At 53.3% G+C, this 276,652-nt stretch overlaps 58 protein-coding genes across 61 annotated transcripts; 25 read left to right on the forward strand and 33 right to left on the reverse strand.

The window, feature by feature from the left end:
• Positions 1 to 5,091: 5,091 nt before the first annotated feature.
• Positions 5,092 to 7,872, reverse strand: IUM83_17436 (Argonaute1 (AGO1); the record flags this gene model as incomplete). The annotated part of the gene is made up of 1 exon (XM_067942384.1): positions 5,092 to 7,872. One exon carries the CDS (start codon positions 7,870 to 7,872, stop codon positions 5,092 to 5,094), a length of 2,781 nt encoding a protein of 926 aa, XP_067791171.1.
• Positions 7,873 to 8,399: 527 nt separating this feature from the next.
• On the reverse strand, positions 8,400 to 9,911 carry IUM83_17437 (RxLR effector protein; the record flags this gene model as incomplete). Its single annotated transcript, XM_067942385.1, has 1 exon — positions 8,400 to 9,911. The coding sequence occupies one exon, from the start codon at positions 9,909 to 9,911 to the stop codon at positions 8,400 to 8,402; it is 1,512 nt and encodes a 503-aa protein (XP_067791170.1).
• A 1,582-nt stretch (positions 9,912 to 11,493) lies between these two features.
• IUM83_17438 (serine/threonine protein kinase) lies at positions 11,494 to 13,056 on the reverse strand (the record flags this gene model as incomplete). The annotated part of the gene is made up of 1 exon (XM_067942386.1): positions 11,494 to 13,056. The coding sequence occupies one exon, from the start codon at positions 13,054 to 13,056 to the stop codon at positions 11,494 to 11,496; it is 1,563 nt and encodes a 520-aa protein (XP_067791236.1).
• A 2,763-nt stretch (positions 13,057 to 15,819) lies between these two features.
• IUM83_17439 (Serine/threonine protein kinase) lies at positions 15,820 to 17,394 on the reverse strand (the record flags this gene model as incomplete). Its single annotated transcript, XM_067942387.1, has 1 exon — positions 15,820 to 17,394. One exon carries the CDS (start codon positions 17,392 to 17,394, stop codon positions 15,820 to 15,822), a length of 1,575 nt encoding a protein of 524 aa, XP_067791218.1.
• A 1,568-nt stretch (positions 17,395 to 18,962) lies between these two features.
• Positions 18,963 to 20,651, reverse strand: IUM83_17440 (RxLR effector protein; the record flags this gene model as incomplete). Its single annotated transcript, XM_067942388.1, has 3 exons — positions 18,963 to 19,293; positions 19,359 to 20,109; positions 20,222 to 20,651. 3 exons carry the CDS (start codon positions 20,649 to 20,651, stop codon positions 18,963 to 18,965), a joined length of 1,512 nt encoding a protein of 503 aa, XP_067791195.1.
• Positions 20,652 to 22,258: 1,607 nt separating this feature from the next.
• IUM83_17441 (Tripeptidyl-peptidase 2) lies at positions 22,259 to 26,086 on the reverse strand (the record flags this gene model as incomplete). Its single annotated transcript, XM_067942389.1, has 2 exons — positions 22,259 to 23,039; positions 23,112 to 26,086. The coding sequence occupies 2 exons, from the start codon at positions 26,084 to 26,086 to the stop codon at positions 22,259 to 22,261; spliced, it is 3,756 nt and encodes a 1,251-aa protein (XP_067791174.1).
• Positions 26,087 to 26,270: 184 nt separating this feature from the next.
• On the reverse strand, positions 26,271 to 26,867 carry IUM83_17442 (RxLR effector protein; the record flags this gene model as incomplete). Its single annotated transcript, XM_067942390.1, has 1 exon — positions 26,271 to 26,867. The coding sequence occupies one exon, from the start codon at positions 26,865 to 26,867 to the stop codon at positions 26,271 to 26,273; it is 597 nt and encodes a 198-aa protein (XP_067791160.1).
• A 214-nt stretch (positions 26,868 to 27,081) lies between these two features.
• IUM83_17443 (RxLR effector protein) lies at positions 27,082 to 28,005 on the reverse strand (the record flags this gene model as incomplete). Its single annotated transcript, XM_067942391.1, has 1 exon — positions 27,082 to 28,005. The coding sequence occupies one exon, from the start codon at positions 28,003 to 28,005 to the stop codon at positions 27,082 to 27,084; it is 924 nt and encodes a 307-aa protein (XP_067791228.1).
• Positions 28,006 to 34,297: 6,292 nt separating this feature from the next.
• On the forward strand, positions 34,298 to 35,596 carry IUM83_17444 (uncharacterized protein; the record flags this gene model as incomplete). Its single annotated transcript, XM_067942392.1, has 2 exons — positions 34,298 to 34,816; positions 34,901 to 35,596. 2 exons carry the CDS (start codon positions 34,298 to 34,300, stop codon positions 35,594 to 35,596), a joined length of 1,215 nt encoding a protein of 404 aa, XP_067791159.1.
• Positions 35,597 to 35,744: 148 nt separating this feature from the next.
• On the reverse strand, positions 35,745 to 37,778 carry IUM83_17445 (Ubiquitin system component Cue; the record flags this gene model as incomplete). Its single annotated transcript, XM_067942393.1, has 1 exon — positions 35,745 to 37,778. The coding sequence occupies one exon, from the start codon at positions 37,776 to 37,778 to the stop codon at positions 35,745 to 35,747; it is 2,034 nt and encodes a 677-aa protein (XP_067791194.1).
• A 1,309-nt stretch (positions 37,779 to 39,087) lies between these two features.
• Positions 39,088 to 41,097, forward strand: IUM83_17446 (H - or Na -translocating F-type, V-type and A-type ATPase (F-ATPase) Superfamily; the record flags this gene model as incomplete). The annotated part of the gene is made up of 1 exon (XM_067942394.1): positions 39,088 to 41,097. The coding sequence occupies one exon, from the start codon at positions 39,088 to 39,090 to the stop codon at positions 41,095 to 41,097; it is 2,010 nt and encodes a 669-aa protein (XP_067791193.1).
• A 3,655-nt stretch (positions 41,098 to 44,752) lies between these two features.
• On the forward strand, positions 44,753 to 45,163 carry IUM83_17447 (uncharacterized protein; the record flags this gene model as incomplete). The annotated part of the gene is made up of 1 exon (XM_067942395.1): positions 44,753 to 45,163. One exon carries the CDS (start codon positions 44,753 to 44,755, stop codon positions 45,161 to 45,163), a length of 411 nt encoding a protein of 136 aa, XP_067791206.1.
• A 272-nt stretch (positions 45,164 to 45,435) lies between these two features.
• Positions 45,436 to 47,220, reverse strand: IUM83_17448 (Zinc (Zn2)-Iron (Fe2) Permease (ZIP) Family; the record flags this gene model as incomplete). The annotated part of the gene is made up of 2 exons (XM_067942396.1): positions 45,436 to 45,591; positions 45,670 to 47,220. The coding sequence occupies 2 exons, from the start codon at positions 47,218 to 47,220 to the stop codon at positions 45,436 to 45,438; spliced, it is 1,707 nt and encodes a 568-aa protein (XP_067791196.1).
• A 335-nt stretch (positions 47,221 to 47,555) lies between these two features.
• Positions 47,556 to 48,104, forward strand: IUM83_17449 (arginine N-methyltransferase 7 protein; the record flags this gene model as incomplete). Its single annotated transcript, XM_067942397.1, has 1 exon — positions 47,556 to 48,104. One exon carries the CDS (start codon positions 47,556 to 47,558, stop codon positions 48,102 to 48,104), a length of 549 nt encoding a protein of 182 aa, XP_067791161.1.
• Positions 48,105 to 48,317: 213 nt separating this feature from the next.
• Positions 48,318 to 50,052, reverse strand: IUM83_17450 (Metal Ion (Mn2 -iron) Transporter (Nramp) Family; the record flags this gene model as incomplete). Its single annotated transcript, XM_067942398.1, has 2 exons — positions 48,318 to 49,806; positions 49,895 to 50,052. The coding sequence occupies 2 exons, from the start codon at positions 50,050 to 50,052 to the stop codon at positions 48,318 to 48,320; spliced, it is 1,647 nt and encodes a 548-aa protein (XP_067791153.1).
• A 1,702-nt stretch (positions 50,053 to 51,754) lies between these two features.
• On the forward strand, positions 51,755 to 54,052 carry IUM83_17451 (Arginine N-methyltransferase; the record flags this gene model as incomplete). The annotated part of the gene is made up of 1 exon (XM_067942399.1): positions 51,755 to 54,052. The coding sequence occupies one exon, from the start codon at positions 51,755 to 51,757 to the stop codon at positions 54,050 to 54,052; it is 2,298 nt and encodes a 765-aa protein (XP_067791138.1).
• A 10,767-nt stretch (positions 54,053 to 64,819) lies between these two features.
• On the reverse strand, positions 64,820 to 65,299 carry IUM83_17452 (uncharacterized protein; the record flags this gene model as incomplete). The annotated part of the gene is made up of 1 exon (XM_067942400.1): positions 64,820 to 65,299. One exon carries the CDS (start codon positions 65,297 to 65,299, stop codon positions 64,820 to 64,822), a length of 480 nt encoding a protein of 159 aa, XP_067791139.1.
• A 10,661-nt stretch (positions 65,300 to 75,960) lies between these two features.
• On the forward strand, positions 75,961 to 77,370 carry IUM83_17453 (uncharacterized protein; the record flags this gene model as incomplete). The annotated part of the gene is made up of 1 exon (XM_067942401.1): positions 75,961 to 77,370. The coding sequence occupies one exon, from the start codon at positions 75,961 to 75,963 to the stop codon at positions 77,368 to 77,370; it is 1,410 nt and encodes a 469-aa protein (XP_067791154.1).
• Positions 77,371 to 82,122: 4,752 nt separating this feature from the next.
• IUM83_17454 (Metal Ion (Mn2 -iron) Transporter (Nramp) Family) lies at positions 82,123 to 83,857 on the forward strand (the record flags this gene model as incomplete). The annotated part of the gene is made up of 2 exons (XM_067942402.1): positions 82,123 to 82,298; positions 82,372 to 83,857. 2 exons carry the CDS (start codon positions 82,123 to 82,125, stop codon positions 83,855 to 83,857), a joined length of 1,662 nt encoding a protein of 553 aa, XP_067791155.1.
• Positions 83,858 to 84,034: 177 nt separating this feature from the next.
• On the reverse strand, positions 84,035 to 84,457 carry IUM83_17455 (Transcription elongation factor A protein 1; the record flags this gene model as incomplete). Its single annotated transcript, XM_067942403.1, has 1 exon — positions 84,035 to 84,457. The coding sequence occupies one exon, from the start codon at positions 84,455 to 84,457 to the stop codon at positions 84,035 to 84,037; it is 423 nt and encodes a 140-aa protein (XP_067791187.1).
• A 350-nt stretch (positions 84,458 to 84,807) lies between these two features.
• IUM83_17456 (3-isopropylmalate dehydrogenase) lies at positions 84,808 to 85,970 on the forward strand (the record flags this gene model as incomplete). Its single annotated transcript, XM_067942404.1, has 2 exons — positions 84,808 to 85,353; positions 85,431 to 85,970. The coding sequence occupies 2 exons, from the start codon at positions 84,808 to 84,810 to the stop codon at positions 85,968 to 85,970; spliced, it is 1,086 nt and encodes a 361-aa protein (XP_067791140.1).
• Positions 85,971 to 92,592: 6,622 nt separating this feature from the next.
• Positions 92,593 to 93,153, reverse strand: IUM83_17457 (RxLR effector protein; the record flags this gene model as incomplete). The annotated part of the gene is made up of 1 exon (XM_067942405.1): positions 92,593 to 93,153. One exon carries the CDS (start codon positions 93,151 to 93,153, stop codon positions 92,593 to 92,595), a length of 561 nt encoding a protein of 186 aa, XP_067791229.1.
• Positions 93,154 to 94,229: 1,076 nt separating this feature from the next.
• IUM83_17458 (putative RxLR effector) lies at positions 94,230 to 94,649 on the reverse strand (the record flags this gene model as incomplete). Its single annotated transcript, XM_067942406.1, has 1 exon — positions 94,230 to 94,649. The coding sequence occupies one exon, from the start codon at positions 94,647 to 94,649 to the stop codon at positions 94,230 to 94,232; it is 420 nt and encodes a 139-aa protein (XP_067791144.1).
• Positions 94,650 to 127,956: 33,307 nt separating this feature from the next.
• On the forward strand, positions 127,957 to 136,674 carry IUM83_17459 (the record flags this gene model as incomplete). Of its 3 annotated transcripts, none has more annotated exons than XM_067942408.1 (2): positions 127,957 to 128,494; positions 135,845 to 136,674. In XM_067942408.1, the coding sequence occupies 2 exons, from the start codon at positions 127,957 to 127,959 to the stop codon at positions 136,672 to 136,674; spliced, it is 1,368 nt and encodes a 455-aa protein (XP_067791143.1). The 3 variants fall into 3 exon arrangements, with proteins under 3 accessions (XP_067791143.1, XP_067791141.1, XP_067791142.1); XM_067942407.1 differs by lacking the exon at positions 135,845 to 136,674 and adding an exon at positions 128,568 to 128,815; XM_067942409.1 differs by lacking the exon at positions 127,957 to 128,494 and having other exon boundaries at positions 135,781 to 136,674.
• On the reverse strand, positions 129,055 to 131,737 carry IUM83_17460 (RNA-dependent DNA polymerase; the record flags this gene model as incomplete). Its single annotated transcript, XM_067942410.1, has 4 exons — positions 129,055 to 129,404; positions 129,485 to 130,583; positions 130,969 to 131,332; positions 131,418 to 131,737. The coding sequence occupies 4 exons, from the start codon at positions 131,735 to 131,737 to the stop codon at positions 129,055 to 129,057; spliced, it is 2,133 nt and encodes a 710-aa protein (XP_067791190.1).
• Positions 131,893 to 133,752, reverse strand: IUM83_17461 (uncharacterized protein; the record flags this gene model as incomplete). Its single annotated transcript, XM_067942411.1, has 1 exon — positions 131,893 to 133,752. One exon carries the CDS (start codon positions 133,750 to 133,752, stop codon positions 131,893 to 131,895), a length of 1,860 nt encoding a protein of 619 aa, XP_067791191.1.
• Positions 136,675 to 137,704: 1,030 nt separating the features above from the next.
• Positions 137,705 to 138,083, forward strand: IUM83_17462 (Oxygen-dependent choline dehydrogenase; the record flags this gene model as incomplete). The annotated part of the gene is made up of 2 exons (XM_067942412.1): positions 137,705 to 137,807; positions 137,887 to 138,083. The coding sequence occupies 2 exons, from the start codon at positions 137,705 to 137,707 to the stop codon at positions 138,081 to 138,083; spliced, it is 300 nt and encodes a 99-aa protein (XP_067791192.1).
• A 538-nt stretch (positions 138,084 to 138,621) lies between these two features.
• On the reverse strand, positions 138,622 to 139,497 carry IUM83_17463 (Retrotransposon nucleocapsid protein; the record flags this gene model as incomplete). The annotated part of the gene is made up of 1 exon (XM_067942413.1): positions 138,622 to 139,497. One exon carries the CDS (start codon positions 139,495 to 139,497, stop codon positions 138,622 to 138,624), a length of 876 nt encoding a protein of 291 aa, XP_067791148.1.
• Positions 139,498 to 142,854: 3,357 nt separating this feature from the next.
• On the reverse strand, positions 142,855 to 143,525 carry IUM83_17464 (Retroelement pol Polyprotein; the record flags this gene model as incomplete). Its single annotated transcript, XM_067942414.1, has 2 exons — positions 142,855 to 142,859; positions 142,961 to 143,525. The coding sequence occupies 2 exons, from the start codon at positions 143,523 to 143,525 to the stop codon at positions 142,855 to 142,857; spliced, it is 570 nt and encodes a 189-aa protein (XP_067791151.1).
• A 3,271-nt stretch (positions 143,526 to 146,796) lies between these two features.
• Positions 146,797 to 147,360, reverse strand: IUM83_17465 (uncharacterized protein; the record flags this gene model as incomplete). The annotated part of the gene is made up of 1 exon (XM_067942415.1): positions 146,797 to 147,360. The coding sequence occupies one exon, from the start codon at positions 147,358 to 147,360 to the stop codon at positions 146,797 to 146,799; it is 564 nt and encodes a 187-aa protein (XP_067791146.1).
• Positions 147,361 to 156,532: 9,172 nt separating this feature from the next.
• On the reverse strand, positions 156,533 to 157,195 carry IUM83_17466 (serine/threonine protein kinase; the record flags this gene model as incomplete). Its single annotated transcript, XM_067942416.1, has 1 exon — positions 156,533 to 157,195. The coding sequence occupies one exon, from the start codon at positions 157,193 to 157,195 to the stop codon at positions 156,533 to 156,535; it is 663 nt and encodes a 220-aa protein (XP_067791147.1).
• Positions 157,196 to 158,379: 1,184 nt separating this feature from the next.
• Positions 158,380 to 159,840, forward strand: IUM83_17467 (serine/threonine protein kinase; the record flags this gene model as incomplete). The annotated part of the gene is made up of 1 exon (XM_067942417.1): positions 158,380 to 159,840. The coding sequence occupies one exon, from the start codon at positions 158,380 to 158,382 to the stop codon at positions 159,838 to 159,840; it is 1,461 nt and encodes a 486-aa protein (XP_067791189.1).
• Positions 159,841 to 161,532: 1,692 nt separating this feature from the next.
• Positions 161,533 to 163,594, forward strand: IUM83_17468 (serine/threonine protein kinase; the record flags this gene model as incomplete). The annotated part of the gene is made up of 4 exons (XM_067942418.1): positions 161,533 to 162,706; positions 163,194 to 163,281; positions 163,362 to 163,444; positions 163,581 to 163,594. 4 exons carry the CDS (start codon positions 161,533 to 161,535, stop codon positions 163,592 to 163,594), a joined length of 1,359 nt encoding a protein of 452 aa, XP_067791188.1.
• Positions 163,595 to 164,350: 756 nt separating this feature from the next.
• IUM83_17469 (uncharacterized protein) lies at positions 164,351 to 165,778 on the forward strand (the record flags this gene model as incomplete). The annotated part of the gene is made up of 1 exon (XM_067942419.1): positions 164,351 to 165,778. The coding sequence occupies one exon, from the start codon at positions 164,351 to 164,353 to the stop codon at positions 165,776 to 165,778; it is 1,428 nt and encodes a 475-aa protein (XP_067791145.1).
• A 244-nt stretch (positions 165,779 to 166,022) lies between these two features.
• Positions 166,023 to 166,955, reverse strand: IUM83_17470 (uncharacterized protein; the record flags this gene model as incomplete). The annotated part of the gene is made up of 2 exons (XM_067942420.1): positions 166,023 to 166,348; positions 166,412 to 166,955. The coding sequence occupies 2 exons, from the start codon at positions 166,953 to 166,955 to the stop codon at positions 166,023 to 166,025; spliced, it is 870 nt and encodes a 289-aa protein (XP_067791240.1).
• Positions 166,956 to 169,263: 2,308 nt separating this feature from the next.
• IUM83_17471 (Oxygen-dependent choline dehydrogenase) lies at positions 169,264 to 170,130 on the reverse strand (the record flags this gene model as incomplete). The annotated part of the gene is made up of 3 exons (XM_067942421.1): positions 169,264 to 169,649; positions 169,723 to 169,744; positions 169,795 to 170,130. 3 exons carry the CDS (start codon positions 170,128 to 170,130, stop codon positions 169,264 to 169,266), a joined length of 744 nt encoding a protein of 247 aa, XP_067791227.1.
• A 952-nt stretch (positions 170,131 to 171,082) lies between these two features.
• Positions 171,083 to 184,607, reverse strand: IUM83_17472 (reverse transcriptase; the record flags this gene model as incomplete). Its single annotated transcript, XM_067942422.1, has 2 exons — positions 171,083 to 171,490; positions 184,152 to 184,607. 2 exons carry the CDS (start codon positions 184,605 to 184,607, stop codon positions 171,083 to 171,085), a joined length of 864 nt encoding a protein of 287 aa, XP_067791226.1.
• Positions 184,608 to 195,908: 11,301 nt separating this feature from the next.
• Positions 195,909 to 197,690, forward strand: IUM83_17473 (TKL protein kinase; the record flags this gene model as incomplete). The annotated part of the gene is made up of 1 exon (XM_067942423.1): positions 195,909 to 197,690. The coding sequence occupies one exon, from the start codon at positions 195,909 to 195,911 to the stop codon at positions 197,688 to 197,690; it is 1,782 nt and encodes a 593-aa protein (XP_067791186.1).
• Positions 197,691 to 198,584: 894 nt separating this feature from the next.
• Positions 198,585 to 199,536, forward strand: IUM83_17474 (SNARE associated Golgi protein; the record flags this gene model as incomplete). Its single annotated transcript, XM_067942424.1, has 2 exons — positions 198,585 to 198,887; positions 198,952 to 199,536. 2 exons carry the CDS (start codon positions 198,585 to 198,587, stop codon positions 199,534 to 199,536), a joined length of 888 nt encoding a protein of 295 aa, XP_067791225.1.
• Positions 199,537 to 200,580: 1,044 nt separating this feature from the next.
• Positions 200,581 to 201,526, reverse strand: IUM83_17475 (CENP-b protein 1; the record flags this gene model as incomplete). Its single annotated transcript, XM_067942425.1, has 3 exons — positions 200,581 to 200,661; positions 200,727 to 200,759; positions 200,828 to 201,526. 3 exons carry the CDS (start codon positions 201,524 to 201,526, stop codon positions 200,581 to 200,583), a joined length of 813 nt encoding a protein of 270 aa, XP_067791224.1.
• A 159-nt stretch (positions 201,527 to 201,685) lies between these two features.
• IUM83_17476 (ubiquitin-conjugating enzyme) lies at positions 201,686 to 202,624 on the forward strand (the record flags this gene model as incomplete). Its single annotated transcript, XM_067942426.1, has 5 exons — positions 201,686 to 201,695; positions 201,770 to 201,871; positions 201,966 to 202,038; positions 202,144 to 202,471; positions 202,547 to 202,624. The coding sequence occupies 5 exons, from the start codon at positions 201,686 to 201,688 to the stop codon at positions 202,622 to 202,624; spliced, it is 591 nt and encodes a 196-aa protein (XP_067791238.1).
• A 108-nt stretch (positions 202,625 to 202,732) lies between these two features.
• Positions 202,733 to 205,756, reverse strand: IUM83_17477 (DNA-binding protein SMUBP-2; the record flags this gene model as incomplete). Its single annotated transcript, XM_067942427.1, has 1 exon — positions 202,733 to 205,756. The coding sequence occupies one exon, from the start codon at positions 205,754 to 205,756 to the stop codon at positions 202,733 to 202,735; it is 3,024 nt and encodes a 1,007-aa protein (XP_067791222.1).
• A 206-nt stretch (positions 205,757 to 205,962) lies between these two features.
• IUM83_17478 (Transmembrane protein) lies at positions 205,963 to 206,883 on the forward strand (the record flags this gene model as incomplete). Its single annotated transcript, XM_067942428.1, has 5 exons — positions 205,963 to 206,202; positions 206,308 to 206,393; positions 206,483 to 206,600; positions 206,675 to 206,736; positions 206,805 to 206,883. 5 exons carry the CDS (start codon positions 205,963 to 205,965, stop codon positions 206,881 to 206,883), a joined length of 585 nt encoding a protein of 194 aa, XP_067791221.1.
• Positions 206,884 to 207,171: 288 nt separating this feature from the next.
• IUM83_17479 (Amino Acid/Auxin Permease (AAAP) Family) lies at positions 207,172 to 208,626 on the reverse strand (the record flags this gene model as incomplete). The annotated part of the gene is made up of 1 exon (XM_067942429.1): positions 207,172 to 208,626. One exon carries the CDS (start codon positions 208,624 to 208,626, stop codon positions 207,172 to 207,174), a length of 1,455 nt encoding a protein of 484 aa, XP_067791239.1.
• A 1,492-nt stretch (positions 208,627 to 210,118) lies between these two features.
• IUM83_17480 (Amino Acid/Auxin Permease (AAAP) Family) lies at positions 210,119 to 211,573 on the reverse strand (the record flags this gene model as incomplete). Its single annotated transcript, XM_067942430.1, has 1 exon — positions 210,119 to 211,573. The coding sequence occupies one exon, from the start codon at positions 211,571 to 211,573 to the stop codon at positions 210,119 to 210,121; it is 1,455 nt and encodes a 484-aa protein (XP_067791165.1).
• A 2,044-nt stretch (positions 211,574 to 213,617) lies between these two features.
• IUM83_17481 (Sua5/YciO/YrdC/YwlC family protein) lies at positions 213,618 to 214,709 on the forward strand (the record flags this gene model as incomplete). Its single annotated transcript, XM_067942431.1, has 1 exon — positions 213,618 to 214,709. One exon carries the CDS (start codon positions 213,618 to 213,620, stop codon positions 214,707 to 214,709), a length of 1,092 nt encoding a protein of 363 aa, XP_067791166.1.
• A 204-nt stretch (positions 214,710 to 214,913) lies between these two features.
• On the reverse strand, positions 214,914 to 216,367 carry IUM83_17482 (putative regulator of the ubiquitin pathway (contains UAS and UBX domains); the record flags this gene model as incomplete). The annotated part of the gene is made up of 4 exons (XM_067942432.1): positions 214,914 to 214,961; positions 215,044 to 215,624; positions 215,707 to 215,894; positions 215,994 to 216,367. 4 exons carry the CDS (start codon positions 216,365 to 216,367, stop codon positions 214,914 to 214,916), a joined length of 1,191 nt encoding a protein of 396 aa, XP_067791197.1.
• A 430-nt stretch (positions 216,368 to 216,797) lies between these two features.
• IUM83_17483 (uncharacterized protein) lies at positions 216,798 to 217,367 on the reverse strand (the record flags this gene model as incomplete). 2 transcript variants are annotated; one of them, XM_067942434.1, is made up of 1 exon in its annotated part: positions 216,798 to 217,367. In XM_067942434.1, the coding sequence occupies one exon, from the start codon at positions 217,365 to 217,367 to the stop codon at positions 216,798 to 216,800; it is 570 nt and encodes a 189-aa protein (XP_067791163.1). The 2 variants fall into 2 exon arrangements, with proteins under 2 accessions (XP_067791163.1, XP_067791164.1); XM_067942433.1 differs by having other exon boundaries at positions 216,798 to 217,022.
• A 2,440-nt stretch (positions 217,368 to 219,807) lies between these two features.
• On the forward strand, positions 219,808 to 220,377 carry IUM83_17484 (uncharacterized protein; the record flags this gene model as incomplete). The annotated part of the gene is made up of 1 exon (XM_067942435.1): positions 219,808 to 220,377. One exon carries the CDS (start codon positions 219,808 to 219,810, stop codon positions 220,375 to 220,377), a length of 570 nt encoding a protein of 189 aa, XP_067791199.1.
• A 421-nt stretch (positions 220,378 to 220,798) lies between these two features.
• IUM83_17485 (puff-specific protein bx42) lies at positions 220,799 to 222,750 on the forward strand (the record flags this gene model as incomplete). Its single annotated transcript, XM_067942436.1, has 2 exons — positions 220,799 to 222,422; positions 222,494 to 222,750. The coding sequence occupies 2 exons, from the start codon at positions 220,799 to 220,801 to the stop codon at positions 222,748 to 222,750; spliced, it is 1,881 nt and encodes a 626-aa protein (XP_067791167.1).
• A 624-nt stretch (positions 222,751 to 223,374) lies between these two features.
• Positions 223,375 to 223,857, reverse strand: IUM83_17486 (uncharacterized protein; the record flags this gene model as incomplete). The annotated part of the gene is made up of 1 exon (XM_067942437.1): positions 223,375 to 223,857. The coding sequence occupies one exon, from the start codon at positions 223,855 to 223,857 to the stop codon at positions 223,375 to 223,377; it is 483 nt and encodes a 160-aa protein (XP_067791198.1).
• A 244-nt stretch (positions 223,858 to 224,101) lies between these two features.
• On the reverse strand, positions 224,102 to 224,899 carry IUM83_17487 (GxxExxY protein; the record flags this gene model as incomplete). The annotated part of the gene is made up of 1 exon (XM_067942438.1): positions 224,102 to 224,899. The coding sequence occupies one exon, from the start codon at positions 224,897 to 224,899 to the stop codon at positions 224,102 to 224,104; it is 798 nt and encodes a 265-aa protein (XP_067791237.1).
• Positions 224,900 to 225,300: 401 nt separating this feature from the next.
• IUM83_17488 (Uma2 family endonuclease) lies at positions 225,301 to 225,972 on the forward strand (the record flags this gene model as incomplete). Its single annotated transcript, XM_067942439.1, has 1 exon — positions 225,301 to 225,972. One exon carries the CDS (start codon positions 225,301 to 225,303, stop codon positions 225,970 to 225,972), a length of 672 nt encoding a protein of 223 aa, XP_067791168.1.
• A 264-nt stretch (positions 225,973 to 226,236) lies between these two features.
• Positions 226,237 to 227,837, forward strand: IUM83_17489 (putative tubulin polyglutamylase; the record flags this gene model as incomplete). The annotated part of the gene is made up of 2 exons (XM_067942440.1): positions 226,237 to 227,727; positions 227,796 to 227,837. 2 exons carry the CDS (start codon positions 226,237 to 226,239, stop codon positions 227,835 to 227,837), a joined length of 1,533 nt encoding a protein of 510 aa, XP_067791169.1.
• Positions 227,838 to 228,983: 1,146 nt separating this feature from the next.
• IUM83_17490 (Mitochondrial Protein Translocase (MPT) Family) lies at positions 228,984 to 232,489 on the reverse strand (the record flags this gene model as incomplete). Its single annotated transcript, XM_067942441.1, has 9 exons — positions 228,984 to 229,021; positions 229,114 to 229,555; positions 229,808 to 231,196; positions 231,252 to 231,279; positions 231,379 to 231,584; positions 231,652 to 231,993; positions 232,067 to 232,222; positions 232,308 to 232,374; positions 232,449 to 232,489. 9 exons carry the CDS (start codon positions 232,487 to 232,489, stop codon positions 228,984 to 228,986), a joined length of 2,709 nt encoding a protein of 902 aa, XP_067791213.1.
• A 6,751-nt stretch (positions 232,490 to 239,240) lies between these two features.
• Positions 239,241 to 239,969, forward strand: IUM83_17491 (uncharacterized protein; the record flags this gene model as incomplete). The annotated part of the gene is made up of 1 exon (XM_067942442.1): positions 239,241 to 239,969. One exon carries the CDS (start codon positions 239,241 to 239,243, stop codon positions 239,967 to 239,969), a length of 729 nt encoding a protein of 242 aa, XP_067791212.1.
• Positions 239,970 to 261,731: 21,762 nt separating this feature from the next.
• Positions 261,732 to 262,397, forward strand: IUM83_17492 (Avirulence (Avh) protein; the record flags this gene model as incomplete). The annotated part of the gene is made up of 1 exon (XM_067942443.1): positions 261,732 to 262,397. The coding sequence occupies one exon, from the start codon at positions 261,732 to 261,734 to the stop codon at positions 262,395 to 262,397; it is 666 nt and encodes a 221-aa protein (XP_067791215.1).
• A 409-nt stretch (positions 262,398 to 262,806) lies between these two features.
• Positions 262,807 to 264,325, forward strand: IUM83_17493 (uncharacterized protein; the record flags this gene model as incomplete). Its single annotated transcript, XM_067942444.1, has 2 exons — positions 262,807 to 263,246; positions 264,064 to 264,325. The coding sequence occupies 2 exons, from the start codon at positions 262,807 to 262,809 to the stop codon at positions 264,323 to 264,325; spliced, it is 702 nt and encodes a 233-aa protein (XP_067791214.1).
• Between the last annotated feature and the right edge of the window lie 12,327 nt (positions 264,326 to 276,652).

Raw genomic sequence — 276,652 nt, forward strand, 5'->3', positions numbered from 1 at the left:
ACTGCATACGTTATATGAATTACGAAATGGAGATGTGGAAGAAAATGAACCGTACCAAGCCGAGTTGCGACATCACCCCTGACCGTCGCGTCCCGACGAAGGCGCTGAATCCGCAAGCGAAGCCACCAATGCCAGCAAAGTGGCAGCGCCTCCCCGCCGAGCTCGACGCAATTGCGGAGCTCGACGCAACAGCGGAGCTCGACGCCTCGTAACCGTAGCCGAGCTCGCGGGGGCAGCAGGGCCGGGTACGACCGAAGTAGAAGTACCAGTCGAGTTGGACCTCGCCGAGTCGAAAGGGTCGTCCGGAAAAGCTGCACCGAATAGTAAGTGTGTCAGCGAAGGCCCGCACAACTTAGGCGAGCTGAACTGGGACCCAGGCGTCGAGTCGAGATCATCCACTGACTTGAATTGGAGCTGGACCGACACCTGCCTCCAGCAGGATACCCCTTCGAGCCGAGTTGTACCGCAGCACACCAGGCGGGGTGTGAGCCAGCCTCCACGCCAAGTGGCGCCGACCTCAGCATGGGTCCAGGTCAGCCGAGCTCCAATCCAGCTAAGTTGCTGCATGTCGAGATCGAACTCGGCGACGGTTGAGTTCGGCGGGGTTCGAACCAGAATACTAGCCTGGTCCGCCGAGTTCAGCGCGATCTCCTGGAGACGCCACAGCATGACACCACAGCGATCAGCCGCAACCCACTCGATCGACACAAGTATCGCGAACTTACCCTGCTAACGGAGCTGGTGCTCACCCAGTCGAGCTCAGCGGGCTAACGGATCGAGAGCTGATGCTCACTCAGTCGAGATCAGCGGGGCCCGCAGACTTGCGGGGCTTCTGCGCGGTCATCACCGCGGTCGGGATGCTGAGGGAGGGGCCCAGCCGACTTCAGGTTGCCCGGTCCAGGTCAAAGGGGGTCATGGCCGAGTGCTAACTTGGCCGGACGGCGGGGCTTGGCCCCAACGATTGACGCATCTGCACGCGCACAGACATTGCGGGACGCAGAGACCACATATCAGTCAAGGTGTGTGCCAACGCGCAAGTCATGAGGAAGCGTCACCTTGTCGGGGCGAAGTCGTCGAGGTCGCGCTCTGGCGGCACCTGCCGGCTTCGATTTTGGGAATGTGATGACTGGACTGAAGAACTCTATGTGGGACACACCAAGTGGGTCAGGCCCCTCACCACCTCGGCTCGGAACATGACCGGGGCAGTTGTGGTGTAGGAAACATCAGTTTTGTGGAGCACCCAAGTGGAACAGTGTACCAAATCCGCCTAATAGCGGAATCGACGGTACTACTCGGCTGTATGGTACACTGTGGCAGTGCCGAGTTCACCGAGCTCGCAGTACCGAGACGGCCAGGAAAGCAGCACCGACGGTACTACTCGGCTGGATGGTACAGTGTGCCAGTCCGCCGAGCTCGCCGGGCTCGCAGGCTTCACGAGCGCACTGCGGCCGACTGAATGGGAATCAAGAGCACCGGAGACCAAGGACGGGTGGCGCCACGCAAGGAGAAGACGCACGTACGGCAGGCCGAGTGCGGGGACGCTAGGAGACGCTCAGCCGAGTTCAAGGCAGTTTCTAGGCCTTGAGCTCGGCTAAACAGAGCCGCCGGCCGCCCAGACGACGCGGAGCACGGCCAGAAGGCGCACAAGAGGACCAAGCGTGAGCCCGGCGAGCCCAGCAGCACTCAGCCGAGTCGGCGAGACCTCCCAGTCGAGCTCGCCGGGTTATCCGGACAACTTATCCGGCTCCGCCGAGTTCGAAGCGTCGCTGAGAGGGTGAAGGGTCGGCCGAGATCCGAAACCACTCCATTTCACTTGATATTTGTATAGGACCTTAGGAATAGTGGAGGCGCCTTTTCAGGGCGCCCAGGAGACTTAAGAACAAACAGAGCAGAATTTTCTAGGCCCACAACACGTGCACACTTTCCGGTAAGTCCCTGCACGGGGTCGGATTATGCCTGCCGTCGGTACCCGAGAGGCATAGCTTGTAGGGTACTCGACTGGCAGCGCCAAGAGATTAGGTCGGCCCGGGATTGGGCGTTGGGTGCTCGCCAAGTGCGAAAGAAAAGTCTCGCTAACTCAGCGAGCCGGTACGCCGGACAGCCCGGGTGCCGTTACTCTTCAAGTCGGGTTGCTTCTGCCCCGGCGGCCTGTAAAAGCGCTAGCGCGCCGCCGTCCATCCTTTGGTGGAGGGCACAGGAGTTTGTGAACGGAGTCCGCTAGCTCGGCGGATCTCCGGAAGAGTGGACCTTGGTTGGCAGGTGTCGGCGAGAGGCGAGACACCCGCTGTCCCGGTTGGGCCGAACCGCGAGGGGACAACCCCTGCGCAGGCCAACAAGCGCCGACCTAACTCGGCGATTGTTGTGGTTTGTGCTGGAGATCCACATCTGACGATATTTGTGTGTTCTGCAACACCACATGTTACTCGACGATGTCGACTTACGGGGAGAGGGTCGCCCGATTGTCGTAGGACAGCAGCAAGTCAACAGCGTCGACTATCATTTTGTAAGTCTGCACTTGGCCCCTGAGACGAAAAGAGCATTTCAGGAAGGATACGAATCAGACCCTGCTTTCAAGCAACAGTGGTCTAATGGAGCAGGAAAGGAGAAGTTCGTCAAGCACAATGGGCTTCTGTTTTTCAAACAGACGAAAGGCGAACCTGTCTACCGACTTTGTGTGCCGAAGATAAAAGAGCTTCGCACAAATGTCATGATCGAATTTCATGATGGAAAGACGTCCGCGCATCCTGAAAGTCGACGTACGTACCTGAAAGCAGCGCAATGGTACTACTGGCCGACTATGGACCGCGACGTAAGGGAATACGTTCGCACATGTGAGACTTGTGCACGATGGAAGTCCAGTAGCCAGAAGAAAACAAGACTACTGATGCCGATACCAGTGCCAAAGGAATGCTGGGAAGTGGTGTCAATGGATTTCATCACGGGTTTGCCAGTGTCGGAAGGGTTTGATGCAATACTAGTTGCAGTGGACAAGTTGTCCAAGCGAGCGAAGATGCACCAACGTATTCGACAGCTGACGCGAAGGACACGGCTGAAGTGTTCTTTGATGTAGTTGTTCGGCATCACGGATTGCCGAAGGTCATCATCAGTGATCGCGACTCGAAGTTCATCTCGGACTTTGGAAGTCATTGATGAAGTTGATGGGTATCAAACTCAGCATGATAACTGCGCACCGAGCTCAGGCAGATGGCCAGACAGAGCGCCAGAACCTCGTGCTCGAAGATGCATTGAGATGTATGATCTCGTATCACGGTGACGATTGGGTTAAGCACCTAGGGACTATCGAATATGCGCATTCGACCCTCGTCAACTCGTCTACGAAGTTCGCGCCATTCGAACTTGACACAGGACGTAAGGTGTCAAACATTGTGGCAGAGGAGATGAAAGACCTGCTGCAATCGGAGAATGATGTGACGCTCGCGGAGTTCGCGAAGAACTTTGCGAAGGAGCGACAGGAGATCGTAGAACGTGCTCAGAAGAATTTGGAAGAAGCTCAAGCAAGACAAAAGGAGTACTACGATCGCAAGCGCAGACAAGTTGTCTTTAAAAGAGGTGACTTAGTGCTGTTCGACACGACGAACTTACCGCTGAAAACCGTAAACAAGAACACGGAATTGAAGAAAGCGAAATTAGCGGCTAAGAAGGTTGGACCGTTCGTGATTGAACGTATGGTGAACGACAACGTGGCGAAGTTGATGCTTCCGCGCACGATGAAACGTCTTAATCCGACATTCAATGTGGAGTTACTGACCCATTACCAAACGAATCGTGAGGATTTTCCGAATCGACCGATTCCGAAGGCTGTACCTCTAATCTTGGACGAGGACACTGGAGAAGAACTCTACATTGTGGAGAAGCTGCTCAAGAAACGAACTAGACGTCGCAAACGTCAATGGCTCGTGAAGTGACATGGGTTGCCGGAGCATGAGGCAACCTGGGAAAGCGAAGCGCAGATCAAGCACGTTTCACATTGGCGTCAACTCTTGGATGAGTATCGACTCCGCCAACGCGAAGTCAACCAGGGGGAGATGTCAGGCCCACCTCTGGCCTGCTGAGCAAGCAAGCCAGAGCGATGCGGCGCAAAGGCTCTGGCTTGCTTGCTCGCGGCCAGAGGCTTGAAGTTCCTGTGGCAGCTACCCGAGAGGGTCAGCCGTCACAGTGAACATGCATTTTGTAGAAAAAACGTGAAAAAGAAACATGGAACATGCATTTAGTAGAAAAGAAATGAAAAGAAAACAAAAAGACGCAGGATAGCACATAGTCAAGGAAACCCCCAGAAATACGCAAAGAGAGCCCTGTGCTCGCGTAGGAGCACAGCGAGGCATGCATGTTAGGCTAGCAGTAGCAATTCAGTATTAAATAAACCGTCTACCCCGCACATCGACCACAACTACCGCGCTTCTCGACAGGACCAACACTCGCACCCACTTCAACGACAAACACTCTTCGGGCCCAACGCGACATTATTTATTTAAACCTTCTAATTCCTTAATAAAATTCGATCGGACGCACTGAGGGGACGATCGGGCGCAGCGGCTAGTGTCGCTGTCGGCCAGACGGTGTTGAACACAGTGGCTCGCACGAAGGACGCGGACGCAGCAAGCTATACGACACGCTCTCCAGCCGAGCGAGATAATTGGCCGTGACAATAGCAGTTAGGGGGCGAATGCGTGCGTATAATAATATACGCATATTATAAAGCACGGTGGAGCACTTCTGGTTGAAGCTCCACCAGCACCTCACAGTGCCAGAAGCTGTCGCAATCGCAGCCACCAAGTTTTCTCACGGGCGGGCCCACCCTAAAGGCAAAGGAATTAACATTCAACCCTTTTTTTATTTTGCCTTAGGATGGGACTAGCTCGCGACGACAGGAACTCGACCGCTAAACCTCTCGTCAGTACGCAGCCGACTTCCGCTCGTTAGATCCTCCACCAGACACGTGCACGATTGCTACTCGGCCGTCACTGCTGGTAGCAGACTTCAAGAATAACGACTCATAAATCAAATCAACTGAGGACGAGGGACTTCTTGCACCGTCACCCTCTCGCGCTTGGCACTGCTGGCTGAAAGCACCTACACGAAGTACATGGCACCTTTCATCGACTGGTGCACGTCGTACATGCGCGTGTCCGTTTCTGGAGCAGCGTCGCTGTAGCCGGAGACGGTCGAGGCGGTGTCACTGCCATCGACCAAAAAGTGGCGGGCACGGAAGGCCACGAGGTGCGAATAGTAAGCCGACGGCACCATCGACACGGAGCGCGTGCACCGAGCGAACGTGTAACACAGCTTGTACGTCAGCGTCTGCAGCTCGTCCGCTGTGAAACCGATCTCGTCCAGCAGCACGTGGTAGTGCGTCGGGCGACTGGTGCCTTGCAGTCCGGCGTGGCTCATAAGGTAAAAGTCATTCTCAATGGGGTGGCATATCCCCGAATCCACCACCGTACCCGCCTTAACGTTGCCACTGCGGTCCGCTTCGTTTCGGTTGCTAGGAAACAGTCGCGTGTTGTGGCGCTTCTGAACGATCACGAAGGTAATTGGGGGCATGTAGCCCTTCTCTAAAGCTTGGCAGGCCTCGCGAATAGCTGTCACTTCGTAGTTCAACACCATGTGAAACTGACCCTCACTCACCCCGTCACGATAGAACACGATGCGATCTGGCTTGCCGTGCGTCGATCGGTAGAACTGCTTCATGAGTTCCATGGTCATCTCCTTCAGATTCATGATCTGCTCGACGCGGTGGCCTTGCGCACGGATTGTAGACGCATGGCGAATGAAGTTCGCGTCCATGGACGCTGTCACTGCAGCAATCGATGGGCGAGTCTTGTCCATGGGGCTGGGGTGCGTGACGTCGGCTCCGAAGATGATCGTGCGTGAAGCGGACACTTGCGGTAGCGACCCGCTGATGACCCCGTTCTTGCCTCCAAGCTTCGTGTTCACTTTCATCAGAATGTTGGCGATATACTGGGGGTTGCACTTGGGGATGTGTTTCGACAGCATACACTGCGACACAATGCCCATGCCAGCCTCCGTGTCCGACATCAGCTTGAGCTCTCCGTACGCACGAGCATCCGTCACCGGGTTGATCATCCACACGATGTCTGGCTTCGCGTTGAACGTTCGCGTCGCTTCACTCACAGCCGTCTGGAACATGTTGCGCACCGAATCCTGTCGGTTCTGCTTCAACAAGATCGGGGGCGGCGTCCGCGGGCAGCGCATGCCGAGCTGGCCCATCTGGCCCATCACGGCCTTGAAGAAGGCCTGGATGCTGCCCAAGCTGCAGCGGTTCGGGTCGCACATGCTGATGACGGCCCACGACTTGAACTGCGCCGGCGCGTGGAACTTCTTGCCGCGCATGTTCCACGCGCCGTCGCGCGGGTTCTCGCGCGCGCCGCCGCTGTACTCGATCGTGGGCGGGGGCAGCTGGCGGCCGGTGGTCTCCACCATGTTGGGGTCCACCTCCAGCCCGAACGCTCGCAGCGTCGGGTCCGAGTTGAAGCCGGCCTCTTGGAACTTGTGCTCGATGGCGCGCTTGCGCTGGTCGGGCGGCGTGCACGTGAAGCGGATCATGTTGGCCACCTGCTTGTCCGTGGCCTTGCGCGGGCACTTCTGGCCCGCCATGATGTGGCACACTTCCATGGGCAGGTAGTTCTTCTTCTGCGGCGCGCCCACGTGCAGACACGGCAGCTTCGGGTAGCGCAGGCGGAGGTTGTACGCGCGCTGGAAGTACTGGACGACGGACACGCGCTGGCCATCGTCAGTCTGGAAGAACGTGTTCTCCGCGCTGTCCTTGGACAGGCCGTTGACGCGGTAGCTGCGTCGCACGCCTGGGCGGTGCGTGACGTTGACCTTGACGCCTCGCACGGCCTTGCTGAAGTCCTTGTGCTGGAACCTGTTGAGGCTCGCGGGCAGCTGGCGCAGCGCCAGCGTCTCGCACAGATAGTCCGTGACGCTCCTGGCCTCCACGAAGGCCGTGGCCGCCAGGTCCAGGTTCACCACGAGGCGGCTCTGCGTGGGGCGCAGGCTCTGGTAGTAGCCGAACCAGAGCTCGGCGCCCTCGCCCAGCGTCTTGGCGCCGACGCCGCTGAAGAGGTTGCGGCCCACGGCCGTGAGGCGCTGCGACGCCGAGTGGCGCAGCGCCACGTCCAGCGCCTGCAGCGCGTCGTACGGCGTGTAGTTGAGGCGGCCGGCGAAGAGCTCGTCCAGCTGCTGCATGCGCACGGCCACGGGGTCGGCCTCCTTCACCACGGCCGAGAACTCGCGCGCGCGGCCGCCGTCGTCGGGCAGCGCGAGCGCGCCGAACTCCTGCTGCCGGAAGGGCAGGCGGCGCGGCGCGTAGATGTTCTTGCGCGCGTCCGAGACCAGCGCCGCGTCCGGGAACTGGCGCGCCAGCTCGCGCATGAGCGCGGCCATGATCTTGCCGGCCAGCGCCTTGGGCGGCCCGTCGTTGCCGAAGCTGCGGCCGGCCTCGGCCATGCTCACGTCGTAGTGGAACACGTCGCCCGCCAGCTTCAAGTCCACCTTGAAGTGGTTGGCCAACAGCGTCACGGCGCGGCCGGAGCGGCCGAAGCCAGGCCGCGGCGGGAAGTGCGTGCGCACCAGCGGCTGCACGGGCTGCGGCGGCGAGGCGTCGGCCACGCGCGCCTTCTCCTCCAGCTCCGCGGCCAGCGACTCGACGCTGGGGGCGGCGCGCGCAGGCGGCGGCGGCGGAGGAGGAGGAGGAGCTGCAGATGGCGCGGCGGGAGGCGGAGCGGCGGCTCCGCGTCCACGGCCACGACCGCGGCCTCGGTTGCCGCCGCTGGGGCGCGCGCGGCCGATAACGGGCTCGTCCGAAGTGTTCTTGCGCCGACCTGGCATCTTGCGGAATGAGCTGGGAGCGACGAGGGGAAGAGCGTTCCCTGTCCAAAGTGATTTATTTACGTGAATCTTCAACGTCAGGCCCTTGCTTCAATTTGAAAACGCTGAGTGGACCACAGCCTGTGGTGTGTCTTGTCCTGCGGGCACCTGAGAATATCAGACCTGGCGGCGGCGTGGGACGAAAGTGTTAGATTGTTGACCTGAAGGCAAGCTCTGGGGATCTCTAAGCTTGGTTTTGCAGTTCTCGTGGAGGCACTCGGTTAGATGTCTTTCGTTTGTAAAACCTGGACAATGCGGGAGACCCGCTGTTTGAGCTCCGAGAGCTATCACAAATACGTTACGAGACTGGATGAAAAAAATGCGTGTAACAAGCCGCTTGCTACAAAACTGGAGAAGCTGCTTAGCCACGGTAACAAGGTTCAATACCAGCGAGTGTAAAATGGTTCTTTTCGGAGAGAAGTAAAGAGAGACACCAATTCAAAAGCCCACCAATGATGACCGTTGCTCTTTACCAATCTAACCTTCTTTTACTTCCGTGTTCTGGTATGGCCTTGGCTCAACCGCAGCTCTTTCTTCAAGTTTGTGGCAATCACCGTGGTGCTTGTGACAGATTCCGCATCAGAAAGCATGCGTGCAAGATCTCGTTTGTCGAAACGCTTTTGCAGTACTGTAAGCATAGTCTTGTACGGGTTCATTGGATCCAGCTTGACTACATAAGAGACCCAAGTGTGCACGGCGTGACTCTCGAAAATGCGTTTGTGGTGCTGCTTCAGTACTAGATCAAATACGGCATCTGCCGACTTCATTTCTCCCAACCACATCTTCAGCACTATCGGTGTCAGTCTCTCAGCTAGTCTCTGAGCCATTTTGTCATCGACGTTTATTCCCATCGAGAGCATCTCCACTAGCATTTGATCGCTGTAGCGCGGTTTCAGAACCGATGCAATGGTGTCGTCCGTCTTCGTCGAATCCAACTTAGCCACGTAGTCCACCCACGACCAGACTCGGGGGTTCCATAACAGAGTTTCGCCCTCTTTCTCCAGCTGGAGCAGTTTAAACACGTCTTCCGCGCTTTTGCCTTCACTCAGCCATTTCTCGAGTTGTACGGCTTCCAATTTACCAGCGATGACACTTGTACTGGCCGTTTCCTTTGCTCTCACCAGCATGTCGGCGAGTTTACCGTCAGTTCTAGTGAGCTCCGATAACTTCAGTTTCGTGAGCAATATCGAGTACGGATTCTCGTTCACCTTCTCCGCGTACGCGACCCAGTTACCCAGCAGCGGGTTGGTCAAGAGGTTGTCCACGTTATCGTCCAGCTTCAGGAGCTTGAAAACAGCATCTGCAGAGTGTTTACTGCGGATCCAATTCTTCATCTCAGTTTTCTCCAGCTTTTGGGCGATATCCTTCGTGGTGGTGCTCTTCTTCGCCGCAAGAATCATCGTCGCCAGAACATCATCCGTGTACGTCGTCTTCAGCGCCGACACCATTAAACCGTCAGCATTCCCCTCATTGATCACGTACATGGTCCAGGAACGAAACGCCGCAGATTCGAACAGGTTTTCACCCTGCTTGTTGAGTTTCAGAGAAGGGAACGCCGCCATCGCGGTTTTCCCGTCAGGTAGCCAGATATTGAACTGCACCTCTTCCAGCCGCTTGGCAATATTGCCAAAGTATAACTTCTTCGAGTTAGCAAGCATTAAAGCCAGTGCATCCTCACCGTAAGAAGTTCTCAGTATGTAATACAACTGCTCCTCTGCGTTCTGCCGGTCCAGCTTGGTCATGTAAGAGAGTAAACTACTCACCTGGGGGTAGTCAAACATCTCCTTACCGTGTTGATTCAGCTTCAAAAGCTTGAAAATGTCATCAGCGCTTTTCTTCTCTGCCATCCAGGTCTTGAATTGCACATCCTCCACTTTCTGAGCGATACTCGACCCAACTTCTCCTCGTTTGCCAACAACTAGTGTCCCCGCGACGGCATCGTCCAATAAACCCGTTCGCATCTCCGCAAACAGCAACTCGAACGGATTTGACTTCTTCATGTTCGCATAGGACACCCAAGTGCTCAACAGTGGGTTTTGAAACAACCTGTCCATCTGCCAGTCAAGTTTAAGGGCCCGAAAAACGAAGTCGGGGGTCCTACCCGCACTTTCCCAATTCTTAAACATTGCCTGCTCCAACTTGGTAGCTATAATCTGTGCGCTGGGCACTGTCGCCGTCTTTGCTTCTAGAATCATTTTTGCCAGTACATCATCACCGTGTCCCTTCGCTAGTGCTGAAGCAATCGCCATTTCAGCCGCTACGGAATCGCCCTTGTATCCCTTGGTAACTTTGCTGGTTAACTTCGTGAACTGTGGGTTTTCGAAAAGGTTGTTTTTTCATTGAAGAGTTTGAGTTTTATCAAAAGCTGATTCACTTCGCCTTCATTGGTCGGGTTTTTCGATAGGAAATTCTTGAACGCTCTCTCTTCGTCGTTAGTTGTCAGTCTCAGCTGCCGTTGGATTTGACCATTTCCCGACGCAATAACGTGCGAATACGGCGGGTTCTGAATGTGCTTCTGAAAAGCAACAGCCATTGGTTGAGTGGCAGTACATCCTATCAGTGCAAGAACAATCACAAGCACGGCGCGAGTGTTCCACGCAAGAGAATTGGGCTTGTAGACCATGCTGGAAAGCGGGGCAGTGGGGCTCTGACAGCGAATTGCGAAGTGAGGCATCCACTCAAATGGGAACTCGACATGCTACTTCGCCCAGGATAAATTCTTGGATAGGAACAGGGGAGGCTGGGCAGCCTTAGTAATACTGCATTACGAATTGATACAGTATGCTCCAGCACAGTACGCTGTCAGTAAACTTGATACTCCCCTGGTTGTTGCCTGCTAACGGAGGGATGAGAACACCTGGGATTAATATTCACTTGCATAGTACTATTATACAGCACGGGAAGCAACATATGCCATCGCTGATGACGCGACCACAACTCGATTTATACGCATTAGGATACCGGTATGTACCAACTTGGATCCAAACATGAAACCCTAGAAAACACATCCGAACGGATGGACGGATGTCCGTCCGCATGAGCCATGTTACCGGTTTCATGACAGTTCCGACTACAACCACTGGTACATGTTGAAGGCCATTGCAGCCCACGATTGACGTCAGTGCTTTCTCAATATCTTCGTCGTGGTGATCAGGGGCGGCAGTCCAAGAAGAGCTTCCGAAAACCATCGTGATTATAACGTCTGGTAAACAGGGTCGTGGACCTGGAGGAAAATCGAATCGGGTTGGAGCAGGCCCGAGGCCGACCCAGACAATAAGTGTAGTTACATCTGCATTGCTCGGTGTTATAGTCAGATTCGTTCTCTAGCTCCCAGGCAAGCTTTTCCAGCTTTTGCGCACGTCATAGCCAGCACCATTCTTCCAAAATGATGTCGTTGTTCAGATTACTGCGAACTTGTCGAGAGACTTGTCAACCTCACTCAGCACAGACGATATTCGACGCTCTCACAAACGATATCCATGTTTGAAATCAGCTGCACACTATTTACTTATCTGCGCACTCGCTGGTATGGAAGCACCGGATCCATCTGATCTTTTTGCTACTACCGATAAGGGCAATCTGTTAAGCTGATGCGGCCACACGGTGTCCGCAAGCTCCACAAAAGTCGAACTCCACCCCCACCATGGCATTACAGCCCGGACATACACGGTCGGTCTTGTCGACATTGTTGCGTTGCTCCTCCCGTTCAGCAAACAGCTTCAGCTCCGTGATAGCAGCCGAAAGGCCGATGCGCTGCTCCCAGTCGGGGTCCGTCAGCCTCTTGACGAGCGCCCACTCGTCGTCCGCGAGTCCCTCGGGGCGCGGATACCCCTCTCCAGAGAACAGCTTCTCCAGGATAGTGTCATCGTCGTCCAGAGCGTAGGGCGGCTCGTCCGAGAAGGCTTCAATGATGCACATACCGAACGAGTAAATGTCCGACGCGAACCGCGGGTTCACCGATGCATCCGCCACATCGCCCATGGGCATCAGACACTCGGGCGCCTTCCAGCGCACCGTGTCCGTCTGTGCCTTCTTGCTGAGCCCCACGGACTGGCTGCGGATGTACGAGAAGCCAAAGTCGCAGATCTTGGCCTTGTCGTCGGCGCCAATGAGAATGTTGTTGCACTTCAAGTCGCCGTGCACCACCTTCTGCGAGTGGATGTAGTCCAGCCCCACGGCGGCTTCGTAGAATAGTCTCCAGATCTCGCTCTTGTCCTCCATGAAATGGTCCGCAAAGTTGCCGTGGATTGCGTCCTCGCACACGAAGAAGGCGGGCGTGCTCACGTGGCAGGCGCCGAAGAGCTCCACCACGTGGGGGTTGTTGAGCCTGCGCCAGACCTCCACCTCCTTAAAGAAGGACGTCTTGGCCTGGTCGTCATCCATGAGCAGCGACTTGATGACGACCTGGGCGCCCTTGCCCCACGTGCCGCGGGTGACGGACCCGTACGAGCCGCAGTCGAACTGCTGCTTGGAGTCGAAGTCCACGTCGTCGCTGCTGATGAACCACTCGGGCACGGGCGGCACCTTGGCGCCCGACGTCCTGGTGATCTTGTTGAAGGTGCGCTTCATCATGGCCAGCGTGGCCAGCGAGTTCTGCTCCTTCTTGTGCGTCATCTCGAACTTGAGCATGGCCAGACTCTCCACCAGGTTCGAGTCCTTGCTCTGCAGCTCGGCGCTGAGCCGCTGTTGGTTGGTGGCGATGCTCAGCAGCATCTGCTCCTGCTTGCGGCGCTCTTCGTCCCACTCCTGGCGCCACCGGGCCATCTCCTGCATGTGCACGAGGTTCAGCAGCTTGTACAGGTCGTCGATGTCCTCGTTGAACTGCTGGATGGCGTCCAGCGCCTTGCGGTTGCTGGCCAGGCGCTTGAGGAAGCTCTTCTTGGACTGCCGCTCCAGGAAGCGCAGGAAGCGCGCGATGGTCTGGCCGTACTGGAACAGCACGCGGTTCTGGCGCATGGCCTCCTCGTCCGAGATCTTGGCCAGCTCCTCGCTCACGAACACCAGGCGCTTGTGCACGGCCGAGCACATCTCCTCGTTCTCCTCCAGCTGCTGGCACAGCTGAACGATGTTGGCCAGCACCTCCACGATTAGGCCGCCCACGCCCGGCACCACGAACGACGCCACCAGAGAGCACACGGCCGACATGGGTACACGGTGTATGCTCGACGCTCGGATACTCGGAGATCGAAAAGTGAGGAGGCGGTCCGAAAAACAAAAAGATCGTTGATGTACAGGTCGTAAAAGAAAGGCCGATTCGGTAGTTTCCAATAAGCGTAGTTTTTTTTAGCAGGTTTTATACTTGAACTCTTTGACTGCACACGATATCTGCGCAAATGAAAAAAGATCTTGAGTTCTTCAGGTCTATGAATGACTTATTGGCTCCCCTCCGTCAGATTTCAGTGCATTCAGCTTGCCCGGGGAGCGACAGCCAGTGCAAGCCTGTGCATCTTTAGGCAAGCGATCAGTTAGGTACTGTACCACTGGAGACCACGTATTACAGGATGACAATGTTGTTAGACCTCATAAGCAATGCCGAACTAGACCAGCAGTTGATACCCAATTATGCGTTTACAGAACATAACCAGTAGCGCCGGCGCCGAAAAATCTGGTGCAGGACGATTCGACCTACAGTAGACAATACAACTATTTGTAGCACGAAAACGAGTGCTTTTTAGATTAATAAAAACAGGATGCACGATACCAAGCCAGCAGCAGGTATACATACCGCGACAATTTGGTGTTGTTTTTAGTTTAGATAATGACAGAGATTAGGTTTCAAATCATGTGAATCTTAATTTACATCACTCTTCTAGTTCTTCAAAAACAAGATGACGTTCGTGCATGAGATAGCAAGGTCTGCTGTTCATCCCCTTCAACGAATACGCAAGAATTTTAATTCTTCGTGCATACAATATACGTATACTTGTGAGTTTTTCAAGCTCTGAAATTTTCTTTTCATTCAACAGATAAATAACCCACGGGACATATAAAAAAATACCAGTGGCGTCATTTAAAAATGGGAGCACTACAGGTTGATTTAGAGTACGAGAGAGCAGGTCGTTTGGCATGTTAAAATTATAACCAACAAGTCCAAGAGTTCGCACGACTTGCTGGTGTGTGTAAGCTTCTCCAGCGACGAGATTACAGCACGGATAGTGGCGATTTAGGCCGGAGAAGATGTGGTGCTGCTGTTACTATGGCAACTACAATGCCTTTGCAGCGGCACAAGATGGAGGCAGGCTGGACAGAACTTGGGTGGTGGTATGGTCGGTTTCTTGGTTCAAGGGTCGAATGCGAAATGATAAGTCGTTCAATTTCCTGAATGACAGACAAAAACCCACACGACGCGGAGTTTCTACGACATACTTCTCGTCGTTTTAACTACTCGCGTGAACGAAAAGCATCTCTACGGCTATGGCTCAGAATCAGACTAGTTAACGAAAATTATTAAGGAAAAATAATACCTGCGGGCTAACAAGCTGGCGGTGGACGAAGATACATGTAGCAGTAGCACCGAGAACAGGTCACTCGGATTGATTGCAAAAGCATTTCGAAATCAGTATTAGGCTGAAAAGAACGGATAAAATAGCCGCGTATCCTGCAAACCAGCTGATGCTGACAAACGTTTCACTCACATGGACTTGCAGTCCATGTTGCAAGCCTCACTCAAATGATGTTTTTATTTCAACATGGATTACATTTCCTTTTCGATGTACTTATTTCTTCCAGTTGATCGAAATGTTAGGGCCCTTGACGGTAAGATAAATTTTGTGGTACACTATACTGAAATCAAGACAAGATGTATTGTAATCCTCCATTCGTCCTAACAAAAGTCTCACTACTCGCTATGGAGATACCGCTGTGTCGAGTATGACAGCAGGTGAGAAAAACGGGAATTACAGATGCGAAAACGGGTCCATCAAGCGGAGAACAACGACGAAAATCCCGGCGAAATCCTTTTCTTATAGGTGGTTTGGTTGAGATTATAAGCGGGTGTCAAAGACGAAGCGTATTGCCAACATATTGAAGGAAATGCTACTGCAATCAACAGAGTAAAAGGTCTGCTGATGGAGTTTTCAAGTTCCATCAATCCTATTTGCAAGATACTACAAGTCCCAAAAGGATCTGGAAATCCTTTCTAGCAAACAGGATGAGTAGGAAAGGGAAACAGGTAGAAATTTGTATTTTCGTTAACAATAGCTGACTAGACTTAGCTTTTTTCCACCAACAACATATCCCGTAATGATAGAATACTTCGAATAATGGGTACTGGGTACTAGTACTACCAGTAACTTACTACTACTACTACTACTACTACTACTACTACTACTACCTGTCCAACGTCGTAGTACTAACGTTAGGTTACATAAACCAAAACTGATTCGACAAGTGTATCCGTAGTGACCTCGGGCAGTTCACATCACTATACTTAATGGATCTAATTTGGCTATGACGGTCTTACTGTCAATGCCCACGTCAGACGTTTCAGCTCATCAAGGAGTGTAAAGAAACCTCTCGTACCGAATGTGAAAATGTAAACAATAGAGTCCTGGTATCGCTGGAGGTTGCAGCTGACCGAATGATGATGCTGTATTCCTGTTTCGCTACTGCTGGTTTTTATTTAATTCTCCAACCGGGTTGTAAAATTACAAGTTGATCAACTTTGCTTCTCGACAAAAACTTTGCCGCGACCAGTGTGCTTTAGGTTTCTTTTTACGTACGATCTATGCATGTTTTACAGAAAAAGGTAGGTGTGATTTGTACCCATTGCTGGAAGTGCTCATCGAGTCGATGATAGCCGACAATATCGTGCATATTACTAAGTATGCATCATGATAATGGTTCAAAGGCAGGTGAAGTGTACTTTCATCATATTCCAATAACACGCACTACACAGCTGCTCCATACTCACGCCGACGCCGCAATAGTTGTCTTTGCCGCGCCCAGCGGCGAGCCGCACTTGCCGCAGAACTTGAACCCCGCCGGGACGCTCGTGGAGCACTTCGAACATTCCTGCGTGGCCTGATGGGCGTCCTTCTCCCGCTCCGCGAACCTCTCGAGCTCATCAATGACAGTCGAGAGTCCGATTCGGATCTCCCAGTCCGGATCCGTCATCTTCCGCACCAGCGCCCACTCGTCGTCCTTCAAACCTTCCGGACGCGGGTACCTATCGCCTGAAAACAGCTTCTCCAGGATAGTGTCATCGTCGTCCAGAGCGTAGGGCGGCTCGTCCGAGAAGGCTTCAATGATGCACATACCAAAAGAGTAAATGTCCGACGCGAACCGCGGGTTGTGGGCCGAGTCGACCGCGCTCTCGCCCATGGGCATCAGACACTCCGGGGCCTTCCAGCGCACTGTGTCCGTCTGCGCCTTGGCACTGAGCCCCACAGACTGACTGCGGATGTAGGAGAAGCCGAAATCGCAGATCTTGGCCTTGTCGTCCGCTCCGATCACAATGTTGTTGCACTTGAGGTCGCCGTGCACCACCTTCTGGTCGTGCAGGTAGGCCAGCCCCACGGCGGCCTCGTGGAAGAGCCGCCAGATCTCGCTCTTGTCCTTGACGAAGTAGTCGGCGAAGTTGCCGTGGATGGCATCCTCGCACACGAAGAAGGCCGGAGTGCTCACGTGGCAGGCGCCGAAGAGCTTGACGATGTGCGGGTTGCTGAGCTTGTGCCAGACCTCGACCTCCTTGAAGAAGGACTTCATGGCCTGGTCGTCGTCCATGAGCAGGCACTTGATGACGACCTTGGCGCCTTTGCCCCAGACGCCGCGGTGCACAGAGCCGTACGAACCGCAGTCGAAGGCCTCCTTGGAGTCGAACTCGACGTCGTCGCTGCTGATGAACCAGGCCGGCACCACGGGCACCTTGGCCTTGGACGTGCTCACGACCTTGGCGAAGGCCTTGTGCATGAGCCGCAGCTGCTCCGGGTCGTTCTGCTCCTTCTTGTGCTCGAGCTCGAACTTGATCATGGCCAGCCCCTCCTGCAGCGCCGAGCCGGAGCTCTGGATCTCGGCGTGGATGGTCTGGCCGTTCGAGAGGATGTCGGCCATCTGGCGGCGGATGCGCTGCTGGTCCTGCTCCCACTCCTTCTTCCAGCGAGCCATCTCCACCATGTGCGCGATGTTGAGCAGCTTGAAGAGCTCGTCCAGGTCGGTGTGGAAATCCTGCACGGCCGCGACGACCTTGCGGTTGCTGGCCAGGCGCTTGATGAGGCCCTTCTGCGACTGGCGCTTGAGGAACTTGAGGAAGTCCGAGATGGTGCGGCCGTACATGAACAGCACGCGGTTCTGGCGCAGCGCCGTCTCGTCCGTGATCTTGTACAGCTCCTCGTGCACGAACTTCATGCGCTCGTACACGCGGTGGCAGATCTCCTCGTTCTCCTTCATCTCCTGCACGAAGTCCAGCACGTTGCTCAGCGCGTCCGAGATGGCCGCGCCCAGCTCCGGGATCACGAACTCGGCCACGACCGAGCACACCTCCATCGTGTCTGAATAGCCGGCGCGTCCGTCCGACGAGGCCCAAGCGAGAGTGAGGAGGAGGTCCTGCAGGAAGATCGCAACGCTGGGCCACGTACTGCTGATTTTTACCGGATACTATCCGGCGGAGACTGTACCCATCTCACTTTGCATACAGGTCCAGACAGCCGCCGAAAAGATGTGCGATGCAGCCGAATGCAACGCATGTACGGTGAAGGGAGGACGCGGAGCTCCCGCTTTAGAAAAGAAAGTACCCACGAAGTTGCTTTTCAAAGAGAGACTAGAGCGAGGGGCTAATACGCGAATTCTACAGTCTCAGCTCACTTCTCCTAAACAGAAACTGCCTCTCCAATCTTGCATGCATCATGCTTTCGTTTCGTTCACCTCTTTTGCCGCCGAAAACCCTTCGCGACCTGGTTATTGCCTTGTCTTGCTTAGTCACGTACTAAACCCACGTATTCAAATCGATGTGCCCAAAAATGTACTTTTGCCTGACACTTGCATTATTACATGTTTCATGGGTCCTTCGTAAAAGCATGATACTTTGGCGCTAACTCGATACATTGAAACCCGAGGCCCCTTTGCCGTACGAACGCGAACACAAGCGCTGGGGGTATTTCATGCCTCGCTCGGACTAATGCCGTGTTTACACGGGAAGCTCTGGATTTTGTAGGAAGTCTATAGTCGAATCCGTAGTGCTACTGAACGTTGAAAAGGAAAAACAAGCACGGTGTGTTGTGTAACGCAGAGTCCATCGCGCCTACTCAAACGGATCTCCTGCGCCTGCTTTGTAGCCGCAGCTAAAACAAACCGCGAGCATATCCCTTCGTCACACGAATAGATTTCTTCGGATCCCCGTCCGTTACTGATTATGTTGCACTTAGCCGCCAGAAGCAGCATCCGCGTCATTAGTACAGCGATTGTTAAGTATTGAAGTCTTGGACAACAGCAAGGAAACAGTAATCTGATCGGATATCACGAGTATGCAATAGGAGGAGAAAAAATGCGGTTCGAGTATTCAATTATGTTCTTATATATAACAGGTTCATAAAGTTTTCAAGTAAATTTGACTCATTTTTTTTAGCATCCAACGTTAGTTTGGGTTATGAATATATGAAGTCGTTTTGGGTCAGAGTGACCCCCCCTCCCCCCCCCCGTTAACTCTGGAATGCGTTTCTGTAGCTGATCTAACTGACGTAAAGCTTCAGGAGATATGTTGTCCGGGAAAAGGATTGCTGGTAGAACGACTGTGTGGGTGGGTGGAGTAAGTGGTTAATTCCCAGTAGTAAAAAAACATCTTGCACGTCTTCCACGTTGAGATGCTGCGATAAGTACTGTGCGAATGTCGGCAGAGGCTACGTTCACGCACTCAATTAATCCGTTGGGGTTGTATATCCTTCGGATATCCAGCATTACCCCAGTATTCATGTAGCCTATTCGTCGGGTTATAGCTACATCATTCTAAAGCAAGTGTTGATGAAGGTCCAAGAAAATAGTGGATAGAAGTATTGATATGTATCGTCCGTTTGCGGTTGTCAGACAATCACCGATACTTTTTTTCCTTTGGATAGAAACTATTGGCCTCTGAACTTACTTTGCTTTCCTGTGCTAAGCAGCAACTGCCTCTCCAGCCTCGTGGCAATGTCCTTCGTTTCGCCGATCTCTTTTGCTGCCTTCAGCAGTTTAGTGAGCTGTTTCTTGGTGTACAACACCGAGAACATCATCTCGTCCGCGTTCTTGGGATCCAGTTTCTTCACGTATGAGGCCCACCTGGCTAGTCCCAGTCCCTTGAAGAGAAACGATGGTTCCTCGTTAAGATGTACCTGGAAGAAAACGTCCTTTGCTGCCTTCGACTCGCTAAGCCACATCTCTTGCTTCAACCGCCAACCAAATTCCTCCGTGTGGCTGGCTCGTGATACACGATCAAGCATGGAGGTGAATTCTTGTTTGGCGTAATGTTTCTGCAGTACCACTGCAACCACATCGCCTTGAAAGGGTCCTTCACGTCCAGCTTGGTCACATACGAAACCCAAGTATCCAAATCGCTGAACTCGAAAATATCACGACCAAACCGTTTCAGCACAAAATTGAAGACGTCATCTGCCGATTTCTTTTCACGCAACCACGTGTAAAGGATGATCTTTTCGAATATTGCTGACATGTCAGCAGACTCATCCTTTCCTTGAGACACAACTCTCGCCAGCATGGATTCAGTGTAGTACGGCTTTAGCACCGATAATATTATCTCGTCTGTGTTTTTTTCATCGAGTTTGGTCACGTATGTTACCCAGGCCCGCACATTCCATCCATACAAAAGGAGGGGTCCTTGGTTATCCAGGTTCAACAGTTTGAAAACATCAGTCGCGGTTTTCCCGTCGCTCCGCCACTTCTCGAGTTGTGCTACCTCCAATTTTCCAGCAATGGCACTTGTATCGGCCTCTGTCTTCGCCTTCATCACCATTTCGAGGAGCTTCTCGTCGGTATTCGTGCGCTTGGATGTCTTCAGTTTGGTAAGCAAGATCGAATACGGATTTTCTTTTAGTTTCTCCACGCAAGCGACCCAGTTATTCAACAGTGGATTAGTCAGAATATTGTCCACGTCCTCATCCAGTTTCAGGAGCTTGAACACGTTATCTGCGGACTTTTCAGTATCAATCCAAGCCTTCATTTGTGCTTGCTCCAATTTCCCGGCAATATCCTTTGTGGCCGAGCTCTCCTTAGCTGCAAGAAACATTTTGGCCAGAACATCATCATCGTAGTTTGTCTTCAAAACAGACAGCATCAAGTTATCGCGTTCTGCGCATCCAGCCTAGGTAGTAACTGGTCCACGTACTAAACCCGGGGCTCTCAAAAAGCTGATTGCCGTGGGTATTCAGTTTCAGAGTGGCGAACATTGCCTTTGCGTTCTTCCCCTCACTCAGGAAAACCGTTTGCTGAATCTCTTCCAGCCTCTTAGCTACATCACCCGCGAGGTACTTCTTCGATCCAGCAAGCATCACAGCGAGTTCATCATCACCGTAAGCCCCTCGAAGTACCGTATACATTTTCTCGTCTGCTTGCTTCCCTTCCTCCTTCGTCACGTACAAGATCCAAGTGCTCAGACGAGGATACTTAAAAACATAGTTGCCTGCCGTGTCCAGCTTTAGACGCTTGAAAACTTCGTCCGCGCTCTGGGGCACCCAGCTGTCAAGCAGCTGATCCTCCACTTTCTGAACAATCATCTTCCCGCCCACTTCCGCCGACCCAAGCGAAATCGCGACCATATCGTCGCTATCGTGCGCCCTTATTTTTACAAGGAGCAATTTGTACGGATTTTCATTGATCGTATTCACGTAGGACACCCAAGTGTTCATCAGCGGCCTCCACAACATAATTTGTCTGTCATCCTCAAGGTTTAGATCCGAAGTAAGTCGTCTGGAGTTTTTTTCTTTGTCTGCCAATTCTCCAAGTGAGCATTCTCCAGTCTAGCAGCTATATCCTCAGTATTCGGAATTGTCTTTGCCTCCATGATCATCTTTGCCAGCGGTTCATCACCGTATCGAGCTGTCAAGATCGAGGCCATTGCCCTGTCAGCCGCTTCGGAATTGGTCTTCAATCCCTGGTTACCGACGTCGTCCACTTTTGAAACTGCGGGTTTTCAAAAAGTTTCGTCTTTGATTGGGAATTTTCAGCTTGATAAAGAGCTGGAGCACTTCCTCCTCGTTCTTCGGTTTCTTCAATACGTTTTCGGCAAGCTTCGACATGACGGGGATATTAAAACCAAAGGCCCTGTCTTCTTCTCCCTTTGAGCTCTTGTGAGTGTAGGTGTCGTTTAGTATGAACGTAACCCGACTTGGGGTCGAGAGAAGTCCTAGAACTGCCGCTCAACTCCTTCGAGACCACTGGCAACGAATCGGCACATATCAAGAGAATGGCGGTCGCTGCTAAGACGACACGACACAGACGCACGACTACGTTGAAGGTGAGAGTCATGGCAAGAAACGGGAGCACGGAGCGCTTGCAGGTGGATTCCGCAGTGGCAAGACATCCGGCCTCTGGCCTGCAAGCCACGAGCACTAGGATATGCAACCGGAGATTTTATCACTCGGTACCTCCATTGATCACCAAAATCAAAACAAAAGACAAAGGGGCGCTGTCCGGGTCGGATTACGGGACAGCTTCACTGCACATTTTAGGGGGTAATGTCCTGTCAACTAGACTGCATTCAACAACGATTGGCCACGAAATGAGTAGATGCAGTCTCCAGTACTAGTACACGAGAGTACAGACTTTTCTTTCTCATAAGATTACCCAGTAATAGAACGCTGGGAGCGTTGGTTGGCAACGCTGAAATGAGCGTTTATACTGTATGATGTATCTATGTGTTCAAAGCAAACTAACGTAGCGTTTTCGGTGCCAACATTATCGTCACAGGTGTGAGAACACAGCAGCGCTACCAGAGCGAATATTAGGTGCAAGGTTTTCAAAATCGGCAGTGAGTGAGAGGTAACCGCTCTTCCATTTGGGTCTACCTACAGAAGCCCACATGTACGAAACGAATAACCAATGCGTCCGTCCGTCGTGCGTCCAAACCACAGAAACTGTTTGTCAGTGTATAGCAAAAAATATTTTATATTTTAAACATTATTTGCTACACAAAGACTTTTAAGTTACGTGCCGTGTGACGCAGATGTCGTCGGAGTAGGTAGATGGCAATTTGAAAAGTAATGTCTTTGATATTTTTCGGCGAGCTTGAAGATGCGTTTTGGCATCCAAGGCCCTGTCTTCTCCAATTTGTGAACCCGCATGCGTTTCGCCATCAAGATGCATCATGCCTTGATATACTGGTATCAAGAATCCTGTCATCTGACTAGTACACTGGTGTGTTGGCCTAGAAGATCCTGTATGAGGAAGGCGCGCGACGACGCTCCCACTGCGTCTCGTACGTGGCCCAGTGCGTCCACGCCAGCGCATCCAGTGTGCTGGCAATCTCCGCTGCGAGCTTCTCTTCCGAGATGATCTTGGCCTTGTCCGCCTGTTCCAGGTCCTGCACCTTGCGCAGACGCTGTAGCGCCAGCCCAAACGCGCCACAGTGGCGGTCATGCAACAGCGCTACGTGCAGATACGTGTTCGCTTCGACATCTTCCCACTTCTGCAGGACAGAGTACGCGAGCAGGAAGTCGTCCCATTGGGTAGAGTCGCCTAGCGCGCGAGCCTTGCGAGCGAGGGCGTCAGCCAGGATCGACTTCTCTTTCTCCTTCTCCTTGCGCAGCTTCTTCTCCGCTGCAGGTTGGTCGCCAGGGACGCTGCGCGTGCCGAAGAACAGCGCCAGCTCATCCTGCTTAATGAGTGCGAGCACGGCCTCGGCCGCCTCGATCACCTCAGCCAGCTGCGAAGACCTGTTGGCCTCGGCGTCGAAGTGGTGCAGCTTCGCCTGCATAGCTGGCAGGTGGTTGGGGAACTGGTCCACGAGGCGCTGCCACGCCGGTAAGAAGGTGGGCTTGCCGACCAGCTTCGTCGTCCGTTCCAGTAGCAGATCGCGTACGGCCTCCTTCGCGATTTCCTCCTCGTCACGCTCATCCTTCGGCTCTTCCGGTTCAGGATCCTTGCTGGGGGTCGGCGCGGGCGGGATGACGTACGTGATGTCGAAGCCGCCAGGACGTCTGCCACTCCTATCAAACAAGCAACATCGATATTAGATTGGAATTTGGAGTGGGTAGTGTCCACAGATACAGGCGACTTACCCCTTGATGGCGCCGTCCTTCTGTCCAAAGTGGATCTTGCCCGTGAGAACGTCTCCGACAGCATTTCCGGCAGGGAGTTTGTCATGAGCGGGCTCCCCGATAAAGAGGGGTACATATTTTCCAGTAGGCAGATTCTTCTTGTCCAGCGCCTTGCCACCGAGTGCAACATCGTCTTGGTGACCGAACACGGACGCAGGGATTTCCTTGATCTCGTGGTTCAAGACAAGCACCATCTGCTTCAGCTTCTCAAGCTTGCTAACATCCTCGTGGCGCACCTGAGCGCGAACAACGTAAGAACCCTTCTTCAGAGTAGTTTCGTTGCCATAGGCGTCCGAGCAGCCCAGATATTGCTTCTTGTCGTCGAAGATCATCATCAACTGCGCCTCGAACGGTGACTCGTACAGACGTCCATTCAAGAGCGGCAAGTGCGGCACCACTTTGCCCGCCTCTTTCTTAGTAAACGGGTACGTCAGGATGAGCTGGTACACTTGGCGCTTGTCGGGGAACTGGTCGCGGCTCGAACTCAACGGAGTAATCTCCGCCGTTTTCGGGCGAATGCGCTGCACGTATTTCGTAAAACTTACCTTTGGGGTCAGTGTCTCCGTCTCCACAGAACTCGAAACGAGCACCTTGTGCGACTCCACGCCACCTGTGACCACAATCTTTTCTTGATCGGGCTTGATGCCGTGGAAGCGGATCTCAATCTGAACGATCGAGTCACCCAATGCGCTCCAGAATTGGCCCAGGCAGAACTCGGTCGTTAGACCTCCAAGCAGATCCATGCTGAAGGCGAGTTCCTGTCCAGGCTTGAGGTAGAAAGCCTTGTGGAACGAAGACAGGCTCTGACGCACAAAAGGCTGGAATTGCAACGCGTCGAACATGTACAACTTGCCCGACGAATTTGATTCCACCTCGCGCTCGCCGTTTGAACTAGCGCGAGTGAAGATAATATCCGCCCAAGTGGCTCCGACAGGAGGCGTGATAAAGCGTCGAGAAATGTCACCAGGTTGGAACTTTTTCTGATAAACCATCACCGATGAGGCGTCCTCGGGTTTGATAACAACCACAGGGATCGTGAACACAGCACCTCGAGCCTCATTCTTCGTGTCGTAAGCGACGATTTCACCGTAGTGCTCGCCAGCGCTCAAATGCTTAGTCTCCACAAGCACCTTGAAAGCGCGACCACCGTGCATCAAGGCCAAGCTCCGGCCCACGTCAATCCAACGCATAGATGGAACAAGGCGCACGTGCTGTTCGAAGTGGACCTTGTCCTCCTGGACTGCCTTCTTGTGGAAAATTGGCGTCACAGTGACATTCACTTCCGTGCTGTCGTGAACAAAGTCAACGCTGTCACGGAGGAAAACTCCGCGAGCATTTCCTTCGCCCGACGACGTCTTGATCTCATAGTGCAGGGGAAATTTCTTCGTGCCATCGAAGGTGTTGCTGCCTACGAGATACTCAAAGGCCGGGAGCACCTGAATAAGGCCCTTGCCTTGCGCATACACTTCCACATTGGGAACCTTGACCGCAGTGTTCTCTAGAGCGCGACGAATCGAGTACGGTGTGTACTCCACCCCCTGTGCCTTCAACCCGCTGACAAGCAAGGCGATATTTCCAGCGCAGTTCGGCGACGACATGGACGTGCCGTTCATGAGCTGCTTCTTGTTCAAGGTCCAGTTGGGTACGGGGGCGATCGCTGCGCCAGGTGCGCAGATATTCACGCCCAGGTCTCCGTCAAACGTCGGGCCCCGCGACGACCACGTGTAGGCGATGCCCGACAGGTCGTTCTCGCGCATAATGTATTCGGCGTCCATCATTTCTGGCGACACATAGGCCCCAACCGCAAGCATACTCGAAGTCGTCCCCCCGGGAGCGCCCACCGTCCCGAGCGCAGGTCCATTATTACCCGCACTCACCACGAAAGTCACATTATGTTCGTTCACCAGCTCGTTACTGAGCTCCACGATGCGTCCGTAGTCGTGCTGCGACGCGTACTCGCCGTAGCTCATGTTCACCACGTCCACCTTGGCGTCCATGACCGCCAGAATGGCGCGACTCAGGGCCGACGACGTCTCCATGCTGCCCAGCCTGCCGTCCCCGATCTTCACGGCGACAATCTGCGCGCCGGGGGCGACACCGTTGCACTCCGGCTGCTCGGGGTAGTACGCAGCGACTATCCCCGCCACGTGCGTGCCATGAGCCCCGACATCGTTCACCACGCTCAGCGTGTTGCCGTCGTCATAGACGTTGAGCACGTAGTTGAGCTGCGACTCGGCCGAGAAGGTGGCGAACTGCCGCTCGTCCCGGAAGTTGGTGAGCGCGGGGAGGCCGGTGAAGTCCCCCGTCTCGCTCGTGTCCAGCGCGGCGCGCCACTTGGCGCCGTCGAAGAAGACCACGGCGTCGTAGATGGGGCCCGGGTCCTCGTAGCTCTTGGCGAGCTCCTGCAGCTGGTCGAGGCGCGCCTGGAGGTCCTTCTTGACTCGCAGCGCCGCCGCGTCGCTGGTGGTGGCGCTGTGGTCCTTGGTCCACTGGGCCAGCAGCTGCTGCGCGGCGTTGACGGCCGCGCGCTGCTGCACGTCGAACTTCTCCCTGCGCTCGGTGCGCAGCCTGGCCACGAGCGGCGCCGGGAAGAGGTGGAAGCCGGCGACGCGGCCGACGTGGAACTTGCCGTCCTGGCTGGGCGGCCACTGCGCGTCGAGCGTCAGCACGCGGCCGTCGCTCAGCGTGAGCGTGCCGTCCTGGGCCTCCAGCACGGCGGACGTGTCCACGTCTCCGGCGCCCGTGGCGTCCACGATGTCGACGATCTTGGGGCGGCCGTCGGGCGTGGACTGGAGGCCGAGGGCGCCCGGGTCCACGCCCGTGTCGAAGATGGCCACCACGGCGTCGCGGCCGTCGAAGACTGGGTGCTGCTGCAGGAAGCGGTCGGCCAGCGTCTCCGCCTTGGGCAGCAGCGCGGCCGTCGGGAAGGACTTCATGGGCTCTTATGACACACTTCACTTCACTTCAATTCGGTGCAATTGGGGAAGTGAATGGGGATTTGGATCTCCTCCGCGTAAGTACGAGCATATGACAACATAGACTAATACACTGTACTGTACGGAAATGGTCCTTTGGTGGTCAACTGGAGAGTTTTTTTCTTGTTTTAACGGAAGCTGGGGTTTACTTGCCTTTGCTACGCGCCAGCAGTCTCTCCAGTCTTGTGGCGACCTCCTTCGTCCCCGGAACCTGTTGAGCCGCCGCCAGCATTTTTGCGAGCTGTTTGTTGGAGTAGCGGGGCCTGATGATCGCGAGCATCACGTCGTCCGCGTTCTTTGGATCCAGCTTCGTCACGTAGGAGGACCACCTCGGAAAGTTCGGTTGCTTGAACAACCCGAGGGGCGAGTCGCGCAGCCCCAGTTGGCGGAAAAGGTAGTCAGGTCGAGCCTCTTCGCTCAGCCAAATCTGCTCAACCAACTTCGAGACAATGTTGTCGTCTGCTATGGCATGGATCTTGGAGTTAAGTTCTTTCTCACCAGGAAAGTGTTTTTGCAACACCAGGAACATCGTCTTGTAAGGGTCTTCCTCTTGACCCACCTTCTTCACGTACGAAAGCCACATGTTCATCTTTTCTGAGAAGAAAATGCCTTCCTTCTTTCTCCCCGCAATGTAGTTAAAAACATCCCCCGCCGATTTCTTCTCGCCAACCCACTTGTTGAACATGATCTTTTCAAATGTTGTTGCTATATCATCGGCTTCACCCCTTGCTGCGCCCACCATCCTTGCCAGTTTAGTGTCAGTGAAATGCAGCTTCAGAACGGATAACAATATGTCGTCGGCGTTTTTTGAATCCAGCTTAGTCACAAATGCCACCCAAGCTCGCGTCAAACTCGGATAAAGCGACAATCCATTCACGTCTAATTTCAAAACTTTGAAAACGTCAGCCGCGCTTTTCCCCTCGTTCATCCACGTCGTAAGATGCTCTGCAAGCAATTTATTGGCGACGACACTTGTACCAGCCTTCGCCTTCATCTCCAAGAGATACAATACTTTGGTCGTCCGTACTCCAATTATTAAGCTTGGACGACTTCATCTTTTTCAGCAGTATCGCGTATGGATTTTCGTTTATTTTCTCCACGTACGCCACCCAGGTGCTAAGCAGTGGGTGGGTTAAAAGATCGTCAACTTCAACGTCCAGCTTCAGGAGCGTGAAAACTTCATCTGCCGATTTGTCCCTGCGGAGCCAATCCGTCACCTGAGCCTGCCCCAACTTCTCCGCCACAGCCTTTGTCTCGTCGCTCTTCTCCGCCGCAAGAATCATTTTCGCCAGGACGTCGTCCTTGTAACTCGACTTCAGCGCCGACATCATCATCTGGTCCGCGTTCTTTGGACTGAGCTTAGTCACATAGTCGATCCAGGAACTCAACGCCGGACTTATGAAAAGTTTATCGCCTTGCGTGTTCAGCTTCAAAGCGGTGAAAACTGCCTTCGCTGATTTCCCGTCAATCAGCCAAACCTTTTGCTGCAGGTTTTCTAGCTTCTGCGCCACATCGGCGAAGGTGAACTGTTTCGACCCAGCAAGGATCATCGCCAGCTCATCGTCGCCGTAGGTCGCTCTGAGTATCTTATACATTTGCTCGTCTGCTTGCTTCCCTTTCACCTTTGTCACGTAGGAGATCCAAACACTCAGGCCGTCGTAGTTAAAGAACGGTCTGCCAATAGAGTCCAGCTTCAGAAGTTTGAAAATATCGTCCACGCTTTGGGGAACCCAGCTGTCGAACAGCGCACTCTCGACTTGTTGGGCAATAGATGATGCAACAGGGTCTTGCTTCGCCGCTCCAAGTGTAGTTGCGATTTCATGCATAGGGCGCGCTTTCATTTTCGCGAGCAGCAACTTGTACGGATCCGCCTTCGTCATGGTCACGTAGGACACCCACGTGTTCAACAACGGATTAGATAATGAAATAAACCCTCCTTTTTCGAGTTTCAGTGCTTGAAATGCGTAATCGGGAGTTACACCCTTGTTCAGCCAATTTTTCATCTGAGCCTGCTCCAACCTGGCAGCTAAGCGCTCAGTGTTTGCCACATTCTTCCCCTTCACGATCATTTTTGCCACCCCTTCATCGCCGAAATGATTTACTAAGGTGGAGGCAATCGCCATGCCAGCCGCTTCAGAATTCGCCTGGTACCCTTTCAAACCAAACGACATGAGTCGAGATTGCCAGCGAAAGATGGGTAGTAACGCCATTTCGGATGACGATGGATAAACGCAACCGGGAAAGTAAATCTGTAAAACAGTGACTATTATACGAACAGTGTGTCCCCCGTTTTCGCAAGGGCCATATCAAATCTTCGGGTTCGTGATATTTACAAAATCAAAACAAACGTAGATGATGGAAAGCATTGTTTAGTTAAGTAGAGCCCTCAGGTGTGTCGTTAAAGTACATATTGTTCTTTCAGGCTGGAAGCCTTGGGGCTATATTTTCAAATGCTGTATTCCAGGGCAGAGCCAGGGAATTGTGTTTTCCGCTTCAGAATTGTGCTTCCGGTATACCGGTGCATACCGGTACATTGGAGGTGACACCAACCTATGGACGCGTGGCGTTTTCCCTCACTTTGTCTTCAGACCTACAAGCAAGCAACGAAGAAGGGGGTTACTTTACCCAACTACGCCATGATCACCCGCGGGACCACCGACCAAGCCACCCCAGCTCCCCGTCATCCAAGGCCGTGACGGCTCCATCGGATAGCGAGCTCCCTGCGGCTGCTGGCGTCGCTCCTCCTGACGTCGTGGACGTCACGGGTGCGGACGAGCCGTGGACGACGGCGCCTGCGAGGCGCACGTCCGAGCCCGCACCGCTACGCACGAGCAAGCGGGGGACTTCGAAGCCGGCTTCTGGTGAAGCTGTGATCGACGCCCGCACGGGCAAGAAGAAGGTGTCGAAGCGCGCCACGGTGGCATCGACTGCGGGGACACCAAGGAAGCCCACGGGTGACAGCGGCCGCGACTCCGACTCCGACCTGGAGGACAAGCCGCCGGCTCAACCTGCGAAGAGGCCGAAGAAGACGGTGACCTCGGCGAAGACCAAACAAGCCAAGGCGGTGGCGGTCGCGAAGCGTCTGGCGGCGACGTCGAGGTCCGGCGGCGGGTTCGACCTACACGAGTTCATGGCATCGTTTTCGCCCGGTACCGCAGTCGAAGAGAGCGCCTCGACCAAGAACCCCGCGACTCATGCCAGTGCAACCACGCAGGGAGCCGTAGGCCAGGACGACTATGGTGTTCTCGCTCAAGTGCAAGCCCTGCAAGCCGAGATCGAACGGCTCCGTGCGCTGGTAGCCCAGAACGGCGTTGGGCAGTTACCAGTGGTCCCCGCCCCAGCCATGCATGCAAGTCCGGTGGCCCCCACTGCCCCGAACAGCAAGGGCGAGTTGCCGCCAGCGGAGGTGTGCTACCTCACGACGGCAAGCTTCCCGGACGGGGCGAAGAAGGCCAAGGGCGACTACAATCCTCTGCAAGCCCACCTGCTGGCCGCGAGTCGTATGTTCCGTGCCTTTGGCACGTAGACAGGTAAGCCCCTGTCTGCGATGTCGTTTGTGTTGTGGTTGCGGAGCTCGAGTCGACCAAGTTCCGAAGGGAAATCGGCGCGCGAGCGGGAAATTTTCCGCGAGACCGTCTGTTTTCCTAATCGCTCAGCCCCGCCAGACGCCAAAACACCGTGTCTACCTGGGAGTCAGGAGCTGTACCGGCACCGGCACCGCCCAGACGGGTATTTTGACCTTACGGTCCGGGTTGGCCATACAGCCACCCACACCTCAGACTATACAGTCCGGGTTGACCATACAGTCACCCACGGCCATACAGCCAGTACCGGCCATGCAGTCGGTACATTCAATTAAGCATATGCGTAGAGCGTCAACTCTGACTACATTGCAAGATGTTTCGTGTGTATCACTTCATGAAAGCGAGCTGAACTCTGCTACAGAATCAGTATCACGGACAGTCACGTCGCCGGGATCGGTGTACCAGTCTTCGAGCCGCGGCGTCAAGTTCCCCACCGAAGAAGAAGACCGGTTGCGTACTGGAACTGCACCGCGACCAAGCCACCTGCGCCCGGTCATTAGCGTCAAGGCCGCAGCAGCGATGCACTCGAACGCTCGTGAAAGAAGCAATCTATTGCGCGTTACTCGCAGAGCTACTCTGGCTCAGGATATGGCGAAATTGGGCTGCCTCCGGACAACTACCCGCTGTCGCGACCGGGAGTGGCAGGACCCGAGTTTCTTCTTGGTACTCCGCTGCAGAAGGCACTATCGGAGTATGCACGGCGGTTGGGCGCCTCCCTTCCAACTTTTGTCGAAATGGTGCGCGGGCAGACGGTTAACGACTACCGACCAAACAAAAGCTTGGTACCAGCTGTGCTGAACGAAGTGTGCAGGGGCTACGAACATTTGGAAGAGTTCCAGAATATCGTTCATGGTGGTGTTGAAGTCCGGTAAAGTAAGACGCCTTCGCGGCAGGTACAACGGCCACCAAACCACGGGTCGGCGAGAGACCGTCTCAATGTGCTCCGCAAGAACATACGCAAGGAGCAGGATGCAGGGCGATGCCTGGTGCTCGATCGGGACCTCCTCAAGCAATGGCCCTAGATAATCATCAGCCCCTTCGGAGTGGTCGACAAGGGTAGCGAGGACACCAATGTTACAGGTCGAACGATTCACGATCTGTCGTACCCCGAAGGCACCTCCATCAACGACTGTACGGACCAGGACAGCATCGTTAAGCCGGAGTATACACATTGCGACGCGGTGGCAACCGAGATCCTGAAGTCCAAGCGCGCCCACCCGAATGCTCGTGTCTGTGTAATGGCTGGTGACGTAGCCTCTGCTTTTCGAAACATCAGCATCCACAGCAACAGCGTGTATCTTTTCGCCGGGCACATCGAGGAGGACGATGTCATCGTGATCGATCTCGCAGCGCCATTTGGCTGGACCGGGTCCCCGGGGTTTTACGAAATTGCTGGTGGTGCCGTCGCTTACGTGCACGGTTCTCACACCATTGACACGTTCCCGGATGGTTTCTTCAATTATCACTGGGTTGATGATCACATCAATGTGGCTGCGGACATATGAACATCCTGTGATGACGCGAATCGGTCGCTAAGGTATGCCATGCTAGCGGTCCTGGGTGCTGACGCTATTAACGCTAAGAAGTTCATCGATTGGAACACACGACAACGCGTACTGGGCCTCGTATTCGACTCTGTGGCGGAAACGGTGTCTATGCCACCAGAGAAGATACTCAAGGCACGGAAAATTGTGGCGGAAGTTTCTCCGCTTCGTCGCTCTCAAGGCAGGCCTATCGGTCGCTGATGGGTAGTCTTCGGCATGTGGCAACATGCATCCGTGCTGAACGGCCGTTTCTCCAGCGCCTGCGCCAGCGCGAAAGCCATCTACATCGTTTCCAGCGTGTCCCGGTTACACCTGCCATGCGACAGGATTTGCTATGGTGGTGGCGTGTGCTCCACACACCCCAGTTGAACGGTGTGTCGCTGGAATACTTCAACTCTCTCCCGACACCGGATATTGAATTTGAAATGGACGCGTCAGATTACGGACTCTGCGAGTTGGACGTCTCCTCACAGATGGCTCTCACTTACCAGTTCACGGACATCGAACGTGAGCTGATCGCAGCATTCAAGGATGGAGCGCCGAACGGGTTCGATATCAACTTCCGCTGATTACTTTCTTGCGCTTTCGCGGTCCACGCGTGGGGACGCCGTTCGGTCTGCGGGGTTCCTCGCAACGGACGCCCTTGCCACGTCCTGTAACGTATCGACAACACCTCTGCCGTCGCTTGGCAAAACAAGCTCGCCTCGCGAACCCCACGCGCCCAAGTGATTATCCGGCTCCTAAGCTGGTGGGAAACTTTGTTCCAGCACCGATTTTCAGCATCTCATGTGGCCTGGACCGACAACGAACAAGCAGACGCTGGCTCCCGCATCGCCGCTAACCCATCGTATGCAGCCAAATTTTCATCACTAACTCCCGGCTGGTCGCTGGTATCACCGACGGTGGATATTCACGGTCTGACCGACATTTGGCTGCGTATCGCTGAGCGCACTCCGTTGCCGACTCCACGTTCGATTAATACAGGCGAGCGCTGACCAAGTGGACGACCTGGACGTCCCACCATGGTATAGCCCCCTCGCTTGCGGTCATGTCTCTCGCTGTCCAAGTACAGCACATCTCGGATTTTATTTTTCACGGCTTCCAGTACGGCTTTGGGTCCGGGGGGGGCCCATTCGCAGCGACTCGATAATGGCGGTCCTCCTCGGTGTTCGCCACTTCTTTGCGGCATCCGGTCATGACTTCCCAATTTCACACCCGCACATCCGTATGCTGCTCAAAGGAATCAGCCGCCTCGACTCACCACCGCGCCGAAAAGCACCAGTGTCGATCGGGCTCCTTGAAGCGTGCTTCCGCAGCCTCGCGATGACTGAACCATTTGAGCAAGCCATATGGGGGGGTCATGTGCTTGGCGTTCTTCTTCCTCCTGAGGCGATCGGAAATCGTAGCAATTGCCGGAGGTTCCTTCAAGTGGTTTGCCGTTCGAGCTCAAGACATCGCAGTTCTAGACGTGGAAGGTCCGCCAACATTGACTCCTTCGAAGGCACAATCGGTGTGTATACGCTTGATCGTTCCAAGACCAATCAAGGTGGCTCCTCCACAACACGCATGCTGTCGCGTTCTGGGCACCCATTCCTGTATCCCGTGTTTGGTGCACTGATCCTGCTCCGAGTCCGTAAAAACCTGCCCACCGACATACCGGCCGCAGTGTACCTGGAACCTGGACCGCCGCGGAAAGCCGGCCTGCATTGCAACGGCCGACGTGGTAGAAGCTATCAAGCGAGCGGCTACGAGCACAGGTCAAGATCCGCGATGTTTCAGCTCGCATTCTCTTCGGTCCGGCGGGGCAACTCACATGTACCGATCTGGCACGGACGCCCTCACAATCCAGTTTCACGGCCGTTGGGTCTCCGATGCGTTCAAGACCTACACTAGGTGTAGTGGGCCTACTTTGGCTCACTACTTTAGCTTACACGTCGCGCTACGTGTATGAGGAAGCGTAGGAGTTTATTAATAATTTGAATTAATTATACTTGAGTCCACAAGTATAATATAAATTAAATAAAACACCAAGTAGGTAGTTTAAGGTAAAATGAGAACTGTATTGTTTGTGAATTGATCTTCCTCTAAAATCTGCTAAAAACTGTTTATCATCTATGAAAGGGTTGGCAGCGGCTGGCTGTCAGAGCCCCGCTAATATGCATGTCTCTGATTGGTAGAAAGATGCTGCTTTCTACCAATAGGATCTTTTGGGTATGTGTGGACCACTCACTGTGGTGGTCCACTTCAATGTATCCATTGGTGTGTCTTACACCAATGTGAGGAAGTATCTAAAACCTTTAACAGATGTTTATCTGTTACACCATAAGTGACAAATGTCATGCACAAGTGACAGTTGTCACTTGTGACCGTTATCGTGCACAAGTGACTGTTGTCACTTGTGTGTGTAACCCCGTTACACTAGGCTCTGCAAGGAGTCGGTAGTTACCCTGGCGGCAAGCATGGTAGCAGGCCCACGGGGCGATTCGACGTTGCATTAGTGGGGCTAACTGCATGGTCATTTGGGGGCACCGCTCTCCTCGTCCCTTATCGGACTGAGCTGATGGTCATTGCATAAGCTCCCATTAATGAAACGTCGTTGAACCCCCAATGTAGTGGAAAGCTGTATTCCATGGCAGAGCCAGGGAATTGTGTTTTCCACTTCAGAATTGTGTTTCCGGTATACCGGTGCATACCGGTACATTGGGGGTACTACACCGCAGACCAACCGATGGACGCGTGGCGTTTTCCCTCACTTTGTCTTCAGACCAACAAGCAAGCAACGAAGACCCGCCTCTCCTCGTCTCTTATCGGACTGAGATGATGGTCATTGCGTAAGCTCCCATTAATGAAACGTTGTTAAACCCCCAATGTAGTGGAAACAATTGCTTGTTTAAAGCATAAGGGTGTGCGTCGTGTTTTCGAATGTGGTCCAATTTCTTTCGTGTCGGTTTGTCGGTGGCACTAAAGAGAGGGACCCGGATTAGTGGATACTAAATGCGTACATGTGCAACTATCTATCTCTTCGGGAAGCCACGACGACGGCCATGGCCGGCATGAATGCGTACACGAACTCGCTGCGGAATGACAAGCCGCTGACGAAGCCCTACGAGGAGGGCGTCCCGTTCTTCGTGCCCCAACTGGCCAAGGTCAAGACCAGCGTCATGTGCCAGGGCAAGAGCCAGAAGCTCCTGTTCAAGTACGAGACGCCCGGCCTCGGCAGCAGTCCATTGTCGCCCAACCCGGTGCCGTACCGGAAGCAGGGCAACCACGCGCTCTACACCGAGGACAACCTCAAGAAGCGCCAGAAACTCATGGAAGACCCGCACGTGCTCGAGGCCATCGAGCGTTTCTGGGAGACATTCCCCGGCATTCGACGCGGCGGCGACACCATTCCGGTGCACGACTACGTCGACGTATTCATGAAGTTCTACAAAGCGTTGGTCGCCCCCAGCGAGTTCTCGATTGGCGAAGCGCGATTCATCGTCGAAAAGGACTGGGCCCGGGACTCGATCGATGGCGAAAACATGTCCAAGCTGCTCTTCTTCGGCTCGCTGTTCGAAGTGGTGAGTGTGGCAGTCTTGACGTGCTAGACCATCGTCTCTTGCTTGAAATCCTCACGATGTTGTATGCGGTGTATCTGCTACCAGGCGGACATCTGGACAATCGACATCAGCGCCGAGGAGTACGCGAGCTTCCTCAACAAACTCTACGAGCGAGTGACCATGACGATCTACGACCACGTCAAGCTGCAGTGGATAACGGCGTTTGCCGAGCTGGACAAAATCCGCTCCTTCGACGACCCCACGCCGCCTGAAGGGGACACCGACAGCCAGAATCTCGACGCGAACAAAAAGCCCGGTGCGCTGGGGCCAGTCGTGGATGCCCCACGGCCACCTTTTATCCGGAAGAAGACACGCTCAGCTAATGCCCTGCTGCCACCTCAAGATCAACGCCTACCCGAGATTCTGTCGGGGCGTAGAGGACAAAGCGACGTTGAGAGCAACAACGAAGACTGGGGGACTAACCTGGGTGACGATTACGGTGCCGGGGACCAGACCAGCCGCGATCATCTCTTCGAGCGCAGTCCGACGAAGACGCGGCTGGAGCAGGTGCTGGAAGCCAAGCGAATGAGATCTGACGACGACCTGTCTAGCGAGTCGTCGAAGACCAGGCCCCCGCGCTTGGCACTACCAGAGTTGTCTCCGCAGCACGTTCTGCTTCCGATTCCGAGCATTTATCTGAATCCGGACCTGACCCACGTCCACGAAGCTGAGCGTGCAGCTCGGAGACGCTTGCGGAAGAATGTCAAACTGGCACAGAGACTGCGACGTATCACGTACTAGCTCATCACACACTCACACACAACTTATCGCCAAATATCGCGATCACCCGATGGATTTTGCTCACCTCGTACTCAGTGCCGTCAGATCAATGGCATTGACTTCATTTATCCAGGAGCTAGCCGCCTCGGTATGCTTATAAGACTGAAAATCAGCCCATTTTCTTCATCGCGCGGTCCTTTCGGTTGTGGTTCGCTACCTTGGCCTTGTTCTTGTCTTTCCTTGCTCGCTGACGCTGTATCTGCTGCGGTGTCAGTGGTTCGTCAGGCTTCTTTTCAGCTCCTTGCCTCTTGTCTTTCCGTCGAGTAGATTTTTGCTTCTGACCGGAAGAACCCGGTGAGGGGCCTCCAGCGGAGTTCGGGCGCGACTGCTTTCCCTCACTAGACTGGGCAGCTTCCTTCTCTTCCTCCTCGTTTTCTTCATCGCCAGCCGAATTGAGCGGGTTCTCATGGTTCCGGTTGCGCATTCCCTCCCAGAATGCGTCCTTCTCCTCCTTCAAGCGCATCCGGCGGTTCTGCTCACGAATAGCGTCCTGGTCGTCAGCGCTGCCACCGTCGCGGACACTGAAAGGCACGAAGTCGTCAAACTCGTCGTTGTAGTCGTCGTCGTACTCGTCCAGCGCGGCGATGCCATCATCTCTGCCGCCGTATGAACCTTCACCACCCGCCATCGCTCCATACTCATCTTCGTCTTCGTACATGTCCACAAGCTGCTTCATCTTCTCTACGAGTTGCTGGTCCTTCTTCGCAATCTGGGGGTCGTACGTCTTTTCCATCGACTTTTTGCCCACCCACACTCGACTCGGGTCAAGCTTCTTGGATTCCTCGACCTTTGGCGCAGGTGCTGGAGTGCCGGTGATCTGTGCCTCCAGCCGCACGAACTCTGGGTCCGAGCGCTTCAGATCCTGGGTGACGTCGATCAGCACAGGCGGCGGGTTGCTTTCCAGCAGGAAGTTGATCACCACTTCCACCTGCAGGTTCGAGCTGAGCAGGCAGAGCTCGACGTAGCCCTCTCCCAGATCGGGGAAGAAGTCCTTCACCTGAGTCACCATCGGGGCCAGCACAGTCTCCACGTCATCACTCTGGGAAGCTGCAGGCTTGGTCTCCTCCACCACCGCCGGGGCCATCCACTCCTTCGCATCAGCAGAGAGCGACGCCGTGGGCTTGGTCTCAGCTGTCAGATCCTCCGTCAGCAGCACGCGTCGTCGCGGGAGCCCCTCGATCACCATGTCCAGGTACGAGAAGTTCTCCGCGTCCAACTTGCACCGGTCGAAGAACGCCGCCACCTTGTCCTTGTACTCGCACAGGTACCACAGGTCGCTCAGGAAGGACCCGTGCTCCGCTTCGTCGTCCAGGCAGCCGTTGCTCAGGGCGTGCAGCCCCGCCAGCAGCTCCTCTCCAGTGCTGGATCCTCCGGCCTCCTGCCTCTCCATCTCAGCGTCCAGGCAGCGCGCGAGCACCAGCAGCAGTGTGCGCCTCGTCTCCGCGATCAGCGGCGCCTCCTGCGTCTGCGCCTTGTCGTCGAAGCTCCGCACCTGCCGCTGCAGCGCCGGCAGCGCCGCCTCGTAGAGCTGCACGAGCCCGTAGAGCACGGACGCGTCCTGCCGGCCCAGCTCCGACTCCAGGTCGACGCCGGCCAGCAGCAGTCGCGGCGTCACGGAGCTGCCGGCAGTCAGGCCGGCCACCGACAGACTCAACTCGTAGCCACGGCGCAGCAGCTGCACCACTTGGGCCCGCTTGGGCTGCCGCACCGCCTCATTGAAGTTGTTAAGTTGCTTGATGTAAAGTTGCCGCAACTTTGGCAGCGCTGTCGAAAATGCCGGCTCGTTTTCGACAAGCGTGTCCAAAATGGCCCCTACGGCCGCCGCGTTCTTGGGCGCGTAGATCTGACAGAACGGCGCCACGCGCGTCACATGCAGCAGCCCGCAGTCCACACCCAACGGCAGCAGCGCCGTGCTCTGCGTCACGCGCTGGAAGAGCGTGAACACGGCGCACGAGTCGGCGGCGAGGGAACGAGCTGCCGACAATCGGGCATCTTCGTCCATAGAGGCGTCCGCGCGCGTCTGCAGCGCCGCGCCACGCGTGAAGAAGGCGTCCACGGCGTCGAGCGAGGCCGCGCTGGTCAGCAGGCGCCGCAGTTCGGCGTCCGGGGCAGCCGCGAGTGCCGGCAGCATCGAGTCTGGCATCGGCACGAAGCTGGCAAATGCGTCAAAAACGTCAAAAATCGCTCTGACCATCACTCGTTTTTTTTGACAATTTGTGAGTGATGGGCTCATACCGGTTATTTAACAGCCAATATTCATACCGGTTATTTCATTAACCGGTATACCGGTGTTAAGGCACATTTTTCAATACCGATTTTCTAAAGGTATGCTGCGTGCTTCTCAGCAACCGCAGTCTGGAAGGCTACCTCACGTCGGGCATTGCAGTGCCGCACTCATACATGATCCAACAAAGGCATTAGGGACGTACTTCCTCTGGGTGTGGAGCATGTACTCGAAAAGAAAGGCGTAGCGGCTGGAAATATTACGGGAGAATTATTGCGCAAGGGATCCGATCGTTCTTGAATGTCAAATTTTTGCCGCCAGAACCAGTTTCAACACAATACCATGGGTGCTCCCTAATTCCAGACTCTTTGAGTAGTGTATCCTTGCTCAAACCAGTCGTCCAGCATGCGCCCCTCAACCTTGTACCGAAACTGCTTTAGGTACTTGTAGTTGGGTCGAGCCTTCAATGCCGATTCTTCGACCCCTTTCAGCCCCAATGCAGCTTTGACATAGTCGTCGGACTGCTCGGTCACAGACTATTACTAGTTGTCTACAGCCGTCCAAAATATCACCTCTGCTCACTCTCTTAACCCAGTTTAACTGTCGTCCTCGATGGTTTGCCCCCAATGCTTGGCGCCCAAACCGTGGATCTTGATCAGTGCTTCCGTCCGAGTGAATGGCATCACAGTAACTTCAAGACAAGCACAGAGATCTCTGGCTGGCTCGTCGGCTCGTCATCTCCTCTCCATCTTCGATCTCAATTCACATCGGCAAAGAGTCCGTCGGCGAGAATGGCCTCTTGCATCTTAGCCCTCTTCAGTCCAGTGGTAACCCAAGCTGCGCCACGATCTCCTTGTCCACTACTTCTTACTTCGACACATCCGCTAGAACCAAAATCAAAAAGTCACTGGCGCTCCACCAGCTCCTGCACGATCGCTCTTCCCCAAATTTGTTGTATCACTGTCTGCAAAAGAGTCCACTGCAACAATTTAGCGCTCACTAGCGTCAATTTGACGTAGCGGGCACCCTAAATGCCAATGTCCGCTTTGATCCCAGGTTGCTGCACAGTCACCATGTTAGTTCGAGGAGTTCGCGGCGTTCGTGCAATTCAAGGAGTTCATGGAGTTCAAATTGCATCTGCTCTCGTGTCGCAAGGATCCCGTGGCAAATTCCTAAGTACGACGCGTCCGCCATCTGACACAGTCCCAGTCCAGTCGATCTATTGCCAATGCTCGGCGCTCGACGAGGCCAGGTGGCCGTGTCTCGCGTGGCGCGCGCGCGTCTGGCGCAGCGCCTGGGCGCCGCCAGCAGCGGCAGCATCAACGCCAGCGTCTCCGCCGCCGTGCGCAGCCTCCACGCGTCGCGCGCCGTGGCCGCGGGCGGGCGGCGCAGCGGCGCGGACGACTCGGAGGCGGCGCTGGCGCAGCAGATGCTGGACTTCATGAAGCTCGCGGAGGAGGAAGAGGCCGGCGCCGGAGACGCCGACGCCGACGCCGCCCACGCGCCGCTGTCCGCCGTGCAGGCCGAGCTGCCCGTGCGCGGCGTGGTCATGGGCGTGCAGAACGGGCTGGCGCGCGTGTCCGGGCTGCGGCACGCCACCATCGGCAGCGTCGTGGACGTGTCGGACGCGCGCGGCCAGTCGCTGTGCGCCGGGCTGGTGCTCTTCCTGGAGAAGAAGGTGGTGCACGTGGCGCTGCTGCACGCCGGCGGCCAGGCGCGCGCCGTGGCCAGGGGCATGGACGTGCAGCTGCAGCGCGAGCAGCTCGAGATCCCCGGCAGCGTGGCCGCCTTCGCGGGCGCCGTCGTGGACCCGCTCGGCCGCGCCGTGCGGCTCGAGGAACAGGACGAGCAGGACGCGTCCAAGCAGCAGCAGCAGGCGGCCAACGACCGCGTCAAGGTCACGTGGGGCGCGCAGAGCGTGCCCGGGCTCATGGCCCGCGCGCCGCTGCGCTCGCCCTTCGAGACGGGCCTGCTGGCCGTCGACTGCCTGCGCCCCATGGCGCACGGCCACCGCTTCGGCGTGCTGGGCCCTCGGAACTCGGGCAAGACGCGCGTGGCGCTGGACGTCATCGCGCACCAGGTGGCCCGGGCCAAGGCGCGCGGAGAGCAGCCGCCGCAGTTCGTCTACGTGTGCGTGGGCAAGAGCGCCGCGCGGGTCCATCAGATCCGCGACGCGCTGCAGCTCACGGGCGCGCTGGAGCACACCACCATCGTCGCCTCCACCGACCGCGACTCGCCCGTGCTGCAGTACCTGGCGCCGTTCACGGGCTGCGCCGTCGCCGAGTTCCTCATGTACAACGGCAAGTCCCCGCGCAGCGTCGTCGTGTACGACGACTTGGCCACGCACACCACGGTCGTGGAGGGGATCGTGCAGTCGCTGAAGCTGCCGCGCGCCGCTCAGCTCAGCCTCAGCGCGCACGCTGTGCTGATGGAGCGCTCGGCGCAGTTCAAGGGAGCATCCAAGAAGGAGGAAGGCCCGTCGCTCACGTCTCTCGTGCTCGTGGACGCGCCGGACAGCTTGGAGATCCCGTCCGAGTTCCAGGAGCGCGTGACGTCGCTCGTGGACGACTACGTTGGGCTGGAGTCTTCGCTGGCACGCAGTCGCGTGTTTCCGCCGGTGGATGTCTTGGCCCCTGGCGCGTCGGTGCGTGGCCCGCCGTTCCAGTCAGCGACACGTTGGACGTTTGTGAGTCGCCTACGTGCACGAATCAACGCGGCCGCACAGGTTAAGCAGAACGTGGAAGTCGCGCGCAAACTGGGCTTCGAGACGGAACCGGAGGACGCCGAGACGCTGGAGTTCCTCGAACTTGTGCAACAGTTTTTCACGCAGAAGCCTTTGCTGTCGACGACGACGCCAGCACCGGAACAGAAAGCGCCAACGGAGCTGGAAACGGAGCTTGGCGCCTTTTTCCTGACCATTGTGGACATGGCCCACCTACCTGGTAGTGACGGTGTTGAAGATACGCCATTGAATCTGTGGGAATTTTTGCACGACGTCGTGGCCAGACTTTCTCGTGAAGAGAACCAGGACATCATGCACCAGCTGACTACACACTCGCGCAGGAAGGCGTGGTCGCTAGACCTGCAGGAAAATGTGGCTTTAACACTGTTTGAGGAGCTTGAGGCGATCAAACAACGCCGGACGCAGGAGTATAAGGAGGAGCAGGCGAAGCGCAAGCAGTACTTGCGCAAGCTGCAAGAACTGAAAAGTGGCAAGCCGCGTCAAACTAAGGCGTAGGTGTCGGTCATGCGATTGATTTGGATAGAGACCATCGATGAAATATACGAAGTGCATCGCTGCTGGGTTGCTGCATTGGTGCTCGGGTTCAAACAAGGTCTGTCGCTACCTCAATGTATTGTAAATTGACTAAGATCTGTCGCTGCTGCAGTTATGGGCGAGAGAACATTAGAACATTCGACTTGTTGGTGGGAGAATTATTTGAGCAATGGGTTCTTCGAATCCCAAGCACTTAATTAAGAACAACGCTGATAGCATGATCGATAGATCTGAGCTCTTTCGCGTGTGAAATTAGGTATATTGGCGATACCGACCGAATGGCGCTTTGTGCATCGTTGCTAAAGGAGTGGGGTTCTTCGCATTGAAAATGGCCCGATACGTCGTCGGAAGAGTGTGACGCAACTGATGATCACGCGAGTCTTGATTGTCTTGAAGTGGTAATAATGATACCACGCAACGTGCGATCGTCAGTGAAAACACGTAGCGACACGCTCTTCCGAACTTGGCAAACTGTGGCTAGAGAGACATGATCTTTCCTCAAGGCTGTTAGACCGACAACTCGTGAACAGCACCACAGTATGTGAGTTGAACAGCGAAAATTAGCGCATCTAAGAGTGTACAGACGACACCTGAGCTGCTAATGTGAGTTCTGCGAGCGTTGGATAGTTTAGCGGGCATGGCGTTTATCTTTGATGATGCAATCGCCACCTCAGGATTAAGTGGTCGTACCGGTAGATCCAGCTTAAAATGTCAAAGCCTATGACAAAGGTCTTCGAGAACCTCCATACAACTTCGACGATTATCGAATTCTCCCATGCCGGAGAGTGAGATCTTCGGACCCCGGTACCCCCAAAACTACCAGTACAATTGTATAGTTAAAGGTGTGGAAGGTATGCTCGGGCCGAGTGGTTTCATTCCATTGCAAATTGGCGCCACTTTGCGGCGGTTTGCTGCTCTAGCACATGTAGGTTTACATTGGGCCGCTGGACTTGGAGTCGGGGGCCTATTTATTGTGGCGTTGGTGGTGTTTTAGGGGTTGTTTTTCGGATATAATAGATTCTCCGATAGCTGTCCGCCTTATTTCGTCCCCAGGAGTTTTACTCGTTTCTGATCTTGTTCGCTGCTTCCTCTCCAAGCTTTTCGATTACTCGTATACACGCGGTGGCGGGTGGTTCACTTGTCAGATCAATAAAAATAAATAATTCGTGGTTTGGTCGGTATTGTTTGCGGGAACCCGGGGTCCGGCCTATCGTTTCAACTATCAGCTCGACGAGCATTGTTCGCATCATGCCTCAGTCTTGATCGAATTGCAGTCCACACCGATCGGCACCATCGGTCTTCACGCAACTTCAGTCGCAAACCGTTCTGAAGAGAGAGCTCTTGGCAATATTATTCCTAGGATATACGACATCCAGCAAACAAAAGCAACTAACCGGCTCTTTGCCAAGTCTTAAAACTCCGGACAAATGTTCGGAAGATCTCAGCTTCAACAGTAGGCGAAGTACGTGATGAAATCCAATTCCTGAGGTGCCCAATGTGGCGATGGCTGGCTGCTTGGTACGGTAACGATTCATCACTGATGAAGGTTTATGATGCGCCGGAATCTCAACATGATAGAGCGAAGAAATGTACTTTAAGTACAGTGGTAATGTCGTCTTGAGAATTGAAGATCTGGGCTTTTGGGGGCACGACTTGTCTTTTGTACCATAACCAGCGACATTTGGCGCACTCAAGTATGTACATCATGGTGATTGAGAAAATTGGACAGACATACGTGACACCTTGGTTTTTTTGTTAACTAACTTAGAGTGATAGAAGGCTACAGTTAGTGACTATACTTAAAAAAAAAACTCAGAAACTGGACTAGCCAGTCAAATTATCCAAAACAGAATCATAGAACTGTATCTCATAGTGGCATCAAATAAAATATGAACGACATGTCATAGCACATGATACAAGATCGACTCTGTGCTAAGCGCACCTTAGCCACCTAGTAGCCGTATTGGTCACAATGCTTTACTTCGCTCAGCGCCTGATCGCTCTACGACGTCGAACAGTACAGTGGGTGCATGATTACTGTAGGGCTCCTGCTCCTACGGCAGGGTGACGATAACTAGCGAGTTGCGTTATGTAGCGGTGCACTGTGAATGTGAGCTAGCTGGCTGTAAGCCAGATCTGTGAATGGCCCTCAGAGTTGCAAAATGCCCTTCAGGAAATCAATCAGGTACAGCTTGAATGTAAAACCATATTACCGAGATAGCTGTACGATGCACGCATATGTACATGTATCTGTTTATGTAGTGGGCGTTCGCATTGGTAAATATTCAGTAGATCTAAAATATCTCCAACCATAAAATAATGAGAGTAGTAGGTGTTGTTTGTCGCTCTCGATCGAAATGTAGAAGTAGGTAGTTTAATTGAATTACTTGTACTGTCAATCCCTGGTTATAGCCTACAACTTATAGGACAGCATGGGCCACAGAAAGGACCACCGGGTTGTGAAGTCGCGTAGCCATAACAAACCAGCGCGAGTTGCCCGCGGAGCAGGCCGCGGAGTATTTGCGTAGGCGGGCCCAGCGCCGAGCATTTCGGCGAGCCGAGCACTGTACTCGCCAGGTGTTTGTGCTGTGCTGTACTGATACATGTGCATACCTACTATTGTGAAAACCGGCGATTTTGTCACTCCGTATAGCTCTGTAAATCAGAGCTGTGAGCAAAAACGATACGTGGTAATTTGTACTGAATAGAAAGTTAATGTGGGTACTAATCTGAGTAAGTCGGCTTAAATAGGAGTTGGGAACTGGGCTCTAAAGTCATCTTGTCAGAACAGAGTGGTGAGGGAGAGAGACAGCGGAGACACGATGTTGCCGCAGAATTTTGATGAAGAGCTGTGGTGCTGTCCAATTTGACTCAGTTAAAGCAACCCAGCCCTGCTGAGTGACGCCTTGACTTGGCTTAGCGTAGAGATTAGTATCAGGGCGCAACGTTCTAATATCGAAAGCAGCTAGCGCGGCTACGATGCGCTCTTCCGCTCTCGCGTAGAGGTCATCAAAGCTGCCCTCTGGATCGAAGCGAAACTCCGCGTCCTCGACACGGACGCTGGCTCTGCTCGTCCTGCTGATCCCTCCTAATTTGACTGATATCTTGGCTAGTGTTTGCATAGCCCGGTGGATTTATTTGTGCGGACTTCCTCGGAATGCCCAGGTTGGAGCTGACATTTCAGTCTATTTAGACACCAAATCGATTCCGACTCTAAAATAGCTTTGACGCGATGCTGCATAAGACCGATTATAATTAGGGTACCCAATTCTAAATAAGGGATGGGTCGAAATAAATAAGGGTTCCCGTCTCTAAATAAGGCACTAAATCAGCCGATTTACTATCCGATTAGACATTCTGACTGCTTTTCACAATAGTAATAATATGCATAGCTAAGTACAGTACAGTAACAACAAAACCGTCATGAAACCCGTGTGCGCCTTGTACGGTACGTATGTATCCACCCAAAAAGTTTTGCCGCAAACTTCAAAGCCGAAGATAACGACAGCTGGCTCAGCGTCAGCGACCCTGGTGGGCGCATGTCCATGGACTTCCTCATCCATCTCCATTCTGCAATTCACGCTCCCTGGACTGAATAGATTAATCAGCAAGAAACATGCGCCTGCTCCATCTCGTGCTGGCCATCGCTATCTCAGTGGCTGTCGTCAGCGATGGTATCACGACCGCTGCGGCGGAGTCTCTCCAAGACTCGGACCCCAGTTATCAGATCGTCACCAGAGCGCTCGTTGGCGATGACACGGCTTTAGAGGAGGAGGAGAGGAAAGGGGGAGGAGGTCGCGGCGGAGGTCGCGGCGGAGGAGGGAGATCCACAAGTCGAGGGACATCTCCTCGAGTCTACGGACCTTACACCAGCATTGGGCTTATGTACCCCAACGAACTCTCGCACCGCAAGACAAAGAAGAAATGCAACCGCTTCACGAACTGGTGGAAGCGGCTGTTCGACAAGAGCGTCAAGAAATGTCCGAAGAAGGGCGAGGAAGAGGGTACTCGCCGACTTCGGGCTTAAGTAAGCTGCTGCAGAGGCGATCGTTATTTTTTATGCGAACCGAAGTAATCCGAAGACGCCATGACAAGCCACACGACCACCTTGCTCGCGGTCACTCGGTAACTGGATGACTCCATCTCAAAAGTTATATCGTAAAGCAATGGAGCATCCAAAATAATATGTACCGCCTGGTCGCCAAGTGGCTGGCGTACGATGTTCACATGAACGATCAGTTTTATTTGCAAGAACTCTTGTACGGTAGAGGTCCACGTACGAACGGCTCAAACATCATTTCAGTCGGCGTTGCAATGAACGTGGTGCAGTGTGGTGAGTGCTAGCGCGCCGACCCCGATCGCGAACATGACAAGGTGCGCCACGAACTGGCCAGGTGACTTGACACGCAGCACTCCGGGGAGCAGGTCCGTGCCGGCAATGTATACTAGCGTTCCCTGCTCACATGATATGATTGACCAGTTAGTGTCATCACAGGAATCAAGACAAAAACTGGATAAACAGCACCGACGCACCGTTCCGACGGCGAGCAACAGACCCATGGTCTTGTTCGTGACCGGTACAGCCGCTAGCACCACGGCGGCTCCGATGAAGGCTGAGAGCGCGCTCAGGAAGTTGAAGAGGATGGCTTGGAACGGTGTGAAGCCCGACTCGACGAGAATGATGAAGTCGGCGAATTCCTGCGGCAGCTCGTGCAGGATGGCTGAGACCGTGACCGACACACCTAGTGAATCGTCGCACGCGAGGAACGCGGTGGCGATGAGCACACCGTCCACGAAGTTGTGGAACAGGTCGCCCAGCAAGATGATGTACGCCATGGGTTTGATGCTGCGCCAGTTCACTTTCAGGCTGAACGCCGACGCACCCGCCAGTTTGCGGAGTGAGGAGGTTGGCGTGTTTTCAGCGGTGTAGTTGCCGGTCTCGGGTGTTTCTGACTGCTTTTCAGCAGCATCAGTCGGTGAGGCGAGCTGCATGGACGTCGTCGGGAGGTGGTGGTTGTGGGACGCTCCCTTTTGAACCATGCTGATCCAGAGCTCGAGCGCCATCTCCACGACCATCGCGACGACGAAGCCGACGGTAAACATCATGCTCAACGTGAGATCCATCTGGCCGTACTCGCTGTAGAACTCGATGGATTCGGGCAGGACGTGCAGGAACGCAGCGCCAAACAGCGCGCCGGCGGAGAGCGCGATCATGGCGTCCATCACTTTTGTCAGCGCCTTGACACGGACCACCATGATGAAGATGCCGATGATCGAAAGAAGCGCAACAATCGCTACGGCGGCCATAGTCTTGGCCCACACCGCCGCTGACGCCTTGCTATTCGACGACGTGTCTTCGTCTTCAATGGATTCTTCCTCCGAGATAGCCAAGGCCGTTTTCACCTGTTGTCCATCAGTGCCTACTACTTTCATGCCGAACTCCTCGATCGCGTTGTGCTGCATGTGGAACGCGTAGTACCCCGTTTCGTTAACAACCAAGTTGACAGTCATGGGCTCTGTCGCAAGTCGTCGTCGGCTGTGCGCGCCGGAGCCGTCGCAGTGGTCGATGTGCCACGTGTTGTTCGGGTTGGCCTCGCACTCGGCTTGCAGCGCGGCGAGCTCTTCGGCGTTGTTGCGCTGGACAACATACAGCAGTTGGTCGGTCGGCGCCATGTCGCGAGATGCCTTGACGACATTACGGGGAAGCGAGACATCGTCTAGAAGCAGTGCAGTCTTCTCCATGGACAGCTCGAGGTCTTTCTGCGTGACGTTAGCCGTGACCGCGACGTCCATCGGCAACACGAAGACGGCCATGTTCTCCGTGTTGTTTGAGAAGGAGATCGTGTAGGTCCCGTTCTCGAGGGCCATCGCCATGGACAGCTCCCACGAGATGCCTCCAGCAGGACACGAGGTCGTCGCCCCCGCAGTTGCGACACACTCGGTGCCCTCGCTTTCGTATCCTGCCTCGCAGTGGCAGTGGTTCCCGTGCAGCTCGCCGTGGCCGCTGCATTCCTCCTGCGCCACAATGGGCGACAAAGTCGCAAGCAAGACCAGTAGCAGAGCGGTGAGAGTTCGGTGCGGCATGACTGATGACTTTGCCGCCCAAGTCGAGAAGTGCCTGAGGGTCGAATGAAGTGGGGGAGGAGATCGAAGACGACGGCGTTGTCCGGCGACGGTGCGGGCGGGTGTCAGTCTCACTGTCGACTGGATGCGAGCGAGTCGAGTTGTCCGGCGACGAAGCGGCAACTTGAAGTCGAGATTAACCGTGATTAAAATCGCAAATCACACTGGCAATGACCTCGCCGACGGCGGTGGATCTCGTCTCGCCGTTCGTCCATCAAGTTCCACGGCTCCACTCGCGGGTTCCACTCATCCAGTTTCCTATTCCCCTCGTCAATATCCACCGCAGATAACTTACCATGAAGTCGACGACTGCCACCGTGATCGCGTTGGGTGCCCTTGCCATTGCAGTGCCCGCTATTGCTCAAGACTCGCACTCGCACTCGTCGGAGTGCACGGCCGAGTACCTGACGTCGGCGAAGAGCGCGTGTGACTCGGTCGCGGACGTCTCGCAGCTCAAGTGCAACGACGAAGGGTGCCACGATGCTCTCCACTCGCTCGTGGAGGGTGAGGTGCGCCAGTGTTACGTCGACCTCGGCCTCGGCCCGGCCACCGACCTCGACTACTACAGCCTGCTCGATGAGTTTTGCCACGGGGATGGCGCTGACCCCGCTGACCTGGTGGCAACGTCCAACACGACGGCTAGCTCGAGTAGCTCGGGCGCTGGCGGGGCAACCGTGGGAGATCACGAACACGACCATGACCACGACCATGATCACGACCACGATCACGAAGAGGACGAGTTGTCTGCATCGACTGCAAGCGCTGACAACGGCGCTCGGCCGCTGGGCGCGTCGATGGTGGTACTTCAGTTGGTGGTCCTCGTCGCTATGGCGCTGCACCTGTAGGGCATTTTCCGTCTGAAGATACTTACACGGCGAACATACTTTCTGTCGGCCGGTGCTAGTACGGCAGCAACTTCGCTTAGGAATCGCCTCAGCACAGTAGAAAAGCAAATGAAATCAATTAGTATATGATGCCATATCTTGCTCGTTCGAGGCTGTTGACTTGGCATGTAGTCGTACTACGTTGTATGTTTCATGTTTGTATACCTGACATTCTTACACACCTTGCGGAACGTGCTGCAAGCTTGTCAGTTTTCGAGGTTGTTGTCGGCTGGGTCCGCTCGTGCCCATTCGCATCAAGAACGCCAAGAACCCGAAATACAAACAGCACACACCGAGCAGTGTGCTCAGCCCAACAGACCCTAGCGATAGACGTTCCAGATTCGTGAAGACCAGGTACAGATTGATGATACACACGAGGCCTCCCAGCAGCCATCCGCTCACGACTGTCGCCTTGCTGTTGACAAAGTCGCCCATTGTGGCTGGCGAGCTTGTGAAGATAAGAACGGGGAGTAGCGCGAACGGTAGTTGAATGGACTGCAGCACATTCAGCATCTCGTCCATGGTGTCGCTGTCTCCTGGGTTGCGCTGGCTCAGGATGGCCACCGTCATGGCTGGCACCAGCGATACACACCGCGTCAGCGCCACGCGCTTCCATGGCGAAATGCGCAGGTTCAAGAAGCCCTCCATCACGAACTGGCCGGCGTACGTGCCCGTCATGGTGGAGCTTTGCCCAGCAGCGAGCAGCCCGATGGCCCAGATGACGTCCGCATACTGACCGAGCATGCCACTGAGAGCCACGCCAGCTTGTGACAGGCCGATCGCTTGACACATCCCCTCTCCACCGTTCGCAAGCTGGCACACACCGAACGTGTCTCCATCAGCAGCAGCGCCAGGGACACAAGCCGTGTTAAGTCTATCCGCTTCGAACGTTGCGGAGCAGTCCGACGAGAAGAACCCCTTGGCAAATACCGCCAGTACCGCGAGGTTGATCAGAAACGACACAAACAACGCGATGGCCGACTCGATCGCAAAGTACTTGTTCGCCTCGCGCACCTTGCGCACATTTTGTCGATTCACTTGTCGCGATTGCACGAGTGCAGAGTGCAAGAAGATGTTGTGCGGCATAATGACGGCACCCACGATCCCCACAGCCTGGGTCACAGCATAGCTCTCTACGCGAGGCACGAAGCCACGGGCAACATCCGAAGAGGAGGCACCCCCGCGCACCAGGTTGGCACAGAAGCACACCAACATGATCACAATCAGCGATACAAAGAACGCCTCCAGCTTGCGAATGCCGTAGCGGTGCAGCAGCAAGAAGGTGAACGTGTCAAAGCCCGTGATCAGACATCCAATCCACAGCGGAAACCCAAACAGAACTTGGAATGCGATGGACGAACCCAACACTTCCTGGATATCGCTGCCGACAATGGCGATCTCCGTCATGATCCACAGCGTCAGCGACGCCCACCTTGGATACACATCCGAGCACACTTCAGCCAGGTTCTTGCCTGTGACCACGCCCAGCCTCGCAGCCAGTACTTGCAGGAAGTATCCCATGGCCGTTGCAGCGAGCAGCACCCAGATGAGCTGGTAGCCCCCATAGGCCCCAGCCTGCAGATCGCTCTCGAGGTTGCCGGGGTCCACGTATGCGATGCTCATGAGCCACCCAGGTCCTGCGTATGCCCACAACGTCCTCCAGCTGCATCCAGCGATATGCACAGTCACAAGCATAAGCGCGTCATGTCACGGACTTCGGTCCCCGAACTCTCGAGCTGCCAGCGACGTACCTGAAGCCGTGAGTTGTTGGCTCTTCGTCCGGCGTATCGACCTCGTGCACCGACGTCTTGTTGAAGTCGCTGTAGGTCTGAAACGCTTCCGAATCGACTGGAATGAGCAGGTCCCGCTCGCTCGGCGGCGGCGATGGTGGCACGATCGACGCGGTCATGGTGTGTGTAGTCGCCCGTAGCGTAGTGAACTCCTGTGGCCCACTTGGAATCTTCAAGAATGAAATGGTGCCGGAAGTGCATTCCGCGTCGGTGGTAATAGTGGGCTGTTTGCGACGCCGCCAAGGTCTCTGTACGCCGTCAAATGCCGCTGCTTCCATGTGACGCGCATTTCTACTGGGAATGTTGCCTTGCACCAATGCAAATTGAAGCTGCCCCTGGAGAGACCCACCATTGGTAGGTATTTTGCCCAATCGCCGCGTTTAACAAAGACAAGTGCATTTTTACACAAACGAAACCAATAGCATAGCATCACCACTCGCCCAACTCATCCGCCAACCTTGGGCAAGCGTTTTCGCACTGTCGACTTCCCTCACGATAGTTAATAGCGTTGATGTCATCATTCACAGGTCGAAGAGCTGTGCGTGGCCGAACCTTTACTGCAACTTAGTGAAACCGGGTACCTTACTTGGTATTTAGCTTTTAGTTTTATCCGCTTTCCGAAATTGGGTACATGTGTACATTCTAGGATTTCCACTAAAAGCTACGAATTGTTTGCTATACACATACCCGATAAACTGATATTATTATTTCGACTAAAACCCAAGGCTTCCACTAACAAATAGAGACGAAATGCTGTTCAACTCGCATTATTAACACTACCAGTAATTCCACTAGAAAATGCAGTTACCTTTGTTCGCTTTTGCTTGACACTACATTGTGATCTTGGCAACTCTCGTGCTGGCCACACATTTAAAACGTATTGCTTCTATTCGTCAATATTGCTAGTTCATCGATGCACAGCCATATTTTGCTCAAGCCGCACCCTAGGTGAACGGTCTTTAGCTCAAGGAAAATAATGGATCCATTGAGGGCTGATGGCATCACACGATTGGACAGACCACGGGGGCGCTGTACTTATGAGTTATTAATTTCGCTACGTGTAAATCTCGCGCAAAATAGTTTCACTTAGCGTCAACAAACGTTGCTCTTCGTCAATTGCGTCGTGTGGCGGTTTGGACCAGGCCGCAACAGCAGCGGTAAACGGTTATAGTGCAAGAAGAACATGCCTGGATGTAACACCAGAAACTAAAGAGCCCCCTGCACTTCGTATGCACCGCACACACAAAAGGAACTATTGAATTTTGATCTTCAAACGGCGAGGTAGTTCACTGGGTGAGGATTAATCCTGAGTACCAAGAAGACGAATCATGAGTGGATTTACAATAAGCCGAGCTTCCATTAGATTCATGCTCAGCTATATCATGCCATAGCTTCTTTTTAATTAAGGTTCTTTATTGTCACGTAGTTAATACGATCGCGAACGACTAATAAAAACTTGCCTCGCCCTGCCAACATCGCCACGAAAATATCGTGCCACAGCTCCTCAAAGTCGGCCAAGCCAAATTTCTAGGCCACATCATAAATGATACACTGCAGCAACTCACTAACACTTTTGACGCAAAATGATGTTCAAGGAAGACGGGAACGCTCTTATCAACTTCGTAACGACATTTAGAGAAGTCAGTTGAAGCCCTAGCAGTATATCTACGTGTTCACTACCTGGGCATCAGGGACTTAACTTTCCTCTTTACACACCTCCACACAATATTACGTCCTACACACCACGATTCTCAACCAATCAAAACAAAAAAAACTATCGGAGACCAAAAACCGAAAACTAGTCAATCAAATAGTGTAGCCATGTACGCTGGGGTGGACAAGTACGGCGGCGCGTTGGTGGGCGAGGGCCAGCCCGACGGCAGTTCCTCGCCGCGCGCCGCGCCCGCCTCGGGCTTGTCGCTGGAGGAGGCAATCGAGACCGCCGCCGCCGAGGAGACCGTGGTGGTGGACGTGCCCTACTCGTACCTGGAGGACGAGCAGGACCCCTCGTCCGTGGTCTCGGGCGTCTCCAAGGTGCTGCTGGCCGCCCAGCTCAACCCCGAGGCCGGCGGCCTCATGTGGGTGGAGCAGGGCAGTCCGCAGGAGGCCTACAAGAACGTGGTGGCCATGTCCCAGATGACCTCCATGCTGCGCGACCACGACCGCAACGCCTGCTACGAGCGCGGCATCCGGCGCGCCATCGCCCAGTTCACGCAGCAGCGCGGCCGCGCGCCGGTCGTGCTCGACATCGGCACAGGCACGGGACTGCTGTCCATGCTCGCCGCCACCCACGGGGCCGCGCACGTCTACGCCTGCGAGATGTTCGTGCCCATGGCCGAGATCGCCGAGCAGGTGACGCGCGCCAACCACCCGGACAAGATCACGGTGTTCAAGCTGCGGTCCACCGACCTGAAGGTGGCGCCGGAGACGCAGGAAGACAAGGACCCGAACGCCACCTACCACCTGCCGAGGCGCGCCGACATGCTGGTGTCCGAGCTCTTCGACTCGGTGCTGCTGGGCGAGGCCGTGCTGCCCACGATCCGCCACGCCATGCAGCACCTGCTGACACCCGACGCGGTGATCGTGCCCGAGCGCGCCACGGTGTTCGCCCAGGTGATCGAGAGCGAGCCCGTGTACCACTTCAACAGCTTCGCGGTGCCGGAGAAGCAGCAGAAAGAAGGATCCGTTGCCCCGCGCGAAGCCAAGCTAGCTAGAAGTGACACCGCGTGGCAGTGCGACGGTGGCAAGCCGGCGCTGCCCGTGCATTTCCGCGCGCTGGAGAAGGAGTCCAAGCTGCTGACGAAGCCCACAAAGGTGCTGAGCTTTGACTTCACCAAGCCGACGACGGGCGCAGCCGAGTACCAAGAGACGATCGTTGACGTGGTCGAGGCTGGAAAGGTGCAGGCCGTGCTCATGTGGTGGGAGGTGAGCTTTGACGAGGACAACAGCGTCGTGTACTCGACGAAGCCCGGCGCTCAGAACTGGCAGGACCACTGGGTGCAGGTCGTCTTCCCTCTCGTGCAGAACTTTTACGCAAAGGAGAGCGAGAAACTCGTGCTGCGTGCTCACCACGACGACATTCGCATCTGGTTCGACGTTGAAGCTGCACCGGGGACCGACTCGCCCAAGAAGGCGAAGCGCACTGTGGTGAGCGAGAAGCCTCCGTGCACCTGCGGGATGCACCTCATCTGCAACGCTGAGCGTATTTCCATGCTCACTGACGCCGCGCGCCGTGAAGCCTACACCGCGTCCGTGTCGTCGGCGGTTGCCGCGCTCACGAAAGACGAACCTCTGCGCCCGATTTCCTGTCTGGACATTAGTGACGGATCGCTGGGCGGGCTTCTGGCAGCTACGCACAAAGAGGTCTCCAGCGTCACCTCCGTCGAGTCTAAGGAGGTCTCCGCCCGGATCTTTGACCAGGTGCTGGCCTACAACAATGCCGGTGCAGAGGTCCTGAGTAGCGGCGTGAAGGGACTGCTGCCCGAGCACCTGCAAGGTGAGCCAGCGAGCGTAGATCTGCTGGTCGGCGAACCTTTTTACTACTCGATGCAAAACCTGCCTCTTTGGCAGGCTTTCAACTTCTGGCTGCGACGCTCCGCCGTCGATGGACTGCTGCATCCGAAGGCTCGTGTGCTGCCTGCTCGCGCACGTGTTGTAGCTCAGGCTGTACGCTTCGAGCGCCTGCACCAATGCTTCGGCGCGGTCGGTAATGTGTCAGGATATGATCACAGCTGCTTCGACCAGTTCCAGGACGAGTACTACACGCGCAACTTCCCGTTCCCGGTCTACATGTATTCGTATGAACCAGCATCGGAGGTGTTGGAGCTTGCGGCGCTGGATTTCATGCAGATGGCTCACACCGTCGCCACCAACGGATCGATTGAGCTGACCGACGCGGCGGCGAATGCGGTGATTGTCTGGGTCGAGTACACTTTGGATGCTGCTGGCCAGCACGTGGTAGCGACAGGTCCTGCGGTGCGGTACGCGAAGCAACTCATCCGTTTCCTCCCGCCTGTGTCGCCCGCAGCTTCTGGCGCGGCACCCAAGCGAGTAGTGGCATCCCGGTTCTGCTTCGACTCACTGGAAGGCACCATCGACCTCAGCTTTGATGCCAATTAGAAGGGCAATAAATGTGCTGCTTGCTACTACTGGTATGTGTACAGATCCGCGTTGCCGACAAGAACCATCGCCTCAATCTTCTGTATGGCTTTTAACTTAGCACGGTATTTTGATACACACCAGAGACCCATGTTTTGGTTCATGGGCATTATCCATACCCCTGAGTTGGAGCACTACCGTAGAAGGGCTGGATGGTACGAAATCTATGGTTTGCAGCATTCAATCAGATTAGGGGTCAATGTGGTTCATTTGGTTAAGGTCAAAGGCATGAAGATGCCTTGCCTTGCTTGAGAGGCAAGGTGCCGAGTGGCAACCCCTATCAGGAATGGTGGGTGGGTTGAATTTCTACAACTACGCCGATATGGCAGGCGTGGTGCTGGATGCAACGCTGGTGAAACGCCCACAGCACTTGTACGGCGGCGCGGTCGTGAGGGATTGATTCCCGCGTCGACGTAACTCCAAATGAACCACGACAGGAAGGGGGGCCAAGATTCCTGGTCCAGGATCGGCATTGGCCAGCCCACCTACCCATTATCTGCACAACTAGATGTTGGGTCTTCAATTTGAGGTCTTGGTCGTAATGTCTTCATTCTGCTTCAAAACACCTTTTCCCCAGCTTCGTCCGCTTGCTCATTCCGCCTTGCTTCAACACTGCACTCACTTCGCGTGGAAAACTACAGTCAAACCTGTTTATATGAGGCCCTGTTGGTGGCCACCTACAAAAATAGAGACCTTTCGAAGCCCCGTTTGAGTTTACTTTCAGTTTCAGTGAAGCACTGTTTATGAAAACTGAAAGGAGACTGTCGTCCAGCCAAATTCGCGTTTCGAGAGGCTGTGATTCACTTTCAGTTTGGTAGGAATCATGGCAGACCACGTAGCATCTCACCAAGCCGATGCTTCGGCTCCTCCTAGTGCTGGACCAGCATATACACCTGAAGCGGGGAGGAAAAACTTTACCGCAGCCGATGATCTTACTCTGTTGCGCTGTGTGAACTTAGTCCGGCCGTGGGAGGCTGCTGTAGGCACTGCTAACGGGATCATGAAGGCCTTTGATTCTGTTGCTGAAAAGTGTCGAGCCGTCGAAGGTTTTGTTAAGAAAGATGGATCAGCTATTCGTACGCGCTTTGATCGGTTGGTGCGCATTTATCGGGCGGATGAGCGGAACTCGTTGCGGTCGTCTGGGACCACTGAAGAGTACAAGGAGCGCGACGTTCTGCTAGAAGATATTGTCTGCCGTATGGACAAGTGGAAGGAGAAGACAGAGCAGGAAAGGGCAATGGAGAGAGCCAAGATTCAAGGGATTGAGACGTCTGGTGAGTTGATGCGACGACTTGCTATGGACGAGCTGCGTGGTGAGGAAGAGGACGACGATGATACTTGTGCTGCCGGTGATGGCATATCTGTAGACGCGGAGACAGCTGGACATGGCAGTCAGAGAATAAGTAGTCCTGCAGGGCCTCGAGCGGTGGGTGCGAAAGACAATGTCGGTCGGAAAAGAGCGGCGCCGATTGGATCCCGCAGGCCAACAAAACCCAGCAAGCGCGAAAAGCTCAGCGCCGTGCGTGACTCTATTGCACAGGCAATAGAGCACACGTTGTCGGACTCGTCAGCCAAGTACGAGTATTTGCGTTGTAACGGGGTTACACACACAAGTGACAACAGTCACTTGTGCACGATAACGGTCACAAGTGACAACTGTCACTTGTGCATGGCAATTGCCGCTTATGGTTTAACAGATAAATATCTGTTAAAGGTTTTAGATACTTCCTCACATTGGTGTAAGACACACCAATGGATACATTGAAGTGGACCACCACAGTGAGTGGTCCACACATACCCAAAAGATTCTATTGGTAGAAAGCAGCATCTTTCTACCAATCAGAGACATGCATACTAGCGGGGCTCTGACAGCCAGCCGCTGCCAACCCTTTCATAGATGATAAACAGTTTTAGCAGATTTTAGAGGAAGATCAATTTACAAACAATACAGTTCTCATTTTACCTTAAACTACCTATTTGGTGTTTTATTTAATTTATATTATACTTGTGGACTCAAGTATAATTAATTCAAATTATTAATAAACTCCTACGCTTCCTCATACACGTAGCGCGACGTGTAAGCTAAAGTAGTGAGCCAAAGTAGGCCCACTACACCTGGTAGCACTTTGTAGTCCGTCCAACGACCGACTACTTGACGTTCGTACGAGGTGTACGAACGCGGAGCCGAGAACCACATGAGCACGGAGGTGCCCATGGAGAGCTCCAATACGCCTGCAACTCATGTTGCACGCGCGGACTGCCCCCACCTGTCGGATCCAGAGTGGGAGGCCCTCCAACGACTGTCAACAGTCATTGGGGAGGCGGCGATAGCTACAATGTTGCGTACGCTATCGCCGACAGAGCAACATGATGTTGCTCTGGGATTCATCATGAAGGAGCAGCGCGATGCTGCTTCCTCAACAACGGCGTCGTCGGGGACGACACCGCGTGCTCAATCATTAAAATTGAGCGTGAGCAATTATGTAGGAAGAGAGGGCGAGCCTCTCCTCCGATGGCTTGTCGAACTCGACACAGCCATTGCGGCTCGACGTATCGTCGACCCGTTGTCAAAGGTTGCGTTCGCCATGTCATGTCTTGGCGGACGAGCGAGGAGTTGGGCGTACGGACGCCGACTCTCAGATCCTACGTGCTTTAGCACGTACGAGATATTCAAAGAGGAGCTCAAACAAGCGTTTGAGCCCCCGCAAAATGAATTCCGGTCGAGGACGGAATTCCTCGACCTGCAGCAGGGTAAGCATGACGTCCATGCTTACGCGCAGCGTGCACGGTACTTGGTCTCGAACATCGTGACCAACCCGATAGACGAGGCGACTAAAGTCGTCACGTTCATGAAGGGACTGAGAGATGGGCCTGTGAAGACCTATCTCTTCCGAGAGTACCCGAGTACTCGAAGCTGCGATTACTCTCGCAATACAAGAAGAGTTTAGCCTGCGGCAGGCTAAACTACATGCGAGCGTGCCGAGGTCGCAACCGCGCCCGGTAGTGAGCACGGGAGGTCCGGAACCAATGGACCTCTCGAATGCAACGGCTGCTGGTCACCAGCAGCACGGAAATAATGTGCGATGCTTCCGTTGCGGAAGGATCGGTCACTTTGCCAGAGAGTGCACGGCTCCCGTGCACTACAATAGTGGCCGTCGTGGCGATGCTGGGCATCGCCGCGAACAAACAAAAAACGTGAACATCCAGTAGGCGCGGGGCGCCCTACTGGTAATGCAGTCGCGCGTGCCGACATCGGGCACGCGACACTGAGACTGCAGCCCCAGTGAGACCAGCTCTCACTACAAGAAACAAGATGACAGGCCAAACCTAGTCATCTTGAAGGTTTACTCGAAGAGAGCGAGTGACTCTCTTCGAGCTTTGGTGGATTCAGGCGCGTCGAACAACTTTGTTCGACTACGGAGCCTACCGAGACTTGACTTCGAGGAGGTAGATACACCTCGAAGTCTTCTGGAGGTACGACTGGCAACAGGTGCCATCGTGAAGACCGAGAAGCGCGTCGTGAACGTGCGCTTCTCGTACAAACAACGGGTGTTTGTCGAACACTTTATCGTCCTGGACCTGGACGATAAGTTCGACGTTGTTATGGGCATGCCGTGGCTTGCACGGCATGATCCGGTAATTGACTGGAAGAAGCGCACGCTCGTGCGCTTCGGTCGCGACTGCGGAACAGAGACCGATGGCCCTGTTACCGCAGCGCACGCACCAGCAGGTGCGCGCGACTCGCCAGTCGAGACAGCGCTTAATGCCGCTGTCCCGGGGTGCTTAAGGGGTGCGCGTGGATGCGCACAAGAGAAATCCACGTCGGCAATGCTGCCGACGTCGGAAGAAAAAAGATGTGTTGGTTCCGGGAACCAACACCCACGTTCAAGCGTGTAGGGACAGTCCCTGACCCGAAGCGGTCAGGTCGACAACGACGCGTCGGCTCCGGGAGCCGACGCACCCTCGGTCATGAGGGGCTCCGCCAATGAATGGCGTCGAGGTGACGAAGGCGTGTCAACTCCGGGAGTTGACGCTGCAAACAGTGCGGACGGTTGCAAACGTACCGCACTGACGCAATTACATGCTGTCGTGCAGCCGGGCTGCACGACGAAGCGCCATGCGATCAAGCCGGGCTTGATATCGCGCGCCCGCAGACAGGGTCTGCCGGCGAAGGGACACATTACCGTGCAGCCGGGCTGCACGAAGGAAAATGCGGTCAAGCCGGGCTTGATACCGCGCGCCCGCGGACGGTCCGCCGGCGAACAACTGTCCACGGCCGGGCCTGGACCAGAAGAACAACTGTGCGGAGCCGGGCTCCGCACAACAAGAAGACGGCGCAAGCGGAAAACGCTGCGCAAGTCTCGGTCCGGGACCGAGACGCAACAAGAGCAGTCTGCTGGGCAGACTACGGCGGTGACGACGAATGTCAAGACGCTAAGCGTCTTGACGCGCACCGATACTGGATTCCAGTATCGTGAGATGGAACTCGCTAGTCCTCCGACGATAGCGTCGGAGTTGACTTCGCTCCCAGCCATGAGCTGGAAGCGCTTCACGCGCGACTTGCACGATGGACGCATCGAGCAAGTCTGCGTTCTTTCGGACAGCGAAAGAACAGAGAGCGAGAGCGAAGAGCTGAGGCAGCTCTTCATGGGAAGTACCACTGAGAGTGAAGACACTCTCAGTGCGAAGACGAAGCGAGAGCGCTTCGAGGAACAAGGTTGGGACTCGCTGAAGTCGAGTCCCTATTACGAATTGTTAAGGGAGTACAAAGACGTACTCCCGGAAGACATTCCTGCGGAGCTTCCGCAGGATAAGGGCATTCAGCACGAGATTGATCTCGTGCCGGGCACGAAGTACTGTGTCACGCGGCAGTGGCCACTGCCGCGAGAGCAAGTGAAAGCGATCGACGACTTCTTTGAAAGTCGTCGTAAAACAGGACAAGTGCGGGAATCAAAGTCCCCGCACAGTGCTCCGACGTTCTGTGTCAAGAAGCCACAGGGCGGATGGCGCATCGTTCATGCCTACAACAAGCTGAACGATGCGACGGTGCCGGCGCAGACGCCGATACCACGAAAAGATGTTATCATCGATTCGATGGCCGGGAGCACCGTTTACAGTGCTCTCGACTTGCGAGATGGATTTTATCAAATCCTAATGCGTGAGAGCGATATCCCTCTCACGGCAGTGAGCACGCCAAGCGGCATGCTCTGGGAATGGCTAGTAATGCCACAGGGGCTTAAGAATGCCCCTGCGACTTTCAACAGGTGCGTGACGCACTTGTTGCGCTCGGTGCGCGACTTCGCACCGAGCTACTTCGATGATGTGTTCATCCACAGCCGGGCTGTGGACGGGAAGGAAGAGATGCACAGGGTGCATCTCCGGTAGCTACTTGAGCTTATGCGAAAGCATAAGCTCTACGCGAACCTGAAGAAGTGTATCTTCGGGGCGAGCGAGATACCCGTCCTCGGGTGTCTCGTAGGGAAGAATGGTGTCCGCCCTGACCCAGAAAAGGTCAGAGTGATTAACGAATGGCCAACGCCTTCAAGTGTCAAGGAACTGAGGCAGTTCCTTGGCCACGTACTTGTGCAAGTACGTGGAGGACTATGCGGGCAAGATCCGCCCGCTGTCACAGCTTCTTAAGAAAGAAGCTGTGTGGAATTGGACACCCGATTGCCAAAAGGCATTCGATGCAGTCAAGCGGGGCTTGACTGAGGCGCCGATCTTGGCAGTGGCTGACCAAGATCGCCCATTTCACGTAGTGTGTGACGCATCCGATTTCGCGATCGGATGCGCGTTGATGCAGCACGATCACGAGGGCCGTGATCGTGTCGTCTACTACCAATCGCGTCAGCTGAAGCCAGCTGAGCGCAACTATCCGGTGCATGACAAGGAACTCCTTGCCATGAAGTATGCACTCGCAAAGTTCCGAGTGTATTTGCTTGGGAGTAGACCATTTGTGGTCTACACCGACCATGCATCACTGCGCACCGCTGTGAAGTCGCCACACATATCACAAAGAATGGCGAGATGGCTCTCATTCTTTGCGGAGTATAACTTCCGGGTCGAATACAAACCCGGAAGATTGAATGTAGTGGCCGACGCGTTATCACGTCGGCCGGACTATGCAGAAGCTGTTGACGTCAATGCCATTGACGCCATGCGATCGAGCAAACCCACATCATCTCTGTTGGATGACGTGAAGGCCGCGTACGCGCACGACGCGGACGAGAAGCTCGTGCTGGCCTATGGCACAGCGCCTTCTGACAAGTCCCGTCAGAAGCTGCCCAAGCACCTTCGAGCGCGTGCACACCGCTTTCGTGTGCACGAAGGACTACTGCTTTACAATGCAGTCGACGACAACGCGGATCGCGTTGTCGTGCCAAATGACCATGACCTGCGACTCAGGATCATGTACGAGTATCATGATGCCCCATCTGCGGGACATCTCGGACGTGAGAAGACGTACGTCCTTCTCACGCGTGACTTCTACTGGCACCACCAGTACAAGTGGGTGCGCAAGTACGTCCGTGCTTGCGAGGTGTGCCAACGCGTGAAGCCTGCGCAAACGGCGCAGGCTCCATTACAATCACTACCGACTCCGTCGGAGTGTTGGAAGTCCATGTCATTGGACTTCATCTTTGGTCTTCCCCCGGACAGCGGAGGGAATACCGGTGTTGTGGTCTTCGTCGACCGCTTCAGCAAGATGGTACATCTTGCTGCGGTGCCGGCAGAGGTGACCGCGAAGCAGACGGCCCGTCTGTTCGTCGACATGGTGTTCAAACACCATGGCATGCCGTCCGACATCGTGTCGGACAGAGACCCGCGCTTCACAGCGCACCTGTGGCAAGAAGTGTTTACACTTCTTGGGAGCCAACTTTCAATGTCGACTGCGGATCATCCGCAGACGGACGGTCAAACCGAGCGCGTGAATCGCGTGCTCGTCGACATTTTGAAGAGCTACGCTCACTCGTTCCAATACTGGAGCGAGTGCTTATCGATGGCAGAGTTTGCCATCAACAACTCGGTGCATGCCTCGACCGGGCATACACCGTTTTATGTGAATGCCATGCGGCATCCCCGTCTGCCGAGTTTACTCGGAGTGGTGGCTCCCACTTTAAGTGGGGGAGGATCTACGACTGCAACACAGCAGTCGCAAAAAGCCGCTGACACCTGCACAGTGTCAGCCGCGACAACAAGGAACAAGACCTTGGCAGGAAGAACCAAGGGTCAGCGCAGTGCGCTGACCCCCAGAACAAGGAAAACGAGTCTGTGCAGAACACAGACTCCACAAGGAACAAGGACCACGGGTCTGCGCAGGGCGCAGACACCGCGAAGAACCACGCAGAGGCCGGACCTCTTGCGGAGAGCGAGCTGAACGAGTTCAGCTCGGATGCGATTGAGTTTATCAATCAAAGACAAGCCTTAATTCGGTTTGTCCAGGACACGATTGCAGCTTCTGTGGATAAACAGAAGCTGAACGCCGATAATATTGGCAGGGGCAACACAAATGAATTCAACGTGGATTCATTGGTTTTGTTATCTACTCAAAACCTGCCCAAACATGCAATTTCGGATTTCGGAGCAAGCAAGCTTGCTCCGCGCTTCATCGGGCCATTCACGGTGATGGCACGCCACGGTAACGCATACACGCTAGACATACCGTCTAGCATGCGGCTCCACCCGACATTTTATGTCGGGCGGTTAAAGCCATACCTCCAGCACGAGCGGGGTGGCTCGTCTGACCCGAAGAGACAGCCTCGACAGGGGAAACCCTCCCCTCCAGCGCGTAGTCGCGCTGGAGCAGTTAATACAGTCGGGCCTACAGCCCGACCGGCACGTTCAAGGCGGTCTGGGAGACCGCCAGAGCCGGGACACGAAGGAACAGAGCGGCAACCGCCGCGCTCTGAAAGTACTCCACGACCGTCACTTGGTCGTGGAGCAACACGAGATGAAGGTCAACACGGCGTTGACCATCGGAGCGTGTTTCCACCACCTCCGCCACCGCTGCGAGACGCACGCGGAGAAATTCGCTGGATCGTCCAGCGAATTGTTGATCATAGGAAAACAATCCGAGGTCCGGATTGTTTTCGCATTCGTTGGAGAGGTTTCCTCCCCAACACGACACGTGGGAACCACGGAACGTCCTGATGGAAGACGTTCCGGACATGGTGAAAGAGTACGAAACCCAACACGCACTACCAGCAAGAAGGTAGTGCGAGCGCTGTAGTAATCTACAACGCCTGATGACTCGCGTGCTAGATAATTAGCACGGAGATCATTGAAGCTCTCAGGTATACATATAGTATACCTGTTGTGGTCGCGGTTGCTAATATGCACCGCCACCTGGACGGACAGTGCGCACGGCGCACGGACACCAACCTCCACCGCAACAGCGTGGAGTTGCTAATACTTGCCACTTCGAGAAGGACTCGAAGTGCTTTGGCGCTTGCTTACCCGATCACGGTAAGCAACAGAAATTCGCTTAGAGATGTCGACGCATAGACGTGGTCGACATCGAAGAATCATACACAGACACTGTGTTGTCTGTCCTCGTGGTAGCGGCGCACCTCGAGCTACCGCGCATTGTACTCAGCAACAGAGAGTTTACACTCTGTTGCAATGGTGGTCTTCAACTTGATCGTGCTCATTGCAGATGAGCACGGAAATCCCCAGCACAAACAATTGACAAGCAGTCAATATTAATTGACGTGTCGAGACCGACACGTCTAAGCTTAACGGGGGGATGGTGTAACGGGGTTACACACACAAGTGACAACAGTCACTTGTGCACGATAACGGTCACAAGTGACAACTGTCACTTGTGCATGGCAATTGCCGCTTATGGTTTAACAGATAAATATCTGTTAAAGGTTTTAGATACTTCCTCACATTGGTGTAAGACACACCAATGGATACATTGAAGTGGACCACCACAGTGAGTGGTCCACACATACCCAAAAGATTCTATTGGTAGAAAGCAGCATCTTTCTACCAATCAGAGACATGCATACTAGCGGGGCTCTGACAGCCAGCCGCTGCCAACCCTTTCATAGATGATAAACAGTTTTAGCAGATTTTAGAGGAAGATCAATTTACAAACAATACAGTTCTCATTTTACCTTAAACTACCTATTTGGTGTTTTATTTAATTTATATTATACTTGTGGACTCAAGTATAATTAATTCAAATTATTAATAAACTCCTACGCTTCCTCATACACGTAGCGCGACGTGTAAGCTAAAGTAGTGAGCCAAAGTAGGCCCACTACATGCGTGAACGGCTGCACTACAAGCGAGAAGAGGCTGCGCGAAGAATTGAATTACTTCTCTGTCCCACCAATTTATAGGTAGTTGATATTTCGAACCATAGATTCACCTACACATATGAGCCGAAGACCGGAATAGCCGCGTTTAAAAGCCCGCACTAGCGCACTCTTTATTATAGTTTTTGCAGATTAATAACAGTGCTCAGCAAATAAATAACAACACAAACGCGAAAACATTTTTGAAAGAAATAAGGTTTTATTTCGTAATTACACGGCAAATTAGCGATATTAGTAAAACAAATTACCAGATGTCCACTCCGACTTGGTGACCACGTATGTAACAGCACAACTGCCAGAAACGTGCGGAACACTCTCTAATAGGCACCCAAAAAGTGAGGTTTAATTGCCTGTTATGACGATATGCGTCAAATCACATGATAATTTCATCCAGTCATCGATTGATATAGTTTTAGGTACGGAATTAACAAATATAAACATTGTTTTATTGATTGAGAATCTGAGAAGTCAGTGCTTTGTAGCCATTTTCTATAGTTGAAGCCGTAGTGGCAAGTGACGTTGGACCGAGCCCATTAGGGCCGACGGTCTTACGAAGTCGAGGGAGCTTAAAATCATTGCCTCCCTCGTTAATGATAATGCATTCCAACACTTTTTGCAAAGTGAGGAAGCATTTATCTATAGTTTCGTATTTAACACTATTAAAAGCACTAGCTACAGCTTCGATGAGCCCGTCGATCTGGTTTGTCGGTTGACGATACTGTATGGACTGAATAGAATTAAAAATTCCCAAATCCAGTATGTTACACTCGGGTGAGCGAGGCGACTGGCACAACATTTGGATGTCCCAACCACCTTCCTTCCCGGCGGCAAGAACCTCACCATGATCTTCTTCTACGTGCGGGCCAGCGTTGTCCTGTTGGACACGTATAACGGAAGTTTTCCGACCTGTTTACGTAAAATGACAAACGTTAATAGAGAGAATGTATCGGCAGTTTGATAAATACACGTACCTGGCCATTTGGCACGAATTGCCGGGAAAACTTTTTCCTTGAGCATCTGCACGTATATCTTTCTTGACATATTGATGTTCTTGGTGATGGGCGTTCCCGCAACCCGATTTTTGGAGGTTTTCTTTGCTGCGGTGCGCTCAACAATTGGCCAGATCCCAATTTTTCCGTAAAAATACTTTTTCGGGAAAAATCGTATCGCGGTCTTGCTACTGCTGCAAGAAACATCACCTTACCGATATAGCGTTTGTTCGAACACGATCGGTAAGGTAGTGCTTCATCAGAGGTCAAGTAGTATCGCGAAGACGCCTTGTACATATTGAACCATTTCTCATCTATATGGACAATATCATACATTGCATTGAAACGATACAAAAGTCCGCCTAACAATTATATTAGTCAACAATTAATTACAATAAATTGTAAATTAATATCATTCACAATGAAAAATCCAAATTCTTACCAATAGGGCGCTGCACGTGCGCAAGAACCCACGTTAGCCGCTGAAGCTTGTGTCCGTCGGTAAGCGTCGGCTTGACCCTTGAAATGAAGCGCCGCAGGACCTTTGACTTGAGGTGCCGGTGCAGCGTCGATCTTGGGATGCCGGAGGCCGCTTCGAGAGCACGCAAAGTCTGCCGCTGGCAGAGCGGCACCGCTGCAACTCGCTCCCCCACCTCCTTGGCGCTGAGGCGGGTCTTCTTCGGCGGGTACGGCCGCCGAGGCTGCACGAGGGCAGCGGAGTCGTTACGTAGACCCCAGGTGGTCTCTACGGAAGCGCGGCTAAGCTTGAAGAGCCGCTTGGCTCGCGCTATGGTTCCGTAGCGGAGGCGGCCTTCCTTACTCAAGGTGGTAAGGAAGACCACCACCGCAACGCGCGTTTGCGGAGAGATGTCGTTGGCCCCGACTGTGCGTGTCATCTTGGTTGCCGAAACTGTTGTGGCGATTTAATGTCCACCACCAACCGTTTTACGGTGGACTTCAGCCCGCCTTAGCCAATACTATTTTAACCAATGAAATCATTCTAACAATGTTGAGTGGTACACAAAAAACCAAAGTACCTATAAATTGGTGGGACAGAGAAAGTAGATGAGAAGCGACTGCTGCTTGAGCGAGAGCGCGAAGAGCGACGTGAAGCTGCTGATCAGCGGCGTGAGCAGGAGAATCAAGCCTTTATGGTGAAGCTTCTACAGATTGCGATGGGCAAGAACGCCGATAGGTAGATTAACAACTTAGCTGGCAAGGTAGACATCTAGCGACGGCGGTTGTAGTCCGAAATGCATGGAGATTTGGTTGCCATGAGGTTGCAAACATGTATGGCAGTTTGTGAGCCAGGCGGCTACGAAAAATAGCTTTCCAACTGGCGATTGACGCACTCGCATCTTCTTGTCCCAGTTGATAATGGACCAAAGTGTCTTTACCCTACCGAAGCCCCACTCAACCGCCTCTCTGACTCTGCTCATTCGCGCGTTGAACTCCGCTTCGAGACTTCCATGTGGGGCGAGCACCATCGACGCCCCGATGAAGAGCGACCACTCATACTAAAACTCCAACTGAAAGCCAGTTGAGCTTAGGGGCGAGAAGTCTTTACCCTAACACACGCTAGAGTTTCGTTTGAGCTCAAATCCCGCCTCGGTACTACTGATAGCTGAAACTGAAACTGAAACTGAAAGCAAACTCAACGGGGCTTCGAAAAGTCTCAAATGACTCATATAAAATGGACTCAGTTAAAATAATTATGTGGTGCACGTAAAGAAATCGCGCATAACTCGGTGCCGCTTTGCCTTCACCGTAGTCTCCCGAACCAAAGCGGTCACGGTCTGTAAAGCTCTTCGTTCTCTATCAGTCTGCTCTCCGCATTGAAGCAGAAATGCAGACAGCTCCATGCAGTGTCTCAGAGCGATGGCAGGTTGAATTGTGGGTTCCTGGTCCTCCTCCTCTTCCTGCTCGTCCTGCGAAACTGCATCACTTCCTGCTGCTTCGTCCACTATCACATCTGGCTCGTGCGCAGGCACGTCCTCGTCCACTGCCAGATACTCACTAGCGCTCACAGCGCCCTCCCACTTCGATAAAATCGCTGTCAATTCCACTCAGCGAGCATGGGGTTGTTCATCCCAGGATTCTGCTTGAGCTTTAGGTGCACTTGGAGCTTTTGTTCTAGCGTCAGACAGGTGCGAGGAGACATTGCGAGGGAAGGGGGCTTGCGTTGGGCGTTGGGCGTTGAGCAGTGGGGGCTTTGAAGAGTGTGTGGTCGTGAACGGTGTGAATCAAATAAACAGGTTAGACCTAATTTGGTCCTCCAAAATGTCACACAAACCGATACGAAGACCCGAAGCTTGAGGGCGCAGTGGCGGGCGCCCGTCGAACACTTGAGAGGAAGATTGGAAATTGAAAAGTGATTGATTGAATCGTTAGTTTGGCGTCGGCTCATTGCTGCCGCACAACCAGTAGTTCTTGGCGACCTGGACACGCAAACAAGTATCCAGGTCCCATCCTAAAGTCTATCAATCTCAGATCCTAATTCTATCCTGATCTACCAATGAGAATCTACTAATCCAAAACGTAGCTTGATCCAAATATGCGACTCGCGTCCCATAATCAAAAGTTCGGCTCGAAAACTTGATTCTTGCACATCTCAAGGATTTTTAGCCAATGAGGTCGCATGAAACTCCATGTTTATGCGTCCCATAATCATGATTATTCTTGATATTGACCAGTAGGATAGCATGTAACGAATATAAACCATGCAATGTTTTATTACGCTGTACAGCGTAAACAGAAAGGTATGCATTAGCAATTGACGTGGGAGTCCTCTGCCATCTCATTGGCAGACGGACATCCACGTCACATGACCTCCCTTCCAAGAAGACCCCGCTATTTCGAAGCTGGCTTTCTCTTCTTCGTTTCCCAGTACTTGTCAATGAGACCTGGAATCTGATTCAGGTTCTCTACTGGTTCCCACGTTGCTTCTTCGCGTGATTCACCAAGCCACCAAATCCGGTATTGGAGTTTCTTCTTCTTGTTACGATGACCAATGACTTCGCGCACAAGTTGACCTTCCGTACCGTCCTTCAAAATCACTTTGTTCACACTTTGGCTCCGTGATTCATCACTGCGATACGGCTTGAGCAATGAGGTGTGAAATACGGGATGCAACTTGAGACCCTTCGATAACTTCAGCTCGTATGAGTCACGATGAATTTGTTTCACGACCGGGTAAGGTCCAATAAACCGCGGTGCGAGCTTCTTTGACTGTGCGAAGCCTTTATGACGAATGTCCAAGTTTCGTCCATCTAGGAGTACCATATCTCCAGGTTTGAAGTCTTGAGCAAGCCTGTTCATGTCGTAGTAAGACTTCATACGAGTTTGGGCTTCACTCATTGCATCTTGTGCCATCTTCAAAATTGCATCTTGCTTGAGCAGAAATTCTTGCGCCGAGTTGTGCAACTGTTCAAATTCCGGGTCCCTAGCCACATCATCTGGCATATAGGGTATATAACCCAGATCAGCCTCAAACGGTGACATACCGATTGAGGAATAAACACGTCTATTGTACGCGAATTCAGCGATATGCAAATATTCATCCCAGTCATTTTGGAATGGGTTCACAACACCCCGAAGATAGTCTTCAATAAACCGATTAGTACGTTCGGTCTGACCATCAGTCTGTGGGCGAAAGGCAGACGACAAATTGTGGGTCGTCTCCAAAGTCTTGATCACTTCTTGCCAGAACTTGGACGTAAATTTGGAGTCTCTGTCTGAAATGATCGATTTCGGCACGCCATGGTCTTTCACATAATTGACCATGAATAGCGCAGCAGTCTCTTCTGCTGTCGCATTCGTATTGGTTGCGATGAACTTCGCACGCTTCGTCAACCGGTCCACAATAACCATAATGGCATCTTTTCCGGTTTCCGTGCTCGGCAGTGCAATCATAAAGTCCATCGACACATCAACCCATCTACCTCCTGGAATCTCCAAAGGCTGTAGTAGTCCGGGCGGCTTCGTTTGGCGTGCCTTATTCCGCTGACAACGTTCACACGTGTTGACATAGCGTTGAATGTATTTCGACATCTTGGGCCAGTAATACTTTTCTGGACACCCAAGTATGTCTTAAAGTATCCGGGGTGACCTGCCGTGACCACATCGTGGTTTTCACAAATAACACGGTTCTTCAGATCTTCATTATCCGGAATTACCAGTCGAGCATTTTCATCATCTCTCGTTTGGTAAAATAACAATCCATTCTTCACAGAGTAGCGTGGTACCTCTTTACCACTAGAAATACTCTGCAGCAACTCCTGAACTCTCCGGTCGGTAGAGTACAGTTGTTTGGCCGAGTGCGTCACAGTCGCACTTGGCGTTTGAATGCTAGTAACAATTTCACGGTTTCGAGCAGCTTCGATGAGCTCACTGAGACTAACCTGAGCGGCTTTATGCTCAAAGAGTGGGTTTCGGGACATTGCATCCGACACTTGGTTACTTTCTCCTGGAATCCACTTGAACTGCGGTTGGAATTCAGCTAGCTCGTTAAACCAGCGCGCAACACGACGATTGGTTGACTTTTGCGTCAATATAGTCTCGATGCTCTTGTGGTCTGTCTCCACGGTAAATGGGCGATCGAGAAGGTAAACTCTCCACACACGAAGGGCATGCATGATAGCCAGTAACTCCTGCTCACGAACAGGGTAGTTAAGTTCCGCTGGTTTCATTTTGCGTCCTGTGTATGCAATCGGATGCTCCAACCCTCCCTCGTTTTGAAACAAGACTCCCCCTATGGCAAAATTCGAGGCATCCATACGAATACCGAACGGTTTGTCGAAATCAGGAAGTTGTAGTACAGGAGGGATGGAGAGACGGCGTTTGAGTTCATGGAAGCATTCCAACTGATGCTCAGACAAGTGTAACGTTTCCTTTGGGCGTAAACCCTTAGTACTTTCGTGCAGTGGGCCTGCAAATTGTGCGAAGTCGGCGCAAAAACGCGAGACGTAGACCGCCGTACCTAAGAAGCTTTCCATTTGTTTCTTGGTACGTGGAATCGGCCAGTCACTGATTACGCGCACTTTGTCAGGGTTCATTCGAACACCATGACGACCCACAAAGTCACCGAGACAGGGGATTTCTTCGACGCAGAACTGACACTTCGACAATTTTACGTACAATTGCTGTTCTTGACACCGTTGAAGCACTCTGTCCAACGCGTCGACATGCACCTGCACGTCCTTGTCTTGCGTAAAAACGTAGATGTCGTCAAAATAGATGCGCATCACATCGCGCAAGTCACTGAACACTCGCTGTAACAGCCTGTTAAATGTGCCCGGACTACCGCTCAAACCCATCGGGGTTACAAGATACTCAAACAGCCCATCGGGCGTCGAAAAAGCAGTAAATGGAATATCAGCTTCACGAAGTTTAACCTGATAGTATCCCCACAAGAGGTCCATGCAGGAGAACCAGTAACTACCGCCCATCGCATCAAATGTGTCCTTCTTTCTCGGCATCGGTATCGCTGGCAAAATGGTGGCACTATTGAGTTGACGATAATCGTGCACAATGCGCCAACCCACGGACTTCTTGACGCAGAACGTCGGAGCGCTGAATGCAGAGGTGCTAGGTCGAATAATACCTGCCTGCGCCATCTCTTTCGTCCAATCCTGGATCACCGTTCGCTGCTCCGGGCTTTGGCGCCATTGTTTCACCGAAATCGGTTGTGTTCCCGGCTGAAGTTGAATTTCGTGTTCAATCCCTTCGCGGACAGGGGGTGTGGTACTTGGCAGCTCAGTGCGAAACACAGTATCGCGATACTTGAGCAAGACTTCATATGCGGGGTTGTTCACCAGTGCCTCCCATCCTTGTTGTTTAAAACGCTCAGCCTTTTCTGAGTCGTGTGGATTGACAACAAACACAGCTTCGATATCCTTCTTTTTGCGGAGTTCCTTCAGAAATTGCTTCGTTGTGATCAGTTTCGTTTCACCGAACGCACCCTTGTGACCATGCCGACGGTAGTAATGGAAGATTTCGCGGTTCTGGTTTGCGTTCTTGAAACGACGGCCTCCGATCATACGCGTTCGAGGTCTGTTAGGTACCACCAATTGAAGAGCCTGGGGTTCCTCAGTCCTTGTACGCGGGCGCAATAGTAAACGTTCCCAATCGATGTCCGGGTTATTCTCCCGAAGCCACTTCATTCCGAGGAGCACATCCTTATCCTCCGGGACAGGCATGACCGTAAACGTTTCACACGTCACCGGGAAATCCGGAATCTGCAACATCATTTCGACGGTACGTCTTGGTCTTTGCACTGTTTGGTTGTATCCTAGACGAACTGTCATCATGTCGTCAGGATGCTCCTTGATGTCCAGCTGAAGTCGTACAGCTAGATCTTCAGTGACACTGTTGAGGCTGCTTCCATTGTCGACGAATATTGAGACGTCAGTCGCTGCCTCCCTCCTGATTGTAGGCTAAAGCTTTCACTTCCAAAATGGCGTAGAATGATCCGCCAACATAGTGATTGCTTTCCTTGGTGGACTTGCATTGCGGCTTGATATGACCGACTTGTCCACAATTATGACAAGTGGCTGACTTTCGCCAATCCTCTTTTGGTCCACTCTTCGGTGACAGCTTTCGCTCCAGCGGCTTGCTTGTATTGTTAGTCGCTGGTTTCACAGATGATGCCGCTTTCGAAGAAGGCTGGTGATTCGCCGTGGTCTTTGCCGAGAGTCCTCCATAGTGAGCAAACTCGAAATTCGTTGCAATCTCAATTACTTCATGCAAGAATCTTGGACTGAGCTCCTTCACCTTTTTCGCTGTCTCCGGCCGAAGTCCGTTCTGAAAGTAGAACCGCTTCTCCATCTCCGAAATCTCCAACTCGGATTGAGACATCAGATCCTGAAACGATGACACATATTCATGGATGGTCCCGTGTTGTTTCAGCTGAAACAATCGCTCACGTAGATTGTATTCAAAGTCTTTGGGACGAAAGCGTTCACGTAGCTTCGCCTTAAACAATTGCCATGTTTTGGGAACTCCTGCCGCTTCACAATCTGACGAAAAAGCGCGATACCAGTTTAGCACAGATTTACCTAAACTGCTGGATATCATGGTCACAAAATCGGACGTATCGGCCTCCATCAATCCGCGCTTGTTAGCGTAATATTCCTCCATGGCAAAGATCCATAGTTCCAAATCTTCACCGAACTTCCTTCATACATGGGAGGATCCTTCTTCCGTCTTTCACCTTGTGATGCGAGCAAGTGTTCAAAACGGTTATTGGCTTGCTGCATTTGCATCTGATACATTTGCTGTTGTTGCGTTAACCAGATCATTAACTGTTGCATTGACATTGCGTCAGGTGCAACGTTTGCCGTTCCGGCGGGTGGGACTTCATGGTGAGCTTCCTGCGGCGTTGCCGCCTCCGTTTGAGCCGTCCGTGGCACTTGGCGTTGCCGCGGGTTAGGCGATTCACTCTCAGCTGCCCTACTCCTTGTCATAGTCATTAGGGGTAGGACAGATGGACTTTTCGGTGAGTGATCCGTAAAATACGGCGAAATAAAACGGAAAAGGAATTAAAAGCTCAAAAAGTGTTTTACAACTTAGTGTTGCTGCGGTTTCTGGCGAATAAGGCTGTTAAGCTTCGCAGCAAGGTTGTCTTGGCACTCCAAAAGGTTCAGAAACGCCAGGTTAAGTTGGCGATCAACCTGGGCCTCGATGCTCTCGTCCTTGATCCAGAAAGTCTCTTTGCTAAACTTGCCCAAAACCCGCTTAGCCGTTTTGACCTGGCAGAGGAGATCCACTTGAAGTTTAGCGAAACTCTCCGCCTCGGCTGGCGAGAAGAAAAGGCTGGTGTCAATCGCCGTAACAGGTGGAGGAGCAGGAGTGGGCGTCGATGATACTTTGACGTCACTCGCTTTCTGATGCTTCCTCTTACTGCTTTGGTTGTGACCCTTCTTGTAGCGGGCCATAGACCGACTCCAAAGATCGAAAAAGAGGCAAGGGACTACCACCGGGTAACCAAGGACCGTTATACTTCTACAAAGTTCCGCTTTCGCAGACACAATGCAGGCGCCCTGGTGCTAAACCGGCTTCTAGTGAAAGCCCAGCACACAGCGAAGGTTAGGTACAATCCGATCTAGGCGGAGGCAAAGCCCCTACGTGGTATTTCCACCGGCCACACGGAGTGATAATGTACCCACTTCTTCGAAGTGTGCTCCTCAAAAGCTGCACGTTCGCAACCTAGAGCTTCCCCACGATGTGGCTGGCTCCAATAGTCACAGGTAAAACTCGCTTCCCACAATGTGGCCACGAGTAAACCTTTCTTGAACTTGAACCGAAGCTTGACACGGCAAGTGCTACTATGTCACACAAACCGATACGAAGACCCGAAGCTTGAGGGCGCAGTGGCGGGCGCCCGTCGAACACTTGAGAGGAAGATTGGAAATTGAAAAGTGATTGATTGAATCGTTAGTTTGGCGTCGGCTCATTGCTGCCGCACAACCAGTAGTTCTTGGCGACCTGGACACGCAAACAAGTATCCAGGTCCCATCCTAAAGTCTATCAATCTCAGATCCTAATTCTATCCTGATCTACCAATGAGAATCTACTAATCCAAAACGTAGCTTGATCCAAATATGCGACTCGCGTCCCATAATCAAAAGTTCGGCTCGAAAACTTGATTCTTGCACATCTCAAGGATTTTTAGCCAATGAGGTCGCATGAAACTCCATGTTTATGCGTCCCATAATCATGATTATTCTTGATATTGACCAGTAGGATAGCATGTAACGAATATAAACCATGCAATGTTTTATTACGCTGTACAGCGTAAACAGAAAGGTATGCATTAGCAATTGACGTGGGAGTCCTCTGCCATCTCATTGGCAGACGGACATCCACGTCACACAAAATGTGACTCATATACCTTGTATACATATAAACAGCGGTTATACAAAAACTAAGTAAAATATTTGGTAGCAACAAAGCTTGCATCAAATAAATGGCAAGGCTCAAATAGGGAGGATCATATAAACAGGTTTGACTGTACCGTAAGTTGGAAGCGCAATGGGTACACAAGTTTGAATGTTCATCCTACGACAGTTCTCACACCGCAAAACGCACATGTGGGCAACTTTCAGGGGAAATGCGTACATGTACAGGCGATTTCCAGTGTACCCAAGTCTCGTCTGAAGCGCACAAAGTAAACTGTACGAGAACACAATGGCGGATTTTATTGTTGACCTGGGCGTCGACTGAAAATATGCCGGGTTGCTGGGAGTGAAACACTCAGACGTATAGGTACACGGAGGTCCTATCTCGGACGGATACCAATGCTGGCAAGCGTCGATTAGAGAACTTTCACTTTGGATTTTGCAACGCAAGCCCCACTCAAGTACCCCCACATCCGTAGCCTCAGCAAGTCAGTAAGATGGACGACGTGATCATGGAGACCGTCGAGCCGGAGCTTCCCCGTGACGATACTACCGGGGTCGCCACCAAACCGTGAAGTGTTGTCAAATTTCTCCCAGAACGAATCAGGCAGGTGCCCGAATGCGACGTCTTCTGCCAGACCCTCCTCGCGCTACTCAACGCTGCCCACGATGCCGTTCTTGCCCACGACGACCACTGGCGCGTTGTATTCGGCAACCTCATCAAACGCTTTACTCAGAAAACTGGGCCACAAAGCTCTGCTGGAACGTCTCGCGGGCGGTGAGACGGTCGCCTACACGTCCCGCGAATTCAATGCAAGGGTGGACGACATCTACGTGGGTGTTGGCCTGGACATCCCAAGAAAACCATGGGAAACAGATTGGGAGCGAGGATGCGGCTGCATGTACCAAGCTCACAAGCCGAGGGAACTGGTTAGCGGTTCTGCTCCCCGCATGCTGATCAGCGAGCTAGGAGGCGTCGACGAAGTCATGACGGCGATGCTGGAAATGTGCACGCGGCTGAATGGTGACACCGCCGGAAAACTCGATGGCCTGAAGCGAGAGACACTAGAGCGACTTCGGGTTTCGCTGGCCCTTGAGACTCGTGTCATTAAGGCTTCAGAAACGGTGGCTATGCGAAGCAGCAGCCATCGAGTATTCTGTCGATCTTCAAGTGGTTCATCCCCAAGCGAGACGTGACGATAGTGGGCGATGAAATAAGCTCCGGGACTTGCGGCGCTGTGAATCGCGCCACCGCGACGGCTCTGTGCAGACCGTCACTGTGAAGACGCTCTATGAGCGTCATAGGACATGTATGAGGAGCGAAGAGCGCACGAGCTCCGAGATCTCGCTCCTGAAGCAGCTGCAGTTCTGGTTTGATCTCCCCAGACACTCGAATATTGTGCAGCTCTACGGCAGGGTGCCATCTTGCAAAGAAACCGTTCTTCGTGTGCGAAGAAGCTCATGGGTCCTTGGGGGTTACCGGTATCCCCCTCCCCAGTTTGTACTGCGTCTGCAATAAGGGGTGGTATTGAGTTTCGTGCGTTACAGTAGCTACCTATTAATAGCGCGAGCACATTCGCTGGCACTATGGGCAGTTGCCCACTGTAACACTGGTTGTACAGTTGCCCGCAAACACAGTAAACGCGAAAGTTTTCATACAAAAAGAAAGTCGGACGCCAACAAATTCAAGAGAATCGTGGATATCGAGACCAAGTCTACCATCGTGGTAACCTGTCGACAGGTCTACAGCAGCCAAATGCATGTACCGCACCGCATCCTCGTTCAGAAGGCGTGCAATGGACAACCGTAGGTACAGTATTCCGGTACATGTACCCACGGCTCATGTCGTAAGCTCGCCGAGAATCTATGTAGGATGCATGTACGACAGCCAGAGCCATTGGTACAGTCTCCATTTTCCGTGGTAATGCGCCGTACGTACCAGTACAGTAGGTACATGTACCGGCACAGACAACGACGGATAAAACTGAACGGCATCCTCCATAGTAATCTGACCAGAAATTTCTGTCGGGATTGATAGAGAATGTGCATGCCAATCACATAAAATACACTTCAAGGAGCATAACACACACTAATAACTAAAGAAAGTAACCAAAAGAATATGAAATACAAAAACCAAGTGTAGTGATTGGAGCTGATTGGCTCCCAGAATTATTCACTGTAAAGTGTGTAAGGTTTCCTGCTGGCTTTCACACGATCAGCATGTGGCTAGCCAGCCACAGCTGATCATTGTTATTATCTCGGCTGTTTGCAGGCCTTGGCGGTTTGGGGAATCTCAAATAAAAAAAGGGAGAATATCGCTCCATAGCAGGAAAGAATCATGAATTAGGTACTGTACCAGTATGCTTTAGCAAACATGTCGTGCTTTCAAACAATCTGGGCGCGATCCCAGCAAGTTGCAGTCTTCGCCTTCCACAGCAATTGTACGTAGCCTCTCAAACTGGAAGTTCGGCTTGATCCCAAAGAGCCCGTGTGCAATGTTCTGCAGCGCGGGAGCCTATCCTATCCGACGAGTAAAATATTCAGAAACAACATTCGGCTTGGAATCTCGAGATGTGTAGCCGCTAGAGGCGGAGCTGATTCCATTCAGCCCCACTTTGTAATTTGCGCCGCGCCGAATAACCCGACGACAAGCAAGGAGAATGCGTCTGAGCCACGTTGTTTTGGCAACTTCGGTTGCTCTGCTTTCGAGCAGTGACGCTTTCGTCACTGCCAACGATGCCGTAGCCACGACTGCTAACGTGGCGGACGGAGCTCGCGTGCTGAGTGTGAGCGAGACGGACGATCCCTCTGTCGCGACCAAAGCGACGAAGGGAAAGAAGACGGTCTCCACTTGGGACGAAAGTGCGTCGATGGATCAGCAACAGCAGCAGGTGGAGATTGGGTCCGACTCGGGAAGCAGCGACTACGTTGCCACGAAGGCCCCGGTAAAGAAGACCCATAAGAAGCAGCCCGTTGTCGACTCTGGATCGAGTGCTGATGACTATTCGGCGACGAAGGCCCCGGTGGCAAAGAAGACGAAGAAGCCCGTCCTCCCCTCTGGATCAATCGGTGACGAAAGTGGCTCGAGTGCCGAGGCTAGTGGTTCGAGCGCCGAGGCCAGTGAATCGAGCGGTGACGACAGCGACTTGGACGACTTGCTGTCCATGAGCGGTAGCGACTTCAGTGACAGTGGCTTCGATGACTTGTTGTCCATGAGCGGTAGCGGATATGACGATCTGACGTCTTCGATTGGCAGCGGCTTAGATGACTTGAGCGGCAGCGGAGGATTCGGCGACTTGTTCTCCATGACCAGCAGCGAGTGGGACGACCTGCTGAAGTCCCTGGGGGGTAGCGACTTGGACGACTCGCTGTCAACGAGCGGCAGCACGGACTCGCTTTCGGAATCGGGCAGCGACGCTGCGACCAAGGCCCCTAAGAAGACGAAGAAGAAGACACCGGTCGCCTCGGAATCGGGCAGCGACGCTGCGACCAAGGCCCCTAAGAAGACGAAGAAGAAGACACCGGTCGCCTCCGGATCGAGTGCCTCGACGTCAGAGTCCACCTCTGCGTCCGAGTCCGGATCGAGTACCTCAACGTCCGAGTCCACCTCTGCCTCCGAGTCCGAATCAAGTGCCTCGACGTCCGAGTCCGCCTCGGGATCTAGTGAATTTGACTTGAGCGAGCTGCTGAAATATTTCGACAGTTCTACGTCCGAGTCCACCTCTGCGTCCGAGTCCACTTCCGAGTCCACCTCTGCGTCCAAGTCCGCCTCCGTGTCGACGCAAGGCGGCAATGACTACTTGGACGGTTTAATGTCGACTACCGGCAGCGACCTGCTGTCCCCGAGTCTGCCTAAGTCAACCAAGGGTGACAGCGTTGCTCCTTCGACCACTGCTCCTGACACTTCTTCGGACACTTCTTCGGACACTTCTACGGACGCTCCTTCGACGACGAGTAAAAGCAGTTCTAATTGCGAAAGCACTGGCTGGTTCGGCGGCATCAGATCGTGGTGGAAGAAGCACGTCACCAAGTCGTGTCCTTCTTCGCGCAGACTGCGACTGATGGAGTAAAAAGGGTTTGTTATATTAGTCTGAATAATACGATCGGGCTAATGCGTTCAAGAATAAGATGATCTTCCTTGAAAACACACGTTATACAAACGCCTTTGTTGCAAGAAGGCTCGCATTGATCAAAATATTAGACCAACAGCCTTATGCGGCACAAACTTGATTTCGCGTAACGAGCAGCTACACATCCATAAGTGGCACCCAATCGAGACGCTGTTTCATTTAACCTTGTCACGTAATGAACTGGCTACATCTTTCAGAAGGCTACCAGTATATTATCTTCCCTTTGTGCCGAAGTACTATCTAGTGGCATCTGAACGCTTTATCACATCGCTAGCGCCTGCTCGCGTTTTGTGTCCTCTTCACGTTGAAAGTAAAACGAGAAGACAGTTCCATGCAGTAAGCAAGTGCTATTCGTGCTCATCGTTCTCGTTGCCACTGAGGATAACTGCTTTTGCAGTCTCTTCAGGATGTCCGCACTAAGATCGAAATCATTCCACACGCCCTCCAGCATGCACGCAATTTTATTCATCATTTCTTGTTTGTAGTATCACGTCCTCTTTGGATGATGATCAGAATCTCGAAGGCAGATACAATTTTTGTTGTTTGAATATATTCAGTAAAGCATAATTTGTTGGACAGTTTATTCAGGACTTGGTGTCATTGTACCCCAACATTTGTAGTGACAGGGGAGTAATGATAGAAATCGCAGCACTATTATCGGTTGCCCCAATTCAGAATCACTACTCGCGTGGCTAAGGATGTTGGACAAGGAAGGTGGTTGGTTGAGAAATAGAAGTGGAGGGCCAATCAGAGAATATAGAGATTTTTTTTATCACTTAGAGAACTGTTATAGTGAAATTCATATATAGTCCCTTGCCATAGTCAGATAGGGAACGCGTGGTCAGTTAGAGAGGACTCATGTAGGTGTACAGTTCAGCTCTGCGTTTTGAAAGGAAGATACACTCACATTTCTCGTGATCGTAACACGTAACACGTAACTCGACTTAGCACAAGGTTCTCTCCATCATTAGCTTCGTGAAATATTGTGAAATGTTACCCCAGCAACTTCAACGGGTTAACATGATGGGATTGACAAGATCTGACTGACTCCGTGGCTTTCGTGGAAGAATTCTATGCCGTCAAATGCCACAAGTGATGTCTCAACGCAGCGGCGTCGGAAAGGAAACCCTCAAATGTTACCAGCCATGTTTCAGTGGAAGTAGTAGCGTCGGACGGCAAGCGCGAGCATGATAAAACTAAGCAAGCAGCTCATGTAGAGCTGCTTAAAAGGCGCGAGCCCTTTACATGCGCGATTACCGCGCCAGCCACAAGCGGAGAGTGACTATCGCGAAATACGAGAAAACCGTAACGCATTGCGTTATATACATTACTGGTTTCGTAATTTATTACGGAGCACGTAATTTATAATTTCGTGATAATTCGCGACACGTCTCCGTCTGTGTCTGGGTCTCGGAATAAACGAAATTGCAATTCCCCAACGCTCAATTGGAAATATCCACTGTATCGGCATGCAAACAAGTGTCATGGAGATGCTGTACAGTTGCCCGCGCCGGATGCGGCGCTCCGCCATCCCCTGCGCAGCCCGCCACTGTGAATACCGCTGGCGACGGAGGAGATTCCGCCCGCGAAGAAGCTCCGGATGAGACGATGCGCGCTCCTCCCGTGCCCCCCGAGTACGTGCCACAAGCGCTGCAGCGTAGTCGCTTTTGTCTTCCATGGCAACCACGCGATTATCTGCCTCTCCGAATTGATGCCTATCTCGGAATAAAATCCTCAATCAATTCCCACCCCCTTCGAGGTGGGCTTGTCTGGGGATAAACAGCCAGCCAATCAGAATCGTTTATTTTATTCCGAGATCCAGACACAGACGAAGAAACCAGAGCCTTACGGGACGACTGCCGGGACGACTGCCGGGACGACTTCAAGGTGAAGTTTACGGGACGACTGCCGGGACGGCTTCAAGGTGAAGTTTACGGGACGACCCGTCAACTATTAATAACAATTGCGTTCAACAACGAGTGGCCATGAAGTGAGGCAGCTGGTCTAGAGTACAAGAGTACGGACTTAAGTCACAATACCACTTTTCATTTTGCCCTTTTCAAAATCAAGCTTCCCCTACGTTACAAAAGCAGTCTTCAATCAGAAAATCGATGGTCGAAAAGTTGTTGAGGACAGCCATGACTGGCTTGGGATGTGTGGAATTCTCAAATGAAGCACAACCAACCTTTACAATGGGATCATTTCAACCGAACTGCCCTGCGTCCATAAGTCCAAGCAACTTGCCCGCAACAAAAAGCCTTTCAAAATTATGATTGTATGTTCACTGGCGTATCGAGAGCCACCACCACGAGCAATCGTGTTTGCAGCAGACATTTAAGTCCATGGTACTAAAAGGTAAGGTTTTCATTTACAGTGGGGTTCCCGTAGCCTCGGCTAGTGACAGCATTGACGAAGCAGACAGAGGTCAGTCACTGCAATTTTTAATTGTATCAAACACATGCACCTCAAACGACGAACGTGTGTGTGTGTGTGTGTGTCTGTCTGTGTGGTTGATTCTTCACGTCTGTAGCGCCTTTCGTACAAATCGACTAAATTGACGTACATCGTTGTCATTTAGGTGATATCAAACGACTACTAAAGGTCGGACCTTCAGCTCTCCTATGATTATCTGTTGTGTGGCTTTAGTCTTTGCTCTCTGCTACGTGGTGATGCGACTCTCATGCGGGTCCGTAGATAGCTGCACCACCGCCTTCCAGAGGGGAAAGCTGCGTTGGTGCATGGTGCTACAGACTGGATGCTGATGGACGTGAGTGCGGTTCTTGTTCTCGTGTTTCGATGCTGGCGAGCAGCTCCCATATAGTCCAGCTTATCTGTCGCGGGCCTTTAGTAGATGCGGGACACTTCATCTTTTGCTTGTTGTTGTAGCGATAGCTCTCCATCTAAATATTATTAGGCGTTGTGATTGTTCTCAGTGGCCAAGAGCGTGAGAATGAGATGGGTAACAATTAATACCTGTTATTTCCGATTCTATCCGTTATTAAAATCAATATAAAACACATTCAGTTGTATCTTCCACACATCGTTCCCTTCTAAATCCGGATATATCGGGAGTCTCGTTCTGACGCTCTAGCCTGTATAATTTATCTACAATTGCAAATACTCAGGTAGCATGTCCACGCAGCAACATATAAAGCTCACTTTGACAGGGCAAACACTATACCCATGCCAGATACAACACTTCTTAACACAGGTGTTCCCAGCTAAGTCGCAGTCGACCTAGTCCATTCTTGTGTTAATTAGCCAAAAGTTTCGCTGGGCAGACTGATTGATTATCTATGCTTTTGACACGCACGCCGCGCACTCAAGCAATCGAGTGCTCGATCCCAGTAAACTACTGTACATGGGTGCAAGTATGTTCCGTCAGCATTCACACTCTTTGCTATTTGCACGACACCGATTAACCCGACGACACCGTACACGAAGCAAGGAAAATGTGTCTGAACCGCGTCGTATTGACTTGCTCTGCTTTCAAGCTCTGATGGCCTCGCCGCCGTCAACGACACCATCGTCACGAGTGCGAACATAGCAAACTCGGAAAGCACTCACAAATTGGTCGTGAGCGAGCCAGAAACGAAGGATGCCATCGTCGCGACCAAAGCGACGAATGGAAAGAAGAAGGTGTCCACTTGGGATGAGAGTGAGTCGATTGGTCAAGAGCAGCAGCAGCAGCAGCAGCAACAACAACAACAACAACAAGAACAGCAGGAAAACAGCGCTTATCGCACCACAAAGTCTCCAGCAAAGAAGATGAAGAAGCAGCCAGTGCTCGCGCATGGATCAAGCGATTCTGACAGCGGATCAAGCAGTGGTGATCTCTCATTCGAAGAGTTCATTCATACTTTTCCATGTATACGAAGGACAAAGCAGCCAGCGATACGGACAGCGGAAGCGGATCCGGAAGTGGTGATATCAATGAGTTCATTGATACGTGTATCGGATATATGACGGACAAATCAGTCAGCACTGAGAGCGGAAGCACCAATACCAGAGGGTCAAGCAGCGACGGCAATGGATTGAAAGAGTTCCTTTTTTTTTTTTCAAGCGTGTGAAGGGCAAGGTAGCCAACGATGCTGACAGCGATGCGAGCGGATCGACTTAGTAACGGCATCTCATTCGAAAAGTCGTCGATGAGTATGAGGGTCTGATGGTCGAAACTGGCAGCCGTATTGACGAAGTGCTGATTATGGGCCGTAGCAGCTCCGGCATGAGGTTGCGGGCGGGCAGTAGATTCGAAGATACCTTCTCAGTGAAGTGGACGACCTGATGAAGGTTTTGGGTGACGCTGTGCCCGAACCGTTGCGGAAGCGCGGTACGATGACTTGTCTACGAGCGACAGCGAGTCGGGCAGTGAGAGCGAAGAAGAAGAATCATCTTCGCGCAGACTCCGACTAAAACATTCTGCAGGCCCATACTTACTGTCGAGCTGGTGCATTCAAGAATAAAGAGAATCGTCCTTGAAATCACATTTAACGCTGTTCCGAGTTCTCGCGATTCGTTAGCTTCGCGCGATGATTTCGCAGCTGCAACAGACGACGTCAACGTGTAACATCCGCGTCTGGATTGGTCGAAATAGCCCCCGTTGCAACCAATCCCCAGGACCGACGCGAAATAACCGACACCTTCGTGTCACTGCGTGGGAGGGGAGAGCTGGAGCTGCAGACGCACGCAGCCATGGGGACGTCGGCCGGGACCTCGGGGATGCCGAAGACGAGGGCGTCGGAGCTGGATCTGCTGCTGGGCGACGAGGTGGAGGACGTGGCCAGCTACGACGCGGTGGACAAGGCGCTCGCGCTGTCGGTTGGGGAGGTACAGGCCCCCGACGAGGAGCCCACGCAGCACGGATTCAGGTGCGCTGCGCAACGAGTAGCTGGTGCCGTGACTGCTCACTGTCACTCATGATTGGTATCTTATCTACTGCAGCTGGCGGACGTTGTGGGCGTACGCGGGACCGGGGTGGCTCATGAGCATCGCGTACGTGGACCCAGGGAATCTGGAGAGCGACCTTCAGGCCGGTGCTTATGCTGGCTACCAGCTCACCTGGGTGCTGTTCGGGGCAACGGCCATGGGCTTCTTCTTGCAAGTACTGGCTGCAAGACTGGGCGTTGCCACGGGGAAAAACCTGGCGGAAATGTGCACGGCGGTGTACCCTCGGTGGGCATCGCTGACGCTGTGGATCATGACGGAGATCGCCATTGTCGCGAGTGACGTCCAGGAAGTGCTGGGCTCGTCCATCGCGTTTCAAGTTTTGTTTGGGTTCCCGTTGTGGATTGGATGTCTGATCACGGGCTTTGACACGTTCACGTTCTTGCTGCTGCATCGCTACGGTATTCGGAAGCTGGAGGCGTTCTTCGTGTCACTGATCGTGGTGATGCTGGTTTGCTTCTGTGCCAACCTGGTCCGCGGAGACGTAGCATCCGAAGATGTGGTGAGAGGTTTCGTGCCTCGTGTTGACCGCTACGCTGTGACGCAAGCCGTCGGTATCCTTGGCGCAGTGATCATGCCACACAACATCTTCTTGCACTCGGCGCTGGTACAGACTCGACAAGTGAACCGGCACGATGGACGCAAGGTGCACGAGGCGAACAAGTACTTCGCGATCGAGTCGGGCCTTGCTCTGTTCGTGTCGTTCCTGATTAATTTAGCGGTGCTGGCGGTGTTTGCGAAGGGGTTCTTCTCGTCGGACTGCACTACATCCTACAGCGCAAACGGAGTCAACACTGCCTGCGTGCCTGGAGCAATTGCCAGCGGTGATACGTACGGTTACTGCCAGCTTGCAGGTGGTGGTGAAGGAATGTGCCAGGAGATCGGCTTATCCCAGGCTGGCGTGGCTCTCAGTGGCATGCTAGGACAGTACGCCGACACTGTTTGGGCCATCGGCTTGTTGGCGGCAGGGCAGAGCTCTACGATGACGGGAACGTACGCTGGCCAATTTGTTATGGAGGGCTTCCTGCAGCTCCACCTTTCGCCGTGGAAGCGCGTGGCTCTCACGCGATGCGTGTCACTCGTTCCTGCGATGACCGTGGCCATCCTCAGCCAGCAAAACCCCGCGGACAGTGACCACATGGACGAGCTGCTCAATGTGCTGCAGTCTATCCAGCTGCCGTTCGCTCTGCTGCCTGTGCTGATCTTCACCAGCTCGCCCTCCATCATGGGCGACTTCGCGAACAACCGAGCTACCGTCGTAACTGGTTGGATGCTGGGCGGGCTGGTCTGCGTCATCAACCTGTACCTGATCTTCACGAACCTGGAAGGCCTCGCTCTCGGCGCCGTCGGACTCGTCGCGTTGGGAGGCACCTGCTGCCTCTACTTCGGCTTCTTGGCCTACCTGGCTCGCGCCGACATGACCCTGTCCGTTCAGCGCGCTCGCACCGCCTCCAGCTCTCGACGTATATCGCAGGGTGTCTAACCATCACATCAAGAAAAAAACTTCAACAACCTCCACAAACCAAAAAAATAAGCTAGAGAAATATACAGCAGTTTCTGCTCCTCCACGCCTCCTTCTCAACAGGCTGCTACAGGATATAGAGTAGTGTTTTTCAATAATAAAAATGGTATAGTGGAAGAGCTGCTGGCCAGTGCAGCTTCACTCGGCGAAGTTGCGTCCGTAGGTCTCGACCCGCCTGGCTCGGCGTCGCATGGCCTTCTTGGCCCGCGTCTTCCAGACCTTGAGCAGCTTCTGGGCCCTCTCCTGCACCTCGGGCGCCTCTGTGCGCCTCGAGAGCCGCGTGAGCGCCACGCCGACGCGCGTCTTCTCCAGCATCTCGAGCGACACGAACAGCTGCTCCAGCGCCTCGAGCACGCTCAGCATGTTGGCGGGCGTCTTGGCGTCGTCCAGCTCCTCCTTGAGGTACTGCACGCGCTCCTCGGACACGACCTTGTCGCCGTGGTGGATCGTCGTCTGCCGCCGCCGCTTCCTTTGCTGCTGCTGCGACGCCGAGGGCGGCGCGTCCGCCAGCGAGGCCGCCAACGCCGCCGCCGCGTCCCCTCGCAGCACGAAGCGCTCCATACGAGTGTGGAAGCCCGAATAGAGCGCGGCACACTATTCATAGCCATTTATTTTTTTTTAACAACATTGCGTTGTAGAATTGCAATGAAATGAAATGCGCGTGGGGAGGTAAGGAAAAGCAATACAAATCATATTTGTCGCAATTATTTGGAAATAATCACTCGACTCTGGATCGATTCTGATCTGAAACAGATCTAAATGCTAAACTGTTTGCGCATTCGGTGGAATTTTGAGCCAATCACAGGCGGCGGTGGAGGAGGACGTGCGTGGCTTACCCTGCGCGAGGTTCAACGTCGTCATTATCCAATTGGCCCCGCGGAGCTCAAACCCCCAGACAGACCGACGCGAAGATGAGCGGCAAGACGTACAAGATCGCGGTGCTGCCCGGCGACGGCATCGGCCCCGAGGTGTGCGACCAGGCCGTGCAGGTGCTGCAGACGGTGGGCGAGCTGTTCCAGCACCAGTTCGCCTTCACCACGGCGCTGTGCGGCGGCGCGGCCTTCGAGCAGCACCAGACGCACCTGCCGCAGGCCACCGTGGACACGGTGGCGGCCTCGGACGCCGTGCTCTTCGGCTCGGTGGGCGGCCCCACGGACGCGCAGGAGGACCCCAAGTGGAAGGACGCGGAGAAGAACTGCCTGCTGGGCCTGCGCAAGAACTTCCAGCTGGCCGTCAACATCCGCCCCGCCAAGATCTACTCCATGTTGCCGGACCTGTCGCCGCTCAAGCCCAGCATCATCGCCAACGGCGTGGACATGGTCATCGTGCGCGAGCTCGTGTCGGGCATCTACTTCGGCGAGCACGCCACCAACGGCGACACGGCCACGGACGTCATGAAGTACACGGAGGCCGAGATCGCCAAGCCCATGAGGTTTGCCTTCGAGACGGCCATGAACGTACGTTCCCGGTCGTGTACAATGAGTGTGGAGGAGGTGCTGACCTGAGTTTGCTGTTGTTGTTGTGAACTTTGCAGCGCTCCAAGCGCCTGACGGTCGTGGACAAGGCCAACGTGCTGGACTGCAGCCGCCTGTGGCGCAAGGTCGCCAAGGACGTGGCCAAGGACTACCCGGAGGTGCAGTTCGACTTCATGTACATCGACAACGCCGTGATGCAGCTCATTCGCAACCCGTCGCAGTTCGACGTGATCGTCACGGGCAACATGTTCGGCGACATCCTGTCGGACGCCGCCTCGGTGCTGCCGGGATCGCTGGGCCTCATGCCCTCGGCCAGCCTTGGCGACAAGGTGCACCTGTTCGAGCCCATCGGCGGGTCGGCGCCGGACATCGCGGGCAAGGACTTCGCCAACCCGATCGCGCAGATCCTGTCGGCCGCGCTGCTGCTGCGCTACTCGTTCCAGATGGAGGCTGAGGCTCAGCTGATTGAGAAGGCTGTGGAGCAGGTGCTGCTGGACGGCGTCCGCACGGGCGACCTGACCAAGGACCAGTCCGCTGTGGTGGGCACGAAGGCGATGGGCGCCGCCATTATTGCCAAGATCAAGGCGCTGCACCAGTAAGCAGCACACGCTGTTCCACGACACGAGTATAGTAGCGTGCTGGTGGATTGATAGATTGTCGTCACGGAGCTTAAACGGTTTGTAGACAGACACATAGGTTTTACTGTATTTCTTGGTTCATATTGCTCTAATTGGGGTTGCAGTCTTTGAAACTAGGCGAGTAACTTGGCCACAGTGCCAGACTGTTGTCGAAGTCGGCGTTTCTCGCTTGACTTCTGGCTAGTATTGGAGTTACCGAACGTACGCTTGAACCACCTTGTGAATCGCTGCAATAGGCCATTGTTGTAGTACTTCGTCACGGTTACGGACTTGCCGGTTTGCTCTTTGTTCGGGACCACCACCGTGTTTCCTGCTGCAGCTCCCCCAGTCGCAGCTGCAGCTGCGCCTCGTTCTTCCTCGGTCGACTTCAACGTCTTCTTGGGGTCAATAGTGTCGAAGGACACCAGATTGCGAGTAGTAGCCGTTGATGTTGATGAAACGATTTCATTGCTGGCGACAGCGTTGGTGCTCGCAAGCAAGACAACCATAGTGACCAACAGGACTTGGACGAGTGAAATGAATTGCATCTTGATCTCTTCGGCTTAAGCTGGTTGTTGGATGCAAATTGCGTAATGGTGTCCCAGGACATCCGAGTTGAAACGGCGTGCCATGACCAAGCATTTGGCACGAGGTGCGCTCGGAAGACAGTTCGCCTAACGCACACGCTCACAATCGTGGCGTAGGATATCTTAGCCGGAGTCTGGGGAAGGAGAACCATGGTGTTGCCTATAGACAATCAATGTTTACGGTTGTCCTCCGATCTCGAGATTTCCCTGGTGGGAAGACGAAATGACGATGGAAGCCGGAATGTCGGAACAAAAGCCCAGAGTTTACAGCACGAGATTCTCAGATAGGTGGTTGTCCGCCATCCGTCCGCACGAGAGGGCGAAGCGAGCAGCGGTGATTTCGCGCCTACGGTGCACCTCTTCGTCGATGTCGTATGGCACGAGATCTTGCCTTGCCTCATTTCATTTTCAGACGAATTGTGGAGTACATGTAGCAGCATCGTAAACCAACCCACTGGATGCTTGCCTTCTTCCGCAACAATGCTGCTACAACGTCTGGCCTGCTCTTTAGTTTGTCGTTGCACGAGCTCAGACAGCACAGATTGCATGCCAGCTCGGCGCGTAATACATATGCACTGAGATTCGATTTCATGCCATCTCCATTGTTCCTCGTTGTATTATGCACTGCTTCTTCGCAGAAGAAACTCGAAGTACCTGGACAGCCCACAAACAGGAGGATAATTATCACCACCGTCACAAATGCATCAAACATTATCACGACCGGCGCTAAAACTAACCTGTGTAATGGGGTTGCAACCCCAGACCCCCGCAAAAAAGAAAACTAACTCCGAGTTGCGGCAACGCGTCTGTTCGCTGGAATGCTCGTCACTGGGCCCGCCTCCGCAAATACCGCGCGGCCCTGCTTCGCGGACACCCCGCGCGGGTTTGCTGCGGCTACGCTCCTCGCAACCGCCCACTACCGTCTGTTTGCATTTGCATACTTTAATTCAGTGTGTTGATGTATTTGTGGCTGGTCGTGATAAATTTGTGGCCGGTCGTGATAAATTTCCCAAACAGGAACGAGCCCTTATTTTCGTCAACTTTTATTAATAATATCTCCGTCATTGTCTGGGTCTCGGAATAAATTAAACAATTTTGATTAGCTGGCTGTTTATCCCCGACTTGTCACTAATTTTCACCTCAAACGAGGTGGGAATTGTTCGAGGATTTTATTCCGAGATAGATCGGAGAAGCAGACAATCGCGTATTTGCCATGGACGACAAAGACGACGACGCTGCAGCGCTCGTCTTCTCGGTGGCCATCTGCGCGCTTCGTCTCAGCCAGAGCCTCTTCCGGGCGGAATCTCCTTTGTTGCCAGCGGAGGCCAGTAGGCGGAGCGTTGCATCCGGCGTGGGCGATAACAGCATCTCCATGACGCTTGCTTGCATGCTGATACGACGCAAATTTCCAACTGAGAGGTTGGAATGTGCAAGAGATCTTAAAGGTGCAAGGAGGTGCTAGCTAGAAATTGATTTTGACAGGGTATGCGTAGCAGCAACGCAAGCCCCAGCTCCAGCAATCTGGTGACAGCGTCGGGGAATTGCAACGTCGTTTATCCCCGGACACATACACGGACGGAGAAACTAGGGCCTAGTCTGAACAACCCAAGGCATGACATGGCACATTGTACCGAGTTTCCTTAGTTAGCCATACACCTGCTCGAAGGCGTTTTGAGTGTCTTCTCTGGCCAACCATACTAAACTCAAGTTACGTGTCGGGGAGGTTATAAACAGACTTTTCCGTACAGCGCTCTTATTGGTCAAATTGTGTGCATGTCTTAAATAGTACTTCATAACTAAGGTTATTCGGTATGTACATACTGTACACCGTATTGGCGAGAATCCTAATCATCGTAGGTTCGTGCAGCAACTACCGTATTTGTCGGATTGAGTGAGACATACGCCTCTAGAGATACAGCAACATAGGGGTGACACACCCTCCGATGAGCGTTTAAAACCTCTATAAACGAATAAATAGATGCAAACAAAAATATGTATTATGAAGTTACTCGGAACCACAGCATCTTGCGGAGGAGGCAGCAAGTACGTCTTGAATCTACCGTTCACGTCGCGAGAGCCCGCCGGAATATGGTGTGCTTTCGGAAGCCGCTAATGATGGTGTCACTACCCACCATTTCCCACGCCCTACCAATAATGTGAGACAGCAGCACACGTCGCTCGCTGGCGTTGCTAGCAAAATCGTGATCCATGTGCCACTACGATACAGGTCCCTACAAAAATTGATCGTCAGTAATTTTACACAATTGAGTCAGATTAGTTAAGACGGTGGGGGCCATGCTCTTCATACCTTGCATTGCTCCTTATTCTTGTTCTTGGGTCTGCGCGGTATGCTGGGGTGCCATGGGCGGGGAAATCGCTGCGAACTAAAAAAAGAAAAAAGATTTTATTTTTGACTTGGTTTCAATATTTTTTGTCTCATTCGATCCGACAAATACGGTACAGTGCCTACAGTAATTAGTCTGGCTTCAAAATTAGTCTGGGCCAGACAAATCATCAATATCACTGTCGAATCACCTGAATTTGGGTTCCTCTCGAATAAGCGAATACTTTAAGTATGCATTCTGAATTTAGCAAAAAGGTCGGTATCATACTGGATAGGAAATAATAAATCAATAGTTGATATAGCACCTACTGAAACGCAGCGCCTGCGCCCGGTTCGCAGTAGCAACATTAGGTTACGCAACACTGATGCCAATTCGGATAATTCATCGCGACGGCAACATTGGCGACGAACTCATAGGAGCTGACGATGGGATCGGTACGCCAGGATTTCAAGCAAACACAACCCAGTAATTACAGCAGAGCTTTAAACATATCATAATGTAAATTCAATGTAAAGAATCAGTACTAGTAGTGAGCTCATTTCAACATAGAGCGTCCAGAAGTACGCTTTGTCCTTCAGCGCCCACAGGCTCAAAAAGTCTAAATTTATCGAAGAGCAACGGACATGCATCAAGCAACATGGCTACTGATGTCATCCATACCAATAATACTGTCTTTGAAGCCATTTTAATTAAACAAGCTGGACACTACTGTAGAAGACTGTACCGACGGTATTCTTGCATCATCGACAGAAGACAAAGAAGTAGACCATAAGTGCTAGCTACTTAGTACAATGTAAATTGGCAACTTTTCCACTATGTAGTCATGGACGAGCAATGAATTCGAATATTAGCAACCACTGGATGACAACAACTGCCACGAACGCCAAATCAGAAAAAAATGTTTCACGGATTCAATCGAGCCCACAAAAAGTGACCAAGGGAGAGTCTTAGCATTACGCTCAAATTTCTGGAATGAGCGGCGCACAAAGTTGAGTTCGGTTTTTAAGTCGTCACAATATAGATGTGTCCCCTATTTACATTTAAATGCGATTAGTAATCCTGAGGTGGTCCATCACTATCCTGGGTAATCTGGTCTTGCAAATGTCCCCACAACTTATTTTGGTTTTTGAATTGAGGTTCATTGTTGTCACGTCGCTATGAGCTAACGACTACAGTACTAAGGACCGGCCCCTCAGATGCTAAACCTATCATCTGCAGGGCGGGGTGGTCCCACATTAACTGGTTGTAGGTGATGTTTGCTCATGTGATTGTCTGTCTGCACCCTGCCATCGCTTCTACTTCAGCAACGAATTCGTAGCCCGAGGCCACAACTTCGCCAAGCGAAATCCGTCCACTTTTTAAAATGAACAGTCGTCATCTCGGAAAGGGAACATTTTTTCCCGCGCAATCGATAAGTTCGTTGTTTGTAATATACTTCAGAAGTAGAAGCAATGGACATGATATTTGGTACACGTACAGTATAGACACCTGAAGGGAATAGGTAATTTGAGAATTTCAAGATCCTGGTGCTTGTCGTTCGCTCACAAGCGATCAAGTTTTCATCCCCATTCGACGAGTTTGACGATTGCTGCCTGCCTAAATAATTTGTCGCCAAACTATTTAAATCAATACATCGGAATAAATAACTTGCAGAATAAAAATAGATGGCTATCGATTCATACCTGGTTTGAGCTCAGAAGTAGCTGTTTGGGCTCAGTTACGGCCTTCGCTACTGCTTATTCAACCCAGTTTTAAGCTACGTTGCAATTGCGTATTACAATACACTTGCTCACTGCAATTGAATTTTGAATTTCTATTGGTACTGCAGTCTAGCATTTTCGTGCAATACTTTTCGTGGATAGACTCATTCACTATTTGTGGCAACATGTGCAATCACAATTGTTACTGCTTTTCATGCTTTTTACAGTACACTGCATCGGTGATCATCAGCCGGGAAAGGCAAGCTAGTTCGCGAGCAAATAGGGGTGACGGTCGATCAACTACGCATTTGTTGTAGGCAAGAATGTAATTCAAAATGAACCACTATTCTCACCAACACGACAGTTAGATTTACCTGAACCAGTTTTGCACACAACGGTGTTTGCTATACAGCTCACCATTTGGCCACGAATATGATGCATACCCACTCCGTGTCCGACAACCTGTGTACTCACTCGGAACATCGCTCCAGGGCGCCTATTTAATACTTAAGTATGCAAATTATTTTACCAAGTAGTGCATTACTCTATCAATCTGGACGGCCACCACGACCCCATATGCGGAAACAGGTTGGGTGTATCCACAGGGGCAACATGATCGAACAAATACAACAGACGAACGCATGGACTGCTTGCCTTACTGCATATCATGTTTCTATAGGTAACAAAATAGAAGACCACTACCCCCCTATTTAACCCTTTCTTACATGTTAATATGAAATGCCACTGCACTTGTAAACCTTGCCAACTGCTTGATAAGGGTCCTGATCGCTGTCCGCGTGTGTCTGGAAACGGTGTGAACCTTGAAGGCTAGGTGAACAGTGCTACGGGGTCGGATTGACTTCAAAACATTTTGGACGCCTTAGACGGCAAATCAAACCGTCGACAACAGAGATCACTGGTTTAGCTGGTTTAAGGCTTGTGTAACTCTGCTTCCCGTTTTGAGTTTTCGCTTCCTGGTTTTTTATATTAATAGCTAAAAACTGCTGCGCCACTGCACTATGTAAGTACTGTACATACCTCGAAGTTGTTTCTCGTAATTGCTGGACTAACATGTAAATTCCTGAACGATGTATATCAAAGTACTTGCAATCTTTATAGCAGAAAAAACCTACTGCCATTTAATTACAATTGACGAAGTCGACGAGTGGAGTTCGTAGACCCGAATTTGAATAAGTTCTTCAACCAGCGTTTGAATCTCTGAATTAAGCCGTTGTTGTTGTACTTCGTCACGGTGACAGTTTTTCCTCCCGTGTTGGTGTCGGACGATGGCACCGTAGCTCTTCCACTTGCCCCAGCAGCTGCGGCTGTGGAGGCCTTTGACCTTCGGCGCTCTTCCTGCTCTGAAGACAGTTCAGTCGACTCGTGCAGCTTGCGGGCTGTGCCTTCGCCGGAAAACAATCGGTGAGCGCTCTCAGCCGCGACGCTAGTAATTCCGTTGGGGTTGGCGGAAACGGACACGTCGTTGCTGAGCGCTAGGGTGACCAAGGTTACGAGCACGACTTGGCCGAAACGCATTCTTGCGGAAGCAGCTTCGACCGGGTGGCTGCAAAATGGTGAGTGGAGATACGGGAGGAGGCTTTGCCATCAGATGCCGCTTGATACAAGGATCAAACATAATGATGGGATGGTGGCTCAGCATAGTGCTTCATTACCACCGCACCTACAGTACCAAACGGTAGGTCTCGAACAAACGCCAAATGATACTACAGCAACTGAGAAGTCCCAAACACACCGGTCGGTACGAGTCCTATATCCATGTCAAGGCGGCGAGCAGGCCACTTTTAGCTTCTACAGATTCGACGTTCTCAGGCCATCCAGGCTCGAATCTGTCTAGTTAACACTGTTTTCTCTCCTCACCGACATACCAGAGCCCCCCCCCCCCCCCCCCCCCCCCGCAAATGCTTACGAGCCTTTATACCGAACGGATGGAAACTCTCGGAGTCATTCCTTCTTACTCCGACGTCAGCTGTCGGAGACGGCGGCTTGACTCGGCTACTTCCTGGTGCCACAGCTTCTTCCACCACCGCACGATCTTCTGAAACAGGCCGTTGTTGTTGAAAATCGTCACTGTAACCGTGCCGCCTCCGTTATTGTTGTCCGACGAAACCACGGTACCTCCAGCGCCGGCACGGCCTCCCTCGGCCGCAGCAGTAGCGGCCGCACTAATTCGCTCTTCATCATGCTGGAGAATAAACTTTGCCCACCATTTCTTGATTCGCTGCCAAAGCCCGTTGTTATCGTAGATCGTCACAGTCACCGTGCCACCTCCATTGGGGTTAGACGACACCACGGTGTCTCCTGCTCCAGTGCGCCCTCCTTCAGCCGCGGCCTTGGCTCCCGCACTGACACGCTCTTCGTTGGTTGATTTCTTCTCGGAATCGACATCCTCGAAGGACAGCAGAGTGCGAGTCTCAGTCGTCGACACAATCCCGTCGTTGTTGGCGGCAGCGGTTCCCCTGGAGCTTGCCAGCACGACCACAAAGACCAAGAGCACCACTTGGACCAGTCGCATCTTCGATAATCGACGCTGACTTTTAGGTTCCGGGCGCAAGTTGCTGAATGGCATGTGAAGATGCTAGCCTACGCTTTGCTGCTGGGTTCGGCTGGCAAATTCCCCCCAGTCGCAGCGACTATCGCTGGGTCTCAACATCAAACATACGGACACCAGCACAGCATGTGGGATGCTGTTCTTCAGGACCTTGAGTTACAGTTAACTCGCGGTCGCTTGGTCGGGAATTTACTAGGCTTCTATTGACCGCCTGACAGCCTGGGAAGGATTAGCTCGACGATCTTCCAGCTCCAGCATACTGTAGACGCGTTGAAGTCTGCGACTATGCTAATGGACTAATGAGTTAATCTACGGAGTGATCACAACGTTGACCAGTACCAACAATGAAAGGTGCATGCACAGCACTGGCGTACTTCTGCTAACGCATACTGTGTTTAAAAAGTCGAGCTACATGTACACCAGAAGCTATCCCAATGGTCGAGTCAACCTGTCGTCTGAAGAGATTCGCCTTATCTCTGGCAGTGTACCCCGAACGGCGGATATTTCAAATAAACACAAGTTTTCATATGGATTTGATACGAATTTTGAGGACTTGAATGCTCTCTATGTACAGTAGTCTGTTGGCGATGCCCACGGACTAAAAAAAACTGCTCATGGGAATGACAAAACTCCGATGTCATTTTACACAGGTGCGTCCAACGACGGCTAAATCTTCAACGTCATCAGGAACGTTAGGTTCCATTAATTATCCCACATCGAATTATAAAAGCTGCCCCCACATTAAAAAGAGCCACCAAAACCGTTTCGCTGTAAGTAGGTACAGTACTTTTACGTACGACTTCACATCCGTCCAAGCATGCACGCCAGAAGGATAAATCGACAAGGAAAATTTCAATTACGACGCCTGTAACAGATCTTAACAGCGAACTGCAAAACAAACCTTCTTGTCAATATTCTGAGCATTGGATGGCATATTAAGTACTTTCACATTTCTTCTGTCTGACAGCCTCACAGGACTAGCTTGCTGTCTAGCGTGCTCTGCACATAACGAAGCCCGGCGTGACCTATATAGACGCTGTCTATTTCTCTGTGAGTTGCCGCAGCCGACGAGTCGAGCTCTTGCTAGCAGTCTTGCGGTGAAAAATCTTCTTCAGCAACCTCTCGAATTTCTGCAGTAGACCATTGTTCCAGTATTTCGTCACCGTGATTGTGCCGCCTCCACCTGCGCTAGTACCCGACACAATTCCAGTACCGGTAGCACCGGCGCCTGCACGCCCTCCTTCAGCTGCCGCCGTGGCAGCATTGCTGACTCGCTCCTCCTCACTGGATGTCAGACCAGTTGACGTATCACCAAGAGCAAGCAGCTCTCGAACACTTGTGAAAAAAGTCGTTGCGGTCGACGGTGCGATCTCCTTGGTAGTCACTGCGGCAGCGTCGCAGCCTGCGAACAGAGCGAGCATGGCCACCAGCACAACTTGGAGAACTTGGACCAAGCGCATCCTGCTCCTTTGCAGTCTTCAGCTATGCTTGTGTTGTCGACGAACGCAAATTGGAAAATGATGCAATGCAGAAGGGAAGAACATTTTGCTAGGCGTCTTGATATCTTGCGATCGCGGTGCTGTAACGACAGGTGCCACCACCACAGCACAGCACTCAAGATAAAGCCTGCCCGTCTCATATAAATGGTGCACAGTCTTCAGTTTGGCACAGCAGGGGCAGATAAAGGGATCAGATCAGAATTGTACCATGCAGCACCAGTGGTGCCACCACCGCGCAAGATAACCGCTACATAGCTTTCCCGATAGTGTTTGAGGGCACTGAAACTGTGGTCCTGGTTTCCGAGTAGCCTTAGCTACGTGTAAGTTCCACGCTAAGCTGCAGTAGATGTACAACATGGTAACTGCTTCATTGTCGCCACAACGGATGTTGCGGTGTTCGTGCTAAAGTATTCAACTTGAACTTGCACCACGAGTTGATTGCTTGTGTCATAAAAATTGATTCACTAAACAAAAGCAGTACATGTACGCTACAGGCGTCACTGGGAGATGCAGCAGGTGTGGACTGCACGTTAGAGTGCCTGTATGTTGTTGAACAAATTCCAAGTTCGGCAGTTCCATCCACACAAGCACTAGCGCGGTGTACCGGTATGAGTTTCCTTTTAAGCTACTTCGAAGTATTTACTATACTGAACAAGTACACAGAAACAGTATCCGAGATGCAGAAAACCCGCATGACCAGATGAGTGAAAGTGAACTGCCTTCTACCGAATTCTTTACTACACGGCCTGTTTCCATGACGCAAGGACCTTGAGTGCGTTTGGTTGGGGTTCGATTTGCATTATTAATACATAGCGCACTACTTGAGCCCGAAGAACCGGGGTGTCATGCCTGCGGTATGTTAATACCAGAAAAAACGTTACTACGGGTACATGTAAAATAAAGTTTAGCAGTGTTGACAAGCCTGGCAAAGTTTGCACCGGTGGTTTGGCAGTACTGGTAGTTTTTCCAAGCATCCCACGAGCAGAGGCCCCAGCGAGCTAAACAACCTCAATTTGTGATCTCTCGCTGATCAAGTGAGCACATCGGTTAAGGTTTTAGAACTCCCCCTACTAAGTACGTCCACAACGAGCAGGCTCGGAGTGCGCTCTGCTCTATTTTAACGAATCCCGTTTCAGTAATTTATTTTTATCCAATAAATAATGCTATGTGTTGAGCGGGGTATTGGCTGAATCGAATTCATAGGGAGCGCTGAAATCCCGACGAGTGCGCTCGCAGGCTTTTTGCTGCTCGTGCTCGTTCCCGCGAGCAGCGCTCCCGCTCAGCTCGTGGGATGCTTGAGTTTTTCTGCAGTAGATTTAAACCGTAAGTTTCCGATTTGCAGATCAATTCGAAACTGCTATAATACATGTACCAGGTTGTATTGTGGTTTTCAATGATTTTAGCAAACTTATCCTGAGACAGGACCTCCAGAATAGCGAAGCTCTTCGATTTAGTGAGGAGAAAAGCCTAACTCTTTCAACCCCGGGATCTATTCTTTATCATACAGAATATAGTTATACTTCAGTTCAGTATGCCACTTATTCTGGTCAAATATTCAGCAAAAACCCATGCCGCAAATCGGCTACACGAAATAATTTCACTGCTATTGGATTGACTAATTTTAGCCCATATGTTGCCATCCTCGGATTTCCATTGGCTGACAGCAAATCACTAGGCTCAAGAAAACCTTCCTAATTTGATGCAGCGAACACAATACAGATTTCTCTTCGGAGACGCCAGTTCGCCTCCATCAATTTCGCTCCCTCTCCCCCTCGCCGTGGCCTCAGCAGAAAAGGAAGTTGGACTACGAGCTATAGAGCTTGAAACACTTAAAGACGGCTTCGGGCCGAGATTGCAAAACCAAAAGTAAGATTGAGTGAGTGAATTTTAGCTTCTAGCCTGCCTGCTATGCTCTCTTGTTGGCAAAAAGAAAAGCAAACATCTGTGGGAATCGAACCCACGACCATCTCGTCTGTCGGCTTGTACTCAAGCACGATGATCTTGTCTTCTACCTTCTCGCGCAAGAAGTTATACTTCAGGTGGATGTGCTTCGTGCGTGAGTGGTAAGCTGGGTTCTTGGCCAGCACAATGTATCCTTGGTTGTCCTGGAATATTTTAGTAGCACCCACACACTCCGACCCCACGTCCTTTAGTAGCTGACGCAGCCATACTGCCTCTTGGGTGGCATTGTATAAGGCCATATACTCTGCCTCCGTGCTCGATGTTGCCACTGTCGGTTGCCGCTTCGACTTCCACGAAATCGCACTCCCATTCAGGAAAAACACGTAGCCTGTAGTCGAGCGCCGGGTGTCCAGATCGCCCGCCCAGTTCGCATCCGCGTAGCCGAACAGCTCTCCCTTGGTCCCGCCGTTGAACACAAGCCCCAAGTCTTGAGTCGTCTTCAAATACTTTAAAATCCTTTTTGCGGCCACCCAATGAGACTTGTTGTAGTACTCGCAAAACTTGGCCACTTCACCCACAGCTTGAGCAATGTCCGGACGGGTGCAAGTTGCGAGGTACAGTAAAGCCCCCACCAACTCGCGGTACGGGTACTTAGGCGCGAAAACTTCGTCCTCCGAGGGTTTCACCAGTTTCGAGTTGCTATCCGCTGGTGTGTGCACTGCCTTGCAGTTTTCTACACCGAACTTTTCTGCGAGTCGCTGAATATACGCTCGTTGGTTCATGATAATGACCTTGCTCTCACGGTCGCGGTGGATCTCGATGCCGAGACAGTACTTTAGCTCACCGAGCTCCTTAATGCTGAACTCACGCTTCAGCGCCTCCTTGATCCCAGTAATATCTGCTTTCGTCTTGCTGAAGATCATGAGGTCGTCCACATAGACGACAATAATGCTGAACTTTGAGCCAGAACGCCGAACGTACACACACGGATCCACCGCCGATCGACAGAAACCTTGGCTTTCCAAGTGCTTATTCAGCTTGCTGTTCCATTGACGCGCCGCTTGCTTCGTGCCGTAAAGTGCTTGCATCAGCAAACACTTCTTAGTCGGGTTGCTTTGGTCCTCAAAACCACCTGGCTGGTCCATATTGAGTTCCTCGTCCACGTCACCGTATAGAAACGCGGTGTCAACATCCACGTTTTCAGCCTCCATGTCTTCCTCTGCAGCAATTGCCACAACCATGTTGATGGACTCCTTGCATGCTACAGGAGCGAACGTCTCCGTGTAGTCAACTCCTGAGCGTTGTGTGAAGCCCTTTGCCACCAAACGAGCCTTGAACTTGATAATTTTCCCGCTCGGGTTTCGCTTGATGCGGAAAACCCACTTGCACCCGATTGCCTTTTTGTGTGATGGCATATCCACCAAAGTCCAGGTGCGGTGATCCTCAAGCGACTTCATCTCGCTTTCCATGGCACGCAGCCACTCGTCCTTGTACTTGCTGCGCATAACTTCGTCGTATGAAACAGCACGCTCGCCGTCGTCGTCTTCGGTAAGTAGACAGTAGAGGGAATCGAACTCACCCTCAAAGTCGTCCAAGTTGAACTCACCACGTCGAGTCCCGAGGTACTCGTCCTGGTAGCGCACAACTCCACGCCTATTGCGTGCCGGACGCACCATCCACCCCTCTTCGCCATCTCTCCCCGGAGTGCTAGAGCCACGCGTCGGCACAGAGTCAGTCGGCCCGCTGTGATTATCAGGTTCCCGGCGTGGGTGAGTTGGGGGCGTGCGGAAACCTTCCTCAACGCTGGGTTCTTCCGTGCGCTCCTCTTCTTCTTCGTTGCCGATGATATCGATCACCTCCTGGCTGCCCTCCTTACGCGCCGTAGCGAGTGGGGCTTCAGCAAACGTCACACTCCTTGAAATCACGATTGATCCGTTAGTTGGGTCCAGCAGTCGATATGCTTTGTGCTGTTTGGCGTAGCCGAGGAAAATGCACTTGATACCCGAGTCATCCAGATTTTTGCGTTTTTGCTTGGTCACATGGGCGTAGCACTCGGTCCCAAAAACGCGCATGTGCTCCAGACGTGGCTCCCTTTTGTAAACCAGTTGGAACGGACTTGAGTGTTGGTTTGAAGTGTTAGGCAACACGTTCCGAATGTCTGCTGCAGTCATCATAGCCTCACACCAGTACGGCTTGTCAATCCCGCTCTCTTTCAGCATGCAGCGTGTCATTTCGACCAGCGTACGGTTCATTCGCTCTGCCATACCGTTCTGCTGCGGGTTGTATGGTACCGTAAACTCCTGCTTGATCATCTTGTCGTCGCAAAGAGTCTCCATTGCTGCGTTGTATTATTCTCCACCATTATCACTGCGTAACACCTTAATCTTGATGCCCGCGCTAGTTTCTGCCTCTTTGAGACATTTCGTGAACGCCTCACACACTTCGCTCTTCTTGCGCAGTGGATATATCGTCACAAAACGGCTTTTCATCAAAATAAAGCTCACAATATACTTGTAGCCCGACTTGGATGTTGGGGTGACAGGCCCCAACACATCAGAGCACACGGTGGTGTCATTGCGTGCACTCTCCCTGGCTTCGAGCTCCTTCTCGGTTGAACTGAATGGCTTGCGTGCTTGTTTCGCAGTCGCGCATACACCACACACGGTTCCAGGTGCAACTTGCGCACCACTGAGTTTTCCGTCCTTAACCATGGATTTCAACGTGCTGAAAGACACGTGACCGAGTCGCCGATGCCACAGACCGTTTTCAGCCACATGACACTCCTCACCACCATCAGTGTTGAGGTACATCAGCTTGCCTTGCTTCCTACCCGTCGCCACAACTTGGCTGCCGCGTTTCACAACGCACCGCTCGCTGTCCATAGTCACGGTCATACCGCGTGCTGTTGCAGCCGTCAGAGAGAACAGGTTCTTGTTTAAGTCTTCAACATGCAACGTGTTTTCCAGCCGCGCGTTTATCCACGAACTTCCAGTCCAGACACGCAAAACAACTGTTCCAAAGCCGAGAATCGTCAAGTTCGCACTGTTCTTTGCGCTCAATATGCTGCGCGCAGTCTTTATAGCCGAGTACTCGTGAAAGGCGTCGCGTGTCTTGCACATGTGTGCCGAAGCACCACTATCCATCACCCAGCTCTCGCTCGCAAAAGCGTCGGTCGCGTTAAACGCAACGTTTGACTGGTCTTGGATACCATCATCGGGACTTGCCCTAGAACGGCAATCCCTCGCGTAGTGGCCCATCTTGCCACAGTTGAAACACGCTCCGGAGAACCCCTTCTTGCGTCCCCCGCGTGTGTTCTTCTTCTTCTGTTGCTGCTTTCCATTGCCCTTACCGGCACGAAGCGTGGTCGCCTCTTCGACGCGCGTCGAGTCCTTTTGACGCTCTACTTCCGCAATCAGTTGCTCACGAGGTCTGCAAGCTTGAAGTCGCTCACTGACATGCGAAATGCTTGAACCAGGCTCTCGTAGCTCGATGGTAGACTCCGCAACATCGTCGCGCAGACGTCTTCTTCACTCGGCTCACACCCCGAGTTCTTCGTATCTATCACGAGCTTTTCTAACTCCGTTACGTGATTGCTGACGGAGGATGCTGTAAACTTGAACGCCGAGAACTTCTCCTTGAGCCACAGTCGGTTCGCCATGTCTTGAGTCTTGTGGAACGTTTTCAATGTGTCCCACGCTTCCTTCGCAGTCTTGGACGTCACCACGTGCATCAACTGCGAGTCGTTGAGGTTGAGCACAATCACCGCGTACGCTTGCTGCTCCTTCGCCGAGGCCACCCCGGCTTCTCCGCTGACCGTATCCGACAATCCCTTGGACATCAGGTACATCTTCATCTTGTAGCTCCACAGCGAGTAGTTCGAGCCGTCGGAAGGCTCGGCTTCGAACTTGGTGTCGGTACTTGGGCTCATAACCAAAAGGAAGTTGGACTACGAGCTGTAGAGCTTGAAACACTTAAAGACGGCTTCGGGCCGAGATTGCAAAACCAAAAGTAAGATTGAGTGAGTGAATTTTAGCTTCTAGCCTGCCTGCTATGCTCTCTTGTTGGCAAAAAGAAAAGCAAACATCTGTGGGAATCGAACCCACGACCTTCGGGTCAAAGACCCGGTACTAACCCACTAAGCAATACAGACTTGTGCAAAGTCATGGACACCCTACTCCTACATATGCAAATACTATGCACCCGCACACGCATCCACGCAGCTTGAACATCCAGACGCGCTCCCACGCGCTCGTCCTTATGCACACGCAGCCTGCGCGTCTCATCTTGAGCATTGGACGCCGCCACAAAGCCTCGCACACACACGCACGCACACACAATGGCGCGCCAAGTGTGAAGCCACGCGCACGCATCACCCTTTAACAAGCAGAAGTCCTCAGAGCAGAGAACAGGAACCTCCGTCATCAACTCCGCTCACCAAGGCTGAGAGCACTGGGTTGGAGGGTATTATCACACGAAATGACGAGCAAATTGCTATGCTCATCTCGACTCATCATCGAGAAAAAATGGCGCTGATCAACAGCCTCGAGCAGCGCATGCACGAAATTCTGTGGCTCCATCAGCAGCTCGTGGGGCAAGTGCACACTAACGAAAACCGTGTCACCACGCCTCCCGAAGGAGGTAAGGTGCGCGGTTTTGCGATGACGATCCGACCGCTGCGCCAGCCAGGAGCTCGCGAAATTCGATTCATTGCTGGTCAAGAGGGCTACGTTTCCCGTGAAGTACAAGGGGATCAGAACATGATTTACGGAGACCGACAACTGTGGTGTAGGAGACATCAGTTTTGTGGAGCACCCAAGTGGAGCAAGGTACCAAGACAGCCAAAAAAGCAGGATCGACGGTACTACTAGGCTGGATGGGTACACTGTGCCAGTCCGCCGAGCTCGCAGGCTTCACGGGCACACTGCGGCCGACTGACGAGGATCCAAAAGCACCGGAGACCAAGGACGGGTGGCGCCACGCAAGGGGCAGACACATGTACTGCGGCACGAGCGCGGGGAGCGCTAGGAGGCGCTCAGCCGAGTCCAAGGCAGTTTCCAGGCCCTGAGCTCGGCTAAACAGAGCCGCCGGCCGCCCAGACGTCGCGGGCATGGCCAGAAGCCGCACGAGAGGACCAAGCGTGAGCCCAGCGAGCCCAGTAGCGCTCAGCCGAGTCGGCGAGACCTCCCCGTCGAGCTCGTCGGGTTATCCGGACAACTTATCCGGCTCCGCCGAGTTCGAAGCGTCGCTGAGAGGGTGAAGGGTCGGCCGAGATCCGAAACCACTTCATTTCACTTGATATTTGTATGGGACCTTAGGAATAGTGGAGGCGCCCTTTCAGGGCGCCCAGGAGACTTTAGAACAAACAGAGCAGGATTTTCTAGGCCCATCACTCGTGTACACTTCTCCGTAAGTCACTGCGCGGGATCGGATTATGCTTGCCGTCGGTACCCGAGAGGCATAGCTTGGAGGGTGCTCGACTGGCAGCGCCAAGAGATAAGTCGGCCCGGGTTGGGCAAATCTCGCCAAGCGCGAAAGGAACAAGTCTCGTCAGGTCGGCGAGCCGGTACGCCGGACAGCCCGGATGCCGTTACTCTTCAAGTCGGGTTGCTTCTGCCCTGGTGACCTGTAAAAGCGCTCGCGCGCCGTCGTCCATCCTTTGGTGGAGGGCACAGGATTTCTTTACCCGGAGGCAGGTAGCTCAGCTGACTTCCGTGATTTGACTGGCTTGGGGTACTTGGTCTCGGCGGAGGCGAGCCACTTCTGTCCCGGAAGGGCTGAACCGCTTGGGGCAACTCAGCGCAGGCCAACAAGAGCCGACTAGCTTGGCTATTGTTGTGGTTTGTGCTAGTATCCACATTTGACGATTTTATGCGTGCTACAACACCACAACTGGTGCCACGACCCGGGAGCAGGGTGTGCTTGAATTCGCTGGTGCCACGTAAACCAAGTTTCGAGTACTGAGCAACATGGTCGAGGGAAGGTCGCCGCCGAGTTGGGCCAGCCCAGCGACGACCGGAGATTCGCCTCTCGCGACGACGAACTCAGCTGGTGAGCCGAGCATTGACATGACGACGGAAGTGACCGGCACTGTCCAGTTAGGCGGGGACAATGCCCAAGACCGAGGAAGTGATGCTGATGATGAAAACGCCGAGTTTGACAAGGCAAAGTTGATCGCTTGCTTAGTGGAGTCAGTGAGATCTCGCCGCTGGTTGGGTACGTGTGTAACTCGCGTCCCGCCCAGTGCAACTTCGCAGCCGAGTTCGGTGATGATGCGGACGACGACATTCAAGACGTTGCTCCAGGGGACCGCCCGCCCCTATTACTTAGAGCGACGAGGGCATCGAGTGGGAACATCCCGAATTGGGAACTGTTGTCAGACATCTCGTGAGGCACTTTGCCATTCGATCGTCTGCAATAGAAGACACGTGAAATCAGTCTGCAATTGGTGCAAGTTGCGGATGTGAACTAAAGCTATTGCACCAAATGATGATCCGCCGACTTTGTGAAGACAGCAGGCCTAGTCGAGACGATGAAGGATACTGCATCAACTGTATGATTATATGATTGCATGATACCGAAATGGAGTTGAGTGGAGATTGAGTCGAGAAGCATGGCGTGAAAGCATGACGTACCCGACGCAGGCGAAGTACCAGCCGAGGAAGTCGATTTCGCTGAGAAACGGAGGGTCCGTAATGAACGAATGGAAGTTGATGAACCTTGTTGACGTGGCGCCAACTCGCTCTGATGCTAAGTTCAACGTCGGCTGAGCTGAGCGTCACCGAATTCCCTCTCGACTGGACGTGTCGAAGGCGCCTCAGCCGAGCGTCGCCGAGCTAAATCTCGACTGGACATATCGACGTCGTATCGGCCGAGCGTCGCCGAGTTCCACGTCGGCTGGAGCGTGGTGGAGCCTCGCGCCGCCGCGTTCTGTAGTGGGCCTACTTTGGCTCACTACTTTAGCTTACACGTCGCGCTACGTGTATGAGGAAGCGTAGGAGTTTATTAATAATTTGAATTAATTATACTTGAGTCCACATGTATAATATAAATAAAATAAAACACCAAGTAGCTAGTTTAAGGTAAAATGAGAACTGTATTGTTTGTAAATTGATCTTCCTCCTAAATCTGCTAAAACTGTTTATCATCTATGAAAGGGGTTGGCAGCGGCTGGCTGTCAGAGCCTCGCTAATATGCACGTCTCTAATTGGTAGAAAGATGCTGCTTTCTACCAATAGGATCTTTGGGTAGGTGTGGACCACTCATTGTGGTGGCCCACTTCAATGTATCCATTGGTGTGACTTACACCAAAGTGAGGAAGTATCTAAAACCTGTAACAGATATTTATCTGTTAAACCATAAGTGACAATTGTCATGCACAAGTGACAGTTGTCACTTGTGACCGTTGCCATACACAACTGACTGTTGTCACGTGTGTGTGTAACCCCGTTACGCCATCTCCCTGTTAAGCTTAGACGTGTCGGTCTCGACACGTCAATTAATATTGACTGCTTGTCAATTGTTTGTGCTGGGGATTTCCGTGCTCATCCGCAATGAGCACGACCAAGCTGAAGGCTACCATTGCAACAGAGGGTAAGCTCTCTGTTGCTGAGTACCATGCGCGGCATGGCGAGGTGCGCCGCTACCACAGGAACAGACAACACAGTGTCTGTACGATTCTTCGATGTCGACCGCGTCTGTGCGTCGACCTCTAAGCGAATTTCTGTTGCTTACCGTGATCGGGTAAGCAAGCGCCAAAGCACTTCGAGTCCTTCTCGAAGCGAGGCAAGTACTAGCAACTCCACGCTGTTGCGGTGGAGGCTGGTGTCCGTGCGTCGTGCGCACAGTCCGTCCAGGTGGCGGTGTGTATTAGCCGCGACCACAACAGGTATACTATATGTATACGTGAAAGCTTCAATGGTCTCCGTGCTAATTATCTAGCACGCGAGTCGTCGGGCGTTGTAGATTACTACAGCGCTCGCACTACCTTCTTGCGGGTAGAGCCGCATGCTAGACGGTGTGGCTAGCGTGTATGCGTTACCGTGGCGTGCCATCACCGTGAATGGCCCGATAAAGCGCGGAGCAAGCTTACTTGCTCCGAAATCCGAAACTGCATGTTTAGGCAGGTTTTGAGCAGATAACAAAACCAATGAATCCACTTCGAATTCATTTCTGTTGCCCCTGCCAAGAATATCGGCGTTCAGCTTCTGTCTATTGACAGAAGCTGCAATCGTATCCTGGACAAGCCGAATTACGGCTTGTCTGTTATTGATGAAGTCAGTCACATCCGAGCTGAACTCGTTCAGCTCGCTCTCCGCAAGAGGCCCGGCCTCTGCGCGGTTCTTCAAGGAGTCTACGCCCTGCGCAGACCCGTGGTCATTGTTCCTTGCGGAGTCTGTGCTCTGCACAGACTCGTTTTCCTTGTTCTGGGGGTCAGCGCACTGCGCAGACCCGTGGTTCTTCCTGCCAAGGTCTGCGCCCCGCGCAGACCTGATTGTCGTGTTCCGTGTTGTCGCAGTTGACACTGTGCAGGTGTCAGCGGCTTTTTGCGATTGCTGTGTTGCAGTCGTAGATCCTCCCCCACTTAAAGTGGGAGCCACCACTCCGAGTAAACTCGGCCGACGGGGATGCCGCATGGCATTCACATAAAACGGTGTATGCCTGGTCGAGGCATGCACCGAGTTGTTGATGGCGAATTCCGCCATCGACAAACACACGCTCCAGTATTGGAACGAGTGAGCGTAGCTCTTCAACATATCGACGAGCACGCGATTCACGCGCTCGGTTTGACCGTCCGTCTGCGGATGATCCGCAGTCGACATGGAAAGCTGGCTCCCAAGAAGTGTAAACACTTCTTGCCACAGGTGCGCTGTGAAGCGTGGGTCTCGGTCCGACACGATGTCGGTCGGCATGCCATGGTGTTTGAACACCATGTCCACGAACAGACGGGCCGTCTGCTTCGCAGTCACTTCTGCCGGCACCGCAGCAAGATGTACCATCTTGCTGAAGCGGTCGACGAAGACCACAACACCGGTCTTCCCTCCGCTGTCCGGGGGAAGACCAAAGATGAAGTCCAATGACATGGACTTCCAACACTCCGACAGAGTCGGTAGTGATTGCAATGGAGCCTGCGCCGTTTGCGCAGGCTTTACGCGTTGGCACACCTCGCAAGCACGGACGTACTTGCGCACCCACTTGTACTGGTGGTGCCAGTAGAAGTCACGCGTGAGAAGGACGTATGTCTTTTCACGTCCGAGATGTCCCGCAATCGGGGCGTCATGATACTCGTACATGATCCTGAGTCGCAGGTCATGGTCATTTGGCACGACAACGCGGTCCGCGTTGTCGTCGACTGCATTATAAAGAAGCAGTCCGTCGTGCACCCGATATCGGTGTGCACGCGCACGAAGGTGCTTGGGCAACTTCTGACGAACCTTGTCAGAAGGCGCTGTGCCATAGGCCAGCAAGCGTTTCGCGTCCGCGTCGTGCGCGTACGCGGCCTTCACGTCGTCCAACAGAGACGACGGGGGCGCGCTCGTTCGCATGGCGTCAATGGCATTGACGTCAGCAGCTTCTGCATAATCCGGCCGATGTGATAACGCGTCGGCCACTACATTCAATCTTCTGGGTTTGTATTCGACCCGGAAGTTATACTCTGCAAAGAAAGAGAGCCATCTCGCCATTCTTTGTGATATGTGTGGTGACTTCACTGCAGTGCGCAGTGATGCATGGTCGGTGTAGACCATTAAAGGTCTACTTCCAAGCAAATACACTCGGAATTTTGCGAGTGCGTACTTCATGGCAAGGAGCTCCTTCTCATGCACCGGATAGTTGCGCTCAGCCGGCTTCAGCTGGCGCGATTGGTAGTAGACGACACGATCACGGCCCTCGTGATCGTGCTGCATCAACGCGCATCCGATCGCGAAGTCGGATGCGTCGCACACTACGTGAAATGGGCGATCTTGGTCAGCCACTGCCAAGACCGGTGCCTCAGTCAAGCCCCGCTTGACTGCATCGAATACCTTTTGGCAATCGGTTGCCCACTTCCACACAGCTTCTTTCTTAAGAAGTTGTGACAGCGGGCGGATCTTGACCGCGTAATCCTCCATGTACTTGCACAAGTACGTGGCCAAGCCAAGGAACTGCCTCAGTTCCTTGACACTTGAAGGCGTTGGCCATTCATTAATCACTCTGACCTTTTCCGGGTCAGGGCGAACACCATTTTTCCCTACGAGACAGCCGAGGACGGGTATCTCGCTCGCCCCGAAGATACACTTCTTCAGGTTCGCGTAGAGCTTATGCTTTCGCATAAGCTCAAGTAGCTGCCGGAGATGCACCCTGTGCATCTCTACGTCGGTCTTCCCATCCACAGCTCGGCTGTGGATGAACACATCATCGAAGTAGCTCGGTGCGAAGTCGCGCACCGAGAGCAACAGTGCGTCACGCACCTGTTCAAAGTCGCAGGGGCGTTCTTAAGCCCCTGTGGCATTACTAGCCATTCCTAGAGCATGCCGCTTGGCGTGCTCACTGCCGCGAGAGGGGTATCGCTCTCACGCATTAGGATCTGATAGAATCCGTCTCGCAAGTCGAGAGCACTGTAAACGGTGCTCCCGGCCATCGAATCGACGATAACATCTTTTCGCGGTATAGGCGTTTGCGCCGGTACAGTCGCATCGTTCAGCTTGTTGTACGCATGAACGATGCGCCATCCGCCCTGTGGCTTTTTGACACAGAACGTCGGGGCACTGTGCGGGGACTTTGATTCCCGCACTTGTCCAGCTTTGTGACGACTTTGAAAGAAGTCGTCGATCGCCTCCACTTGATCTCGCGATAGTGCCACTGCCGCGTAACACAATACTTCGTGCCCGGCACGAGATCAATTTCGTGCTGAATGCCCTTATCCTGCGGAAGCTCCGCAGGAATCTCTTCCGGGAGTACGTCTTTGTACTCCCGCATAATTCGTAATAGGGACTCGACTTCAGCGAGTCCCAACCTTGTTCCTTGAAGCGCTCTCGCTTCGTCTTCGCACTGAGAGTGTCTTCACTCTCAGTGGTACTTCCCATGAAGAGCTGCCTCAGCTCTTCGCTCTCGCTCGCCGTTCTTTCGCTGTCCGAAAGAACGCAGACCTGCTCGACGCGTCCATCGTGCAAGTCGCGCGTGAAGCGCTTCCAGCTCATGGCTGGAAGCGAAGTCAACTCCGACGCCGTCGTCGGAGGATTAGCGAGTCCCATTTCGCGATACTGGAATCCAGTATCGGTGCGCGTAAAAACGCTTAGCGTCTCGACGTCCGGCGTCACCGCCTCGGTCGGCCCAGCAGACTGCTCTTGTTGCGTCTCGGTCCCGGACCGAGACTTGCGCAGCGTTCTCCGCTTGCGCCGTCTTCTTGTTGTGCGCAGCCCGGCTCCGCATAGTTGTTCTTCTGGTCCAGGCCTGGCCGTGGACAGTTGTTCGCCGGCGGACCCTGTCCGTGGGCGCGCGGTATCAAGCCCGGCTTGACCGCATGGCGCTTCGTCGTGCAGCCCGGCTGCACGACAGCATGCAAATTGCGTCAGTGCGGTACGTTTGCAACCGTCCGTACTGTTTGCAGCGTCAACTCCCAGAGTTGACACGCCTTCGTCACCTCGACGCCATTCATTGGCGGAGCCCCTCATGACCGAGGGTGCGTCGGCTCCCGGAGCCGACGCGTCGTTGTCGATCTGACCTCTTCGGGTCAGGGACTGTCCCTCACACACTGAAATGTGGGTGTTGGTTCCCGGAACCAACACATCTTTTTCTTCTGACGTCGGCAGCATTGCCGACGTTGGTCTCACTTGTGCGCGCCCTCGCACACTTCCTGGGCACTCCGGGACAGCGGTATTTAGCGTTGTCTCGACTGGTGAGCCGCGCGCACCTGCTGGTGCGTGCGCTGCGGTAACAGGGCCATCGCTCTCGGTTCCGCTGTCGCGACCGAAGCGCACGCTCGTGCGTTTCTTCCAGTCTATCACCGGATCATGCCGTGGCTTGCACGGCATGCCCATTACCACGTCGAACTTATCGTCCAGGTCCAGGACGATAAAGTGTTCGACAAACACTCGTTGTTTGTGCGAGAAGCGCACGTTCACGACGCGCTTCTCGGTCTTCACGATGGCACCTGTTGCCAGTCGTACCTCCAGAAGACTTCGAGGTACATCTACCTCCTCGAAGTCAAGTCTCGGCAGGCTTCGTAGTCGAACAAAGTTGTTCGACGCGCCTGAATCTTCCAAAGCTCGAAGAGAGTCACTCGCTCTCTTCGAGTAAACCATCAAGATGACTAGGTTCGGCCTGTCATCTTGCTTCTTGTAGCGAGAGCTAGTCTCACTCGGGGCTGCAGTCCTCAGAGTCGCGTGTCCGATGTCGGCACGCGTGACTGCATTACCAGTATGGCGCCCCGCGCCTACTGGATGTTCGCGTTTTTTGTTGGTCCGCGGCGATGCCTACCATCGCCAAGACTGCCACCTCCAGGAGGCATGGGAGCTGTGCACTCCCATGCAAAGTGACCGATCCATCCGCAACAGAAGCATCGCACATTACCTCATTGCTGCTGGTAGCCAGCAGCCGATGCGTTCGAGAGGTTCATCGGTTCCGGACCTCCCGCCCTCGCTATCGGGCGCGGCTGCGGCCTCGGTATGTTCGCATGGAGTTTAGCGTGCCGCAGACTAAACTCTTCTTGCATGGCAAGGGTGATTGCAGCTTCGAGAGTACTCGAGTACTCGTACTCTCGAAAGAGATAGGTCTTCACACTCGGGTACTCTCGGAAGAGATAGTCTTCACGGGCCCATCTCTAAGCCCTTCATGAACGTGACGACCTTAGTCGCCTCGTCAATTGGATTAGTCACGATATTTGAGACCAAGTATCGTGCACGCTGCGCGTAAGCATGGACGTCATGCTTACCCTGTTGTAGGTCGAGGAACTCCGCCCTCGACCGGGACTCGTTTTGTGGGGGCTCAAACGCCTGTCTGGACTCCTTCATACGTGCTAAAGCACATAGGATCGGAGAGTCGGCGCCCATACGCCCAACACCTTGCGCGTCCGCCAAGGCAGGACATGGCGAACGCGACCTTCGACAGCGGGTCGACGATGCGTCGAGCCGCTATGGCTGTGTCGAGTTCGACAAGCCATCGGAGGAGAGGCTCGCCCTCTCTTCCCACGTAATTGCTCACGCTCAATTCTAATGATTGAGCACGCGGTGTCGTCCCTGACGATGCCGTCACTGAGGAAGCAGCATCACGCTGCTCCTTCATAATGAAACCTAGAGCAACACCATGTTGCTCCGTCGGCGATAGCGTACGCAGCATCGTAGCTATCGCCGCTTCTCCAATGACTGTTGACAGTCGTTGGAGGCCTTCCCACTCCGGGTCAGACGGGTGGGGGCAGTCAGCGCGTGCAACATGCGTTGCAGGCGTATTGGAGCTCTCCATGGGCACCTCTGTGCTCATGTGCTTCTCGGCTCCGCGTTCGTACACCTCGTACCAATGTCAAGCGGTCGGTCGTTGGACGGACTACAAAGTGCTACCAGGTGTAGTTGGTCTAACTTGACTCACTACTTTAGCTTACACGTTGCGCTACGTATACGAGGAAGCGTAGGAGTTATTAATAACTTGAGTTAATTATACTTGAATCCACAAGTATAATATAAATCAAATAAAACATCAAGTAGCTTAATTAGGGCAAGATGAGAACTGTATCGTTTGTAAATTGATCTTCCTCCTAAATCTGCTAAAACTGTTTATCATCTATGAAAGGGGTAGGCAGCGGCTGGCTGTAAGAGCCCCGCTAATATGCACGTCTTTAATTGGTAGAAAGACGCTGATTTCTACCAATAGGATCTTTGGGTAGGTGTGGACCACTCATTGTGGTGGCCCACTTCAAGGTATCCATTGGTGTGACTTACACCAAAGTGAGGAAGTATCTAAAACCTTTAACAAATATCTTATCTGTTAAAATCACAAGTGGCTTGAAGCCACTTGTGAGTGTAACCCCGTTACAATAGAAGACTTTATATTAGGTTCGATAAAAAATCTCGAATTTCGGAGAAAACTATGGAGCTGACACGTCGGACGTTTGGGGTCACCCGAGACTGGACGGCTGCGACGATTCCGGTCGGACTCTTCTCCCCACGCGAGTGTGTTGCGGTCCTTCAGACGCAACTGTTCGAGTCCGGCTTCCGTTTTCTGAACTTGGTTCCTGGCTGGTTCCGGACACGAGCTAACAAGGCACACCCGGACTTGGTCCATCACGTCGTCGAAGAGATGCTCCTGCTGCTGTCCATCGAGATGGCCGAGCTGAAGCAGCTGATGACCAAGGCGTCCGAAGTCCAAGCGCAGACGGCTCGCCCCGAACGATCGCGCCCAGACTTGGCTGCACCGGAGCTTGACGCGGAGATGACCGACCACGAAGTCGAGTTGCTGGGACGCGGCTACATCCAGATGCTCAAGGTGTCTGGACTTCAGACGCCGCGAAGTCCAAGGAGCCCCGCGGTGAGTGAGCCTGGACCCAAGCGCGTCCAACGTGTGCCAGCGCTCGCACCTCCGTCGTCCATCCCGACGCCTGAGTCCCCGCAGTCTGTGTCGTCGTCTGCTTTCCGAAGTCTGGAAGGCGCTCGACCTGGCAGTGTGACGTCTGGTCAGGATGCCTCGGTCAAGTCGGGATCTCGAGCATCGTCAAGTCTCTTCGGAACGTCTGGTGGCTCGGGCGAATCGCTTGCTAGCGCCACGTCAGGATCGCGAACCTCGAGGGACAGCTCGTCCGGGTCTTCGGGACTGAGCTGGGGTCAGGATGCTGGATTACACATGCCGGCCGTTCCGATGGCGATGACTGCCCAGACGCTTGGTGGTGTGGCTCCGGTCGAATCCGCGATGGCCATGTACGTCACCCAGGAAGCTCTCCCTCCGAACCCGGTGCGCGGGGATCAGGACGATGTCGTTATGTCGGAGTCCGAACGATCGCACGCCCGGTGACAGGGGTCGAAAGCATTCCGACGTCACTCCAAGCGCCGAAGTCAGTCGCCATCCGAAAGCTCCAGCAGCGACGATGACAGCCGACGCCGCAGGTCCAGTCGACGCTCCCCGTCCGAACGCTTGTACCGCTCGGGATGATCACATGCTTCAGCCAGTTCTGGAAGTACGCAAGTCGCCTTGAACGCCATGATCCAGGTACAGGAGGCGGTCGCCCGGATGGAGAAGCACCAGGACTCCGTGCTCCAGAAGCTGAGTGCCAAGCTGGACTTGGAAGTCGCTCGGAGGTTCGGACCCCAGGCTCGGGACACACCTGCGAAGGTGGAGTCCACCCGGAGTCCGACCGACGACGCTTGGACACGCCGCGAGGCGGAGACCCGGGAAGCCGATCGACTGGAAGCCGCGCGCCTGGAACGCGAACGTGCGGACGCACTCCTGCCACAGTACCGTGTCCAAACGGAGGCACGTCAAGCCGAAGAAGCGCAGCGCGTGACGGCCATGATGGAATCCTTGCAGTGCGAGCTAGAAGCCATGCGCGCATGGCGGGCCCAGGAGCGAGAGGCGGCCAAGAATGCCCAGAAGTTTCTGACTGGACAGTAACGCGACCTTCGCGCAACATCCGCCCAGACGCCCCGGCGACCAGTCGCGTCCGGACCTCATCTGGCAACCGGGGACCCTCATACGGCAACGGAGAATCCAGTGGCGACCAGTCACCGGGTTTTGTATCCAGAATCAGGTGGTATAATCAGTGATGACGTAATCAAGGATGACGCCACCCGGACCTCTACGAACGTCGACGAATTCCTGGCCGCCCAGCTCCGCGCGACCCTCAGCGCCACTGCCGCGCGTCAAGACTGAGAGCGCCCCCGCACGACGTGGACACGTCGACGCGCGCCCTGAACGGAAGGCACAGGCGGAGGGCGTGCCGCAGCGTAAGGCGCAAGCTGGCTCGGCGAGGCGGGCGAAGTCTGCGAGTGGCAAGTTGACAGAGCGAGGGGGAGGGACGCCTCGTTCCGCAGAGAGAAATCGAGGAAACACCCCGAGCACCGTGGTGATCCGGATAGTTCCGATTCTGGTTCAAGCTCCGACCGGAGTTCTTCGGACTCCGACAGCTCCAATAGCTCGCCGTTTGAAGATGTCGCCCCGAACGCACTGACTTTTGCAGGATCTGGAGGGATGCTATTCACGTTCCGGCCGTATGTGAATACGAACAGTCTGGACAACTTCGACGAGAAGGCGTCGCTGGCGGTCCGGACAAGGTGGCTGGAGAGATTCCAGAGCATCACGGCGCAGGGCGGATGGACGGACAAGGTCAAGATATACGAGATGAAGCTCAAGTTGTCCGCCGCCGTCCAGAACTGGCGCGCGAACCTCCGACCGAAGGTGAGGCGAGACTGGAAGAAGTTCCTGAGGGAGTTCCGTGAGATGTATTGCAAATCAATGACCTCAGACTCCGAGCGCTAGTACACGATGGTTCAGAGGAAGTCCAAAAGCCCGCTAGAGTGTTACTATCGCCTGAACAAGGTGGCGGATAAAGCGGGTCTCGACTTCGACTCGTCATCCAAGCAGCGGGAACGTCATCTGAAGGTGTTCACGAAGAAGCTTTTGGACTCACGCCTTCGAACGACGTTGCAAGGCCAACGTGTTCGGAGACTACGTGACTTGGAGTACGTCCTAAAGCAGCACGATGAGATGACCCAAGGCGATGACTACGATGCTCCTCCGGTCAAACCGGACTTCCGGGCGGACAATGTTCCGCACGGACGGTTCCTGTCGAAGCGTTCCGGTCGCGCGTATGTGGTTCAGGACGAAGATGTTTCGGACGAAGATGAAGTCGGCCAAGGAGTTCGACACGGTGATAGATGATCGGGACGTGCGTTTCCAGGATGCGGTGGAGGAAGTTCCTGCCACTCCGTCGACGGCAAGTTCGGCTGTTGGAAGTGCGCCGACCGGAGGTGATTCCAGACGAGACGAGGATCGCGTGCAAGATATTTCAAGCACTGCCTTCTGGATTATGGAGAACTCCGGTTGGAGACCGCGTTCGGGCGGAGATTTCCGAACGCCACCTCGGTCTCCTCGTTTCGACACCTCCAACCGCACCAAGTTCTGGGAGCACTGCAAAGATTTTGGACACTCTACGGAGAGCTGCTGGACCGACCTCAAGTGTGATCGCTGCGGCCGGAAAGGGCACCCTGCCCGCCTGTGCAGAGTTCGAGCCTGCCTGTTCTGCAAGAAGCTTCATGAAGACCAATGTGAAGAGTGGAAGAAGTTCCAAGCTGTGAAAACTCTCCCTCGTCAAGGTACACTGGACCTGCCGTCCGCTATCCGGAATTAACTACTGGATGGGGACGTCGATTCTGTGGAACAACAGTTAAACTAACAAGCCCTCTGGATGGGGATCCAGAACGCGTCGGGCTCAGACTACCCCGGAATTGTGTGTCCTAGTGTAGATTGGACCAGAGTTGAGGAGCAAGCACCAAGATAACCATCAATGCATGACTGTGATTTCAGAGAAAAACGACAAGTACCTATCCGATCAACAGCGTTTGGAGCAGTCTCGTTTGGAAGAAGGTCGTCTGGAGGATAATGATTCGGACGACCCTCCCGAATTCCGACTGGGACCAGGTATGGATGACGGAAAGAGCACAACCCCGATGACACCAAGAAACTGGCGATGATGCATGGTGCTGTGAACAACCGTCGAACGGATATACTTCTGGATTCCGGAGCATCTGTTAGCGTGGTGAGTTTGGACCTTGCGCGTAGGCTCAAACTCCGACTGAAGCTTTGCAAACAGCTCCGGGTGTCCGGACTGGGTGGTGTCCCGACGATTATCACTGCTACTGGTGAGGTGAAGCTTACGTTGGGACCTCGATTGGTCTACATTATGGAACTATGGGTCGCGAACATTGGCGAAGGTGTGGATGTGCTTCTTGGTATGAACTTCATGTACTCGGCTGGAGTTTGATTGTGTGCTCAGGAAGGATTGGTCAAGCTTCCGGACGAAGAGACGATACTGCTAGCTGGTCGGACTGCGGACCACATGGGACGTGGTCTAGACTTGGCCGTCACTCCGAATGAGAGTCTGTACTTGGCCCTGGGTGAGTCGGCCGTCGTCCGAATTGACTATGATCAGAACAATCCGCAACGCGAAGTCGTTTAGGCTGGTCGAGGTGACCACTGGGTTACGCAGATTATCTACGCTGCGAAGTCCTGGCCTGTTGCTGTGAAGGTGGTCAACATTTCGGACAAAACAGTCTGGTTCGACTCTAGAACAGCAGTGGCCTGAGTTGTGGAGTTCGGATTTTTCCCGACGGCTGGAAGGTTTGTCCGTCCGGGATTACGGATGTATCGACAATGGCAAGTTATGATGTATGAAAGTACCAACTCGAGGGAGCTCAGGGAGCGTGAGGAGCGACTCGCTCAAATCCATCAGAGTTCCGAACCACCGTGTGTCCAAACTCACGATGTAACGGGGTTACGCGTACAATTGGCTACAAGCCACTTGTGAATTAACAGATAGAATATCTGTTAAATGTTTTAGATACTTCCTCACTTTGGTGTAAGTCACACCAATGGATACCTTGAAGTGGGCCACCACAATAAGTGGTCCACACCTACCCAAAGATCCTATTGGTAAAAAGCAGCATATTTCTACCAATCAGAGACGTGCATATTAGCGGGGCTCTGACAGCCACCTGCTGCCAACCCCTTTCATAGATGATAAACAGTTTTAGCAGATTTAGGTGGAAGATCAATTTACAAACGATACAGTTCTCATCTTGCCCTAATTAAGCTACTTGATGTTTTATTTGATTTATATTATACTTGTGGACTCTAATTAACTCAAGTTATTACTAAGTACTTACGCTTCCTCATACACGTAGCGCGACGTGTAAGCTAACGTAGTGAGTCAAGTTAGACCCACTACACCTGGTAGCACTTTGTGGCGAGGCGGGTGAGCGCCTTTTGCCGCCCAGGTGTATAGCACGATGCCACGGGGCCGCCCGTCCGGAGAATTACTCCTCCTTACGGATTTTCCCAATGGGGTCAGACTCCGATAGCAGCACTAGGTGCTCCAGGCGGAGGTGGCGTGTGACCTTGTGAATCCCTGTAGGTGTCGTTTATCTTCGATAGAACGAACTTCACCTGGTGAGTTGTCTTCACAATGATAAGGTCTTGAGTGTAGAGCGCTTACGTTACTTCAAACGTAGGTCTCCACGACTGGGGTTGAGATCACAAGCAGATCCTCCCAGCCAAACCTTCAAAATCAGAGAGTTAATATGCAAATATACAAATATACAGCCGCTACTTATTCTTTGGGGGGGCCTTGAGCGGGGGGCCCGTACACCGGTCTACTGGAGTTTCTTCCGGACCACCGGTCGAGCCCGAAAGCACCCTTCACTCACGCGCACCAGCTCCCGCAAGGAGATAATTAGCTCCAGGCGGAAGACTTTCCAAACGTTCAACTCCCAAAAGGAGAGCAACCTCCGGTCAGACAATATACAATCCTATCACACAGTAGTCAATCAATCGGATCAAGGGGTGACTACACACAACCTCCTAGAAACGCAGTTAATATGAAATGGGGCCTCCGAATGGAGGACCAACAACTGGAATATGAAATAGGACAGGTCACCTCGGAGCGCGCGTCGCCCGATCACCGCCTAACTTGGTCTTAGCCTTTGGGAGAGTTCCACGGCGGTATTCGCGGTCACGACGCGTCCAAACGCAGGTCTTGTAGCTTACGGCCGCCGGCAGGGTTAATCCCTCCGGTCGAGGCTTGTTCTTCTCGCTTACTTGACAGCACACCTCGTCCCTGGGGACAGGGAAGCACTTGCACCCTTCTTGGCAAATTGAACTCTCTGATTATTTTTTCTTAGGCTTCTGTATCCACTGTTCTCTCTGGAATCAGCTCTTTTATCTTGGTTTCACTATAGTCGGGGCTTGGCGTAATCACGTCGCATGTCGAGCAGGTCATGGATAGGGCAGGAATCTGGTCAGTGCATAACATATCATGGTCGGTCGTCTTGGTCGGTCGTTAACATCTTGGTCGGGGTATACTTGAAACTTGGAAGGCCTTTCTGGGTACAAATCAGGCTGGGACAGGGCGCGACCGGTCGCCCATCGAAGATCTTCGTCCGGAGCCTGGTGTCAGGAATCCTGCGTCCGGGGTCCGGAGACCAATGAGTCTGGAGTTTGACTTGACTTCACTATGGCGGGAGTCTGGGCGATCTTGAGCAATCTTCTTCGGCTCTCTGTCTGGACTTGCTTGAGTCTTCTTTCTCGCTTGTCTTCGCTCTTCTCTTGTGCTCTTCCGTCGCATGTCTTACGGGCCTGTCGCTGGCCGGGTCACTGAGCAGAGACTTGGACAAATTTTCTGGAGCCGCTTCGTGTCAACTTTGTAGTCCGTCCAACGACCGACCGCTTGACATTGGTACGAGGTGTACGAACGCGGAGCCGAGGACCACATGAGCACGGAGGTGCCCATGGAGAGCTCCAATACGCCTGCAACGCATGTTGCACGCGCTGACTGCCCCCACCCGTCTGACCCGGAGTGGGAAGGCCTCCAACGACTGTCAACAGTCATTGGAGAAGCGGCGATAGCTACGATGCTGCGTACGCTATCGCCGACGGAGCAACATGGTGTTGCTCTAGGATTCATTATGAAGGAGCAGCGTGATGCTGCTTCCTCAGTGACGGCATCGTCAGGGACGACACCGCGTGCTCAATCATTAGAATTGAGCGTGAGCAATTACGTGGGAAGAGAGGGCGAGCCTCTCCTCCGATGGCTTGTCGAACTCGACACAGCCATAGCGGCTCGACGCATCGTCGACCCGCTGTCGAAGGTCGCGTTCGCCATGTCCTGCCTTGGCGGACGCGCAAGGTGTTGGGCGTATGGGCGCCGACTCTCCGATCCTATGTGCTTTAGCACGTATGAAGGAGTCCAGACAGGCGTTTGAGCCCCCACAAAACGAGTCCCGGTCGAGGGCGGAGTTCCTCGACCTACAACAGGGTAAGCATGACGTCCATGCTTACGCGCAGCGTGCACGATACTTGGTCTCAAATATCGTGACTAATCCAATTGACGAGGCGACTAAGGTCGTCACGTTCATGAAGGGACTTAGAGATGGGCCCGTGAAGACTATCTCTTCCGAGAGTACCCGAGTGTGAAGACCTATCTCTTTCGAGAGTACGAGTACTCGAGTACTCTCGAAGCTGCAATCACCCTTGCCATGCAAGAAGAGTTTAGTCTGCGGCACGCTAAACTCCATGCGAACATACCGAGGCCGCAGCCGCGCCCGATAGCGAGGGCGGGAGGTCCGGAACCGATGAACCTCTCGAACGCATCGGCTGCTGGCTACCAGCAGCAATGAGGTAATGTGCGATGCTTCTGTTGCGGATGGATCGGTCACTTTGCACGGGAGTGTACAGCTCCCATGCCTCCTGGAGGTGGCCGTCGTGGCGATGGTAGGCATCGCCGCGGACCAACAAAAAACGCGAACATCCAGTAGGCGCGGGGCGCCATACTGGTAATGCAGTCACGCGTGCCGACATCGGACACGCGACTCTGAGGACTGCAGCCCCGAGTGAGACTAGCTCTCGCTACAAGAAGCAAGATGACAGGCCGAACCTAGTCATCTTGATGGTTTACTCGAAGAGAGCGAGTGACTCTCTTCGAGCTTTGGAAGATTCAGGCGCGTCGAACAACTTTGTTCGACTACGAAGCCTGCCGAGACTTGACTTCGAGGAGGTAGATGTACCTCGAAGTCTTCTGGAGGTACGACTGGCAACAGGTGCCATCGTGAAGACCGAGAAGCGCGTCGTGAACGTGCGCTTCTCGCACAAACAACGAGTGTTTGTCGAACACTTTATCGTCCTGGACCTGGACGATAAGTTCGACGTGGTGATGGGCATGCCGTGCAAGCCATGGCATGATCCGGTGATAGACTGGAAGAAACGCACGAGCGTGCGCTTCGGCCGCGACAGCGGAACAGAGAGCAGTGGCCCTGTTACCGCAGCGCACGCTCCAGCAGGTGCGCGCGGCTCAACAGTCGAGACAACGCTAAATACCGCTGTCCCGGAGTGCCCAGGAAGTGTGCGAGGGCGCGCACAAGTGAGACCAACGTCGGCAATGCTGCCGACGACAGAAGAAAAAGATGTGCTGGTTCAGGGAACCAACACCCACATTTCAGTGTGTGAGGGACAGTCCCTGATCCGATGAGGTCAGATCGACGACGACACGTCGGTTCCTGGAACCGACGCGCCCTCGGTCATGAGGGGCTCCGCCAATGAATGGCGTCGAGGTGACGAAGGCGTGTCAACTCTGGGAGTTGACGCTGCAAACAGTACGGACGGTTGCAAACGTACCGAACTGACGCAATTTGCATGCTGGCGTGCAGCCGGGCCGCACTACGAAGCGCCATGCGCTTAAGCTGGGCTAGATATCGCGCGCCCGCGGACAGGGTCTGCCGGCGAAGGAAAACATTTCCGTGCAGCCGGGCTGCACGAAGGAACATGCGGTCAAGCCGGGCTTGATACCGTGCGCCCGCGGACAAAAGCGTATCCACTATGACTATCCGGTGAGCTCGGCAAGGATTTATTTGGACCCACCGAGTCCCGCAGTCATTCTGGCGCGGAAATGTAGTAGCCAATAGGAGGCCTCGGTCACCTTCTTACAAAGCCTCGATGCCGTTAGACCTCGGTCTGGCGCCCTTGCTCCGCAGTCAAAACCCAAGCTAACATCTTCCACCAAAACGCCATTCCGTGTCAACGCATTCTAACGCCAATCCACACCGCGTTCCTCGTCAGTGGCCCTCGACACGATTATCACGTCTCTGCTTGCCGCGCCACAAACATCGCTCGCTATCTTGTCATTTTTCGTACTTCAACTGTAATGCACTTTGTCTTCCGAGTCTCAAGCTAACTAGCATCAACGTCGACTACGGCACCACTCGCCTTCGAGACGAGCTGACACACCACTGCAATTCCAGCTTCACGCGCGGGTTTTGCTCTCGCAATGCTCATTCTGGATCTCCAGTCTTCTCTGGCTGAGCAGATTCTGTGGGCATCCGCAGAGCGGCACTCAGTAGCAAACCATCAACCGCAATGCGTTTGTTCATCGTGGACCCGTTTGGGCTCATAACCTAGCAACTTTAGCGCTCCAGAGTGTCCTGCTTCCTTGGTACCAAACCGTAGCATGAACAGTATAAGCTACTTAGTAATAGATGACACTTCAGAGGTAATAATCCGATTTCAAAGTGATTCATTACTAGTTACACGCACTACTTAACCGTAGCAAAAGGAGGAGAGTCCCTGACAGAAACCCCCTTTGGCCAGTTGCCATCCATCGGATAGTCAACAGGTCGAGCACAACCTGTCCGATTGACACATTGGTTCTTGGCAAGGAACTTGAGTCCATCTTTCTCGGATGTTCCTTTGGACATCCTCATAGATCGTTAGCAAATGTTGAGAACTCGTGGTGTTACATCGGATGAAAAAAATATATCTCCATTTCCGAACCCCAAAATCTCGGATTTTATTTCGGGCGTGTAACTTTCAATTTTATCTTATTGTATATTGTCAGACATATTGTGTAAAAAGCAATCGAATTAAAGTTTTTTCGCTTTCTACGAGTGTTTTAGCTTTAATTTTTGATCTCCGGTTATGTACGAATTTTGATTGGTCAACTTATTAAAGTTGACCAGTCAGTTTTCGAGATAATCGCGATTTTCAGGCGATGCCTGTAAGAAGGGGAGAAAACAAAACGGGTGGAAAGTGAAGCAACAGGTAATTCCGGCACTGATCGGTTTATGACTTAGCTGATCTAGATCGAAAGCTCAGTATTTCAAACCAAACAAACTACTATTCGTAAAATGCCTCGGGCTATAGATCGTGTCACTGCCGCCGCAACAACGCGCATCCACAGTGTGCTTGCAATTTTCTTGAAAACACTCGCGGTACTTGTCTGCCAGTTGTTCAGTAGATGAGATATTTGTTTGAGGACAACAGCTTCAAACAAACTGATAACAGGGCGGGCTTCGCAAGATACAATGTGATATTGATTGGGTGCTCCAGTCTTCACCAATTAATATTGGCGTTATTTTCTTATTTTTTCCACTAATACGTCCATCACATTGACGAAGTAAAACTGCAGGACTGAGCGATACGAATATGCGAAACAGAGCTAAGTTTATCCTTCTGCATGGTACACCTGTGCTATGTCTCCTACTTCTTACACATTATCTCCAGCCAAGTCCAAAGTGATGAGGGTGGCGAAAAAAGGAAGTGTTCACACCGACCACACGTTGCTTGAAGTTCGCTGGCGCGCTTTGATTTTTTATGGCAGATGATGCAGGCTATGATTATAATCATAACATATCCCATGATATTTTCCATGATCAATCATGGATGAAAATTAAGTATTTAGGACGATGGCCACATGGAGAAGTTTCGAGAAGATACGCTGAGGACGAGAAAGATACAAACGTGGGGCTGTAATTTAATATATGATTAACACGTGATTAATCATGGAGGTATAATGGGTTACATGGATTGGAGACTATGTTCGTGTTTTATAGCATTGGTGACAAGAACGCGTGAAAGTGATCTCTGGCGGAGCCCCACGCAAGTAAAGACGCATGTATAGGTGCGAGTAAAGGCGCACGTATAGCTGCGAGTTCATGTGCGGAATGCGTCTATACCATCTACTTAAGAGCAAAGGTCCGAAAGGAAGAAGGAACTTATAGCAGAATCGATTGTCGCCCGCATTAGAAGCTATTCTTCACTTATACTCCCACTTACTTCTCGACTTGGGTCGGAGGAACATCTTCTTTCTCGTCGGCGTTGCTTGTGATTGGATCCACAAGCGCAGCCATCTTCTCTTCGTCCTCTGCGACATTCTTCTCCACACCTTGCCTCGGGAGGAGCTGCCCAGTCAGTAAATAGTGAAAAAAAAAGTTCAAAGCGACGCCCGCCTGGGAAGCACTTCCCCGCTCATGTCCAGCGGCGGTCCTCTCGCCACATGCCGGATGAACATCCAGAACACGTAGACGCCACAACTATAGGCGTCAAACTGGATTGGGTTGTTCTGTGCAACCACGTCGTAGTCGCGGAGACCAGCAATCTTCAGCTGCGTTGAGATCGCCATCGCAGAGTTCATGTACGCAGATTGATTGTGTGGATCATAGTAGAAAATGCGCTTGGCATTTACGTTCACCACCACGCAGCACCAATGCGCATTATTGAAGTTCAGCGGAAGTAACACGGTCTCCACCCCACCCTCCGTCACTCGCTCGAACAACCGCTCACGGATTGCTTGGTCAACAGGCTCTGGACCGGACGTTCTCGTCTTTTTCGTCGCTGGAACCGCAGACTGGAAACCCGCAAGCCTGCAAGACGTATAATCGGCTGCGAGTCTCACGCACAGAGCCCTTATGGCCGCGTCCGTGAGCCACGTCCGGGGTGTAGCGCGGTAGAGCAAGGAATAAGCAAAGTCAGGCGTACTTGGGAGGCCTTCGATCAACTTGTGCGGATATGACTCCAGAATATCAGTAGCGACCTTGTTTCCGATGTCGTGGTACTCAGCAGGGAGTGCTGGGATGCCTTCAACAGTGAGCCACTTGATCCATTCCAAGCTGGAATACCTTCTTCAAATTCTGCACGCGCACGAAGGTCTCAATTTGGTCCCTTGTGAAAATTCCCACGTCCTTAATAACCACAGATTCACCTTGATTGCTCTTGGGGCCCTTTCTCCCACCGATAACTGCATTTAGGGACGGGTCTACTGAAATCGCATAATCTTCAGTGTTGCCAACCGGGAGGAGCTTCATGCACTCAGCGAGCAGCTTTTCCGGGAGAATGTAGAACGGATCTTGGACGGTGACCGGGTTTTTCATCAACTTAAACTTAGGTTTCTTGGACTCCGCATCGCCGTACCTCACAAGGACTCCGGATAAGCGCCGCTGAGTTTCCTTTAAGGATGGCTTCTCACGACCGAGAGAGTCCACAAGATCCACCAGTGTTACTTCTCCAGCCATTTTTCTCCCATGTTCAGCAGCCTGGTACCATTTCCTATCGGCTCGTTCTCCAGCTGCTGTTACCTTCCTATGCTTGCGCGGAGCTCCGACTTTCTTCGTTTTAGGGTTGAGAACGATTTTGGGCCTCGCGCTCGTGGCCACCTCGTGCTCTTGATCCCCCGGGTAGACGCATCATCTTCATACTCGCTGTCATCCGTCAAGTAATCACTGTCACTACAACTTAAATCAAACTCCCCCTTGACGTCTTCATCTGTGACTTCTTGCTTTAGCGCAGCCTGTTTGCCTCGGCTGGCTTCTGCAGCACCAGAGCCACTGGACATCTTCCGCTGTCGAACGTTTCTCCATTGCGCTGGCACAAACTCCAGCATAGCATCGAACTCCACATCATCTTCAATGTCCGCCATCTCACTGCAGATCAGATGCGTGGCTCGCACAGCTTCGCGATATCTCTGTGCTTTCGACCTCTTCTCGGCTTTCTTGAACCCCTTTTCAAAGGTTTCATAGGAGAACTGTTTTACGCGTCTGAGTTGACGCGATGTGTTGGTCCATCTTGAAAGTATCATGAATAAATCGTGGATTAGTCTAAGATTAATCATACTATATCCATGACTAATCAAGGAAATATCATGGGCAATCATACACTCACCTCTGATCGATCCGCTTCCAGGGAATCACCGGCCCAGGAATACTCTCCTTCTTCCTGTAGGCGATGGCGTGGCGACACGGGAGTATCATCGTTAACGCAAACTCGCAGTCGCATTCCCATGTGTCCACGCGAAGGCGATGTGTCTTCGAGGCCCCTTCCACGACGACCAGAATTTGATCTCCGCCGCTGACAGTAAACTTGTTGCGATCTGTGTTTGAAAGCGCTCTCGTATACTGTCCGGCGATCTGCTCGGCCACGAAGTGTGACGTGAAGCGAAGCACGTTGGACATTTCCTCATCATGATTACTGTTCACGAACTGTCCGATCCTGGCCAGCCGATAACCGTACTCGTTTTGCATCCGCCGGTTGAACGCCACGAGTGTCTTGACGCACTCGGCCATGCTCATTGAGCCATCCACTACATTCTTGAGCTTCCCGAAGGAATTTTCCAACCTGTTGTTGGTATGGTTCTTGAAGTGCGGCTGGGTAGATCTGTGATACAGCACCCACCGCTCCTGTGAGGCATCCCAATTCTTCTCAAAGTACGTGAAGAAGTCCTGCGTGCCCACTCGAGCACAAATGCCCCGAAACGAATCATGGAAAATCCTGTACTTTTCTTCACTGTCAGCGTACACCATTGCGTGGGTCGCTGCATCAATCTGACTAGCATCATCTGTACAGGTCTTACAAAACTCCGGCTTACAGCGCTTTTTCTTGAGGTATTTGATAACGTGGAAGTGGCAGATCAGCACGCGCGCCTGGGGAAAGTTCGATTGCAGCACCTTGATCTCGTTGAGATCCTTATAAACGACGATGACTCGAAGCCGATCAATTTGTGTAGGGGGAGGCACTTAAAGTGTCCCACAGCGCGCTCCATGTGCCAATCCCCATTGGTTTCCAGCAGAGATTGTTGGGCGACGGCACCCTCTCCGAATTCGTTAATCGTCATGAATGTGAGCAACTGGTAATTGTAGCTGTTTGAACACATAATAAATCATAGGTCAATATACGATTAGTCATAAAATAATCATGATCCAACCCCAACACGTACCGATTCGTCTTGTGGCTGCAGTCCACTAACAACAACTCACTGAAACGTCCGTAGATACGCCTCATGTGGGCGGTCGCCAACGAAATCACGCCAGTTTCCCCAGAAGCCGTCTCGGACACCGCGGAGACGTTGTTCGGGTCTGTCGCGGCGAAAGCCGCTATCTCACGAGCCGTGGCGTCGTTGTCATCCTCTGTGGCCACTGATGACGCGTGCTCCCGCACAAGGTTGTCGACATCAACTTGAATGACGTTCTGGTCGTGCTCGAGCAGGTAGTCGTATATCTTGGAACGCTTGGCGCCCACAGCCAGCATGCCTTCGACTCAAGCACCAACCATTGTATCGACGACGCCTCTAGAACTTGGATACGTCGCGAAGGTTGAAGTGTTCACTTGGTGGTTGTGCAGAAAGTGCCCGTTTTTCACCTGGAGCTCCATCCGCTCCAGATTCCACTGCACCCGAAACCTGAATGAACAGTTCGTGAGTCGGATGTGTTCTCTTGGCCGGCTGCCAGTTCCCCGAGACTTGCGCTTTTTCCGGCCATGTGTGCAGATGTACACACGGCTGTATGGATTCAAGCCTTCAGGAATCAACTTCGACACGTCAGCACCTTTCTTGGTCTTGGACAGCCGCTTGTTCTGCTCGTCACGTTTCATGGTCTCTTGGACCACCAGCACCTGCATCGTACTCGCGCAGTAAGTTTTCAAGTAGGCCTGCCAGCCTTCCCAGCTCGTGTGCCATGCTGTCGGGGGATCAAATGCAACTTCCACCCGACTGCCTATACTTTGGCCATGGAGTGCGTTACTGACGTGCTGGCTCTCCTCTGCATCACCGCACGCGTCACCAGTGTCGCCAGCTGTGGCAGCACCTGTGCTCTCACCTTGTGTGCTGTCTCCGCGAGTTTCCGCGTCATTCTCCTCCATTTGGTCGTCTTCTGTAGACGCCTGAGCAACCGATTTACGCGGGATGTCGGAGAGTCCTGGACCTCTGCGCGGCCATGTACGTCCTGGTGCTGCTGATGCTTCAACTCCTCCTCCGCTACCAGGGTCTTTGCCTGCGCCCGCAGCTGCAGAAGCCACATCGGCCACCTCTGCTTGGACCATTTTGACTTGCCTTAATAAAAGCCGAAATGGAAGAGATTTAAGCCACCAGAACCCACACACCAGGCTTGAGGCTTGCTCTGGTGGGGATGCCTGTGGCTATCCGACCCATTTCGGGACCGAGTTCTGATACCCCTCATTACACTATGGGGCATTTTTCGGCACTTGGGGCCTCCAGCCCACCCAACTATCCTACACAGGGGTGCGGGTTGGCAGTGCGGACCACTCCACGGAGTGGCTGCTCGTCCAAGATATTGCCTATCTCCGGCCTCCGTGGAAAGTCCCGCACTCGGCGGGGATCGGTCCCGGCACCTCCCGGTCTCCGCGTCCGAAATGGAAGAGGCAACGGTTTCGACCTCTATCGGAAATAGGCGAGCTGTAAAATAAATAATAAATTACAATCGTGGACCAATCATGTTTTGAAATCATGAGTGGTTCCATGATTGAAATCATAGCCTCCAACAATTCCGTTTTTTATTGCACCAAATTGAGGACGGGGATCCAGTAAGTTATTCCAGTAAGTTACTTCCAGTTATTATTACGGTCATTGGAATTTCATTAGTCCTGACCGATACGCATAGCCAAATGCAGCGCAGTAGCGACTCAGCTAGCTAATCATTATGCTTCTCTAGTGTGTATGGCAGCGCTGCCAACTCCATTTAAATTAAAAAAAATCGGAATTATCATTTTTCGATTTCCCACTCGATCGTTGCCCCTTCTTACAGGCAACGCCTGTTAAAAACGCGATTATTTCGAAAACTCTAAATGGTTGATAAGTAACATTTTGTTTCCCGTGGTCTCATATGAAACCAATCTTTTGTCCTGGAAAAATGCTGACCAAGAAGTCGACATACTTTATTGCCGAATGATATTGTAATGCTATGTTGGGTTTCTAACATTAGGTAGGTAAAACGATAATGCATTATGCTAGCCAGCGATTGAAAACTGCTTTCTTTGCGTTAAAAGAAATAGCTATCAAACGAAACCAAATGCTCGAAAATCTGGTTTTGGCATTTCATGTGTTCTGTATTCTTTCTGTGAGGTACGGTATTTCAATATGAATATGTATCGGTTTAGTCGTTGTCGCTGCCAACCAGAATAACCGCTGTAGCCAACACGAAGCACTTGCGCGCATGTTGTTCGAATCAACTCTGGGTTGGTGAACAAACTGATGAGTGGTTCCCGATTATACATGCGCTGTACTATTAATTGGAATCCCGTGTACGAATATCGCGAGCATGTGGGTTCAGATGCAGGGATTCTCGAAGCCACCTTAAGCATACATCTACGGTCTGCGCTGCGGTGGAGAACGTCGAATCTAAGCCAGAGATGCGCCGCAGTTTGCTTCGACAAGAAGGCCAAAACCTTCCAGAGCGGAAGCCTTGATCCGTGTATTTCCTCGTTCGGCTACATGTAGCAGCACACGCGAATGACGACAGAGCAGTCATTAAACCCAGCCGTGCGGGATGAAAGGATGGGAAAATTCTCTTCAGCTTTGCTCATCTAAACACAGTGCTGTGTTTCCCGCTTTGATTCGTCCGGTCGGAGCGGAACGAGGCACTATACAGTCCCTACACCAAAATCCCAAAGTTATCAGTGCAATGCCGCAGGATTGTACAGCTATGCCCTGCGCGTTTTCAATGCGCAGGATTTGGCTCCGACCGCACGAATCGAACCGTAACGAATCGAATGACAATAGGGCAGCGTTAAACAATAATGTGGCATTCCACCAAAAACGTGTATGTCCCATTCGGTCTGTAGTCATTGGTGTTGTGTCCGACAGATTTTCCAACTGGTACAACATGCACTGAACAGTCAACGTGGAAAAACATGTACTCAAGTATTTCGCGTGCCTTTTTCGGTGTGGTGGTCAGTCGTCAGCCAAACTGGTGATGCAGTACGTACTACATAAAATGCCACAGAATGTAAATCACTGTCCCATACGATGCGTGCAACGGATAAAAGTGCGTCCGTATAACAGTTCGCCAAAAGTGGACGTGATGTATACCCAATACTAGACGGTGTAGCGTCTCAGTGTAGCCTACACCGAGTCTGGCGACCGGTTTGGGAAAAGCACGTTTCGATGATTCGAAAGTTCAAGGTTATGCATTAGTGTTTTAGAGCTGCGCCCTCTTCGGCAAATCTCACGGAATCCATGATGACGAACTGCCGGTTTATCCGGACAGCGAAATTCGCGGGTGGTGTCCGCACATTGCGCGCTCTTTCGATTGGGACGGTAGAGGCTCTTTCGGGTCAGTCGATTGTGTGCAGCCCTTCATTCCCCGGGGTGTCTCTCTTTTCCTTTACAGTATATTTGAGCACAGGCACCCACCGCAGTGGTCTTGCCTGCGATCGCACTGCTGATCGCGTTGCGCTTACCTAATCGGTTCAACAACTAATGTCCAGATAGGATGTCACTGCTCGGTGGGACGCTCCGGCAGTCCTATCGCGTAGTCACACCAGGCGCTAAACCCCTCAACCACCTCCTCAACCACCTCCGCCACTTTTGGCGAGAACTCACTCTTGAATTTGCAGTCATCGGAGAAACCCACACTTCTTCTCGATGTTTGCCGGAATCGCCTTCACGTCAGCCATCGCCTTGGCCAGCTTGGTCTCGCAGGCCGATGCGCACGGATACCTAGAGCAGCCCAAGCCGAGCTGGTCCGACTCCCCCAACCCTGGTTGGGTCGCTTTGGTCGACAACTACTGGGACATCGGATCGGGTGGAGACCAATGTGGGGCGTTCAAGACCATGGCCTCGCAAAAGGGCATGTCCGTGAAAGACGTCGTGCTTGACATGGTCAAGGGCAAGAAATGCGGCAATACGCTGGACAGTGGAGCCGCGCAGCCCATTCCCAGCGATGGAAAGGTGAAGTGGCTGGGCAACGGTGGTGGAGGTTTCACCCACGTGGGCCCTTGCGAGGTCTATCTCGATGACAAGATGGTAGCACATGGAGACAACTGCGAGGATGAGTACAAGGGCGGAGGCGTTGGATCTACCGAAACTTCGGATATCCCCGTGGACTACTCGGCTTGCAACGGAAAGTGCACCCTGACCATCTATTGGTTGGCGTTCCAGAACGCGCAGTGGCAAGCCTACGGTACGATAACTGATTTTGTTGTGTGTACGAGTTATTTTATGCCTAACATTTGCCACTGCCTCATTGTGCGTAGTCAACTGCGTTCCTTTGTCCGGAAGTGGTGGAACGGGGACTCCAACGGAAGGGTCGTCCAACTCCACAGCGTCCTCGACGGCTCAAACGGAAGGTTCTTCAAAGGGAGAAGGGGCCAATGTCAATACACCTGCGGTCGGGAGCCCTTCGTCGGAGAAGCAGTGTCGCGTTTACCCGGGGCTTGATTCCAAGCAGGAAAGTTTATTAATGAGCAGAAGTAGAGTAAAGAAAATCGAGCGCCTCCGCTAGAGCGCACTCCTACATGAAGACGAGTGGGAGCGTGCCAGCACCCACTCGTTGTGTAAACTGCGTGCCGCGGCCCACTAGTCTGCCGTGCCATAATCCTTGGCACGCGTCCTGCGCTCCGACGTGGTGCTGATTGGGCACCAGCGCGAACTCGTGCTGCGACGCAGCCTAAGCTTGAACTCTGACCGCCATCACGGCGACAGTGCCCTCCAAAGCTTGGATGGGGCTGCAGTATCGTGCTGCTAGTCAATTTGAGCGCTGAGTTCGTCATCTTCAGCCGCGTCGATGTACTCGCGCACCTTCGCGGGGACATCATGCAGCAACGTGATCAGCGGCTCCCATGAGTTCTCGATGGCTTGGAGACCGGCCCATGAGACGAAAAGCTCCCAGCGGTTCAGGTCATGGTTGTAGCGATGGTCGACCAACTTCTCGACTCCCAAGAGCATGCCCTGGCTGGAGACCAATTCCAACAGCTCTGCAGTCGTGTCCAGCTCGGCGTCGGCGTAGAATTTAAGACGAGAAGCGTGCACATCGTACTTTCGTCCAGTCACCAGGTGCTCTATCTCGAAGGAGTGGGCGAGAGCAGCAACCACTTTGAAGGGCCGACCCAGTGACCCAACAGCTTGTTGTTCGGCAGACGTTGGTCGATTCTTGACCATAGCACAAAGTCACCGACGTCGAAGTTGACAGGAATGCCCTTGTGCGATGCCATGTCGCGGAGTCGCTGGCGTTCCTTTGCATCTGACACGTCCTGGTGAATAGCGTGCAGCGAAGAGCGAAGCTGGCCCACAAAGCCGCCAATATCGTCGAGGTCGACTACGCGTTCAGCGTGCTCGCTACCGGCGGGCACCACAATTACGTCCAATGCTGATGAAGCTGGCAGCCCCGTGAACACCTCCACAGGAGCATGACCGGCAAGAGATGGGACTGGAGTGTGGTTTAAGTTGGCTTGGATAGCAGGCAACAGATATGGCCACTCGTGCTGGTCCAGGCCATACTCCATGAGCAGCGCTCGGAGTACTTGAAGGACGTCCTTGTTCAGCCTTTCAATCGTCCCGTTCAACCATGGTGAGTATACTGGCGTGAAGTGCAGCTCCATCTTCAATCGCGCTGCGAGGTGCTTCACCATTTCGTTGCGAAAGTGTGTGCCCTGGTCGGACTTCAGAGTCTGTGGTAGCCCATACCGTGCGTACCAGAGTGTGAGTGATTCCGCCGCGACGTAGGCAGTTGGTGTAGCGCACGGAAACAATTCACAGAAGTGGGATATTCCATCTTTCACCACCAGCAGATACTTCGAGTCGCCAAAACCATCACCAAGGGACAGGAAGTCCCAATGCACCACTTCATTTCGCTGCGTCGGTGTCAGCAGCGGGCCATATGGGCGCGGAATCTGACGAGGGCCCTTGAAGTGCTTGCAGAGTAGACACTGTCGGACGAACTTGGCCACTTTATCGTCCAGATTCACGGTGTAAAATCGTTCTTTCAACACCAAGGCCATTGCATCCTGGCCGCGATGGCCTTGTGAACCGCAATGAGCGACGACAAAAATTCGGGCGAGCAGGTCCTTTGCATTCGTGGGGACCCAGGGGCGGTTGTCCACGGTCACCACACCATCCTCCTCTTCCGAAGCGTGCTGCAACCGAGAGCGCTCACGAGAGGCAGCAAGTTGAGCAGCGTGCAGGTCAGCGCGCTTGGGAAAAATAAACTGCTCGTCAGCAAGTGGACGAAGCGGTGATAACTCTTCCACTGGGACGATGTGACGACTGCGTGTCTGGACAGCGGCCACAGCAACAATCTCGCGGGCATGCCAACGGGACACGATATCCGCCCACACATTCTTTTCGCCAGGAATGTGTTCGATAGTGTAGTGCAGACCACATAGACGCATCGCCCAGCGTTGCAAGCGGTCCCGGACGTGCTTTTGAGCTCGACGCTCGGCGCAAAATGTATGCCAAGTTGGCATGATCGCAGTAGAGGCGGAACCCACGAGGGCGAAGCAGGAGATATTCGAGATCTTGACAGGCTTTAACAATCGGATAAGCCTCTTTTTCCACCACGGTCCAATTCAACTCTGAATGCTTGAACAGGCCACCCTTGCAGATAATCATCTCGTGGTGCTGTTCGTCAACAGGTAGGGAAGCATCCCAATCGCGAACCTGTGTGAGGATGATCGAGTAGCCGGTGGCCGAGGCATCTGTGAAGAGTAGCAACTGGACATCAGGATCCGGAAAAGCCATCGGCGCGGAGTCCTTCACCAGTGATACAACAGTCTTGAACGCGACTTCTTCGGCCGGAGACCACGTCGTAGGGACGTTCAACGCATTGCGACTTCGCCGACCAATTCGGGTGCGCTCATCATTCAGCTTGTCTTGCAGCGGTGCAATTGTCCTCGCGTAGTCAGGTAGCGAGTCGTGCAGCCAGTTCGTAGCGCACACGAAGTATTGTAGGTCAGCGACTGTAGCGGGTAGCGGGAGCTCTGTGAGAGCGCTGACTCGGGACGGGTCGTGGCGAATACCTTCACTGGAAATAAGACGCCCGCACCAGAGGATCTCGAGCTCAAAAGCGACGACTTTGTACGATTGAGCTTGAAGTTGGCCGCACTGACAATCTCGAAAACGTCCGCAGCGTTTGCAGGAATTCGGCGATGGTAGGCGCAAATAGGATCACGTCGTCAACCCACACCAACGCCGAATGTGGGATCAGCGGTGCCAGTTTCGCTTGCACTTGGCTTTGAAAATGCAGCGCCGAGTCCATCGCTCCTTGCGGGACTCTAGTAGGTGTATACACGCCATCCGGCGTGACGAACGAGAAAATCTCCCTACTGTCTTCATGAAGAGGTAGCTGCCAGAAACCTTGGGTGAAGTCAAATCGGGCGAAGATCTTCTTGCCCTGGAAAGCATCGGCTTGGATGGCAGCTGACGGCATGGTGCCGGCGATAGGGACCGTCACACTGTTAACAGGTCGATAGTCGATCGTCAGCCGAAATTTATCCTGGGTTCCTGGCTTGCGGACGGGAACCACGGCACATGCCCAGCGTGCCGAGTTATTCTGTTCGATGAGACCACCATCAACCAATGCCTTTACATAGTCGCGGATAAAGCAGCCTGCAGCGGCGCGTACTTGCGTGGCGCACTCCGGTGAGGGACCGCATCGGGTCGCAGCGTGACACGAAGTGGTTCGACGTCTGCTGGTAGGTCTGCGCCGACTGCGTCGCGCCAAATATCGGGGAATTCATCAAGCAGTGCGCGAACGGCACCGACGTGCTCTTCCGGTAGCCCGTTCCCAACTGCGCAGTCCAGCAGTTCGTCGAGAGAGTTGATTGGTTGTGGGGCAAAAGGAAGTTCGTCGCCCACAGAAAACTCGTCGTTCTCACTATCGAGCAGTGCAGGTTCGGCTAATTGAGCCAACTGCTCCTCGACGTCGATACCGAGCCCCTTCAGCACGTCGCGCCCGAGCAGCAGCTCGTCGCCGTCACCTCTCAGAACGAGGCATGGCACCGATCGAAGCGACACCTGGCCGGCCATCGTCATCAGCTCCAGGTCCAGTAGCAATTCTTGGTCACACCTCAGCCTGCGTCCGTCCGCCATTTCGGCTTCCACGGGCGTACTTAGTAGGATAGGTGAGAGGGTGGGCTGAACCGCACGAAGTGAAGTCACGACGCCTTCTGGGATGATGCTTCTGTCCGCACCGGTATCAGGGACGTACGGGACCGTGAGAAGACCGTTGATGCAGACAGACATAGCACTTCTCTTGTAACGCGCTGCCTTGGATCTCGAGGCGCTGGCGCGGTGCTCCTTGTCTTCGCGGAACTTCTTCAGCGCTTCGGTCCGCTGCGCTTCCGTAGCCTTTGGGCAGTCGTTGAGCCAATGCGCCCCCTTGCACACTAGGCAACCATCACGAGGGGGAGCCCGTGGAGGCGGTGTGGCCGGCGCAGCGGTCCCTGGAGCTCGTGGTGCCGGAGTTGTAGGGCGAGGCGCTGGCTTGGAGCTCGTGGTCCGAGGCGGCTTGCGGTCGGCCTTGAACGCTTTGGCATCAATTTTTCCAGCATGGTCCTGCGACATTCGATGAAAGCGCTGCTGGACTTTCGCATGTTCCAGTATCAAATCAAAGAGGGCAACATCATCTGACTTACAGTCACGCCTCTCTAACTCAATAAGTCGATCGATCTGGGCCTTGAGGATAGAAGGTTGCAGGTTTTCGACCAGAATGCGGCAGCGAGCCTTCATCCTGTTCTTGTAGTTGGTACCTTCCTTGTCATCCGCTCCCATCAGCCCTTGTAGACCGTTGTCCTCCACGATCCCATTGAAGTCCTCGTAGTAGCGGAAAATCCGCGCGTCACAGTCATCGATCGTCAGGTCCATCCTTAAGTTCGCACGGAACAGGGACGAGACATCAGGTACGAACTCATTCTTGAGTGTACGACAGCGTGCCTCGACGACTCCCATGATGTCGGCATCGGTGACGGAGGCAACAGGCTTCTTGAGCACATACGTGGCCAGGTTCTTCAGCGTCTGGCGTCTCACAGAGCCCTTCACAGTGGCTACAACGTTCTCATACGTCTCACCGGTAGTAGTGCAGCGGTGACGCATCTTCTCAACATAGCGTTCCCACTCACGGTGCCACTCAACCAGAGCGGCATGCTCCCAGCTGGTCAGCTCGGGTGCCTTGATGACCTCGAAGATAGGCTGGGGATTGACATCTCCACATCGCCATCGGGATCCACCGTGTAGCGAGTCCCCGACATAGTTGACGTTGAAGTTGTCAGAGCCGAACTTAACGCGAGCCGCACTTAAGTCCGATGCGAACTTCCGATTCGCACTTAGTCGACGAAGGTCGGTAGTGTCCTCGACCCTACGACGACAGGCAGGAGTACCTTCGGTTGACACGCGCACCGAAGAAGAACAGCAGTCCGGACAGTCGGCGACGTCCGGGATCAACAAACTCGCGCTTCGAAGAGCGCAAAGCTAGCTTTGCCGCGTTTACCCGGGGCTTGATTCCAAGCAGGAAAGTTTATTAATGAGCAGAAGTAGAGTAAAGAAAATCGAGCGCCTCCGCTAGAGCGCACTCCTACATGAAGACGAGTGGGAGCGTGCCAGCACCCACTCGTTGTGTAAACTGCGTGCCGCGGCCCACTAGTCTGCCGTGCCATAATCCTTGGCACGCGTCCTGCGCTCCGACGTGGTGCTGATTGGGCACCAGCGCGAACTCGTGCTGCGACGCAGCCTAAGCTTGAACTCTGACCGCCATCACGGCGACAAGCAGTCTAGGCAGACTCCTTCGTCCGAGCAGAAATCGAGCGAACAACAGCAAGCGACAACGGCGCCAAACCAGGACCAGAATAAGCAGGAGAACAAGGACAAAAACAAGGATGAGAACAAGGACGAAAACAAGGATCAGAACAACAGCCAGCAAAATGATAACAACAACCAGCAGAACAACAACAGCAACAACAACCAGCAGAACAACAACAACAACAACAACAACAACAACAACCAGCAAAACAACAACCAGAAGAACAACAACAACCAGCAGAACAACAACAACCAGCAGAACAACAACAACCAGGATGAAAACAAGGATCAGACCAACAGCCAGCAAAATGATAACAACAACCAGCAGAACAACAACAGCAACAACAACCATCAGAACAGCAACAACAACAACAACCAGCAAAACAACAACCAGAAGAACAACAACAACCAGCAGAACAACAACAACCAGGACGAAAACAAGGATCAGACCAACAGCCAGCAAAATGATAACAACAACCAGCAGAACAACAACAGCAACAACAACCATCAGAACAGCAACAACAACAACAACAACAACAACCAGCAAAACAACAACCAGAAGAACAACAACAACCAGCAGAACAACAACAACCAGCAGAACAACAACAACCAGCAACAACAACAACAACCAGCAAAACAACAACAACAACAACAACAACAACAACAACAACAACAACCAACAAAACCAGGCGCAGCGATCGAACGGTGTGAACTTCAACAACCTGAGCGGAGGCACAGGCACGGTGCAGCCTGCGGCGAACCTCCGGCAGTAAGGGGAGTTGTCATGAGGATTTCATGGACCCCGGAACACGGTCTGTCTATAGGACTCTTAATGTGATAAATGCAAGCATGTGACGTCTCACTCCTCATGATTGGTTTTAAATGTGCCGATGGAATTACAGTGTGTGTGGTGGCAGTGAATCGTTCTCCACTCTGTTTGGTTTCACTCCTCCAATTCCTCCACTTGGAGATTGTTTTGCTACGAATCGTAATAAGCCTAATTTCTTTTGTTGATTACAGCTGCGCCGTCCAACTTGCACAGGTACATACATGTACGGCATGTACCTGCATATGTACCTGAGTCGGCAAAGTGTGAGGGTTAGTGTTGTATTAAAATGCATAATCACTTTAGCTTCATAGCGGCCGGTACATGGTATTCTACTTACCGTACCAGAAGATTGATGAGCGCACTCAGTAACATCATCAATGATGACAGAGATACTTTGTGCTTGGTCAAGTTGATTCTATCGTCGCTACGTGATTTTGGCAAGCTTATTCAATAAAGTAGACTCGTGTCTACAGTAAAGTTCATTCTGCATACTTGTGCAGCACAAACGCGCGTGCCCCTTGCCATCCATCTTCGTGCTTATATAACCTGCACTTGTACTGTAGCAAGGCGAACGTGATAACACAGGTTTAATCGCAGAAACTAAAGCGCTGTACAGAAATCCATCAGCAAAGCTCATGCATTTCTGCCCAAACAGACGATCAGCGCGAATCGCTAGCCTTTACGTTTGCGAAACGTTCAACGCAAGCGCACCGACAAGCTCTCGCTGCTGGAAACCTCACCAGCCAACGCTGCAATCCCGCCCAACCTTACAGTTCAGGTCGCGTGTTGGCTCACGGAAGCCTCACTATTAATCTTGGAGTCTACTGTGAACACCTTGAAATCGCACAATGCTCGTGGGCACTGCTCTCTCCTCCGCTGTTGCACTGCTGGTGTTTGCCTCGCACGCCGAAGCCCACGGACACCTCAAGCAGCCCGAGCCAACGTTCGAGGATGGCGCGTCCACCGTCGAGTGGGTTACTCTGATTGATAACTACTGGGACATCGGCTCCGGCGGCGACCAAGTGGGCAAGTTCAAGACCATGGCCAAGGAGAAGGGTATGAGCGTCCGTGACGTCGTGCTCGATATGGTGAAGGACAAGAAGTGCGGCTACACGCGCACGGACGTGGACCCGAAGCCTGTCCCCACTGATGGAAAGGCGACTTGGTGGGGCAACGGTGGCGGCGGCTTCACTCACACGGGTCCGTGTGAGATCTACATTGATGACAAGATGGTACTCCACGGTGACGACTGCGAGGAGGAATACCCGGGTGGTCCTAACGGATCCAACAAGCTGTCAGAGATGCCCGTGGATTATTCGTCTTGCAACGGCGAGTGCACGTTGGCTATCTATTGGCTCGGGTTCCAGAACGCGCAGTGGCAGGCGTACGTTAACTGCGTTCCGTTGAAGGGAAGCGGGGGCTCGACGACTCAGCAGAACCGATCGTCGACAACTGACTCGTCGACTGGAGGACAAACTACGGAGACACCTTCGAGTGGAACACAGTCAGCTTCAGGGTCCTCGACCCAGGAGCAGTCGAAAGAAACTCCGGCTGCGACGCCACAGACTGTTGAGAGCCCTTCTACTGAGACGCAGACGACGGACGCTCCATCCGCCGAGGCACCGGAAACGGAGGCCCCATCTGCAAATACCCCGACAACCGAGGTCCCCTCGACAGAGACGACAGACTCGAAGTGTAAAGCTCCAGGTCGTCGTTTGCGCAAGAAGGTTGCCGCTGTCTAAACCCTCTCTTACCTACGGTATGAATGGGACAAGAGGTATTGCAAGCAAGCCTCTCACTTGATGTCAACCACCATAATGTCGTACATAAATGTTTTCGAGACATACGCAGATTTCATTCGCTCACGTGCCACTGACACTAGCATCGCCACGAAAACGCAGCAACCAAATTCACTTGCGCCTTGGTCGTGGATATTGGATCGATGAGTGAACTCCGGTTTTGTCGTGCGCCACGATGTCCTGGAGCATGCAGCATACAGATGAACGAAGTTTCCTGAGCGCACACACTTTTAAGTTAAAGGCGTGATGCACAATTTCCTTGTTGATTTGCACGCATTACATACCTGACGTCACCACCAGGAAATCGGCTGGTGACTCCAGCATCTGTGTTGCACGCAGAGATGTCACGACGTAGCTACAGTAGGGGCTGAACATGAGTAGGAGTCCTGCTGCATGAACTTAATGCTGTTGCTATTAACGGTTAGGGAAGTCACACAAGATCCACGTTCGTGCACGCGCACGTGTCGTGTGCCTAATTCAATCGTGAAGAATGAACGGGTCTCACGCGCCTGAAATGGAGAGGCCAAATAACTTCCCGTGTATGTCGAAGACTGGTGCCCTTTTGGTGGTCAATGTTTTCGCTGAAGAACGCCTACTTCCAGCTGTGAGCATTGTTTTTTTTAAGATTTGTCAAAACATCGCAGAGTCAAGATCCTGGCAAGCAACTGGCTAGCGCTCGTCAGGCAAAGGAATTCCAAGCTCCAACGGCTCGGTCCAACAGTCCGTCGCCTCGCACTTACAATTTTGCAGAGAACCTGAAGACCGACAACCACAATGTTGGCTGATGTGCCATTTACAGTCGGCATTTGCGCCTCACGCTTATACCCACAGCCACTTGTCAGCCAGAACCAACTTTCCAGGACGGTCTACAGGGTCGTGCAGATTGACTATTACTGGGACATCGGCTCTGGTGGAGACCAAGGGGGCAAGTTCTAGACCGTAGCAAAGGAGAAGGCACGACATTGTGCTCGGCATGGTCGAAGCTGACAAGAAGTGCGGCATCGCGCGCACGGGCGTGGATCCCACGCCCGTGCCCACCGACGGGAAGGCCGCGTGGCGGGGCAATGACGGCGGAGGTCTCTCTCACACGGTACGATGCCTCAAGACACGCCGCACGGCTAACGGATTGGCGCACCAAGTTGTCGCGTGTCCAAGGTCCCTGTGAGCTTTACATCGACGACGCGATGGTGCTCTACAGCGACGACTGCGAGTCCGACTACCCAGGCGACCCGAGCGATTCGGGAGTCATGTCGGAAACGCCCTTGGGCTACTCCTCGTGCAGCGGCGACTGTGTATTCGCCATCTACTGGCTCGGGTTCCCGAACGCGCAGTGGCATACTTCACTGCCGTAGCTTATCGTGAGTTGTTGTACCTAAGGTTATACTGCCATTTTCGTGTTGCTTTGGCCAGTCAACTGCGAGCCTCTCTCTGGAGGTGGATCCGCAACGCAGACGAGCGCAAATTCATCGACGGGGACAAAGTCAACTGAAGCTTCGACCATTGGAACGCAAGGAACTCCATCTAAGGGCGTTGATTCCTCCACCACATAGCCAACATTGTAAGGCTTGACACGTAGAAGGCCGCGAGTGAAGATGTACCGCGATGTGGAAACATGTAGGTAGTTGGACGTAAATTGCAAAGTGATATTAGTTGGTTAAGGCCTTGTGGCCGGCCGTCTGGGCCAGTGCCCAAGGCGGTGCTAAAATGAATGAATCTGATTGGTCAATCCACTTCAAGTTGAAGTGGGTTGACGTGCGCTATACAAGAGTAAATGTACACGACAGAGATCATGCACCCTAGTGCATGTTCCTTACTTACCCACTTGTCTTTGCGTAGTGGATGTTGTAGTTTAGATGTGCGGGCCTTGACGTGCTCGTCACGTCTCGGTCCTTACATCCTCCCGGGTTTGACTTCACGTTGACGGCGCTTGAAGTCGTCGACGAGAACTTTCCAGTGAGAGACGTGCTTGATGTCTTTCTCGAGTTCCCACGAAGATTCGTGATCTGGGAGACCATGCCACTTGACAAGCCACTCAATCTTGCGATTGAACTGACGCTTGCGTAGAAGTTTCTCGACAATGTGGAGGTCTTCTCCAGTGTCTTCATTCGTGATGATGCGAGATGCTTTCGGAAGAACACGAGTCTCAAACTTGTCCGGGTTGGAGACGTAATGGCTGAGAACGTCTACGTTGAAAGTAGGGTTCAGTGACTTCATACTGCGTGGCAAAATCAGACGAGCAGCGTTGTCGTTGATCATGCGGTTGATAACGAACGGACCAACTTTACGAGCGGCTAACTGTGCACGTTTGACGTCAATGTCTTTCGCAGCATGCTTGAGTGGAATACGGCGTGTATCCAGCATAACCAAATCTCCTTCCTTGAATTGCACATTGCTACGGTGTTGATCGTAGTACTTCTTTTGCGATGCTTGAGCCTTGAGTAAGTGCTCCTTGGCTTTGCCAATAATCTTGTCACGTTCGTCCTTGAAGCGATTTGCATACTCAGACAGTCCTTGTTGTACTTGAACTGTGGTAGACAGCGTAGGAAAAGTTCCGAAGGGATTGCGTTCCTGACGCCCTGTGTCTACTTCAAATGGCGAAAGTCCTGTAGAGGCACTGACTAGCGTGGCATGAGCATACTCAATCGTTCCCAACATGGCAGCCCAGTCATCACCATGATACGAGACCATGCAACGAAGTGCGTCTTCTAGTACCAGGTTTTGACGTTCGGTTTGGCCGTCAGCTTGAGCGCGATATGACGTTGTCATATTCAATTGTACACCCATGACCTGCGCGAGTGATTTCCAAAAACGCGATGTGAATTTGGGATCACGATCACTGATGATCACTGCAGGCACTCCATGATGCCGAACGACATTGTCGAAGAAATAATGAGCGATTTCTTCGGCATCATCAGTAGTGTGAACGGGACAGTAGATCGGACGCTTGGACAACTTGTCCACGACGGTCATGATAGCATCATAGCCATCTGATTCTGGCAATCCAGTAACGAAATCCATGGAGACGACTTCCCAACATTCCTTTGGAATCGGAATTGGAATCAACTTGCCATTCTTCTTGGCATTGCTGTGCTTCCAACGTGTGCATGTTTCACAACTTTGCACGTAATCAGAAACGTCTTCATGAAGCGACGCCCAGTAGTACCATTGCTTGATACGGAGGTACGTACGACGAATTCCTGGGTGCGCGGCAATACTGGAATCATGAAATTGCTCAATAATCTTCGTTCTTAGACGATTGCGCTGCGATCTCGGGACACAAAGTCTCATCATTTTGGACTCCTTATCGTCCGTGAATTGCACATAAAGCAATTGATCCTTGAGTACGTATGGATCATGCGGAGTGCGATACTTGTCACGAAATCCAGGGTCAGTGCGGTAGGCTTTGATGAACTCTTCTTTGAGATTCGAAGTCCATCCTAGCGAACTTGCGTGTTGCATTTGCACGACCGATGTGGCAATCTCTGCATCTTGAACAGGAGTGTAGAGGTGACCATCGGAAAGATCATGTAAGGCGATGTGACCAGCAGGAACATCCGTCATCTCCTCCCCGAAAATTCAACAGGCGAGAGAGCTGCAGATATCATGGTCGTATTCACCTTCTGGGAGTCCCCATCATGTTGCTGTGCACGGTAGCGTGATCCAAAACTGTCACACTGCGGTGTACACGTATGAAAGCTGATTGTATTGATAGCGGGACGCGCAACACTCTGTGAGGCTGGAACAGTCGCAATTTGACTATCTGGAGTCGATAGCGAAGCATTGACTGTGCGTAGATCGCTAATTACGCGAAAACTCGATGTCGGTTTATCACTTTCAGACTCACAATGCTGAAAACTGATTGAGCAGACAATTGGCGGATCCAATTGTGGTGATATCAACGCATTCGGAGTTGAATCCATCGGAGGACGGGACAGTGCATCAGCTACGACATTCATTGATCCTTTCAGGTGATGCAGGGTGAAGTCGAACTGAGCAAAGAAGGTCAAGAAGCGTGCAAGCTTCGAGGAAACCTTCGGGTGGTGTAACAACCACTGACATGCACTGTTGTCCGTGTAGAAGTCGAAATGATGACCATAGAGGTAATGACGCCATTTTTCCAGCGACAGCTTAATTGCATAGAGTTCCTTCTCATGGGTAGGCCAATTTTGTTCATGCACACCCAACTTCTTGGAGAGGAAAGCTAACGGATGATCATGTCCGTTGTGCTTTTGCGAAAGTACTCCACCAACACAATATCCTGAAGCATCGGTTGTCACGATGAACGGAAGAGAGAAATCCGGTAAAGTCAGGACTGGGGCGGATTGCAATGCTGATTTCAGCTTGCTGAAGGCGATATCATGCTCTTCATTCCAATTCCAAGTATGGTCCTTCTTGACTAGAGGTCCAAACGGCAAGGCGATTGTCGCGTAGTTGTAAATGAAGCGACGGTAGTAGCCTGCGAGACCCAAAAAGCTTTGCAATTGCTTTTGGTTCATTGGAATTGGCCAATTGGCGATCACTTCAGTTTTCTTGGAATCCACCGCAATGCCTTGACTTGACACGGTGTGACCCAGAAACTGAACTTGATTCTGCCCAAAATGACATTTCGAACGATGACAGTACAGCTTCTCTCTGCGTAACACTTCGAAGAGCGTGCGGAGATGCTGCAGATGCTCCTTCATGTTCTTGGAAAATACACAAATGTCATCCAGATACACCACGATAAACGGATATTTGCCTAGTAGGACACGCATAAGACGTGACCAGACACCTGGCATTCCAGCAAGACCCATTGGCGCAACACACCATTGGTAGGTCTCAGAATGAGTGCAGAACGCTGTGTACTGACGACTTTTCAAGGCAACCCTCATCTGATGGTAACCTTGTGCGAGATCCAAGACTGAGAAGATGATACATCCATACATCTTGTCAAATGTTTCGTCAATTCTCGGGAGTGGAATTCTGGCGATGATCGTTTGCGAGTTGAGCCAACGATAATCAATCACCCAACAAATCGGTAACGTGGCGTTTCCCGACCGTAACCACTCAGCTCGAGAAAGTTGTTTCCCTGATTTCGGGTCTTTCTTCGGGATACCAAAGATGTTGGAGACCCAAGGCGAATCGGATAGTTCGATCCAACCTTTCTTCAACTTTTCTTCGACAAACAGATCAAGGGCATCTTGTTCTGTCTTCGAGAGCCGAAAAGGTGCGCGTGTGCTTGGCATAGCATCTGACTTCATGTCGATCTCGAATTCCACGCGTCGATGAGGAGGTAACCCATCGGGTAAAACGTCTGGAAACACGTCAGCAAACTCATCAAGGAGAGGCACAATTTCTTGTGGTTCTTCCGTGACGGGTTGAGCTGGAGTAACTTTGACGCGGTAAATCTCATCATAGTCATGGTGCTTGGCTTTAGCTTTGAACTCAGCACCAGATACTTCTACCTTGCGCAACACTGGTTTCATTCCTTGCGGTTTGAACTGCAGGTGATGAGTACGCCAATCAATAATTGGTTGGTACTTGGTAAACCAAGGTTTTCCGAGAATGACATCGTGTTCAGGGCTCATAGACCATTCCAGGACCTCTAAGTCTCTGAATCGATAGCCATCCATCTCAATAGTGACCTTGCCCTTGTGAACGGCACGTTTCTTCGTTGTGCTTCCGTCAAACAAGGTGACTTGAGAGATCATCGTGTCAGGAATAGTATCCACCAATCCAGGACGAATGACATTGCATGTGGCTCCCGTGTCTAGCATAATGGTGACACGTTTGCCTTCACACAGACCTGGCTTCCGAATCAACTCATTCGGAGCTGGTAGTGACTGGATGGTAGCAGCGTTGAGATCATTTATCTCAACAACTTCAACAGACTCTGGCTTTTCTGCTGCCAAAGTGTGAACAGCGAACTGACCACGCTTAGTGTCAGACTGATAGCTGTTATTCGTTCCGTGCTTCTGTCGATTTTGAAGCTTGAAGCACTGTTCAATCGTGTGACCAGGCTTCTTACAATACCGACACTTCTTTGAGTTGCCACTGTTACGGTTGTTGTTCTGAACAGGGCGACGATAATTGTCACGGCGTGGGTTATGCACATGACCAGTGTCGATTTCCATAGGCTCAGGTTCATTCTCAGCAGGACGCTGTGGAGCCGTGTTGGAACGAGCGAATGACGTGGAGTTGGAACGGCCAAAAGATCTTGGAGGTGTCCAACGACTCTTCTGAAACGGACCAGCACGAAAGTGCGATCTGTCATACTCGAGTGCAACTGAGAGAGCCTCAGATACCGTCGTGCAACGACGATACTGAACTTCTTCTTTCGTGGGACTAACAAGACCTCGAATGAAGTACGTGATCTTGTCAAGCTCACTCATGTCCTTGACTTGCATGATAGCAACGCGGAACCGAGAGATGTAGTCCTCCAAGCTAGAACAACGTTTTTGCTTGAGACTGTACAATCGATCTCGAAGGCGCTCCTGAAGATCCGGAGGAACGAATTCCTTCGTGAGCTTCTGGATCAAATCTTGGACATCACTGACGGAATCCCTGCAAAGCATGTACCATGCAGCAGCATTTCCTCTGAAATTGGCAGTCATCATGGCAATGATGCGCTTACTCTGATTCTCATCTTGCCAATCAATGTTCTTCGCCTCAAAGTAATGAATAACTTGGTCGAAGTACAATTCAACTGAGTCACCCATGTTTCCATAGAAGCGAGGTAGGCTTATACCTTCAACTTTGACCTCTTTGCGTTGCGAAGTCAAAACGTCGATTAGTGCTTGTTGTTTCTGCACCATTTCGACCACAGACTGTGTCAGACGGTCAGCAGACCATCCACCAGGATTTAACGAAGTCATGATAGTGTAACTTGAGCTAAAAGCTGATTAAAGTTACGCTACGAATGTACAGCTGCTAGCTACTAGAACTAGAGCTACAACGACACTGTCAACAGCTACTCGAAACGGGCGCGCTTGATGCTGATAACGCGATCAACGAAAGCACGAACTTCGGTGTCGATGCGGTTGGCACAGGTGTTCAAGATGTCGACGGTTTCGAAGAGAAACAGTCCAAACCCAGGCTCGATAACACGGTCGAGGTGAGTTTCGAAAAACGGAAAGAAAACTTCACGGAGATGCTCCGTCAAGCAAGTAACTTCGTACTGCAAATGGGTAGCAGCACGAACTGTGAAAGCGCGTTGAACGGCTTGTTCAATGGTGGGAATGCGACGATTTTGCTGATCTTCGTCCCACTCACGAGCAGTACGCTTAGGCATATACTGGAAAAATACCCGAAGCTTACGCCAAAGCTTACCCGAAAATTACGCGAAAATTCAGGAAACGACTGAAAATTACGCGGATTCTCAAATTCGGAATTATACGGATGCTGGGGTTTAGGTAACTACTGATTGGCTGAGCCAAAGTGCAATTACACTAAAACAATGCGAAAAAAGTTTAAAACAACACTTAAACAACGCTATTTAGCGCTAATTCAAGCGTTGGCGCTTTGCCTTGTAATTGGATTTCTTCTGATCGAAACCCTGAACAAGTAGCTCTTCCTGTTGAGCCTCTTCAAGTGCTCTTTTACGCGAGCTCTCCTTAAGTTCACGGTCGAATACAGTAGTGAGTGTGTTATGAATACGCACTACTTGTAAACTTAGGATACGGCCAGCTTCTCGATAAAGTATACGCTCGGACTTAGAGTGAAAACTCTCCTCCTGGTCCTGTAAGTGGTGAGTTAAGCTTGCAAGGCGATTAACTGAGTTTAATCCCTTAATACGAAGTCGATCTACTGCTTGTAGATTAGGATCTGGGTTTGAGTTGAGGTTTTTCCTTTTTTGGTTTTTCACCTTGGTCATACAAGGCCAAAGGTTTCCGCAATATACTAGGCTTACGTGCGGGAAGGTGACTAGTGAAGCGAAAAGCGTTAAACTAGTACAAATCCTTCGGATAACTAACCGTTAGCAATAAGCGTGAGGCTAGTTAGCGTAATCGACTAGCGAAAAGCGTTAATGTCGATTATGTAAGACTTTACGGCTAGCGAAAAGCGTTAATGCTGCTAAGTCAGGGAACACGTAGAGTAGCAGTAAGTGCGAAAGCAGTAACCCTAACCCGGATACTGTAGCAGTAGTCAGCCGAAGTAGCGAGTCGAGTCGGTCGATTGAAGATCTTCTGACCACTTGCCCGGCGAAAATGACCGTAAGTGCTACCAGATGTAAGGCTTGACACGTAGAAGGCCGCGAGTGAAGATGTACCGCGATGTGGAAACGTGTAGGTAGTTGGACGTAAATTGCAAAGTGATATTAGTTGGTTAAGGCCTTGTGGCCGGCCGTCTGGGCCAGTGCCCAAGGCGGTGCTAAAATGAATGAATCTGATTGGTCAATCCACTTCAAGTTGAAGTGGGTTGACGTGCGCTATACAAGAGTAATGTACACGACAGAGATCATGCACCCTAATGCATGTTCCTTACTTACCCACTTGTCTTTGCGTAGTGGATGTTGTAGTTTAGATGTGCGGGCCTTGACGTGCTCGTCACGTCTCGGTCCTTACAAACATAAAGTCGTCGGAGGCATCTTCTACGGTCATCCCCGGAGACAGCTTCGACGGCTTACCACCCAGGCCAATTCAACCTCCACTGACGCACCATCAAAGCCCTCGATGGACACCAAGTGCACGCCAGCCCGTCGTTTCCTCCAGAAGATGCAGCCCCCACATTTTCTGTAAAACTGTCAGCTCCCAAATTCGAGTAAAGCAACTCGCCCCTTATCAAAAAAGAACAATTCATGTTTCCTCCTTTGCGAATCAATTTGTGACCTGCCGAAGAGGGTGACACCTGTTGCTCACTGTTGAGCTTTTACGATTGGGCTTGCATCATCGAAGCGCATTTCCAAACAGCAACTTGAGGAGTGGCTGCCAGTTTCCCTGACTAGGGCCACACCAATTCCTCCACCCTCACGATCGGCTAGACCACTATCGAGCAATTCTCAGCTTCGTACGCCACAAAGCATTCCATTCAGCTTCCTTCAGGTCGTGAGCAGCTTTCGTAGAGATTCGACTGAAACTTTTGAAGAACTACAGCTGCACAGACTTAAACGAGTTCCAGAATAAGTTTCATCGATCATGTAAAGCTCAACAAATGTATGCTACGGTGCTACAATGCTTATTCACTAACTCCGTGGGGGAGTATATTGTAGAAGAGGGATGGATAGAATGTATGAGTAACACTCACAGCGAACATTTCGAAGTACGGCACCATTTTACTGTTGTCAGGGTGCTGCAAGTCTCCCTATAAACCCGGAATCCTTACCGTATGCCTTGAATTCTTGTAGAAATTCTCTAACGCACGTTCAGGTAGATAATGTTCCCTCACCGTTCCAACTTGGTACATCATCTTCAGCGCATCGAGAGCGCCGACGTCGCCATGACAGTTTTTAATGTTGCCGCACTTGACACATTTACCAAAGCAGCGATAGCATTTACTCACTAGCGGCTTTGCGCTCCACACTGGAGGAATTTCACAAGTTCATGGACTTCGTCGGATCCTACCACCATCGCAATATCTGGGGTGTGTGATGTAGTCGAAGCTTGGGCTCGTAGAAGGCAAAAAGAAAAGTGATATTGTAACTTAAAATCCGTACTCTCTTGTACTCTAGACTAGCTACTCACTTCATGGCCACTCCTTGTTGAATGCAATTGTTAGTTGACGGGTCGCCCCGTAAACTTCGTCCCGTAAGCCGTCCCGTAAGCTGTCCCGTAAGCCGTCCCGTAAGCTGTCCCGTAATACGTACCGCAACAAATATAAATTACGTGCTCCGTAATAAATTACGAAACCAGTAATATATAACGCAGTGCGTTACACGACCCCGTTTTGAAAAGCGGTGAACTTACTTCGCAGGACAGTTCGGCGCGATGTGGTCCACTTTCTTGCAGCGGTGGCAAGTAGCCGTAGTTTGCCAGTCGTTGTCCAGCATGAGAGCACGTTTACCAGGGTGATCAAATCTCATCGCAAGTAGGATAGTCTCATCCAGTATCGTCGGGTGATGCTCGCGCACATGATTTGCGGTCGGCGGCTTTAACCCCTGTGGAAGTAGAAACGAAGCTCCAGCTGGCTGATGGGCACCGTGCATTGGATGAGCAAATTTTGAAAATCTGCCACGTAATCGTGCAGTGACGATGTTTGGCTCAGCGCGCACAGCCGTTCGCGCAAGCGATACTCGCTGTCGGGCGGAAGGAACCGATGACGCATGGCCTCCTTGAAAATCGCCCATGTCTTCACGCGGCCGGAGCTATCGCACTCCAGCGAGAACTGTCGGTACCAGTTCCAGTTCATGGGGGTGACTCCGAGGTGACACGACACCATAGTCACAAACTGAGAAGACTCTTCCATCATCTGCGGATGATAATCCGCGTAGAATTGCTCCAAAGCGAAAAACCACAGCTCGAGATCTTCGTCGAGCTTCCCTTGGTAGGTTGGAGGTTGATGCTTGCGGGCCCCTGTTGGCCTTGCGGTGAGCGCGTCGATGCGGGCTTCACTAGCAGCGAACTGCTGCTGCATCATGGCTTGAAAATCAGCTTGTTGGCGGGCGAGAAGCTGCAGCACGTCTCCAAACGTTTGCGGTGTGGTGGTCTGTTCCATCACGGTGGCGCAAATCTTCAAAACTTTCTCGACACGATGGTCGGGAACGGACAAGTCGATGCTTGGACTCTTCAAGTGCTACTATGTGATGTAGTCGAAGCTTGGGCTCGTAGAAGGCAAAAAGAAAAGTGATATTGTAACTTAAAATCCGTACTCTCTTGTACTCTAGACTAGCTACTCACTTCATGGCCACTCCTTGTTGAATGCAATTGTTAGTTGACGGGTCGCCCCGTAAACTTCGTCCCGTAAGCCGTCCCGTAAGCTGTCCCGTAATACGTACCGCAACAAATATAAATTACGTGCTCCGTAATAAATTACGAAACCAATAATATATAACGCAGTGCGTTACAGGGTGTTCTTCAAAGCCAGATTCGCGAATGCAGCACTCGCACAAATTCGCGCTGGTCTGTGGTGAGCGTGAAATAGTCGCAAGAGTGCCGGGATGATCCCTTGCATGTCCTTCACCGCGTTACTCTTCGAACACTCAAACGAGAAAAGCTCCAAAATATTGGCTGCTTCACGTCGCTGACGTTCTGTGCTGCCACTTTCCATCAACTCCGCCAGCAACGGAATCGTGTTAGTATTCACGATTTGAAGGACGTTCACTTGGTCACCAACTACAAGATACCACAAGGCGGCGATGGTGCTCTCTAGTTGGACTTGATTACCTTTTAGTAGAAGTCCAACTAACCGAGAAATTCCACCTGCGGCTACAATCGCGCGTTTATTGCGACTGTTGTGTGCCAGATTCATCAATGTTGCTGCCACTTTGTCTTTTTGAGCATCGTTTCCGTCCACCTCTAACAGTAATAAGGGCTCGACAGCCCCAGCAGTGACAATTTTAGCTTCGTTGGATTCGCTCAAGGCAAGATTTTGGAGCAAAATGATATGTAGCAAGAATTTGTGTGACTATCTTGTGATCGCACTTAATCGGAGTGGTGTGCGACTTTTGAAGCTATTTGCCGACATGGCGACGGAACAGGATGCTGAAGACCTTGCTACCCAGGTGAAGACGGTGAAAGACAATGTCATCGGAGAGAAGACTGTTAGGATGTACACCCGTGGAATATATCGCTACGTGGCGTGCCTTTACGAGAACCAGAGAAGTGTCCTGTGCGATGGTTTCATTGATGCTTTGCGCGCCGGTGCTTTGGAGAATGCCGACTTGGGTATAGCGATACTATTCATTTGTGCTTTAACAAATTACCACCTCATTTATTACGAACTGGAGGATTTCTTATGGCGTCTCTAGTTTATCACAGTGAATATCTACGCACAACACTGAGTGCATTGCACCCTTTGTTCCGCAATGCCCTTTTCGAAAACGCCAGGCTCGTGTCCCAGTTGCAACAACGGCTGGTTTGTCGGACAGCACGTGCATCGGACCGAATGAGGCCCACTGGGGTTCCTCCGCACGTTCATTTGCTGGTAGCGATGGAGAAGCAAGCGGAACAACTACAGCAATTATCGCTGTCTGTTGGTGGGTTAGCGCCGACCGTGGTGGAGCTAATGGAGTCAGAAATGTCGCGCTGTCAAAACTCTGTGTCAACCCGAGAGCCGCCGCAAGTGTATCGCGGGCGCTTTCGGATTGCGGAATATTCGATCTTGTTCAATCCGTTCGAAATCATCTACCTTGTCAGTTAGAACGCAGTGTCGAACCTGATGAATCTCCGCCAGAGAACTTAGCCACGGATCTCACACTGCTACAACAAATCTTTCTTTTGTGAATAAAAGATTTACACGAACACAACCCGAATTTGATATTCCCAGCATGTCGTTAATGTGTGGTTGGGAGCACTGGTGCTGTGGCGACCCATCTGGGCAAGTTGGTCCGTACCGCGTTTTGCAATGGCAGGTCCTCACCTCCAGTAAGATGCAAAAAAACTATCAAACTATCGCTATATGATGATGGAGGTACAAGCCAAAATACCTAGAAGTTCCTGGATAGCAACACCTAGCGTTCAACAAGCGCGCGAGATGTTTGAAGGTGTGATCGCAGAGCTTCCGATCAGCGATGTCACGCCACCAAACCGTCAAAGGCGCAATGATCAACTCAAATGGTCTAGTACCCTGAATGAAATCCGGCAACATCGTCGCAGATCGAGTCGCGACACATAGTTTAGCAACAGATTTACTCAATATGTAGACAGGAGTGTATGAATCGAATTTGTCTTACCTGTCGCGACTATTTTGCTGGGTGGTTGTGCTAGACGCTGTATATGCATTTCTACCAGCGCGGATTGCCGACATCGAAACCTCGTTGGGTTTATGCAGGTGGCCATGTCGATGTCCGTCCTTGACTTCCTGCCGTCACACGCACCGCCTAATCAATTCAGTAGCGTTTAATCGGATGCTGCTCGACGAGGCAGTGCTCGTGTTTGTCCAACGTTTGTAATACGGGGTGGTATTGAGTTTCGTGTATTACAGTAGCTATCTGACGCCAACAAATTCGTGAGAACTCTGGATTGTCGCTCAGAATAACAGTGGTTGTATCGAAAGTCGCCAGGGGTAAAACGAATTCGTGTGCGCACAAACGCACAAGAAACGCAAAAGTTTTCATACAAAAAGGAAGTCAGACGCCAACAAATTCAAGAGAATGACCACTTTTTCCTGTTGAAGAGCCGTCCCAGCTCGTAGTAAATCCACAGCCTCCTGGATGCAATTCTCTCGAGAAATCTGGATTCGAATATCAGGTTCAATTGCCAAATCAATCAGTACCGCTGTAGAACAAGTTTTCTCTTGGTCAGAGCCGAATTTAACCAAGCACACAAGAGGCTTAATTGCACCGGCTTGGGCAATCTCCTGGCGTTTGACTGGTTCGCAGCCAGATTCGCCAACCCTTTGGCAGCAACTTTCCGGTCATAACGATCCTTGTTTTTTAACGTCCGCGCAAAGAGTGGATCATGCCAGCGTTTGCCACGATACGCTCAAACTGGGTCACTACGGCTATGTTCGCCAAAACACCTGCAGCATTCAGGCGTTGTAGAGAGGTTCCACTTCGCACCATGTGAACGAGCTCTCGAACCGAGCCAGCTGCCACTTGCCCAGCGATGTTGTTTTTGTCGTGATATGATTATCAATGCACCGCCCGCTTTTTCCTGTTCTTTACTGCTGTCGCCGCGTAGCATGGCTACCAGACGAGGAATAGCCCCATGACTATCGAGCTGAGTTCGAATTAATCTGCTATCTTTCACTACGAAGGAAAGCACCTGAGCTGCAGCTGCTGCCACTGTATCGGATTCACTTCGTCTTGGCTGTAAAAAGCGATACCAGCCGAGGAACACCATTTTCCGCGCAAAGTAATGCTTTGTAGCTTTCACTGTCCCAGCACAGGTTGGCGAGTGCTGTTACAGCCCACTTGACCACGTGTTCATTGTCCTCACGGAGTAAGCCGACAATTGCAGCAATTTCTTGCTTTTCAGCACCGCCGATCCATCGGTATTCTTGTATAAGCACGAGATAATTTCCCGCAGACATATGTATTGAGCGGTTCGTACTTTTTGCCAGCGTCAAAACTTGCAATAGTGCATGCGGGCGCGCAATCAACTCGTTGTCATATATGAATATCCAATTTCTTCGTCCAAGCGCTTCATGTCTGTTGTAATGTACTGGTCCTCACGGTTGCCTCTGTACCAGGTTTGCTTTTGGTCCAGTAGGTCGTTACAGTTAAGTGCAGCGAGACCATATTAAAGGGTTCGACAGTTGGGAAAGGAGAGAGAAGCAGAGAGAGAGAAACCTCACTTCACAAAATACAACGGGAGGAACAAGCATCTTAACTCCCAGCCGGCCTTCTCTTCTTCTACATTAATTCGTCTTTGTGTAAGGTGTGAGTTGCCGACGAACGCAAGCCCTCTCAGTTACAAGTGGTTATGAGCCCAAGACCCCGTTGGTAACTTCCCAGAAAGAAGACCATGAGTACAACTGCTGACACAAAGAAGAAGGAGACCAAAGACGAGAAGAAGGCTGCCCACCCACCTTTCGATGGCAAAGACTTCGAGGTGTGGTTCGAGCGCATGAAGTTGAAGCTGGAGCGCAAAGGGCTGTGGTCGTACTGCGAGAAGGACGTCGACGAGCCGGAGGAGTCGAAGCAGGACGAGCACGCGAAGTGGAAGAAGGAATCAGCTCGTGCGAAGGAGCTGCTCTACGACGGGATGACAGATAAGATTATGAAGACAGTAAAGTTTGAGCCGTCTGCATTTCGTGTTGTGGAGCGATTGAAACAGAGATTCGTCGGCAAGACGTATTTTAAGTATGCGGCTGAGATGACGCAGCTAAGGAAGCTTCGACTACAAGAAAACGGGAATATGCCCGATCATTTATTTGGGTGAAGTACGACGATTGATCGACCGAATTGCTGTATTGGGTAAACCGCTTGATGAGTATGAAAAACCTGCTATATTGATCGGCACTTTGCCTGACAACTACGATAATGTTGTTGAAACATTTCTGGCAAGCCATGTGCCTCGAGACGTTAATGATCCTCCGAACTATGACCAATTGGAGCATGCATTGGAGCTGGCTTATGACCGGCGCCAGGGAAGAAAGCTGGACGATGGTGGTGAAGACCAAGCTTTGGTTGGCGGCTCTGGTAGAGGTAGAGGCCGAGGTAAAGGCCGTGGACGTGGCCGTGGCTATGACCGTGGTCGCGGAGGCCGCGGTGGTGTACGTGGTCGAGGAAGAGGCTTTGGTCGTGGAGGTCGAGGAGGAAGTCCAGGAGCTGGACGAGGTCGTAGCAGTCAAGGCACCTGCGGAGGAAATTGTTTTCATTGTGGTGAGCAAACGCATCAAGTGCGCGACTGTCCACACCTGGGTATACGTCCACCAAGTGGATCCGAGCCTGCTCAAAAACAAGCAAAGACGGAAGGAGGAGCAAAAGGCATGAGAGCTGCTAAAAGCCAGTATACAGCTGATGAAAGTGACGATGAAGCGTACGTTATCACTGCACTTATCAAGCAGCCAGTTAATGTGCAAAAGTTTGCCAGCAAGCGATGGTACTTGGATTCAGGTGCAACCAGTCATATGACTAACCAGAAAATTGATTTTGTTTCATTCACGGACATGAGTGGAGTGGTGAAAGTTGGTGGAAATAACTGGTTGAATGTGGCTGGTGTTGGCTCAGTGAAAAAGGAGATACAGACGTCGAATGGTCGACGAATGGTGATACTGCATGGTGTACGCTATGTACCAGAACTTCAATGCAGTTTGTTCTCAATACGTCGCCAAACGGCACGATCACTGCCAGCAGATGAGAAAGTCAGAATTCATTTCGACGATGAAGAATTCGCGAAAGTGAAGTTTGAGCAAGGCTGCGCTTATGCACACGTTGATAAAACCAATCTGTACTGCGTGAAGCTAGAGAGTCAAGCGGATACCGCGATGGTAGGTACTACCGATGGAGGAGACAAAGTGCAGTTGTGGCATACGCGTCTAGGCCACCCAGGACAAACAGCATTTAATGCATTGTTCCGGCATATAGATTGGCCGTTGTTGGAAGTTGATCTCAGAGTTGGAAAAGGATTCAACTGCGAAGCATGTGTGAAAGGAAAGATGACGAGAAAGAGCTTCCATACTGTTCAAAGTTCAACTCGTGACTGGTTAGTTGGAGAACGTGCTCACGTGGATGTGTGGGGTCCGTATCCGATTGCTTCGTATTCTGGCATGCGCTACTTTGCACTTTTTGTTGACGATGCGTCTCGCTTCTCAACGTTGTTTTTGATGAAAGAGCGGACGGATGTATACGCAAAGTTTCAGTTTTACTATGAGCAAGTCAAAACACAATTGAAAATCCGAATGAAGGAGCTTCGCTGTGATAATGCAAAGGAATTGCTGGCGCTCGGAGAGACGGTCAAGCGCAACTACGGTATGGAGTGTTCGCTGACTGTGAAGCATACCCCAGAGCAAAACGGGGTTGCTGAACGAATGATTCGCACAGTTACTGAAAGAATGCGATGCTTACTGGAACATTTCAGACGTCCTAAGCAGGTGTGGGCGGAGGCAGCCGTCACTGCAGCGTATTGTGTGAACATTTTACCGAACAAAATAAAAGGAATGCAAGTTCCATATGCAGTGTGGTTTCGGGAGATACCTGCATACTCCAGACTTCGTACATTCGGTTGTGCTGTGTTAGCCAATGTTGATAAGGTTGAGCGTAAGAAAATGGATGCACGAGCGAAAGAAGCGGTATTTGTTGGTTATTCTCGTGAACGCAGAGGCTATCGGTTGCTGGACAGCAAAACGAACAAGTCATTTTACAGTCACACAGTCGTCTTCTATGAAGACAAGCCGGGTCGTATGCTGCTGAAGGATTGTACGGCAACGCCAACAGTGCCGACAACCGAGTACCTGGATATTGATGCTACAACAATGCAGAATATTCCACTCTTATTGGAGGAATTGGAATCAGAAGAGAAACATGAAATGGAGTGCAGAACTGGTGGGGCCGGCAAAGATGCAGTGCAAGCTGATACTTCGAGTGAAAATCCTGTACAGCAAATTGAACATTCCACATGTGAGAGTAAGGCGTCACGAAAACGAGTAAAAGTGACGAGAACCCAGGTCCCGCTGAAAAGGTTTCACATGGAAGAGCAAGTGAAACCAGGTCCTGCGATATCGCCTGTGAGTGACATGAACACGGCAAAGCGAAAGAAGAGAAAAAGAGCTGCAAGAAGGAAACGAAGTAGTGAACGGTGCGCGACACCAAATGAAGGGTCTGAAAATCAGAACAGTGGGCGGTGTATGACACCGACTGTGCAGCAAGATGATAAGCCGAGAGAAGTAAATCAGTCTTCTACTCTTGAACCTGGTGAGATTGCGACCACCAGCAAGGAGAAGCTGGATGCTGATGGTGACTCGCGGATGGACGATGTGACCGTCTCTGATCAGCGAGATTCACCTCGCAGTAAGGTGCCGAAGACGGGTTGCAAAGAGTATCGTACTAAGAGTGGAAGAGTGTCGAAACCACCACGGTGGCTTGGTGACACTATACATCTTGTTTTCAGAGACTCAATTGGGAAAGAGAAATCAGCTAGATCATCGAGCTGGGAGATAACTCGCGATCAAATGCAGTTTGAAATTGCAAAAGAAAAAGCTATGGATTGGTGGCAGGACTTCTGCTGTCTGACAGCTAGTGTGATTGATGAACCAGAAACACTTGATGATGCACTCAATAGTGAATACCCAGAGGAGTGGCGCTGTGCAGCAGATACAGAGTATCATGCGTTAATGAAAAACGGTACTTGGAAGTTGGTTCCTCGTCAGAAAGGCATGAAAGTGCTAGGAAACCGGTGGATATTTCGTGTGAAGTTTCTTCCAAATGGAGAGATTGAACGCTTCAAAGCCAGATTGGTGGTCAAGGGTTTTATGCAAGTCTATGGTGTTGACTATCTTGAAGTGTACTCACCGGTGGTCCGCTTGGAGACATTGCGGGTGTTGTTGACTTTGGCGGCAATCTGGGACTATGAAGTCGACCAGATGGATGTAACAACCGCCTTCTTGAATGGCCCTATTGATGGCAAAGTATACATGGAGCAGCCCGAGGGGTTTGTGGAAGCAGAAAAAGAGGACTACGTTTGCATGTTGGAGAAAAGCCTGTATGGCTTAAAGCAAGCGCCAAGAGTCTGGTTCCGGCTGCTAAAAGAACACCTAGAGAAACAAGGCTTCACAATAATGAACTGTGAGTCATGTGTAGCAGTGAAAGTGATTGACGGTGAATTGGTGTTCATCTCCATTTATGTTGATGATTTGATACTGTTTGCACCCAACAAGAAGTTGATGATGGAGCTTAAGCAGATGCTTCATATGCGTTTTGAGATGAAGGACTTAGGTCCGATTCACTACATTCTTGGTTGGGAGATTACTCGAAACCGAGAAGCGCGAACTGTGTTCATAAATCAACGCAAATATGCAGACAAGGTATTACGCAGATTCGGAATGGAAAGATGCAATGGCTGCAAAACACCAAGCGCTCCGGATTTGAAGCTGTCAAAGATCATGTGTCCTACCATAGTAGAGGAGAAAGAATTGATGAGTGGAAAACCATATCGAGCTGTAATTGGCAGTTTAATGTACTTAATGTTGGGTACACGTCCTGACTTGGCTTATCTCGTAAGGGAATGCAGCCAGTTTCTTGAGAACCCAGGGATTTTGCATTGGCGTGCTGCCAAGCGTGGATTGAGGTATTTAAAAGAGACTACGGACTGGGGGCTAAAGCTAGGAGGTGCACAGTGGAGTGAACAGGAATTGGATGACAATTTGAAAGCTTTTGCAGATGCTGACTTTGCCAATAGAGTAGACGATCGGAAGTCTATTGCTGGTTATATTACTCAGCTGTGTGAAAGTACTATTTCGTGGGCAAGTCAGACAGAGCGAACTGTTGCGCTACACACAACTGAAGCTGAGTATATGGCACTCAGTCTTCTTGTGCAAGAAGTCATTCACCTACGACAAATGCTCAAAGAGTTGAAAGTGAAGCAGAGCAATCCCTCTGAAGTTTTTGTGGATAATGAAAGCGCTCGAAAGCTGGCGAATAACCCTGAATTTCACAGTCGGACGAAACATATAGATGTGCGGCATCATTTCGTTCGTGAACGTGTAGAACAGAACGAGATTACGGTGGCACGAGTTGCTGGAGCTGATAATGTGGCAGATGCATTTACGAAGCCACTACCCCGTGTCAAGTTTGAGCAATATCGAGCAAATATGGGGTTGATTTCCCAAAGCAACTACGATTCTACCAAACGTTCATGCACCGTTGACAACCAGTAGGTGGGGCTGTTGTAATGTACTGGTCCTCACGGTTGCCTCTGTACCAGATTTGCTTTTGGTCCAGTAGGTCGTTACAGTTAAGTGCAGCGAGACCATATTAAAGGGTTCGACAGTTGGGAAAGGAGAGAGAAGCAGAGAGAGAGAAACCTCACTTCACAAAATACAACGGGAGGAACAAGCATCTTAACTCCCAGCCGGCCTTCTCTTCTTCTACATTAATTCGTCTTTGTGTAAGGTGTGAGTTGCCGACGAACGCAAGCCCTCTCAGTTACAAGTATGTCCAAGGCCATTACGAAGGAGTACAAGTGTGCGACAACCGCGACAATTGTCACTCTTTGTGCTGGTTTTAAGTACGTCATTCGTTGGATTAAACCCCAGTGGTCATCCCAAATTCGTCCTAATCCCGTCGTTACCAACTAAAATATTGTTGAGGTAGAGTCCACCTCCAGCCTTTGACTTCCCCACGATGAGAGCCCATACGAACTCGCACTGGAAAGTGGCATGCGAACCACTCGGGAACAGAGACGACCACCATGCCGGAAGAGTGCACAACTAGGTCGAAAACAGTTTCCATGACTTCTCTCTCGCCCGGTATCAGCTCTCGTTTGACCTCATCTTCGTCCACCGCGGCTTTCAACAGCGTCAACACCTCCTCCTGCTGTGCCCAAGTCCGGGCGTCTTCGTCGAAATCCCGCTCTTCTACCATGACGCAGTACCATTCTACACGGGCGCTTCTCTCGGCTTGCAACGCCCCTACCCACTCAGCTTCGTCCATCGGCTCCAAGACCCCATGCGTCATGGCGGCAGCCTCGTCAAGCACGCCGTGAAGCAGCTCGAGCTGCTGCACGGCCATTCTCGTCCCTGCGAGCTGGACGAGAGCGGAAGCGGCCTCAAATGGTTGCAACTCCTCGCGCGCGCTCTCGACAGTCAGCAGCAGCCCGAACAGTGTCTCGCTCACGTGCGGGATGGCTTCGACTGTCCGGCGGAATCGCCGATATCGCGCTGCCGCGTGGTCGCCCAGCCGAGCGGTGGACTGGACGGACCCCTCCTGGGCCCAGTCCCATCGACTCATGCGCGCAGAGACTTGATGCGATGGGTCTGACGTAGGTCTCCGCTAAATGCCCAAAGGAGTTCTGACAGCATCTCAGTGACAGGGTGGGGGGAGGTCCGACTGCAAGCAGCCGATCGCCACGGATTTTCGCGGCAAAAGCGGGAGGTCCGAAGGATCTGTGCTCGTTCATTCAGAAGAGGTCGTGGTCTCACTTACTTCCCGCTGCACTGACATTGAAACTGCTTGCTATGCTGTCGAGTGTCCATGGACCCGTGCGAGCTTTACATCGACGACAAGATGGTGCTCCACAGCGACGGCTGCGAGTCGGGCCACCCGGGCGGCCTGAATAGATTCGGGGGTCATGTCGAAGATGCCTATCGACTCCTCCTCGTGTAACAGCGAGTACGTCTTCACCATCTACCGGCTCGAGCTACGGTTAGTCGTTGTACATTTCCTGGCCTGAGTTTGTGGGCGGCTATCCGGCATTTGGCATTGACCTCATCCAAGGACACGAAGCTTCGACCACTGGAACGCACGCATCTCCATCAACCTCGACGGTCGACGGTTCTTCGGAAGCGTCGACAGAAACGAAATCGTCGGGTGCCTCGTCAACGTAGACGGCTATGATGCCTGTCCAAGTCGCCACCACCCAATCTAATTCTCACTCCGCTGACGCACCGTCAACGCCCTCGGCAGACACCACGTGCACGTCGTCTCCGTAAAGCAGTGGGTTTGAGTGAGGCGACTCGCGTCTTACGGATAAACACACAGCAACCCGCGTTCCCGTCCATTGCGCTCTACCAATGCAGGACGGCACCCGTTGCTCACACTTGCAAGTTAAACAGCACTCGATCTCAAGTTACATTAGCCAAAACCACATAGCGAGTCTCGCGTGGTGTTTGCGTCCAGTTCAGACTCCGCAAGTTAGCGCCTCCAAGTCTCAGCCTAAACGCCAATGCAACTTGCTCCCCCGAGTGCCACAGCGATATCCAGTTGAGCCCCTGAAGCCAAAGCGACAGCAGTACTGCCACAACACATAACCGCCACCGAACGCAGCCTTGGGTTGATGCGGGACCTAGAGACCCCCACTCTCCGATTAGTCGCCGGACTGCAGGACGCACGCAATACTCGATCTCCCTCCCTGGGCGAAGTGTCCAAGGCCCGAGACCCCATTCCACTGCGATAACTACTATAATAGAGAGCCCATGTTCCACATCGCGGCGCGGGTCTCCGCCTACCTAACCGGGCCCGCAAGTGTGTGGCTGCTGTCCAGGGACGACCTGCGGATCTGCTGCCAGGACGCGGGCGACGAGTTCCACGTGCTGTTCGCACGCGTCTACGCGCGGCTGTGGTGCGTCCACCAGGCGCTGAGAGGCTGCGGCCGGGACGACCTGCGCACGAGCGTCTGGGCGCTGGCGCTGCTGCACCGCCTGGTCGCGCGGTTCACGCGGGCGGTCACCAAGCACCGCGCGCTGAACCTGCTGGTGCGCTTCGCCACGCGGCGCTCGACGCTCGAGAAGCTGCGAGCGCTGCACCAGGCGATCGACCGGCTCTTCGTCTGCGTGAAGCTGCAGGACCGCGAGGAGATGACCAAGTGGAGCGACCTGTGGACGCAGGACTGCGCCCAGATGGACGCCACGTTCCAGGAAAGGGTCAAGGTCCCGCAGCTCGCGGTCAAGGGGCTCCCGACGGCGAAAATCGCCGAGATCCTGGCCATCATGAAGTTCGAGATCGAGTTCCACAAGGACGAGCTCACGCCCGAGCAGGTGGCCCTGCTGCAGGTGACGGCCAAAAAGTTGGTGAATGCCTCCGGAGTGCACGTGCCCAAGGTCTCGGCCTTCTACATCCCGTCCGTGGATGTGGACGTCGTGGAGGACTGTGACAAGGTGTGGAACACGAGGGGCTGTGAGGTCATGCGAGGCGTGTACGACCAGGAGACGCGGCTCATCGCGCAGTACCTGACTGCCGACAATCGGTATGCCAGACAACTTTTCTGGTCTGCGACGGAGATCTGGCACGGCTTCCACCACCCCAACGTGGCCAAGATGACGGGCGAGTCCCTCGTCGAGGCGAGGCCGATGGTTATCTGGGAAGACGCCGCTACTCACGGCAACTTCATCCACTACTTTGCAAGCGAGGATGAAAGCAGCCAGAGACGTTTGTGGAGAATGTTCTTGCAGGTTGCGCACGGCCTCAACTATATTCATCAGCAAGGCAAGGCCCATGGAAATCTCAAGTGCTCGGACATCTTGGTGGCCAAGGACGGCACGCCCAAGATCTGCCATTTCGAGCTGAGCAAAGGGCCCCATGTGGGCGCTTTTGACCGCTGGAAAGGACCGGAGTACAACCTGGGCACTGGCCTCGACCCGTCGGCGGCTGGAGATGTTTTTTCGTATGGGTTGTGCATCATTGAGGCGCGTACTGGTTACATTCCGTATGAATTGGACTGCGACGACACCGTGAAGCAGCAGCTTGAGGAGTGCGATTGCTACCCACGGCCTGAGGGCATGCGGGACGATGAATGGGATGTTGTACAGCGGTTTGTCGTGTACAAGCTTGAGAACCGACCGACGATGGCTCAGGCGATCGAAATGGTAGAGGCGTTGGCATGGAAAGAGGCGCTGGAGGAGGAGCAAATCGGGTTTGGCCTCGTCAAGACGGCATAGCCCTGCCGTACCGAAGTTATATCAAGCTGAAGTGAGAATGACAAGTACCAGTATCCCAAATGGTACGATAAATGGAGTTCTGGGAAATAATGAACAAGTATGCAGGAAGCCTGGAGTGAATCGGAGAACTACAGCCGCACACGATTACATGCGGCACTAAAGTACGTCTTGAACGAGGTTATGCTTGCTAAATTATAAAAAATCTAAAATTAATGTTCAGGCAATTCTCGAAGTTTTTGTTCTTGGTTGAGCTTCACGGCCTGCAATAAATGTTCAGTAGCTAATCGGCAGACGAGGTTGATGTTGGTGTTGGCTCGCGCAGCACCTCGAAGGGCCGAAATAGGTCGGCTACGGGTAGTTTGGATACAGAGACCACCGGCTATAGTGGCGCCGATTATAAGAGAAAATCGACTATTAGAGCGCTTCCATAAAATCCCAAATCGTGACTATTGTAAAATCAAGTCAAACCGGCTATTAGACTGTAAGAGTGTAAGAGAGCTCCCCCGCCAAACCAAAACTACACATTGTAAGAGGAGTGGGAGACACGTGGGTCATTTTTAAACACGATCAGGTGTACAACAATGGTCTCGTCGAGCCAGCACCTCACTATCTACGAAAAGAACGAACTCACGGAGCTTGGAGATCTAGAATTGCTGATATATAGATCAGATTTATTGGATCGGTTCTGTTGAAGATGCTGTTGAGAACAACCCAGAGAGAGAGACGACACAAGCCAGCAGTCTTCAAGTGACAGCGAGAGTGACGGTGTTGGCGAGGAGGAACAACCATTTTCGCACGGTGAGGCACTAGAAGGGGCGCAAAAGCTCCAGATCTACATGTTCGCCCACGGATTGCGGGACACCAGCGTACAGAACGTTGTCAACACCATCAGGAGAATGGCAATCGCCTCTAAGTGCTCATCTCGTACTTCCATGCGAAATAGTAGTTGTATGTTAAACTATAGGTTTTTATCATGCGGAATAGTAGTGTTTATGTTAAATGATAGTTTCCATTTCCATGTGGAATAATAGTTTATATGTTAAATGATAGGTTTCCTCTTATAATCTATAAGAGAGCTTGGGGAATTGGTGACCAAACAGCTCCACTAGCCGGTGTTCTCTGTAATGGATAACTGTCCAGGAAGTATGCTGCTCCTTGCTTCATTCATCCTGACGCTTTTCTGCTGAAAAGGTGCTTTCTTTAAATTGCCAGTTGCGATAGACTATCGTAGAGGGCTATCCACTAGCTGCACATATCAGTGTGTGGACCAAAAGAAGTGACCCCTTGGAATCCAAGTTGGATGTCATAACACAGCACGCAAGCTTTCTCACATACCACTCTCGATGGATACTTGTTAGACAAGATTGCAGACATCCATGTCGTACGTTTCCCATACGTGTAAAGTAATCAAGGGGAATTCAAAAATACATTCATTTCGTAGAAAGTGCCAGTGAAGGTCCTATACCAGTAGATTTTCCTATAGAGGGCGGTTCAATATTTAGTGGCCTTTTCACAATAATTCCTAACAAATTTACCTTGATTTTGTCAAAATAGAGGGCCAGTGGTATAGTTCGAGAGATGTAATATCAGACGGAGCGGTTGGAGCAGTTGCAACAACCCACAAGCCGCCTGCCGTTGTCGGCCGTTAGTTGTGCTTTGTCGCTCCTGGCAGCACGCACCCCACCCTGCACGATGGCCCCCACCTCCTCCTCCTTGCTGCGGCAGGCTGTGCAACACGACCTCGACGTCCTGAAGACGGCCGTGGTCGTCCGGACGCACCAACTCATGCTGCAGGCTGTGCACGCGCGGGCCACTCGCACAGGCGAGGCCTTGCTCGGATCCATCGAGTCCGCCGACGGTACTAGTAGCAGCCCAATGCAGCAGCAGCAGCAGCCAGAACAACTTGCTGCAGCGGACTCGGCCGTCGCCGTTTACCGCCAAGTAGTCGAGGCGCTCGTGGCTTTCGCGACGACGTTCTCCAAGACGGACAAGTTCGTGTTCCACTTGGCCAGCATGCGAGTCATGTATCTGGATCTGTGCGCGGTCGGGGTCAAGCTGGACCAAGCGGTGCAGGTCGCGGGGCTCGCGGCCGTGAAGGACGAGACGTGGCACACGCAGCTGACGGCCGACAGGGAGCAGGAGGAGGCGGGGCTCAGTGCCAGGGCCGCCAAGAACGCCCTCCCCTTCGCGCGGAACATGCTGCCGCACGAACCCATGGAGGCGCTGACGCTGCTCAAGTACGAGATCGACTTCTACAAGGCGGGCAACTCGGCCCGACACGTGGCGAGTATGAAAAAAGTATTCTTCAGTGTGGTGCGGTCCTCGAACGGACGCGTGGCCAAGATCCCGGACTGGTACATACCCCCCAATGCCGTGAATTATACCCGGGAGAAAGGGATGGATGGCTCGGTCGGGAGAGCACATCGCGGTGTGTGGGTAAACACGAAACCCCCTGATGGGAAGCAACCTGGTGTGGATGGAGAAGAGCCGAAATCGCTCGATGTGGTGGTGAAGCGACTGACCATCCATGCCGATGCTATTGAAATGTTTCGCCAAGAAGTGGAGATCTGGTACTCGATGAAGAATGCAAACATATTGAAGCTGTACGGCGCGTCACATTGCAGTCGACCGGCGCTTCTCGTGCTTGAGGATGCCAAGAATGGACCTTTGGTTGACTATTTGGCGCGGCTGCGTCAAGCGGGAACTCTAGATGCTGATGTTAATCTCGAGATGTGGCGCTGCCTAGTGGAAGCAGCGAGAGGGCTGCAGTTTCTTCACGAAAACAAAATGGTGCACAGTAACATCAAGAGTGACAATGTCCTGGTGACTGCCAGCGGAAATGTGAAGTTGGCAGACTTCGGCCTCGGTATGCTTGCCTTGCAGGATCAAGCAGTGATGAATAATAAGTTTCAGGAGCTTGGTTGGCGTGCGCCCAATTGCCTCCTGAAGAAGCCGTACCGTCGTCCGTCTTTCCAGGATGACATATATTCTTTCGGTCTGTGTGTGGTGGATGTGTTGGTGCCCAAATTCTCATCAATTGTAAAAGAAACTTCTGGAGCACTCAAGCATGTTGGAGAGGAAGGATTTGAGCCTCTATTGCACGATGTTACGGATTTAATTCACAATGGTAACGCTCTGGAATTGGTTCAGGGCATGTGCGCGAAGAATCCTGAGGCTCGGCTGACGCTAAACGAGGTTATCTCGCGCTTGGAAATCTTACGGGACTCAGCAACCAAGACGGCCACTCGAAAATAATACTGACGGGAACGGATCGCACCGCGTACAATAGTACTTGCGGTGTTATTGTGGCGTGATGTGCTAGTGCAGCATTCGACTAGCTGTGTGCGATTCAGCGGAGAGAGGTTGCATGGGGATGCTGGTCTCCAATCCCAATGAGGGCTGCTATGAGTTTTCCATACAAATCCCTACGTACGCCGCGGCGTACGTAGGGATTTGCATACCTGGGCAAGCAAGCATCGGTGGCAGGAAGGGGGTGGGGGCGGTGGGTTGGGCTTTGGCAGCAGAGATCGAAAAGAGCTCACGTGCAGGAGAAGGAAAGGTGTCCGAGATGAGGTGGCACTCGCGCTTCAGAGCTCCGCGATAGGTATGCATTGAATTTGACCAAGGCTGGCAGAGTCTGCCGGCCATTTATACGACCGGGGATGAGGCGAGCTCTTGTAGCCCAGGCCATAGTGTTGTTGACGCGTGCGCTCCACTCATCTTTTCGGTTTTATCGGCAGCTAGTGCGTGCTAGGATCGGATCGTTGCAGAGCCTCATCCAAATTTGGGTGCGATCCACACAAGTGCCCACCCGGCGCTGAACAGCGTAGTGTACATATCCCACTTCAACTCTGTATACAATCTGTGCTCCATGCTACAATATATTCGAAAGTTAATCTGCTTTGCCCTCTTTGTTGCGTCGGGTCTTGAAGCCAGAATTCTCTTCGCTGCAGTGGCCAGGCTTTCCCCTCCAGTAAGCTCTTGCTCTGACTCGGCAATACTTGTACGAAGCAACGTCACGGCAACGGAGAACTGGGTTGAGCGACCTGAAGGCCAACGTGGAAGCCATCTGGGGCTGTTCGATTTCCGTCGGAAATTTTTCCGACTGAGTGCGCCGTCTGTGTCAATATCATTATTAAAGGCCTCACTGAACCGCGTTATACGATAAATATCCTATAATCTCGCATTCATCTCTTAACTTATTCGATATCTCATCTTTCTCATACACCGATAACCTGTAAATTCACATTCCAACATCCAGATTTCACCACACAGTTCTATCCATACATACAATTTTCACGAAATCAGCCCTTAATAACGCGTTCTCACTCCCCCTCCAAGCCTTCTTCTATCCCAGCCACCTCCTCTAACTCGTCACACCATCCCCTCTAAAACCCAGATCCCGTCCATGTTCTTGCTTTTCGTATGGCGGCCTCTCATCCCGTCGTCAAGACCTCGGAAAGTCTGAACCAGTCCCGGAATTGACACGTACGTCAGCGAGGAGTTAGATATGCTGGGCAGCCGCAGGAATCGCCGACGGGGCGGCGTGCTCTCCAACCTCCTGGCAGCCGTCACCTCCCCCTTGACCCGCAGTCACAACCGCGCAGTGAACTCGACTCTGCTGCTGTTCGCGCTGTGCTGTGCTGCGTTGCTGTCCACCACGTTCCTCTCCGCGGGCCTCAGCGCCCTGAGCCTGAGCCCCTCGCGGCACTGGGCCACCTCCGGCGTGCACCAGCGCAGACAGCGCACCGCCGTCACGCAGTTCGACGCGACCGTGTCGCGCCAGAAGGGCGTCGTCATGTGCATGCACAACGCTGCGGTGCCCATGGGGCTGTCGCTCATCCGCGAGCTGCGCTGCCTGGGCAACCACGAGCTGGTGCAGGTGTACCACTGCTTCCCGGACGAGATGTCGGCCGAGAACCGCGCGATGCTGTTGGCCGCGGACGACCGGGTGGAGGTGGTGGACGTGTGCTCGGACCTGGTGGACCGCCAAGTGTTGAAGCGGGACAAGGCCGAGCAGTTCCGCAGCTGGTGGCTCAAGCCCCTGGCACTGTACCACACCGACATCGTCGAGGTGCTGCTCATGGACGTGGACGATGTGTTCCTGAAGGACCCGGCGGTGGTGCGCAACACCGAGGGCTACCGGCGCACGGGCACGACCTTCTTCTACGACAGGGTGCTGCACAGCAACGAGTGGTTCAACCAGGACGTCAACAACTCGTCGTACCTGAAGACGCTGCTGCACGAGTTCAACTACACCGCGTTCGGGTTGAGCCCCGGTGTGCAGATCCCGGACTACCTGGAGCGCAGCTACGCGTACAGGCGGGAGGCGTCGCACGAAATGGACTCGTCGCTCGTGGTGGTGGACAAGTCGAGGGCGGGCCGGGCCATGGCCGTCATGTTCTGGCTCATCACCGTGCAGCGATTTGAGAAGGAGTTCTCCTATGGGGACAAGGAGACCACGTGGATCGCGTACGCACTGGCCAAGCAAGAATACTTCTTCTCGCCCTGGGGGCCCAGTGTTATTGAGTCGTCGCGGAATCAAGACATGAAGAACCACCCGGACTCTTTGTGCGGCAGCTTGGCGCACTTTATGCCCGTGCAGGACGACACGCCTGAGCTGCTATATGTTAATGGCAAGGCGCTACTGGATCCCTTCCCAGAGGGGCTTCACAACCGAGGCAAGGCGTCTGCAAATGTGCTGTACAACCCCACTCCGACACAAGTGACCCCGCGTCAAAACCGTCGACCGAACGGAGGAACCGCCACCAGCTACGACGGCGAGTTCCCCATGGAGTGTCTTATAGGATTTGGTGCGACCCCGCTGCCGACCAATTTCGCACCGCACCTGCTTCGCAGACGCATGTTCTACCTGGGAATTCGAATGGACGTGCTCTCGGTACTGGACTCGTGCTACGCATTCAAGACTACGCCTTAGATTCGTAGGTATGACTCATCAAAGCGTCATACCAAATAAACTAACTATTCGCTGAAGGCTCCACGGTTGTGAATGTCTGGGGAGGATGACATTCCATCCGCATGTTTTTAGTAAGTACTATTATTTTCCAGTCGGCAGTAACGTGTTGAAACACTTCCCGCTGATTCCATTCATTGTTTATTAAACGTCAATACACGTGCAGTACGTTCACGACAACCTGATGCATCGTGCTCATTATCTACACCTACAACGCAACGTCGAGGCTCAAAGCCGCCGTTTTCTTACGAAGACGACGAGCCGGGGCCTTGCACTTCGTGTCGATCTCGGTTGAGGGAGCTTCGGTTTGTGTCGACGCCGACGGTGCTTGGGTCGCTTGCGTCGTTGCAACAGGAGCTTGGGTTTCTCGCGTCTCCTGATTGCCCGTCGAGGAAGATTCGGTGGATTGCTTATCCGTCGACGGAGCTTCAGTTGTTTTGGCAGAGTTCGAAGACGACTCAGTTTGAGTCGTCGAGCCTTCGGTTGTCTGGTCCTGGGTCGATGAGCCACTTCCCTTTAGAGGCACGCAATTGACTACACAAAGTCACACAAAATACGTAAGAATCCATGATGGTGTGGGGGAATCGGCGAACTTACTGTAAGCCTGCCACTGGGCGTTCTGGAATGCCAGCCAGTAGAACGTCAGCGTGCAATCTCCGTTGCACGACGAATAGTCCACAGGCATATCCGACGTCACAGTCGATCCCACACCTCCACCCTTGTACTCGTCCTCGCAGTTGTCGCCGTGAAGCACCATCTTATCATCGAGGTAAATCTCACAGGGTCCGACGTGGGTGAAACCTCCGCCGCCATTGCCCAACCACTTGGCTTTTCCGTCAGTAGGAACGGGCTGCGGGCTGGCGTTGGCTAAAGTGTTGCCGCACTTTTTGTCCTCCCCAACCATATCCAGGACGACATCTTTGACGCTCACACCTTTTTGCTTCGCCATGGTCTTGAATTTGCCACATTGGTCACCTCCCGACCCAATGTCCCAATAGTTATCGATCAAAACCACCCACCCAGGGTTCGCTTGGCCGTTAGCCCAAGTTGGTTTGGGCTCTTCGAGGTATCCGTGGGCGTCGGCACGAGAGGTGAGTGCTGCAAGCGCAACCGCGGATGTCACTGCGATTCCGGCAAACATCGAGCTTGTTGAGTCGATCGGCTCCGAGAAGACGTCAAATCGAAAAGTAAGAGAATGAATAATCCTTGCAGCCTGCGGCCATTATTCGGTGCCTTTACGCTGTCCGCACGCTGTCTAAGTCCCAGGAGCCCTAGCATCCCCCCTGACAGCGAAAAGCTCAACAACCAGGCGACAGAGTACACTGTATAATACCATAATCTAATGCACGGTAATCAAGTTTTCGTTATTCATGATACTGCCCTGCTGGCTTCTCGGAACGAGAGCAATGCCTGGATTTGTAGCTTTTTCATCTGTCGAGGAGGACGATTCTTGGTGAGGTCCAAGTCGCCACCAGGACTGTGGGACGGAGTCCACAAGCGCGTAAAGTGTCTACGCCGTTTACTCTACAGAGACTGCTGAACCGATCCCCGTGGGCCAGTGGTCAAACCCTGACGCGGAGACCGGGAGGTACCGGGATCGATCCCCGCCGAGTGCGGGACTTTCCACGGAGGCCGGAGATAGGCAATACTGGTATCTTGGACGAGCAGCCACTCCGTGGAGTGGTCCGGCCCTGCCAACCCGCACCCCGGTGTAGGATAGTTGGGTGGGCTGGAGGCCCCAAGTGCCGAAAAATGCCCCGTAGTGTAATGAGGGGTATCAGTACCCGGTCCCGAAATGGGTCGGATAGCCACAGGCATCCCCACCAGAGCAAGCCTCAAGCCTGGTGTGTGGGTTCTGGTGGCTTAAATCTCTCTACAGAGACTGCTGTCGTGGTGCTTGTCTGTGTACGTGCCCCCTCGCTCCATACCGTGCAGTACAGTGCATTGTATTTATTTGATTGAAAGTGCCTCATGCTGCAGTGCCAGCTTTCAATCGTAATCGTGCAAACCTTTCCAAGCTCGACCACCCTGGCTCAAACTGTTAAGAAATTGTGCACTAGTACTGTATTATATTATATGCATGTTCCGACAACCAACAATTTGCAAGTTGCATACAGTTTGCATACAGTTTGCATACTGTACCTCAGTATATCAGCTAATGGAGGGAAGTGTTACAGACCGCGACGGATTGAAACGGCAGCGCAAAAGCCAGCAGGAAACCTTGCACATTTACAGTGAGTAATTCTGGATCACTACAATTGGTTTTTGTAAACTTCATATGCTTTTGGGTACTTTTTTAGTTTTTAGTGTGTTTTACGCTCCTTACAGTGTTTTGTATGTGTATGTGATTGGCATGCACATTCTCTACCGTTCCCGACAGAAGAACTGTGGAAAGACTGGTGCCGCTTCTTTGAAGCCCCCCTTACCTGGACAAATTTTGTGTCGCCCCACAAGCTGCAAGTAGTGCCACGATGGAATAACCAACAAGCTGCGATTATATGAAATATGATCAGGTGCATTGCCCTCCACCACCGCTGGAAGGAACGAAACCGACTCTGTTTCAAGGAAATCGACCCTGAACCACTCATTATGTACCACCCTTGCCGCGATGTACACAACATTCGGAGCTCACTACCGTCGGCTGCTTAGACACACCGACAAGTCGAAACAAAAGAACTTCACAAGCATTCTCAAAAATTTGGCAACATCCAGTTTCTTCGGAGAGTTCCAACGAAGAAACCACGATATATTCCGAGTCGTCATGTTCAGCTACACCTCACCCATCGGACAGGCATCGTATTCCAGACACTGATCGAATAACCCACAAGAAGATAGCACTACTGCTTAGCAAATTGAGAAGATCAATAATCGGTAATCGACCATTCATCTTCTTCTACCGTTCCCGACAGAGATTTTTGGTCAAATTACTATGGAGGATGCCATTCAGGGGTCCGATGATCTCTGTATTGTTTTTTTAGTTTACAGAAGTGATGCGTTTTCGTACACGTATGTTACCTAGACGCAGAAGAAAGATGATTACTGGTAACTACATTAATGAACTCGCTAGCTACCTATGACAGCTATTTTTCCAGGTACGCGTATCGACAATTTGTTCGACGATCCGCGTTTCGTCCCAGTGTCTCAACGAGTCCAGACATCTTCGTTGAAGTTTGTCGACTACGAGGGATCCGAATTCGACGTGCGAAGCCGAGCCCTTGAAATGATTTTGCATTTTAAAAAATCGTTCGGGAGTTAATAAGCCATTCTTGACAAATGGTTGCTGCCTTAGTACCGTTGGTTGACTCCAGTTCGAGAAATTAAAATGGAGGGAAACAGATATCGCCATCCACAGGCTTTCATTAAGTTTGCGTCAAATCTGTCCAAAACGATACTACATGCACATGGACATCCGTCCTACATCTTCTTGCACTCGTGTCTCAGACGTCGAGTCACGCCAATTTCTTGCGAAGACGACGAGCCGGGGCCTTGCACTTCGTGTCGATCTCGGTCGAGGGGGATGACTGGGTCGTCGCAGCAGGATCTTGGTTACTTCGGTTGCCCTGATTGTCTCCGCGCTCTTTGTTGCCCTGACTGTTCTGGGCTTCCTCGCTGCCTTGGTTGTCTTGACTTTTGTTGTTGTCTTGGTTCTTTCCACCCTCTTTGCTGTTCTGGCCGTTCTGGGCTTCTTCGTTGTATTTGCTGTCTTGACTTTCGTTGGTGCCTTGGTTGCCCGTCGATGAAGCTTCAGTGGGTTGTGAGTTGTGCTCGGTATTGGAGGAGCCCACAGTCTGCGTACTGGTCGATGAACCGTTTCCCTGCATAGGCACACAGTTGACTGTAGAACACATCAAATAACAAAACTTCAGAGTTTAAGCAAGGTCATAGGCAAACGAGTAATAGCGACGTACTGTAGGCCTGCCACTGCTCGTTCTGGAACGCCAACCAATAGATGGTCAGGGTGCACTTTCCGTTGCAAGCACAGGAATATCCGAAGTCTGAGTAGATCCGACGTCTTCGCCCTTAAACTCGTCTTCGCAGCTGTCTCCATGCGCTACCATCTTGTCGTCAATGTAGACCTCACATGGGCCCACATGAGTAAAACCTCCACCACCGTTGCCCAGCCATTTGACCTTCCCGTCGCTAGGAACAGGCTGGGGGCTGGTATCGGCCAACGTTACGCCACATTTCTTGTCTTTAGCCATGTCCAGGACGACGTCCTTCACACTAATACCTTTCTCTTCGACCATTTTCTTGAACGCACCGCATTGATCGCCACCAGACCCGATGTCCCAGTAACTCTTTCTTCCGGGATGCATGCCTTTTCGGAACACCAACTGTTGCAACACATTCTCCTGCGTAAGTTTTGACGAAAAGTGGATCTCCAAGCATATTTCTTAGCTTTGGTAGGCAATGTTGTTTTAATCTTTCTCAGTCGATCGATTTCGAACAACAATGCAAATGGAAATTCCCTGAAGAGTAATCGGCACTCAAACTACCCGATTCATTCTGCAATTTGTGATACGCCTGCAGAATGGAACAACCAACGTTGAAGCTGTCAGCCCCGGATGGCTGCGCGTACGAATGCAAGGTCGACTCGGCAGTGTCGGCGTTTGTCATCCGCCTGGAGAATGCAAATAATGGTTCGTCTTTCGGCAGACAAAATGAAGTGTTGTACCTGACCCTGTACGAATGCCACCATCGCAGGTCATGCGAGGTGACAAAGGAAAATGTTGATGGCTTTGTAAAGCGACGACCGCACCATTGAAATCCAGAAGCCAGAAGCATCAAATTGCTAAATTGACGCAGAAGAGCACTGACATAATCTTCATCATCAATCCATTAGACTCCATTTAACTGCGTCCGCAAATGCCTCCTCAAATCGCTGCCAGAGCTGTGCGAAAGTGAAGCACTTAAGTCTCCGTCGATTTCTTGCGCAGACGATGGCTTGCAGCGTTACACGTTACTGTTGTGGGTGTTGCAGTCGATGGAGCGTGTATCGTTGTTGACTGCGCAGCGGTTGTGATGGTAGGAGTTTCAGTCGGCTGCGTACCTGTCAATGAAGATTCAGTGGATGCAGATGCAGTCGCTGGAGCCTCCGTTGCATCTGCTTCAGCCTCCGTTGATGAAGCCTCCAAAGCCCCCGTCGGGGCTGATGAACCGCTCGTTCCATCCGCAGTGGTCGTCGAACTACTTTCGGATAGGGGGACGCACTTAACTGCAACAACAAAACGGAGAATAAATGAGAAAATATGTACCTGACACGAGAATTCACACTACACACAACTTACTATAGACCTGCCACTGCTCGTTCTGAAATGCCAACCAGTAGATCGTCAGCGTGCAGTCTCCATTGCACGACGAGTAGTCCACGGGCATGTCCGAAGTCACAGTCGTCCCGACGTCGCCACCGGGGTACTCGTCCTCGTAGTTGTCGCCGTGCAGCATCATGGTGTCGTCGAGGTAAATCTCACACGGACCGACGTGTGTGAATCCGCCGCCGCCGTTGCCCAACCATTTGACCATTCCATTGGACGGGATGGTGCCGTCCGCGGGCGTGTTGCCGCACTTCTTGCTGTCGTCGTTGACCATTTCGAGCACGACGTCTTTCACGCTCGCGTTCTTTTCCTCGGCCATGGTCTTGAAGAGTCCGCACTGGTCTCCCCCCGAGCCGATGTCCTAGTAGTTGTCGATGTTGACGATCCATCCAGGATTGGGGATGTCGACCCAGGTGGGTGAGGGCTCTTCGAGGTATCCATGGGCGTTAACCCGCGAAGTGAATGTTGCGAATGTGACGACGGCCGAGAGTGCAAATCCAGCGAACATGGGTTGGTTTTCTTGGGCAGAGCGCGAATATGAGAAGTGAGAGAGGGCTCTAACTCCTCTGAAAACATCGAGTGTCGGGCAGTTTTGGCTTTTGATGTCCCTCAAGGGGATATTGTCGTGCTAGGAAGGGAGCACTTCATTAGCCATCGTCGACAGGAAACTGTCGTGTGTAGTCATGCATTTGCATCTAGAATTTCGTTATTGCCGAACTAGAAATCTCTTGTCTACATGAAAACGAAACAGTTAGCGCTGAACCCTCTAGTCGCCAATATTTCAGGGTCGATTTTCGGTGAGGAAGATGCCAGTTGCACGGACACAATCTTTATATAATTGCAATCTCCTCGTCGAAACCAAGGTCTCGACAAGTATCCCAGCATTTGATGTCTGTCGTCAAGGCCATCGGTAGTCGTTGGTTTAAGTGACACTAATGTCACACACTTTTTTCCCTATTTTTTTTCGTTTCGTTTCGAATTTAGGTAGCTGTCGAAATGGAAGACAGCGGCTGAATGCCGCTACTAGCCTAGGGGGCTGCTTCAGCAGCATACTGTGTACTACAACAGGTATGAACTTTGATTTTCGGTCCCACGGATATGAAATGATGTGAGAGATTCGCGACTACAGTGCGACCCCCCCCCCCCCCCCCGTTTTCGCGGCTGCTGACCTCTAATAAACTGTTAGAAATAATACTCCGCACATTCGGAGGCACTCGGATGATAGCTTTTGGGATAGGACTGGATTGCTCAAGTGGCGTGCACATCTCCGTTTTCAAGGTTTTCCCTGTATCAATTTGTTTTTGTCATTGAGGTACATTGATGTCACTTAACGTCTTGGCTAACGACATCTATGACCTAGTCGGAGCTCGTCTCTAACCAAGCTCCCTACTGCGATGCCCTGAGTTGGTACACTCAGTGCCGCCCCCGGCCATTAAGGTGTGGAAGCTCCGAACCCCGAAGAGTTCTCATCACTATTGCGCTCCAGCCAGTGACCTACGTCACTAGCAGCAAAGGAGTGAATATCCTTCCAAAGCGAGGTGGAGCCGATGACTCGATTGGGTGTGCATTGCATACTACGTCGTGTGTCCATCGCTAAGTTGGCTAGCGTATCGGCCATTTTGTTGTAAGAGCGTAAATGGTGCTGCCAAGTGAGCACCGCAAGTTGATCCGCAACCCTTCGACTTGGATAAGATGTTTAACCTTCGGAGGTCGTCGTTTCTGCTGTTGATGTAAAATTAGCGTGCTATCCCCCACCACGTGAAGTGGCACCCACTTGTATCTGTAACAGGCGTGCAATCCTGTTAGCAACCCCATGTTCTCCCCAACGTTGTTCGTCGTCGACGTTGCCGCGTAAGACATGCTGGCAACCCAGCAGATTTCAAAATCACACCTCCCTTCACCGACCCGAACCACCGCTGCTCCGCTGCCACCGGGTCCGGGATTACCACGGTTTTCCCTGTATCAAGGGAGGGATGACACGTTCTCCGAGATTGACTTAAACTCGGGTGCATAGACCTTTTCATACCCCTGCTCTCATTAAACATTTCTGTGTCGTAAAAATGTTGCGTCGCCCCTCCTGGTACAGTACGCTGACACTAACTCAGAAACACGAACTTTGTCTTAGCGCCAACATGTATAAGACTGTGGATCTCTTCTCCGCAATGAAGTGTTGCTCTGAGGGCTTTAAAAGATCTCCGATGAACTATTCGCAACTGCTGGTGCCGCACAGGCTTCATTTATAAGGCCCGGATTAAGTGAAATACAGTATCAAATAGCAAATCATTTTAATGTCCATGGCATAGTTTATTACCCTCTCGTTTCTATTATGGTCCACCCTCGGCGAAAACGGGGAGTCGCACTGTACTGCGTCTTGGCACTATACCATAGCGTACGCGGGCAGACACCGGCCGACACGGCCGACACGCACATGATTGGCTAAAATACAATATTTTTTTATTAGACAAAACCTCGACAAGAATTGAGGACGGTCGTTGCCCGTGAATCCGACATCGCACCAGCCAAAAAGCAAAAGGAGCGGAACAGCGCAAGGCAGCAGACGTGCGGGGGCGGCGCGCGCGTGCTTGGGCGTCCGCGGGCGACGGAAGGGGGGTCCCCTCGCCACCAGCAGTGACAACACGACGCGAGCGAGGCAGCGCAAGGCAGAAGGGAGACAAGCGGAGACGTTGATTGCGAGACACAAAGGTATGGCTTGCTTTTCAATTTCACAACGCTAGGTATGAGTTACTGACACTGTTTTTTTCAGATGTGTAGATTGTAGAAGAACGGGATAAAGTGTAACGGGGTTACACGTACAAGTGGCTGCAAGCCACTTGTGAATTTAACAGATAGGTTATCTGTTAAACGTTTTGGATACTTCCTCACATTGGTGTAAGACACACCGATGGATACATTGAAGTGGACCACCACAGTGAGTGGTCCACACATACCCAAAGATCCTATTGGTAGAAAGCAGCATCTTTCTACCAATCAGAGACATGCATATTAGCGGGGCTCTGACAGCCAGCCGCTGTCAACCCTTTCATAGATGATAAACAGTTTTTAGCAGATTTTAGAGGAAGATCAATTTACAAGCAATTCAGTTCTCATTTTACCTTAAACTAGCTACTTGGAGTCTTGTCTAAGTTAACTTATATTTGTGTATTCAAATATAATTAACCTAAGTAATTACTAAGTACTTACGCTTCCTCATACACGTTGCGCAACGTGTAAGCTAAAGTAGTGAGTCAAGTTAGACCCACTACACCTGGTAGCACTTTGTAGTCCGTCCAACGACCGACTGCTTGACGTTCGTACGCGGTGTACGAACGCGGAGCCGAGAACCACATGAGCACGGAGGTGCCCATGGAGAGCTCCAACACGCCTGCAACGCATGTTGCACGCGCTGACTGCCCCCACCTGTCTGACCCAGAGTGGGAGGCCCTCCAACGACTGTCAACAGTCATTGGAGAAGCGGCGATAGCTACAATGCTGCGTACGCTATCGCCGACGGAGCAACATGGTGTTGCTCTGGGGTTCATCATGAAGGAGCAGCGTGACGCTGCTTCCTCAGTGACGGCGTCGTCAGGGACGACACCGCGTGCTCAACCATTAAAGTTGAGCGTAAGCAATTACGTGGGAAGAGAGGGCGAGCCTCTCCTCCGATGGCTTGTCGAACTCAACACAGCCATAGCGGCTCGACGCATCGTCGACCCGCTGTCGAAGGTCGCGTTCGCCATGTCCTGCCTTGGCGGACGCGCAAGGAGTTGGGCGTATGGACGCTGACTCTCCGATCCTATGTGCTTCAGCACGTACGAAGTGTTCAAAGAGGAGCTCAAACAAGCGTTTGAGCCCCCGCAAAACGAGTTCCGGTCGAGGGCGGAGTTCCTCGACCTTCAGCAGGGTAAGCATGACGTCCATGCTTACGCGCAGCGCGCACGATATTTGGTATCAAATATCGTGACTAACCCAATTGACGAGGCGACCAAGGTCGTCACGTTCATGAAGGGGCTTAGAGATGGGCCTGTGAAGACCTATCTCTTCCGAGAGTACCCGAGTACTCTCGAAGCTGCGATTACTCTTGCCATGCAAGAAGAGTTTAGCCTGCGGCAGGCTAAACTACATGTGAACGTACCGAGGCCGCAACCGCGCCCGGTAGCGAGGCCGGGAGGTCCAGAACCAATGGACCTCTCGAATGTAACAACTGCTGGTTACCAGCAGCAGGGAGGTAACGTGCGATGCTTCCGTTGCGGAAGGATCGGTCACTTTGCACGGGAGTGCACAGCTCCCATGCCCCCTGGAGGTGGCCGTCGTGGCGATGCTAGGCATCGCCGCGGACCAACAAAAAACGCGAACATCCAGTAGGCGCGGGGCGCCCTACTGGTAATGCAGTCGCGCGTGCCGACATCGGGCACGCGACACTGAGGACTGCAGCCCCCAGTGAGACCAGCTCTCACTGCAAGAAACAAGATGACAGGCCGAACCTAGTCATCTTGAGGTTTACTCGAAGAGAGCGAATGACTCTCTTCGAGCTTTGGTAGATTCAGGCGCGTCGAACAACTTTGTTCGACTACGAAGCCTGCCGAGACTTGACTTCGAGGAGGTAGATACACCTCGAAGTCTTCTGGAGGTACGACTGGCAACAGGTGCCATCGTGAAGACCGAGAAGCGCGTCGTGAACGTGCGCTTCTCGTACAAACAACGAGTGTTTGTCGAACACTTTATCGTCCTGGACCTGGACGATAAATTCGACGTAGTAATGGGCATGCCGTGGCTTGCACGGCATGATCCGGTGATAGACTGGAAGAAGCGCACGCTCGTGCGCTTCGGACGCGACAGCGGAACAGAGAGCGATGGCCCTGTTACCGCAGCGCGCGCACCAGCAGGTGCGCGCGGCTCACCAGTCGAGACAGCGCTTTATGCTGCTGTCCCGGAGTGCCCCAAGAAGTGCGCGAGGGCGCGCACAAGTGAGACCCACGTCGGCAATGCTGCCGACGTCGGAAGAAAAAGATGTGTTGGTTCCGGGAACCAACACCCACGTTCAAGCGTGTAAGGGACAGTCCCTGACCCGAAGCGGTCAGGTCGACAACGACGCGTCGGCTCCGGGAGCCGACGCACCCTCGGTCATGAGGGGCTCCGCCAATGAATGGCGTCGAGGTGACGAAGGCGTGTCAACTCCGGGAGTTGACGCTGCAAACAGTGCGGACGGTTGCAAACGTACCGCACTGACGCAATTTGCATGCTGTCGTGCAGCCGGGCTGCACGACGAAGCGCCATGCGATCAAGCCGGGCTTGATATCGCGCGCCCGCAGACAGGGTCTGCCGGCGAAGGGACACATTACCGTGCAGCCGGGCTGCACGAAGGAAAATGCGGTCAAGCCGGGCTTGATACCGCGCGCCCGCGGACAGGGTCCGCCGGCGAACGACAGTCCACGGCCGGGCCTGGACCAGAAGAACAACTGTGCGGAGCCGGGCTCCGCACAACAAGAAGACGGCGCAAGCGGAAAACGCTGCGCAAGTCTCGGTCCGGGACCGAGACGCAACAAGAGCAGTCTGCTGGGCAGACTGCGGCGGTGACGCCGAATGTCAAGACGCTAAGCGTCTTGACGCGCACCGATACTGGATTCCAGTATCGTGACATGGAACTCGCTAGTCCTCCGACGACGGCGTCGGAGTTGACTTCGCTTCCAGCCATGAGCTGGAAGCGCTTCACGCGTGACTTGCACGATGGACGCATCGAGCAAGTCTGCGTTCTTTCGGACAGCGAAAGAACGGCGAGCGAGAGCGAAGAGCTGAGGCAGCTCTTCATGGGAAGTACCACTGAGAGTGAAGACACTCTCAGTGCGAAGACGAAGCGAGAGCGCTTCGAGGAACAAGGTTGGGACTCGCTGAAGTCGAGTCCCTATTACGAATTGTTGAGGGAGTACAAAGACGTACTCCCGGAAGAGATTCCTGCGGAGCTTCCGCAGGATAAGGGCATTCAGCACGAGATTGATCTCGTGCCGGGCACGAAGTACTGTGTCACGCGGCAGTGGCCACTGCCGCGAGAGCAAGTAAAAGCGATCGACGACTTCTTTGAAAGTCGTCGTAAAGCAGGACAAGTGCGGGAATCAAAGTCCCCGCACAGTGCTCCGACGTTCTGTGTCAAGAAGCCACAGGGCGGATGGCGCATCGTTCATGCCTACAACAAGCTGAACGATGCGACGGTACCGGCGCAGACGCCGATACCACGAAAAGATGTTATCATCGATTCGATGGCCGGGAGCACCGTTTACAGTGCTCTCGACTTGCGAGATGGATTTTATCAAATCCTAATGCGTGAGAGCGATATCCCTCTCACGGCAGTGAGCACGCCAAGCGGCATGCTCTGGGAATGGCTAGTAATGCCACAGGGGCTTAAGAATGCCCCTGCGACTTTCAACAGGTGCGTGACGCACTTGTTGCGCTCGGTGCGCGACTTCGCACCGAGCTACTTCGATGATGTATTCATCCACAGCCGGGCTGTGGATGGAAGACGACGTAGAGATGCACAGGGTGCATCTCCGGAAGCTACTTGAGCTTATGCGAAAGCATAAGCTCTACGCGAACCTGAAGAAGTGTATCTTCGGGGCGAGCGAGATACCCGTCCTCGGGTGTCTCGTAGGGAAGAATGGTGTTCGCCCTGACCCGGAAAAGGTCAGAGTGATCAATGAATGGCCAACGCCTTCAAGTGTCAAGGAACTGAGGCAGTTCCTTGGCCACGTACTTGTGCAAGTACGTGGAGGATTATGCGGGCAAGATCCGCCCGCTGTCACAGCTTCTTAAGAAAGAAGCTGTGTGGAATTGGACACCCGATTGCCAAAAGGCATTCGATGCAGTCAAGCGGGGCTTGACTGAGGCGCCGATCTTGGCAGTGGCTGACCAAGATCGCCCATTTCACGTAGTGTGTGACGCATCCGATTTCGCGATCGGATGCGCGTTATGCAGCACGATCACGAGGGCCGTGATCGTGTCGTCTACCAATCGCGTCAGCTGAAGGCAGCTGAGCGTAATTATCCGGTGCATGACAAGGAACTCCTTGCCATGAAGTATGCACTCGCAAAGTTCCGAGTGTACTTGCTTGGGAGTAGACCATTTGTGGTCTACACCGACCATGCTTCACTGCGCACCGCAGTGAAGTCGCCACACATTTCACAAAGAATGGCGAGATGGCTCTCATTCTTTGCGGAGTATAACTTCCGGGTCGAATACAAACCCGGAAGATTGAACGTGGTGGCCGACGCGTTATCACGTCGGCCGGACTATGCAGAAGCTGTTGACGTCAATGCCATTGACGCCATGCGATCGAGCAAACCCACATCATCTCTGTTGGATGACGTGAAGGCCGCGTACGCGCACGACGCGGACGCGAAGCTCTTGCTGGCCTATGGCACAGCGCCTTCTGACAAGTCCCGTCAGAAGCTGCCCAAGCACCTTCGAGCGCGTGCACACCGCTTTCGTGTGCACGACGGACTGCTACTCTACAACGCAGTCGACGACAACGCGGATCGCGTTGTCGTGCCAAATGACCATGACCTGCGACTCAGGATCATGTACGAGTATCATGATGCCCCGACTGCGGGACATCTCGGACGTGAGAAGACTTACGTCCTTCTCACGCGCGACTTCTACTGGCACCACCAGTATAAGTGGGTGCGCAAGTACATCCGTGCTTGCGAGGTATGCCAACGCGTGAAGCCTGCGCCATTCGCGCAGGCTCCACTGCAATCACTACCGACTCCGTCGGAGTGTTGGAAGTCCATGTCTTTGGACTTCATCTTTGGTCTTCCCCGGATAGCGGAGGGAACACCGGTGTTGTGGTCTTTGTAGACCGTTTCAGCAAGATGGTACATCTTGCTGCGGTGCCAGCAGAGGTGACCGCGAAGCAGACGGCCCGTCTGCTCGTCGACATGGTGTTCAAACACCATGGCATGCCGTCCGACATCGTGTCGGACAGAGACCCGCGCTTCACAGCGCACCTGTGGCAAGAAGTGTTTACACTTCTTGGGAGCCAGCTTTCCATGTCGACTGCGGATCATCCGCAGACGGACGGTCAAACCGAGCGCGTGAATCGCGTGCTCGTCGATATGTTGAAGAGCTACGCTCACTCGTTCCAATACTGGAGCGAGTGCTTATCGATGGCAGAGTTTGCCATCAATAACTCAGTGCATGCCTCGACCGGGCATACACCGTTCTACGTGAATGCCATGCGGCATCCACGTCTACCGAGTTTACTCGGAGTGATGGCTCCCACTTTAAGTGGGGGAGGATCTACGACTGCAATACAGCAGCCGCAGAAAACCGCTGACACTTGCACAGTTGTCAGCTGCAACAATGGACAAACCACATGAGTCTGCGCAGGGCGCAGACTCCCCCAACAACATGGCCAACGACCACGGGTCTGCGCAGGGCGCAGACACCGCAAAGAACCACGCAGAGGCCGGGCCTCTAGCGGAGAGCGAGCTGAATGACTTCAGCTCGGATGCAATCAGTTTCCTCACCAAAAGACAAGCCGTGATTCGGTTTGTCCAAGACACTATAGCAGCTTCTGTTGATCAACAGAAGCTGAACGCAGACAATGCGGGCAGAGGCAACACAAATGAATTTAAAGTTGGTTCATTAGTTTTGTTAGCTACACAAAACCTGCCTAGACATGCAGTTTCGGATTTCGGAGCAAGCAAGCTTGCTCCGCGCTTCATCGGGCCGTTCACTGTGTTGGCACGGCACGGCAACGCATACACGCTAGACATACCGTCTATCATGCGCCTCCATCCGACCTTTTACGTCGGACGGCTGAAGCCATACCGGCAGCACGAGCCATCTAGCTCGGCTGACCCGAAGCCTCGGCAGGAGCCGAGGCAGAAGCGGAGGACTTGGCCTCGGCGACGAGCAACCTCTCCTCCAGCGCGCGGACGCGCTGGAGCAACCCCTTCATCTGGGTCCCCAGCTCGACCTGGATATTCGAGGCGGTCTGCGAGACCGCCGCGACTTGGGCCTTCTGGTTCGCCAGCTCCTGTTTCAGGGCGGCGAACTCAGCGCCCTGCAGACGCTCCACGACGGTCACCCGGTCGTGGAGAGGCGCATACTGATCAGCCCGGGGCTGATCATACCCGGGGCGTGTTCCCACCCCCGCCACCGCCGATCCGTGACGCCCGCGGCTCAACCCGCTGGATTGTTGAGCGGATTGTTGACCATAGTATCCCGAAAACGAACCCTCAAGGGGCTCGTTTTCGTATTCGTTGGAGAGGATTTCCTCCCCATCGAGATACATGGGAGCCGCGGAACGTCTTGCTGGAGGACGTTCCGGAAATGGTGAGGGCGTACGAAGAGCAGTACGCGCTGGCGCAGCGGAAGTAACACGAGCGCTGCGATCATCGCTAGCGCTCGAACCCTCACGTGCTAAGAAATTAGCACGGAGCTCTTTGAGACTCTCGGGCACACGGAACGACGTGTACCCGTTCAGGTCGCGGTCGCTCAAGCGGACCGCGCCTGGAAAGCACTTCGTGCACTGAAAGCCCTCGGGCACAGCGCACGGCACATTTGCCTCCTCAGCAGCAACATGAAGTTGCTCCAGCTTTCCACGCTTCGAGTACGTCTCGAAGCGATCACGCGCTTGCTTAATCCGATCACGGTAAGCACTCGGCCTCTTGTTGAAGTTCTCAACAAAGGCGTTCCAGCTTTGACAAAGTGCCTGCCATTCGGGCACTTTGCTGCGAGAAGAGGTCTTCTTGCTTTGAAACCATCGGAGCTCATGAAAGAGTCCGATGTAGTAATCGCGCCTTTGATGCGTTTCCGCATCAAAGTGCAGCTCGGCAGCCACAGCGTCATCTTTGATGGCGCTGCATACGTACAGCGGCACCTCATTCGGAGGTACCGAGTTCCCAAACCGGTCCGCGATCTCGGACGCCGACGGCATCCATGGATCGCGCGCTGCAGGAGCAGCGCGCGGAGAGCCTTGAGCTTTGACATCACGCGCTACAGGCGCAGCGCGCGGAGTACTGAGAGCCCCAGCTGAAGCGAGTGGGGTATCACTCAGTACGCGAACGCTTCGAACTCGAAGCGTCCGATTCGTCCCCTTCACGCGGGCGAACGTTCTTGGCGTGAGGGTCGAGCGATTCGCTCGACACTGAGTCTTTACGCTTTGAGGGCGAGTCCTCCTCGCCCTCCATGTCTTCATCGTCGTCGTCGAAGTCGACGACGTCGCCGTACTTCGCCTTCTGGCGTTCGAAGTAGTCGTCGATGGAGAGATGACTCCCCACCGACTTTGCGGACTTCTTCTGAGGCGCGCTCATCGTTGAATGAGCGCGGGTTTCTTCTCCAAACGCGGAGAATTGACGAATGGTCAATTCCAAAAGATTGACGTGCGGGGACCCCGCGCGTCTAACCTTAGGGGGGGGATGGTGTAACGGGGTTACACGTACAAGTGGCTGCAAGCCACTTGTGAATTTAACAGATAGGTTATCTGTTAAACGTTTTGGATACTTCCTCACATTGGTGTAAGACACACCGATGGATACATTGAAGTGGACCACCACAGTGAGTGGTCCACACATACCCAAAGATCCTATTGGTAGAAAGCAGCATCTTTCTACCAATCAGAGACATGCATATTAGCGGGGCTCTGACAGCCAGCCGCTGTCAACCCTTTCATAGATGATAAACAGTTTTTAGCAGATTTTAGAGGAAGATCAATTTACAAGCAATACAGTTCTCATTTTACCTTAAACTAGCTACTTGGAGTCTTGTCTAAGTTAACTTATATTTGTGTATTCAAATATAATTAACCTAAGTAATTGCAGCGCTTCAAAATGTCATCATGGATGCCGTCCGCGTCCGAGATTTTGCTCGGTAGCCGCTGCAGCGCCATCAAAGATGACGCTGTGGTTGCCGAGCTGCACTTTGATGCGGAAACGCATCAAAGGCGCGATTACTACATCGGACTCTTTCATGAGCTCCGATGGTTTCAAAGCAAGAAGACCTCTTCTCGCAGCAAAGTGCCCGAATGGCAGGCACTTTGTCAAAGCTGGAACGCCTTTGTTGAGAACTTCAACAAGAGGCCGAGTGCTTACCGTGATCGGATTAAGCAGCGTGATCGCTTCGAGACGTACTCGAAGCGTGGAAAGCTGGAGCAACTTCATGTTGCTGCTGAGGAGGCAAATGTGCCGTGCGCTGTGCCCGAGGGCTTTCAGTGCACGAAGTGCTTTCCAGGCGCGGTCCGCTTGAGCGACTGCGACCTGAACGGGTACACGTCGTTCCGTGTGCCCGAGAGTCTCAAAGAGCTCCGTGCTAATTTCTTAGCACGTGAGGGTTCGGGCGCTAGCGATGATCGCAGCGCTCGTGTTACTCCGCTGCGCCAGCGCGTACTGCTCTTCGTACGCCCTCACCATTTCCGGAACGTCCTCCAGCAAGACGTTCCGCGGCTCCCATGTATCTCGATGGGGAGGAAATCCTCTCCAACGAATACGAAAACGAGCCCCTTGAGGGTTTGTTTCGGGATACTATGGTCAACAATCCGCTCAACAATCCAGCGGGTTGAGCCGCGGGCATCACGGATCGGCGGTGGCGGGGTGGGAACACGCCCGGGTATGATCAGCCCGGGCTGATCAGTATGCGCCTCTCCACGACCGGGTGACCGTCGTGGAGCGTCTGTAGGGCGCTGAGTTCGCCGCCCTGAAACAGGAGCTGGCGAACCAGAAGGCCTAAGTCGCGGCGGTCTCGCAGACCGCCTCGAATATCCAGGTCGAGCTGGGGACCCAGATGAAGGGTTGCTCCAGCGCGTCCGCGCGCTGGAGGAGAGGTTGCTCGTCGCCGAGGCCAAGTCCTCCGCTTCTGCCTCGGCTCCTGCCGAGGCTTCGGGTCAGCCGAGCTAGATGGCTCGTGCTGCCGGTATGGCTTCAGCCGTCCGACGTAAAAGGTCGGATGGAGGCGCATGATAGACGGTATGTCTAGCGTGTATGCGTTGCCGTGCCGTGCCAACACAGTGAACGGCCCGATGAAGCGCGGAGCAAGCTTGTTTGCTCCGAAATCCGAAACTGCATGTCTAGGCAGGTTTTGTGTAGCTAACAAAACTAATGAACCAACTTTAAATTCATTTGTGTTGCCTCTGCCCGCATTGTCTGCGTTCAGCTTCTGTTGATCAACAGAAGCTGCTATAGTGTCTTGGACAAACCGAATCACGGCTTGTCTTTTGGTGAGGAAACTGATTGCATCCGAGCTGAAGTCATTCAGCTCGCTCTCCGCTAGAGTCCCGGCCTCTGCGTGGTTCTTTGCGGTGTCTGCGCCCTGCGCAGACCCGTGGTCGTTGGCCATGTTGTTAGGGAGTCTGCGCCCTGCGCAGACTCATGTGGTTTGTCCATTGTTGCAGCTGACACTGTGCAAGTGTCAGCGGTTTCTGCGGTTGCTGTATTGCAGTCGTAGATCCTCCCCACTTAAAGTGGGAGCCATCACTCCGAGTAAACTCGGTAGACGTGGATGCCGCATGGCATTCACGTAGAACGGTGTATGCCCGGTCGAGGCATGCACTGAGTTATTGATGGCAAACTCTGCCATCGATAAGCACTCGCTCCAGTATTGGAACGAGTGAGCGTAGCTCTTCAACATATCGACGAGCACGCGATTCACGCGCTCGGTTTGACCGTCCGTCTGCGGATGATCCGCAGTCGACATGGAAAGTTGGCTCCCAAGAAGTGTAAACACTTCTTGCCACAGGTGCGCTGTGAAGCGCGGGTCTCGGTCCGACACGATGTCGGACGGCATGCCATGGTGTTTGAACACCATGTCGACGAGCAGACGGGCCGTCTGCTTCGCGGTCACCTCTGTTGGCACCGCAGCAAGATGTACCATCTTGCTGAAACGGTCTACAAAGACCACAACACCGGTGTTCCCTCCGCTATCCGGGGAAGACCAAAGATGAAGTCCAAAGACATGGACTTCCAACACTCCGACGGAGTCGGTAGTGATTGCAGTGGAGCCTGCGCGAATGGCGCAGGCTTCACGCGTTGGCATACCTCGCAAGCACGGATGTACTTGCGCACCCACTTATACTGGTGGTGCCAGTAGAAGTCGCGCATGAGAAGGACGTAAGTCTTCTCACGTCCGAGATGTCCCGCAGTCGGGGCATCATGATACTCGTACATGATCCTGAGTCGCAGGTCATGGTCATTTGGCACGACAACGCGATCCGCGTTGTCGTCGACTGCGTTGTAGAGTAGCAGTCCGTCGTGCACACGAAAGCGGTGTGCACGCGCTCGAAGGTGCTTGGGCAGCTTCTGACGGGACTTGTCAGAAGGCGCTGTGCCATAGGCCAGCACGAGCTTCTCGTCCGCGTCGTGCGCGTACGCGGCCTTCACGTCATCCAACAGAGATGATGTGGGTTTGCTCGATCGCATGGCGTCAATGGCATTGACGTCAACAGCTTCTGCATAGTCCGGCCGACGTGATAACGCGTCGGCCACCACGTTCAATCTTCCGGGTTTGTATTCGACCCGGAAGTTATACTCCGCAAAGAATGAGAGCCATCTCGCCATTCTTTGTGAAATGTGTGGCGACTTCACTGCGGTGCGCAGTGAAGCATGGTCGGTGTAGACCACAAATGGTCTACTCCCAAGCAAGTACACTCGGAACTTTGCGAGTGCATACTTCATGGCAAGGAGTTCCTTGTCATGCACCGGATAATTACGCTCAGCTGCTTTCAGCTGACGCGACTGGTAATAGACGACACGATCACGGCCCTCGTGATCGTGCTGCATCAACGCGCATCCGATCGCGAAATCGGATGCGTCACACACTACGTGAAATGGGCGATCTTGGTCAGCCACTGCCAAGATCGGCGCCTCAGTCAAGCCCCGCTTGACTGCATCGAATGCCTTTTGGCAATCGGATGTCCAATTCCACACAGCGGGCGGATCTTGCCCGCATAATCCTCCACGTACTTGCACAAGTACGTGGCCAAGCCAAGGAACTGCCTCAGTTCCTTGACACTTGAAGGCGTTGGCCATTCATTGATCACTCTGACCTTTTCCGGGTCAGGGCGAACACCATTCTTCCCTACGAGACACCCGAGGACGGGTATCTCGCTCGCCCCGAAGATACACTTCTTCAGGTTCGCGTAGAGCTTATGCTTTCGCATAAGCTCGCGAAGCTTCCGGAGATGCACCCTGTGCATCTCTACGTCGGTCTTTCCGTCCACAGCCCGGCTGTGGATGAATACATCATCGAAGTAGCTCGGTGCGAAGTCGCGCACCGAGCGCAACAAGTGCGTCACGCACCTGTTGAAAGTCGCAGGGCATTCTTAAGCCCCTGTGGCATTACTAGCCATTCCCAGAGCATGCCGCTTGGCGTGCTCACTGCCGTGAGAGGGATATCGCTCTCACGCATTAGGATTTGATAAAATCCATCTCGCAAGTCGAGAGCACTGTAAACGGTGCTCCCGGCCATCGAATCGATGATAACATCTTTTCGTGGTATCGGCGTCTGCGCCGGTACCGTCGCATCGTTCAGCTTGTTGTAGGCATGAACGATGCGCCATCCGCCCTGTGGCTTCTTGACACAGAACGTCGGAGCACTGTACGGGGACTTTGATTCCCGCACTTGTCCTGCTTTACGACGACTTTCAAAGAAGTCGTCGATCGCTTTACTTGCTCTCGCGGCAGTGGCCACTGCCGCGTGACACAGTACTTCGTGCCCGGCACGAGATCAATCTCGTGCTGAATGCCCTTATCCTGCGGAAGCTCCGCAGGAATCTCTTCCGGGAGTACGTCTTTGTACTCCCTCAACAATTCGTAATAGGGACTCGACTTCAGCGAGTCCCAACCTTGTTCCTCGAAGCGCTCTCGCTTCGTCTTCGCACTGAGAGTGTCTTCACTCTCAGTGGTACTTCCCATGAAGAGCTGCCTCAGCTCTTCGCTCTCGCTCGCCGTTCTTTCGCTGTCCGAGAGAACGCAGACTTGCTCGATGCGTCCATCGTGCAAGTCACGTGAAGCGCTTCCAGCTCATGGCTGGAAGCGAAGTCAACTCCGACGCCGTCGTCGGAGGACTAGCGAGTTCCATGTCACGATACTGGAATCCAGTATCGGTGCGCGTCAAGACGCTTAGCGTCTTGACATTCGGCGTCACCACCGCAGTCTGCCCAGCAGACTGTTTTGTTGCGTCTCGGTCCGGACCGAGACTTGCGCAGCGTTTTCCGCTTGCGCCGTCTTTTCTTGTTGTGCGGAGCCCGGCTCCGCACAGTTGTTCTTCTGGTCCAGGCCCGGCCGTGGACTGTCGTTCGCCGGCGGACCCTGTCCGCGGGCGCGCGGTATCAAGCCCGGCTTGACCGCATTTTCCTTCGTGCAGCCCGGCTGCACGGTAATGTGACCCTTCGCCGGCAGACCCTGTCTACGGGCGCGCGATATCAAGCCCGGCTTGATCGCATAGCTTCGTCGTGCAGCCCGGCTGCACGACAGCATGCAATTGCGTCAGTGCGGTACGTTTGCAACCGTCCGCACTGTTTGCAGCGTCAACTCCCGGAGTTGACACGCCTTCGTCACCTCGACGCCATTCATTGGCGGAGCCCCTCATGACCGAGGGTGCGTCGGCTCCCGGAGCCGACGCGTCGTTGTCGACCTGACCGCTTCGGGTCAGGGACTGTCCCTTACACGCTTGACCGTGGGTGTTGGTTCCCGGAACCAACACATCTTTTTCTTCCGACGTCGACAGCATTGCCGACGTGGGTCTCACTTGTGCGCGCCCTCGCGCACTTCTTGGGCACTCCGGGACAGCAGCATAAAGCGCTGTCTCGACTGAGAGCCGCGCGCACCTGCTGGTGCGCGCGCTGCGGTAACAGGGCCATCGCTCTCTGTTCCGCTGTCGCGTCCGAAGCGCACGAGCGTGCGCTTCTTCCAGTCTATCACCGGATCATGCCGTGCAAGCCACGGCATGCCCATTACTACGTCGAATTTATCGTCCAGGTCCAGGACGATAAAGTGTTCGACAAACACTCGTTGTTTGTACGAGAAGCGCACGTTCACGACGCGCTTCTCGGTCTTCACGATGGCACCTGTTGCCAGTCGTACCTCCAGAAGACTTCGAGGTGTATCTACCTCCTCGAAGTCAAGTCTCGGCAGGCTTCGTAGTCGAACAAAGTTGTTCGACGCGCCTGAATCTACCAAAGCTCGAAGAGAGTCATTAGCTCTCTTCGGGTAAACCTTCAAGATGACTAGGTTTGGCCTGTCATCTTGTTTCTTGCAGTGAGAGCTGGTCTCACTGGGGGCTGCAGTCCTCAGTGTCGCGTGCCCGATGTCGGCACGCGCGACTGCATTACCAGTAGGGCGCCCCGCGCCTACTGGATGTTCGCGTTTTTTGTTTGTTCGCGGCGATGCCTAGCATCGCCACGACGGCCACCTCCAGGGGGCATGGGAGCTGTGCACTCCCGTGCAAAGTGACCGATCCTTCCGCAACGGAAGCATCGCACGTTACCTCCCTGCTGCTGGTAACCAGCAGTTGTTACATTCGAGAGGTCCATTGGTTCTGGACCTCCCGGCCTCGCTACCGGGCGCGGTTGCGGCCTCGGTACGTTCACATGTAGTTTAGCCTGCCGCAGGCTAAACTCTTCTTGCATGGCAAGAGTAATCGCAGCTTCGAGAGTACTCGGGTACTCTCGGAAGAGATAGGTCTTCACAGGCCCATCTCTAAGCCCCTTCATGAACGTGACGACCTTGGTCGCCTCGTCAATTGGGTTAGTCACGATATTTGATACCAAATATCGTGCGCGCTGCGCGTAAGCATGGACGTCATGCTTACCCTGCTGAAGGTCGAGGAACTCCGCCCTCGACCGGAACTCGATTTGCGGGGGCTCAAACGCTTGTTTGAGCTCCTCTTTGAACACTTCGTACGTGCTGAAGCACGTAGGATTGGAGAGTCGGCGTCCATACGCCCAACTCCTTGCGCGTCCGCCAAGGCAGGACATGGCGAACGCGACCTTCGACAGCGGGTCGACGATGCGTCGAGCCGCTATGGCTGTGTCGAGTTCGACAAGCCATCGGAGGAGAGGCTCGCCCTCTCTTCCCACGTAATTGCTTACGCTCAACTTTAATGGTTGAGCACGCGGTGTCGTCCCTGACGACGCCGTCACTGAGGAAGCAGCGTCGCGCTGCTCCTTCATGATGAACCCCAGAGCAACACCATGTTGCTCCGTCGGCGATAGCATACGCAGCATTGTAGCTATCGCCGCTTCTCCAATGACTGTTGACAGTCGTTGGAGGGCCTCCCACTCTGGGTCAGACAGGTGGGGCAGTCAGCGCGTGCAACATGCGTTGCAGGCGTGTTGGAGCTTCCATGGGCACCTCCGTGCTCATGTGGTTCTCGGCTCCGCGTTCGTACACCGCGTACGAACGTCAAGCAGTCGGTCGTTGGACGGACTACAAAGTGCTACCAGGTGTAGTGGGTCTAACTTGACTCACTACTTTAGCTTACACGTTGCGCAACGTGTATGAGGAAGCGTAAGTACTTAGTAATTACTTAGGTTAATTATATTTGAATACACAAATATAAGTTAACTTAGACAAGACTCCAAGTAGCTAGTTTAACGTAAAATGAGAACTGTATTGCTTGTAAATTGATCTTCCTCTAAAATCTGCTAAAAACTGTTTATCATCTATGAAAGGGTTGACAGCGGCTGGCTGTCAGAGCCCCGCTAATATGCATGTCTCTGATTGGTAGAAAGATGCTGCTTTCTACCAATAGGATCTTTGGGTATGTGTGGACCACTCACTGTGGTGGTCCACTTCAATGTATCCATCGGTGTGTCTTACACCAATGTGAGGAAGTATCCAAAACGTTTAACAGATAACCTATCTTAAATTCACAAGTGGCTTGCAGCCACTTGTACGTGTAACCCCGTTACAACATCAGTGCGGTAAAGGGTTGCTGCTGGCACTGGTACAGTTTTTCTTTTTGTTGTTATTGGTGTGACAACAGAGTTCGACGGCCATGTAATATTATCTATCGAAGTTGCTGGGTCGACATCATTCAGGCTGATGTGGCGCGAAGGTTGCGCCAGGGCGAGTTACGCGCACGCAATTAATGTGATGTAGTCGAAGCTTGGGCTTGTAGAAGGCAAAAAGAAAAGTGATATTGTAACTTAAAGTCCGTACTCTCGTGTACTCTAGACTAGCTACTCACTTCGTGGCCACTCCTTGTTGAATGCAATTGTTAGTTGACGGGTCGCCCCGTAAACTTCGTCCCGTAAGCCGTCCCGTACGCTGTCCCGTAATACATACCACAACAAATATAAATTACGTGCTCCGTAATAAATTACGAAACAGTAATATATAACGCAGTGCGTTACACGACCCCGGTTTGAAAAGCGATGAACTTACTTCGCAGGACAGTTCGGCGCGATGTGGTCCACTTTCTTGCAGCGGTGGCAAGTAGCCGTAGTTTGCCAGTCGTTGTCCAGCATGAGAGCACGTTTACCAGGGTGATCAAATCTCATCGCAAGTAGGATAGTCTCATCCAGTGTCGTCGGGTGATGCTCGCGCACATGATTTGCGGTCGCCGGCTTTAACCCCTGTGGAAGTAGAAACGAAGCTCCAGCTGGCTGATGGGCACCGTGCATTGGATGAGCAATTTTTGAAAATCTGCCACGTAATCGTGCAGTGACGATGTTTGGCTCAGCGCGCACAGCCGTTCGCGCAAGCGATACTCGCTGTCGGGCGGAAGGAACCGATGACGCATGGCCTCCTTGAAAACCGCCCATGTCTTCACGCGGCCGGAGTTGTCGCACTCCAGCGAGAACTATCGGTACCAGTTCATGGGGGTGACTCCGAGGTGACACGACACAATAGTCACAAAATTAGAAGACTCTTCCATCATCTGCGGATGATAATCCGCGTAGAATTGCTCCACAGCGAAAAACCACAGCTCGAGATCTTCGTTGAGCTTCCCTTGGTAGGTTGGAGGTTGATGCTTGCGGGCCCCTGTTGGATTTGCAGTGAGCGCGTCGATGCGGGCTTCACTAGCAGCGAACTGCTGCTGCATCATGGCTTGAAAATCAGCTTGTTTGCGGGCGAGAAGCCTTCAAATGATTGCGGTGTGGTGGTCTGTTCCATCACGGTTGCGCAAATCTTCAAAACTTTCTCGGCGCGATGGCCGGGAACGGATAAGTCGATGCTTGGACTCTTCAAGTGCTACTATGTGATGTAGTCGAAGCTTGGGCTTGTAGAAGGCAAAAAGAAAAGTGATATTGTAACTTAAAGTCCGTACTCTCGTGTACTCTAGACTAGCTACTCACTTCGTGGCCACTCCTTGTTGAATGCAATTGTTAGTTGACGGGTCGCCCCGTAAACTTCGTCCCGTAAGCCGTCCCGTAAGCTGTCCCGTAATACATACCACAACAAATATAAATTACGTGCTCCGTAATAAATTACGAAACAGTAATATATAACGCAGTGCGTTACAATTAATCCGTTGGGACTCCTCATTCTTCGGGTGTTCCCAGTATAACTGAACTAGTTTATAGTGGACAGATTTCCGTAGATTTCGTAATAATACATTCACCTTAATATAAAACGGGTTTGCTAACTACTTCTACTTGAAGTAGTTTTTGTTTTAAAGCCTGCTAAAAGGATTTGTAATATTAGCGTATTTTGTTTTTCTTCTACACCACCCGAGACCGGCAGTGGGCATGTATAGAAAAGAAAATATCACGAGTTTGAAGCAGATGGTGGCCTTCCAACTCGAAGCACTTGAGGTCTTAGTTGTACTTACCCGTTTGTACGGTTCTACAGCACTTGGGTTTCACGTTTGACGCGCAAGGCCGACAAGGACGGATGTGGCTATGGAGAACGACCCACAATAAATAATTTGGATTGGATTCGCTCAGTCGAAGGTACCCGTGCCACAAACTAGTATCCGGTTTCTCTCACCGTCCAAAGTGTCCAACACGTGGTGAAGTCAATTCGGCGCTGCAACATTATGCACCAAGTTTGTAAGGATGTTTCATTTGTAATGTGGAAACCAGCCTCCAAGCACAGGCGGAAAGCGCTAGGAGCCATTATCCAGACGATGCAGTCAATTAAATTTGCCTGCTAACCCAAGACCACGTGCCGGACACACTTTGGAGTCATTTGCAAGACCAGGTTACTCAGGACAGTAGTGAACAAACTCAAGATCGATTATCGATAAGGCTCTGCCTCCAGCGATATCAGGACACTGTAGTTAAAAAAAAGTAAATAGAGGACCTCTGAACACACACGAACCGCAAGGCCGAGACAGATCTTTGTCCACGTTGAGGATCGCCGTTTATAGGTGCTGTGCTACTAATTTCTTCGCAACTACCTCACGACTAGCAAACTCACTCTTCTACTACGTTAGCCCACGGTCTGTCTTGGATGCGGCGGTAATACTTTGATCATGTCCGTTACGACAGTCGTTTTGGTACTTCTTTTAACCTTCAGTACTCGTTTTGGCGCAACAGCTTTCCTCAGTTCAGCCTCTTCGATCATGGCTGCGCACCCGTCTTCCCAGTATGTCGACCTCTCGCGTGGAAGCTTTGCGTTCTGGTGGAGCCTACTGCTTGCTGTTCACGTGGTGACGAGTGGATACCATCTTGCTCACGGTGTGTTCTATTGGTCGTTGGAGCATACATTGCTGTATCAGTGCTTTGAATTCATGATCGCCATGCCGGCCAGATATTTTCGTCCCATCGCCGCCGTTAACATGACACTGGGGGCAATTCACTGCGTGTGTGCTATGGTGATGACCATTGCTTCGAGTTATTATCGACGGTTGGTCTACATGCACGGCAATAGGGCCGCCAAAACACCGTCGGTCCATCCAAATTCCTACAGCAACCTGATCCGTCGTACTACGTAGTAGCATAACCTGTAGCTATTCGCATCTGTACGAAAAAGTGTTGGCTCGACAAGGACTACTCGGTGTGAACGGAGCCAGATTCCATGCGATTTACGTGGCCTGTAAACTTGTGGAGACAACGATACAGTCGGTGCAAGCTTACAGGATGAGTTGGTTGCTTCCTCGCATGACGCTCAACCGAATTTTTGTGAGCCTGATTATACTCAATTGCTGGTCTCCGATTGTCATTTACTCAATATCAAGCTGGCGGAGTGACGCCCGCAAGCGCTTTGCCTGCATCTTTCTCGACTGTGCGTTGAGTCTCATATCCTTCATCTTCGTGCCATTGGTTGTAGTACTCAGCTACGTTGGGGAATACAACCCGCAGATCGCAGGTTTTGACATGGAAAAATGGTACGACGACGATTGGGTTGCTCATGCACTGAACGAATTTCAGTTGATCCTTGTCGCTTCTTGGTCAGATCTAGCCAGCCGAACTCTCTTTTCTCTCGGAGTTGTGGTTGCCACCACGAATATGAAGGAGCTTCTACGCTGCGCGCCAACTGAAAGTAGTCGAGTTGCCTGCGATACGATCGCTGTGAGGCCAGTGCACCTAAAGAGCAGTACATCCTCATTGCTTGATTTCGAGTTGTCGGCGCCGACAAACTGTGGTGGTCTATGGGTTCCATCTTTGCGGCGAACATCGCATATATTGCTCTTTCTGTGGGGTGTCGTGGTACTTGCTCTCCATGTCCAAGCGTCAGTAAGACCAGCATTGCCTCAATGTAAGATGCAAGTGTACCCTTGGGGGGTACCAGTACAAACTGCTACCTAGTAGACTTGGACTGTGAAAAGTTTGGTATTCGTGGCAAGCAGCATGAACTCGAGCAGAAGTGGGACGAATTCGACAGATCACATGTGATCATTCTATTGATTCGCGATTGCCTCTCACTTGAGATCCCTGGCTCGCTCCGAGACTTTTCTGACGTAGTGATTATCAAAATGCTCGACGCAACCATACATACTTGGGGTGCATCTGCTGCCATAACTAACACATGCCACCCGAGTATGGTTTGGCTGTATTTGATGCGTGTTAACATGACGGAAGGAATACTACCTGCAGGGCTTCAGTCTCTCGATTTCCCGCACAAATTGTTTGATATTGAGCTCTACTTCACAAATTTGAGGAAGCTACCCGACGATTTGGACTCCAAATGGATAATTGGGGTTTTCATTTATATCGAATACAACCAGGTTACAGCAGTATCCCCTGCTCTGCTGCGTCTAGATCCAACTCATCTGGTTCTGACCGGGAATCCCGTCGCTGAATTACAACCAGAGGTTTTCGAGGTCGATGGTATGCAACTTTTGGGTCTAGGCAGAACTAAAATCCTTCAGCTGCCTCGCAACGTGACATACTTTTCACCGACGCTCGTGTCAGTTTACATGACAGATACCAACATATCGTTCTTTTGGCAATGGATCGACCCTTTCGTTACAACCTCGTTAGACCTGGGAGGGCCAGTTTTGTTCATGGCTGGTTCGACGTACTGCCAGCAGCTCGATGAATATGAGGATGGCACGCTCAGCATCGTTCAATTGAGTGGGTATTCGGAAGTGCTTACGAACCCGTACGGGCAAAATTGGGACTCGATACTCCATGTGGTTAGCTATAGGCCGGGGTACACTGCAGAAACAAGTCAAATTGATATCGCATACAATGGGTAGCTACTTCCGGTTTTGTCAAGACCAAGATACGTTTGCGCGGTTGATTCAGTTGCGACTGGCTAACTAGCACCAGCTCTTCTGTTGTTGATTTCGAAGTAGTCATCGTTAGTAAAACTGCCGACGATAGACGCTTCAAATGTCAGAATATTTCTTTTTACCTGGAAAATTGACTGTGCTCTCTTTCAAGACCTTTTTTTACAGTGTGTAGATTTCGTCTACTTACGCGCGGCGCAGGAAGCGTACAGTATTTGTGAGGTTGTCGTGGTCGTAGAATGTATTCACGACGCGTCTCCCCAGCTGGAGATCCTTTTGTCCACTAAGCAAATGATCTAAATGAACCCTTTCACAGCAATCAATGATACTCTTAAGTCTTAGATTGCGTGTGATCATTAGACTGCTATGAGAATTCTTTCCGCGCGAATACCAATCGAAGCCGATTCGACCAAACAACGGTTACTGTATGAAGGACAAATACGCAGATACAGGTTTTACTTCATATTTAATTTTTTGCGTCTGTAACATTTGAAACGCCCCCAAGACTCCCCCACGTGAACTATTTCGTCTCTATGTTTCGTCTCTTCTGAGAGAACAATAAGAATGTAGGTATTGACCCAGTATGAGTATACGGTTTGGCCCTCCCCTACAGTGTGCGTGCGATGAAAATGCCAAATTCACAAGGCGGAGCCTAGATGAAACTCAACACGGTGACAGAAGGTAAGGCGCTTTGCCAGCCTTTGCCTTCTGCTCGAGTGTTTTCGGGGTCCTATTTGTATTAAACCAGAAACTGGCTGATGTTGCAGACTTGCTTTGCAATAACCGGGTTCTAGAATGCAAGTTTTTGATTGGAGATGAGCAAGGTTGCAGGCTGAAAGACGCCTTCCTGAAACGGTGCAATGAAGCCGAAGGTGACATCCCCAAATGGAGGAAGGGGTGGCGACACTCGCCCCCACGAACGTGGTATTACTGTAAAACCAGTAATAGTGCCCCGTCCCTTAATAGTACCCCACGCCAACATTTTGAAGGGGACTTGCGACAGTGCCCCACCCTTTAATAGTACCCCACCCGTGATTCAAATCATCAAAATTATCAGATGATCGTAGACATCGTAAGAAAAAATAAATCTCGCCGGTTTGGTTCGATCTCTCTCATTGTCAAATATGAGTCGTGACAATGAAGCGCAAGTTCACCATGGAAGAGGAGTTACAGACTACGCGTGGTTCAAGCCTCCAAGGAAAACATTGACGACTGAAAATGAGCGGCAACTTTCAGTACATTCGATGTGGTAACGTGAAAGTACCAGGAAACAGTGTGGTTCGAAGCTGGCTGGCCCGTGCTTGGAAGGCTGTGTCCAGCAAGACCACCATCACAAGCTTCCGCCGTTGTTTCCTCGGAGCGGATGATCAACTCTCTGACCACGCACTCCATTTACAGAGAGGCTTTGTGGCTTTGCTGGCTGAACATCGCGCTGCTGCATCTACCAACGACGGTGTAGTTGTGAAAGCTGAAAACATCAGCGAGTCTGAAGATGGTGACTCGTTCATCGACATCATTGGAGAGGCTGATCTCTAAGCAAGTACATGCAGCTTTTAGGACTTCCTAAATCAACACGACTATCACTTGACTTCTGTAGTGCCCCATCCCTTTAATAGTATTCCCCCTTTAATAATACTCTACCCTACTAACGGAGTGCCCCATGGGACACTATTACAGATTTTACAGTTGTGCCTTGAAAAGCCTCCGAAGTGGGGGAAAACACGGCACCGTCGCAACTACGTTTAGCGTCTTTGGCTGCTGAGAGATTTCAAAATGTCTTCGATGCGAGGTTGTTAGTAGCTTCTATTAGCACCCAAGCACGCGCCAAGAACGGGTGGTGAGGCATGGCGGTGCATTCCACCCGACTAGGTTTTGGCTCGCGCCAGCAGGCTCGTCTGGCTTGGGCTTCCATCCTGCTAGAATAGCAAACGAAGCTGCAGCGCTGCATGCCGTTAGACCAACGTCCTTCGCGCCCATGACACAGTGCTGCAACCAATCCAACCCTCGTGGGACCCACGACGTGGGTGAACTCCACACGCTTGAAGCGAGAGCACAGATCTGGCCACATCATCAAAAGTGGCTTCATCAGATCCGAGACCTCACTTCGGCTTTTCCCGCCTTCCACGCAAGCGCCTGTCCGTCATTCCGCGCTCCCCCGCCCATCCCTCGACATGGATCCCTCCCCTAATAGCACAGCGCAGGACGTGGAGACGCTGAAGCGGCTCGAGCAGGCCGTGCAGCCGCACCAGCTCATGTTCGCGTCGCTGCTGAAGTTCGCGATCGCCCTGGGGCTGCTGCTGCTGCAGGTCAAGGAAGTCCCGCAGCAGCAGCGACGCCGCCTCTTCCGTAGCCGCACGGCGCCGTCCAAGAAGAAGAAGGAGGAAAAGAAGAAGCAGAAGAAGGACAAGAAGGACAAGAAGCCGCCGGTCAAGGCCCACTCGGGGACCTTCCGGCTCGAGCAGACAGCCACCAGTAGAGAGTCCGCGGACCCCTTAACTAGTACTACAAGTGTAGAGCCGTCTCTTGATGCAGCCTTGTCACTCTTCCACCGGGCGGTGGAGGGCTGCCAGCATTTCTGCACGACCTTCGCCAAGACGCACAAGTTCGTCTTCCATCTAGCCAGCATGAGGCGGATGTACTTGGACCTGGAGGCCATTGGCGCCAAGCTCGACTTGGTGGTTGAGTGTGCAGAGCTGACGGATAAAGCGGAGGCAATGAAGCTGGGGAAAGAGCAGTGGAGGAAGCAGCTCGGCGAGGACAGGGAGAAGGAGGAGGCAGAACTCAGTGCCAGAGCTGCTAAAAATGCGCTCCCGTTCGCGCGGAACATGCTGCCCCACGAGCCCATGGAGGCCCTGACGCTGCTCAAGTTCGAGATTGACTATTTCAAGGCGGACAACTCGACGCGCCACGTGGCCAGCATGAAGAAGGTCTTCTTCAGTGTAGTCAGGTCCTCGAACGGACGAGTGGCCAAGATCCCGGGGTGGTATATCCCTCCCTACGCGGTGAACTATTCGCGCGGGAAACCGATGGAGGGGTCGGTCGGAGAAGCGTTCCGAGGTGTGTGGGTGGACAGGAAATCGGTGGATGCATCCAAGCCGGAAGGTATTGAGGTGCAACCCAAGGTGGTTAAGGTGGTGGTGAAGAGACTGATCATCCACGCTGATGCGATCGAGGTGTTCCGGCAGGAAGTGGAGGCGTGGTTCGCCATGAGCCATGCGAACATTTTGAAGCTGTACGGAGCGTCGCACTGCAGTCGACCGGCGCTTCTTGTGTTTGAGGACGCTAGCAACGAATCTCTTGTGAACTACTTGACGCGCCAACTTCAGCTTCAGGCTGAAAAGCGCAGAGAAAAGCGCAAAGGAGACGTGAGTCCGAAGTGGCCGTATCGGAACCGGCGGCATGCGCTGTGGAATTTGTTTCTGCAGGCAGCAGAGGGTCTGAAGTATTTGCATGAGGAGAAAAAGCTGGTGCACAGCAATCTGAAGAGCGATAATATCCTGGTCACTGGAGACGGTCGTGTGAAGCTCTCGGACTTTGGTCTTGGCGTGCTTGCGTTGCAGGATCAGGCAGTGCAGGCGAATAAGTTCAAGGAGCTTGGGTGGCGTGCACCCAATTGTCTGAAGAAGAAACCCTTCCGCCGTCCGTCTTTTCAGGACGACATCTATTCATTTGGACTGTGCGTGTTGGATGTCCTGGTGCCCGAGCTTTCGTCGATCAAGCCAAAGGCTCAGCAAGATGCGCCAAAGCACGTCGGCGACGAAGGGTTCGAGCCGTTGTCGAAAGATGTGCTGGCCCTAATTTACAACGACGACCACAGGAAACTCGTGCATGGCATGTGCGAAGAGGATCCTGAACAGAGATTGTCACTGGAGACTGTGATCTCGCGCATGAAAGGAATGCGCGATGCGGCTGCCCGAGAGCCCGCGGATTCGAGCGAGTGCTGCATTCTATGATGAGTTGTTGTGCACCATTGCTGCTGTGTTGGTGGCGATGGATGGTTGCATGCACCTGGCGCTCGTGGTTTTGGTTATTTATGAGCATCGATCACGTGGTTAATTATTAGCGATGCCTAATATCCTAATGAAGCTGGGGTAGTTTTCGTGATGTTGGTGGGTTGCTGAAGATATCGCTCTCGAGCTTGAAAGTGGATGCTTCGCGGGCGTAAGCACGTCCTGGCCCTATAAATCACCAGTCAAGCGCGAAGAAGTATCATTCATCCAAGCCGATTGATTCAATTCAGCAAAGGCTCCCTCGTCTGACATCGTGCTGGGTACAACTTTGTGCATGGGCTCACTTCCAATTGGAAAGGGTGAAATCAGATGAAGGAGCGCTGTGAGATCTGACATGATGCTGCTTGGAGGGAAGAAGATGACGCTGGTGTTGCTGAAAAACACGCTGAACGGTGCTTTCAATTACACTCCAGGTCGCCAGCTCTGACATGGACAGAATGATCATTCCAACGCTGGGCTTCTCTGCGAAGCCGCATCTGGGTCGGCAAGTATCTGCCGCGCCGAGGAGCTATCGATCATCAGTTGAAAGGCACTTAACTGTAAATAAGACGAAGCAACACAACAACAACTACGTGGATCGCGATCTAAGCACCAAGTTGTTTGTCACCCGATATTTCTCCATTTCCATATTTCTTCTTATTCAACAGCGTATTATTATCCAAGACGAAGGGAATGCATACAGGTACAGTTGTACATGTCAACAACCAACAAGCGACGTTCTCACAGCTTCGCCTTCGCCCTGCAAGGCGACGAAGCAGCAGTGACGTAACGCTGCATAAAAGACGCCAATAATATCGCGACTGACGCACGTGTTCACTCGGTACTTCTCCTCCCGCCATGCCGCCCGCTGCCCGTCGCGCCGCAGGGGGCCGCGCGCTGCTGCTGCTGGCCGCCAAGCTGGCGCTGGTCTTGTGCTGCGCCGTGGGGGTCGTGCTGGGCCTCTGCCTGCTGCTGGTGCGTCGCGTCCGCGAGCACGACGCGGCGCTGGGGCTGGCGACGTCCAAGCTGGACGCGCTGTCGCTGCGCAGCCTGTCGTCGCTGCAGGAGCTGCAGCGCTCGCACGAGACCTTCCTTCACGTTTTCTCCGTGCAGTTCCCGCTGGCGCTGGGCTGCTTCATGGCCGTCTACGTGCTCAAGCAGGTGCAGGAGACCATGTAGCACAAATGTACTGAAATAAGATCTAACTGCTTGCTGTCGCTGCTAGACGTTCGCCATCCCCGGCTCGGCACTGCTGAACGTGTTTGCAGGCGCAGTGCTGCCCTTGACGCTGGCGTTCCCTCTCGTGTGTGTCCTGACGGCGTGTGGAGCCTCGTGCTGCTTCCTGCTGTCCAAGAATTTGGCCTCGGAGGAGATCGTGCTGAGTCTGAGTGAACGGCTGCTGCCGGGCAAGCTGCACACGCTGAGGCACAAGATCGAGGACGCGCGCGCACGAGGCCAGTTGCTGTTCCTGCTGCTGTTCCTGCGGGTGTTCCCGTTCACGCCCAACTGGTTCCTCAACATGGCGAGTCCGTGGCTGCAGGTACCGCTCAAGCTGTTCGCGCCGTCCGTGGCGGTCGGCCTGCTGCCGTACAACTTCATCACGGTGAACGCTGGGGCTATGCTGTCGTCGCTGCGGAGCACGAGCGACTTGCTGGACCCTCGCACGATGGGGCTGCTGGTGCTGCTGGCGGTGGGTATGCTCATCCCAGCGATGCTGAAGAAGAAGGCGAAAGCTCAGGAAGCGAGGAGCGGTCAGGGAGGTGCGGTCGACGTTGACGTTGCACCCGAGAGCAGCAAGAAGATGGACTGAGCAAGGCACCTACCTGCATGTTGTACATGGTGAATAATACGTCTCGGTGCTCAGTTCGAGCTGTTGCCTTTTAAACCACACTTCCGTTCCGCAGTGGTGTGTGTTTCCGGGCTGGTTCGTGGCTGCTTTCGGTGTGAATTTGCTCGCTGCTTTCCGTATGAAGCGTCCGGTCGAATGTCTGGATGCAGTGTCGAATCTGGTCGGCTGCTGCGATGCAGCCCTCGAGCTGGAGTGGTGCAAGCTCCTCCGTGTCGGCCCCAGTTTGCGGTAGCAGACGTAACTGCGTGGCAATGTCCGTGATTCCCAAGAGCAAGCCACGGACCTGTGACGTCAAGTCCAGTTTGGTTTCGGCACTAGGATCGGTAGGCTCGATAACTCTGATGGAACTAATTGTCGTGCTTGCAAGCGGTACGACCGGGTCCGAAGCCGAAACCAATGGAACCGCACCATTTAGAGCTTCGTTAATCTCTCCTCGTAGCTGCTGCTGGAGCTCGGCCGAGTTGTCGTCGTCGAGGTGCATGAACATGCGCACTCGATCTCTCACGTTGCTAGACGGGTTTTGTCTGCCCGTATTCCAAGCATAAGCTGGAAACGAGCTAGAGACCAACATGTCTTCGATTTTGCTGGCGATGTTGTTGCAATGCAGTTTCGCTAATTCAACATGTTCCTGTCGAGCCCCAGGCGGGGTGGGAGCTGCCAGCAGCTTGGAAGGCGGCACCAGATTGGCACGGGCGAAGCAGTTCTCCACCAATTCTGCAGGCACTTGGCTCCAGGCCTGCGCAAGAAGTCGTGCCGCATCCAGCAACGTCGGTGCGTGTCCAAAGTGCACTCCACCAATACTCCCGTCACACCTTTTCTCCGACGCTTTGAGCGCTTCCTTCACCTCTTGCGGGGCGTTATGGTACGAAAGCGCGCTCTGCACCAGCAAGAACTTGTACTCGGCCTTGAGCGCAGTCACCACGCCCATCTGCAGCGGTCGACTCCACCACGTCTTCAAGTCCGCCGACCGCACAGTCACATTCTTCGACCCTGCAGCTATCGGTGTCAACTCCGCTGGAGGAGGCAGAAACACCAGTCGAACGCCGTCGTCTTCAAAATCTCCTTGATGTCCGGGGCGTTCTCCATCTACAACCAGCAGCACCGGTTTACTCGTGCGTTGGCGCACAAAGGGGACAAACACCGTACTATACCAGCTTCCGAATGTCGCTCGATCCAGCCACGCCCTGTCCTGCGCCAAATACTTGACCGGGAAGCCCGAACCTGCAGAAATCGGTGGTTTTTCCCTGCCGACCATGCAAATGGGCAGCGTCACTCGCCCCGTCGAGTTGCAGCTCAGCACCAGCGTGACCCTATTTCTCTTTTGAGCCTCCTGCTCGCCATTATAGTCCCCAAGTGGCAGTGCATCGTAAAACAAGGTGCTCTCCTCGACCGAGAAGACCCATTCCGGGTCGTAGGACCCCATAATTTGGTGCAGCTCCTGCAGACTTTGGGTCGCTCTCCTGGTACCACTAGCGGCAGCGGCCTCTTTGCCCCTAATAAAGGCCTGTTGGAGCCCGTATCTCTTGCTGAACTTGTCGTACCAGCCCCAGCTGGCCTTGAAGTGCTCAGGCGGGATGCCCATTCCTCTGGCGAGGAATTTGGCCTTGTCCATGACTATTGAGGGGGAAATCTCCTCTCGGGCGCGCGCGCGGGCGTCGATCCACGCGGCCAGCGCCGTCTCCAGCGCCGGGAAGCGCGGCGTGGGCCGGCGGTGCACGCTGGCGCGGTCGCGCAACACGGCGGAGCTGGAGGCGCGCGCCTCGATGTCCGCGGCGGCCGCCACTACGCGCCGGATGGTCTTCTCGTCCACGCCGAAGTCGCGCGCGAGCTGCCGCAGCGACACGGGCGCGGCCGCGTCCTGGTGGCGGCGCAGGATCTCCAGCCGCTGCAGGTCGTTGAGCCGCGGGCCCGAGCCGCGCCCGCGCTTCCGCGCAGCGGCACGTGTAGCCATGTTGAAATGTGACGAGCTCCGATATCTGTGGAATATAGTCCGGACTATATTGAGGTGCAGTAGAATGCTTCTGATTGGACGAAAGATATAGTCCGGACTATAATGACGATCCGATTCGCCCAGTTTTTATTTTGATCGGAAGCGAAAAAGAGGACGAGGATGGCTCCAGGTGAGAGGGAAAATAGTATTCGTTGGCTGGGCGTGCGGGACTAATATGTGCTGCTGGGTGCATTGCTGCTGCAGGAGGCCGCGTGCGCAAGGAGCTGGAGGAGTGCCAGAAGGACTCGCACCTGTCGGGCGTCACGGCCGTGCCCGTGAACGCCGCGTCGCTCTCGGCGCTGCGAGGTCCGTTCCGTTCCGAGGCGTGTATTACTTTTCCAACTTGAATTAGTACCGCTGTACTCACGCAATACTACTGCAACTACTGCCACTGCTGCAGGCACCATCCAGGGCCCGGAGGCGACGCCGTACGAGGGCGGACACTTCGAGCTGGAGATCGTCATCCCTCCCAAGTAAAAAAGACACGCATCGCCTGTGATCGGGGGTCTCGACGCTGTCCAAGCCCAAGTACTAACGTAGTACTCTTCGGCACTGCTGTGGTGATGCTATTTGGCCAGGTACCCGTTCGAGCCGCCGCAGATGCGCTTCGTGACCAAGATCTGGCACCCCAACATCTCGTCGCAGACCGGGGCCATCTGCCTGGACATCCTCAAGGACGCGTGGTCGCCGGCGCTGACCATCAAGACGGCGCTGCTGTCCATCCAGGCTCTGCTCTCGGCCGCGGAGCCCACGGACCCGCAGGACGCCGAGGTGGCCAAGATGTACCTGCACGACCACGAGCAGTTCCTCAACACGGCGCGCTTCTGGACCGAGAGCTACGCCAAGCAGACGGACACAGGCGACGACGCCGCGCTCTCCAGGCTCATCGACATGGGCTTCCCTGCTGTACGATCTGTTGCCTGCTGCTTTGAGCCTTTTCCGTGATTCTCATGCTTTTTGTGTGTGTGGTGTTTTGTTCAGGACAAGGCCAAGGCTGCGTTGCTGGCAGCTAACGGCGACGAGAACGCTGCGATCGAGAACCTGGTCAGCAGCATGTAGCTCCGTTTTAAGCCTACTTATGCCCCCCTGCGTGGAGGTGCGGCTCGCGGAATGTACAAATTACTAGCTTGCCAATAGTGTGCTGCTGTGCTCTACGAGTGGCGGGGCTTACTTCTTCTTGGATTTGGGTTTCGCCTGCGTCGTACGGCTTGCCGTCTTGGCGGACACCTTCTCCTCGAGCTTCTTCTGGAGCAGTTTGCGCTTGTCGCCGGTGAGCTTTTTCTTAGGAGCGTCGGTGGACCGTGTCATCTGCTGCTGGAAGGCAGCGCGCTCGAACTTGCGCACTGCGTCGCCGCAGCCGTGCACCTCGGGCAGCGCGTGGTCGTAGCAGAACTTGAGCTTGCAGAATTTGCACACACTGCCTAGCATTGTGGTGCTCTTTTTGCAGCGGCTGGAGCTCTGGAAGGCGCAGTTGGTGCTCTTGCTCGCTTGCCGAGTGAGGAACTCCAATTCGTCTTCACCATCTTTCAATTCGTCGACTGGTGCCGTGTTTGCAGTCTTGGCCTGGCCCTTTTTCTTCTTGTTCTTCTTCTTGTTCTTTTTGCCGCTTGAAGACGTCGGTGCTGAGGGTGGCGCAGGCTGTCGTGCCATTCGGCTCATGTGTAAATCCTTCAACAGCGAATTAGCTGCCTTTAGGTCGCTGCAGTCGTCTGCACTGCTAGGTTCAGCTTGGTCGTCTTCGCCCTCGTGCTCGTCGCATTCCTGCTCGTCGGCGGAGCTGTCGCTGTCCGAGTCCATCATCTGGAAAACGCTCTTGGTCACTGCAGTTTTGTCTTCCAACCCCTCTTCGCCCTCTTCATCTTGAATGTCAGCGTCTGGTGTCTCCGTTTTGACCTCCTGTGATTTTTTGTCGTTCGCTTTAGGTTCTTCCTTCAGTGTCTGGCTGGGTTTCGGTGTGGGCGCAGAGTCTTGTTGCACCTCTTTCTTTGGTTTTTGCACCTGTGTGGGCTTTGAGCTCTTCCCAGCATTAGCCTTTGGTGCAGGCTTTGACAATGCATTGGGGGTAGATGCAGCAGTGTTGGGAGATTTTCTTACGGTTGCAGAGGCGTCGAGTGACAGCATCAGGCCTTCACTCACTTTTCCTTCCACTACATCTTCATCCAGATACTCTTGAGCACTGCGATACTCACCAAGCTTCTCAAAGTGTTTCACCAGAACGGCAAGGAACTTGTGCGAGGAGATGGTATCGGTATCACACACTACTGCAACATGTCGTTTCGCTCGGGTGATAGCTACGTTCATGCGGCGGTCGTCAGCAAGAAAGCCCACTTGCCTCGAAGCGTTGGAACGCACCAGACTCATAACCACCGCTTCCTTCTCACAGCCCTGAAACCCATCCACCGAACGAATTTCAAGCTTCGGATAGCTTTCGAGAAGTAGCGCCTTCAAGGTTTGAACCTGCTTGTTATACGGCGTGATCACTGCAACTTCGTCCTCTTTCAGGCCAGACTCGAGCAGCGCACGGACATGTCGAGCCACAACACGTGCCTCGCCTTCGTTGGATTTCGAAAGCTGAAGAATGCTTTGGCTTCTATCATCTTCATCGTTGGCATCCTCCTCAAGCTCGCACCCAGCCGTATCCAAGAGCAACAGTGTCGCATCCAGCAGCTCGTCATCTTTCGTGATCTTGACATGCGGCAGCTCGTGCAGCTTGCGCTTGGCTACACCCTTGAAACTCTTCAACTCTCCCTTGTACATCGCTTGGGAGCTCCATTCGCTAATATCTTCGTGCATACGGTATTGAGTGTTGAGCATTTTTACGATGCTTTGCGTGGTCGAAAAGCTTGTGATTCGATCAAACAGGGTCACTTCAAGACCCTTGGCCGCTGCCGTCTTTGACTTGATTGTAGGCGGCAACTGTAGGTGGTCTCCAGCAAGCACACATCGCTTGGCCTTCAGAATAGGAATCCAGCAAGATGCTTCAAGCGCTTGCGCAGCTTCATCAATAATCACCAAATCGAACGTCACGTTCTTGAGCAGCTTCGACGCCGCGCCAACATTCGTCGCAAACACCACATTACTGTGCTGCACGATGTCTCCCACGACTCTTTGTTCTCGCTCCCTGATCTCCTTGCGGTTGGCCTTCATCTCTCGCCTCAGTTGATAGCGCACACTCTTGTCACGCGTCCTCTGCAACTTGGCCTGCATAGCACTCATCTCCTTCCTGATATCATTGACAATCTCCGTACCCTCCGCGCTCTCGATCTTCGCATCCAAACAGTACTTCAAAATCTGTGGCAGCACTCGAGCCGGGTGCCCTACACGCGTCAACCTCAACTTCTTCCCAAGCGTCGAGCAAGTACTGGCCAATTTGTCCAGTACATTATCCACTGCAATGTTCGACGGTGCACACACCAGCACCTTGAGATCAAACTTGGTCACTGCCTGCAAAATAAATTCCACCACCGTCGTGGTCTTTCCCGTTCCGGGGGGTCCGTGAATCAGCGCCAGTTCCTTCGACGCCAACGCGAATCGAATGGCTTCCACTTGGGATTCATTCAAGCCCGTATTAAACGGGGTGATCTCAGGCAGCGGCGTGTTCCAGCTCGGTTCTCGCTCCGAAAACACCACATCCACCACAGCTTGAGCCGCTCCGTAGTCAAATTTGGTCAATTGGTCCAGGGCGCTGGTCAATTTCACAAAAGTTGCATTATTTACGAGTCGGTCGAGGGTGATGGCCCCCGAAGCGCCCAGCAGCTCCACTTCGTCCACGTCGTCCTGGTCGCTGTTCACTGCGACGGAGATGCCTCGCTCCTCGACTTTGGACACGATGCCCGTGGGCAGTTTGTCCCCGGACGGAATAGTCTTTTGGACCCTAATTTGGACCAAATCCCCCACCGTGAATTGGTGCGGCTTAGCCTGCCGCAGACTGAGCGACGGGAAGGAGAACTGCAGCATCGTGCGCCCGAAGAGGCCCGTCGAGCACCGCGCGAGCGTCAAATGTGTCAACACGTTTGGGTTCTCGCTGTCGGCCAGCGTGGCCAGCTCGTCCCGCATGGTCTGCACCTCTTCCTGCTGCTCCAGGGACAGCAAACGCCGCGTAGACGCCACCCATGCCTCGAGCGACACCGGGCGCAGCGCGCGGGCGCCGGCCGGAGCGTTCGCAGTCGCAGCCTTGGCCTTCCGGGGCATCTTTGATCTAATCACTCTTTTTTGTGTGTATACAATATTTGTTTCGCGGCTATAAAATTTGGGACTTTGATTTGATTCTCACAAAAAAAACTATACTGAACCGAAGTGAGATTTGCATTCATATCGTGTAGCCATGATCTAATTTTAACTTGATTTTCTTGTGCCCCCCATCAGGTAGTCCGTTATCACTTCTTGACGTTCGCGCAATGGACCAGATCAAGTTGGTGATCAGTGGGGCAGGAGACAAGGTGGCGGGCGCGGCCAGCGATGCCAGCAAGAAGCTGGCGGCCGTGACGGGCGACAAGAAGGGCGCGACCAAGGCGGACGCGGCGGCGGCTTCTTCTTCTGCAGACGCGCTCACCAGCACCTGCCCGAGTCTCACCAAGAAGCAGCGGATGATCGGCTTCGTGTCCTGCTTCGTGCTCGGGTACATCGTGAGCTTCGGGGTAATGCAATTGGCAGTGGACAGCTGAGGACGCCGGCAGAGAGCGTGGGAGCTAACGTGGCATTTTGGGGGGATGGGCGTCGGTCTTATTTGCTGCTTTTGCCAGTCGACCTTCGCGCTCATTGCGGGCTCCGACAACGGCGCCAAGTTCGGCGTCACCTACAGTCTGGGCAACATCATCGCGCTTTGCGGGTACAGCGCGGGTTCATTATGTTGCGTGGCTGCCTTGTGTATTGTTGGCTTGACGTGATTTTGTTGTGTTGGTTGTTTTTCGACATCAGTTCGGGTTTCCTCGTGGGCCCCAAGCAGCAGGTGAAGCTAATGTTCAAGCCCGTGCGCCGCATTGCGACCATCATTTACTTGCTGATGATCGTGGTCGTGCTGACAGTCGCCATTGCGGTGTGTAAATATCCTAGGCTTGGAGGGGTTTTGGTGTGATACTAACAATGTAACGCGAAATTTTTATTGTTTAGGCACCGCAGCTCGGTCTGGTGGTACTGTTGCTGGTGTTCATCCAGTGCGGAGCCGCTGTTTGGTACGCCACGTTGGATGCAAAGATTTGGTTTGGATTGCGGTGGTACTGACGCTCGTCTGGCGATGCAGGTACTCGGCAAGTTACATCCCGTACGGACGCAAAATCCTTGCCAGCATCGCCCAAAAGCTTTGCGGCGCTGTAGTCTAGGCTAGCAAAAGCCAACACTTCAACAAACGGCTCAAGCAATGCCAACTTTTTATCATGACGATCACCAGCATTCGAAAAGTGGTCAAGTCAGCTACAAGACGATGACACTTTTGTTTGCAATAGATCATTCCTTTTATTTACCTACGAGCTATGAGGTGCTACAACTTGAACGGCGAAGACTTGACGGTCACGGCCAGTTTGCTACCACGAGGAGGATGTGGTGCTGTGCTATTAGCGCACAACAGCATACCCCCCTTCAGTTGCAGCATTGGTACTAGCCGTGGGCGCCTAGTTGATGCCGTAGTAGCTCGTGTTGGTGTAGACAACCTCCGAGTACTCATCCGGGCAGTACGGGAAAGTCTTTTCGCTCACAATGTCGAGGAACAGGTCGTGGCCGGTCGTGTACGTCACGTAGCCGCCCAGACAGGCGCAGACGACGATGATGAACGTGCCGATAGCCTTCTCGTACCACGGAGTGCGGTTCCAGAACACCTTGAGGTAGAAGACGATGGGCAGGATCATACACGCGAGAGACACTGCCCAGGCACCGACAAAGTCCGAGAAGTCCATGAAGTGGTCCTTGAAAATGATGGCCAGGATAAGCAGAATCACCACAACGCAGATGCGCAGCGTCACGTATTTCATGATCACTACGGGTCCGCTGTTGTGGTACTCGTTGAGGAGCGCCTCCGGGCTCAGGTCGTGCTCGGCGTCGGCCATGGACGTAACCGAGGGGCGGCCAGAAACAGTAGGCGTGCCTTCCTTGCGGGCCTGAGGGGTGTTGATCACCTCGAAGGCGGGGGACTCCTCGTCAACGGGAGCAAGCAGAGGACGCTTGTGCATGCCCAGAACTCCGCGCTCGAGAATGTAGAGCACGGGGTTCAGGATCACGGACATGGCGATGGTGATGTGCAGCTGCATGAACATGTATGCCAGCACGACAGCACCGCGGTTCGCGTTCAGGTTGAGCGCCGTTCCGTTGATGGCGAAGAGCAGGTTACCAGGGATCTGGCAGCCAACGTACGAGTACGAGGTCTCGCCGATGATCAGGAAGCAGCAGGCAGCGAAGATCATGGTGCAGGCGACCACGCGCGGCATACGCTCGGGTTGCGAATGCTCACGCTGCAGCGCGGGCACCAGCACGGCGGCGGAGTAGGCCAGGGCCAGGTTGCCAAACGAAGATGCGGCCTCGCTGAACTTGATGTCCGGGGTGGGCACGGACGGGTGGTCGTTGCCAATGCCCACGGCGAGCACGGCGATGGCGATGGCGTCGGCCAGCACCGTGCCCATGCAGCCGGCGAAGGCGGCGTATGCTCCCTCCTTCAATGTCGGGGTCACGATCACCGGCAGCAGCATGGCGGCCATAATGATGCTCCAGTATTGCTGGTCGAAGGCGCCGGGGGAGATGCCGTCGAGCAGGATGCCGCCCAGCACCAGGTACGCGCAGGGAACGAGGAGGCACACGCCGAACTGCGCGAGCAGCACGAGGTAGCGTCCGATCTTGCCGCAGCACCACTCGCCGACGTCGCCGTAGGTCTTGGCGGTCTTGGGGGCCGCCAGACACACGCGCGAGATGGCCACGCACGAGCAGACGTTGGCGAAGCCCATGAACAGCAGCGCCACCGTGGCAATGGGGGCGCCCGAGCGGGCGAAGTTGGCCGGCAGACCCAGCGTTCCGATACCGTACACGGTACAGAAGAAGCTGAAGGAGATCTTGAAGTCCTCGAGTGTGAAGAACGGCATGTTGGTACCGAAGATGTTAAACCGCCGTCCTGGGGGTGGGGGGAGGGGGGCTTGGGCTCAACGGAGGAAAATGGGAAATGGGAGGAGTGACGGCGGGGGGATGAAGAGAGACAATGGGCCCAAGCACCGGCGGCGGGCACACACACGAACAGAGGCGGGCGGCAGCATTGGTCTTGCATCGATCCCTGCACGTTTCCAATCAGCGGAGACCGAACGTGCCTGCGCGGTCCGTGACTGGCCCCGTGAGCTGGCAGCGGCGACACAGCCGATTCGCCGACGCGATCAATGCAGCGTCCATGCTGCGCGGCGATAGCCAAGCCTTCATAGACGAGGGAACTCGAGAAGGCCCCGCTCGTGACGAGGGTCAATGCGTGGACGAGAACTCGCCTCGGCGTCGCGTGCGACGCGCGCAAATGACCCGTCTCGTTTGGAGATGAGAGACGGATCTGTGGACGAAAAGAGGGGATGAGCGACGATGCACCGGCACAGGCAAAGCGGGGACTGGAGGCGTCCGAGCCGAGACGAATACTCGAGCGCTCGGCTAGCTAAAGCCTGCCTGTCGGCACAGTCCCGAGGGTGCTGCGCTGCTGCTGCTGCTGAAAAGCACAGAAGAAGCTGCAGTCCTTCGCTTTTGTGCGGAGGTGAGCAGCGCATTTATGCACGGCCTCAGCTAGAGAAATTGACCAGCGCATCCCCCGACGGCAATGAGGCGCGCTTCAACACTGGCTACGAAGGAATTCAGTCTGCGTTCCCCCTCGTCCGCTGTCAACTCAGAGGTCAACCTCGATCGCGAAATGGCGCAAGGCAGTCGTCGCTCGCTCACCTGTTCTCGCACTCATCGTCGTTGCTGACGGTCGCGACTCACGAGGCCCCGCTGCCAGCCAATCCAGAGGTATCAAGTTCAGATACCGTTCGTCTACAGCTCAAAAGCGTACAGATACCTACACTCGCTCGCTTGCTTGGGACCCTAGCCTGGGGTTGACAAATGTCTTTGGCCTCGTTGATGCCATGGCCGCAGGTTACACAGTCTCCTGTCCTACCTTGCGTGGGCTTCCGGTGGTGGACCGGACGGGAAGCATAGCTGACGGCCCCTCGTGAGCTGATACCACTTCGCCCTCCATTACAAGATCAAGCGGCAAAAAAACACCCGAAGCAGTCTGCCAAGTGTTGGATACGATATTTCTCTAGTTGCCAAATTACTAATGCAAGGCAAACTCGAAGATCCGCTCGCTCGCCCCAGCAAGTGCTGCTGGAAGCGTGCAATACAGCATGATACACGTTGCACCTGGAGACCCCACCGAGATGTACTTTGTGTTTCACCCCAGCAATAACTTTGCATGCAATCCCAACACGGATATCAATAAGATCATACTGTTTATTAGTACTTGTTGAATACAAAGAGCTAGAGCGTGCCGCTCAGCGACCGCGCGGTGCTGTTATATCCACAACAGCACGCAGTCACTTGAGTGCAAGCGTGCTAACCATAAGTACTCTAGTTGTTGCCGTAGAACGTCTCGTTAGTGTACACGACCATGTCGTAGCCCGAGGGGCAGTACGGGAAGGTCTTGTCGCTCACGATGTTCAGGAACAGGTTCTTGCCCGTCGTGTACGTCACGTAGCCGCCCAGACAGGCGCAGACGACGATGATGAACGAGCCGATGGCCTTCTCGTACCACGGGGTGCGGTTCCAGAACACCTTGAGGTAGAAGAAGATCGGCAGGATGATGCAGGCCATCGACACGGCCCACGCGCCGACGAAGTCGGTGAAGTCAATGAAGTGGTCCTTGAAAATGATGGCGATGATGAGGAGGATCACAACAATGGCGATACGCAGCGTGATGTACTTGGCAGTCACGAGGGGCCCGCTGTTGTGGTACTCCTCGATGAGTGCCTCCGGGGACAGATCGTACTCGGCGTCAGCAAGCGAGGTGACAGACGGGCCCGTCGTGGCGCCGATGGCCGAAACACGGTCTTTTTGCGGCGTGTTGATGCCTTCGAAGGCGGGGGACTCCTCATCCACGGCAGCAAGCAGAGGACGCTTGTGCATGCCCAGAATGCCGCGCTCAGCGATGTAGAGCACGGGGTTCAGGATCACGGACATGGCGATGGTGATGTGCAGCTGCATGAACAGGTAGGCAAGCACAACAGCACCGCGGTTCGCGTTCAGGTTGAGCGCCGTTCCGCCGATGGCGAAGAGCAGGTTACCAGGGATCTGGCAGCCGACAAAGGCGTACGAGGTCGAGCCGATGATGAGGAACAGGCACGCCGTGAAAGCCATGGTGGTGGCAACAACACGCGGCATACGCTCGGGCTGCGAGTGCTCACGCTGCAGCGCGGGCACCAGCACGGCGGCGGAATAGGCCAGTGCCAGGTTTCCGAAGGAGCTGGCTGCCTGGCCGAAGTCGAAGTCGGGGCTGATCACGGACGGGTGGTTCGAGCCGATACCGTTCACAAGCACGCCGAGAGCGATGGCGTCGGCGAGGAGCGTGCCCAGGCAGCCAGCGAAGGCAGCAGCAGCACCTTCCTTGAGCGTCGGCGTGAGGATCACAGGCAGCAGCATGGCAGCCATGATGATGCTCCAGTACTGCTGGTCGAAGGCATCGGGGGAGATGCCGTCGAGCAGAATGCCACCGAGCACCAGGAACGCGCACGGCACAAGGCAGCACACGCCGAACTGGACGAAGAGCACGACATAACGGCCGATCTTGCCGCAGCACCACTCGCCGACGTCACCGTAGGTCTTGACGGACTTGGGGGCGGCCAGCATGACGCGCGAGATGGCCACGCACGAGCAAATATTGGCGAGGCCCATGAAGATGAGCGCGATCGTGGCGATCGTGGCGCCCGAGCGGGCGAAGTTGGACGGCAGGCCCAGCGTTCCGATGCCGTACACTGTGCAGAAGAAGTTGAAGGCAATCTTGAGGTCCTCGGACGTGAAGAACGCCATGTTGTCTCGCTGTTAAACGCCGGGCGGCGTCTCGACTCTTGCGTTGAGGGGAAAGCGGTGGTGAGACCGTAGCAAAACGAGAAGTGGAGGTGTGCTGGCTGACAATGGCTCCGGTGCAAAAAGGCTCGGTTTAATCCCCGCGTTGCGAGCAGAGCCACCCCCTGCTCCAGTCATGGCGGCGTGCCAATCACCACGGACGCAAGCACGTGTGGGAGGCGCTGACTGGGCAACTCGGCTTCCAGCGATAGGGCAGCGCGTCGGTGCCGGCTCCCCATTACCAGCGGCAGTGAATCGACCAGAGGCGGGGGCGCCCATGTGCATCGAAAGCCGCCGCCCGTGACGCGGAGCCGAGCATGACACCGGATTGGCGCATCGCGGTGCTCGCGGTGGAGACCATACCCGTCTCTCTTTGCCCTCGCCACCAGAGACAGACCTGTCGACGAACGAGAGGATGGGCTCGCGCAAAACTGAAGATCCGCTACACTTGGGTTTTGTATGGTTGTCAAGACGTACGGTTCCGGTGCATGAAGCCAGCAGATCCCTCTGTACCGCGATTAAAAGTCGCGCGTTGCAATGCAAACGTCGCATTTACTGTATTATAGCAGGACGAAGCGCTCGCTCGCTCGCATCCTTGGCATCCGCTTCAACTTGGTTCAGTACTGTACGGTGCCAGAGGTCTTGCGTGCCCTCGTCTGACGAGTCCTCAAGGTTCCGCCACGTTGGCCTCGTCGGACGAGAGAGACGATCACTGCGTTTGACCCTGCACGACAATGCCGATGCCACCGCGCAGAGTGATAAGCCTGCAGGAATTGATGCGCGTCGGGAGGGCGGCGGAGATAAGATGGGGGCGACGTGGGTGGGTGAGGGGGATGTGTCCGCGAGCATGCGAGTGCTGGACGCTTTGTCGCCTTCCGTTTTGCCATGGGGGACGCTTTCAAGAGGATCCCGCGGGGGATGCGCCCCCACGCAGCTCGGCTATGTCTCGCGAAGGACAAAAGCTCGATGACCAGCAGGTCCAGCGCGCCTCCTTCCGGTGCAATGCAATCCGCCGCTGCCCGTGACGAGGTGCTTGCTGCTTGTTGCCTCACCAGGACTCGCCCTTGCCGAAGGCGTTGGCGCTCGCTTGGACAGCGGTGAACCGCGGCGGGTTGAAACTCTCAAGTTGAAAGCGCCGTCAACGTAACGTGGTCCGAATCAGCCCCGTCGTGTCAGATGTCACGAGCACTGGGGTCCGTCGACGAAAACTATTTTCCCCAGCTGATTGGCGAGCGAGAGTGGGCACTGCTAAGCTCGACGAAAGTCTCCGGTCAGCGCTTGATGTGCGCGGCTGAGCAAGCCGGGTCACCTCCCGCCGCCGCAATGAAGGCGGCAAGACACGCTGCAACCCGCATGCATGCACGCCGCAGCCAGGCTGGCCAGCTGCGCTAGCCAAGGCGCTCGGGCTGGAATGCTGCAAATTTGGAGGGAGCAACCTTACATGTATGTAAGTTCTGGTGGGTTGCATCCCGTGTCGCTGTACACGTATCAGCACCCTCACTCCTTGCCCAAGTCGGTGCTTGAAGCGCTGCACCACTGCTACTGCGCCACTGCGTCCCAGTCAACGCAGACTCATGCCACGAGCGCGTATCAGGCTTTTCCCACCACACGAATCCGCCGCGACTATTAAACCGCATTACAAGCACAAGCACAAGCTCGCAGTCAGCGCACTGCCAACCTGTAGACGAGCGCCCGAAACCACACACATCCTTCCAGCGCGCCTCGCCCTGCATTCTTGACACGCTTTAACGGTACACTGTACCTCTTCCATGTGGTCCACCTCAACTTTCTGCTTGTCAACCCGTCACCAGCCAAAGTCTTGCGTGACATCTTCGTGCTCTTCCTCCGGAGTCCCGAGTCGCCTCCGTGCGCGTCTGTAGCTCCGCGCCGCCTGCCCGCTGCTCGCCGCGACTTGCACCACCTCCGAGACAAGACGTTTCTTCTGCGATCGCGGCCCTCGCGCCCCGCCACCTCGCTCTGTAGCGCCCGCAATCGCCGCCGCAGCACCATGGCTCGACTGCTCCGCCCCGACGCCGACGGCTTCGCCGCCGCTGCGCGCGAGCTGCGCAGCGGCCAGCTGGTGGCCTTCCCCACCGAGACCGTCTACGGGCTGGGTGCCAACGCGCTGGACCCCGCGGCCGTGCTGTCCATCTTCGCGGCCAAGGCGCGGCCGCTCACGGACCCGCTGATCGTGCACGTGCCGGCGCTGCAGGACGCCGTGCAGCTCGTGGACCTCACGCCGCCCGGCCGCCGCGCCTTCGAGTGCCTGGGCCGCGCCTTCTGGCCGGGCCCGCTCACGCTCATCGCCAAGGCGGTGCCGCAGCTGCCGCTCACGCTGTCGGCCAACACGGGCTTCGTGGGGCTGCGCTGCCCCAAGCACCCGGTCGCGCAGGCGCTGCTCCAGGCGGCGCAGGTGCCCGTGGCGGCGCCCAGTGCCAACAGGTTCGGCCACGTGTCGCCTACGACGGCGAAGCACGTGCTGGACGACCTGGGTGCGTGCGAGAACTTGAGTGTCGTCGAGGCGGACGAGGCCGGCTGCTGTCAAGTGGGCATCGAGTCCACCGTGGTGAAGATCGTGCCCGAGGAGCACAAGCTCATCGTCTTCCGTCGTGGTGGTGTGTCCGAGCAGGCACTGGCACAGGTGCTCAAGGAGAACGCCGAGCTGCTGGGCGGCGTATACGACGTGGTGACGATCCAGAAGGAGGCCAAGATGCAGACCAAGGAGGCGCAGCAGGCACCCGGACAGATGATCACGCACTACGCCCCCGACGTGGACACGTACTTGTACCAGGCGGACGCGGCGGACAAGATGGACGCGTCCAGCAAGCAGGACGTCAGTCGCTGGGTCGTTATCGACTTCGGTGGCAAGCTCGCCGAGCTGAAGGACCGCGTACGAGCATACATGGACCTCTCGCCGAACGGTGACGTCGCCGAGGCCTCGCAGCGCATCTTCGACTCGCTGCGTTGGTCCGAGAACGTGCAAGGCGTTGAGCGCGTGGTCATTACCGGCGTCATCTCGGAGCCGCACGAACAGGCTGCAGCGCTGCACGACCGCATGTACCGCGCAGCATCGGGCAAGCAGCGCTCCCTCCAGCTTTAGAGGAGCTAGCTAGAATCTACTCATATTGTACTTTTCCGGAGATCAGAAGTAGGACCCATAAATGCATGATTGCTGTGTTTTCGCTTTTCATTTATCAAGCTGGAGGGTAAGGCAAAGCAAAGATGTAGCCGTTAAATTATCCCCACCGGGGATCTCACTCGCTCGAGCAGGCATTTAGCATTTCGAAAGGGTCCTCTTACGTGTCTACGAGTCGAGGTCTTGCACGTACACGAGCGCCTGCGGCGCAAGGCCCTGTTCAAATGAAATCCATCACCACCAAGTGAACGTCAGGCAACTTCAACATACACTTCAACTTACAGAACCAAGCACATACCGCATCGGCGAGAGTCACGTCAAGGAGGTCTGGCCCATAAACCTTCTTCGGGAAGTTCGTAGCCAGCTCGTAGTTCCGGATTGTGATCTCGCGGTCGAAGAACTCGACGTCGATGAAGTCCCGCACAGTCTTCAGTGTGTCGTGGGCGTAAAAGATGTGGTCTAGGCGAGTGCCGTTGTGTAGGTGGAATTTGATCACCGCCGTCTTGTAGTCCGCGTCTGGCGGGGCGCGCGTCTTGGGACCGTCCGCAATCCGAGCCCGCTTGGCCTCAACCTCCGCCTTGTACTCCTTCTCCTGCTGGATCTTCTCCTCTTCCGCACGGCGAGCGTCTTCTTCCGCGCGCCGCTGCTCCTCCTCCTTCTGCAGCCGCTCCTTCTCTTCCCGCTCCGCCTGCTCTCGCGCTTCTTGCTCCCGACGGCGATCCGCCGCCAGCGACTCCTGGTACTCCCTGTCCTGCTGCTCGCGCAGGATCTGCGCCTCCGTGCGTTGCTGGCGAATGTGGCGCGCCGTGGCCAGGATCTGGTTGTTGCGGTCCACCGCCGCATTGAGCTTCTGGACGATCTCGTCCGCCGGCAAGTTGGCTAGCAGCAACAACAGCCCAATAACAAATTAACACTGCAAAATAAAATAAACAAATAAAAAATAACTGCTCCATCTCCACACCTGTGATCTTCTCAACGACGTTCACGCCGCGCGACACGCAGGACAGCAGCGCCAGGAACGGGAACGTGGCGCAGCCTAGAGACAGACTCACGCCGAAGCCCTCCGCGTGCTGCACGCAGCCCGCCCACGACACGATGCAGTCGCTGTTGTTCAGGTAGGCGCTCATGCGCTCCGTGCACATGGCCTTGCTGCAAGCAGAGGCACCACGCATTAGCCCCTCCCCAACTGTGTGCGCTCTAATGCTCCCCAACTGTGCGCGCTCTTATGCTCCCCAACTGTGTGCGTACCGGCAGAAGGCGTCGGCGTCGTCGTGGATGTTCGAGTGCAGGAACACCAGCAGGAACTTGGACGCCGTGCGCGCCGTGCTCACCGCGTCGCGGAACGACGTGTGCTCGAAGCGCGGCGTGACGGCCTCGCCGTAGCGGCGGCGCAGGCTGTGCGCGAAGTTGCGCGCCGCCGCCTGCGGGTCCTCCGGCTCGCCGTCGCCCAGCACGAAGCTCAGCGGCGACATGAGCAGCTCCACGAAGCCCTTCGGGGGCCGCGCGGCGCGGCGCGGAGGCGGCGAGCGCGCGCGCTCGGGCGTCTGCTCCGTCTGGTTCTCGCCCTGCACGTGGCGGCGCCGCAGCCCGTCCGTGTCGGCGTCCATCGTGCCCACAGCCATGGCGCAGCAGCAGGAACTCGAGTGATGAGGTGTCGATGCCCGGAAGGTCCTCTTCCGCGAAATGACGGGATCTGATTTGACCAATCGCGGGCGGGGGTACAAATTGTGTGGTGGACATGAGATTGAGAAAGAGACTGACTCGGGTTCAGTATGGCCACTTTGCGACAGCGCAGATGGAGACAGATTTGTGTAATGGACGTATATTTTGTGCACATGGCTGCAGCAGGTGACTTCAACTGAGACCGACAAGCAGCGTTCGATGAGAGTGCTCCAGCAGTGCAAGCAAAGGCAAAGTTTGTTGGCGTTGAGTTGGGATGAACAAAACACAACAGACCAGGATACAAGCAAAGGGTGTCGTTGTATTATACGAGGCAGGTATGCACTATGTCACAGAGGCCGCCAACTCCGGCAACCAGGAGGTCCGCCAGCCTTACAGGAAGTACGCGCCGACGGCGATCGCGGTGGCAGCAACGGCGCCAATAGTGCCAGTCACCTGCGCAGCACCGCTTGAACCCGACGCACCGCTCGCGCTTGAGGCGGAGGTCGACTTCTTAGAGGTCGACTTCTTTGAGGTCGACTTGTCCGAAGTTGAAGACGAGTCCGACGTCAGCGACGAGTCCGTCGTGGACGTGGTCGAGTCGCCCGCAGTCGCCATGCCAGTGGAGCTGGACGAGCCCACAGATGTGTCCGCCGTGGAACTGCCAGCAGCGCCGATGGTGGCAGCAGTGGCATCAGCGCCAGAGGCGTCGGTAGCGGAGGTTCCGGCCGCTGGGGTGGCGGTGGCGCTAGTGGTGGTGGTGGAGGAGGCGGTGCCGGTACTTCCTGTAGCAGGGGTCACCGCAGGGGTGGTGGCACCCGTAGCTCCCGTTGTGCCGGTTGTAGCAGCACCAGTCGTTGTAGCACCAGTCGTCGTGGCACCGGTGTGCGTGCCGGTCGTGGTCTGACTGGTGACACCGGCAACAGTGAGGGAGGCGATGATGAGGACCTGGAAGAACTTCATTGTTGTTGGGAGAAGGGAAGCGAGGAGTTGCTTAAGACTTGAGCTATTGGGAGCGGAAATGAGAATGACGAGCTTACAACGACCCGAGTTCAAGTGCGTCTACCGAGAGGAGAGGGAGAGGTAGTGTAGGTATGAAACATGCTGCTCTCTTTTCGTAGGTTTTGTGCCATATGAACTCCCAACTTGTGGACTAACTGTTGTTGCGATAGGCCGGTTATGCGGTTGACCCCCTGGCTCATTATAATAATCTTACCGCAAGTCGCGGCATGGTTCAACCTTCTGGGGTTGGCTCGCACCTGAATCAGGACCCGTTTTGCCGTGTTTACCACCACAATACCATTAGCGGCACATGCAGTTGTCCTGAGGGTACACCTGTACCGGTAGCTAGTTCGTGTGCATGATGCAAGGAATGCAATATATATTTCCAGCCATGTTGAAGCGAGACGTGCACACACTGGTTTCGTTTCACATTGAGGTTCTAAACTTCCTTGACTTATTCCATCATGTACACGCAAATGCTCTCACGTGAATCAACCATCCATAGCTTCATTCTCAAGGATTATTGTATTATATGTGGGCTCCCCACTGCCTGCATATCTTATAAACAATACGTATTAGCTTCTGGTGAACACAAGGCAGCCCCAATGCATTCCTTGCATTACACGAACAATACCAATAGGTCCAAGCATTTTTACGACCATGTGTGACAGTCATTTTTCAGAAACTCACCCTTGGGCCGGACATTGGAATGTAATATGAAGCAAGTCGCCCAGCGCTGCGGTGCTCCTGCTCAACAACGGTTGTGTGGTGGTCAGCAACAAGTGACTGCAATGTACCTCAGACAAAAAATGTCAGCAATGAGTATTACTCAGTGAAGTTCTGGGTGTATGATTCACATCGGTAGTGCTGACCTCGATAAAAAGTAATGTTAGTGATTTGAATTTATCGCGGTCTTCCATCGTTGGTGATTGATTACCTTTTGAGTTTTGCCTTTATTGTCTTCGATCATCGTCATCAGTAGCTACCTTCTGTACCTTTGCCATCTTTATCGAGCACTTCGAGTGTAAGCGCTTTGCTGCGCTAGTCTAGCCTGGGACTGACGTGTTCAAATCAGATCGATCATTTGCTTCTGCAATGCACGGTGGCGAAGCAGCAGTTATGGATGAACTGGAGTTTTTTTTTGGCAAACGGTGTTTGCCAAAGAAAATATGGCCCGCCAATTACTGTGGCCATGTTGTTCACGCTCAGGAAGGAATCGACAATGACTGGGTAGAGGTCCACTACACCACGTCTTCAAAGCTAACCATTTCTTTATGCCATCACGTCCTGAAGTACTTCAGCTTGTTAATTTCTAAGAATTCTTTTTATTTTATTAACTGAATGCTGACAGCCCTCGCTAGGGCCCATTTCGTTTCGAACCATCTCACGGCCCATATCTGAGCGCTTCGTCGTCGTTACAGTGCCTTCCTGTGTCGACGCTGTTCACCCTCCGTTACTGGGACATATTTCGGCAAGCGCGCTACCACTCGGCGCGGGATCTCTAACGTTAATAGCGAGTGACTTGGTGTAGATACATTGCATCCCCTTTCGTTGTAATCTTCTATCTAATGTTTTAGTTCGCTTTGAATTATGGTCGTGCATTGCTCATTGCTGTTCGTGCTGAAGTCTTGTTGCACTGAGTTAAAATCAAGGGAGACCTCCCAGTCCATTCATTTCTCAGTCGTTGGCATCGACTTGTTGCACTCAGCACAAGATGATTCTGGTGTTTGCTGGTGTCTACAGTACGGAAATGGGATGGAGTCATCATGTTGCCAGAATGGCAATGGTAGAATGATCGATCTGGTAGATCAATTCCCTTTCTGAGCAAGTTGAGTCCAGGATACGCATTATTTGAAATTGTTGCTGCACTCATAGGTGCCAAGCAATACGTAGTCGAGAGGGAAGATCCTAGATGAAGGTTAATTCGGGGTTCACCGCCTTTTTCTTCATCTTCGAACACTGGCAATACTTATAGAACACATGTACTTCATCAGACGATTCCTACATAGGCCAAATTGTACAGTAGATGCCTATACATCGTTGAACACGCATACTTGCGTCACCCAGGCAAAGCTGCGGGGCACATTCTATGGCATCAGTACTGGCTTAAACGGATGGAGTTCTGTTCGCGTAGATAAAAAGCTCAACCCTCACTTGCATAATCGTCGTAGCCATGACTCGAGCCCGTAGACAAGTGCGCTGAGCCACAACTCCACAAGTTGGGAGTTCATATGGCACAAAACCTACGAAAAGAGAGCAGCATGTTTCATACCTACACTACCTCTCCCTCTCCTCTCGGTAGACGCACTTGAACTCGGGTCGTTGTAAGCTCGTCATTCTCATTTCCGCTCCCAATAGCTCAAGTCTTAAGCAACTCCTCGCTTCCCTTCTCCCAACAACAATGAAGTTCTTCCAGGTCCTCATCATCGCCTCCCTCACTGTTGCCGGTGTCACCAGTCAGACCACGACCGGCACGCACACCGGTGCCACGACGACTGGTGCTACAACGACTGGTGCTGCTACAACCGGCACAACGGGAGCTACGGGTGCCACCACCCCTGCGGTGACCCCTGCTACAGGAAGTACCGGCACCGCCTCCTCCACCACCACCACTAGCGCCACCGCCACCCCAGCGGCCGGAACCTCCGCTACCGACGCCTCTGGCGCTGATGCCACTGCTGCCACCATCGGCGCTGCTGGCAGTTCCACGGCGGACACATCTGTGGGCTCGTCCAGCTCCACTGGCATGGCGACTGCGGGCGACTCGACCACGTCCACGACGGACTCGTCGCTGACGTCGGACTCGTCTTCAACTTCGGACAAGTCGACCTCAAAGAAGTCGACCTCTAAGAAGTCGACCTCCGCCTCAAGCGCGAGCGGTGCGTCGGGTTCAAGCGGTGCTGCGCAGGTGACTGGCACTATTGGCGCCGTTGCTGCCACCGCGATCGCCGTCGGCGCGTACTTCCTGTAAGGCTGGCGGACCTCCTGGTTGCCGGAGTTGGCGGCCTCTGTGACATAGTGCATACCTGCCTCGTATAATACAACGACACCCTTTGCTTGTATCCTGGTCTGTTGTGTTTTGTTCATCCCAACTCAACGCCAACAAACTTTGCCTTTGCTTGCACTGCTGGAGCACTCTCATCGAACGCTGCTTGTCGGTCTCAGTTGAAGTCACCTGCTGCAGCCATGTGCACAAAATATACGTCCATTACACAAATCTGTCTCCATCTGCGCTGTCGCAAAGTGGCCATACTGAACCCGAGTCAGTCTCTTTCTCGATCTCATGTCCACCACACAATTTTGTCTCTTCATTATGATTGGCTGCAACTTCCCTCCACACCATCCGTACACCACCAACCGCGCCCACCAAAAACACAACGCAGCCTTCCGCCATGAGCGCCCTCTTCCCGGCGCCTGTGCGCTCGTACACGACGTTCTCGGACGCCGCGCCGGCCTCTTCCTCCTCCGCCGCCTCCTCCAAGCCCTCCTCTTCCACGATCATCCCGCGCTACCCTCTGCGCGTGAAGAAGCAGTTCGTGCCGCGACGCAATGAAGACTTCGGCGACGGCGGCGCGTTCCCGGAGCTGCACGTGGCCCAATTCCCGCTCGGAATGGGCAAAAAGGGCTCAAATGGGTCCTCGTCCAAAAATAGCAGCGGAACCCTAGCCCTCCAAGTACGTGGCGATGACGGTCACGTCAGCTATGACGCTATCGTGACGCAGCAGCACCGAGACAAGAGCAAGGTGTACACGCGCTTCAGCGACGTCGTGGAGAAGGATGCGGACGCGGCGGCGCTGGCGCTGCCCGGCCGCGACGAAGAAGAGGAGACCGCCAGCCGCACGCGCGAGGCGCTGCAGGCGCTGGTGCAGGGCAAGGTGGCCAGCTCGCTGCCCACCAACGTGGGCCGCCAGAAGAGCGCCAAGGAGACGGCCAAGTACGTCCGCTACACGCCCAACGAGCAGGGCGCCAAGCAGCGGATCATCCGCATGGTGGACGTGGCCAAGGACCCCATGGAGCCGCCCAAGTTCCAGCACACCAAGGCGGTGCGTGGGCCGCCGTCCCCGCCCGTGCCGGTGCTGCACTCGCCGCCCCGGAAGCTCACGGTGGCGGACCAGCAGTCGTGGAAGATCCCGCCCTGCATCTCCAACTGGAAGAACTCGAAGGGGTTCACCATTGCGCTGGACAAGCGGCTGGCGGCGGACGGACGCGGCCTGCAGCAGGTGACGGTGAACGACAACTTTGCCAGCTTGTCCGAGGCGCTGGCGATCGCGGAACGCAAGGCCAGAGAGGAGGTCAACATGCGCGCGCAGGTGCAGAAGAAGCTCGCCATGAAGCAGAAGGAGCAGAAGGAGAACGAGCTGCGCGAGCTCGCGTCCAAGGCGCGCATGGAGCGCGCGGGCATCCGCGCAGACAGCGACGAGGAGGAGGACAGGAGCCGCAGTCGACGACGCAGATCGTCCAGTGCTCATAGCGACCGTCGGCGTCGATACAGTGACGAGGAGGACGAAGACAGTGACGCTGAAGGACGCAGGGAGCGCGACCGTATCCGTCGCGAGCGCAAGAAAGAGCGCGAACGCGAAATGCGCATGGAAAAGCTGGGCAAGAAGGGCAAGCTGGCGCGCGATGAGGACCGTGATATCTCGGAGAAGATTGCTCTGGGTCAGCTGCAGGGCGGCGGACGCGCTGGTGGGAGCGATGGCATGTTCGACTCCCGGTTGTTCAACCAGTCTCAGGGTATTAGTTCGGGCTTCGGCCAGGAAGACGAGTACAACGTCTACTCGAAGCCGATGGTGGACCGTGGCAAGGCGAGTGTGTACCGCCCGAAGGGTGATGACGGCACCTTTGACGCGGACAAGGAGTACGAGGAGCTGAAGGGTGGCCACTCCAAGCGCTTCAAGGCCGACAAGCAGTTCCGTGGAACGGAGGCTGTGGCGCGAGGTGGAGCTCGCGACGGACCCGTGCAGTTTTCATACGACAATGTTAAGGATGAGGACGACGAAGACGCCAACAGGACGCGTGCGTCTGATTCTCGTCGTGACGATGCGCGTCGGTCGCCGTCCGCTTCTCCTCCACGAGCTCGAGAGAAGACACGTTCGCCGTCACGCTCGCCTCCACGTCGTGGTCGCTCGCCGTCTGGTTCCCCTTCTCGCTCTCGGGGCCGTGGCCGCTCTCCGTCGAATTCGCCGCCGCGCTCAAGAGCTCGTGGTCGCTCACCATCGGGTTCTCCACCGCGCTCGAGAGGTCGCGGACGCTCCCCGTCCGGATCACCCCCACGTTCTCGAGCACGAGGACGTTCTCCATCACCGTTCCGTGGTCGGGATCGCTCGGCGCCGCGCGGACGTAAGCGGTCTCCGTCGCGTTCCCCTACGTACTCTCGGGAGCGTGGTCGTCCGCGTGCGCGAGGACGTAGCAGTCGTCGGCGATCGCCGTCCTATTCTCGATCTCGCCGGTCTCCATCTTGGTCGCGCTCTCGCAGTAGGGAAGGTGACCGCAAGCGTTGTCGTCGTTCGCGCAGTGAAGACAGTGATGATGATCCTTTTGGACTGGATCAGTTCCTGACTGATGCGCGGAAGGGAGCTGACGATGGACGCCGCTCGCCTGGTCGTGATCGCCGCCGCCGCTAAGGTAAACTGTAGCAACCCAAGTTGATGATACAAGAACGTGAGGCCTCCACTCTGCAGTGCTGCTTCAGCAAGATAAACACCGGTAAAGTGCTACGAGGATGTTGTCATCGCGCTCAATATATACAATTGATCTAAATCTTCTGCATTTGATTTTCTAACAGGATTGAGCAAGAAGATAGGAAGTTTTCTATGAGCTAACAAGGTATGTTGATGAGAGGAAGAGACGTATATTTCACAGTGACAAGCACTATCGCAAACTGAGCTATAGCTTGCTACTCGTTGTCATGACAGCTCCTGAGCTCGCTCGAGACTTCACCATAACGAACACGCACGTGATTGTCGCCTTACAGGAAGTAAGCGCCAACCACCATCGCAGTGGCAGCAACGGCGCCCATGGCGCCCGTCAGCTGAGAAGCACCGCTCGTTTTCGAGCCCGAAGCACCGCTTCCACTCGACGACTTCTTCGAGGTCGACTTCTTCTTCGAGGTCGACTTGTCTGAAGTCGAAGACGAGTCCGACGTCTTCGACGAGTTCGTCGTGGAGGTAGTCGAGTCGCCGGCAGTCGCCGTACCAGTAGAGTTGGATGAGCCCACCGAGGTGTCTGTCGAGGAGCTGCCAGTAACGCCGATGGTGGCAGCGGTAGCATCCGCACCAGAGGCAGCAGTGGTAGAGTTGGCTGCATCCACGGTGGAAGGAGTGACGGCTCCCGTGGTGGTCTTCGTGGTAGCCGTGGAGGGGGCCGTGGTAGCGGTGGAAGGGGTCTTGGTAGTAGCGTTGACGCCAGCGACGGCAATGGCGGCGATGATGAGGACCTGGAAGAACTTCATTGTTGTCGGGAGGAGGGAGAAGGAGGAGGAGGAGTTGAGACTTGAGCTGTTGGGAGCGGAAATGAGAATGATGAAGCTCTCACGAGTTGTTGAGACCAGACCACGCAGGGAGGGGGTGCCATGAGTTGGGCGACTTTACATACGAACAGCAGATGTGGAGCTGGAGGATATATATGATTCCTCTGCAGCCAAGAGAGCCTGGTCAACCCGCTGTTTCGTCGAAAGCTGTTTTTGACAGATGAATCTAGGTGCCTTCAATGCGTGCCTGCGCGTGCTTGGCCTTTGTCGCCTTGGCGCCGGTGATCTTGGAGGTGACGGTCTTCTTGACGGTCTTCTTGGCCGGGGTCTTCACCTGCTGCACGTGGATGATCTTGGGCGCCGCGTCCTTGCGAGGCGTCGATGACCTGGTGACTCTGTCGCCGACGCCCGCGCCGCCCTCTGGCTGCAGCACGTGCTCGTTGTACTGCACGCCGCTTTCGTCCGGAAAGCCCGTGAGATGCGGGAAGTTAATGAGGAACCCGTCGCTCACGTTGAAGTGGGTCATGTAGAACTTGAGCTGCTTCAGGTGCTCGGGCTTGAGGCCTGTGACGACCGCCTTGAGCTCCAGGATCACGGGTCGGTCGTGCAGCTTCAGGTACAGATCCACGCGGCGCGTGGCGACCCGCTGCCCCTTGTAGAGCACGGGGATCTCCACCTCGGACAGCACCGTGACCCCGCGCTGCCGCAGCTCGAGGGCCAGCGCGCGTTGGTACGTGGCCTCGAGGTTGTACGGACCGAGCACCCGGAAGACTTCGTTGCAAATGGCTGGCAGCTCGTCTTTGAGTTGACCGGAGCTCGTGATCCTGGGCAGGACGCACTTGGCGGTGGAGTCTACTGGCTCACCGAACGAAATCTTGTGCAGGTTTTCGGCCAGCTCTGCAATTGCGTCGCGGATTTTGGCGTCCGAGTCGTCAACCTCGTGCTCTTCTTGGTTGTTGCCGCGGTGCTTTTCCTCTGTGAGGACGGAAGAGGTCGAAGTTTCGTCCTGCTCGTGGGTCGTCATGCTGCGGGTGTTCATCGTAGTGGGAATCTTGGAATGGAGACATGGTTCAACTCAACACCCTTTCGACCGTCCAGCGGGATCAGTTGCGCTTTCGATAGAAATTCGAGTTGTTTGGGCTTTGCAGTTGAGCGGTGTGAGTGTGTGTGTGTGCATTGGGGAGAGGGGCAATGGATAATGGATATGATAACATGCATTGTGAAGATTTCTCACTTTGTGCGGATGTCTTGTTCTACTGAGTACTTCAAAGTATTTGGTAGCGACGATATCCTGGCGATCGTCAAAGCCGTTAGTCGAGAACTCGAAGATGATGGTTAGTGACGGTCGTCTAGGACGTTGGTAAGCACATCTTTCGGTAGCTCGCAGAGTGTAATGTGCAGAGCAAGAATGACAACTCTTGGAACATGGAGAATGACGGCGCCGAGGAGATCGTTCTCCCGAATGGGCAACGCGTGCCCGCGCGACCGTGGAGATACCGAGTCACTCCTCCGCCGAATCTGCGCGACATCGAGCTGGGCCTCTTCATTTTCGAGTACGACTGCCCGGAGCTCATCGTCCGAGACGCAGCGTTGAGTACGCTGTACACCGTCGAACAGGGGCAAGCCCAGCTGCAAATCTACAAGTGGCAGCAGGAGTATGGAGATGCTGGAGGCGTCTCGCTCTCTCGCTGCGGCTACGCGTTCAACTCGTCGCTAGATTCCGGCGCGAGTGGCTTCCACCAGCAATTCGTCTCCGACTTCGCCTTTATCGCCTCGCCGACCTGGTCCGGTCTGTCGGTTGATGAGAAGAACATGGCGTATCTGCCGTGCCTGCCAACGGTGGTGCTCCAGTTCACGACCAATGTGGACAGCATGGAGGGCCTGCAGACTAAAGTGACGAAGTTTGTCGACACAGGGACCCGGGAAGGCGTGGTGGTGGACATCAGCGGCCAGCGAGGCTGGATCTACAATCGAGGAGAGGAACCTCGCTTCGAGCCGTTGGCGGCGATCGAGTTCGACTCGAGGCCGGGATTTACTCTCGATTGCTCTGCAATCCTCGAGGAACGAGAACAAGAGCGACGTCGACTGGGAATGTAGAACGAGGTTTGGAGAAGAGGTCGAGCAGTGTAGTGACGACTAGGGATACGACAAAGCTGAACAAGGCAGAAGATGAAGTGGAGAGGTATTTATCAATCGAAAATATTAATATGTGGGATTCCCATTGCAAGTGCTCGCATCGTCCAGCCTTGTGCGTTATCGCTGCCGGCTCTTGGTGGTCGCGTTCCGTTGGGCGTGCCAGAAACGGATGATCACAGTCTGTCGCAACGACCTGCAGACGGCGAGCGAAGGTCTGGAGATACAATGGAGACGCGCTTGAGCTTGCGGCGACGCCTGCTTCGCATCGACGACTCGGATGCAACAACCGCAACTGCAGCGCTCGATCCTGTCGCCGCGCCACTCTCAGGTCAGCGATTCAACCGCTCGAACCAGTCGCGAGCTTTCGTAGGGCGTCGTCAACAGCCCCACCAGGAGTTCGAGGACGACGAAGACGAGGGTGACGGCGAAGGTGACGACGAAGAGAGCGGCGACGACGACGACGGAAGCACGACAGCGATCGATGCCAATGGCAACGCAACCAAAGCCTCGAGACCGGGGGAGAAGTGCCCCACTGCACCGCTAGTCAAGCTGATCTTCAGTCGCAGCGACCCGCGCGGTCGCAATCCCACCGTGTGCTTCGACTACCCGCCATCCCTCGGCGTAGTACGGGACTACTCGGGTCTCGTTGTCACCACCATGGACGCGCAGGAACTCTCGCTGTTCTACCGGACCTCTTGGGAGCGAAACTGCGTCAAGAACGCCTTCGCTGCCGCCGGGTTCTTCCGCACGCGCAAGAAGTGGACTGCGTGGCACTTGGCGTGGGCGAAACCCGTGCCGAAGACGCAGTTCGAGCGCTTCCGAGGCGACCACCCGCAGGCGTTCAACCACTTCCCCGACCCGTGGGTCATCGGCCGCAAGGATCGACTCATGAAGACGCTCGCCAATTGTCGTCGCCGCTTTGGCGCGAGCTACGACTTCTTCCCTGAAGGCTTCTCCCTTCCCGACCAGCTCGATGCCTTCCGCCGCGCGCTGGAACGTAACGAGACCTTCATCGCAGGAACTTTTCCCAGTTCGGTGAGCTCCAATAGAGGCGGCGACGAAGCTGCACGAAGAAAGTCGGCGATGCTCGGACCTCTCTGGATCATGAAGCCGCCAGCGTCCGCGTGTGGACGCGGCATCCGCGTCCTCACGCATCGTGACGCTTGTAAAATGTGCGAAGACGCTCGGAAGCTCTCGAAAAAGACTGGAAAGAAGGTGAAGGCGCGCATCGTACAGAAGTACGTGGCTGATCCACTGCTGCTTGGCGACGAGGAGCGGTACAAGTTCGATCTGAGGTTGTACGTTGTGGTGACCAGCTTGGACCCACTTCGCATCTACCTGTTCAAGGAAGGCATCGCTCGCTTCTGCACGGCGCCGTACTCGCTCAAGAACCCAAAGAACCGCTTCGCCCACTTGACCAACTACTCCATCAACAAGAGCAACGACGGGTTCGTGGAGAATGCGGACGCGCAGCGAGCAGACGCTGGCAGCAAGTGGAGTCTGTCGGCGCTCATACACAGGCTGCAGTCGCAGCAGCTACTAGACGACCCCGAGACACTCATGCGTCAAATTCGTGCCATCATTTGCAAGACAATCATTGCTGCGGAGGCGCACCTCACGCCACTTCTTCACCAGTTCGCCAGTCAGAATTCTTGCTACGAGTTGTTTGGTTTCGACCTGATGCTCGACTCGAAGTTGCGTCCGTGGCTCATCGAAGTAAACGTATCTCCGTCGCTAATGGGCGGATCACCGCTTGACCGGCGAATAAAAGGCTTGTTGCTCAGCGATACCTTCCACTTGGTGGGGTTGCAAGTGCCGACCACTAGCATTCCTCGCGAAAATATGCCGACGGCGATCCATTCTGCGCTCGGAAGCTCAACGGCGACGCCAGAATCTGGATCTTCGACTCCTTCATCAGCGTCATCAGGTCGGCAGTTCCGACGCAGTAAGACAATGCGAGCCACGACAGTAAATCGCCAACTACACGAGGTTGTGTTGGACCCAGCGGTTGAGCGCTTTGAGGCTACGCATCTGGATCTGTTCACTGCGAGTGATTGGGACATTGTACATGCCATGGACGACGAAATGGATCGGCGCGGTCACTTCGAGCGGATTTTCCCCTCTTCACTAGCGTCCTCGCAAGCAGCAGTGGAAGAAACCGCAGACTACTCCCGGTTCTTCACTTGTCAGCGCTACGCCAATTCACTCTGCGTAAAATGGCTGCAGACCCCACGGTCCATTCGACAGCGGCTAGTTCGACAACACTCAGCTAGCAGTAACTCTCGCCCCGCGCCACCGGTTGGTAGCCGATCACGCAGGATCATTCCCGCGAGCTCAGTAAGATAGACACGTATCCAACAAGCGATGGTACTTGATTGGAACAAAGCTCCCATAGACACCCGAAAGCATTTCAATGTCAATCATTGTCATCGTCATCGTCATCACTATCACCGCCTTCAGGGTCGACACCGTCATCCTCGTTCTCACGCAGCTCGCTGTCTTTTTCATTGTCATCATCATCGTCTTCATCTTCTTCATCGTCATTATCCTCTTCTTTATCGGCCTCGGCCATCACGGCAAGGGATGGTCGGGAGGAAAGCCCCTGAACGGAAAACAGGTCTGTTTTGGACCTCCTAGCTAGCAAAGCAGCAGCAGCGGAAGCCCCACTAATGTTGCTGGTACTGGTGCGTGGTCCATCGATCCTCCCCATTTCAGGTGGTGTCAACGAAAGAGAGCTTGCCTTTCTGCGAGCAGGGCTTATTGCGCGGTGTAATCCGTGCATCACTTCCATCATGCTCGCGTTCTCAGTCAACACTAACGCGTTTTCTACGGACGGTGGCTGGACAGTACCGAGAATGGCTGCCAAAGCGGAGCCCGAGGGTTCTCTTGGACCCATTACGATCTTTGAAGCCTCTCTCGTAGAGAACATGTTACTGCGACGTCCGTCATGACCGCGGTTCAGGCGAAGTGCCTCAGGTGGTATCTCCAGTATACGCGAGTTGTGCTTGACCTTGAGAGTGACCGCCACCTGCGTCATCTTGCGCTGCAACATCTCCAACAGCTCGGGAGACTGCGTTTCAGTCCAGTAGAGTGAGTGCGTACTTGACCCCGCGGCATTGGCTTTTGCATGAGCTCCTCCGCTGCTATTGGTGCCATCATTTTCAGGAAGATCGGAGCCTCCAATGTCAACTTGCAGAGCATCAAGACATCGCAGCATGATTCCACGCAGCTTGGCATGCTCGCGGTTGCGCAGCTCACGCAGCTCATTGTAGGATCGAATACTCGTGCGCGCCGTCTGGATGCGCGTTTGAATATCGCGCTCCATCTTCTCGTTGGCCTGAATGACACCTCGCGCGCTTGCACGATTCGCCTTTTTCTCGTTGTTCACCGCGGCCAGTTCTTTCTCCAGGGCTGCAACCTCGTCCGACAATGCGAGGTTAGCCTTGTACTTCGATAATAGCTGCTCCTCTGCAGCCGTAAATTGCTGCTCAAACGATGCCAAGTTCTCGAATCCCATCGAGTTTTGCAGCACGCGGAACGCCGACTGCATTGAAGAAGCAGCACATACGGTCATAGCAACAGCGTTAGTGCATGAAGTTGAGACATACAAGATAAGCAGTGTGCGTACGCAGTAGTCCAGGAGAGTCTTGGGATGTCCTGAAACGCTACCCCTGCGTTCGCCGTGATAATTTGGTGACTTGTCATTCGAGGCTATCGCTGCACTCGCTTGGAGAGAGAAGAGTAATCTACTCGAGCTGCCAGCCTGGGTTAGACCAACCGTCGCATCTCGACGAACCAAGTTGCGTTCCTGCACGGCGCCCATGAGTTTGGCTACATCGACAACGACTGCATCTTCAGGTGGCAGATTAAGCCGCTGAGCCTCCAGTTCTACTTCTGCTCGACGCTCAAGTTCACTCAGTTCCTCAGAAAGCTGGTTGCGCACGACTTTCGATGTGTGAATCCTTTCTTCGTACGACTGATTGGCCTGCGCCACGTCCTCGATGTCCTCCTGCAGCTTGTGCCGCACCTTACGCAAAGACAACAGCTCGCGGCGCACGCGGTCGACATCCTTCTTCACCTCTTGCTGCTGAGTGACAAGCTTCATGAACTCCTCTTCAGCTTTTGACAAACGATGCTGCATGATGGAGGAGCAGTGTGCGACCGCAACGTCGTTCTCGCGCACAGCGTTCACGCCACGGAGCTTGCGTCGTAGACATCCAATCTCCGTATCCAAATACGCCTTGGTGTTCTCCAGTGCTGTGAGATGCTCCTTCATTATTCGAATCTGAGTCATGAACGTTGCGTCGCTCTCGAGCAAGTACTCCACGGTGCCTTTCACTGTTGTCTGCGGGGCGCCTACTCCAGCCGTAGACACGACTGACCGTTTAGAGTGCCCTCCCTTCTTCTTGAGTTCGTCAAAGGTAGACCCCAAGACCGCGGGCACAGCGCTACGACTTCTCTGACGCATTTCAGGCACGTGCGATGATGTTACTTCCGATGCTGCTCTGTGCTTGCTGAAGTTGTACGATCCTGGAGCTCCTGAGGACTCTAACAGTGCACTGCACTTCGTCGAGCCGAAAAGTGCCAACCGGCTTCCAGCCGACGACTTCAAAACTGGCTTAGACGTGGTCAGCACCGTGTTAGAACTATAACTTCGACTCAATCCTTTCAACGTCGCCGCGTTCACCTTCTTCGCTATGCTTAAATCACCGCTATCATTTCCATTCGTGCCCGCGAAATCATCCACGGTATTCAACCGAGCCGAGCTACTGCTTCCGCGTCGAAGTGAACTGGAGCCGTGTCGATCGTATCCTTCTAATATACTGCACGAGGCAGAGCTCTGTCTCCAGGCCATTGTTTGCGACCCCGGCAGCTGCAGTGGACCTGAAGCGGACCGAGGTGGCAGCCTCTTCCTCCGATGGATAGACTTTTCGGCGATATGGACCACGTACTGGTTCGGGTTGTCAGGCTGTGACTCCACGCGCTCGATCACTCCCGTCTGCTGCATCAGCTCCAGCGAGTGGCGGTTGCCCAGGAGGAACTCGCGCCGCTTTCCGAGGTTCGTGTCCAGCAGCGCGTTGTACTCCGGAATTCCATCGCTCGGCAGGAATCGCGTGGAGAACTGTCGCGCGGACGCAGATCTCTGCTGCTGTTGATGATCCATAGTGCGTCGAAACCAGCAGTACTGCCCTTCACGCAGCCATTCCCCAACACCACGACACAAGGCACGTGCAACTCACCTCAGGATGCCCACGAGCACGCACGCAGCTAAAAACAACGACAAACCCCACAAATACACACTGCTCGAAATACCTGTATTTCGTTCATCCCCCAAGCAGAACCGACCGGCCCATTCGCAAAACTTACGTGTAGAGCACGTTGAGCGATCCGGCAGGTCTGTCTTCATGCGTAGCCTCACCAGTCGGCTGGAAGAACAGCGGGCGCTCCAAAGCAGCAAGCACCGACGACGAGGACGCAACCAGCGGCAGAAAGCTGCGCACCACGTCAGCAGCAGTCGTCGACACGTCACGCAGACTCACGAACACCTGAACTGGACGCTTGCGCAACTCACCCTGAGCAAAGCAGCAAAAACATCAGCACCCTCCACCTCACGTCGCCCCACCTCACTCCAAAACCTACATCCGTGAGCAGAGCCGCCGGAATCCCCGTGACGAACTGCGGCACCTCGAGCGGCCGCACGGGCGTCGCCGTCTTCATCTCGTCCGTGACACTTGACGAAGCCAACATCCTGAGCTTGTCTGCGTCCGAGTACTGGTCCGCGTAGACGGTGGACAGCTGCGTGTCGAGACACACGACCTCCTCAGCTTCAACATGCTGCTTCAACGTCTTGAGCCACGCCCACGAGGCCGCAGCGGGCACGTCCTGGCCCACCAGCACCGCCAACGTGTTGTCCTGCTCCTTGAGCCCCTTCTTGGCCAGAATCACGCCGGCGGAGGGCGTCGCCTGCAGGTTGCAGGGGTGCTACGAATTAGGAGCAATGTTAGTCCTAATTAGCGGTGATAAACCTAATTTTTAGGGGCAGATGTAAACTCACAATTAGCTGGTCCGTGGTCACCAACGTGCCTACTGAAACCCAGTCACGGGTAAACTGCCGCACGAACTGCTGCGCCGGCCCAGGCAGAGCCACCACGAGCGTCTGCACGTGCACTTGGGCGTGGGCTCGGAGCACTTGGCGCGCGGCGCGGGACCACTGTAAACAAAAGTGTAAACAAAATGTAAACTTTACGATTTGGTTTACATGTAACAGGTAAACCAAAAAGTAAACTTTTGTGTACTCGGAAAATGGCCTTGCTGGGCGCGGCGTCGGGCGCGTCCGAGAGCGACACATCGCATGCGCGGGAGCTGCGAGGCCAAGAAGGAGCAGAAGGCAGTGTTACACGGAGCGCGGGGGTCGCGGAACCGGCGCAGAGACGCACCTGAACTCGCCTTCCTCGGCGAAGCGGAGCGCGAGCGCCATGATTGAGTTGGAACAGGTGTACCGAATGGATACAGCCGCGAGTAGTGTGGGCCACATGAGTGATGTGGTCCACACAATCCCATCACACTGACGCACTCCGGCAAATCTGCCAGTTGCACTATGCAGGCAGATTTGCCGGACGACGGTGATACCGAATGCTCGCGATCAAGATTACGTGTAGGTGCTTTTAAGTACCTACGCGTCAACTTGAAAATTTTAGAGTTGCGCCCCGAGCTCTGCTGGGGAAATGACAAATGCAGGCACTATCCCTGAAACGTTTCCAAATTCTGCCCCAAATGACAAAAGCTGGCACTCAAAACTTTTCTGCCACTCAGAGCTGTAACAGCTCATCCACGGTACTGCGCGCCAGGTGGAAGCAAAGTGTTTGCCACCGCTCTGACGTGGCCGCCGACAAGCTGCTGAGCCTGCTGCACTGCGCGGGGCTCGTGCACCCGACGCAGCTGACGTTCCAGAGCCTGAAGCGCGCCAAGCGCTGGGACGCGCTGTTCGTCGTGCCCACGTAGCTGCTGGACGCCGTGTACACCAATGTGCTGCTCAAGAACACACGCGAGCGCGCGCTGCGCCTGTACGTGGAGGTGTTGGTGGGTTTCCAGCACTCGGCCGCGCTGCACGAGTGCAACGTGCCGAAGCTCGTTAAGCTGGCGGAACTCTTCAGCGGCGAGGACGCGGAGGAGAACAAGCAGCTCGTGCTCCTACATCTTCATCTTCTCAACGACACGCGGCGGCACGTGCACCTGCATGACATCGGTATCCACCTAGACGGCGGTCTCCTGTACACAACGCCGATCTCCTCCACGGCGGCCTTCTTCGCGGCGCCACCTTTTCCTGCACGCGCGCCTTCACAGCAGACACAGTCTTCACCACTACCCCTGCGATCCGTTGGCGAGCAGGCGCATGGTCCTCGTGTGTTGCGGGGCCCTGATGATCCACTTGCAGACTCCTGTCGGCTGTGCTTTTTGGGTTTTTGTTTCCGCCTGGAGCGCAGTACCGTCCGTGGATGAGCTGTTACAGCTCTGAGTGCCAGCTTTTGTCATTTGGGGCAGAATTTGGAAACGTTTCAGGGATAGCGCCAGCATTTGTCATTTCCCCGAGCTCTGCCTCTTTTTTGGACACGTTGCCCTATTACAGTAGTACTGTACAAAGGAAATGTCGCCCCTCTATTGTGCAAATCGATTCCGAGAAAACAGGCTTTGTCGATTCGGAGCCAGTGCAGGACACTCCGCACGAGCATCGGCAATGTGCTGCCGCAAGATTCACCAACGGCGATCCGATTGTTTGGGTGGGTGCGTAGAGAGAAGTAACTACATGTAGATGTATTACAAACAAAGGAGTGTGCTCCTCCGATACATATGAAGATACACGCACTTCCCTGCATGGGAGTGGGGTGTTTGTCCTATGTCCCATAATTATTTTAGAATACCGTCGTTATCCTGCGATACTGTAGATGTATAATAATTCCGCCAGGTGGGGCGATTTGTCGTCCAGGTGACCAATGCAAAAACCGACCAGCACCAGGCCCCATCCTCTTTGAAATCCTCCTCTTAGCAACCGTACCTTCCCCCCAACGTCTCTCTTGACCCACTCCGCAATTTCCTCTCAAGTCCACCACCATGCGTCTGCAGTCAGCTTTGCTGCTGGTTGCTTGCGTCCTTTTGACAAGTAGCGATGCCACAATGCTGGTGAAGACCACCAACGCGAATTTGAGACATCCAAACACCGTCATTCAGGACAGTGCTCATGCTCAACGATTTTTGTGGGCCGGCGACGCGCTCAACGACGAAGAGAGAGGAGCCCCCGTCATTCTCGAGAAGGTCAAGGCCCTTCTGACGACTTCGAAAACTACCGAACAAACACTCGCACATTGGGCGCAGAACAACAAGTCCCCGAAGAAAGCGCTTATCCGGCTAAACCTATATAATGCCGGGGACCAGTTTTTCAAGAAAGCAGAATTCCAGAAATGGGTCAAATACGTGACCATGCTCAACAAGCAGAACCCGGAGGCAGCGATGCTCTCGACTCTAATGACTCGCTACACCGACGATGCTCTCTACCAGATGATTATCGCGGCCAAGAAGGTGTCGAGTACGGAGACTATCGCCACCAAGCTGCAGGCCGAACAGGTGCGCGTTTGGCTGAGCAATGGCAAGTCAGCCAAGGACGTGTTCGGCATCTACCAGCTTACCAAGGCCGGAAATAAACTCCTTGATAACCCACAGTTCACTGCGTGGATCAACTACGTGGATGATTTAAGCAAACATAACGTCGAAAAGGCCAACACGATGATGGCAACGACGCTAGCGAGACACTACAGCGATGAAGCTCTGGCTACGATGGTTGCAGCAGCCAGGAAGTTCTCAGCTACGGAGAACGTTGCAACAAAGGTGGAGGCTGCGCAGATCCAGAGTTGGCTGTCCTATAAATTGGAACCCGTCGATGTTTTCAAGCTGATCAAGCTTGACAAAGCAGGTGCAGGACTTCTTACCAACCCCAAGCTGAACACCTGGGTCAATTTCTTGAATGCCTTCAACGTAAAGAATCCGAGAGCGAAAACAACGATGGTCAAGACGTTCACGACTTACTACGGTGATGAAGGTTTGGCCACGATGCTCATTGCGGCGAAGAATGTCGACACGACCAAGAAGATGGCTACGGATCTGCAGCACGCGCAGCTCAGCAACTGGTTACTGAACAAGGCTGATCCGAGAAACGTTTTCCGATGGATGGGCGTGAAGGGGACTGCAGAGGACGGCGTGGAGAGAGCGCTCTACCGCAAATATCTCAAGGACTTCAATAGTATGTACGTAGGACGTCGACGTCGCCTGGACAATACGGCGTCGCTTGAAGTTTGATAGTTCGAAGTAGACACATTAGCGCACGCCTAGAACAAACCAAACCAAAATTACCAATGAACCAGGTTCGAAACGGTTTCGTGGTTTGGTTCGAAGTGGTTTGAACCGAGTGAGACGCTGCAAACCAAAGCAAACTACGAGAATGTGGTTGGCTAAAAACCTCCATTTGAAACTGTTCACGATGCGGCTCTTATCGAGAAGTGCCGCGGCACAGCCGAAAGACCAAGCGTCGTTGAAGACTGGAGCCGCTGTCAAAGACGAAAGCTGCATCAGGGTGAGATGCTCACCGCATTCGGGAATGCAAATCCTGCCATCCAGTAGGTGCAAGCGAATAAGCCAACCTTGCTACCGATACCAGCCGCAGATTCTAATTCTTCGGGTATGCTGGTTGCTTGGGCGCGGCCTTTGAAGAGAGCCCACCAGGAGTACAGAGAGCCATATTGACCAACCAGGCAGCGGGAAAAGCAAACCATCGGTTGCAGCTGAAACTCATCTCCAAACCACGAAACTCCAAACCTCAGGAATAGTTCAAGAGCGTTGGTCTGGTAACGTACAAACCAAAGTAACGGCTAGAATTGGTTCAAAGGTCATGAAATATAACTTCGAACCAATAGTTTGCACTTTGGTTGGTTTGGTTTGTTCAAGGCGTGTTGTCTAGGAAACCATTAGCGATGTTTGCCGTAGAGAAGCTGCTGGTACTGTTATACTCTACAGTCGAAATACTGTGATGATGTAGGTTACGCATTATGGAAACCTATAATGTGCGCACTTTTAAATAAATCATGGTACCTGTATTTGTGATCTTCTAAACTTGCACGATACACATGGAGAGGCTTGATACATCCAAAAGTTGGCGTATTGCGGTAATTGAAGAGTCATCAATGTTGAAGGTATGGCTCATTCGCTGAGGTCTGATAAAACAATTACATATTTTGATCACCTTTGAATTTTTGAGTTGTGGTGCGACCAGACTGTCCATTCTAATCCGATATATTTGTTGCAGAGGATTTTCCCTGCAGTTGTTATGGAGTGAGTCTGAAAAGGTATTCCTTGTCGAGTTGAGTTATTTATTTCTCTACGAGTGCCGCACACACTGCAGTTTTAGTAACCCTACACAGTTTAGAAGCTCCCCTCCCAAATGTGATTGCTTTTTTGTGGGCAAAAGTAAAGTTAAATAGTGACCCGGGTACTATTCGCTAAAATCCCTGAATATTAGTATAATTATAGTACATTGGGCTCTGAATCTTAGTTTTTAGTACTAGATAATGTATCCAACTACGCTAAGGAAATGTACATTATACTATAGTAACATGACTACTATACTACTGTAGTATTATCAAAGTACTGCATACTATTGTACTGATATACTCTGGAGAGACGATATGGCTTACTTATCACCGTAATTTACCAGTGATGGTGCACTTGACTGCCACAAGCAACATTCAGATTTGGTTCAGTTCTGAATTATGTAACCAGCGTTTACTTGAGTCTGCGTAAAAAGATTCGAAGAGGTGAGAGTGACTGTCCTATAGACTTTGGATTTAAAGAACAGGCAACCGTTTGGGCAGGTAAGATGACTATTACGTTCGCCGCGGGCATGCAAAGAGTAATCACCAGGATCCTTCGTTATGTGCCCGCTAAGGACAAAGACTGACAACGAGTAAGTGCAGCGACAGCTAATATTGCGCCACAATCGTCAGGAACTGAGGCGCATGGAGGAAATCAAGCGAAAGCTATGGTATGGATACACAGTACTAATTAGTAGAGCTAATTAGTAGTAATACTACCAATGCCAAAGCCGTTCTAAAATAGTAGTAGTAGTGATATTGATTCAGAGTCGGTTAGTAGTATTAGTATCACTACTAACCAAAATTCTCACTACTACCAAACCCTGGTGACGATGATCAGCGTTACGACTGTAAACTTGATCACCACACCAGTGGCAGAGACACAATGTCCTGTCAAGGTCTGCTAAGTGCTCTACTACATCGCAGCACAGTAACCTTGCGTTGCTGATCCAACTCACAATGAGTGGTGGTAACATGCTCGCCTTTTTTTTAAGTATGCTAAAGGCTTTATTGCTTGTGGCGAGCTCTTCGCTGGAAACTCAATTTCTTCTTCAATCACTCGACGCGCATGTACAGTAACGCGTCGTGGTACGCAATCGGTGATGACATGAGTGCAGAAACAGACTGTTGTGATGTACGTACCGTATTTGAGATCTCCTACTTCTTACCACAGATTCTTGAAGTCGTAGTGTTGCACTATGGTTTTGTTCATTTTGCAAAATATGGTCATATTCTGCGTTTTAGGAGATGTATCTTGGTGGCGATTTTTCATGATCGCGAAAGACATTATTGCGGGGGAAAGGGTTGAATTAGTGGTACTAGTTCAGAGCGCGGTCGCTACCAGAGCCATACCGTATCGATCGAAGATTCAAACGACGTCGAAGACACCCCCTAGTTTTTTTTTATCATGACTGTGCCGTGCGCTGTCACTGGATAATACTGTAGATGTTCAGCACAACCCGAGTTGGGATTCCCGGGTGGTTGTTCCGCTGCTGGGCCCAGCAGCGGACGCTGGAGCAGGTTTACGACACCTTTTCAACTTCAAAACTGCAAATTCCAAGTTCAATACGGCAAAATGTAAGATCAAAACAGCAATACTCTATGATTGTATATTATAAACGGTATAATATATCTCGGTACATAGAGTAGAAGAGGTCGTTTGCCTATTGGCCAGCAGAATAGCCAATGACTTGTGCATTCAATGTCATTTTGACCTTAGATTTTGCAGTATTGAACTTGGAATTTGAATTTTTGAAGTTGAAAAGGTGTACACTGCAAGGTCAACAAACTAAGATCACCGGGTTTTAGAGAGGAAGTGAAGTACAAAGGTTTCTGTTGACCAATTCGATTGAGGTTTCGTCGCTAATTCAACGCGCGGATGACGTGAAATATATACCCTGTTACGCTTTGCTTTTGAAGCGCACTTTACCGCGAATAGTATTGACAGCATTTTGTGCTTACTACGTATTGTAGTCAATTCCTTGACATGCATAGCGCGTCATGTAGCGCCAACAACGTGGGCTCCATAACGCAAGAAATGATGACCCGATTTGTCAGGTTCGGGCTGCACAGCAACGCTCTGCGTGTATGACAGCGTAATCGTGCATGCATTTTGTTGGAATGAAACATCGGATTCTGGAACCGAGTGGCCCGGCAGAACGGGCGATCTTATTTTCACTTGTAAATGTTGTATGGTTCATCAGAAGTATGTAGCTGTAGAGGAAAAACGCCTCGGCGGTTTGTGATACCTGTCAGAAACCTAAATTTACCGCATGGTGCTTAAAGATTATCCCATCCTGCTTTGGAGATCCTAGCAACAAGCATCTCGCACTGCATGATTACAAAAGAAAACAGACATATCATGAACTCATCCAATCAACTTTTGAGATGACAACGCTGCGTTTGCTTGCCACCCCAGTTCATACCACAACTGCCGTCGACCCCAGCAAAACCCAACGCACCAACACCACAATCACAATGCACGGCAGTTTGTTTCTCCCGCCCAATATTCACCGATTGAGCAACAGTGCGATTGGTGTGGTGGTAGCGCGGAGACCAACGCCACCAAGTTACGTGGTTAACACGATAAGTGTTGAGAGGGGGTATGCTCCGATCGAGACAACCTCTCCAGTATCAGTGTCTAAGTGCGGCTCAAACCTCTCCGCGGACGTTGCGAGGTCGCAATTCGCGACACCTTCAGCGGAGAATCCTCAATCAGCTAGAGACCAGCAGAGTGATCTGGAATGGGACGAGCCGTGTGATAAACAGCGGAACGAACTATGGGATAACCTCAGCATTGCGGAAAGAGTGCTCATGCTCCAGAGACGACGACGACGCCTGACCCAACGACGATACAGAAAAAAAAAGGAGGACAAGGCGTCTTCCTTGGCGAAGGAGGTTGATCTGCTGCGGGAAGGAGTTCGGGAACTGAAGAAGAAAATTATCGCCTCCCCCCCACCCGAAGAAGCGAAGACGCCGTGGAGCCTTGTAGTGAGATATTTCAGCCTTTTCCGCTTTGGCTTCAACGTACATGAGCTCGGAGACGTCACGTCCTCGAGCCTAGTCGAAGTCCACGTGCAAAAGAAGTTCCTGCTGGAAACCATGGCGTCTGACGTCGCGTCAAATGGAGGGATTGGCCTCCAGTCGATGTTGTACGAGTGGAGGAACCTTTCCCTTCGTCACACAAACCTGGAGATCGCTCTCGTGAAGCTAGACCGTCATTCGAACGGTGTCATCATCGCCGACATAAAGCTTTATACCACCATCACAGCGTCAATGCTTCGCAACGCGTTTGCCGACAGCGATGCCGCTGACGGTGAATACAATAGGCCTGAGTTTGCTTGGAAACTACTCGGACAACGGCTCGTTTTCCTGGGCGGCGTGCGCTTCGAATGGGATGAAACGAAATGTCAGTTCGCCAGTGTCCTCTATGAAGTCGACATGTTGAGTCCGTTGCTAAAGTTTCTCGCCGACGTGGAGGAAGCAGCCCTTGTGATGGACAGTGCGCTCGGTATACTCCCTATGAAAGTTGATACAGACTAGATCTATGGTCAACGTGGAATTGTTCCAAACATATTGATCATTGATAAAATATTATATGGTGTAAAAACTTAAATGTGATATTGGCTTCGGCGAATTGAACATGTACCGGCTGAAGCGTATCGAAAACAGAAGGTCTGAAACTACTCGCATTAATGCGGCTCTTGTGCAGCTCTTTAGTGACGACGAGGCGATGCTGCATTATTGTGGTAGACAGTGCGTCGTACTGAGAAAACGAGACGTAATAGACGGATTTGGGACGGCATCGATTGCTCTGTGTAAAGGACTCGAATGACCTTATTTTCATTAAACAAATTGTGTAACGTTAGTTGAGATAGAATGATAACCGACAATGCACGTTGAAGGTGCACGTTTGAACGCCACGACGTGCGTTGGCACTTTGTAGCATGCTAACGCAGCACACCCTTATTGTAGCTTTGAACCGCTCCATAGTTATAGAAATAAGTTGTATGGATAAAGATCTTTGTTTTGTTTTTGTTTTTGTCATTGAGGTACATTGATGTCACTTAACGTCTTGGCTAACGACATCTATGACCTAGTCGGAGCTCGTCTCTTACCAAGCTCCCTACTGCGATGCCCTGAGTTGGTACACTCAGTGCCGCCCCCAGCCATTAAGGTGTGGAGGCTCCGAACCCCGAAGAGTTCTCATCACTGTTACGCTCCAGCCAGTGACCTACGTCACTAGCAGCAAAGGAGTGAATATCCTTCCAAAGCGAGGTGGAGCCGATGACTCGATTGGGTGTGCATTGCATACTACGTCGTGTGTCCATCGCTAAGTTGGCTAGCGCATCGGCCATTTTGTTGTAAGAGCGTAAATGGTGCTGCCAAGTGAGCACCGCAAGTTGATCCGCAACCCTTCGACTTCGCCAGTACAGCGGGATAAGATGTTTAGCCTTCGGAGGTCGTCGCTTCTGCTGTTGATGTAAAATTAGCGTGCTATCCCCTACCACGTGAAGTGGCACCCATTTGTATCTGTAACAGGCGTGCAATCCTGTTAGCAACCCCATGTTCTCCACAACGTTGTTCGTCGTCGACGTTGCCGCGTAAGACATGCTGGCAACCCAGCAGATTTCAAAATCACACCACCCTTCACCGACCCGGGCCACCGCTGCTCCGCTGCCACCAGGTCCGGGATTACCACGGGAACCTCCGTCGAAAAAGAGTAGATACTTGGTGTGCCCTACTGAAGGTGTATGAGCTGGTAAGACTGGGTCCGAGTGAAGCGCTTTGCGCATCACTTGCGCCGCTCGCTCGAACATGTCAGGGTGGGCACCCCTCCGGAGATGGAGATGGACCGTGTTATATCCCTGTCGTAGACGAGAAAGGAGGGTGGCCCTATGATAATCGGGGGATACATTATTGAGGGGGTCGAAAAACGATACCCTCCATCTCCACACAGCATGAAAATACAGGGCAGCCCCAATTCTCCAGCAGCTCTCCGTGACCAACGTGAGCGCGACTGAGAATTTGTCAAGAGCGGGGCCATCCAAATCCGGAAAGAGCTCCTGTGCTAGAGTCCATATCCCAGCCGGGACCATAGGCGATAAAGATCTTACTTGAATCGTGGCATTGTGCTCGTGGGGTGCGCCCACCGCTACAGGCTCTTCCAACTCGACAGGGGCGTCTTACTTTTTCTTTCATGTCAATTTGATATAGCAACGTTTCGCTGAAATGGATCGTCCCTACGGGGTAGTAGCCTTCTAGATCGCTCTTCCATCGGTGATCGTTCTGCCAAATTTACCATGGATATCTTGCGCGACATGACCGCTATGATGATTCGTTCGGTATCCCCACCGCCTTGCTTCACGCTTAGGTCTACCTGCATGCCTTAAACAATCTTTGTCTTATTGGCTGTAAATACGCACCGAGGATGCCTATGATTGGTTACGCTATAGCGTTAGAGTCATGTACTAGTAATCAATTGAGCGCAGTCACCTTGTGTGATGCTATCTAAGCGTTCCTTGTTTTCCAATATTTGCTGTGCTATCCCGCGGGATGCATTCTGAGACACATGGTATGGTATTTTTTAACTCGTTCTCCTGAGTCTGTTGCGTGTCATGCGGTCGTACGGTTGCAAGTTTTTAGTCGAGTATCCATCGGATGTTTTTTAAAGTAGAATACCGTATTGTCGTAGTTGCTGGCGACATGCCAGGAACAGAGTTAGGTATAGATCTGCTAAGTTTTATTAAACCTCTCCATCAGATTTACCTAGACGATCGCTACTAAACATTCGGGAGATTGAAAAGCTAGTAGTATTAATGATGAGTTGAGTGCGTGCTGGCCGAGCACTTACGCAGTCCTCTGTCACTCCTCAACTAGCGTTCACCCAAGCAAATTTCACTCCAGCAGCGACTGAGCAATGTACAACAGTTTCCTGCACCCGCCGAACAGTGCCTCCTTGAGCGGTGACGGGATTGGCGTCGTGGTAGCGCAGCGCGCCAAGCCTTCTTCTCGCTAAGAGACCAGCTTACACGCTGTGTGGAGGAGTCCTGGGGAGATCCCACAAACTACAGTTATGCGTCCCAATGAGCAACAGCAGCGGCCTCTGATCTCCGACTTGCCCCCGGATCAATCTGGAACGCGCGGGGCCTCGATCCAAGACCACAACGCTTTTGCGGACCCGGAGATAATCGCTGAAAACATGTTCAAGACTCGCATGGCGGAGTATCGATAGCGCCGCCAGGCAATCCAGCAGCGCTACAGGCAGAGGATAGTTGAGAAGGCCGTGGTCCTCGAGGAAGACGTCGCGCGGCTGCGTCAGGAGATCCAGCAACTCGAAAGGAAGCAGTGTGATATCACCAACGGGGTCGTGATGAAGACGACGCCATGGAAGATCGTCGCCGAGTACTACCGAATCTTCCGCAACGGCTACAAGCCGCCTACAGCGAACACGAACGCTGCCTCTGGTACAGCACCAATGGTTCTAGACAAGGACAATGTGTACCGACGGTTCCTACAAACCGGGATAGCGCGTGATGTCATCTTCAATGGAGGCAGCGGCGTCGAGGCGGTGCTGGAAAATTGGAGACTCGTCTCACTGCATCACGATGAGATGGACATCGAGCTTGTGCGCATGGAGGGAGGCCCAGGAGGCTCGATCGTCGCCACTGTCAACGGACTCACTACCATCACTGTGAACATGCTGCAGATTGCGCTGCCTCACCTTGGTCACGACGGCGAGGATGGGTCTATCGCGTCCAAAATTGCCGGCCAGCAAATCGGGATCCCTTCGATTGTGCGCATCGGCTGGGATCCCTGTCAGGCCCACCTCTGGCCTGCTGAGCAAGCAAGCCAGAGCGATGCGGCGCAAAGGCTCTGGCTTGCTTGCTCGCGGCCAGAGGCTTGAAGTTCCTGTGGCAGCTACCCGAGAGGGTCAGCCGTCACAGTGAACATGCATTTTGTAGGAAAAACATGAAAAAGAAACATGGAACATGCATTTAGTAGAAAAGAAATGAAAAGAAAACAAAAAGACGCAGGGTAGTACATAGTCAAGGAAAACCCCAGAAATACGCAAAGAGAGCCCTGTGCTCGCGTAGGAGCACAGCGAGGCATGCATGTTAGGCTAGCAGTAGCAATTCAGTATTAAATAAACCGTCTACCCCGCACATCGACCACAACTACCGCGCTTCTCGACAGGACCAACACTCGCACCCACTTCAACGACAAACACTCTTCGGGCCCAACGCGACATCTGGTAGCACTTGCGGGGGGAAGGCTCGCTGCTGCACGGCACTCAAGGGGAGGCTTTTCAGCTTGAGGTGTAAGTGTCACGTCAGCGTGACCAACCCAGCTGTTGGGGAGACTTTGGTACATTAATAGGGCAACCTATTATTGTACGCTGACCGTGGGAAATAACTGGAGGGCAGCCGTGGTGCAAATTTGTTTTGCATCTGGCCCCGGTGACAGCCCATTTGCCAAAGTAGCTACTGTTCTCAAAAGACTGCACCGCACATAAATCGAGCACTATAAGTCTCGAAGCCGGTTAGTCAGTTTTTGTTCTTGGTAGCCCGGCACAGCAAAATTTGGCGAAGCGAAGACCAGGACGACAACCGTCACCGCTCGACCTCTCACGTGTCATCGACCTCTTCAAAGGCATCGAAGAAGTCCAAGACCTCCCACAGCGCATAACTCGGCCAATTTTAGGAAGTAGCATAGGCTATTTTCTTTAACAGGTTTTCTCTTTTACTTTCTTTTAGTCAGTGCCCCTAAAAGTAGATTGCTCCCACCGGTATCAAGTTTAAAGGGTGAACACACAAAGTACGAAGTTTTCGCGTGTTCAAGATGGCGGATCCGGCCCAACTAATGCATAGTATGTTGGCGGCCATGGAAAAGCAGACAGAATTGATCGACGAGCTGCGCAAGTCAAGGCAGCTGTCGCAACTAAAGCTGGATGGGATAAAAATGCCCAGCTACGGAGGGACGCTCAAGGAATCGTTCCAACTATACCGGGAGCAGGTGGAGCAGTACTTTTTAGCTAAGGGCATAGACTGGAAGGATAGTAAGTTGAGTGGACGCATTTTGGCTGTGTTAGCGGGATCGCTGAAGTATGGAGCCGCGCAGTGGTACATCGTCAAGAAGGACGATGTGAAGAGTGTGGAAGACTTCTTTTTGGAGCTGGAGGAAGAGTTCGTGCCTCCGGATCTGCAAGAACGTCTTCGGGACCAGATGAATGACTTGAAGGAGCGTCAGTGTCGAGACTTGCTCGATTATATCAGCAAGTTCAGGCACTTGATTACTCAAGTCAAGGAGATGAGCGAACTGGACAAGATCATGTATTTCTTGCGTGGTCTGCCGTCAAGTATTCGGGAGGAAGTCCAGTATCGCAGGAGTGCAACGTTGACCGACGCTATTACCGTAGCGCTCGACTATGACCGGTCTCACGCGCATCGTGGACGCTCGGATGGAGCACGCGACAGACCGAGGTACCGATCGTACGACAACAGACGATCGAAGAGCAACAACGATGGACCAGTGCCGATGGATATCGACAACGTAAGGGTACCGTCGAAGGAGGAATGTATGCGCCGAAACCTGTGTTTCCGGTGCGGGAGTAGCGCCCATCGGGCTCGTCAATGTCCGATACAGCCGCAGCAGACGCAAATGGCTAAGCGGAATGCGCCGAAGTACAACAACTCGGGCAGTAATCAAGGGCGTAAGCCGAGGATGAACATGGTCCTCGAGGATGACGAACAGGTGGATACTGCCGTCATGGGTCGCGTGACTATGAGTGTGGCTGACATCCAGGAACAAGCGGATGAGTTACAGGCACTCATGGACAAGGCACGTGTACAAGTGGAAGAAACTGTCACTGCAGCGTCAGAAATGACGGAAGATGCTGGCTCGTGTGGACTACAGCCAGTTGAAGAACCGAGTTTGCATGCGATGCAACCGGAATTGGAGTCTGGTGTGTGCGGATCGCCGCCAGAGCAGGAAGCTGAGTTGCATGAGAAGCAGCCAGTGAAGTTGGTTCAGCAAGGATCGCAACCAACAAGTACAACGGAGACCTTGAAGGTGAACGCAGTGAAGTCCGAACGTACGAGTAACCTTTTCATCAGGAAGGGTCGCATCAATGGCAGAGATGTCCGAATTCTGTTGGACACGGGTGCAAGCACGAACATGATTATGCCAGGTTTGGCTAGTAATGTGCTTCTGTCAAGACGACTTCAAGCTCAGCGCTTTGATGGCACGTTAACACCGGCGACGGATGTCAAACACGTGGAAGCGCCAGTGAGCATGGATGGGTACTTCTTTCCAGCGATCGAGTTCGTGGAATGGAAGTTGCCGGAGTCGCACGACGTCATTTTGGGGAAACCGTGGTTTAAGGACTACAACCCTCGAGTGGATTGGCAAAAGGAGGAGGTTGTCATACCTGACCGGATGCAATTCATCGACGTCGATGCACCGTCGTTCTCGCACAACTTGAAGGAAGGCGAGTATGAGCAGGTGTTTCGGGTGAAGATACAACTTGTGCCCGAAGTGGAAGGGAATTCCAGAACCGATCTTCAACGTAGTCGGTAAGGAGTTCAAGGATGTGTTTCCGGAGCAATTACCAGACGGATTGCCTCCGATGCGTGAAGTCAACTTTGAAGTGACGTTGAAGAAGGGGGCTCAGCCAAGCTCTCGTGCACCGTTCCGCATGTCGAAGATGGAACAGGATGCTTTCGAAGAATTTGTCAAAGACAAGTTGAAGAAAGGATGGATTGAAGTGTCGAACTCGCCGTGGGTTTCGAACATTTTCGCTATCCCGAAGAAGGACCCAGTCACAGGTCAAATGCCGAAAAGGGCTGAATGGTTGCGTAGCGGCAATTTGAAGATTCCGTTGCGTTGGGTGTTCGACTACCGCTATCTCAACAGTGTGACTGTCATTGCCAAGATCCCGTTGCCATTAATCGAGGAGTTGTTCGATAAGATGGTAGGTTGTGTCATCTACACGTTGATCGACCTTGCGCAGGGATATCATCAAATGCTGGTGGTGAAGTCAAGTCGTCCGTACACTGCGTTTCGAACACACAAGGAAACGTATCAGTGGTGTGTAGCGCCCATGGGAGTGGCTGGAATGCCAGGGACATGGTCCAGGCTCATGCACAAGCTGTTCGACAAGTACGAATTTGTCGTCGTGTATCTCGATGACATCTGCGTCTTCTCGAAGAGTATGGAGGAGCATGTGGAGCATCTGCGTGCAGTTTGTATGGTACTGCGTCGCGAGAAGCTTTTTGCGCACATGACAAAGTGTTCGTTTGGTCAGTCCGAAGTGGCTTTCCTAGGACATGCTGTCTCGCAGGCAGGAGTAAGCGTTGATCCGCGTAAAACGGAAGGGATAGCCAAGTATCCGACTCCGACGAATCGAAAGGAGTTGTTGAGTTTCTTGGGTTTGGCAGGATATTATCGCAGATTTATCTGTGATTTTGCCGACATTGCTCGTCCGTTGAGGGATTTGACGAAGGGAGATGCCCCATGGAATTGGACGAAGCCTGTGGAGGACGCGTATTTGCATCTCAAGCTCGCTCTTCAGCAAGCGCCTACGCTGAAGTTGCCGAACTTTGAGCGACCGTTTATCGTGACGACGGACGCGTCAGGACATTGTATTGGTGGAGTTCTGTCACAGAAGTATGACGGAGCAGATCATCCGATTGCCTTCTATTCGAAGAAGTTGGATAAACATGAGCGTGGATGGCCTACGCATGAGAAGGAGCTACTAGCTATCAAAGTGGCTACGGAGAAGTGGAGACACTATCTGCATGGACGCCCATTCGACGTCTACACGGATAACGCAGCGTGTTCGTGGATGTTGCATCACCCACGAGTGTCACCAAAGATGGCTCGCTTTTTGACGCACTTTTCGCAATACACGTTTACTTTGCATCATGTGCGAGGTAAGATGAACGTTGTAGCGGATGCGCTCTCACGGCCTCCACCGGATGGACTGGAAGACGACCTCTTCCGGATGTGACGTATACGGTTCATGACTGCGACGACGAATGCGCGAAGAATGCCGCACCAGTTCATGACCACCGTATTAAGTCTGCAGTGTTGCGCAACTTGTCAACGGATGATACTCACCTGTTACTCGACGATGTCAACTTACGGGGAGGGTCGCCCGATTGGCGTAGCACAGCAGCAAGTCAACAGCGTCGACTATCATTTTGTAAGTCCGCACTTGGCACCTGAGACGAAAAGAGCGTTTCAGGAAGGATACGAATCAGACCCTGCTTTCAAGCAACAGTGGTCTAATGGAGCTGGAAAGGAGAAGTTCGTCAGCACAATGGGCTTCTGTTTTCAAACAGACGAAAGGCGAAACTGTCTACCGACTTTGTGTCATGATCGAATTTCATGATGGAAAGACGTCCGCGCATCCTGGAAGTCGACGTACGTACCTGAAAGCAGCGCAATGGTACTACTGGCCGACTATGGACCGCGACGTAAGGGAATACGTTCGCACATGTGAGACTTGTGCACGATGGAAGTCCAGTAGCCAGAGGAAAAAAGGACTACTGATGCCGATACCAGTGCCAAAGGAATGCTGGGAAGTGGTGTCAATGGATTTCATCACGGGTTTGCCAGTGTCGGAAGGGTTTGATGCAATACTAGTTGCAGTGGACAAGTTGTCCAAGCGAGCGAAGTATGCACCAACGTATTCGACAGCTGACGCGAAAGACACGGCTAAAGTGTTCTTTGATGCAGTTGTTCGGCATCACGGATTGCCGAAGGTCATCATCAGTGATCGCGACTCGAAGTTCATCTCGGACTTTTGGAAGTCATTGATGAAGTTGATGGGTATCAAACTCAGCATGACAACTGCGCACCGAGCTCAGGCAGATGGCCAGACAGAGCGCCAGACCTCGTGCTCGAAGATGCATTGAGATGCATGATCTCGTATCACGGTGACGATTGGGTTAATCACCTAGGGACTATCGAATATGCGCATTCGACCCTCGTCAACGCGTCTACGAAGTTCGCGCCATTCGAACTTGACACAGGACGTAAGGTGTCAAACTTTGTGGCAGAGGAGATGAAAGACCTACTGCAATCCGAGAATGATGTGACACTCGCGGAGTTCGCGAAGAACTTTGCGAAGGAGCGACAGGAGATCGTAGAACGTGCTCAGAAGAATTTGGAAGAAGCTCAAGCAAGACAAAAGGAGTACTACGATCGCAAGCGCAGACAAGTTGTCTTTAAAAGAGGTGGCTTAGTGCTGCTCGACACGAAGAACTTACCGCTGAAAACCGTAAACAAGAACACGAAATTGAAGAAAGCGAAATTAGCGGCTAAGAAGGTTGGACCGTTCGTGATTGAACGTATGGTGAACGACAACGTGGCGAAGTTGATACTTCCGCGCACGATGAAACGTCTTAATCCGATATTCAACGTGGATTTACTGACCCATTACCAAACGAATCGTGAGGATTTTCCGAATCGACCGATTCCGAAGGCTGTACCTCTAATCTTGGACGAGGACACTGGAGAAGAACTCTACATTGTGGAGAAGCTGCTCAAGAAACGAACTAGACGTCGCAAACGTCAATGGCTCGTGAAGTGGCATGGGTTGCCGGAGCATGAGGCAACCTGGGAAAGCGAAGCGCAGATCAAGCACGTTTCGCATTGGCGTCAACTCCTGGATGAGTATCGACTCCGCCAACGCGAAGTCAACCAGGGGGAGATGTCAGGCCCACCTCTGGCCTGCTGAGCAAGCAAGCCAGAGCGATGCGGCGCAAAGGCTCTGGCTTGCTTGCTCGCGGCCAGAGGCTTGAAGTTCCTGTGGCAGCTACCCGAGAGGGTCAGCCGTCACAGTGAACATGCATTTTGTAGGAAAAACATGAAAAAGAAACATGGAACATGCATTTAGTAGAAAAGAAATGAAAAGAAAACAAAAAGACGCAGGGTAGTACATAGTCAAGGAAAACCCCAGAAATACGCAAAGAGAGCCCTGTGCTCGCGTAGGAGCACAGCGAGGCATGCATGTTAGGCTAGCAGTAGCAATTCAGTATTAAATAAACCGTCTACCCCGCACATCGACCACAACTACCGCGCTTCTCGACAGGACCAACACTCGCACCCACTTCAACGACAAACACTCTTCGGGCCCAACGCGACAATCCCACTTTGGATCGTATCATCAGCATTCAGATCGAGGCGGACATGCTGGCCCCGCTGCTGAAGTTGCTGCGGAGTGTTGACGATGTTCCCAGCGTGCTCAATAGCCCTCTTGATATCCATCACTGGAACAACCTCCAGCCATGCGTGTGAACAGGATGCTCTGGTGTAGTATTAACTAGACACGTCGACCAAATTCAATGCGTCAGTGCGTCTTCCGATTTCCTGCCCCGTCCAGCTGGAGATTGTTGGTTTTGGTGCTTGAGTGGAAGAGGGCAAATGCCGAAGTGAGATTTATCGTTAAGCCTAAATCTACGTTACTGTCCTCCTCTTCCTGTTGTTCCCCTTGTGCTCCTTGATGCCTCTCATCATGTTGTTTACCCTACCGAGGACTCAGTGCCAGTCTTCGGTCTATCCAACCACATCATTGCTAGGCACGTGCCGTGCCCACCGTCAACTCGTTCACCGCGGAGTCATCTCCGGACGAGTCTTCGCTGGGTCCGTCCCGTCTCCGGGTGAGTCTTCGCTGGGTCCGTCCTGTCTACACTGGCGGTACACAATACCATCAGTCCTGTCTACACTCGCGGCGCACAATACCAACACTCCCACTCGCCGCTAGTGTTGAGTAGCCTTGGCGATGACTCGACTCGCCTCGAGCAGGTACTGCAGGCGCTTGGTTCCCACAGCCTTCGTTAACATGTCGGCGAGCTGATCCTTCGTCGGCACGTAGTCGACCGCGATGACTCCCCGCGCCACGTTCTCACGGACGAAGTGGTGCTTGATGTCCACATGCTTGGTTCGAGCGTTGTAGCCTGCGTTACTTGCCAACGCGATGGCTCCTTGGTTATCCTCCCACACTCGCGTAGCTCCCACTTGCTCGTGGCCCAGGTCCTTCAGCATGGCTCGGGCCCACAGCACCTCCTGGGTGCACAGTCCGAGTGCCATGTACTCAGCCTCCGTCGAGCTTAGCGCCACCGTGCGCTGGTACTTCGACTTGAAGACCACCGGCGCCCCGCTGATCATCACCATCGTTCCGGACACCGAGCGGCGGTCGTCCAGATTGCTGCCCCAGTCCGCGTCCGTGTACGCCTCGACCACGATCTTCTCCTCGTTGCCGTTGTAGACGATGCCGACGTCTCGGGTGCTCTTTAGGTACCGGAGCACTCGGACCGCAGCCTTCCAATGCTGTTGCCCAGGATTTTCCAAGAATCTTGACAACTGTGTGACTATGTATGCCACATCCGGGCGAGTGCACGTTGTAATGTACAACAGACATCCAATGAGTGCTCGGTATGGCTTTACCTGCATTGTCTCACGTTCGGCGTGAGTCGTCGGTGACTGAGTCTTCGTCAGCTTCAGGCCCGACTCGCACGGGTTCACCACCACCTTGGTGTCCTGCTGGTTGAACCTCTTCACCACGTCGTCAATGTAACGCGTCTGCTTTATCATGAGCGTCTTGGTCATGTAGTCGTGGCTGATCTCCATACCAAGGATGAACTTGGCCTCGCCCAACTCCTTCATGTTGAACGAGTTCTTGAGCGCCACCTTGACCTCCTGGATCTCGGCAATCGTCTTGGCCGCAATGATCATGTCGTCTACGTACAGGCAGATGTACACGTACTTGTCATCCTTGCCCTTGACGTAGACGCACTGGTCGGCACCGCAACTCCGAAATCCGATGTCCACGAAGACTCGGTGGATAGTCTTGTGCCAAGCATACGCTGCTTGCTTCAGACCGTAGATCGCCTTCTCGAGTCTGCACATCATGTTCCTCGCGTTCGCGACGCCATAGGGCACCTCCATGTACACTCGCTCCGTGAGTCCGCTGTTGAGGAACGCAGTGTCCGCATCCAACTGCTCGGCCACGTTCGCCTTCGCCACTACCACCGACAACACAACTCGGATTGAGTTCATGTTGGCCACTGGCGAGTATGTCTCGAAGAAGTCTACGCCAAACTTCTGCTTGAACCCTTTCGACACCAGGCGAGCCTTGTACCTGATTACTTGGCCGTGCTCGTTGCGCTTCTTCGCGAACACCCATCGACATCCGATCGGCCGAGCATTCGCAGACCTCTGCACCATCGTCCAGGACCCATTGTCGGCGTGTGCTTTTAGCTCCGCGTTCATCGCCTTGATCCACTCCGAAGACTCGTTGCTACGCATCGACTGTTGATATATGCTTGGCGCGTCGTCCGCCTCACCGACATCTGCAGCGTAAGCCAACACAGCTTCTGCAAGTAGGTTATCCTCGTCATACCTCGGTCGCTTAGGCGATGGAGGCCAGAAGTGATCGTCGTTGTCCGAGTCTTCGCTGCTGTGCATCCTCGAGTCTTCGGCGCCTGCTAATCCATCTCCAAGAATCGCAGATTCACGTACGCACCGGATTCGTTCCGGTTCTGGGTGGAACACCATTTCCTCAGTCATCGCTGGATTCCCCACCCTTTGGAAGTTCGTCAGATCCTGTACCGATGACTCGTTCAACTCCGCCTCTCGCATCTCCGAGTCTTCGGCGGTGTCTCCCACTGACTCCAATGGATTATCAGTCGTAGGTTGCTGCGCAGGCTCCGGTAATGCAGAATCCTCTCCATCCTTCGTCACTTGGATGGTCACCGAGTCTTCGGTGGACGCCGTGTCGTAGATGCCATTTACTTCTCGTTCGTCGAGTTTCACCGATCTGGTCACCTTCACCTTGTTTGACTCCAAGTCGTACACGCGGTAACCCTTCGAGTCTTCGGCGTACCCCAGGAACATGCACTTGAAGCTCTTTGCTTCCAACTTCGTGCGTTTGGCCTTGTCAATGTGTGCATACCCGATCGATCCAAACACACGTAAGTGGTCCAACCGAGGTTTCGCCTTGAACAACAACTCGTACGGAGTCTTCGTTGGGTTCATACTGTTGGTCGACCGGTTGGTTAAGTACACTGCCGTGCTGACTGCCTCTGCCCACCACAACGTGGTCACACCCTTGTAATGCAGCATGCTCCGAGCCTTCTCCATGATCGTACGATTCATCCGTTCTGCCACTCCATTCTGCTGAGGGCTATACGGGACGGTCTTCTGGTGCATGATCCCGTTCTGCCGGCAGATCTCGTCCATCGACTTGTTGACGAACTCGCTGCCATTGTCCGAGCGCAGGCACTTGATGCGCTCTCCCCACTGATTCTAGTACAGCTTCATGAACAGCTTGAACTTGATCGCGACCTCGCTCTTCTTAGTCACGAAGTACACCACGACGTGCCGCGAGTAGTCGTCCACGAAGGTGAGCACGTACCTGGCCCCGCCCTTAGACTTCGTCTTCATGGGGCCCATCACGTCCGTATGAATGAGTTCTAGCGGACGTGTCGTTTTCGTTAACGATCGCGACGGGAAGTGCGCGACCGTCTGCTTGCCCTTCATGCATCCGCCGCATAGGGTCTTAACCGTTTTCTGAGTCATCGGCAGCCCAATCGTGGCTTGCCGAGTCTTCGCCAATGAGTCGTCGTTGAGATGTCCCATGCGAGCGTGCCAAAGATCCCATCCGCTTTCGACCCCCGAGTACTCCGTGTAGTACGCCGTGTCCTGCTGGCATTCCAGCACGTACGCCTTGCCGATCTTCTTCCCTGAAGCGATCGCCGTCGACTTGTCCCAAATGACACACGACTTGCGCTGGAACTCCACGCTCATGCCGCGCTCAGCCAACTTTCCAACCGAGAGCAGTCGTCGGTCGAGGCCGGGTATGTGGAGTACCTCTACCATTCGGATCCGCTTGCCGTCGATGCCCGTCAAGCCTACTGACCCCGTCCCAGCCACGCGAATCTTCTTTCCATTCGCGATAGTCACAAACATGTCCGCCGACATGTCCGCGTACTCGAACAAGTCGTCGCGGTGTGGCGTCATGTGCGCCGTCGCACCGCTATCGATCAGCCACCCTGCTGACCGATCCTCACCAACAGCGAAGACTCAGTCTTCGCTGGTGACACGATTACCTTGCTCCGGGCAGTCCCGCTTCATGTGACCGAATTTGTCGCAGTTGAAGCACTTGCCCTTGAACCTGCCGAGCTGTCGTCCGCCATTGCTCTTCCGGTCGAACCCCTTTCCGACCTTGTTGAACCTTTGGTTCTTACCCTTACCTCCGAACGAGGTAGCCTTCAGCGCACGCTCCGAAGTCTCCTTTTTCTCTTGTCGCTCGTACTCCTTGAGCAACTTCTCCTTGACCTCGATGAGCGTCACGTCCTTGGAGTTCTCGTCGATCGATGAGATCAACTCGTATTCAGCAGGCAGACTGCTCAGCAAAATAACGAGTTGTCGGCCATCGTCCAGCGGCTCGCCCAGCGTTTGCAGGCCCACGATGAGCTCGTCGAACTTGTCCAGATGCTTCGCCATCGTCGAGCCTTCCTCCATCTTGAACTCATGGAGACGACGAGTCATCGCCACGCGGTTATACATCGTTGTCCGGTTGTAGAACTCTCCCAGAGTATTCCACGCTTGAATGGCCGAGGTGGCCGACCGAATCTTCGTGTGGTGCTCCACCGCCACCCCTTGGGCGATGAGTCCGAGCGCCTTCATGTCGTTCAGCAACCAGGCCTCGGTGACCTCATTCGGGTCCTTCACCACTTGCACGTGCGCCAGCAGCCCCTTCCTCGCCAGCGTCATCCGCATAGCGAACTCCCAGTGGAAGTAGTTGTCGCTTCCCAGGATGACTTCGGCCTTCTTGCTGGACGTCGTCATGTCCGTCGTCGTGGGCTTGAGCTTGTGCGGCTGTTAACCTGTTGGTTTTGGTGCTTGAGTGGAAGAGGGCAAATGCCGAAGTGAGATTTATCGTTAAGCCTAAATCTACGTTACTGTCCTCCTCTTCTTGTTGTTCCCCTTGTGCTCCTTGATGCCTCTCATCATGTTGTTTACCCTACCGAGGACTCAGTGCCAGTCTTCGGTCTATCCAACCACATCATTGCTAGGCACGTGCCGTGCCCACCGTCAACTCGTTCACCGCGGAGTCATCTCCGGACGAGTCTTCGCTGGGTCCGTCCCGTCTCCGGGTGAGTCTTCGCTGGGTCCGTCCTGTCTACACTGGCGGTACACAATACCATCAGTCCTGTCTACACTCGCGGCGCACAATACCAACAGAGATGATACTGTAGAACAGTAGTGTAGCGTGTGCTTTCCCGGAAGGAAATGTTGATATTCAATTTCGTGGTACATATTATTCTGTATGTGTGTAGTATAAAAACTACGGTAGCTGAACTCTATGGTAAAACAAGCATAAGGCACAATGCCAGTTTAAGGCCGCCATATTGATACCCGACTTTGAGGTTCATTTTTTCAACAACTGCGGACGATCTCAATAATTTGACGACAGCTTTGAAATGTTGCTGTTTTTTAGGAGTCTTCGGTGGCTGGCTAGCAGGAAGCAACTATTTGGAGTTTTACCAGACGTCCAATTGCCAGTTCATGGCCGCGAATTTGATTTGCTTCCAGTATGTATTCACACCGGGATCAGTTTTAGCAATACATGTACAGTCCCGTTGCGTTTAAGCACGCAATATTTCACACATTTTGGCCAAGTCGATGTCTTAAACTGAGAATAAGATACACGAGACCAAGGTGGAAGGTGGGATTTGCCATGACATTTGCTAATGTTAAACTCAGATTAGGGGCAAGTTAGCAGTCCTTAGAGGACGAGAAAGTCCGAATGCCGCGAATCACCCGGCCATTCGGGGTGTTCTCGCTTACAATGACATACGACTGTAAAATCAAATCGAGCCACTCGTCCCTTGTCACGGCAATATCAGTGGTTCACCTTTCTTTAGCGTCAAGCAGCAACGAACCGTACTAGGCATCGTACCTTCTTCTGCTCCAGAGAGGAGCTCTTGCATCTTGCTATGTAAAGTAGTTTTGAGGGCTAAAGTTATTCGACCCGACATCCGTTTTGACATTTCATAAGCTGACTTTAGCACCATGGTGATTATACCCAACGTCCATCCTGATACGGTGGCAAAATTAGTGGAGAGCCACACGAAGCTGCTTGGCCAAAGCAGCTAATAGGAACCCGAGTTGAGTCCTTTGTGGTTGATTCCGGAATGAGAGAGGTGAAGCTGTTGTGCTTCACCAGCACTTCAACTTCATCTCGCGCATCCTTACTTTCCTCATACTGAAACCTCATCAAACTACTAGGCTCTATAGATCGGCTACACTCCTAATCTTGCTCCCATCGGATACCTGCCCAGGCATACGCCATGGGTTCGATACTTTATAGTTGATGTCCATGATGGTTCACACTATCACCTCGCTGCTTGACGTAATCTTGCTTTGAACACGTGACATGCCCTCCGACAAGAGGGGCTTTCGCTATTTGGTTTGTGTCGATGTTTTGGATGATTTCTGCTTGGCGGCTTGGCGGTGATACCGTTCTACGAGGCCCAGAACGTATTGCAGATTTTCGAGGGGTTCCCAGGTTAGCTCTGACTGTCCAAGCCGTACTCCTTACTCTCTTTGTGCCTCCGATAACCTCAACCAATTCGCCTTCCGTTCCATCGGGAAGTAGAACCTTAAACAATTGTCTGATTAGGACGTTCGCTCTGTATGAATGCCTTCAGCATGGGTGTGTGAAAACCAGGGTGGAATTGCACGCGAGTAGGAAGCTCTAAACGGATAGTCATGACCGACTCGCTCGGCCACTGCATACGGTCCAATCCATCGTGGTTATAATTTCTTTTTCGTAGTGCCCGCGTGAAATGTAGCCAAGTTGGTTGTTGACAATAAAACACGATCTCCCACACGAAACGCCTGGATATGTCGGTTTTTATCGTAATAATTGCTCATTCGATCCTGAGATGCCTGCAAAGCTCGTCGCGCCTTTGCTAACACGTCCTTTTGGTGCTCCAAAAATTCTTCACCAAGTTTCTGAGCAGCACGTACAGCTGGCGAGGCGCTTGGTTCCAGCGGCTGCCATGATGCTGGCGTCGCGGGCTGGTACCCCAAATCTGCCTCGAACGGAGTCATGTTGATAGAGGCTTGGTATCGCGCGTTATACGCGAACTCAACCAGTGCCAGCAACTCATCTCAATCATCACTGCTGCTATTGCTAAATGCATGTAGGTAGTTCTCAATAATCTGGTTCACCCGCTCCGTGACTCCATTAGCCTGTTGTCGAAAGGCGGTTGTCAGCTTCTGACGGGTATTGAGCATTTCACATAGGTTTGTGCTGATGTAAACTTTGAATCTCGATCAGATAAAATTTCCTCGGGCAGCCCATGCACCACAAACACTCAATATCGATATATTTTTGCAGTTTCAAGTGCGGTCGCAATAGTTGTAGTAGCCACAAAATGAGCACGCTTTGTCAAGCGTCTATCACGACCATGATCGAATCAAAGCCCTCCTTCGTCTCCGGCAGCGCAACAATAAAGTCCATCGCGAGGTGCGTCCACCTCGCAGTGGGAATTTTGTGCGAGCGCAAAAGTCCGGTAGGCTTTGTATTCCGACCCTTAGTGCGTTGGTATACTTCACACGATTGTACATAACTACGAATTGATCGCTCCATGTGTCTCCAATAGTATTCTTTTTCGACCAATCTTAGTGTTTGCTCCACGCCGGGGTGTCCGTAGCACTTTGCATCATGAAATCCAAACAGGACACCTTCAACAATCTCCTGAATATTCGGTCAAACAAGGCGTGGGTGTTCATCACTTGGGGTGTGGTAGAAGATTTTATTCTTGCTCAGACTGTACCGGTCTAAGTTACATTCGGCTTGGCACACTCTCCAATCCGACTGAGGTACTTGTGTAATGAGGCCGTCAACGGATCTTCATTATACCGAACCACAGCTTCCTTCACCAGGCTACCCAAATCATTGTTAACGCGCTGTTTCACTTGTTTCCGACGTGTAATAGCAGCGGGTGTCACGGACTGTTCGTCCATAAAATCTGGTCGTCGCGATATACCATCAGCTACCGTGTTATCCTTCGCTGGAATGTATCTGAATTTGATCGGGTATTCGCTTAATTCATCATACCATCGAGCTACGAGACGTGAAATAGTTTTCTGGGTGAACAAAGTCTCCAACGAGCGGTGGTCAGTCTCCACGACGAACGGTTTATCGAGTAAGTAAATACGCCACAGGTGGAGACCAAATATAATCGCAAGAAGTTCTCTCGAATAGAATAGTTCTTCTCAGCCGCCTTGTATTTAAGTCCACCAAAAGCTACAGATCGTTCTTTTCGTCCATCTTCCTCGCCCTCTTCTTGAAAGAGGACCCCACCAACTGCAAAATCACTCGCGTCCATACGTAAATGGAAAGGACGGTCAAAGTCGGGGATGGCTAGAACCGGGGTTGCTCCAATCTTCAGTTTGTGAGATTCGAAATGGCAACGTAGTCTCGTTGACCACTCGAGCTGTTGCTTACCGTGCCCTTTTAAAAGGTCAAACAAAGGAGCGACATCGCTAGCAAAATCTTCGCAAAATCGTTGCACGTACACGGCCGTGCCCAAGAACGACTGCAGTTCGCTTCGGGTACGGGGTAGTGGCCAATCTCGCAATATTTTTTCTTTCGCAGGGTCAATTCGTACTCCATCTCTGCCGACATAGTCACCCAAGCAAGGTACCTCTTCCACACAAAAAACACATTTGATTAGCTTAAGAAAAGTGGTGCTCTTTTAGACGTGTCAGTACTCGGTCCAGCGCATCCAAATGCTTCTCCATACTCGGCGATTTAGTGTAGACATAAATGTCATCAAAGTAAGACTCGCAGATTTCACTTAAATCAGACAACTTGCGGCGAACACCCGCATTGAACGTCGCAGGTGCATTAGAGAGTCCCATAGGCAGCATGAGATACTCATAAGCACCGTCGGGCGCTTGAAACGCCGTAAAATGAGCATCGGATTCACGTACTCGAAACTGGTAATAGCCACTTAGAAAGTCCAAGCAGGAAAACCAGTATGAGCCTTGCATTTTATTGATGATCTTATCTTTTCTCGGCATTGGTAATGTTCGTCGAATGGTATGCGTGTTGAGGGATCGGTAGTCGTGCACAATCCGCCACCCCACCGGCTTCTTTACGCGGAAGGTGGGCGCACCGTGCGGCTACGTCGAGGGCCGAATTAGTCCAGCAGCAAGCATTTCTGCTACCCAGTCCATTATCACATTTTCTTGTGCTGGGGACAGTCTCCACTGTCGTCGAAAAATTGCTCCTTGTGTGTCGATTTCGATTTCGTGTTCTCCATGTTCACGTGGAGGCAACGATGAGGGCAACGTTTGCTGAAATACCAGTTTGTGTTTAAGCAACACAAGGTACGCCGGGTGGTCACGATAGGATTCGATATCAACAAGTTGTTGAGCTTCATCACCACTTTATTTTCCTGTCATTGGCCGTATTACAAAAATGCAATCAATGTCCTTGTTTTGTTTTTCAACATACGCCTGAACTGTTTGCCGCTAATGTACTTTGTTGTTCCGCTCTGGGCATCATAATATCCACAAGAAAATTTATCATCGCTATTCTTCTGTGGTGGTGGGGCTGATACGGGGTGCCGTTCTCATCAAACCAGTTCTGCGGGTCGCTTCGGCTTATGAGGTGTCTTGACTTTTTGCTTCAGTCGTCGATTTTTCGTTTTGGTCTGAGGCACTTCATTCTCGTCGCACGACACTCTCGGCTTCACGCGTTTATTCACCCAATCAATATCAGGGTTGTTCGTTTTCAGCCACGGCTTTCCTAGTAGTATGTCTTGTCCTTTAGTCACAAGGAAGTCGTACACATAAGGTTCAATTTCTCAATGTAGAGTGTTAGTCTAACCGTCTTGGTCGGGGCCGTCATTGCCTGCTTCGCAACAAAAGTAATTTCCAGAGGCATGTGGTGATCCACAATCTCACACCACAATCCGTTCGCTGTGCAAAAGTCAGGGCTGACTCCGTCCATAACGGCTCCACCACCAATAAAGTTGGAATTCAAAACGCAAATATCCTGCGAAGGACAGTGCCCCGTACTCCTAGTATTGAGCAAACAAGAGTACTCACGGTCATTCAACTTTGTTTTTCTTGTTTTCGAGTTTTCTTCATCGCGATGCAAAACTTTTTCTGGATTTTCAGTCTTCTTATCATCGTGAAGTTTCAACTTACGGAATGCAGACGCCACAACATTCACTTGGTTGAGCAACTCATCACCATGCCCACCAGAGTGCTCTGCCTGCGGTGGACGGACTAGTTTGACGGCGCAATAGCCGCTGACGAACGTGGTTGTTCATCACCGACAGCAAGAGTCTCCAGCAGCGCGTAAATCTGCTGATGTAGCTCCTGCTTCCTCCGAAACTGGCGAGGTTTCTTTTCCGGGTGTTTCACCCAGCAGTCTACCTCGCGGTGCACACCTCTTTGGCAATGCGGGCACAGAGTAGTAATGGGTTTGTTAGCTCGAGCATTAGATGTTTGATTAGTGCCCGAGTACTTATTGGTCTGGGTCGGCTTCGGGCCTGCACCAACCCGATTCGAGTTTCCTCCAGGCCCACGACCCTGTTTACCAGACGTGTTATCACCACGTTGGTTTCCTGGTGTTTATTTTTCTAGCACATCCCACTCCAAAAATCCTTCTTGGGCAGCAGCAGTCAACGACGCAGGTTGTTTGCGCTGGATGACTTTCTTCATATCACCATTCGTTAAACCATTGACGAAGAGGTTCACAGCTCTCAATTCATCAAATCTGACAACACGCTGTGAGTTACGAAACTTAGAAACATAACCAGGATACGCTCCAGTCTGATTTCGCACCTTGTCATCAAAGTTCGCTACACGGAACTCACGTTTCATCTCCTCCTTCGCCGCACTCCACCATTTCACGCTGCATTCGTCCGTCATGTAACTTTCACATCACACCAAAAAAAAGCATTCTTGCGAACACATTGGTTAAGCTCGCGAATCAGGAAGTGGTCATGTTGCTGGAGATCGTAACCTTTCTGCTCGAAGTAATTTTCAAATTGAAACAAAAAGCAATTCAGTTTTATTCCAACAATAAGACCATCAAAGATCGGAGGGTTCACGTCCATTTTGCGTAGACATGGTAGCGGCGTAGACATTGTACTGGTTGAGACTTCAGCCGGAGTAGCAGGATTTGTCATATTATGTCATCAGTTGAACGAACGTTCGACACACCACGCAGCGGTTCAGCGACAGTCGTCGCCTGCGCTTGCTGCACCACGTGATAGTGAGCTTCTACAGCCAGTTGCTGAGGTGCCTGGGCCATCGCTTGCGTCTGATTCAAAGTAGTCACCATATTCGTCATAGCCTGGACCTCATTCGCCAATTGCCCTTGAATTTCGTGCATCTCAGCAGTGATTCTGTCACTAACATTTGTCATTGATGCGGTAACCTCCAGTCTCAAGCTATCCTGTAACGTTGTCATCTCTTGACGCATACCGGCTATCGCTGCATCCAGCTGCTGATCTGGGGCTGGGTTGCGGGCCGCAGTGCTCTCGTCACCGTTCTCGAGCTCCGAGAGTCGACGTACTGGTGCCTTGTCGCTCCTCAGCACTCGCCGAGCCGTGTTACACGTCATCGCCATCAAGGTCTACTATGTCACCACTTTAGCGGAGCTCTCTCAGCGAGCTCAGACTAAAGTGCGATTTGGTAGCACTTGCAGAGTAAGTGAGGTCGTTGGTTGGAGGTATTTAGTCGTGGAGCCTCTCGCTCAGTTTGTCGAGGTCGTGGAGCGCCACACGAAGCTGCTTGGCCAAAGCAGCTAATAGGAACCCGAGTTGAGTCCTTTGTGGTTGATTCCGGAATGAGAGAGGTGAAGCTGTTGTGCTTCACCAGCACTTCAACTTCATCTCGTGCATCCTTACTTTCCTCATACTAAAACTTCATCAAACTACTAGGCTCACTATAGATCGGCTACACTCCTAATTTTGCTCCCATCGGATACCTGCCCAGGCATACGCCATGGGTTCGATACTTTGTAGTTGATGTCCATGATGGTTCACACTATCACCTCGCTGCTTGACGTAATTTTGCTTTCAACCCGTGACAACTCCCCACCATTGACTACAATGAAGACGACGATGGCAACGAAGAGAGAGGGTACTACTGGGGTCGTCGACGTTCTCCGAGAGGACGCGCGCTCGTTGGGTAAAGGACAGCAATTCTCCTAAAGCTGCCCTCATCCGCCTAAAACTGGACAACGCGGGAGACAGGATGCTTGAGAACCCAAAGTTCAAAACGTGGGCCGCTTTCATGAGCGCGACCAACAAGCAGAACCTGGACGCTGCAATGATCTCGGCGTTGTCGACCCGCTACAGCGACGATGTACTCTCGCAGATGATCATTGCAGCGAAGCAGGTGCCGGATACGAAGGAACTGGCCACAAAGCTGCAGGCCGGGCAAGCGAGCATTTGGTTGAGCAGCGAGAAGTCAGCGGACGACGTGTTCAGCTTACTCAAGTTGAACAAGGCTAACGGCAACGTGTTGGACAACTCCGAGTTCGCTGCGTGGACCAAGTACGTGGATGACTTGAACAAGAACGACGTCGAAAAGCCGGCCTTGATGATGAGCTCGACCTTGGCGAGTCGCTACAGTGATGAAGCTATAATGAAGATGGTTGAAGCGGCCAAGACGGCTCCTGACACGAAGTGTATTGCGAAGCGACTGGAGACTGTGCAGCCCCCGCGTTGGTTGTCGAGCAATAAGTCACCGGTCGATATGTTCAAGCGGTTTGGCCTTAAGGCCGACGAGAACCTGCTGACAAACCCAAAGTCGAATTCTTGGGTCAAGTACCTGCACGATTCCAACACCAAGAACCCGGAAGAGAAAACAACGATGCTCGCGACGTTCACAGCGTACTACGGCGACGAAGGTCTGTAGCAAATGCGCAGGAAGTGGGCGCAACCAAGAAAACGGCCACGAACCTGCAGCAATCGCAGCTCGCCAACCGGCTGGCTACGTGTAGTGGAGGAAATAATCTCCAGCCTGTCCAAGCTAGCAGCTTTAGCACGAACAGGTCGCAATAACATAACGACAACCTTGATGACTAGCTAACGACAACCTTGATGACTAGCTAACGACAACCTAGGTTACAGTAGCTGCGGCTTCACTGATTAGCAGGATCCGCAGTACTAGGAGTACCTCGTGTCCTATTCACCTTGCTATTTACCTTTGGCGATACACAACGGCTAAACTTCCGGGAGCCTCGCTGTCTCTCCCAGCGTGGCTTCGGCTTCCCTGCAGACACAACAAATAATTCTTTGGCAGCACCTGCTGAACCAAGCCCAACATGATCAAGACTAGGGCGCAACGCTCGAGCCCACCTGACGACGATGCAAAGCCCTCGTCGGCCCCCATCGTCACTCCAATTCTGCCACTGAGAATCACCAGCACGGCACATGCTGCCTTGGTGAGGTGGGGGAAGGAACGCCGCGAGTACGAGGACACTATTCACAACCGTGAGACGGACGATCTGATCGTCCCGATCAAAAATACCTTCGACGAAGGACTGCTCAGGCAGTGGTGTCGTTTGCAGTGGAAAATGTCCATATCGGACGTCACCGACGACAGCATCCTCACCAAGGTGGACAAGATCATCTCAACTGTGAAAAATAATGGTGTTCCGGACATTGACCAGGAAATGGCCGAACACCTCCGCATCGATCTAAGTGAAAGAGACGTCCATGAGAAATATTTCAATCTGTGCCATGATATTATTGACGATCATGGGTGGCGCATTTTCTTCACTGGCGGCGACGGTAGAAAACAATTGTGCTCTATCTTGATCAAGTCGCTCGGACCGAAGGCACCTAGGGAGGAAGTTGATCGGACTGCACGTTTTCAAACGGGCCAAGCGCGCGAGGACGAGGTAGTTCTACACGACTTGATTCTCGAAAAAGCCCTCGACCACGACCGTGGCATCGAGCGCCCTGCTATGCGTGCCGGCAGTAAACAGCCGGTCGAAAAGCAGAAGTTGATAAGAGAAGCCAGTGGTTCTGGCCCACGGCCATCCATGAAAGGTCCTGTAGACCGACCAAAATCTCCGCCAGCACCATGCCCACAAGGTGGCTATCTCCATTGGCTGTCCGAATGTACCAAGCTACGGATAGAGAGAAAGCCACCATACGCAGGGAGTTGCGGTCTCAGCGTGGTGACCAAGGTAAACGCGAGGTTGCTCGCCTCAAACGTCTCCGGGAGTGCATCCCGTCGATCGAGAAGACTGTCACACTGAATGACGTCATGGAACTACCATACTGTGCGGACACTGGTGCAGACCGGATTGCCATTAGCCAGAGGCACGTCGACGAGCTCATGCTCCGTGACCCCGCGATTAAACTGACCCGGCTGAGCACACTATTGCTAATCTTTGGGATAGCCGAGCACGAGATTACTCGCAGCACATCGGTGAAACTTCGGGTGTTGTTGAACACCGCTGCTGGGCCAGTAGCGATCCATGGACCCATTGAATGTCTCGTTATTAACGATGACGAGCCCGAATTCATTCTGGGTCAAGACCTGTTCAAACAGCGGGTATTGACGTCGACAGACAGTTAGAACAGCACGAGACGGACGGTGATGAGGGTGTGATGGATGGCGATGACGGTGAACAGCACGAGCCGGACGGTGATGAGGGTGTGATGGATGACGATGACGGTGAACAGCACGAGACGGACGGTGATGAGGGTGTGATGGATGACGATGACGGTGAACAGCACGAGACGGACGGTGATGAGGGTGTGATGGATGACGATGACGGTGTACCTGTCTCTGATTTCCCTCCAACAGACGATGACCTTCGCGAGCCGTAGACCGCCTTGTGCAAATGACACTCCAAAACGGATTTCCGCAGCATTTGGAGAAGCGCCTCCGCGATATTGAGACCAAACACGACGTCTGGCGTATCGAACTCGGCAATGACACTCCGGCCCGCGTTAAACCGCTCAACATTCGTCTCAAAGACGGCGTCAATGCTGTGAAAAGTAAGCCACGCAGGTATCCACCTGTTGTGCGAGCATTTCTACGCGAGTTTAACCAGAAGCTGGTTGAACTCGGCTAGGTTAATGAGAATCCGAGTAGTCGCTGGGCCAGCCCAGCGTTACCGGTTCGGAAGCCGGGTACCAGTGACGATGAGTATCGCCAAACCTGCGACTACCGACTGGTCAATGGTCTAATCGAAGCATTGATTAGTACCATGCCTCACATGAGTGCATTGATAGAGCACACAAAGGGCAAGAAGCATTACGGGCTGTTCGATCTCCTCAAAGGATTTTGGCAGCTCCCTCTAGATGAGTTTAGTCAAGAGCTGATGTCATACATCACTGACTCAAAAATATACACTCCTCGCCAATTGCCCCGACGGAGCTGCGACGCTGCTCTGCATTTCCAGCAGACAATGGAGCAATGTTTGAGTCGCTTTTATACAAGTATCTTATTATCTGGATCGATGATCTATTACTTGCCGAGATATCGACACCTACTTGTTGAAGTTAGAGCAATTCTTTGACTTGGTGGCGTCATTTGAGCTGAAGCTCAGCGCGAAGAAGAGCAGTTTGTACCAACAATCTGTGAGGTGGTGCGGTCGTACTATCAACAGCGACGGTATTTTGCATGACCCAGAGAGGATTGACTCCCTGCGTTCGATGCTGCTCCCGGCCACTGCCGGCCAGTTGCAACAATTTCTTTGTGCAGCTAACTGGATGCGAGAGTCTATAGCAGACTATGCTCGTGCTGTCGAACCGCTCCAGCGGCGACTTGATGACACCCTCCGCAACAGCAAATCCACAAAGCGTGTAGCTGCTGGAATTTCGATTGAGTTGTCTGGAGTAGAGCAAGATGCATACGATCACGTGAAGAATTTACTGGCGACATCCGCCACACTCTCCCTGCCTGATGATGCGGCTACGACTTGCGCTTTCACCGACGCCTCTGATATCGGCTACTCGGTCATCCTCACCCAGGTGAAGGCCTTCGACCCAAAGGTTCCAATCACGACACAGAAGCATCAATTGCTCACGTGCTTGAGTGGAACCTTCCATGGCTCTCAGCTAAACTGGACCATTATTGAGAAAGGGGCCTATCCTGTTGTGGTAACCTGTGATAAGCTAGATTATCTACTGCTGCGCGCAAGACCGTTTCGACTATTCTGTGACCACCGACACGTAATTCACGTATTTGCCCCTCAAACAAGCATCAAGAAGCACATATGCGGAAAACTTCTGCGTTGGGCGCTGAAGCTGATGACCTACCGTTATAGTATCGAGCACGTTGACGGAACAGCCAACGTTTGGGCCGACATGCTCTCAAGGTGGGCAGGCCAGCCAACGACTGCTGTCGTGTAGGAATTCACGATTTTACGAGTCCTCGTCCCTCAGCCTCGACAAATGGGACGAGTCCTACCAACAACACACGCTTCCCTCGAAAGGTCGGCGAAGATTGTTGGGATTAAACCTGAAGACCAGGTCCGATCCCTTACACCGGGCTGGAAATATGCCTTGTGTTGAAGTATCGGTCAGGAAGGTAGAGCCCACACACAGGCACCGCCAGCCACGAGCAACGGCTGGGGTGCGTAAATATAAACGCTTTCGCGCTAAACCCACTGTGGTCCCTCAGAAAGGAAGGGTACCGGGCCGGTCAAGGCCTTTAACAGGGGCGCCGAGGTGAAACCTCGGCCAAAGAGTCAAACACACTGGGGGGTCACGCCACGCACCCAGGTCAACGTACAAACGTACAGGGAGGACTCTCTACCTCCCAACACTCGGCCACTATCCACTCTTGGCCTTACCAGGGCGAACTCTCGGTCAATGTACCTTGAGCTCACCGGCAGACATACCCCGCGTCGGCCGAGCGTATCCTGACCCTACAGCGAAGCTAGCTAGACTTACCGTAGACGGACTTGACCCTGATGGCTTGGGGGGAATATTCTGCTCTGATTTAATAGTTAGAGGCGGTGAGGCCTCGACTATAACTAATCCATAATGTCTATACAAATATCTAATATGGACCGAGCCTTCAGTCTAATCCTACAACCCGACGAGCCTTCGTCTTAAGTCCGGATTCCTAATAGGAGGCAAAAAGGGTATCCACTATGACTACCTGGAGGGCTCGGCGGGAATTTATTAGGACCCGCCGTGCCCCACAGTCACTAACTAGCTTTCTGTCACTCTGGCGCGGTAAATGTGAGTAGCCAATAGGAGACCTCGGTCTTCTCCTCTCAAAGCCTCGATGCCGTTAGACCTCGGTCCGGTGACTCCACTCCGCAGTCAAAACCCAATCTCACAACGGCCCCCACCTCGACGCGAACCTGCCAGGTGGTGAGCGTCGTGGTGCACGTCATTGCTGCCAGCATGTCTGCTCCCTCGAGCCCTCGGCAAGGGCTGCGGGTCTTCACGTCGGAAGCTCTCGGCCGCGCTCTCAGGGTAAGCTATGTAGTGTCTTCGAAGCTTCGCTGGTTTCCTCATGCTAATCCTCCATGTCTTCTTTGCATGCCACAGTATGATCCAAATGCCTTCATCGTGCCCTTCCCTCCTGAGTTCACGGCTAGGTTGGTCGAGGCCTCGGCGGGGCCAACTTCCGCCTCTGACTCGCACAGCGGGGCACCCCGAGGTCTCCCGTCATTTCCTGCGCGCGACCTTCCACCGAGAGGTGACGCTGTGTCCAACCCCAGTGCCTCGGCTCGTTCGCCACCAACTCCCGCCTCTGATTCGCACAGCGGGGTGGTAACGAGCTCTGAGGCCGCGGGTTCGGGCCGCGTCAACGGTTCGCCTCCCTGCTCTCCGCGGAGCCCTCGGTTGGACGAGCCTGGCGGCACTTCATCCAACCCGACTCAGTACTGCCGGCTCGAGGAGGGTGAGGTCTCGGAGGCACCTTCTCGGCGCCCTCCGAACCCTCGTCGTGATGTTCTTGAAGACGCTGTCCGGGACGCCGCCGAGGATATGGTCCGAGAGCTGCAGGATCACACCGAGCAGCGTTTCGCAGACCTCGGTCACCTCATGGTCGGTTTGGTGCGTCATTCTCCGCTCCGCCTCGACTCTGATCTCGACCAGCGCCTGGAGGACGCCCAAACTCTCGGCGCGGTGATCCGTGCATTGGCTCCAGATGCGCCGTCGCCTGCCCCCGGCTGGGACGCAGAGATGGCTGACCTTCGGGCGGAGGTTCGTTACTACCAAGAACAGCTCACGTACAGTGATGCGCTGCTACGCCGAGAAGTGGACGAGCGTCGCAAGTTCGAGGTCCTCTGCAACCAAACCTCGTTCGAGCGCAACCAGCTCGCTGAAAAGTTTCGAGTCACCCGGGAGGAGCGAGACTTCCTTTCTCGCAAGATGGACATCGCGGTGAATGCACTCCGACAGAGCGCTGAGATGTCTGACAACTTGAAGGCTCGATGCTCCAAGTATGAGAGCTCGATCAGGGAACTTCGGGCGGTCATCAAGAAAGACCGAGAGGGGTTCAAGTCGGGGCTAATTTCGTACACGAAGGCAGTGGAGAGGTTTAACACCTTCCTCCGCCAGCAAGATGCTCAACGATCCAGTTTGTGTGGCCTCGACCTCCCCGATGACTCGTCGCTTCCGCCTGTGGTTTCCTCGTTGCTCGGAGAGCCCGACGAGCTGGGCTTGCGATTGTCCGAGGTCGCGGTGGGCTCCAAGCGTCCTCACCCGATCTCCTCGGCCTCGACGACCAGCTCCCAAAAGGTCTCCGGACCATCACAGGCGGCTCGCATCAGCATTCCACCTGACTCCTCGGTCGAGCTGTCGGACGACGAGACCATTACTGCCCCGCCAGCCAAGCGTCTGAAGCGTTCAGCCAAGGTCTCGGCGAAGCCGTCGTATCATACCAAACTTTCGCCGACGCTTGCGGCAACGAAGTCCCAAGTTCAAGTCAGACGTACCTCTCGCCTTGGTAAGCCGTCGGTGGATCTAAGGGCCAAAGCAGCAGCGAAAGCAGCCAAGTCTCGGCCAGATTCTGGTGCTATTCCGCGACCCATGGCCCAGGACTCGTCATCGCCACCGCACGGGTCGTCTCCTCCGCGTGGAGGCGGGACTGGCAGCACGAGGACTCGGCCGGCCGACAGGCCTTCAACGGCGAGTAGTGGTTCTCTTTCTCAGTCACCACTGGAAATCTTGGAGGTCGACGCCGACACTTCGGTCCACGCGCCTCCATCGCCGCATCCGTCCGATTCTTCGACAAACTCACTGCCCGGCTCGCCAGCTAGGCCTGAGGACGCAGAGGTTCCGACTTCGACTCCGGCCCCACCGGAGTCTCCGGACGACGAGTCGGAAGCTGGCCGAGATCTCGAAGAGAAGGCGCCGGCCCCTGTCGACCGGGATTCTCCATTCAAGGAGTCGGTGGTGATCAAGCCTCGTCGGGACGGCCGTCCGGTTCGTCCTGCTTCTACCGTGGCCTCACTCCAGTCGAAATCATCGGTCGAGCAGGAAAATGCTCCCGATGACTTCGTCTTGGGCCTCGATGGACCCTCGGAGGCGGAGCCCTAGGTCATGGACCTTACTGGACGCGATGCTGGAGATGGGTTTCGGTTTGGGAAGCCGTCCGAGAATTTCTGGAGGGAGAGTCTGTCAAAGAGGTTTCCCCAGCAGCAGAAGCCGGGCAAGGCGAAGAAGCCTGTGTCGTGTAGGAATTCACGATTTTACGAGTCCTCGTCCCTCAGCCTCGACAAATGGGACGAGTCCTACCAACAACACACGCTTCCCGCGAAAGGTCGGCGAAGATTGTTGGGATTAAACCTGAAGACCAGGTCCGATCCCTTACACCGGGCTGGAAATATGCCTTGTGTTGAAGTATCGGTCAGGAAGGTAGAGCCCACACACAGGCACCGCCAGCCACGAGCAACGGCTGGGGTGCGTAAATATAAACGCTTTCGCGCTAAACCCACTGTGGTCCCTCAGAAAGGAAGGGTACCGGGCCGGTCAAGGCCTTTAACAGGGGCGCCGAGGTGAAACCTCGGCCAAAGAGTCAAACACACTGGGGGGTCACGCCACGCACCCAGGTCAACGTACAAACGTACAGGGAGGACTCTCTACCTCCCAACACTCGGCCACTATCCACTCTTGGCCTTACCAGGGCGAACTCTCGGTCAATGTACCTTGAGCTCACCGGCAGACATACCCCGCGTCGGCCGAGCGTATCCTGACCCTACAGCGAAGCTAGCTAGACTTACCGTAGACGGACTTGACCCTGATGGCTTGGGGGGAATATTCTGCTCTGATTTAATAGTTAGAGGCGGTGAGGCCTCGACTATAACTAATCCCTAATGTCTATACAAATATCTAATATGGACCGAGCCTTCAGTCTAATCCTACAACCGGACGAGCCTTCGTCTTAAGTCCGGATTCCTAATAGGAGGCAAAAAGGGTATCCACTATGACTACCTGGAGGGCTCGGCGGGAATTTATTAGGACCCGCCGTGCCCCACAGTCACTAACTAGCTTTCTGTCACTCTGGCGCGGTAAATGTGAGTAGCCAATAGGAGACCTCGGTCTTCTCCTCTCAAAGCCTCGATGCCGTTAGACCTCGGTCCGGTGACTCCACTCCGCAGTCAAAACCCAATCTCACACTGCGGTCAAGCTGAAGCGTTTCGCTCAAAAGAAGACGATGAAGCAGCGAACATTGACGACAAAGTCGCCCGGCCGGCAAGCCCTGCGGTCCCTAGACGACGATGGTTTCACGTGGATGACCCCGGACGAATTCAGGGCGGCACAGCAGCAACACCAGGCCCATGCAGGTGCAGATCGTGACCAGTACCGTGCGCTACGAGTTGACCAGCGAATCTGGATCCCTCGAGCATGCGCAGACCTCACTCAGCGGCTCTGTGTGATTGCCCACTGCGGAGCCCAGAGCCATCGCAGCGAGCAGGCCATGGTGAACCACCTGCGTCGCGTTTTTCACATCCCTGACCTACAGAGAATCGTACACGCATTTGTGTCGGCGTGTATGTTGTATCCACATGTAAAGGGAGGAAAGATGATTCGTTGTCCGTGGAGCGAAACAATTGAGTGCACTGAACGAAACGGAATCCTACATTGGGATTTCCTGTCCTTAGGCGAATCATTTGATGATAGTGAGAGGTTATCTCCCTAGGGTTAGGTGTAGCTGTATTTGAATGCACTATAGAATGGGGACGGCGTCCCTCCCTGCAGGCAGCTCTTTGGTGATAGCAAAAAATAGTCCATATCGTAAATTGTGTTTGGGGTGCCATGGAGCCACCAGGGTTGCAAGTTGAGCTTGAAGAGGACGGTAACGCAACGCTAGATCGCTGTCGCGAGGCAAGGCCTGCCGACACGACCCGCGCATACGCGCCTAAGGAAGCTGTTTCTAATTTTCTAGAGCCTGCACTGTCGTATAATTTTAAGTTCTCAAGGCAGGAAAAAAATCATCAAAAGCAATGACATACCGAGCACATTACGGCGCTACCGTAAATCTTTCTCTGCCCTCAGTATGCACTCAAAAGCTAAGACCCACGCTACCCGAGGATCTGGATCCCGAATGGCTGAACTAGCTGAAGCAAGAGTCACAGATTAGAAGGTTGGGGTGCTGGAATGCTGGCGCTGTGGAGGGATATTACCTGGCGGCTTTACCTCGGGACGCCATGTGCTCCATTGCTGGGGTTCCCCAGGACCGCCGCTCATTCTTTTTAGATCGAGCTGCTCTTACACCTCCTGATAGTCTGCAACGCGAAGTGTTTCCATTTAACTACATGACAACATAGGTAAAACAGTCAACACCGCACATATCAACTGGAGGATTTTTGGAATTGCTACTGTACCTCTGGGTAGTCGTCCTACAAGATGCTGTGCTGCTGCGTGAAGTGCATCCATCCCATAAGTTGTGGGCAAATCCTCCGTTTAACACGAACATGAGCAATCCGTCTGTGCTGTCGAAGCACACCGTACACAGAGCAAGCTTACACTCAATGCGCTGAGCGACAGTCTCAAAGGCAATTCCTAGTTCACATTTAAAACCAATTTCAAAACCAGTTCGTAGTTCAATCCATGCTCAGCCCCCTCCCCCTTGTTGTACGTACAGATTTGACTGCCGTTCTTTAGCACTGGCGCTGGCCCTGCTGCTCTGTTTCACCGCGCCGCCCTTCAGGCCATCACCCCCTCCTGCGTCGGCGCGGTCGTCGTCGGCGCGCTAGTCGTAGCAGCGCTGGCCCCTGCTGCTCTGCTTCGCCGCGCCGCCCTTCAGGTCATCACTCCCTTGGGCGCCGGCGCGGTCGACGTCCGTGTGGTGCCCCGCCAACTTCGCTGGTGCCGCTGCGTTCTGTCAAATGGATTTTGTTTAAATGTGTGTTGTGCAAATGTTTTTTTTTTGTGTTTTGAGTACGTGGATATGTGCTGTTATCCGGAAGTCCAAACTTCAGATAGTTGACATATCAGAGTGACGGGCGACGGACGGGGTGGGGACGAGGTGGGGACCGCGTCTCCCTAAAACTTCCGATAATAAGTACCTACTGGTGCTGAAGGACCACGCAACGCATTTCTGCGAGCTGGTAGTGTGTGATGCGGTGGACATTGCTGACGCCACTGCAGCCATCCTCGACTGGCATAGCCGATTTGGAGTCCCACCAATGCGGGTGAGTGACAACGGCAGCGACTTCAAAAACGAAGTAGTCGCAGTGCTTTCCAGATGGATCAAAAGCCAGCAAACTTTGCTTTGGCGTACAGCCCTTGGATCAACGGATCTGTTGAGCGCGTCAATCGCAACATACTTCAAGTGTTACGAGTCATGATTCTAGAGTGCAAAGTGTCGACGAAAGATTGGGTCTACCTAGTACCATTAATTCAAGCCAGCTTGAATCATACGGCTCTACCTTCACTCGGCAATCGAGCACCTGTAGAACTATTTGCTGGGCTACCATGTCCGTCACCCCTCGCTGAATTCTACCATACCGGTGACCATAAGTTGGTCACACTGCCGAACAACACGGCGGAGATTGACAAGTATCTGGCAGAGTTGCGAACCAGCCTGCGCGCAGTGCATCAGCCCATCGCTGACCAGTGCCTCAAACGGCGCCTCCTCAACAAGAAAAAGGAGCGAGGGGAGAACATGGTAAAATTTGACGTGGGTGACTACGTACCAAGCTCACGCGTCGATGAGATAAAGGGCAACACGCTCCTCGTCACGTGGGAAGGGCCGTACATGGTGGTCCGAGCAGACGCTCAATCCTTCCGAATCCTTCATTTAGTGACAGGGGACGAGTTCGAAATGCATGCATCACGTCTAAAATTCTATGTGGTATCGGGAAATGAAGCCGAAGTCAAAACCCAAAGCCGAGACACGGGGCGAAGAAGACTCGAGACGCCGGCGCCAACTGGCAAGTCACAACCCATCGCCAGTCATTGGACCAAACGCCCCGGTCGCTGATTGGCCTAAATTGGTCGGTGACGATGACTCGTCGACGGTCCCAAGTCAAGTGTGGGCGGTTGCAGCTCGCTAAGTACGGTGCGAACCTACTGGCAAGATCCGAACTTATGAGTCATTGGCGCCTGTCCCCAGTTCTCGGTGGCGGTTCAGCGGCCGTTTGAGTAATCGGTAACGCCGCCACGTCGCAGAGAAAGCGCCGAAGAGTCGTGAGTTACAACTGGCGGTCCAAAAACGGACGCGTTTATACTTGATATTTGTATGGATCGATAGGAAACTTACGAGAAGACAAGATGAGCCTTCGGGCAACAATAACAGAACAGCTTTTCCTCCCAACCACGCAAGGGCGACACCGGTGCCTGCAGTGAACGACCTGCAGCTCAAGGTAAACCTGGTAGGTAGGATTATGACTGTCGGTGGGCACACCTACTAGTGTAGTGTGGGTTCATCCCTGGCAGGGCCAAGAGTTAGTGGCCGGTGTATTGGTAGCGACGAGTGGTCGCCAGGAACTGGAGGAGCGAGAGCGCACTCCATTTATTTCTTCCCGCCGAAGTATAGCTCCGGCACCCTCGTATCACGCCGTAAAAGGCCGGGACCCTTCCTTCTGAGGGCCTGCGAGGTATATTTTGTGTGTGAGAGCGTGCTAGCCTTTGCTCGTGGCTAGTGACGCTGAGTCTTCCGTCGGTCGACTAGCGGAAGCTCGGTACACAGGGGAAACATCAACCCGGTGCAAGGGAAAGTTCCTGGGCCTTCAGGTTCTAACCCTAACAAGCCCATTGAGTCTTCGGTGACTTGGTGGGTGTTGTTGGTGGGGAAAGTGTGCCTTATATAAATTAGCGCGTGTTCCTACACGACAACTGGTGCCGCGACCCGGGATTGGTGTGACCTTCTGTGTTTCGTACTACTGCAGGTCAATCGACTTTACGAGCAGCCAAGAAGAAGAACGAGAACAAGAAAAAGAAGACGAGAAGAAAATGGCGAAAGGATCACGTTCAGCGGTACAAGTAACCCCAATGAAGACTGGCGGAACGCGTGGCGACGACTCGACTGCGGCCCTGATCACGCCACACCTCGACTCGATTGCTGAGTGGACCGTCAGCTTCGACGACTCGATGACTGGATCCGACGCCAAGGACGAAGAGATAGATGAAGACTACGACGATCACCTGGAGGAGAAGGCGCCTGCGCCAGCGGTGGTGACACCCGAGACTCCGGAAGACGCAGTTCTGTCTGCGGGACGCAGTGCGGGCACGCGTTCGTTGTCGCGAAACTTCGCGGTTGAGCTTGACGATGACGCGCACTCCGTTACGCGCAACCTCGCGGACGAACTGGATGATGTGGATGGCCCTGGGCCAGCGTATGATGACTTGGAAGACTTTGAGGACGCCGCCGACGACTCAAGGTCACCGGTCCTGACGACTCAAGTGACCGAGCAAACCTCCGGCAACCGGCCGCGACTCAACGGTGACACGCCGGCGGCCAACAAGGTTCTCGGTCGCGCCTATGAAGAAATGAAGAAGAGTGACTGGGGCGAGTTATTCGAGCCGACGATGACTCGCCAAGCTGTTTGGGCCGACTTGTACCACGAGTTGGCTCGCCCCGTGAGCTTCGTGACCATTGAACAAGTGGCAAAAGACACGGAACGGTTCCTGAATGCATTGGGGCTTCGGCCCTCGCAACTCCCCTCACCGTCGACGCTAGCGTGCTGGGTGCCAGCTGAAGCAGGTGCGGATCTCTGGAAGTGGAAGAAGCGACTCCGCACGACCTTTGGCGTGAACTCGTTCACTCTGGACGACTCGCGGAAGACTCGCGAAGTGGTCGACCCGGCTAGCGTACCACTGCCGACGACTCCGAAGAGGGCAATCCGCGAAAACCCCAGCCGAAAACCCACCGGAGGAGTGTTTAGCACGTCGGGGGAGTGATCCCCGTACTTTCAAGACTCCCACATGGTGACTCCACCACCTACAGGCAACTCAGACCGCGCTGGACGAACCACCGATGACTCAAAATCGGCCAGGAGCACGAAAAGCAGCTCAGCCCGGAGCAAGAGTCGCCGCTACCAGTCCACCGACGACTCCTCGGACGAAGAAGCGGACTTTACCGGCGATGGAGGAGCGCAGATGGGCGAATACCTGCGCCAAATCTATGAAGTGACCGAATTCGAGTTGCTGAACGCGACCCCAAGAATGGAAGTGGCAACACATCGATCACTGGGGCAGATCAAGGCGTTCTCGGGCACCAGGAACAAGAGCGACAAGTCGATGCAATGGCTTCGTGCCTTTGTCTACGAGATGAAAGGGACGAGAGCATCACCCAATGAGTGGTGCATGCCTTTCGAGCTGAGTCTTCGGGACGGTGCTCTACATTGGTACCGACAACTGCCCAAGAAAACCAAGCGAACTTGGAGTCTCCTGAGCGTGGCCTTCATCAAGTACTACTGCTCCCAGTTCAGCCAGTCAGCGGAGACTCGCTACTACTCTGCCAAGCGTGAAGACAAGGAACATGTCTGCGACTATCTAAACCGGCTCAATGGCTATGCCAGGAACGCCGGAATCCGGTTCGAAAGCAGTGGCCGCAAAGCACGCGAGCATGTCAAGAGGTTCCTCGAGACTTGTGGTGACCGAGGACTCGAACGGCGTCTGTGCCATCTGCGTATCTCGGATATCCATGAGTTGGAGGAAATGATCCAAGCGATATTGAAGATTGACGAGCGCATTTCGTCCCGCCAGTCGTCGCTGTCTCACTCCCGAGCTCGTGATGCCTCTCGACAACGTGATGACAGGCGTCGCGACGACTCGCGCAGCCACGAACGCTCGGAAGACACTCGCCGACGTGATGACCGCCGTCGCGACCGACGCGAACGAGATTATGAGCGTCGTCGCGACGACTCACGCAACACGCCTCGCGTGAGCCTAGCTGAAGCATCTGTCGCCGACATCGTCGCCGAACTTCATGGACGGGACACGCGGAGCGAGCTGCAGCAACAACGCCACAGATATAATGGCGACAGCAACAGCGAAGATGGAAGTGAACACGGCAGCGACGACTCACAACGTTGCGGCGAAGACTGGGGTGATAGCTATTCGTCAGACGGAAGCGACCACTACCTTGCTGCAGTCAATGACAACGAACGACGTGTTGCCGCTGAAGGCACGTCCGCCCGGTCCGCCAACTGACAACCCAGAGGTGACTGAGCCGGCCGCAGCCAAGGCCGGGACAATCGGTTCCAGAACCGCGGCTACCGCGACGAGAAACCTCGCCAGTACGGGCCGTGTGCAGCCTGCGGAGGCCTCTATCACTCGGCGCTCTGTTGCCGGCGCCGGTGCAAGCTGTGCAAGCACGTGCATGACGCCGGAAAGTGTGAAGTGTTTCAAGAAATCACCAATATCGTCAAGTCCAAGGTGGACAAGAAAGACCTCACACCCGAGCTCCAAGAATTACTGTTTTCGGGCCTTTTAAACTAGGCAACCCGCCAACTACGACTGGGTTGGTCCCAATCGGGCTGCCACAGTTAGCCGAGCCTGCAATTGAAGCAGAGTGCATCTTTGCATTTGTGGGCGAGTGCGAATGGACGAAGAGGGAGAAGATAACGATATGAAAACGACGGAATTGGAAAAGGAGAGAGGCGACTGCCTCGGTGGAGGTGTATGGTGTGAGGAAGACGATAAAGAAGAGATTAGAGATACTGCTGAAGACTGGCTGACAAGTGGAGTGCAGGAACACTCACGCCGACGGCTCGCTCCGGAAGTACGACTCTTAGC

The sequence above is a fragment of the Phytophthora cinnamomi genome (genome assembly GCF_018691715.1).
Source record: "Phytophthora cinnamomi strain GKB4 chromosome Unknown Contig41, whole genome shotgun sequence".
NCBI classification, from domain to species: Eukaryota; Oomycota; class Peronosporomycetes; order Peronosporales; family Peronosporaceae; genus Phytophthora; species Phytophthora cinnamomi.